The 228654-nt window shown below is 39.5% G+C and overlaps 6 protein-coding genes and 2 long non-coding RNA genes across 18 annotated transcripts; 3 read left to right on the plus strand and 5 right to left on the minus strand.

Moving 5' to 3' along the window:
- Positions 1 to 2232: 2232 nt before the first annotated feature.
- FBXO43 (F-box protein 43) lies at positions 2233 to 13202 on the minus strand. Of its 4 annotated transcripts, none has more exons than XM_053961638.1 (7): positions 11609 to 13202; positions 11423 to 11499; positions 9359 to 9513; positions 4766 to 6291; positions 3812 to 3914; positions 2830 to 2913; positions 2233 to 2741 (listed from the first exon to the last, which is right to left on the minus strand). In XM_053961638.1, exons 4-7 carry the CDS (start codon positions 6247 to 6249, stop codon positions 2493 to 2495), a joined length of 1920 nt encoding a protein of 639 aa, XP_053817613.1. In that variant the 5' UTR covers positions 6250 to 6291; positions 9359 to 9513; positions 11423 to 11499; positions 11609 to 13202; the 3' UTR covers positions 2233 to 2492. The 4 variants fall into 4 exon arrangements, with proteins under 4 accessions (XP_053817613.1, XP_053817589.1, XP_053817596.1 ...); XM_053961614.1 differs by having other exon boundaries at positions 2830 to 3015; positions 11609 to 13201; XM_053961621.1 differs by lacking the exon at positions 9359 to 9513 and having other exon boundaries at positions 2830 to 3015; positions 11609 to 13201.
- A 2428-nt stretch (positions 13203 to 15630) lies between these two features.
- POLR2K (RNA polymerase II, I and III subunit K) lies at positions 15631 to 18832 on the plus strand. 3 transcript variants are annotated; one of them, XM_053961665.1, is made up of 4 exons: positions 15631 to 15737; positions 17405 to 17468; positions 18175 to 18267; positions 18677 to 18832. In XM_053961665.1, the coding sequence occupies exons 2-4, from the start codon at positions 17408 to 17410 to the stop codon at positions 18697 to 18699; spliced, it is 177 nt and encodes a 58-aa protein (XP_053817640.1). In that variant the 5' UTR covers positions 15631 to 15737; positions 17405 to 17407; the 3' UTR covers positions 18700 to 18832. The 3 variants fall into 3 exon arrangements, with proteins under 3 accessions (XP_053817640.1, XP_053817631.1, XP_053817625.1); XM_053961656.1 differs by having other exon boundaries at positions 15639 to 15810; XM_053961650.1 differs by having other exon boundaries at positions 15662 to 15726.
- A 921-nt stretch (positions 18833 to 19753) lies between these two features.
- LOC128796335 (uncharacterized) lies at positions 19754 to 20474 on the minus strand. The gene is made up of 2 exons (XM_053957876.1): positions 20151 to 20474; positions 19754 to 20069 (listed from the first exon to the last, which is right to left on the minus strand). The coding sequence occupies exons 1-2, from the start codon at positions 20472 to 20474 to the stop codon at positions 19773 to 19775; spliced, it is 621 nt and encodes a 206-aa protein (XP_053813851.1). The 3' UTR covers positions 19754 to 19772.
- Positions 20467 to 57506, plus strand: SPAG1 (sperm associated antigen 1). The gene is made up of 19 exons (XM_053957867.1): positions 20467 to 20555; positions 21716 to 21857; positions 22402 to 22561; positions 22888 to 23013; positions 27171 to 27238; positions 29084 to 29202; positions 29671 to 29776; positions 32026 to 32156; positions 32776 to 32882; positions 35342 to 35504; positions 39466 to 39882; positions 40266 to 40365; positions 42482 to 42634; positions 46695 to 46867; positions 49402 to 49543; positions 50459 to 50585; positions 53714 to 53878; positions 55790 to 56167; positions 56336 to 57506. Exons 2-19 carry the CDS (start codon positions 21718 to 21720, stop codon positions 56465 to 56467), a joined length of 2907 nt encoding a protein of 968 aa, XP_053813842.1. The 5' UTR covers positions 20467 to 20555; positions 21716 to 21717; the 3' UTR covers positions 56468 to 57506.
- Positions 57507 to 62553: 5047 nt separating this feature from the next.
- On the minus strand, positions 62554 to 120190 carry RNF19A (ring finger protein 19A, RBR E3 ubiquitin protein ligase). Of its 3 annotated transcripts, none has more exons than XM_053944202.1 (11): positions 119998 to 120190; positions 116942 to 117095; positions 83567 to 84317; positions 77004 to 77212; positions 74961 to 75105; positions 74239 to 74401; positions 69707 to 69821; positions 67532 to 67693; positions 66674 to 66887; positions 65131 to 65274; positions 62554 to 64762 (listed from the first exon to the last, which is right to left on the minus strand). In XM_053944202.1, the coding sequence occupies exons 3-11, from the start codon at positions 84181 to 84183 to the stop codon at positions 64078 to 64080; spliced, it is 2454 nt and encodes an 817-aa protein (XP_053800177.1). In that variant the 5' UTR covers positions 84184 to 84317; positions 116942 to 117095; positions 119998 to 120190; the 3' UTR covers positions 62554 to 64077. The 3 variants fall into 3 exon arrangements, with proteins under 3 accessions (XP_053800177.1, XP_053800185.1, XP_053800192.1); XM_053944210.1 differs by lacking the exon at positions 119998 to 120190 and adding an exon at positions 119118 to 119499; XM_053944217.1 differs by lacking the exon at positions 116942 to 117095.
- Positions 119593 to 124525, plus strand: LOC128788898 (uncharacterized). Of its 3 annotated transcripts, none has more exons than XR_008431253.1 (3): positions 119593 to 119760; positions 121067 to 121150; positions 123412 to 124525. It is a non-coding gene; the product is annotated as an uncharacterized LOC128788898 (long non-coding RNA). The 3 variants fall into 3 exon arrangements; XR_008431258.1 differs by lacking the exon at positions 119593 to 119760 and adding an exon at positions 119921 to 119999; XR_008431246.1 differs by lacking the exon at positions 119593 to 119760 and adding an exon at positions 120381 to 120627.
- A 57078-nt stretch (positions 124526 to 181603) lies between these two features.
- Positions 181604 to 202112, minus strand: ANKRD46 (ankyrin repeat domain 46). 2 transcript variants are annotated; one of them, XM_053960089.1, is made up of 4 exons: positions 202083 to 202112; positions 189032 to 189379; positions 187659 to 187817; positions 181604 to 183628 (listed from the first exon to the last, which is right to left on the minus strand). In XM_053960089.1, exons 2-4 carry the CDS (start codon positions 189340 to 189342, stop codon positions 183412 to 183414), a joined length of 687 nt encoding a protein of 228 aa, XP_053816064.1. In that variant the 5' UTR covers positions 189343 to 189379; positions 202083 to 202112; the 3' UTR covers positions 181604 to 183411. The 2 variants fall into 2 exon arrangements, with proteins under 2 accessions (XP_053816064.1, XP_053816058.1); XM_053960083.1 differs by lacking the exon at positions 202083 to 202112 and adding an exon at positions 201822 to 202034.
- Positions 202113 to 205993: 3881 nt separating this feature from the next.
- Positions 205994 to 209581, minus strand: LOC128794095 (uncharacterized). The gene is made up of 5 exons (XR_008432986.1): positions 209088 to 209581; positions 208423 to 208514; positions 207531 to 207625; positions 207192 to 207260; positions 205994 to 206865 (listed from the first exon to the last, which is right to left on the minus strand). It is a non-coding gene; the product is annotated as an uncharacterized LOC128794095 (long non-coding RNA).
- Between the last annotated feature and the right edge of the window lie 19073 nt (positions 209582 to 228654).

Here is a 228654-nt window from a genome sequence, read left to right on the forward strand (position 1 = left end):
TTTACCAAATTTTCTCAAATGGAAAAGATACTTAATAACTGATTCTTAAACTGAGTTTCTGTATGGTTTTCCACTCAAAGGTACTTATCTCAGTAATACTTTCAGAACTATGAAACCCTATGCATTTCTGGATTTTGCTGCCACACTCCACAGCAGAAGGTGAGCTAGATACTCTCACTGCCTATCATAACTTTCCCATAAATTTCAAAAATTCATTTAAAACTTTTCTTTTAAATTGAGATATTTTAGCAATGGAATTTAGCAAAGGTAACATGCAGTGATGACAACAGCAGTCTGAAGTGTTATGACATGCAGTACTTATTCTGCATTGCGTTTACTACCATCCCTTACTTTATTTGGTAATTCAACAGCAAGAAACAAAACTAATCCAAATTTTTATAAAGATAAATGACATATATTGAGATTCTTGTGTATAACTGCCTGTCTAGACAACTGTTCATTTTAACCTTTAATAGAACATATTAAGCATTTCTTTAAAAAGTAGTTACTATATACCTAAGGAATAAAGAACAAATCCAATGGTTCTTTGAACCTAATTAACTTTTAAGTAAACCTTGAACACCTAAAGCTCTAAACAATTAAAGAAATATAAATATTAAATAAATCAAGTCATTTAACCATTGTCCCACTCACAGTCTCCTCCTCTAGAATGAATGCCCTTCTTCCTAAACCAAACTGATGTGCACATACCTCTGTATTCCCTACTTTGCCCCCACATCCTTTTCCTCAATTGTTCCCTTAGAATAGACTGAGCAGTCTTCAAGTTGCTACCAGTCTAACCTAAGAACAGGGCAAAGGCTCAGCAAACACAAACATAAATATGTGATTAAAGTGTTGATACTTATATTAATGTAATAAACATGATTTTCTGGCAGATATATTGGGTTGACTTCTTTAATGATAACATTTGGTTAATATAGTTAGTGTTGAAATTTCCTTACCATTTTGTTAACCATGTTGTCTCTCCTCCTTCCAAATGCTATGTGAAACTACTATGCCAAAAATCAAGAATGGTAAAAGTACTAATCAAATTACAAATCACAACAGTTAGAGGTGAGAAATGAGAAGTGGTGTTTCTAGAACATCCTGAAGTTATTATCCTGGTCCATTTGGCTTAAACATCCACAGACTGTGTAAAAATAAATAAATAAAGACAAAAATAAGAAAAATTCTTCAAAGTTTATAATTTTTAGACACTAAAAATAAAGGGCTGTGTGAATAAATATTAAAAGAGGCAAATATGAAGCTTATGGTTTACTTGAAAATTCTTCTCCTGTTTTTTTTTTTAATCTGACTTATTTTAAAATAACTCAGTGTTAAGGCTTACCTACAAATACACACAGTCTTCAAAAAATATAACACTAAAGACATCAGAGGGAGAGTGGGGAATAACACCAGCTGACAACAAGAGTTCTGCAAGATGCTTGTGACAAGCTTCTTGAAAGGACAAGTGAGACAATATTATTATAGAAGTGAATTGATATTATATCTTCATAGAAGTATGTGTCCATTTCTGTCACCTGTTTATAAAACCAAGCTGTTTGTAATTGCTAAAACCACACAATTTTTTTGAGGTCCAAGAGACAGATTGAGTTAGCTTTCTAGAAGGGATCAGCATATTTAGTTCAAGAGCAAAATGCCTCCATTTCCTTTATTAAATCTAGAGATAGAGTGATTTTCATCTCTAGACAATCCTTTTGCTCAAGTAGAAGTGTGAAGGTGACCTAGTATCTGGGAGCTAAGGTCGAGTCAGATTAAGTTTGAAGGAAAGTTCACAACAGCAAAGGTGATGCCACAGCATTTTCAGATACCTGAATATACACAGTATCACCCGAAGTTTTCAAGACAAAAACTTTGTAAAACTCTCTAAAACTCTCTCTAAAAGTAGAACAGAATATCCACACAGCATCAGTTCAGTTTATAAATTACTATTCTATTGAATTCCTTTACAGCGGCTAAGAGAACAACAAATTATTGCAATAAAAAATTCAGACAACTAATATATTAGTTTTAACATTTTACCATCCATATTAATAGAAGCATTTTTGCAAATGTACATAAGTGTCCCAGTTTGAGACATTTTTTAAATATTTACTGTATTTTAAAGTGAATAAATAAATCTGATTTCAACGACTTTTTTAGAAATAATTTTCTTTAATTTGTCTTTAAGACAAGAATAACATTTTTAAACATTGATGAGGCCATGTAACCTAAATATTAAAGACTACATTTAAGACACTTTATTTAAAAATTAAGATGTTAGTAAATTTCTACCTACTACACAACAGGTAAAACAAAACATAAAATATTTTTAAATGTTCATTTTTTAAAAAACAAAATTATACTATGTTAATTAAGATATATACATGAGAGGTTATCTTGGTAAGTCAGCAAGAACAAATGGGATGATACTTTCAAAATGCATACCTTTAGGAATGAGTTAAATGTAAGGAGTTACATGCTTTACAAATTTAGAGCCTTTTTAAATTTCTTTTGCTTTGGGCACTTCCTGGTGGAGCATCTTTTTTGTTCTTCCGTTTTGCAGATAAACTACTACATTCTTTTGACCCATGGAATGCATGCAGACATAAAATACAGAACTCAAATGCACATGATTCTCTGCTACATAGTCCCCGTTTCTTTACCAATTGATATTTAGCAGGATATTGACATCTTGGACAGGGTTTTAGAGCTTCATCAGTGAATAGAGTTTTAGCAACCTGTAGCAAGAGAAGAGAAAAAAGAGATTTATTCTTGTAAATGAAAACATTCTAAAAACTGAAAATGAAGCCTTTCTTAGATACCTACTTTCATGTATTCTTCCTGCCTACTAGCTGAGTGGGGAACAGAACTGCATCTCCTAGGTGTAAGTTCAGTGTGTGAAGGTGGTGTCTGTAAAACAGGAGTTCTGGCTTGAGCTTGAACAGGCCTTAGAGCAGACCTATTGAGAATATTAAGTCTTGTAGCAGCATCTTCAGTCTTCAATAAATATTCCTGTTAGTTTATAATTATTTAACAGAAAAAGGAGAAAATTAGGATTTTATTTCATTTAGGATTTACAGCTAGATTTTACTTGAGTTTTTTCCTTCTGCTAAAACACATAAGAAAAGAAAATTATATATTTTATACATATATATATCACAAGTATTTACCATTAAATGTTTATATTTAGCAAGGGATCAAGAGAGAGATCAACAAAAACAAAGTCCCATGAGCAGGGTAAAAAGCCAACTGTCTTTTAGCGCACTCTACTGGTGCTCATGTTTGTGAATAGGACATCTCAAGAGCAAGTGTGCATGTATCATCTGGAAGGTCTGAAAAAATATACTGCTATTAATATGCTTATTTCTCTAGATGCCCCTTAAAAAACCTTCTACATATCCTTCTGATGTTCACAAATACACCGTGACACAAGCACTCCTGAAAATAATCGGGAAGTAGTGTAGAGTAGGTCCTACAGCACTGCAGACCAGAGTGAAATGGACAATGAGGAACAGCATGGCACAACGGTATGAGCAGAGTTTAAAATCTAAAGCTAGAATTAGTCAAGGAAGAGATCCTACAGGATTCTCAAGAAAAGGCAGGAGGGGTAAATAAGAGTTTTACATGATTGAAAGACCAGTACTCAAACTGCAGACAACTGAAAAGCAGTGAGAGCCATTACATTCACCTGTTAGAATCCATCACCTACTCATTTTGGAACTCTACTTTTCAGTAGCTTTACAAGATGTTTTGTCTTTCCTTCTTTCTTTCACACTTAAAAAAAAATCACCTTTGAGAACTATCTTACCCGAGCTGCTTCTTTGAGCTGTTTTGTGTACAACTTTCTCCTCTTATCTGCACTTCTGTCTTGTACAATGATTTCACGCCAGCTTTTGCTTACTTTCCAAATGCTGGAACAAATAAAAAATTTATCCACTTTCAATTTTTTTCAAGTGGTGCAGGAATCATGATAGTAAGACTAGTAGTAAAGATTTTTGCATGGTTTCATATACTCTTGGGTTATTTTACAGACTGTGGCTGTAGACTAGTTCTTTATTTTGTTATGAAACACAGATCTCATACTTTACATATCATTGTATAACAGAAGAGTCTAAAGAACAACAGCAACATTAATAGCACAGCATATCTTTGACTTGGAAAATAATTTCTTCCTCCATATAAGCCACTTACCAAGACTGTTTCTAGTCACATTTGTGTTAAGAGTTCTGAAAACATCTGTGTCCTTAGACTTTCATCTATTCACCCATTCCCTTTGTTACAACAAAGAAATCAAAAGTGTTGTGCGAAATGTAACAGTTCCTCTTGATTAGAAATTAATCGAGACGATTACTCATGAATCAAAATTCTTTGAGCATCTTTGTGCTTAGAAATAACTGAGGAAATAAAATACACAAGAAAAATTCTAGAAAATGTGCTTTGAGTGCTATGCACTATTGGGAACTTGTAATGAGGATAAATTACTTTCTAGGCTTAAAGTAATTTTCATATATTTTAAAATTTACAAGTATGGTGATTTAGTTTTGAGTTCACTAATTTTCCATGATTTTTTAACTTTTAATGCCCCTATTTATTTTTAGATTTACACAGAAAGACCTACTTAATTAACAGTGAGCAAACTTTTTTTTCAGAAACAAACACATTTTGTTGATGACAACACCCAGTATTCCAGAAGTTATTCTAATTCATTCACAGAAGCACATCTTTTTCCCTTTTTTTGTGTGTGTGAAGCAATAGTACTTACCTGCATAGACTTTCTACTGTCAAAGCATCTAAAACTATAGCAAGGACATGTTTTAAATTTCTATCTTTCAATTCTGTTAAAATATCTAATTTTTCAAGGCCCATTTTCTTGCCAATAAGTCCAGGAAGAACATCATCTAATGCAAATATTTCTGTTCCATCAATATTCTCCGAGATTTGCTTTTGGTGCAATCTTTGTCTTTGCAAGCAAATTTCATGAACTATTTTCAGAGCTGGAGTTCTTGAGAGATCTCCATGACTTACAACCAGGTCTCCACTCAGCTGTTCTTTTAGAACTAACTCATGACCTTCACTGACAAAGTCTCTTTCTTTTGTTAATAAATGCACTGAAGTAGGACTGCCATGATTATCTTCTGTCTCTGACTGGGAGCCTAGTTCCCGAAGAGTGGATAACCTTCTGACTCGCTCAAGTTTTCTTGTCTTTCTTTTACTGTCTAAAGTTTTGGAATCTTCTTTGTGCTTTTGGAAGAGCTCTTGGAAAGATCCCTCAAAATCAGACAATGAGTCTCCTGATTTGTCCAAAGGAAGTGAATTATATCCACTATCTTCAGGCGTTGAAAGATCTGGGTAATTTGCTACCTTAACAGGGGGAGAATTTACGTCACATAGTCCAAAGTTTGAGTTCTCTACAGGACTGGTGATAGGAATCAGGTATTTACCCTCACTGGCCTCAGGGAGGCTACTCCTACTGTAAGTAGGAGTCCTAAGCACCCCCTCTCTAACACTCATAAGATCATTTTCATTAAATTCATTAGTGTTACTAGCAGTGACATCCTTCCACTGAATTGGAGATAAACTCTCTGATTCTAACAATAAGGGGTCCTTACTCTGGGACTCCTCTAGTGTAGAAGTCCTTTGTTGTGAAAAGGAGAGCCTCCGTTTTGGAGAATCAGGATTAGAATTCTCAGGTTCTGAAGTGCTAGTTGTCAGAGGTTTGTAACCTTTATCTTTTGGAGAATATGCAGCAGTTTGTGAGAGCTTTTCTTCAGAACTCAAAACACAAGAGAATATTTTTTTCCTGATGCCTCCTGAAGAACTAAGTTGTCTTTCACAGCATCCTACATTTGTGCCAGCTTTGACAATATTGGGCAAAAGCAGCCTCCTGCGTAGTGATGAGCCTTTTCTACTTGATTTAGGAGTTTCAAAAAAATCTTCACTTCTATTTGCTTCTCTTTCTTCTGATAAGGAGATAGAATTAAATTCTTTTTCAATAGATGGTGACATGGGAAAGAAGGCACTTGGATGGATGTGCTCAGAATGCTGCTGTAGCAATGATACACTTGTTACACTCGGTGCTTCTTCACATTCTGCATCAGGATCTTTTACTGACTCGTTGCATCTGCTGTCCAGAAATGCTGAAGTGCAACACGTGTCTTTAAAATTTGAGTATTTAAAGTTGCTCCTGGAAGGTGTTAATCTATTTCTTTTAAGAATATTGAACCTCACTAGATGACTGTCCGACATCTTCTGCTTGACACTGACTTTCTAAAGATACCACTGCTGTTTCTGAAACAAACAATAAAAGCAGTCACCAAAACCCCCTCAGATTAGAGAGAAAGCCTTGTGTAAGTCTATCAAGATAACAGTCATAACAAAAGTATTGTCATTAGTCTCGGTAGAAACAGTGCTTACACATAAACACAAAAGTAAATGGTAAGAATGAGTGATTAAAATGCATATTATACTGTGAGGTAAATCAAACATATATCCAGTCAGCTAATTGACCTGGCAGTCCTCATCTGTGGAAAAGCTCTTCAAATAAGCTACACAGCAATTAGAAGCTCATTGGTGCTGAAATTGGCAACAAAACTCCCCATCATTCCAGTAGAGCCAAGATTTTTATTGGTACTGTCCTGGTTCATCCAGCAACTGATAGTTCAGTACTCAAGAATGAGCAGAAGCTCTGGTAATAGGTGAGTTTAGACAAAAGGCATTTTCTCCTTAAGTAAAATAAGAGGACTTATCATGAAGTTACAAGTCTAGAAGTCTCCCTATTACTTAGATCCCTAGAGTCCCCAGAGGGAATGAATTTGACCTCTAGTCACGAAGTGAAAAGTGCTTTTTTATCTGCCTTAACATTTAAGTGTTGTTTTGTAAAGAAGCTCTCTGCATTTGCTCATCTCTATGGGTAAACTGAGTGTTCTAATGTTTATATTTTAAAGAAAATGACTGACTATACACACACTCACCAGGTACACAGAATTTAAGAGCTACTATATATTTTCCTAGAAAGGTTAGAAGTGGCTAATGCACACAAATAAAAGATGTGTGGAGACAGGCTTACTTTTGCCACACATACACTGCAGAGTTTCTCCACCCTAACTGTAGTGGCATTAGGTCACTGCTTTCTACGCACAGTAACTGTACAGATGATGTTATGACTAATGCAGCGAGAGGGCTGCTCTCAAAGACACCAAAGTAGTTCACATCAGTGTTGCAATACTCAGGAGTTTGAATCAGCACCTTTTACTGTGGTATGTTACCGCTAGAACTGATATTCTGAAACATAAAGCCTAGAATTAGCAACTGACCTTTCAAAACAGAAGTAGGAATTTTTAAAGGTGATTTCAACATCAAATACTAAGCCATTGCTAATATCCCAATGGTCCTGTCTTAGTCTAGCCCTAAGCCACCAAATACAAGCAATGGGAACCCAAACTGCTCGAGAGAGGTGAGGCAGAACGATTCTTTGATGATCTTGGGTCATTAATTAGCATTTTTTGACCCACATGGAAAGCACTTTTTAAGATTATTGCAATATTTAAAAAAATGCTTCATTTTGTTTTCTACTGTAAGAAGACAGCAACAAGAGAGGTTCAAAAGGAAAAGGATGTTAAACAGCAGAATGTCACCTTGGCGTAAAGACATACACAATCTTGCTAATATCAGTATGAAATCAAACAGACTTAAATAAAATACACATACCTAACTGAGAAAAACTCTTCTATCAAAGACAGGTATGTGAAAATAATTCCAAGACAACAACAAACTGAAGTCTGGCATGCTTTGTTCCCTTCTCCCATTTACTTCTATAAGTACCTTTCTTTCCTGTTTGTTTTCCATCTCTGCTTTTACCTTGCTCCCTGTTTTACACAATGAAACAAGTGACAGCACAAATAGGAAATACAAGGCCATAGCTTTAAGCCAGTGTTTAGTGAATTAGAGATTACTTCTTTGCTGCTGCAGGACCAACTCCAAGTAGCATTTAGTGTTTCATCTGCATCACTTCTCCATGTAGATCTCTAAGTACTGGTGTTCCCCAGCAGTTGATCCTGGGCCCACTATAGTTCAACTTGTTCAGCTGTGACTTGAATGGGCAGACACCTCCCTCAGCAAGTTCACTGGTGGCACAAAGCTGGGAGGAGCAGCTGATACCCCAGAGGGTCATGCAGCCTTTCAGAAGGACCTGGGCAGGCTGGAGAGATGGGCAGGGAACCATCTGAAACCCAACAAAGGCAAATGCAGATCCTGCACCTGAACCTGAACCCCAGGATGGAGGAACACCAGTACAGGCTGGGGGCTGACCTGCTGGGAAGCAGCTCTGCAGAGAAGGTCCTGGTGGACAACAAAATGGCCATGAGCCAGCAGTGTGCCCAAGAAGGCCAAGGGTACCCTGTGGTACATTAGGAAAAGCATTGCCAGCTGGTTAAGGAAGGTGATCCTGACCCTATGCTCAGCCCTCTTGAAGCCTCACCCGGAGTGCTGTGTCCAGTTCAGAGCTTTCCAGGTCAAGAAAGACAAAGAAATACTGGAGAGAGTCCAGTGGAACTATGGAGATTAGGGGACTGGAACACCTGATTTATGAAGAAAGGCTGAGGAAGCTGGGCCTGTATAGCCTGGAGAAGGGACCTTATCGACATCTATCAGTATCTGAAGGGAAGGTATCAAAAGGATGCAGACAGGCTCTTCCTGGTGATGCCAAATGATAGCACAAGAGGCAATGGGCAGAAACCGGCACATGGAAAGTTCCACCTGAACATGAGAAAAAAGTTCTTTACTGTGAGGATGACAAAACACTGGAAGAGGCTGCCCAGAGAGCTCATGGGGTCTCCTTCTCTGGAGATATTCAAAAGCCATTTGGGTACTGAGTAATGTGCTCTGAAGACCCTGCTCAAGCAGGAAAGCTGGACTAGATGATCTCCGGTGGTCCCGTCCAATCTTACACATGCTGTGATTCCATGGTTTTAGGCAATAGGCTGAAAAGACTTTGTTGTAAACCAGAAAATAACTTTTTCCTATATTTTTAAAGGTATGAAATCTCTGTGCAGCACACTGCTGCACTTCAGGCAATTATTCATGCTATAAGCAAAGGACCACATAAGCATAGCTCTTCTTTTTGTAAGAAGACCTATAAGAAGTCTGTTATAACAAGAGGGCATTATCTTCACTAGTCTACAAGAAGAATTGAGGTTTCATTTTCATGCTGAATTTTGGACAACTGCAGTTAGTTAGCAAATGTTGCCAGTAGATATTACTTCCAAAAATGTTGATAGAGATTTAAACTGAATGCTAGAGACAGCTGTCCAAAATCTTAATCCCCCCACCCCCCACAAAATCACATACACACACTTACCTTTAAAAATATTAGTATTTCCCTTAAACACAGTCAAACTAACCACACATTTAACGAAAGCCCAAAGTCTTCCAGGCTTAGAAAATTAATTTTCAGGTAGCATGCTGAAGAAACAAAAGGAAAATCTCATGCTTGCAGTTTCATGCTCAGGCATTCTATGGGACAATTGAGAACAGAAGATAATTAAAATATTACAGTATAAAAGAAGTTAATCAAACTTGTGCTTCAAGCAACAAAAATCACAGTAAAACAAGATTTTGCATCCATAAGGGAGGTCAGAATAGCAGAATTAAAGAAATGTTGGTAACTCAAGTAGAAGCCGAATATAAAGCTGTACAGAGGCCAGCGTCCGGCAGGGGGAGCTTGTGAGCGCAGTACATTGATTCCGCTATGTTGGCAAACATTACAGGATAATACCAATAAAATTGCCAATTGACACTGAGTGAACAATGGCCATCCATTAAGCTTCATTTCACCTCTTTTCTATGCTTCATTCTATACCTCTCCATTCATTCATACATTTTTATACTTACTTTTACTTCTTTACCCCCTACTCCACAATTTTGAGACTGCATGTGGAGTATTGCCTTCCACCGTGAGGCCCCCAAAAAGAAGGAGATGGACATGTTGGAGCGAGTCCAGAAATGGGCATGAAAATAATCAGGGGCTGGAGCACCTCTGCTCTGAAGACAGTCTGAGACAGTGGGCACTGCTCAGCCTGGAGAAGAGAAGCCTTCAGGGAAAAATAATTGTAGCCTTTCAGTACCCCATGGGTACCCATCAAGAAAGCCAGAAAGGGATTTTTTACAAGTGCATTTGGTGATAAAACAAGGCAGTAGGGGCTTTAAACTGAAAGGAGAGTTAGGTTAGATGTTAGGAAGAAATTGCTCACTATGAGGGCAATGAGACACTGGAACAGGTTGCCCCGAGAAGTCACAGAAGCTCCATTACTAGCAGTGTTCAAGGTCATGCTGGATGTGGCTTAGAACAACCTGATTTAGTAGAAGGTGACCCTGCCCATGGAAGGGGCTCAGAACTGGATGATCTTTAACATCCCTTACAACCTGAACCATTCTGTGATTTACACAAACCCCAGCATACACCTCAAGCTTGTATATTATTTTTTTCCAAAATGTAGTACCTGTGCAAATTAAGCTTTAATTCAACACAAGGTCTCATTTTACAAATACAAAAGGAAAAGCCTTTCAGAGGTGCTGAGCATTTCTCATAATAGAACAAGATTCTATTTCTAGTCATAAGAGATGCCTAACAAAATATCGTATAACACTATCTTTTATAAGCACTTCTTTTTTATCATGAGAACTTCATCTACTAAATTTGAGCCATAACACTACACCTTTTTCATTTGGGGATCTTTAACTAGTTCCTGAAAATTTTCTTAACCTTGGCTTAGATGGCGTCAAATAGATGTGCAGGGAAGAAAAGGCTGGTCACACCACTAGTCAGTTACAGAGGAAGTAACAAAATCCATATCTACTAAGGATAGATTTATGTGCTCTGTGCATTTCTCATATCTATTATTAATTTTGCAGTTCTCAAATCAATTTACAAAGCAACTGCAAACTTTCTGGTAGTTCACTGGTCAAAATAATTCATATTCAGAGACCCAAACTAAATTTAGGACAGGATTCACAGATTTAGACAAGGAGCAATTTCTAACAAGTTTAGTCTTACTAAGCATCCTAGAGAGGGAAGAATGTTGGTTACTAGAAGCAATATAAATGGTGCCTCCAACTTGGACGTAAATTCTAGGATGGAGTCACACCTGTTCCTAGCAATTTGTATTCCTCAGTAATACACACAGAACACTTATACATTGAACAAGACATTTTCTGCCTTTTTAAAAATCACTGTTCACCACTGCTTACAAAACAGATAAAGACAAAGTCTTGTTGATACAGAAGTATTTTCTCTGTTATTTAAACAAATATGGTATCTGCAGTAAAAAAAGACTGCTCTTTGATCCTGATCACTGATACCTTCCAGGTAATAATACTGAAGGTGACACAGCCTAGTCCTATCTGCATGATATGGACCACTTACCCTAATTTGTGAAGCAAATCAAGATCTTCCAATGCAAAGGCGGTGTATTCAAAGTATTGCTTACCCCTAGTGATAACCTGAAGTGAGAAAGGATGTGGAGAGAAAAGAGAGAGGTGCAAGAGAAACATTACCCAGCTGAGACAGTTTTCACTCCACAAATATGTGTTAACTGAAATGCCTAATTACCCAGCGACGGCGATAATTGAGATGTAGCTGAGGACCAGCATCCGAGGGTCTCAGTCACCTGGGATGCCAGACACGAGCAAAGCAACCGCTTCGCCCTCTCCTCTGGCAAACCGGTGGGCACAGGAGCAGAGCCTGGGGGCCGCCCTACCACCGGGCGCAGCTGAGGCGGCGGCGGGGCACCCCGAGCAGGGCTGAAGGCGAGGAGCAGGAGTGGAGGCGGGCTGGAAGAACTCCAGCAGCTCTCGCCGCCCGGCCCCGGGCCCGTTGCCCTTGGCGAGGAGCCGCTTCGCTCTCCCCACCCACACCGGCCCCTCGCGTGCGGCCGCGGCCGCTTTCCCTCGCTCGGGTTTGAACTACCCGCCCTCACCAACCGCTGCCTCCCCGCCCCCTCCGCGCTCGGCCCCGGCCGGGAGCCTGAGGAGACCGGGTGTGCCCAGCCCGCCCCTCGGGGACGTGAGGGAGCACCGGCGAGGATTGCCCCGCTCCTCACGCTTGATACTTCAGCCCCGCGGCCCCCGCCGCACCCAGCCCGCAGTTAAAGCACCCCCGAGTCGTTCCTGCCCCTGCTCTGCTTCTCCAGAGGCGCCCAGTGAGGGTGGGGTTTTCCCGCCTCTGCCAGAGCCCACTGCGCTCCCTACGGCGGAGGGGAACGGGGGCGGGGGCGCGGGGGCACCGGCGCTAAGGGGCGGCTCAGGGGTGCCTGAGGCATTCACAGCTAATAATCCTTATCTGCACCACAGCCTTTAAGCTTGGGTTATAAGGGTGCTAGTTAATTTGAGTTAATTAGCTTAATTACCTTTTTACCGGACAGCCCAGGACTAAAACAGTCACAGAGCGTTTGTCAAGTACACCACCTTCAAAGAAGCCGGGTGAAGGATCCCCGACTCCAACACCGCACAGGTCCTCGAGTCTCCCAAGGTACTTTTTGCCAGAGATTCCAGGAAGGACCATTCTCCCCGGCTACAGTGTAGAGCTCGTTTTCCACGCCTTATCCTGTCGTGAATGGCCTAAGGGCTACTCTTGTTTAATTTGTTAAAAAGCTTGTAGTAATTTAGAAACTGGCTCCTGGGGTTCGCTGTGGTTTTAGTTTTTCTGTATACTGAAATAAACTCAAACCAAAAACCCGACCCAAAGAGAAAACCGCCAAAACTACGACTACGTGGATGGGTGTTTTTCCTGGGCTCGGTAAGGATAGCGTGAGGCTTCACACCGGCGGGATGGGGAATGTCAGACCTGAACGAGCCACCTAAAACCGGCTCTAAAAGCAACACCTACATTTTAATAAGCAAACTCCCGGCTTAAGTAACGTAATTCCTGTTCGTGGGTTCTGGCATTTCTCAGCCTTCCCCTTTGGCAACTCCGCTCCTCCTGGTGTGAGGCAGCCTGAGAGGGGCCCGAGGAAACAAGGGCTTAAAAGTTCCCGACCCAGAGCCGGCGGAAACTGACTTTTTAGGGAAAAAATATCGGTTTATTTGACTACAAGGTAACAGTTATGACTTAAAAGCTCTTGGACTATCTCCCTCTTCCTTTTTAGAAGGAGAAAACATTATAAACTTTCTCTAAAGTAGTAGAACTTTTCTGAAAGTGCTTTCTGTAGTACCGGCTGTTTAGCAGGAACTGAATAAAATTGTTTTTCAAATATTTGTATTTATTTCTAAAATACCTTCTCAGTAAAATTGGAAGCTTACTAGTGCGACACAGCCACTGCAAGCTCTGTGTCCGTCACTCAAACCTGGATGGATCAAAAATACCCAAGAAATTTATCAAGTTGTAATTGCGACATTTTATGCAATACACAGAAGTGTCACACTACAAAGTGTGTTTTAACAAAAAAAAAAAAAAAGTCCCCCTCCCAAAAACCCACCGCAACAAAAACCAACCAAGCAAGCAAAAAACAACAAAAAAACAAAAACAAAACAAAAAAAAAACCAAAACACAAAAAACCCACACCAAACAAACAACCCCCCCCAAAAAAATCAAAAACAAACAAACAAAAAAACAACAAAAAAAAACCAAACAAAAAAAAAACCCACAAAAAACCCCACCGAAACCTGAAAACGCTACTTCTAACAAGTGAAACGAGGTGAGACATTCTGCAACAGTCGCACTGCGCTCGGTTCCGGCTGCATTTCCTTCCCCTGTCCAAAGCACCTGTACCCCTGTTCCTTCCCCATCTCGACACACAAGCCTTTCTTCTCATTTGCCTACCAATTCCCCAATAACTATTTCACTTTACAGTACAGTGGAAGTCTCTCAGACAGTCTCAACATTCTCTGCTACTCTGAATCCAACGGAGCATCTTTAGGGCTGGAATTTACCAGCGCATAGGAATGGGATTTACCAAAGCGCTCCTCCTGTAAGGGGAGGATTTTATCGGAAACGGCTGAAGTGACCGAAGCTTTAAGAAGCTTTAAGATCTGGTAAAGCATCCTGTTTCTCCAAGGGAATGTTTAAAGGATGCCAATAATCAAACAGTTACATTATTTCTTTATTAATAATGGAAACATTATTTTCACTGGATTAACTGAATTTTTCATGGAGATATTTTTAGAAAGTCCTTTTAAATTTGTCAGTTTGACAAACGCGTTTTTAAAATACTAGCAACCCTAGAAAAAGAATAACCGGGGGGAGGGGGGTGTGTTTATTTGCTTGTTTAGGAGTTTGTAATTTCTTACCGTGCGTTTACTAAGAAAGAGCTCAGACTGTTTTTCTCCTCTGTTTAAACCTCTTGGTACCCACCCATACCCACGGCTCCGTAGCGGAGGAGAAGATGCAAGTAGTAACCTATAACAGTACCTCTGCCTTTTACAAACCATTTTTCTTGCCCGTGCTTTATTCTGGCACTCCAAATCTTTATTCTTAAAGACCAGTGTGAAGAAGCAAGTCTAAAGCCATTACTCTGAATTCATTACGTTTCATTTAAACACAAAATGAGGAAAACTACAACTATTTATTATTAGCCGAGCTCATTTTAGGTAAGTTACAAGTCCTATATGAAGGTGATTTACTGGTAGGAGAACATAAATGAATTACAACTGATAAAACCTCATCCGTACTAATTTGGATGCTTAGGAAACAAATTTTATTCAGTATTCAGAAACAGAAAGAGATCTTTCCTTAAACTTGGGAACCTTTGAATGATCTAGTAGTTTAAATCGGCATATTCACAAAACATAGTATTCGGTAAATATTGTGGGAAGGGGGGAGAAATACAGCAAAGATACCTAATTCTACAAACTGTCAGTCGAAGATTCAAAATTTCTACCACAAGCGAGGTGGAGCCAGTGACAAAGAGCAACCGGTGTCGTTTCAAATTTTGCTTGCACTATTTTTGTTCAGTACATCGGGAAATACAGACATATGGACTTCTTTCATAATAGAACCTTACACATAAGATGTGCAACATATATATTTGTAGTATGTAAGTTTGGCTTCATGTGGGTAAATATGATACCGACCACGGCATCAAACTATCAAGATGCCGGGTTTGTCCACGAATTTTAGGTAAAATGCTTCCGAAAACAGAGAGGACCTTGAGTGGTTTTAAACCTCGGTGGTTTAAAACTCCGCAGCCGTAAGACCAGACCTGGTGCGGGGTGTTCTCTATTTTTATACTTATTTTTACTTCTTTACCCCCTACTCCACAGTTTTGAGACCTCATGTGGAGTATTGTCTTCAGCCGTGAGGCCCCCAAAAATAGGGAGATGGACTATCCCGAATATGATGAGTACAGCTAAATAAAATAATGAAAACACCGGTGGACCTTGGGGCTCATGCTCATTTTACCTAACGATGCAGCTGCCTACTGTCTTCATTGACAACTGACACTGCTATTCATATGGAAGCTTGTGTGTTAAAATAATGTGTGCCTTTCTTGTTTATTTTTTTTTTTTATTTTTTTTTTTCCCCAAGTGGCTAACACCCAGAACGGAATCTTTATTACTTTCTCAGCCTCATTACTATTCACGGCGCGGAGGCCGGAGCTGGCGGCGGGGCGAAGCACGGCCCGCCCCCGCGGGCGCCGGGCGCTCGTCATCAGCGTGCGCCGGGGAGGCGGCGAGGGCGGCGGAGCTGCGGGAGCTGGCGAGCTGGGCCTTCGGGTGTTCCCTTCGCTGCTGGTGTGGCCGTGGTGGGCAGGGAAAGGCCGGGACCAGGCTCGTGGGCTTCGCTTCTGCGTGCCAGATCCGCGGACAGTGGGGGAGGTCGGAATTGGGGCGGGATGGGGAGCCTGGGGCCCGTGGGCTGTGCGAAAGGCTTATGCCCTTTTCCTTCGTGGGCTCTGCGGGACGTGAATGAGCGGGTTGGCCTCTTTTACGGGTGCATAAGAGATGCTCGGAGAGGGGACCCCGTTAATATGCAAAAATATCTGAAGCGAGGGGTGCCAAGAAGATGAAACCACGCTCCTCTTGGTGGTGCCAAAAACTAGGACAATAGGCAGCAGGCAGAAACTGAGGCACAGGAAGTGCCACTTGAATAGGAGGAAGAATTTCTTTACTGTGCGGGACTGCTCACTGGAACAGATTGTTCAGAGAGGTTGAGGAGTTCCCCTCACTGGAGATAATCCAGAACCATCTGCGTGCACTCCTGTGCCATGTACTCTAGAATGATCCCACTTAAGCAGGGAGATTGGACCACATGACCTGCTGTGGTCCGTTCCAGCCTTTCCCATTCTGTGATTTGGTGAACTGCTCTTGGCACATGGTACCCCCACATCTCTGCAGTGGATTCTGGCTGCACCCCAGCACGTGTTGGTGCATCACTGGGCCTTTTGGCTCTGTCAGCTTGGTGGCACTTAGGGCTGTAGGGTGTGTGAAGGCCAGCTAAGCTATGGCACCTCCCTGCAAAACACAGAACTGTAATTCACTGCTGCCCTTAGCAGCAGTATAATTTTGCTGCATAAGCAGCACTAGCCCAAGTTATTTAGCTCCAACTGTGATCCACCTTAGTTCAGCTCTGTGTTTTAGAAGAGTCTGCTGTTTTCCAGTTGTAATGGGTGACTGCACATATCTTACTGCAATGTGCTGACACAAAAAAACTGTGAGTTAAGATGCCACTATGATTATGGTGTAGCATACTTGAAAGCTGTAGAATTCAATGTATTCTTTCCCGTTCTCTTAAATGGAGTGACATATTGGGAGTTTTAACAAGATGGTTTGTCAAGTGTTGATCAGACATCCTAAAGTGTGAAATGTCCCTGTTCTGTTTTCAGTATCATAGTTTTCCCAGCTGAATTTATACTGAAACAAATTCTGATGATGAGGGAAATAATCTTTGCTGTAATGTTAAGCAAAAGCATCTGAGAGCCATTCTGTCATGAGAAGCGAAGGAAGCATCAAGAAGGCTATTTACTGGCATAAGGGTTAGGAATTCCTCCTGTATGTCAGACGGAACAGAAATGCAGAAAACAGCAGCCTCAGAAAACCTAATAGGAAATAATGAATGTTCTTGTCTAGACTTCAGTTGGGTGGGAAAAAGTGTTTATCTATGTACGGTAACCACCTCAAAATTCATGATTGCATGTACATTTAGATGTTAGGATAGGATTAGTTAAAGCTTGGAGGAGTGTTTGTGGAGTATATGTAACTATTTAGTCTGATGCCATGAAGAAATACTTGTCTTCAAATAAGTCTGAACAATCAAAACCATTATAGGACATTAAGAGGTATTTGGAGAATAGCATTGAGTTATTAGTCTTGTTTTGGGTTTGCAGGGTTGAATTTCATCTCTATGGCCCCTCATTGTTCCAAAAAACCCCAAACCCAAGGTAATGTGCATGTTGTGTATTTTTTGGTTTAGAACATGGATTCACAGAAGGACGTTCAGCCTCCAAAGCAGCAGCCAATGATTTACATTTGTGGAGGTAAAGAAAAGACATTAGTGATTTTTTTTTTATTACTTGTTACTGGAGATTTGTTTCTTTAATAATGAATAGTGCTTAGCTCTTATACTGAAGGGTACATAGATACAAATAGTTGCAGTGTATATCTTGATGATGTTTAAAGCTTTATGCATTGATGGTAACACATATATGGACTACATATGCAGTGTTGTGGAGATAATTCTCCAGAGCTTGTGTTGCTGTGTGGAGCTCTTCGATCTCTGTGTGTTTTATTGACAGTGCTGTAAGGGTGCTCAGCTTTCCCTGAAGTACAGTAGTCAAATACTCTCTTACCTATAGATAAATCAACAACTTAAAAATTGTTGGTTTTCAGGAATCTCTGGAATATTTTGTCTTTTAAGACAATAGACTTTGGAGGGATGAACTGAAATTTTCATTAGTAGATGATCTAATATCAAGTGTGGAATGTGTTCTATGCAGTAATATTTGGGTGATCTTTAGCAAGATTTGCTTTTATCTTAAATGTAAGTAAAGCTTGCTTTTTATTTTCTCTTCTTTTTTTCATGGTATCTTGTTATCATTGAGCTCTTGATATAGATTCATTACACTTGCTATGTTTTTTGCCACAAATAGGAATTTGACTATCACAGCTTTTCAAAGTTATCTGTGCATTAACAGTGCTGTTCTTCTTTGCCCCCACTTCCTTTTTCTTCCTCCGTAATATCAGAATGTCATACGGAAAATGAAATTAAGGCAAGAGATCCTATCAGGTGCAGAGAATGTGGCTACAGAATAATGTACAAGAAAAGGACAAAAAGATGTATCCTTTTACAAGTGCATTTGAGTGCCTTTGGAAAGCTGTGGATGGAGACAAGGGGAAACAGAATAGAAGACTCAAAAAAATACATAGCAATTCTTCAGGGTCAAAAATCAATACAGTAGAGCAAACTACTATAGCACAATCTCTGCAGTGTGATTTGGCACCTGGACTTCTTTTCTGGCACTTTCTCTTTTTTTTTTTTTTCCATTTTCTATGCACAATGTATTAAGTTACGATAGTCTGCTGGGTAACGTACTGTGAATTGTTGATATTATTCAGCATCTTACTAAAGATGACGTTTGAAATACTTTATGTAGGTAGTTGTGACTAGATTTAGACAGTCTCTTTTCCTCTCCCCCATCTTTTTTTCAACTACAACATATTTTTTTCTTTAACTGCATTATTCCAGTGGTAGTTTTTGATGCTCGATGATGTCTGCTGAAGATAGTGACTTCATGATGTAATCTTTCTGATAACTTTGTTCTGTAAAACTATTTGTGTGTAAATGCACACTCTTATTTGTGTTTTAAGAGATGGAAATATTAAAGTTTACTGTAATACTGAATTTTGTCTATATTGTCTTCCATCAATAGATTTCTAAAGCTGTTGTTTAAATTGTAGTCAAAGTATGCAGTATTTTTTAAGTTCAGTGATAATTGTATTCTTTACCATTACTCTCATCTAAACTATTTGCATTTTAACTTTGCTAAATGTTCTTTGGACTCCTGTGAACTGCCTAAAATAACTGTGGTTTGAATAAATTCTTCTGAAAATAAATAAGAAGCTACAGAGGGCTAGGTTTGAAACAGATCTAGATTTCAAAAAAGAAAATCTTAAAGGACATCAGAGGACCCAATTCTGGCACCCAGTTGTGGACAAGTCAAAAATATGGATGTCTTGAAGTGTGAAAAAAGCATTTATCCTGAAAGAAGAGGGAGAGGGAGGCAAATTAAACATTAAGAAGCAATGTTGAAACCGAAATTTCTTAAGTGCTGTTTGACTTGTTTGTATTCAAGGAAAGAATTAGATCTGTGTTGAAAAATCTTTGTAACACAGATCTAATTCTTTCCCAAAGAAAGATACCCAAAAAAGTAGTATCTTGTTTTGCTTTTCAGATGACTTTTCAGGGATCTGTCCTAAGTGATAGGTTTGTGATGATGAGCCAAAACTTTTTGCATCTGTTTGGAATGTGTGTTACGTAAATACTACTGAAGGGTACTACAACATACTGCTGGATTGTGTGCCTGATCTCCGTTTTGATGGTGCTAACGGTGCTGTTGAGATAATTTGTTTAACTCATCACTGTAATAATCTTTTTTAAGGTCTGCATGACTGTGCTGGCTTATAAATTAACTGCAGTGGCTTGTTACAGGGGATAAAACATTCTGAGATGCTGCTTTGGAGCTGTTTGGTTAAGATTTTCTTAGCTACCTGATCTATGCTATAAAGACTAGATTTCTTCCTGGAAACCAAATACACTCGGGTATAAATGATAACCTTTTTTACTACACTGTTGCTATCAGTTCACCAGCCTGGCCTACACAGCGTGCACCTTGTGCCTGCATAGCAGCACGAAGAGGTCGGCTACTGACACGGCTGCTCAATAAGGGTGAGGAGGAGCGGGCAGCGAAGCTCGCCGGCGAACGGAGGCGGGCTTGGCCCCTCTGCGGGCACGCCGGGTGCCTCTGGCTGCCGGACAAAGGCGGCGAAGAGCCCCGCTGCCCTCGGGAACGGGCACGGACCTGCTTTGGAGAGCAGCGCCGGCGGAGTGCAGAGCTGACGGGCAGCACTGCTGTGGGCACCTGGGGACACCGGCGTGGAAGAGTGACCGCTTGCTCTCCGCTGAGTGAAATACTACGCAGAAACACAAGGGTGATGCTTACCAGAGCTGCACCCCGGGCGCTGTATTTCTGCCCGCCCTCGGCAGGCGCTCCCCTCAGCCCCGATCCCCGCCCTGACCGCAGCCGCGCCTGCGCGGCCTGAGCGAAGGCCGGGCGGGCCCCGGCTGCAGTGTGGGCAGGGCCGCGTCCGTGTCCCGGAGACAGCGCGGCACCGGGCAGGTGGGTGCCGAAGAACGATAGGCGAGGCCAGTGTCGCCGCTGGAGCCCGGCGGGGCTCTGCGGGAGCCTCGGCAGGGCATCCCTGCGGCGGGCGGCGCCGTGTCCCTGCGGCGGGCGGCGCCGTGTCCCTGGCGCCATGTTGTACATAGCAACAGTTGCTACGCGCGGGCCGGCCGCGCTGCCCCGGCTCCGGCGGTGCGTGAGGGGAGCCTGGGTGCCGGCTTGCAGGTAAATCCCTGATCCGGGCCGGAGGATGTGTGGGGAAGCTGTATTGGAGCTGGGCTGTGCCGGCGCTGTGCCCCCGAGTCCTGGTCACCGCGGTGCCCGAGAGCTACGCTGGGCAGCTCCCTCCCGGCCACGGGAATAAACGAGAAAAATCGTCGGTGGTGATGAGAATTAAAAGATTCTTCTGTTCTTCTTTAATTATTTCTTGCATTTGTCCCTCTTTCCATGCGTCTTCTTCCTTTTCCAGTACTGAAACCGTAAAGTCTTGGGGCAGAATCTCTATGCAACACCTAATTATGACCAGTTATTATTTAAGTGATACTGTATTGTAAACATTTTTGTGTAACTACAAATTAATGTGTGTGATTATGCAAGACATTATAGCGCAATTATTTTAATTTGGTTTGTAGCTACACATAGTTGTTTTCACATACTGCCTAGTTGCCCTTATTGTATTTCTTAAAAATTAAGAAATCTGATCGCTTTGTGCACTATATAAAAGGGAGGGAGGGGGAGGAATAGAATTTCAGCTCCGTAGAGCTTGTAGTTAAAATAGAAAAAGATGCAGATGAGCAGATCAAAGGTACAGGGAGACAGAAATGTCTCATTTGAATCCCTCATTTCTTCAGTTACATACTTAGGGGAAAAGATTCAGATTAGTGCTGTAATATAATCAGAGACCCAGAAAATGCAGTTAGCTAGGAAAGAAAATTGAATTTATTTTGTCTACAGAGAAGCCAAAGATTTTCCTTCCTTTAGATACACTGCATTGATTAATGTCTTCCCTCTGAAAAAAAAGGAGTGTCCTTCACACTAATATCTTCTCCTTTGTGCTTATCCCACTTGGTCAAAACAGGTATGTGTTAAATAAAACAGAGAATGTGGTAGGCAAAACTGGCATTTTTTCTTTAAGTGGGCTTTCTGAATTGTTCTGACTTGCAGTAGAGTTGCATACTCTTACAAAGCATATCTCACACTTCTGTCTGTAAGCTTCTTGTCAGGGATAGTTAATGTAATCAGGTCTTCAAATCTGGTATTTTTTCTTTACAGGTCTGCTTGCATGAGAGAGTGGAGTGTGAGCAATTTTATTCCTTAAATTTGCATTACTTCAAAATGTAACTAGAAGCTTACAGAATCGCTTTTTTTTCCCTTTTAATATTTAGTTATGGGTGATGAGTCAGTACCGTATTTTTTGGGTGAAGGAACCACTAAAACATATCAAATACCTATTAGTCATCTGGACTACAAATTCATTGAAAAATGCACAGATGTTAAGCACCTGGAAAAGATTCTCAGGGTATTAAGGTAAATCTATTTTTTTCCTTAATTAATAATTATATTCCTGTTCTGTAAAATTTGAGGGAACCTTTTTCTATTTGTCTGAACCCTGTCTCTGACTTTCTAGTTTAAAATTAAAGTACGAAATTAAAGTAATCATGCTAAAGGTGTCCCAATGATAACACTGGAAATCAAAGTCCTTTTTTAACCACCCAAAAGTTTGAGTAGCTCAATGCTAGTTTTTTTATAAATGCTGCCACTCTGTTTTGGTTTTTTCATGATCTGTGTTGCATGACTTGCAGTTTCAGATGCCACATCTATGTAACTTTTGCTTTAAATGACACAAGTTTCTTTTTTATGAGCACCGTGGTGATAACTTTTGAACTGTGTATGTGGGCATTGGAAAATGGTTGACGGTTAACTGGAATTTTCTAATAAAAAAGTTATTAGATGATAGTGAAATTGAGTTGTAACAGGAGAAAAGTCTTCTGCATGGACTACACATGGAGGGAAACATGGAGGATGCAGTGCAGTTCTTTTTTGTTAACATTTATATCTTTGCATTTTAAAGGTCTGGTGAGGAGGGGTGTTACCCTGAACTTACGTTGGTTTGTGAAAAGAGAATTGAGCATTTGGATCCACGGAGCAGAGCTCTGAGAAAAGATAAGCCTGCAGCCACAGCTTCTGATTTCACAGTTGAAGAATGGCAAGCAATTAATAGTGAACTGATGGTACAGGATCTAATTTATAATGGTCCATAATATAATCACTGTGATGTATCAATCTTTTTTTTATGCCTAAGTAGAATGTAATTATTTGATTAAAAGAGGAAATGATCAAAGGATTATGTTTTAAAATTTATTTTCTTGCTTAATGTCACTGAATGTTAACTGCCCATTTTAACTCTACAGATTTTTTTTTTTTGGTAGATCACTTTTTATTCAAAAAAACATTATTGCTCTTTGTCTTAATTGCTTTTCCCCATTAATAGTAGTGCTTTTTAAGGATAATTGCTCTACTGCCTTAAGGTAAAAATATATTATTTATTTCTTTTCAGAGCTGGCTGACAGAAATGAATGAAGATGATAAGAAATCACAGCTCCTGAGAACAGACACACTGAATGAAAGACAAGATAACTTGCCCCCCATTCGTTGTTCCAGCAGCTGCCTTCCCACTAATCAGGTATCTCCAGTTTTTTGTGTTAATTATAAGTGTTAATTGTAGGTTTTTCTAAAACTGGGAGATTTTATATGTATGAACTTCTAATCATTGTGCCTTTCTTATTAGATTTATTTTGTTAACCAGAAAATAAATACATTTAAACTCCCTTGCAAGAGACCAATGCTTAAACAAAAATGCTTTTTTAGTACTAGCATGTGTATTGCAATAATATTTTAATTCTGATCAAGAATTCACTGCCAAAGCAGATCTCCTTAAACAGCTTTTTATATTTTTCAATTCATATTTCCAAGTACTGTTTAGGCATGTGAACTAGGCTCCTTCTGGATAAAATTACGCCAGGAGATTTTCTCCAGCTGCCAGTAGGCTTTTGTTCCCTGGGGCCAGTCAGAAGCCAGTCTAAAACAAACACCCTGGAACTCATACAGTGTGGATGTTAGAGCCTCTGCAGCAATTGTTTTACTCTGTAGCCACTCCTGTACTGGGTAGTGCTGGTGTATATGTAGCCTTTGATTGTGTTGGTAGTTTGTGTTGATATTCCCAGTGCAGTTGTACAGCATACTTCCTAATTTAGCCCTTAAGCAGACTTAACAAATCTTCATGACAACAGAAAAAATATTTACATTTTTTCCCCCAGGTATTAGTTTCCTTACATTTTTGTGGGGTTTTCTTGTTTTAATTTATTTATCTGCCTGAAATCAGTTTTTTTCTGGCCAGCTTTTCTTGCTAATACTAAATATAGTGCTACTGAAGGGTTTGGCAGACAAGTAGGTGCGGATGGGATTTTTCTGAATTGTCAGGTATTGTCACGAATCAGTTCAATCTGATTCTCAAAATTTTCTTTGAAATTCTGGGACATTGCAATAGGAAATTCATTAAGCATTGTTCATTTTGGAAGTTAGCGAGTCAAAAACATTATGAAGGGGCCCTTACAGGTCATGTGATCTTTCATACTAATTCCTATTATTCTTGAATAATTATGTATTAGTAAATGCCTGATTTGTGTTCTTGTGTTGTCAGAAACTACTTCTTATCATCAGCTGGTATATAGATGTTGGACCAAGACATTTGGGATAGCTAGGCAGTCTCTGTTATGTGGTATACAAAGAGGCTGGGAATTCCAATGAATGTTTTATAAGTGGTTAGTATTGAGACTAAGGTGTGCTTTTGTTTGGTTTGATTTGTGGTTTGTTTTAGTTAATGTGTAATCTTCCATATTCTGCAATGTATTTTCCTCTTGACTGTCCTATTTTGCTGAGATGGATTGTGCCACTATAGCCTTATCCTTGATTCATGTCCTGATAACTGCTAGAACAGAAAATGGTTTAATACCATATGAACTCAGTAAATCCAGTTTAGAATGTAAGCATAAAATCATGTAAAGTCCCTAATCAGTTGGGACTATAATTATTTTTCAGATTGGCATAATATAATTGTGTAAGTGGGATCAAGTTTAGAATTATTGTGATAAATTTATCCTCTTTGCTAGAAAGAAATGCACAAAGTCGTTGCATAATTTTATGTTATTACTTGTTTGGAGAATATTCATCTGATCTGATACATAAAGAGTTCAGCATTTTCAATGAATCCAGTTCTGGAACTCATTGTTGACCCTAAATCAGTGGACTGCACTAATGAGTATGAATTTGGTAAATGAAAGCATCTTGTTTTGTCTCTAATCAGATTTTCTTGCTGATACTATATGTAGGTGTAATTTCAATTCACTACTGATTGTTTATAACTCTATATAGTGCTTTCTTTCTATTGGTGTGAATCCATGGGGGGGATTTTACAAAAGTGGGCTGAAAAAGAGTAAAGTTTATGCAAAATCCCCCTCTATAACAAAATGTAGAGTTTCTGTCTTACACCCCTGTTTTCCTATTATGCTGCCCAGGACTGTCTTAACTGTCCACACTGCATAATTATTATTTTTGCTGCCTCATTTTGTCCAGGAGAGAACTAAAGCATGTGTTTAAAGATACTCATATTCAAAAGACTGTATTGATGGGATTTCAGCTTAGGCTTCTTTGGCTAACAAAATATTGTTAGGCAAAACCAAAACATGGTTTTCTAAAACTCTTCCAGAAAGATTTCCATCCTCAGATACCTCCTCATGCCACAGCCCGGGGCATGCAAAATGCGTGCAAGTTCTATGTTATAAAAATCCACCGTGATAGGATCTAATAGCCTTCTTCTTGTTTTGGATATTCTGAATTAAAAACACTGGTTTTTTAAAAACCAGCTAACACTGGTTAGCTGTCATAGAATAGTAATGTTTTAGGCCAGCACACAGGGCCCACAGGAGAACCAAGGCCAGGTTGTGTCACCTGTACTGAAGCCAGTTTGTGTGTTTGTGTTTGGTCCAGAAAATGTTCAGTGGACTTCAAACCCAGTGGGATTCATGCATTATGAATTATGGCAGGAAACATGACAAGCACAGAGATTTCTTTTTTTGAGTTCCAGGGCATACCAGTGTACAGTTTTTATCGAAGCCTCTTGGATGAGATCCTCTGAAATATTACTGATTGAGAAATTCCTGACTCTGCTGGAACCACAGCTTGATTACAATTATTTCAAAGATACAAGACTTAGAATTTTTTAAATTGTGGATTTTTGAGTCAATGTTTCTTCCTCATTCCTTAAATGTACATGCTATGGTTCTCTCCCTAAGCTGGAGTTGCTTTAGTGTAAGTACCTTATTAGAGTTCTTCTGAGAGCAGTATTTTTGCTCACTTAAATTAAGGACTTTCAGTTGAAAAAAAAATGCTTGATATGCATTAAATTAGTAATATACACCAGGATGGATATATAATGATAACTCATGTTTCAGGAAGGCATATTTAGGAGTTCCCTCCTCTAAACATATGTTGATTGCTAAATATATGTCATTTTGTTTCGCTTCCTGAAAGACGTAACATTAAGAGTAATTCTGGAGTTATATACGACAAAAAATTGTGTAACCTAACATTACAGATAGTCAGAAGTGTTTACAGGAAGGGTCACATTTGCATTATATAAATTGAGGTGTTTACTTCCAGCTGCAGAAGTATGTCCTTGTTACAGTGTCACCACTGGTAAAGCGAGTTTAGGAAGCTTCTGGTCATTTCTTTGATCCAGTTTATCACATGCTGAATTGAACTGGTACAGATATTTGGAAATTGTACTGTGATCTATCAGATTGTTTGTTTAAACACAGAAAATTGTAAATATTTATATTTAAAATATAAACTCTATACAGAATTACACTGGTCTAACTTAATGAATGTTGGATTGCAAGGTAAGAGGAGGACTAAACAGCCAGGATAGGGTAGATGGGACTATTTTGAACTGGCTGTTCCACTGTGAAATACCTGTTTAGAACCACACCTTGCTATTAAGTATTTTAAGTCAACAAGCAGGGAGGGGCAAAGAAGAAGTATAGTCTCATGACAGAGGTAGAAGAGATGCCAAAGGTGACAGCTAGAGAAATAGAGTCCTTTAGTGTAGGAGATGGGTTGAGATACAAGGCAGTCAAATCTGATTGTCAGAACTGATTGTTGCAGGAAGGTCCTCAAGATAAATTTTAGGTAAGGCCAGCTTCAACGATGGAACTTGTCTAAAATCTAAAATGAATGCAAATAATCTTGGAATTGTCTTTAGTGAAGTGATAAATGGTGAAAAGAAGTCGAGACACTACTTTGAAGTAATTTATTTGCAAATTTGTTATGAGTGTTCCAGGGACTACCAAAATCTGTGCCTTTAATTCTCTTGGGAAAGGGAAGCTTAAAACCAGGTTACTGATTCACTCTCAGTGTCAAACACCTCATCACAAGGCTGGGTCTGCTGAAGACTGAGTTCTCCCTTGCTATGTTGAAAGGATGGTTGGGAAGATGGCATCACAAGATACTAATTAGAAAGTTTCACTCAGTGCCTCTGTGATGTGATAGGACAGCAGCCAAGAAGTGTGAAACTCAGGAGCCCCTCAAATTGCAATGATACATGAAATGCATCAAGATTTTCTTTGGACCAAGATGAATTACATTTTCAAGACTGAGCTAATATTAGTTACGAGTAGTGTTGGTTACTAGGAAAATATGTACTGCAGAAACAAAACCAATAAAACCCTCTGAAATCCACGGCAACAAATTGTCTTACAAGATGGCTGTTTGTTTCTCTTTTAGAACAAAAAATTGCAAAACAAACAAAGAAGCAAGAAAAATATACCACGGGATTACAGTGAATGGGACAAGTATGTTTAATCCCTTATATTTCAGTTTTAATAAATCTTACCTGTTTAACTAGAGAACACAGTTGATGTATTTTGCAGAAATCTAGTATTATGGTCAGCATTTTAGGAAGCTGTAATGCTGATGAAGCTTTGATTTTCCTTAATAAATATTCTGTTAAAATGGAAATGACACATTGTGTTGCTAACAGCTGAGGACAAGTTAGTCTATACTTTTGTACAAGCAGTGTGAAATACAGTAAATCAGCAGAAAAATAAATAAAAATTGTTTACTTAATTTATGAGATTTTTGAAAATAGCTTTAGGGTTATTTAACATGGACTTATAAACATGGACTTCTCTATATCTAAAGCCACAGTTCTATAAACTGAAAACAAAACTGATGAGTACTTACTCCTGCACTGAACCCCACTAACCTCAAAGAATGAGCTTCAGGCAGGTGCATCAGTTTACTCAGATGCAATTACACTTAATAGAGGTTTAGACAGTAACTATTTCAGAATGGATGGAGCTCTGATACAAAGACATTCTGCATCATGTAATGGTGGTGCATCACCCTCCCAAGTTACATGACAGGTTCATGCCCGAATTGTTGAACACAGAAAGCAAAAAGCACATACTTGTGTTGTACATTGTAGAAGCTTTTCTGTAGTTCCTGAAATCTGAAATATAATGCTCTAGAATCAGAGTGAGGAGGCACAAGTTTCTAGTGCAGTAGATGGGGATATTGTGGGGTTTGGGTAATGAAACTATACCCCAAAGCCCTTACAAAAACCCTGTTTTGCAAATCAGTTATTTTCATGCATTTTATCTTTCAGAAATTGTGCCTTCCTGCTCAAATGTGGACAAAGAAAATAGTTTATAAAAATAATTTCTGCAACAATTGATTCTTTCATTCATTCATTCTTTAGTCTTGGTACTGTATCTTTCCAAAGTAATGTACAGATTTTGTTTACACGTTTATGTACACAATCTTTAAGTGCTTTAGCATGCTGATAATAGTACAGGTTGTGAATTTTCCCATAGAGTGTATTTATTTTGGGTTATGAGTACACCGAAACAGAGCTGTCTGAAAGATGTTTCCAATTTAAAGCATATCATGGTTTTAAAATCCTTTGAGGAAAATTTCAAAACTTTCAAATAATTGTTTAGGTAATTTCTAAACAAAATGTTTCGCTTCTTATTTTAAAAACATTTATTTGAAATGTGGTTAATTTATAATAGGTAAAAGTGAGCTAGCAAAATATCAGATTCAAAATGGAGAACAGTTAGTGTTACATGAAAAGGTTTTGAGTTGGAGAAATTTTCAAAAATAGTAACTCGATTTTAGAAAGAAATTTTTCATATTGTCAAGATCATTATGAAAAGGCTATTTTCCGTTACACCCTACACAGAAAAGCAGTAAGAACAATGTTTCTGCATAGTGTAGGAATTGATTATTACTGTATTTATTTTACAGTGCTATGGCAGCAATATTTCTTTGATATATGTTCCTAAACACTGTTTTCAAAAGCTGCTTTAGAGCTGCTTTGAAATGTCTGACACTACTTGTCTCAAGTTTACTGTATAAATTACTTTGAAGCTGTTTCTTAGTTATTTTGGCAAAGGTTAATGGGGATGTTTGAGAGGGCTGGGATGGAGCCTGACGATACTGTTTCTTAAATTTTACCCGTCTTTTTTGGGGAAGATGGTAAGGAGGTGAGGCAGAGATTGTTCTTGGTCACCAATAATTGAACACAGCCTGTATCTCTTTTTGTTCGGTTTATAATGAAAATACAGTATGCCTTTCTGTCAGCTGAGGAGTCTTGCTATGCAGCATTATTGAAATGGTCATTTTATTAATTAAAGGTTCGATGTGGAAAAGGAATGTTCTAAAATTGATGAAAACTGTGAAGAAAGTAACTCAAAAGCAAGATTCTTCAGTAGGCCAAGTCTACCCTTAATTGAAAAGAAAATTGACACAACTGGTAATGTCTTAGAAACATAAATTTTCTTTAGTTGTAATACTGTGTTGTAGAGCATGAATACTAATTAAAGAAGTATATCATAAAGTGCCTTTATTTTTAAGCCCCTAGAGATGCTAAAAGTTGTTAGATCATCAAGTGAGCTTGAAGCCATGTTTGAAAAAAATCTAGTCTTGCTTAATAAACAGTAAGAATGTTTATGTTTAGATGAGAGCACTAGGTAGAAATAAAGCATACATCTGGTATTGTAAATGAACGGTAGAGGTTAGCCAACTACTTTTTTCTTGCACGCTGAATTGTATGCCTATTAGGAGAATTCAGTGTTTTATTACAGAAAATAAAATACAAATTTGTCTTTTAGCAAACTATGTGCTTTTAAAAAATGCAGACTATGGGATTCAAAGTATTTTATCTGACTGTTTTGGTTTCATCTGTGCAAGTTGCTAGTTGTGTAGAAATATTTTTTGCTAGGAATGACAAAGAGGGAGAAAATTTTTATTGCTACTCGTGAAAAAGAAAAGGGCAATGAAGCCTTTGCCACTGGCGATTATGTGGAAGCAGTGACATATTACACTCGGTGAGTAAATGCTTTTGTGTTCTTTTATTCTAATGACTCTTACTTGTGAATGTTCAATGTAATTGAAATAAGTTCCTAGTGAAGCAACCAGTGGCTATTAGATTATTTTCAAAACGGCAGAAAGATTTGACATAAGAATATTTAAAGCACCGATCCATCCTCATATTAATTTTTATTTATCAGAAGAGAAGGGGCTAGATAATGATGGAATGCAATCTACATGTGTCACAAACTTCCTCAGATTTTTTTAAAACCATTTTTAAACCAATGGCTTAAAAAATTTGCAAAACCATGGTTTTGCATGTTTACAAAAATAAAAGGATGATCAGAATGTTGAGAAACGAAATCATTCCACATGTAATTTAACTCTGTGCTTTGAAATGGTAAGGACTTTAAAAAACCCAGAAATCAGAAGTGTCAGAGTTGTCATTTAGAAATGTAGAGTACATGGGAATTTTGGGGTATTAATTACCAGTGTAAATAGAGGGTAATGATATGACACTACTGTGAGATGAAACGTGAAGATCATTAATGAGCTATGATACTGTAGTGGGATAACCTTGAAAAAAAATTACGAGAATGTTAATACATCTGTCGTCAGTGCAGATAAGTATGAAGAAAATAATGAATAGAAATAGTGTGGAACAGCAGTAAAATAAATAATTAACAGATTTATGTTTAGGAAGTATCATCCATAATGCCACTGAAGGAGGCAGGATTTTGTAGAACAGCTTATGAAAATTTATCTGGAGGTTGCTGATATAGATAGATATGTATATATGTATGTGTGTGTGCACACTTGTAATGATATTCATAGAGCACAAGCTGCTTAACTGAGGCATTTGATGCGTGATGGGTTTAGTTTTTTTTGTTGCTCTTGAATTGCAGCCTGAAGATCGTTCTTGTTTTGTTTGGGTTTTTTACATAAACATAAAAAAGTCTATAGCTGTATTTCATATACAATAAATAAAATACAGATACATAATATAAAAATAAGTTTAAAATGTCTGCTTTTGGTACATAAATAACTACTAATAACTAAGGATAGACAGAATCCTTTCAAATGGAGAGTTTTTCCATTTTTGACCCACATGGAGTATTGTATGCCTTTTGAAATGTGTGATAGTGACGCCATGCTGTTTTAGCTGGTCACTTTTCTAATCCTATCTGCAATCTATTTTATTAGAGTTATAAATATTTAAGTATTTTGGAGTGAATTGTTGATAACCTGAAGGGGTCATCTGTGGCTAGAATGGAAAATGTAAAGTCTGACCCTCTTCTTCTTACCCATTGGCTTTCTTCTCTGGCTTTTCAGTCTCTTGCCTGTTCCTCTTGTGTGAAGACAAACCTTCACACATTGAATCACTGCTTAGTCTAGAATGCATCTCCTCTCCTTCCTCACCCTCCTACCCTTTCTAAAGAGCATGCACAGATTATCCCTCTGGGATCATAGTTGCATAGAGCTTTTATTCTTTTTTTTTTTTGTTTCCCACATGTTGTGCATTTGTGGACAAGTATTTAAGAATTGTTCTTCAACCATGTTTTTTTTTTTACAAGGAAAGTTTGTCTATTGCAGTGTGCTGTCCCCCTGGCACTTCCATTGCTGTTCTTTCCAGTGAGCACAGTTTAGGATCTTCCTTGCAACATTAACAAGGTTGTTGGCAAAGATTCTCTTACGATATTCTGTCATGTGCATCCTAGCTGTCCTTGTTCCTCAGAGATGATTCTGTTGTTACAGAAACTAAAGCTCTACCTACAATACCAGCCCTGCAGCCAGACATGGACATGGACAATTCATCCACTGCTACCTCAGCCTTTCCATTTTACAAGCAAGATCAAGGAGAGTCCCATGTGTTCTCCCCCACCACCATGCTTTTCATCATAATCCCCAGAGCTCTGTAGTTACTCTTCATCTCTCAAAGGTTCCATTTGGCAGTTTTTTTGGAGTCTACATGGATGGCAGGAGGACGTAGTGACAGGAGGTAGTCTAAGTGACAGATGAGCCATGGCATCTCCTCTGCAACATCTCAGGTCTAAATCTGGCAAGCAAGAGGCCTCTGAAGACAGTAAATCTAGGTGGTGGATAGTTGCCCATGGTCTCACAGGAGGGAGTCTCTAACCACTACTGTGGTTAGAATACCAGTATTAATATTGCCATAGTACTGTTTTCAGCTTCCAGTGGTGAAGTGTTTCTAGATTCAGGTTTTCTAACTCTGACGCTAACATGATCAATATTCCCTTTCTTGTAGGAGTATATCAGTAATACCAACTGCAGCTGTGTATAATAACAAAGCTCAAGCAGAAATCAAACTTCAGGATTGGTACAGTGCTTTGGAGGATTGTGAGAAGGTACTAGATATGGAACCTGGCAACATGAAAGGTAAAGCAGAAAATAAAATTTCAATTTATTATTTTACCTCTAGCAAATAAAATGGTACATGAGGTTAGTTGACTTAACTGAGCTTTAAATCAGGTCTAAGTACAAATAAGGAAACAGCATAGCTCCCCAAAGCCATTTAAATGGTTCTTTGGGGGTTACTGAAGTTTTATTCAGTTCATCGTGTTGATCTGTAATGGGAATTCTTACATGGCAGCATGTTTTTCATACAATAACTATAAGCTCTCTTGTATGCGTGCAGTGTTTCCATAATACATCCACTGAATTATAAATTAATTTAAAAGGGACTTGAAAACAATAAAAGTTGTTGGTTTATTCCTTTCTGAAGACAAGGTCTTGACTGTAGCTAACTGTATTTGCATAGGTGGAGGTGGAAAATTTGAAAACTATGAAAAAGTACTTCACAATGTATGACTGCTGCCTCAAAAGATGTGATGTGAAATTGCATCATTAAAAATCATAAAGAAAACACTTGTTACTAATATAGAGGTACAGAATTTTAAAAACTGCATAACTGCACTTAATATGTCTAGAAAAAATAGTGTATTTTTATTCACTTTATACTTGAAATACATAAATAATACACTTCGTTCTTTTGTAGCTTTGATGCGTCGTGCCACTGTGCACAGCCATCTGCAGAATTACCAGACTGCTATAGAGGATCTGAATAAAGTGTTGTCTGTTGAACCAGAAAACTCTATGGCTAAGGTAAAGATCTGTGAGTTCAATATGGTTAGAAAGAGGTTGTATGCAGATGTAGCATAAAGTGAGTACAGTTCATATTGTTTGAGGTGACTGTGAGTTTTGAAGACATACTCAATCTGCTGTGCTGTTGATCAGCTTCCCAATACCACATGTGGTGGAAATTAGGTACTTGAATGTGGCCAGATCTTCTGTTCATGACTTGATTGTGAGGAAAAGTCTTCTCTATTAATGTAATTCAGGTGCTTAAAACATTTTCTGCTGAATATGCTTGCAGTGTTAGTGTCTTGCTGATCAAAGCTATTTGGAAATTTCTTTGGAAAAGGTCCATTGAGATAGGTGCATATAAGTTTGAGTACATAAAGAGAAGAAGAATTCAACAGATGCCAAACTTTTGTTGTTACAGTGGTAAAGTTTACCCAAAAGCAGAAGAACTGGATTCTGTCCTTGCTTCAGTGTGATGTTATAAATCCTCATTTTTCATCTCTAGGGTAAAATGAAGAACCTTTCGTACCTTCTGATAAATCTGGACTCTTAATAACCAGTTTTGGATCAAAGAAAGCCAGATGCTTTATTTGAAAATCAAGGTCAGGATGTGGTCCTTGTGCTACTATTACTCTGGCTGTTAAGGAGAGGATTTGTTTGTGTCCTTTGATTGGTGTCTTATGGTGTTTTGCAGGTTAGAACAGGCCTTGCTTTTGGACTTTGTATGTCCTGAGAATCTTCAGTTCTGGGCAGTTTTGATAGTAAACTGCTTGTTTACTATGTAAAGTATGATAGTAAACTGCTTGTTTTTACTATGTTAATTATGAGTCTATCATACTATTACCCTCCCAATATTTTTACCTATGACTTCTGGATGCTGTGTAATTGTCCCAACTTCTGACTTCTGTCCAGCTCTTGTTGGTGGCATGTTGTAAGCTGCTAGCAGCTTGTCCATTGCTGCTTCTTTCCATGGAGTTATTTATTACTGTTGCCTGAACCAGAGAAAGTGGTACAAGCCTCTTGTGTCAAATACACCACATACATTTATCCCTTTTAGGGTGGTCCTGGAGCTAAGTTCCTGTCCAGAATAGTTCCTGAGTTTCACATCAACCAAGGAATTATATGTCTCTAGATCTGAGTTCTGAAAGAGATTTTGGTCTTCTTCTTTTCTGTTTACAAGACTGAATATCTAAGTACCTTGTGAGTCTCTGATGACAAATTCTACGACAGTCTATGTGAAAAGATGTATCAAATAGGCTGTGCTGAGACTTCTTATAATACCAGAGATAGTCACTCATTTTGTTTACACTCTTCCATTTCTTGCTTTGCTGAGCAGTGCTTTTGTAGCTGAAAGTAGATATCTGTACTTTGTCCTTATTCATGCCAGCTATTATGCCTTGGCTGGCACATCTAGAAATGACAAGTGCTTGGCAGGGCATTTTATCAAGTTTCTCATTGCTTGGAGAATCCTCAAAACTCTCTTGTGCTAAATATGAATGTATGGAACATATGCAGAGTGCATTTTTATATCCAGAATCACTAATACAAAAGTGAATTGGTTGTCAGTAACTGGAATTCTTCAAGGTAGTTTGTCCATGTGAATCTTCGCTTGATCCTGTTCTTATTTTTTCTTGAGACAGGAAGTACTGAGATGGCACTTTCTTGCACAGCATTGAATTACATTCAGAATACCACATAATGCTGGGTGTTTCTTACTCTGCTCTGACAGTGTAAAGTGATTTAGTGGTTTATGGGTTACAGTGATAGTGCTGGTTTAACAGTTAGACTTGATCTTAAAGGTCTCTTCCAACCTTGATGATTCCAAGTGCAGTTAAAGGGGTTTTTTTTGAGTAATGGGAAAATATTATGGAATGAGAAGATGTTTGATCATCTAATTGCAGTTCTTATAAGAGGAGCAAACCTTATTATTATTCAACAGTGTCCTTCTGCTACACTGTTAAGAGACTATTGCCTCTTGGTTCTTGTTCTCTCAATTGTATTTCTCCATCAGTTGTCCATCTGACATTAGATTCTCCATAGCATAAATTTTGATTCTGACTTTAGGCTTTTTTGGAGATTCTCTAGAGAACCTGTCTTTTTAGTAGACCATGCCAGATCTCACAATCATAAATCTACTTTTTTCCTTTGAATTTAGTTTTTTTCTTTTTGATAAGCAGTGCATTCAAGAAAAGTATTTATCTATTTATGTGATATCTTCATGCAAAGATGTGACAAAATCTTGTGTCTATTTCTTGTAAGAGAGAAATTGGCTATTAATCTTGGTTTGATGCTGACTCTTGGAAAATTCACATTTATTTACCATCTTTTTATATTGGCAACATTTATCTTGATAATTCTTCAGGATCTCACATGGATTATTTAACAGAATGTATTTGCTGTACATAAACTAATTTATATAAATTAATTTATATACATAATAAAAAAACTTCTGCTATTGCTGATTTTTTTCTCTATTGTAGAAAAATCTGCTAGAGATCAAAGAGAAACTGAAAAGTTTAAAGCCTGTATCTGAGCCTCAAGGCAAAGGGAAAAAAATACTTATTCAAGAGATAGAGGATTCAGAAAGTGGTGAAGGAAGAGGGGAAAATAAAGAAGAACTTGAAAGACGTGGTGGATATAAAAGTAATGTTTTATCATTTCCTATTTTATTTTAACCTAAGGAACAAATAGTTGTCTTTGAGATAGTAATGTTTATTCACACAATTCATCCATATATTCTTGCAAAGAATTTTGCCTGTTCAAAGACTAAACTTATATTGACTACTTAAAGTAGATCTGAGTGTGAAATCTAGAACCCAGTTTTATTACACATCTTTGTAATTCTTTCTAGAATGGGCATAACAGAGACAAATGGAAAATGTTGCTATAAATCACTTATTTCCCTGTGCCCTCTGTAATTTTACACCTGTCCTTTGATGTGGACCCGGTTAAAAATTTCTTCTGGTGAGAGAACATTTTGTGTTCCTGAGATCTTTCTTTCACACAGCTTTCCTGCCTTTCCACCAGCACATTTTTCTTCTGCATTTTTCTTCCCAAGCTTGCATCAAAGGGTGTAAAAATGATCAAGTATAATTTGTTAACATCTATAATTTTTGTTGTTGTTTATTTTGGAAACTATAAATTTTTGTTTGTTTGTTTGCTTTTTATTGTAAGAGCTCATCTCTGTGCTCTGGAAGTTTGTATTAGAGGTAAACAACATGTACTGGATGTAGTTTACAAGAAGTTTAAGTGTATCTCCCGTTCCTGGATTAGTATGTGGTTAACTGCAAGGCTCTTGGAATGAAGCCACTGGCATAATCAGAATCCATGGCTTGCAGGAGGAGATGAGGCAGCAGGGGCTAGGAAGGCTTGCATTGGCAGGTTGCTTTTAGATTCAGCTGCATGGCTGGCCTCTTGCCTGCAACAGAATAAAATCCCTAGGCTGATTTCACCCTTCTCCTTTCTTTTAGTTATGTTGGCTCTTTAAGGTATTGTGGCATGACAGCTGTGTCTTTTTTTTTTCTGTGTTTTATCTTGAAACTAAATCAGTCTGTGGGTTTTGCAGCTTAACAGTCAATGTCGGACTGTAAATGTGTGATACAATAATGTATTATTGGCACATAAGATTAGGGAAAATACATTTTCCCACATCCATTGATGTCTACCAAATCTCCTGAGCTAAAAGCTTGGAAGAAAGGGATGCATCATGTCCTTAGCCTTAAATATCTGTTCATTTGGGGGGGTTTTCTATTGTGAGCATTCAGATGATTATGTGCCTTCTAGCTCCATAGGAAGACTTCCATTCTGTTGATGAAAGGTTAGGCCTTTAAACATAGGGAAGATTGTCAGCTGATGCCAATAGCATATGTGTTCCTGTGATACACATAAGTACTTCTCAGATTTAAGTGGCAAGCATTGTCATAGATTACACTGTATTTTCTTGTACAACTGGAAAAAAATATGAATTTAGTTCAGTGAATGAATAAAAAATGTTCTGTGAACCTAACAGCAATAAGTAGACTAAATAAACATCTAGTCCTGAAATCACAGGCAGTCCAGTAGTCCATGTAGTCCAGTCATGTAGTCACATTTATTTCACATTCAAATTGGTAAGCTTAATGCATTCCTACTGAACTTACAATTTAGGGATTGGAAAAAAAAAATCGTTTTCTTTAGGGCTGAAGAGTTGATTTCTGAACTTTGAACAAAACAGTCTAAATATTAGAGTGTAGTCTCTCTTAAGCAAACATATATGGAGCCCTTTCTGTACAATAGAAATAGAAAATTTCTTGCATCCTGGAGACTATAAAAACCACTATTCAGGCACTGCAAAAACTAAAAACCATATGCTTGACAAAGCACCTGGTATTTTGACATGTTTCTAGAAGTTATAATCTCAATTAAAAAATACAGTTTAAAGATAAATTGATACATTTTAAATAGCCCCTTTTAATTAAGACAAATTTGTTGAGCTGTGTGGTATATACTTGATCTATTACAATATTAAAGAATATTATATATATTACTATATATTATATAATTGTAAACACCAAACTTCAAATATTCCTGTTAGAGTATTTAGTGGGGTTTTGGGTTTGTTTTTTGTTGTTGTTGTTGTTGTTTTGGTTTTTTTTGGGTTTTGTTTTTTTTTTTTTTTAGTTTTATGATGGTCCTTCCATTTTAAGTTTGTTGTTTTAGTAATAACATAAATTAAAATTATTTCTTGTGTGCATTTGTTGTCGTTCTGGTCAAAATTCTGTCCAGACTTTTCATTACCTTTCTTCAAATTCTCCTTGGAATTTATAATATGTCTTGAATTTTTTTTCCTTAAGAAAAGTTCAGAAGTATTGGTATTTTTTTAGGCCAGAATACTGCTTTACTGCTTTCATGAATACATTTCTTTGTAGAGACCAGTACAGGAACATTGTTTTTAAAGACTGAAACTAAAAGACAATGAGAATTATATCTGAGAAGTATAGCTGTACATTTTTTGCATGCTGTTTACTCAGACCTGAAATATTTAACCAGTGAGTATTACCCAGCAGCTAAACAAGGTAACTATCAGCATTCCTATTGTCAGGGGGACTCCAGACTCCAAATGCTATACATGCTTCCTGTTTAATCCAGGACTGGTTCTGTGCACTTCACCTTTAGTAAATTTCTTCCTATATTCAGGAATTACACATTATTCACATTAATAACGTTCACATCACATATTGTGTGCCTGCCTTGCTTTTTCTTTGTCTCTAGAAGCTGGGATGCTCTTTGACATTGTTCCACTATGTTTTGTAAAAGCTTGTCCTATCACCTGTTAGGCTGTGACATTTACTTTTTTTTTTTCTATTTTGGTGTATGTAAAATGAAAATACTTTAGCATGTATGTTAAGGAAGTTGGTAATAACACTGGTGTCTGCATTCATCTGCCCAGCAAGCCTTTTACCACCATTCGTCCTAGCAAACAGACTTTAAACCTTTTTGGTATATTTGGTACCACCAGTTGGATGGGTGGGGGGGTGGATGTCTCAAGTGTAAATAATTTAAGTTTTACAAAAATGTCTGTGTGGGTCGATTTAGCCTATCGTTGTTCCCACTGTGGAGTATGAACTTATTATTAAATATGGTATTTCAAAACAGGGATCTCAGCTAGGTAGGAGGCACTAGAGGATCTATTGTTTCTACAAATCTTATGTTTTCCCATCTTGTTCAGTTTGATTTCCATAACATTTTGTGTGTTGAAAAAAATTATTTCTTTCATTTTGGACCATCTGGAGTTCATCCGTATTGAGTCAGTGTCAGATGTTTTGTTAAAATCAATTGAAAGTATCATTCCAATATGTAAAAAAAAATTGTTGGACAGATAAGAACATCAGGTTAAGGGAAGATATCATCTTAATAGTACAAAAAGGCAGAGTTGTTGTGTGCTTAGTACTATCAAGAGTCAGGCTCTGCAGAAATCTGTCTTTGAATACTGCAGTGGTAATCTGGTAGGAAGTCAGATGAATATGGAAGATAGAGATTTTATTCTCTAAATACCCTTATTCTATGATTTTTTCCTAAATAAATTTGTAATAAATAACAGTGAAAGCTGAATGATCACAAGTATGCATAAAAGGGTTTTTGACATGTTTAAACGAAATCTTATTGAGATGGATTTTTAAGCTTTTATCCTGTCTAGTCTATGTTATATTTGAGGAGAGTTTTGTATAACGTTGCTGGTTTGATAGCTTGTGATCTAATTTTAAAACGTAGGCATTTGATTTGGTCACAGAAGATCAAAGCGTCCGTGTTGTAATAGGCTGTATTTAAAGAGTTAATTTCAAGGTGAGCCCTGTACCATTCTGACACCTCAGGACAGGGGTTTCCTTGTGCCCAGCAAGGGTCAATGAGGCTTCGTAGTAATCTCCTCTCAAGAACAACTGATGGTTACTTGTAAGAAGGAATTTTTCTGTGTCCTTAGCAGTGTTTTCCGAGGCTGATAAGCCCCCCTAGCGTTGGGGTGCTGCAGGCTTTGGTCGGTGTCCCTGTGCAGCACCCCCCTGCCGCGGCAGGCCGATAGTTTGCGCTGATGATGCGGCTCTAACCCGGCTCATTAATGCCCTTGCAGCCTCCGCCTCGGCAGCGCGGGCGGCAGCCGCGGAGCCCGCCATGGGCAACGCGCACAGAAAGTCCCACGGCAAAGGCGGCGGCAGGGCTCGGGACAGAGACACGCACAAGCACAAGGACTCCGCTGAGAGCGGATTGAAAAAAGGCGCGTCAGAGAAGAAGTCAGAAAAGCATTTGTCAGACCATGAAGGCGAAGTTAATGGCTATTTACGCAGTGATGAGAAGAGTGAAAGCGCCGAAGCCGAGATCTCCAAACCGCATAGAGAAGGGTCTCAGTCGGTTGGTGGTGGCAGTTCCACTTCACTTCCTCCTACTGCAGCGAAACTAAAAAGTGAAGGAAACGAGTTTTTTAAGAGTGGACAGTTTGGAGAAGCTGTGCTCAAATACTCGGAAGCAATTGAATATGTCACTGGCCTTGGTAAGTGTAACACCTTATACTTTAAATCTACAACTGTTCAGATGATTTAAAGGAACTACAAGTAAACGAATTTAGCCTGCCCCTGGATTTGTGACAGGAGTTACCATGCAGTAAATCTTGCATCATTTCAGTAGACAGCTATTCACATTGCAGAAAATATAGGACGATGAGTGAAATAAAGTTTTAATTTTCTAGGGGATAGAGCTGTTGACATTTATATTTGAATATTTACATATTCTAGGCAACTTGATAAAGGAAAGCTCTTTACTGCTTTGTAGTGTCAGCAAACTGCATCACTGCAGTGAAGCTTGGAGTATGCAAATTTTTAATTCTTAAGTGTAATTTCAGTAATACTATTTGATTTTAATTGTAACTTCTTTTAGGAGAACAAAGTCCAGATGATTTAAGTGTCTTGTACTCAAACAGAGCAGCATGTTACCTCAAAGAAGGGAACTGCAGTGACTGCATTCAGGATTGTAACAGGTAAATTGAAACCTCCCGTGTAGAGCAACAACATTCCTGGTGATGATTAAACATTTTAAGTGCTGTTTGACTCAGAACAGTACCAATAAAGTGGGATTCACTGTCTAAATGACAGATACCTTTGTTACATAAACAATCACATGAAAACTAGGAAAGTAATAACTTTTGACTTAATGTCTTACTGTGTAAGGGCAGTTCTTAAGCTTTCTGTGTTCACAGAAATGCATAGTGGGATTAAATTTTTTAATATAAAAGCAGGTTTATAGTGGACTTCTGCAGCAACTAATATGTTAAAGCTTTGTTAAGCCAGCTGCTTATCACAGTATTGGAAATTGCTTTTGAGCACATGTATGGTGTGTGTGTGTTCTCTGTTGGTTTGTTGTTTTGGTTTGGGGGTTTTTAATATATACTTGCATACTTATAAACAGTAATTATGGCTGTTAAGGAATTGAGCTAAAATCCTTTCTGCTTATTGTGCCTTTTAAGGATACGGGAGTTAGAGAAGATCAGACACCTTCAGTAACTTCCAAACACTGTGTCCCACTAAATTATTACTGTATTTTTGATGTTTTGGGTTTTTTTAATATTTCCATAGATTGAGTTTCTAATGCTGAGGCTAAAGGTGCAAAAAAATATCTTAAAATAATTAGAAGTCATATTAATTAGTCAGTGGGGTTTTTTGTACAGCATAACTCTACTGTTAAAAAAAAGCCCTCCAAAACTAAAAATAAAATATGCATGTACCTTTGTAATACAAAGGTACAAAACATTTAACTTACTGTATATATTCTATCTGACAGAATAAGTTCTCTGAAAAAAATGACTCATTAGCAGTATTTTGTTAAAATAGATGCAGGATCAGAGGCGGCTGGCCAAGATGGCATATTTAAGACCCATCACATTTTTCTTTTCAGGAAGTTTGAAGTATGTAAGACTTTAGCTGGAATCAGTAATACAGAGGTTTTACGTTTTGTATTCTTCCCAGTTATTCTTACTGTCTAATGATAGTGTCCTTAATGTCATGCATATTTCCTGGATGTACAAGGACTCATAGTGCTTAGTGGTAGAAATAATACAGAGGTAGAAATAATTTAAAGACGGGGAAGCAGAACTGCAAACCTGCAAACACATGTAAATTAGGCAATGTCAAATCTTCAGTAAGCAACACAATATAATAGATGATCTACAAATAGGTTACTTGATTTTAAACTAAGAAGTTATGTAGGGTTATACTACAAGAAATCTTCTCCCCATGAGCACTGCTTGGCATTGCAACAGGTTACCCAGAGATGTTGGGCAGAGATTCCCATGGAGGATTTTCAGGCCCAGCTGTATCATGCCTCAAGCAGCCTTGTCTGATCTTGGAGCTGATCATATCTGTAGCAGAAAGCTGGGATATCTCAGTCTGGATGGCTGTATGACTTCATGAAATCAAATTGTCTAGGCTCATCTTAATTTCACTATTTTAAAGGTTTCTCTTTCTTTAGCAATAATCATTGAAAAGAAGGTAGTTTCTGAGAAATACAGCCTTTGACTGCTTCATATTGCTGGAAAAGTACATAGCGTTGGGAAGGAGTTCTAATTGCACAATGTTGAGCTTGGTGTTGACCAGGCAGGCAATCAAAAATGTAAACCGACAAAAGGCAGGCAAAAACCTAAAGTCCAAAGAAAAGTGTATGTTCTGGTACTACTGTCCTAGTCAGTGAGCCTTTTAAGTGCATATTTTCATTTAAGGAAGAAAAACTGAAAGTCGTGTCAGCAGAAACACCATATACTTGAAATCCTTGTAGATCTAGGCAAGACTTAAGAAAAATAGCTTTTGCTGATAAGCAGGTGCCATTCCATTAATCATATCATGGTGATGAGAGCAGTTTTCCAGATGGAAGACAGAGCTTTGAGTAGAGTAAGCTGTAGTAAAAGCATTAACAATTTGAAAACTGGGTGTAATTTAGGATGTTGATATGAACCACTCAGACCCATTTTCCGTAGTTATTTTACTGTAAGTGCCATCTGAAATCACAGAGTTGCATATAGTTGTGTATATCATAAAATAGTTCTGTTATTCTTAATTCAGTTACTCCTTTTCAATCCTGCATTTTTCTTTTTGTTTTCCCAGGGCTCTGGAGCTTCAGCCATTTTCCCTTAAGCCTCTTCTACGCCGAGCAATGGCAAATGAGTCAATGGAGCGGTACCGACAGGCATACATTGATTATAAAACAGTCCTGCAGATAGACAGCAGCATCCAAGCAGCAAATGATAGTGCTAACAGGTAACTCCACACAGAAATTCTCCGATAACAGTCAGAATAGAATTCAAATTAGTTTGTTTTACATGCTCCCTCTATTCTGTGCTCTCAGTGTTGTTGCACAACTAGTTCATTATAGGTAGAGGATTGGCTGTTCTTTTAGTTGTTTTCCCATAATTTCAGTTTTCTTTTCCTAGCAGTGGGTCCCTTTCCTGTTCTTCAAAAATGTAATATTTTAAATATTTTAAGGTTGTTTTTTTTAATAGTGCTTCTACTTGTTCTCTTTCCTAACTTCTATTTTATACTATATAAAGTAATACTTAAGGTCCATGCCATTTCTCTGACATCCTGTTTCTTTACATATTAACAGTCTTTCTGTGGCAGTTGGAGATTTATTTTAAGTGTGAATCCTTCTGTATGCTGCAGTTGTGGAAATACTGAAGTAGCCTAAGACAGTGGTTGGCTACAAAGCTTAGAGGTGTAAAAAATATAATTGAATATTATTTTCAAGTATTAATACTTTCAGCATTAATCCTTTCTGCCAAGAGAGACTTTTGAACTTCTCTAATTATACTTTAATACTGTAAAGTTGAAAACAGAAGAGCCATTAATCACTGAGCAGAAACCCACATGTGTGTGATTTACAATGGAATCTAGTATGGTTTTTTCCTTCCTAAGGCAAGACCATGAGCACTTCCACTATTCATTAAAAACGTCCATAATATCTTCCCTTAAATTCTGTTTATTTGACCTGAGGAAATTGTGACACTTTATAATCTCTTAGAAATCCTTTTTTTTTTGGTATCACAAAAATCATTAGTAATCTTCTGTATCTGTAGTGATAACAGAGCACTTGGATTGGTGGAATAACTGCTTATCATGGTACCTATGTAATTATTGCACTTTTTAAAAATCATGTTGGCTTATTTTATCTGCAGATACTCTTTTCATATTTCTCCTTAACTTAGAACTTGCTTAGTAATAAGCTTCTTTCCCTTTTCTCCTTAACACTCTTCCTTTTCTCCTCTCTAGGCCTTCCTTATGTTTTTAGCTTCACTGCTCATTACTCTTTTCCTCCCTGGCAACCCATCACCTTATTTCAGCTGCTTCTTCCTTCTTCTCTTCTGCTGGTAATTCATTTTTGCTTGCGAATTAATTCGTTTCTAAACTACAGACCTCCTGTGTAACTGAACTTTAACTAATTTTTTTTTAATATTTTATCATTTGAAACTTCAACTGAAACTGTACTAAAGCTTTCGTTTTCATTTCCAAAGTAAGAGACCTTTCTTAAAAACGAATTTTAAAAAAACATGACTGCCTTTTAACTTAAAGACACTTCCACAAATGTATTTTTTTTTGTATTTTTATTTTTTATATTAGGAAGATGAGATCTTAACAACCTTATTTTATTGGAGGAGTTCTTGGTTTTTAATTTTCTGTGGGAAATTGTATAGTGATGCTTTAGGATGCTGACAAGAAAAATTCATCATCATACTTGTATCTGAGGGTGGGTTTGATAAACCATGTTAAAGCTTGTCTCTCTGAGCTTACATAGCTAAGCAGACTTTACAAAAACCTTAGAATCAATTGCATACTCACATAAAAGACAAGGATTTTTAATATCAAACCTTTGCCTGATCATTTTGTAATCAAAAGGAAATAATTAACAGTTTGGGTACATAATGGAAACAAGTATAAACAGTTATTTGACTGTTCATTATGTTGGTTAGATGATGTTAAATTGTGTCTTTTATTGGTTCTGAGGTGATTTTTTTAGATAAACTGGAAGGACTGGCTCGTCTAATGGTGTGTGCCAAATAACTGGAAATTACATTTCAAGCATGCTTTTAATTAGTGGCATTTTCCTAGCTTTGTGAACATCAGTGGATTTCCTACTTTGTGTATTTTAATTTCCTCTTGAGTGTTTCATTATTTACTTCTCTCTGTTAGAAATACAGAAGCTCTAATGTGTGGGAATATGCTTATGCATTTCCTCCTACTAAACTGAAGTTTCATTCCAGTTGTCCCAATTGCTTTAGTATCAGTGAGCAAATTGCCTGAAATGGCTTGGAAGCTCTTTTTATGAAGTCCAGTATGAGTACTGTACTGCAGAAAGAAATCTGTGATCAGCTCCAGAACTGCAGGATTGTTGGGTCAGGTTGGGGTGTTGGTGGTGGGAAATGAGTGTTGAGAAATGTTTGTCCCAGCTTTTTCATGAGACACCGGTGCTTTTTGAGCTAATCATGGCACACAAGCATGCATTTTTGCAAAAGACTGCTTACTAATTATACTACAAGAAGTCAGTTGATCATCAGATACTGCAGGATTATTTCTGTGGATTTTGATGAATTAGAGTTTTTTTCCTGCAACTTTTTAAGGTCATTATGATAAATAAAAAACCAAATAGGAATTCAATATGACTCTGGTTTCCTGTAGAATTACTCCATTACTTTCTATGGGAAATATCTAAAGTTAATTAATTGACATGTTAATATGAAATGTACTGTTTTGTTGCCTAAAAAAGCAACCTGAGTAAATCTTGGGTTGTTCAGTTTGTAATGGTGTGCCACATTTTTTCTTAGCAATTGAGTTCAGGCTATCATTAAAATCCAAAGATTTAGTAAAATCAGAGCAAAGCAGCACTTGGATAAGCCACATTGCTGGTATGTCCTCTAATATACGTAGGAATGGTACAGGCAGAGGAGAGCCCCTGCAAGGGCATCCACAGACACACATTAAAATAGTCTTTTTGATCACTTAGAAAACAAAGAAGCTACTTTATGCTATGGAATGTGATATTCTGTGTATGAAGAAATTTACTTTCAAGTCAAAACCATATGGTTTTTATGCAGCATGGTGTAAAACATAAACTCGCTCATTATATAGCTCTACAAACAGACCTTGTAGGCTCTATCATTCTTTAAAGTATTTTGGTAATTTCTGTTCTACATAAAGGAGATTAGAACTGGTGCTGCTGCTTGTATTAGTTTTTTCATCAGACCACAATGGGAAAAGAATATCGTCTTGAGTGCTCTGATTCTATTGCCGAAGTATTACACTGACACTTTTTTTTAAATAGCTGTTATTCAAATACTTTAAAAGAACAAAAGTAAATAAGGAAACTCCATTGAGTAATTTATGTTAATTCTGTGTTGTTCTTCATGTCACTTTAAAGGTTCTTATTTTTTTTTTGTATGTGCGTTCATGCAGTATGTTTTTCACACTGTCTTAGATGGAAGTGCACCTGATAAAAAAAAAAAATTAGTTTTATTTCTTGTAGTATCCATGTAGTAGTAGTAGTATCCATGTGGCTTGCTTTGCTACTCAATTCAGAATTGTCCTTTCTTAAGTTATGAATTAGACTTTTTACCGGGTGAACTTGATCTTAAGTCCATTTGAGATTAGGAGATGTTTATCACACTGCTATTCTCAGAGTTGATTTTTTTTTATTTCCACATATGTGGAAATAGTTGACATAAATGTGTGTGTTGGTTTCAGAAAGGCTAGACAGTTTTTATATGTAATTAAAATGTTTTAAAATGGGGATTGATTGATCCATTTCTGACTATATAAAATGCAACTTAATGCAGACTAATTTGTGACCTGCATTGCTTTCTTTAGACAGTTGTTGTGGAAGAGGTTTCATTTGACATTTGCACATCTAAGTATCACATTTTGCCTGAAAATATTGCAATCTCACTTACTACAAGTAACATCTATGAACAGCTGAGAAGAGTAACCAAAATAAATACATGGATTTTTTTATTTCTTTACTTGATGTGGTAAGCAGCATTTAGAGCTTAGTTGCAGAATCAGTCATTAGCTGAAATATTTGCAGATCATGCTGAAGTCAGCTTGTCTTCTAAATGCCACCATAATACTCTAAAGTGGAAAAAGTCTTAAACGAATGTGATACTGTTGACTGCTGTGATAATACTTTTCAAATAGCCTTAAGGATATTATGTTCCGTTTTTTTTTTTTTTTTTAATTGGAACATTGCAATTCATTGCATTGAATTGGTTGTAAGTTACTAAAGCGAGTTAATTATATGAAAAGTCATGTTGGTGGGGCTGTTCTTTTTCAGAATAACAAAGACTTTAATAGATCAGGATGGTCCCAGTTGGAGGGAGAAGCTGCCACCAATTCCAGTTGTTCCAGTTGCTGCTCAGCTATACAGGTGGGATGGAGGAGGCCTCACTTCAGAGAATAAGCCAAGTACTATAGACATCAACAGAGAAGAAGAATTGCAGATTAATTGTATGTATAGCTAATGCAAATACACATTCAGAAAATAAATGTAATTAGACAATGGAATACATTTTAACAATGTAAAAGAAACTGCTTTAGAAAACACTCATTAAGAGACCTTTGTGAAAAGCCAAAGTAAATTACTGTCATTTACGTGATGGAGTTTAATGTGCTTTGTGGAGCAGTTACGGTAATTTTTTTAAACCAAGTGATGTAGTTTGCAGCATGTAATTTAGTTATATGAAGTTAAGTTATATAAAATCTGCAGTAATACTCATAGGCAAAATATCAGGATCACCAAAGACCAACTGCTGGCCCTGCCCAGGACACCCCAAGAGTCACATCGTGAGCCTGAGAGCATTGTCCAAACCCTTCTTGAACTCTGTCAGCCTTGGTGCTGTGACTACTTCCCTGGGGAGCTGTTCCAGTGCCCAACCACCCTCTGGGTGAAGAACCTTTTTGTGATATCCATGCTAAACCTCCCCTATCTTTGTTTCCCTGAGTCCTGTCACTGGTCATGAGAGAGAAGAGATCAGTGCCTGCCCTTCTGCTTCCCCTTGTGGGGATGTTGAAGACCTCAGTGGGGTCTCCTCTCAGTTTCCTCCAGACTGAACAGACCAAGTGACCTCAGCCACTCCTCATACAGCTTCCCCTCTGACCCTGCACCATGCTAATGGCCCTCCTTTGGATGCTCTCTAATGGCTTAGTATCTTTCTTATATTTTGGTGCCCAAAACCGCCCCCAGCAGTCAAGGTGAGGCTGCCCCAGAGCAGAGCAGGACAATCCTCTCCCGTGCCCTCTGGCAGTGCTGTGCCTGATGCCCCCCAGGACATGAGCATCAATTGTTTCCCTGACATCATAACACAGTTATAACACAGTTTCCCCTCAGAAAAACCACCACCCAATCACCCAACTTTAGCAGAAGTTTAGGAGACACCTTTCAAAGATGTTCTGGACCTGTCCATACATAATCACTGAGTGCTGAACTCTGGGAAACTTAACTTCCTTCCTGACTTTTTTTCCCCTTCATTGCAGTTTCCATTTTTCTCTTTCAGTAAATAAGTGAAGGAAGCTCTCTGATTCAGTTGTTACTGACATTAAACACTCCCTTTGCAAAGGCTTTAACCCTATGATTCCTTATTCAAGTATTAATTGGTTTCCCTTTGAGTTATTTCAATATAAAGTAGTATTGAAGATAATGTCCCCTCGATTAACAACAGGGGTGACTGCAGTTTGTCACTGGGCTGTTAGCCAAATATGTACCAGTGATGGGGTTATCTGTCTGTAATGCATTACTGCAATACTGAGTGTCTTCCAAGTGCTTGGCAGCATTTTGATGCAAAACATGTCTCAGTCTGTTTCAGATAGTGCAGGCTTTGGTTAGGCTTTGTTTTCAGAAGTATTAAACAATGATTGTGTAACTGTTTTCTTCACTGAAGAAAACTCTAGAGGTGTGGCTGCCTCCTCAGGCCTCTGCTGCAACAGTGAGACCTGACAGTGATAGCTGGTACTGAAAGGCTGCCATCAGTAATATTCAGTCAGTAGTTAAACCTTACTATTGTTTTAGTTTTTTGCAACAGTTTATGTTTTTCTTCATATCTTACAACTTGAGTTATAACTTAGTTGTGTGTTTCATGTAGGTTATTTTTTCCCAACTCCACGTGTAGTTTTCTGGCATAGGAAACTACCATGTTTTTATAAAAGAACTCGATGAGTTCAGTTATTGGTTAAAATTGTTGGTTCTATACAGTGCTGAAAACGTGAAGCTTGGCAGGGGGCTCATATTCTTTAGCATGGTGCAAAAAGTAGGTTATTTCATTATTATTTACTTAGCTATGTTGATAATTACTGTTTGCTTGCAACAGAGTCGTGAAGCTGCAGTCAGGATCAGTTTTTCACTGCAAACACAGCTAAAAACTGTAGCCTAACCCAAAAGCACCTGCAGCAAATGATGTGGCATTAAGAAGGAAAGGCAATTATGGAATAACACAGTTACTACACTAAAAAGTGTAGTTAGGTGTTTCGAGGTTCCTCACTGCATCTTTTAGAAATAGTTCTTAACAGAATATTACTGACATATCCCTAACTCCAAGTGATGTGATTTGTTTTTCACTGTCAGTTTAGCATAGTAACTGTGGTATGATTGCAAAGAGAATATTAGATCAAATTATGGCCACCTTGGTGTGATGGTGAAGATCTGGAAGGCCTTTAATCCTGCTGATTAAGTCTCCACCATTGTAAATAAAAGCAGGGTCTCATTGGACACAGGTAGGCCCTCTCTACCACACAAAAGTTGGGAAGGCTTAGAGCTGTCTGTTGCATTCCCATTGTTTTCAGCAGAGAAGTAGCACTGGTGGATGGGGAAGTATTTGTTGAGCCAAATGTAGGTCTGGTCATGCCTTTGTTGGAGCAGCAGGGGAGGCTGGGGACAGGAATGGCCGAGTGCAGAGTGACAGAGGGACTCCATTGCCAGGCCTTAATCCTTAGTCTGCCACCCTTAATGAACTGACCTTACGTGACACTGTGATCCTTTCATGCTGTAGGTGAGGAAGCAACGGAGAAGTTCAAGAGGTTGAAAAATGAAGGCAATGATTTTGTAAAAATGGGGGAATATGAAGAAGCTGCAAATAAATACAGTGAGTGCATGAAGTTAAATACTGAGGAATGTACTGTCTACACTAACAGGTAAAGATCCAAAAGCTAGTGCTGCTTTGTGGGATAACAGTAGTAACATTTTCTCATTTCAAATAGAGATTTTGCATCCCTTCACTCATTGTTGTGAAAAAGGGATTTTTCCCCTACCTGGTAAATGTTTGTAACAACAAAATGGATTTCTTGTAAAAACATTTTTCAAGGGGAGCAAGTATTAATGTCACTGGTATAGATCTTAAAATCCTCTATATAAATAGAGTAAACAGTAGTAGAAGTTAAAATTAGCATAGCATTTTGCAGCATTTTTGAGATTTTTTTTTAAGAATACTGGTATGATTTGAATTAAAAACTTAGCATGCAGTAGCAATATCTCAGATAAGAAGAGTAATAATTCAGAGAAAATGTACATTCTGAGAAAATAGAAGTAAGAACACAGTCATATGTCAGCATTATTTTAAAGGTTGACCTAATTCAGCAGCATAATTCTTTATGCTGTAATCTTATCAGCTTCTACAAACTAAGAAGGATTTGACTAGACCAGTACTTGAATAGGAGAGTTCCAAGTAATAATTAGGCACAGAGAGCAATGTTGTTTATTTAATCCAGAGCACTTTTTTACCCTGAATGGCTGTATTAAATCCGTATTACATTGACCACTATACTATCATACTGTACTAATGTAGGCTCTGCTTTTAAAATACTTGAATACCTGCTTAACTTCAGGCATTAGTCATGCTTGAATTTTGGCCTTTTTTTTCAGGAATTGGCCTTCTCTAAATCCATGCAGTGATGTTCTTGATAGTTAAAGGTTTTATGTACTTTTAAAAACACCACATTGAGACTGAATTGTTTGAAGTATTTTAATTAACATTTGCGAGTCAGAAGATGTTGGCACCACAGCACTGTAGAATTACTTATATTGCAGTATATTCTGTTTTTCTGTGTTAGAGCTCTCTGTTACTTGAAACTGTATAAATATGAAGAGGCTAAGCGGGATTGTGATCATGTTCTTCAGATAGAAGATTCTAATATTAAAGCTTTTTATAGAAGAGCACTAGCGTACAAAGGATTACAGGTGAGGAAAAAGAACGTGGCAGGTATTCTTAAGCACTTCTAAACTTGCTTATCCTCTTCAAAGGCAATGAGGTAGTTGCTGTCAGTGGGTATACACAAAGTACTCAGTGTGATGATCTATTACTTTGTAGAACATTAGGCATACATAAAGCATTACATAAATATTTTTGCTACATAAAAACCCACATGTTGATGTAATAACTTGAGAAAATACAAGAATATTGCAATAAATAAGGTTTGACTGGTGATTGGTTACGTGAGTTTCAAGTCTGTTCTAATGTTCTAGTATTCTCCTTCTGGGTATCCCAGTCTCTTTTATTTGTCAAGGAGTTTACTATAACTGTGCTGATGACAAATGGATTCTCTCCAAGTCTGTCTTCATCTGTCCAAACCAAAATCTCAAGCTGTCTTGGCATCTGCTCATGTTTAAATGTCATATTAAACCAGGGATTTAATTATCATTTTCTTTTTCTTCCCCCAATGCATTACAACCCTTTGTCAGTACTGTACTTTTTCACTCTATGGCAGTGGCAGTACTCAGCCTTTTCCTTTCCATCTGCACGGTGGTGGTGTCTCCACAGTGCTCATCTTACATACGGTTTTTAGAGTATCCTTTTACCTGATCATCATAAATGCAGACACATTGATCATATCCATCCTGAATGTGACTTCAAATCACATATTCCATCACTTGAACCATGTTGTTCTGTTTGTCCCTCCCTCTTCTGGTGATTCTCCATCTTCAGTGATGTTAAGTTAGCCTTTACACTCCACAATTCTCCCACAGCAATCTTTGCTCTACCCACCAGCTCTTACTTGGTATTGAATTATCAGCTTCTTGATTTTGTAGGCTCATGGTGGCAGCTCTTATCACGTGCTTTATATTAAATTTACAAGCGTGTTGAAACAAGCATCTGAAATGCTGTCTTCCATGTTGCAGGAGTGGACTGGAGGTCCAAGTTTCATCATTGTCCTTCAAATGAATGGACACTTATTCAGACCTTCATTATGTTGGATGTCTTAACAAAAAATTACTGGATGGTGTCTCAGCTTGCAAGTCACCTGAGAACCTGTTTGTGCTTAGCAGCATACCAGTCTATTCTCATCCCATGTTATAATTCCAAATGCAGGTCCTAGGAATGTGATACATTTGTTCCTCTGTTGCAGTAGCTATAAAATTTTGAAAGTGTGAAAAGTCTTAATTTTGTGTAATGTTTCTTCTGTAACTGTGCTAAGCTACCTGGTATTAATCATCTCTAATCTTATGTTGTTAAACTTGATAAAACATCAGTATAAATGTGAGTACATGGTGATTCTACCAGGCAGAAAAAAAGGGTGTTACATGCCCATGAAGAAGGCTGAGAATTGTTTATTGCATATCCTAGAAAAAAGTGCTATTTTTGTTTTATTGAAGACAACCAGAAACATAGTGTTGATGGACTCCTTCAGAACAGCCTGAGCCAGGGACTCCCAAAATGTTTTGTTGTGGTTGGATTTAATGTCTTCATTATTGCTAATTTCAAGGATGAAAGAGATAGGTAAAATCAGATAAAATGACAAAAAATGATCTGAAGTTGACAAATGACTCTGTAATGAAGAATTGTATGAGCTAAAGGCATGTAGTTTGGCAAAGACCTAACTAAGGTGGAAAGTGTTATTTGTATGTAATTAGACACACATTTAAATAAAAAAGCTGCTGTGGAATTTAATGTAGTAAATGAAGGTGTTTTTTACAGATTTACCAGGATGTAGTTAAGGGAAGATCAGGAAAAACGTTAGTGAGATACGTTAGGCCTGTGACACAGTACACAGGACCCCAAGTGGCATCTCCTGCAACTGGTAGTCCCCCCTCTTGCTTTGGGTGCAGTCATCTTGTACGATTTTCGTTGGGCAGGCTGCAGTTTTAAATTCAGTAGAGTTGGTTGCTGACCCTTGTTACTGTTTCCAGAAGTCTGTTCCAGAATCTCCTTTCTCTGTAGTTGTGAATCCTCACATCTGTAATTCAAATGATTTAGCTTAGTTAGTAGTGGATTTCTGATGAAAGCAACCTAGCCCCTTGTGCATTCCTTTGTTAGGGGTACATAATTCTCATTCTCTCAGTGTTCCTTCATGTCCTACAGCCTCTCTGCACCTTGAATACTGGCCACCAGTTGGGAACAAAATGTGGGAAAGAATTGGAGTGACTTGGACACTGGTTCCTCTGTTACAGTAGAGGTGCTGAGGAAGTACCTCAGGTGGTATATGAGGATTTTTTTTTCCATGATAATACAAATGATTTAATAGTAACCTTATGGTGCTGCTTGGGAACAGAAGAAATACTAGACCACTCACACAAGAAATTATGTTGGTCTTTTACTATCTGCATGGTCTTTTACTGTTTACTGCTGCATTTCATCTTTATTTTTGATACTCCAGCCCTTGAGATGTCTTGATTTTTCTAATATGATAATTCCAATCTTCCTCAATTGATGCTATTAACTTTGTCTCTTCAGAAAAATTAGTTTAAAAATCGTAATTAAACATTAAAAAATGGGAAATAAAAGCATGAAACAAATTACAAGACTGATTATTGAGGAACTGTGTCCTGATGCTACTCTGTCACTGTGTTTGTCCTAATCTTATTTAGCCCAGAGGTTATAACATAATCCCAGTCTACTCAAGTGTTACCAAAATTTCACTGTAAGAGATGGTCTGTTGGACTGAAGCCCAGGAAGATCAGATATATCTTTAATCAAAGCTCAATTTAACTCTCTTATTGGCAAAGCAAGTGTGCAAACTTGCTGGACTCACATTATATTAATTGTGAAGCAGTGTTACACTGTAAGCAATTATGCTTAAAAGCAGCAAACTTCAGTAATTTGCTCTCTGATACATGGAATAGGTTTCTGAAAAGAAACATATTCATATTACATATTTAATTGGAAATATTCAGTCACAGAATATTAACTCATTCTTAGTTCCTTTTTCCCCTCTAAAGAGATCACACTATCAGTATTTAGATTATTTTTGTCTACTTAGTGTTCAGATCCCAGTATTTTTACCTTTCTTACTTGTAAAGGACAGTATGGTACTTCAGATTTATTTTTCTAGTGATGTGCTTATGAGAAAAATATTTTTTTCTACTTACAGAACTATCAAGCCAGTGCTGATGATTTCAACAAGGTACTTCTAATAGATCCAAATGTTCTTGAAGCACAAAGGGAATTAGAGGAGGTAACCCAACTGCTTCACCTTGACAGCAGTGCTGGAGCTGGCAGTCATCAAACACACGGGAAGAAAATAACCATACAAGAGGTGGTGTACCTGTTCATTTCTTAAAAGCAAACACAACAGAAGCAGCACATTTGAAGAGATAATACTAAAGCTTTTGTTTGCCTGTCTTGAATCTATATCTTTGTGGGGGTGGTGTTGTATTTTTCACATCATTTTGAGGGCATATTGGAGGATTTTTACATATGATAAAGCTTGGACTTCTCACAAGTGTATTCAGAACTACACCATTTAGATGGCACTAAACTCGAGGATATGCTCCTTGTAAACAAAAGCTGCTTAAGCTTTGAAATACATTTTACAGAATGCAGCTGTGTAATAGCAGTTTTGTTTTTGAAGTCTCTGCTCCTTGGGCAGCCTCTGGGTCTGTGCTGGCAGAGGTCTGTGGTCAGCAGATGTGCTGACTGCTCCTGTGCTGGTCCTAAAGTTATGGGTGTGAAAAATGAAATCCTACCCTAAAGAGCAAGAGTAAAACATCTGTAGGATCTTACAGAAGAAATACAGGATGTAATGTTAGGTACAGGATCAAAACGTTAGCTTTGCACAGTTCTGGGTAGAATTAGGTGATGAAAGGATTTTCTCAGTCATCTGATATTTTTGGATTGTAGCTTTGCTGGTCGTTTAAGAATTCTTTTTCTCCTTTTTATTTAAAAATGTATAGTTAAAATACATAGTTACCAGACTGTACAGTGATACTATATTTTGATAATGTAATTTCAGAATGTGCTATAATGGAATCTGCAGTTATTAATATAGGAAAGAAAATAAGTTCTTGAAGTACTTCAGGTTGTCACAAGCTCATGGGATTTTATGTAAGCGGCATAAGCTGGTATAGTGTTAGTTAAGCTCTGAGTTGTGACAAACAATGGGACCTGGAAAGTGTTAAGAGGAGGTTTGGGAAGTGACCACATAGTTCAGGGACTAGCTAACTACATTGCTGGTGCTGGTAAGTTTTCTGGGGGTGATGCAGGAAGCATTTAATGTTTGCTGTCGTAATTAAAACTGCCTCTGTGGAGAGGCTCCTCTCTTTCACCTGCTGTAGTACAAGGTAGTCTTTTTCCATGAAAACAGGCTGCAAAGAAAAACAAAATTAGAAAAATAATTTATCATCATTATTCTGTGTTAATCAAGCTATGATTATATAAAAGGTTATTATATAAGGTTTCTCCCTCGATTCTAAGGATTGTTGAAAAATAGAACAGTGTCTATAAGCCAAATGCAGTATTTTCCAAAAATTATTAATCCCCTGTTCTAGGCAATACAGAATCTTCAGACTTTTCAAAATACTTGGCATTGAGAGACCATGTTCAGTAAGTTTTAGTCAGGTTATACTAATTTCACAACTCTTGATGGCTTGAAATAGATTTTAGCAAATGTAGTTGGCCCCATAGTTAAATTTTAGTAATGCTAAATGCTTCATTAAACTTGATAGAGGCTGCAGTTTCAGGAGAAGTTTAAGTGCAGAGTGAGGCATTTTATCCATGCTGAGCTTTCTTTTCCCAAAGCAAGACTCCAAACAGCAACTTGATCCAGCTGCCATGTGCCTGTAGTGCCCTGGAGGCACAGCAGAGAAATAAAACATGGGTGTCTGCTGCCTTGACTCCAGCTGTCCCTGTCTTCTGGAACTTCACATTTAATACATGTGTAGAGTCCTCCTTTCTTCCAGTGCTCTCCAGGGGTGATTGCACAGTGCGGTGCCAGGCAGTGAAAAGGAGGTGTAAAAAACCACACTTTTGACTGTGAGCCTTTAAAAGTGTATTAGAGAGGTCCTGTTCTGGGGGCAGTAGGACATGGAAGAAAATGGGATTGCCTTTCTTTGATGAAGAGCACACTGCCAGCTTTAGTCCAGTGATGGGACGGATAAATGCAGTTTATGAAGCTTCAGGTTATCTCTCTGTCCACATTAAGTGATCTGTTGCCACTTTGATTGTGAAGGTGACTGAAGCTGATGAACAGGAAGAGAGGCAGTTTGCTACATCAGAAGATGCTGAGACTCACCATGTTCCTGCTGAGGAGGCTGTTCCAAAGCCAGTGCCAAGGAGGTCCTCTGAGAAGCTCCGTGTTTCGGAACCACCCAACGCTTACGACTTTGGTCAGATCGTAAATGCACTGAATGCCAATAAGGATAAAGCTGCTTGTGCAGATCTTTTAACAGTTACTGATCCAAAAACACTGCCGGTGCTGCTAAGTAACAAACTTGAAGGAGAAATCCTTCTGATTTTTATCCAGTCATTGGAACATTACATAGCTGGAAAAGATCCTGGCCTTGCATATCAGCACCTTTTCTACTTGAGCAAAGCAGAAAGATTTAAGGTAAGAACCTAGACCGATCGAATGTGTACTTAAATTGCACAGAAATCTAAAGGAAACTTTCATATCTTAAAGGAAAAAGCACACTGACTTTTGAATTTCTGTCAGATATTATGATTTTCAGTCAACCTGTGCTGATTACAAAATAATTTGTTGGGTTTTTTTTTTCAGGTGGTGCTGGCCCTTCTCAGCAAAGATGAAAAAGAAGAGTTACAGCAACTGTTTGACTTACTTTCAGAAAGCCAGAGTGATCAGTACTCACTGGAAGATCTTGAGAGCCTTAAGAAGGTTTATGAACTTTAAGAAGTTAAAAGTTTATTGGCTGCATGCATATAGTTCATGTTAGAAGATGAATGAATGAAATCTGCAGACTTACCTCGGTTCAAATGGGTCTTTACCTGGACTGCTGGAATTCTATTTTGTTTTGATAGCATATGCACATTTAAAACTTGCTGCTCTTTTTTTCTTGTAGTTGTATACATCTCTAGAGTTTAATGCCCATCTGTGTTCAGTTACAGAGTTGATTTCATATGGCATACTGATTTTATTTAGACTCAGAAAAATATATCTTACATTATATATGCAATGTGAAACACCTTGATAGTGCAATAGATAAATACACTTTTATTCATCACTTGTTACATCATTTTGTGAGTTCTGTGTTCTTGTGATAAAGAAGTTTCTTCAAGATATATGGGTCAATTAGCAGTAACTTTGCTAAAATGAGTTTACAAGAAGTATTAACATTTTTCAGAAAACTCCTGCTGGCCATCTGTTTGTTTACTATTCCCAGTCTGTACAAAACAGATTTAAATATTTTGGCTCAATAAATCTTAACAAAAAAGGTGAATGAATTATTGATTAGCTTGTCATGGAAACAATTATTAAATGGATGGGTATGTTTTTAACAAGTGAGGAATTTTTAGTGCACAGAGAACTTTTTTCCTGTGTGTGCAGAAGGATGGCTTCTTTTGGGCAGTGTCAGATGAACAAGTGCCTGCACTGCACAGTAGAAATACTTAACTCTGAGTTTTGTATTCATATTATTTTAAATACCAGCTATTTCTGTTTACAGATATATTCATAAAACTAAACCAATTTTTTGGACCAGTATGATTTTTTTTTAATTTCAGGCATTACTTATGTTTTATATTTGATTCTGACAAAGTTCCTTCATAGGTGAAGCTTTTAAATTTCTCAGATACCCTGATGCCTTCTTTGCACAGATGATATAAATGTATATCAAACTCACTTAGCACTGCAGAAATATCATTAAGAATGCTGTTCTAATGAAAATTTTTCTCAGGTGTATATTAATTAATAAAGTTTTTTTTCTTGAAAAGCACAATTATGGCTTCTTTCCTGGTTCAGTACACTTTAGGCTTGTAATTCTGACACGCGGATTATGAGTTTCAGCTTGGAGTGCCAAGGATGAAGGTTTTTATTCCCAAAGCATCATCAGTACAACTGATACTTGGCAATTCATGGGTTTTCACTTTGTGTGTGTGTGATCTCCTCAGATTAAGGCAGACCCTAAACTTTGGCTGTTGAGGATGTAAAACACCAACCTTGCCTGCAGTCATTTTGGTGATGGTCCTGCCTCCTTCAGGTTTCATTGAGATTGGCTACTTCTTTAGACAGCCTTTGGGATGGACAGGCAGGACAAGTTCTAGAGATACAGAACTTAGAAAAAAAGATTAAATCAAACACACATAAGGGACTGTAGTGCTGATTTGGCCTGAACAGCTCAAGGGCACCAGTCTTCAAAACTGAAAGGGCAATATTAGACCACTGGAAGGCATTTTGGGGGCAGGGGGTACAGAATGGAATATCCTTGGGTGTGGATTTCACCATTTGTTTGACAGGTATGGGCTGCCTAAGTCTCTTCCTCTTGCCTTAGTCTGGGAAATTGCAGGAGAAATCTCTGCAGCCCCCAATAGCTGCAGCTGGACAGCAAACGTGGGGTCACCTGTCAAAGAAAATATCCTTGGCCAGGTGAGGCCGAGTGGCCTCTGCACGGAGGCAGCCACAGCATCCCAGGTGTGGCACTGGAGCAGCTGCAGACCAAAAGTGTGGGAATCCTTAAAATCAGGCAAGTTGCAGAAGGCAGGCCTCAGAGACAGCAGAACTGCGATTAGAGCTAAGCAGTAGCCATAAGATTTGTCAGCAGAAAAATTATCCAAGTAGTAGAAAGTAAGGACAAATAGAACAATGGTCAATGTATTAACGCTTGGCTAGAATAACTCCCTAAGTTACAGAAAAGTATATCTAGTGAGATATTAGGAAGTTTTAAGCTTAATAATGGAGCTCTGTGCATTGTATCTTAAGGCTTACAAGCAGGTATTGTATTTGAAATAAGCGAGCATTGTTTTAACCAAAGGTACATGTGCTTATAGCGGTTGGATAGAACTACTGTCAATATGCTTTTGCTTTGTGTGATTGGTCAAAAAGCATTTAAAGTAAAAGCATTTAAAGTAACTTGTAACATTAAGTTCGTTGTCTGCTGCCTGGGATGTGAGCTGCTGGCATCTTCCCATTGCCATAACCACGTAATGAGAGTGATGCTGGAAAATAAACAGCTCGAGACGTGTTCCTCAGCAATCCCGTGCCGTTCGTGATTTGTACATAGACCCCCAGCCAGCGATACAAAAGCAGCTCCTTGCTCACAATGGGATCTGCTGCAAAATGTGTTTTGTGTCCCATCTGTGTAATGGTCAGCAGGGGAAGCCACAGAGCTGAATTACCAATTTCCTCACTGCTGGGCCAGGAGCTCGTCTCTCCCTGGGCAGCCCCTATCCCTGACACTCCTGGTCTAATTTCCCCTTCCTATTTTTGAACACTCCAATATTTTAAATCTTGTTTCTGCTCTGTGATTGACCTTTATTTATGCTGCTTTTTTGTTTCCCTCTGCCCTCCATAATCATAATCTCTTCTGCAGCTTTGGCTGCTCTGCCGGGCAAAGGTAGGACTGTAGCTGCCACCTCAGTGCTGCAGTGCATGGCCTCAGTGTGGACACAGCACCTAAAAACAATGAAGTGGGCTAAAGGGGGAGCAAGAGCACCCCAATGTCTTACCTGGCTTTGTGGCAGGGAGACCCCAATCCCAGCATGGAGTTATGCTCTTGGCTTGTCACGCAGCCCCTCAGCGTCAATGTGCACCTCTAAAAACAAACCAACTAAACCCAACAGCAGGACAAAAGCAGGAGGAGAGCACTGGTTCTGCAGGTGATGGAAGCTGGGGAATGAATGTGACCCTGCAGTGGCAATAATGCAGCCAGTCACACGCCCAGAGGATGTGTCCTGTACAGCTGAGCTGACCAGGCCTGCGCACACCCAGCTGCTCCTGGACACAGATCCCTGGTTTTCACACAAGAAATGATAGCAAGATTCTGTAGCCAGGAAAAATGCAGACAGTGGCCAGGGAATAAATAGCATGGGAACAAGGGGGTCACACTGTTATTTTTTATCCTTGCAAAGTATTTTTGACATTTTTCAAGAAACCAGCCTCAGGCTCACAGGGGCTACCAGGCCTGAGTGTCAGCATGGCAGGGTTGCTTCCCTGGCTAAAAAGTCAATGTACCACAGGACCACCACTCTCCCAATCTCCCTGCCCGGTGGTGCAGGCAGTGGTGAGAGCTCGGTTACTGGCGTAAACGTTATGTGGGATGTATTTCCACTCATCAGAACCTGCTCTGCTTTGTATAATCCAGGCCTTTCAGAAGACTTAGACTTGTTCATTACAATAAACAAAATAACATCATCTTGAACAGCAGGGAACAAAGCTTCTTCCCTGCTGTAATCAAGACTTATGATCCAAGTCAGTGTAACTCTGCTCAGTGCCTGTGAGCTGCAGCTACCCAAGGGACAAAGGGCCAGCACATGGAGCAGGGCTCACCCTGGCTGGCTGAGGGGGGTGAATTATCACCAACCCGAGTCCTCGCTCCTGCCCTGGGCCCTGCCCATGGGGATGTAACACACTGCACCACAGCCGAAGCCTCCAGCTGTGGCAGTGCCATTTCCTTGCAACCCTTTTGCACTTTTCAGTTGCTCCTTGCTAAATGCCACCCTTGTAAACACAGTCAGCGGCATGGGAGTGGTTTTCCTTGTAAGCAAGAGGGATTATAAAGTGCACCTCACACAGAATGCTGTGTTTAGAAATGTCTTGAGAATGGGGCCAGTGAGTAAAAGGAAGCTCAAGCCCACGCAACTCCATCAGCAGAGCTCTGGTGCCTAAACACAACCACTCCAATTGAGGCTGTTGGAAATTTAATGTCCTTATTGTTGAGATGGATTCAACAATAAAGCCAGCTTTCATAAAGCCAGCTCACCAGGATCTGGTGCAAGGAGAGCTGTACCTGGCAGCTTGCTGGGCTTGTCCTGCAAAATGCTTCCTGCTGGTCCCTGTGTGCAGGCAGGTGCTGAGACAGCCACACCTCAAAGATACTCAGTTACGCGGCCTGGCACATGAGCGAGGTGCGACAGCAGATTCATCTCCAGAGCCATCTGCCAAGACTTGGGGTTGTGTTCAGCACAGAAGTTCAGTGTCACCCCTAAGGCTGAGGATCCAACTCCTCCTTTTCCTCCAGACCAGCTTCAATTACCAAGTACATCACAGGTGCTTTCCTCTGTTTCTCCTACCCCTTGAGACCGAAGGCAACAAAGACATTGTCACCTGTCTGGGGCTGTGCTTCTCACCACGATTGGGCCTGGGGACTCTTCAGTCCTCACAGGGAAACCATTTTGCTCCCACAGCAACACCAGATTATTCCATCTGGGAAGACCAGTGTGTCACCTTTGGGACTGGCAGGAGCAGTCAAGGTGGTAACTGTGCTCTTCAGCTCTTGGTAATTTCAGAAAGTGATTCTAAATTAATCTCAACATCATTCCAAAGTTTCTGTTCAAGACTGCCACAATTTCACCTGAATTAGAATATTAATGGATTTTAGGTTCATTAATTCTAGTATTTTTCAACCTTCTGCTTGATTATTCTTAAAATGCATTATTATCCATGAGAGTGGTGGTATTACTAAGTAGGCAACTATTCAAAACTCAATCTGAATGATTGGAAGACATGTAAGTCAGTCAAAAAATCTTTATGCAACAGTAAAAAGCAATTAGCTCATACATGCAAAACTTTGTGACACTGATTGAATGAAAGGATGGATGTACAAGCCTGGATGCTTCACTACAACAAAGACATTCAAACACTATGAGGAAAGCTTTTATGATGGCTTTTATCTAATGTTGTAACTATCTCAAATAGTCTCAGATACAGCAGATACTAAAATAAATTTCCTCAAGATCCACAACCTCACATGAATTAGTCAAATTAGCCAGTAATCATGAAAAAAATTTCTGAAAAAGAATCAACTTACAGTAAATCTGTAAATAAGAGACTCATTTTCTGCATTAGTGTATTAATGGAAGTGTATATTTTACTTTTTCATAGACTCAAAATTTGGTGCTGCATTAAATTTAATGGTGCTGTTAAGACTGCCTATGAAATATTGCCTCTGAATTTAAAAATATTACAAAATTAATCAGCAAAACCATTTTCTGCTAAAAACTTACCTCCACAAAAAACTTACCTCCATTCTAATGTTACCTCTTAAAGTGATGTAAAATTATCAGATGATTTTGGAGTGACTGAAAATAATCGTTATTATTTGATAATTTTTTTTTACAAGAGTCAAACATATTTCCAAAAAGCTGCACAGCAAAATAGAGGTCCTGAGAAATTAAGAGGTAAGTTTAAACTTGCTGAAATAACTCTTCCATCTGACAGAAGTATAACTTGCATATGGGTTTGGAGTGAGGCAATCCAGCTTGGGCTTCCACAGTGCATCCCCATTGGTTTTAGTTTCTCACTTCCCTGGCCTCTCATGATGTAGGTGAGAAAATGAGCCTAAGGAACAGGCAGTTCAGCTCAGCAAAAAACACCAGGTGTTACCCAGAAACTCTGGCCAATCTGTGGTGTTTCAGAAAGAACTCTGTGCAGGCCATGTGAACTGAGAAGAGCGTCACTTTAGATGGAGAAAATAGAGTTTGAGTTTAGTCAGCCATCTGACTTGTGCCAAGATGGTGCAGTTCTGTTTAAAGAGCCCCTGCCAAAACAGCATCCCTCTCCCAAAACCATTTACTGTCCTGCCTGCCAGAGAGGCAGATCAGATTTATTTTCATTTTAGAGAAGGCAGAAATCTTGTACAAAATGCAACTGACTTTAGATCTTACATTTCCAAGAAGCAGAGCATTCAACTTCCAAAGCACATCTAATCAAATAAAAATATTTAAAGGCAGCAAGAGATTAGAGCAGTCAGGAAAAAAGGCTCCCTGGGAACACACACATTTTCATAAGGCTGATCAGCACATTAAACAATAGACCACTAGAAGTCAGTATTTAGACATTTATTTCAGATATGCAGTTTACACGCATATTATTGAGCAAAACCGAATTGCAAATATACAAATACTGTAACAAGCATTACCAAATAACGTAACTGGCACTAGTGTTATAAGCTATTACTGAAACTGGTGAGGATAAGTCATGGAAGAGGACTGTAGCTCATGGCATTCTTTTCATCCAATCAAACCTCCAGTAGCACCATAATGGCAATACATGAAACACAAGACATTGTTAACTGTTATTCTGAGATTCACAACTTTTTTTCATTTTAGTGAATTACTTAGCAAAAGAAAGGTTAACAGTGCAGGCGCTTTGGCCAACTTCAGCTTGTGTTCAGCTGTACATCTTCCATATGCAAAAGAAAAAGAAAAAAGCCAGCATATTTGGAACCCATCTTTGCACTTGGGCAGTCATTGCACTGCACTTAAGATTCTGGGACTGAAGACAGGCATGTCTTGCAAAGAGATGTCAAGTCCACTAAAGCCTGAGTGAGTCTTTGGTAGGCCAGTACCTCATTATTGTATCTACGACAGTCATTTTATTCACTAGGATTTTCTTTTGTGATCCAAGGTGGCCAAAGAGGACATTCTGGAAAACATTACAGTAAAATCCTCAGACGACCAGGCACTTCAAACCCAGTCTTTTCCAAAGGCACCAAGAATGGATGGGGCACCAATTTTCCCCCTAATGAAAGGTGACTGCATCTACTTTTCTACAATGCTTAGAAATCACTGGATTGTTATTTTACAGTTTTTATACACTATATAGTAGCCTTACCTGCTGCGTGATTGGTTGCATGAATAAATAGGTAGCCCCACTGCTCTACACAGGTGATGTCTCCATTCCACCATATATTACGTACCCATTTCTTATGTTTTGAAATTATGTAAAAGCCATAACCTTGCTCAAAGTGTACACACATACAAACACTTCTGACACAGGCTACATCCATCTGAAGATATGTAGTTCATTCTACATGCATTCTAAATACAGTGTGTCCAGTTATGAAACAAAATTGTCATTCTGAATAGTCACTGTTGAAGTATGTTTGTATAGGTCTCTGCAGGTCTTTGCTTCCCTTAAATTTAAGGGCTCACACAAGAATGGTTTTAAGTCACTAATGCTCAGCTAACACCCTTTATCCCAAACCCCATATTTTCCAAGTGAACAGTGCAGGACATATTATTCATTTCAGCATTTAACATATTAAGAATTTACCAATTTTTATCTAAATACACCAAGTATACGCTTTCAAGTGAAGTTGTGGCAAAAATACAAAACATGGAGATATTTGTACTGCTGTAATGCACTTGGTTAAAGCCTTCATGTCTCTTCACACAGGTCAAAGATCCATAGGAAGTATTTTGCCTTATCAGACAAGTATCTAGAAAATGCAGTTGTATCAAAACCTTGCTTCTGCTGGTCACCTGAAACTTATGGAAGTTGCATGTGATTCAACCAGCTTTGACAGGGTTCTTTAATGGCAAATCTATTTTGCAGCACTTACAGATTTACATTTCAGTCTGAATAGCAGTGCTTAATTCCACAGCCTGTTGTGAATGGTTGTTGTTTGTTTCTTTCAGTGTTTCACCGACACCTAAATCTGCATCTGTCGAAGATCCGTTATGAATGCTTTCCTCAGCAATGTAACTCAGCTGTGGAACATCAGTGCTTGGGGCTGCTGGAACAGGCACAGGGATTCCACTCGGCTGTGGAGAATTTTCCAAGCGATCATTTTCCACCTCTGGGAGAACACTGACTGTGGTAAAGCGAGTGTGATAGTCGCTGGAACCATGGCTACAGGAAGTTTTCATACTTTCCATATCTGAGCAACTGAACTCAGAGAAATGGCTGGAGTGTGAATCTGCTACAGATGGAATACTATCGCTCAGAGAGGGAGAGTCAAATTCACTGGAGTTTGTGCTTTGCTGCTCCAACAGCTGAGCATCCATGTCCTCTCTCGTCTCATTAATCTTCATGCTACTCTTCTTTCTCAGCTTACCTTTGCACTTCTTCCCCGCCGTGCTGTCCTTGGACCACTTGGTGGCGCCGGCTTTGCCTTCGGGCGGGCCGGAGCAGCCGGCGGGGCCGCGCCCGGCAGCACTGCCGTCCTCCACGCTGCTGCTCCCGCTGTGGTGCCGGAACTTGGCTGGCTTGGATTCGATATCCACCTGCACTTCCAGGCTGTTACCTTCCCTAGAACAGGGGAGAATCCGTGAGTGTAAGAGGTTGTCGGAGGGTGGAACAAACTCTTGCTGCTTTCCAGCATACACAGTGAAAGTGAGAGGGATATATCTTGTGAAGAGAAATGTTTAACCAAATAAACAGCCCAAAGGAAAACACAAAGTCTGAAAAACCAAACTCTTTACTGAGCTACAGCAATGGCATTCCTCTTTGGAAATAACCCTGGCAAAATGCAGAAAGCAGTCACATGTAATTCCATTTGTAACAAAATCTACAATTTCAAAGTGTAATCTTGAATGTAGAACAGCTGAGGCATGCTTAAAAAAATCCTTTAATAAGCAAGGCTTATAAATATTCTATTTTCACCACATTTCTCTTACCTGTCCAAAGGGATGTAGGAGTTCAGAATGGATCCTGCCATTGCTTTGGTACTGGCATTGTCACTAACTGTCCCCAAGCTAACTGTGCCAGATTCTCCACTCAGACTGTATCGTTCTTTCTGCACATCTGCTTGTACTTCCAGTCTTTGAAAGAGAGAGAGAAAGTTACATATACTACCACATCAGTTAAAGCATACTTTCTGAAAATTAGTGTCACCTTGTAGATGGCAGTAAGTAAATAAGTCAGTAATTATTAAATAGTTCCTGAGTCACTCCAGTATTGAAGGGTTTATTTACCCTACTGACACATGGTCTTCATTCTCACTGCCAAAATTACTATTTTTTGATTAAAACCAAGCAAAAAAAACCACCTCAAAGCAAGACCAGACTAATTTCCTAAAGTGTTAACTGAAAGTTCTGGATTCTTTCCCTCCTGAGATTTACAAGGACAGCTTCCAGGTTCAGCTAAAGTTCTTCTGCAGATAGTACGCTATACTCTAAAAATGGTAAAAACAATCAGAAGGGTACATAAATTCAAGACATGATAGTACCCATGTATCCCCTGCTGCAAATTACTACTAATCAAATATGAGGCAGAGAACTGTGTTCTGTACTCTGCTTTACATGGTATTGCTATCAACTGCAACAGGAACAATAGAAATCTGAGCAGTCTTAAGCTGAGCTCAGCAGATATGCCAGAAATCAAATGACAAGCTTTTTTACAAATGTCTTGTTTATCTGTGTACTGACATTGAAATTAAGTGTTTGTTTTTTTGTTTTGTTTTGTTTTAACTCTCAGCTCTTTAAAGAAGAGGGTATGTATATCTCACTCAGCAGTCACAGACTGGTACACCTGTCCCAGCAGAGGGGAACTCTTGATATCCCACTCTGTTTATTCTGTATAGCCTGGAATGTCAAATTACTCAAAATGAGCAGTGTTGGCAGCTGATTTAAGGACCGAATTCCATTCTGAACCCCACATGCTAACACTCTTTCTACACACTCCCTTTCTCTTCAGGGTGCACGAGAGCCAACTACCAGAAAGGTCCAAATTCACAAAAGGCATTGAGCATGCGACAAGAAGCTGCCACCTTGGCAAGGCCAGATGTTCATCTGCCTCCCCTCCTCCCTAAAGTGCATTTGGAGTCCACACTCCACCCAGGTGTTCTGAAGGCACAGCTTGGTACCTGCAGACCAAAGGAGTCAGGAGTTCTGACTATTGGATGAGGTGCACCAGAGAACAAAACTGTGTTAGAGATGAGCTGCCTCCCTCTGACTCCTGCCTTACAGGCAGCTCTCCTGGGAAGCAAGAGAACAAGATCTCAGACCCCACTCAGCCTAAACAAAAGCAAAGTCTTGAGGATTATGGTCAGACAGGATCTCTTGAAAATCAGTAAGTCTGTCAGGGATGAACCGTTTATCTCCCAGAGACACTTCCTTTTAATAGGAATTGATATCAAAAAGCAAAACTTGGGAAGCCGAGGAGGTGCACTCGCTGTGCCTGCATGTGAGCAGGGCAGGGCAGGGCTCTGCAGTGGCTCACCTGTTAAAGCAGTTCACCATGGCGCTCCCCGAGAGGCTCCCCGTGATGCTGGCCCCAGCCAGGGCCATGGTGCTCGCTGTCTCGCTCAGGTTGTCCCGGATGGCTCCGATCCTGTCCATGTGGCTGCCGCTGGCGCTCAGGCTGCCCGTCAGGCCCCCCACGCTCCCCTCCCCTATGCTGGGGTTGTGACGCGCCTCTGCCACCGACGTGCTATCTACAGAAACAGAGAAGGCTCCTCAGCCATGGAAGCAGCACTCAGCTGTTTCTAGAACGTGACAATGAAAGCTGTTTCTGAAATTATGCTGAGAAGAAGGTTTTATAAAACATATGGTCACAAAAAGAGAACTTTGTCAAAAAAAAAAATCCCAAAAACCCAGAAATAATTTAAAAAGGCACCTTTTTTGGTGCTGTTATAATGGTTATGCCTGACATCACATACTTAAGACAGCAAAAAAATAACCATGGATAGGACAGGAAACATGGATAAAAGGAATGCAGAGAGACCCCATCACACAGGGTAGTGCCATATAATCAAAAAATTGAAGCATCAGACCAGTCTTTAGTTGGCTCTATTAGAAATAAAACATCTAACCAGCTTCCACAAACCAGGATTCTGAAATAGCAACATTAATACTATGTTAAAACTTTTACCTATGGAGAAGACTTGAGTTTGGCTTTGATTAAAACGGGCAATAACATTTGTAATACAGCCCAGCACAAAATGACACAGAGAAGCAATTGTCATCTGAGAGGTGCAATTTCAGCAATAAGTAGAAGCAGTCCCAAATTCAAGTAACTACTCTAGTATCAAGTCACAAAGCCCATATTTATAGAAAACAGAGCACCGAATTTTCTTACCTACAGCTGCATTTGTTCCACCAACATTTATATCATTTTCATCATCAAATTCTATCCTGACACCTTTTCCATTTCCAGCTGACACACCACAGCCTCCACTTCGGCACAGGGAAATTGGAACAACTCCATACACATAAGCCAGCATAATAGGAACACCAATACCTACAGCGGGAAGTAGAGTCTTTCATTAAAAGTGACTTTTACTTTACAACCTTTCATAAAGGCAACTTCATTTTCCAAGATTACTTAATATTTGCTTAATATTACACTTGAAAGAGATCAGGAGGGAGCAAAATTAAGAAATATCAGTAAATCACTAAGGTGAAATGACAGGAAAGTACTTTCAGCAGGCAGAATGTCTTCTGTCAGCATTGGTAGGATGAGAAGCTTAATGACTGATGAATACTTTCCCTATGTCCATAACATACTTTGCAAACAAAATTGAAGTCCTTTAAAGATTCACAAAAGCTCCATTTGGGACTCCACTGTTCCTCCTGAGAGGTAGAAATAGCAGAGATCTATTTCAAATGTTACTCAACTAAAAATGTTAGTACCGCTACTACTTTAATAAGGGGCTTCAATTTACATCCACTTAAGGGAGACATGGCTTTGCTATCAATTTAATAGGACTTAACATTATTATTACTCTGGGATTTTTCAATATAAGTTTTCCTTAAAAGTAAAAAATTCAGTGGAGTATGGTGGCAGGAATTCAGGGAAACCAGCTAAAGGAACTGGAGACTAAAGCACACACATCCATCCCACCACTTCGACTGGACAATGGAAGTTAGTCCTTTGGCATATTAATTAAATTATCCTATGGCTTTGCTGATGGAAGTAGGACAGAAGGTACAAAAACCTTTGGTTGAAAAATGTCAAATTGGCACATTCTGAAAAAGTCAGGAGAGAAAGCGACCTAATATAAAGGCTACTCAGTCTATTCTAACAGAAGGGTTCCAAAGTCTCCTTCACTAGAAATTTCTCACATTCAAGGAGGAACTCCATACTCTTATGGTCATTATTTTGGAAACCACACAATGCCCTGAGACTGAAGGCCGTTTGTTAATGGCAATGGGGCAAGAGCAAAACTCTACAAAACAAAACCCAACTGCTTTCACTGGAAAGCCACGTTTCCTCTCTGTTCAGGAATAAGAAACAGCTTGAGAGAAATGAAGTAAGGCAGACCTATAAATACAACTATGACACTCTGTGTCCCACCACCTGTTTAGCAGGGATCTGACACCACAGCCACATGAGAACAATGCAATGCAGACTGACACCAGTTTCATGGCTGGCATATCCTCCACCATTGATAACAAGCAGTTTAATGCCACAAAAATTGAATCCTCACCGGCTAAAAACTGAATCCTCACTGGCAAGAGGTGACCTCATATTATGGAGGTTACTCATTACTCTCTGAGCATTGCTTCTGGCACAAGGAGGAACATTACAGACAAAACTGTGTGTGCATGGGGCTGGTCCAGCATAAAACTAAATGGTGGGCCTTAGAATAAGTCAGCTATCCACAGCAGCTTAATGTGCAACTGTGAAGATGCCTGTGCTGCAACAAAGAAACATGGCAGTGCCAGGCAAGTCCCCACCTTTAAAAAAAAAAAAAATCTGGGTTTACAGTGATCTTGAAATTACCTGGGAAGATGAGACAACTATTTTGTAAGGAACAGCAAGATTCTCCTTAAAGGCTATCCTCAACAACCACCATGATAAACAGTGCGATGCAATTTGAACTGAGTCCCAGGGCAAAACAAGTGGTTTGTCAACTACTGCAATGTTAAGTGTAAGAGACTCTTTTTGTTCTGCATGGAGAAAATTTTGATATGAAGATATTAAAATATTAACAGACTCTCTGGCATCAGTTTTTTTCTTGATCATTTAAAAAAATCTCTAAATATTTCAATCTTAAAAGCTAGAAGTAACAATGTGGAAACTTCCATTTCCAAGATAAAAATTAGTTTTAATTCTTAGGAAATGCTACATTAAAATCAAGTACTGTATTCTTGACTCTGCTGTAATAAATGTATAACCTCAGACTCTTCCTTGTCTTTGTTCCTTCACCTGTAAAAGGAAACTACAGCACTTAGCTGTGTCATTCATGAGTGTTTACAGAGTTCTGGTTGCAAGGTGCTACCAAGACACAAAACAGTAGTATTTGCTTACCTACAGTTACTGCAGCTACAACTGGAGAAACAATTACAGATAAGGTTACACCACCTGCTATAGCCAAGTTTCGTTTGTGCTTTGAAATATCTTTGCCTTCGTATCGATTGTGAATCTTGAAAGAAGAAAAGAAAGGGGGTTTAGAGTATTATCAACATCAATAACACATTGCTCCAAGGATGGAAGAAGTGCAATCATCACTTCTATGCAATGATTTATTTCTTATCTCAAAGAAAATAAAATTTATACATATCCTAATTTCAGGCAACCTCTTACAAGTAAGAAGTCCTTCCATGCAGCAATTAAGCATTTATTCTCAGCCTCAAGTTTGAAGAGCTAAGTAATTGAAGAGCTTTGTTTAATCATTACTCCAGCTTACATAGCTGGGAAAAGTAGACAAACTTTCAGGATAAAGGAATTGCCACATATGATCAAATTGACACGTCTTATTCCCAGTTGTCTTTTCCCTGAACAGTATGGAATTGAAACTTTCACAGATTACTAGATCTATAGAAACAGATTGACATAACAGAGCCATGAGAGAGCCTTCACCAAACATAGCCTGGAAGGAGGGGAAAGCAAGAACTCCATTGCTCCAGCACCCTCTCAAGACAAACTCTTGAGACAAGAAATGTTTTTGCAAACCTGAGTCTTAGCTGTGCTTCTGTTTACTGAGGAACCTGCTACCCAAACCTCTTACTGATGGTTTAAGTTTGCAATAACTCTGAAATGTGACTGCCTTAAATTTACCTGCCACAAACCCCACAAGAACCTGAAAGGCTTTTAAAGATCACTGTTACACAGAGACTTCCCACATTTGTGTTTCATTTACTCTCTAGGAACATGGTTTCTCTGAGGTATCCACAACATCTGTCATCATTCTTGGCTAAGATATAATTACAAAGGAACAACAGGTATCTTAACGGCTGTCACAAAGCCAAGTTAATCCTCACTCCATCTAAGGAAGAACACAAAAGATGAGTACGCAAGAAGACAATGAAAAAAATGAGTTGCATGTCATGCTTTCTAAATAGCATGTCATTGAATGCTGTGCTTTCTAAAATATAATTTCAATTAGAGATTTGGTAGGGCTGTCTCATTTTGGAATAAACAACGTCTTTGTTCAGGCAAGGCAGGCAAGAGCAGAGAAGGCAATGTGCTTTGTGCAAAGAGAATGCATTTACTTGCTCTGAAGTACATTATACAGACAGCAATACAGAGTGAGGGAGCACTTCAATATTGAACATGCCTAAGGATTAAAAAGGAAAAATTGAACCTGAACACTCTCACAGTATGAGTGTGTAAGAATTATAAACCCAGAAAGATTGGGTTTCATGGGGCTCTGAGCAATTAGCAGGATCGCCTAAGGCACTGAATTTTACTGTTATGGACAATTATGACTCCTGAAACTAAAGGCATAATACAACAAACAGACATCCATAAAGGGTACTGGATTCCTTAAACACAAAGCAAAAAAAAAAAACAAACAAAAAAACCCCAAAAACATCAAGACAGAAGGTTACACTGGTAGAAACTACTATGAAATAAGAAACTTCTGGATATTGAAATAGTAAAGAATGACCAAACAAAAATACTAGGCCAGAAGAGAGATTTCAATAAACACAGAAACCTATCAGGTTACAAGACTTATATCTGTAAAACCAGAACAGTAGCACTTCCTCAAGGAAATTCTATCAAAGCACAAGCACAAACTCTTCCAATGCAAAGGACAGACAGAATGTTGAAAAAGAACAATGAAGCTTCCTTTACCAAAGCAGCAGCAACATTAAGGAAATAAAAAGTAGGTCAGATTACTATGAATGGGTATAGAAGAACAGCATGAGGTTGTTAGGCCAAAATCAGAAAGGTTAAACTAGAGGAGACAAAAAGCAAGGGATATCAAAATCAAGAAGAAATTATTCTACGAGTACAGTGCTGGTAAAAGGAAGACCAAATTGGATAAATTTGCTGTTTAACAAAAATGAAAGACAGCCAGAAGATGAAACTGGAGACCTGCTCCTATTTTCTTTTCCCTTCAGTTGTCATTGAAGACCAACTGTGAGCCAGACAACTGGTGACAAAGAAGTAAGATCTGTACAAATACAGCAGATTGGAGTGTACTTACATGAGCTGATCTGAGAAATACCTCAGCACGCCAAATTTCAGAGTCATTAATAGTAATTTTTGAAAATTATTATTAGTAGATGTCTGAAAAAAAATCCAGGAAAACTGGAAATGGTTAAATGGCAATGACAATCTTGAAAAGGGTATAAACCAAGAAGCTGAGGAAGTAAAAGACCACTGAATGAACTTTCATTTCCTGAAAACTGGGACCTTGTAAACATCAAAGCAAAGGTAGGAAACGAAAAGGTCACACTGAATTTTTTTTCAAGTAGAAATCATGCCAATTAAATTTTCTCCTGTAACAAGATACCTCAGCCTTGAGGATGGGGAGAAACAGATGTCACACACTGACTAATTAAATTCTTACATTCCTGTATGACACTCAAGCAGTTATAAAAGTCCAGACTGAAAAAAAGGAGAGAAATCTATTAAGCTTCATGTGAAACTACAGAAAATATGTGAATAGTAATTTTTTGGAACTACCCAAACAGAGACTCTTCACTTCATACTTCTTCTGAGAGATGTGCCTTGGAACCAAGAATATTGAACATTTTCATTAATGTGGAAGATGGAAGGAGAAGAATGTGTGTGTTGAAATTCAGGCCAATACAATCTGGCACGGTTGCAAGAATGCCAGAACTCACTCCAGTCGTGAGAAGCTGAAAAAATGGTCTGAAATGACCAGGTGCAGCTGAAAGGCATGGAGTTCAAGACTACCTGTAGGAAGAAGCCAGTTGCCTGAATTACCAGTACATGGGAAAGGGTTTGTGTTTTAGAGCACACAAAATGAAGATAGCATGTTGTTGAAGAGAAGGTAACTGGTAGTTACTGACACAGAATTACCCTTTCATTTAACTCAGCAGTAGTAATGCTGCAGCTTCACTGCTGTATTCAAACTGGACAAAAAGGTGGCATGAACAGCTACAAAGAAATCCCGAAGAGGAGAATCAGAAACCTAAAACAATGTTTTCTTGACAGTTCATCAAGAAAAGCTAGAAGTGCTAGGTTTGTTAAGAATGGACCTAGAGTATCATTAAATATGTAACAGCATATTGCAAAACAAAAGGATTCTCTGCATCAGCTGAAGAATAGGGCAGTAGGAATCTAATGTTAATTATCTTCCTATACCTATGTTAAAAACACTAAGTTCTTCTAAGAAAACCAAGCTTGAAGGGCCTGTGGGATCTCCATCATCAGATGCTTTGAAGTGCAAATATCTGATAGGGGTTGCAGAGAAATGACCACTAAGCACTGGGGTACAACCGAAATTCTCATGAGCCTGCCCTGACAGACTAATGCCCTGAGACTTTAATACATGGAAGGTGCTCTGTGATGGGGTCCTATTCCAAAATATAATGAGAAAAGCTAATTATGCAAATGTAATTTGAAACAGGTAACTGCTGCCTTCTTCCCTTCCTCACTTAGAAGGTTCTAATGAATTTATGGGACCAAGCCGTAACAGAATTAAAAGGGTCAAAACCCAACTGTAGCAGATAGCAGGGTACTTGCTAGAAAGAAAAAGATTCAATAGATACAGTGGAAAAGCTGCACCCCAGAACATTTTGTCTAGCAGACACACTCCCCCTTTCCTCCCTAATAAATGCAGAATTATGAGTCTGTGCCAGTCACTGCGAGAATCTATGCTGATAAAAGCAGAAAAACAAATCTTCAAAGCCATCATTTCAAAGAAAAGCCTATTTCCAAAAGATCTGGATAACTTATTACTATATCCTAAATTACATATAAGAGTTTGTTGATTACTTCATAGTAAAAGCTATTATATTTTAAGAGGAAATATATAAACTGCCTTCTGATTAACATGGTTGTTTCTAGCTCCTTCCCAGAAGAAGTAAAATGAAGACAGGCTACCTAGCACTGAACACTGCTCCACATTGGTGGACTGGCCCAAGGCAATTAACAAGCTGCTGAGTAGAAATGCTTAAATATGTGTATACACAAACCTGAACTAGCATCGTTTTTTTATACTAAAATCCTGGTAACTATCTTCTTTTAAGAAAAAAAAATCCTTTTTGTCTTCTTTGTGCTCTAAAAATTGTTTCATTTTAAGGGACAGAAGGGGAACCAGAGATCAAAACCAGAGCAATTTTGAAAAAACATGCAGGAGCTTTCATGGCAGGATGTAGAAATTGGAAAATATTCAGTGTTTTGCTCTGCATGTTTTAAGAGAATCTGGATTCTTAAAAACACTGATTTTCGTTCCTGTACAACTGACACAAATATCCTTAAACAAAGCAGGGGTTGGGTGCTTTGGTTTTTTGAAGATTGTTTTTTTGTTTTGTTTTTTTCTTTTAGAGGCCAGTTAAGATACCCAACTGAACATAGAATCACCCAAGCCATACAACAGAAGGTAAAACCTGAAGCATGCTGGGAGTTGTAGCACTTTTTACCTTACGTCCCACATACACAGGAATGCCAATAATCATAGCAGGAATAGCAATGCCAGCTATTAGGGCAATTCCTACAGGAGCTCCAACAAGTGTCCCTAGTTGCCACAGGATTTTCTTCTTACGGCTCCATGGTTTCTTTCCCCAAAATGTGCAACCTGATGGGCTAACAGAGAGAAATAAAAATGCTGTAAAGAAGCAGTAAGTAAATCAAGGTAGCTGTACACTACTGAACATTTCTTTAGTTACAAAATTTTTGTCCCTAGGTTCAAGTTACACATGTAACACATCATCAGTTATTTCTTCAGGTTTTTTCTTTTTTTTGCCTTGAGATCATATTTTGCAATGTAACAAGAAGCATATTGCTACACATCAATCTATGGTTCACAGTAAGCTGTATAAATAGAACTTCTCTATTGCCTAATACAAGGACAATACAGGAGTATTAAGACATCAGTAAAAAGAGGGTGTGTTAATCCAAAATACTTGATTTGTACTAAGAACATGTTGCATGCATAGAATTTACAAAATATTTTAAAATAAAAATAATAAAGCACTAATTTAAATACATGTTTTGAAAACAGACTTAATTCTCTAATATGAATACTTCAACTGTGATTCTCTAATCCAAGAAGAAAGCCAGACTTATAGCACTTGGGAATCTCCTTCTAAATACTTTAGAAAACAAATCACCAACCACATAGAATTTTTTTTCTTAAATGTACCTTAAATAATGTAAATCTGAGATCTCTTTCATACATAGCCAACAGAATTCACAGCCACAGACAGCACAAGTCATATGATTGCAGCTTCCATCATTCATTTTTATTATATAAGCAGCACAGCGGGGGCATGGCTTTATGTCATCAGCTGTTTAAAAATGAATATTAGAATCATATCAGTTCCTTAGACAATCAAATATAATCACAATACAGACATATATTTGGGAAAACTGATCCAACCATTATCTGAAAAACTGAAGAAGTTTTTTACAAGGTTGCTTTACAAATCTTCATTTGGCCATGACTTGGTATCAAATTTGTTTTTACAAACCTTGGACCAAGCAAAACTAATGAAAACAAGGTGTATAGACCACATTCAAGAAACTAAATAGTTAATGCATACTCTCTGTTCAAGGATTTTCTAAGCTTAATGAAATATATATTAGAGTCTGACATTAAATATGTATGCTAACACAGGACTGATAATAAGGTCTCTTTAAATATAATCCTCTTTTACGTTTCATGCTGTTATGAATCTTGTACTTTAATATTCAGTCTCCACTCTGTTAACATATCTTAAATCCATCTCCCCATTCACATAAATGTACTTTGGTACTGCCAACCTCCTCTTCAGTCCTTTTCACAGCCCTACTTTATACTTACTCACTCCCTAAAAAAATACAGTGTAGCAGAAGAAAACTCTGGAGAATCTCTGTGTTCCCAAGTCAAATGTGGAAAAATTAGGTTAAACGACCAGCTCTGTCAAACAAGGGATCATTGAGCAACAGTGAAATACACACACACACTGCAGATGTGATCTTCAATCCTGTGTCGCACCTGCACTTTAGGACAAGCTATTTATTCACAGCAGCAGAAATACCTTGCAGCTCCTAGCACAGAACTCCAAGTTTATTGCCTCGGTGCTACTACGTAGGACAAAGGGAAAGGAGAGCACTTGCTTTATAGAAAGAATACCTAAAGAGGTGCAGAACCAGCAGATAAAAGTAGCGCTACCAACCCCAGTGCACAAGGAGTAAGCAGCTGAAAGGATTCATTAGCTACTCCCACACGGGAGCACAAGCACAGCCTACAGGGCAGAAAGTAAACAGAGCAAGTTCTTCAGACTGAGAGGAACTGAAAGGGTAAGGAAAGGAGCTGGTGTGCTAATTTATTTCGCTTATTTTCAATTTTATTTGAAAGCTAGAGCAAGATGCCAATTTTTAGGGCAAGATGAGATGCATTGTTAAAATAAGCCAGTGCAAATTACAAATTAGAGACTCTCAAGTCTGGGGCTCAATTGGAGAAAAACAGCTCTAACTACAAGGTGCAAGTGAGACTCTTTACCCCAAATATCTACCTTGCTTGCTCAGGCAGAGACAAAAGCTGCCAAATAAATCAGAGCTTGGTGTAATTCAGAGCCAATTCTTATCAACAGCAAACTGGAATTTTGATGTGCTAAACACTACTCTGAATAGTTTATGTGCTTTTTTTTGGGATTTACAAACAAGCTCAGCTTTAAGAGATGGAATTGTTTGCCTTCTGGTAGACAAGACAGATGAGCATTTCCTAGAAAACCTGAACTTAGTACTAATAAAGATGCCAAACATCAGAGCTGGCATCAGAGTAATAGTCTTTTTGAAAACAGAAAATCAGTGGTTACGAGTTTTAATTTTAACAGCTGAGGAACTTCACCTAGAGTGGAGAAAACAAGTGTACTAAGTAATACAACTAAAATAGTCAACATGCTAATGTTGACATGGGATGCCTTGCAGCAAGTTCATTTGATTTCCCGTTTTTCAACTACAAAGAACTTAAAATGGTGACAAGCTTTTAAGACTTAAGTCAGATGTTCTGGTCACAGAGTACTTCAAAGCATAACATTGAAAATCTTAATCCAAATTTAGAATTGTTATTTTATGTTTCTGAAAGACAAAGCATCTAATATCTACCTACCATGTCACTATTCCATTCTTTCCTTATCTAGGGTTACTTGTGCCAATGTACAGAAGAGATGTTTTACAGACACAGCACCCCAGTCAGAAATACCTGCTGCTCCAGATTCCTGGCTGTAACTGATCGATGACGAACGAATTGTTCTCAGGCGCAGACTCTGGGCTCTCTCCTGGCGAGCAGCATCGCAGGTCTGGTTGGGATGCCAGATTTGCTTACAGTGGTAGCAAAACTCCGTTCCGCAGCCTTCTCGCCCACACGTCAGTTTGGGGCAGCTGGCACATCCAAACGCGATCACAGCGTATCTTTAACATCAAGAGGGGCAAGAGAGAATTTTGTTAATAAAACCAATTCTATAGAACAAAGCTGACCAGACAGCTGTCAGAGCAGCTGAAGCAGGTACAAAGGCAGTGGACATCAGAAGCTGACTACTTCCTTCAGGAGGTGGCCAGCACCAGGTCCTAAATGCCAGTTCCACAACTCTATTGCCATGCCATTGGATTAAGATTGTACAGAAATACTATAATCACTGCAACACTCACTCACCTTTACTCCATGCAGTACTCAAATACACTGTATTTAAAGCTGAATGCAATACTGTAAGGGTTACAGTCACCAAGAAACCACAGTTTAGAAGAGTGGGACAATAAACCCTAAAAAGGTGTTTAAGCAATTAGGAAAAGTTATAGTTTCAAAAACGACCCAGTCATGTAGGCATGTCTTGGGTTGACCCTGTCCATGAGGGAGGATCCCTGCTAAGTGATCTGCACTGTAACCTACAGCTGTAATCACATCTGGTTTAGCACTGCAAGACATTTTAGGATTTTACTAGTTGCCTTTTATCATTAATACCACTACTTTAAACAGATGTTTGTTAACTCTTTGTATTTTAAAATGTCAAAACAACAAACTAAGTATTTTATAAATAGGATTTTGGTTTCTCAATAATTAAGGCATTTAAAAAAACCCCACAACTTCAAAGGCAAAAATTGGTAAGAGTTTGGGCCTCAATGCCACCTTTACTCTGACAATACTACAGAGCAAAAAAACTCCAAGAATGTTGAGACTTACAAAACTGTGTTGCACTACTTTGTAATCAGACACTACATGAACAGTTACACAATTATACAATGAGAGCTGAAGTGACAAAACTTGCTCATTAGACCTGCATTTCCAAGTTCACATGATAAAACCACAATGTGTTCACATTAACAGTAAATACAAACATAGGTATATATGTTTATTAATTCATACTCATTGTCGCTTTTTTCAAGGATTTTATGCAATAGCTTTCTTTTAAATATATAATACTAAGTCCACTGCTGTGAACATTTAAAACAGATGTATGCTTTTATTCACATGAAGAGGGTCCCTGAGTGGACTTCAACAGATTTGCAAACGCAACAAGACGTAAGTTTCAGTCTGTTCAAATGAAGGTAATTTTATCTTAAAAGACTGTTTATTTTTACCCCCTATCCATTTTATAGCAGTTGCATAAATTAGCTCAAAATATTCTTTGTTAGTAATGATACTTTAAAAAAATATTCCCACTCACAATTTAGCTATTTTTATTTCAGTAGCTAGGTCTGAAACTCTGCAAAGATAATGCAAATCCTATGCCTTCCATTATTGTTTTAAAACAGCCTATTTTATGTTCCTCCCTAGGAAATATCACAAACAAATAGGACTTCCAACATTTAACTTAGGGATGATGCAGTTACAAATAAGATACATGCTTGTCTGTTTACAAATATTTCTTGCTTTCCAAGTAGAGATTTATTTCAATAATTGGTAGACTCTTCTATATTGCTGCCAAGTTAATCAGCTTCATTTTCCCCACTTTCTGCAAACTAAAGAGATAATTGCTTTGCATGTACACAAAGAGACTCTGATCCAAACATTTCTTCAACATAGAGGGATACATTCAAGGCTTGCTAATGTTAGACCAAAAAAATCTCAAGTCTAAGACACCGAATAAAGTATCAATTTATATCCTGCCACCTTCCTATCACTAATAAAGCATGGGCACATCCCTGAAAGCACTCCCTAACTGGGACTGATGTATTTGGCACACCTTTAGAAAGTAACTTTTTAGACCAGAGCAAATCTCAGTTCAAACTATACAGGATTACAAGTTTAATTTTAACATTTGCATTCTTTTTAAAGGAGATGTTAAGGCCTAAAGTCCTTGCTTAGGCTGAGAGAAGGGACAACCAACCAAACTCAAAGTAATACCCAGTAAAAAAAAAAACAGATGCAGTAAGCCATTAATTGAAGGCTGCACAGTGAAAAGATGGATGAAGAATCTGTACTCTTTTGCATGATCTGCTTTTTGCCTTTTAAAGGTATAAAATTTTAGGAATTGCTTCTATCTCTTCTATGTCAGCAATACAATCTCAGAACAAAACCATTAAATAATTCAAACAGAAGAAAACACCGAACACATTTGGAATACTGATTCAATGACACTTGTTAAAATTACACTGGAGAACTGGTATGAAAAACAGAATATGAAGATATCGGTCTAGAAGGCTCATGAGGTTTCGTACCAGTGCTCCTTCCCCAGGGAAGGATCACCTATGTGACAGTGTCTCCTATCTCTCCTACCACTGCTGGTAGGTTACAGCTGGTCCAGACTTTCACAGTGTTTCAGGTAACAACCGTGATCAGGATGCATTTGAGCTTGCAACAGAAGCTGCAGATGAAGCAGCCCAGGGTCGCAAAGTCTGTGGTGCCAGTGGTACGGAGCATTCTGGCATGGGCTGCTGCAGTGCAGGAGACCCCTCAGCCCACCCAGGGCAGAGCTGCTGCAGCAGAGCTTCTCCTCCAAACTGATCTGCAGTTCTCCTGTGGGGAGGAGAAGTTGTTCTCCACTGGGACAGAAGTAAGAGCAATCTGGTACTGTAGATAACTTTTTTCAAGATCTGTTAGGTTTGTGTTTTGCTGTCCCTAGGACTTGTTTTTACCCAAACAGATTTGAAACAGAGAGGAAAAATAATTATTTTCTTATTAACCATTAAGTGTTGTTTTCTTAGAACCCAGGAGACCAATGATGCAAAAAAAACCCCTATGTTTTAACAGACTGATCTAGTTTCCCTCCATTTTTTCATTACCGGGATCAAACTTTTTATAATTATTTGCTCTTTATCTGATCCAGGTTTTTGACTTCATGTGATGCCAAACCCTGAAACAATACTACATGGGATGTTTGATCAATGCTGAGAAGAGCTGAAGCACTACTGTGCACCATCCATTTTTTACCTATTTGTGCAGTAATTTTTTCCTACCAAAAGACTCAATTTCACACCAATTTCCTATTTATTACGGTACTTGTTTCTAATCTTAAAAGTCAACTTCAGGAAATTATGCTACCCTCTGAAGTTATTGCATCTCTCCTACGTTGGGATTAATTGCAAGTTTAGCAAATGCATTCCATCCAGCTCTTTCATGAAATACTTGAATCATGCTAAAGGTCATAAACCTAATGCATTCCACCAGTACCGCATTTCAAAAACTGTTCAGAAAAAGAAAAAAAAACCCCAGCTTTAACTGTATATTGTACAAGTGGATTAGCTGTCAAAGCAATTAGAAACTGTGACTACTGTTGCACCACACAATTATTAAAGCGTCAGCTGATCTGCAGTTTGTGTGTACTGAATGCCATGCATCATCCCTGAACAGCGTTGTTAGCAAAGGCTCTTCTGTGGAAGTTCCCTAAACCTTACACCTGTACAGTTCCTTCATCTTCCTGCTAAGCTCCACCACAACATCAAATCCTAATTATTACTTTCCACACCACTCCCACTTCTCCTTCCTACTTCCCTCTGTGTGCTTTCCCTCAGCTGGGCACATACAGACTTGTCAGACAGTGCTGTGGTGGCTGCCTGAAAGCCAAATTTAAATGTTTAACTGGAGGATTCATACACAGGTATTACTCTTGCTGGAGGCACTACTGATAGTCTTTCTGTTGTTCAAGTAGTATGTACGCCCTTTCCCCTGAACTACTTAGATTAACTTTTGCTGATTTCTCAATTCCTGCTGCCCAACAGATCTAAGGGTTCTGAAGGTTTCGAAACAATCAGAAGAAGAATGGGAAAAAGACAAAACATGACTGCAGGAGCTCTTGTTTGTTTAGGATGACAGTCAGAAACAGTGATCCTCCTGAGAAGTACCCAAGTAGCCAACTTTATTCCACTTTAAACTAGTAACGAGAATTCAGTGAGGAGGCACTCTGTGCATTAAAAGCAGAATTCATCTATCACTGTGAAGCATTTCCCTGCCACTTCAAGTATAAGGAAAAACCATGGTATCAACAGCACAACATGCAGTACAAATTTGTTCCCTTCACACAGACATTGGCAAAGTTTATCTGCCTGGCAATATACTGTATTTTTCACAGGACTCTCCTCGCAGAGTATGGAGCATGCAACAAGCAATTCTGGAGCAATGATTTAAATACTTGCTGCACAGTAATGCATTGCTGTGGTCCAGAACTTTAACTTTGCTCTGAACACCCACTTTTTATTTTTATGATGGTGTTATCCATAGCAATTATCATCACAGTTTCTGACCACTGAAAGATACTTAGGAGTTTGTTTTTTAAAAAACAGATAAGAAAATTGACACATAAAAACCAAAACAGGTTAAACAAGCCTGCCTTAGTCTACTTATGTACTAAAAAAGTATCTGAACCACTAAAACATGGTACAACAGAAAATATTTTAACACATCTTAAATGCTTCTCTTCAGCTTGAATAATAGCTGTTTGTAATCCAAAAACTCAGGGCAAAGCAAACTTCTGTCTATCAAATAATACCTTCTAGTGGTTGTTTTATTTTGCAGTATCAAAATACTAAGAGTAAACTGTACCGGTTTTACCTATATCACATTGATACAAGCTTAACCAAAACATCCTGTGTTGGGGAAGACTAAACAGGACAGCCTTATAAATATGATTGCCTGGCAAAAGATTTTGAGAATATGGAAACTACAAGTGAAATTGAAATGAAAGCAAGTTTTGAGATACCAAGCCTTGGTTACTGCACAACTGGAAAACAATAGTATGGCTGACTGAAGGTAATCCCCTTTTGATTAAATGATACCCTCTGCTTGCAGACAGGTCCAAGGGTCAGAGCAGACCCTACTAGCTTGGCAGAAAGGGTCCGAAGAGTAGTTTTTAGGGTTTAAAATGTAACACAGTATAATAATGTAATGATTCTTACAGGCTGTAGGTAAATGGTATAGGATTTGTATCTTGTACTAGATTGTTTAGTGAAAATTAGAATATTCAGCACAGAAGATTTATTGTATTGTAATGGAAAATTCCTCCCTCTTGCTCTTTCGGGTCTCGCTTTCAGGCTCTTCTTTCGGGCCTGCTCGGAGCTGTGGCTGGCAGCTCCAAACAGGACCCCTGCACCCACTCCCTTTGCAATAAACTGCAAGTTCCAAGACCTGGCTTCAGAGATCTCCCATCTCTGTCCGTCCTGACCATCCTACTCACCCTCACTCCTACAAACCCTCATGTTATTTTTCCTTCCATCCTCAAACTATGCCACAGCAATGCCATCCACTTTGGACCAGATATGAAACTATCACCTTTCCCCCTCCCTGCTTTTGACTTGCGTTAACAAATTCTGTTTCTTTCAAAGAATGAAAGCAAAATCGTATTTTAAGTAAGTCCTAAATATTAAGCATCTAGTTATTAATATTGGAGTATTTAATCTACCTAAAGTCATTCCTATCTTGCTTGTTCTCCTGCAACATTCTTCCTTTTCTTCGTTCTTCTTATTGCTCATCTGTGAGGCTTTGAAACAGACCTGTCAGCTTCTGAGTTTTTAGTATGCACTGCACATCTGGATTGCAGTCATGCCTATAATCTTTAAGCAGTATGATAACACAATCTCTAAAAAAGCAGCTTGCTGAAGAATGGCATTATGAGACACCAGCAGCACAAAAACATGATGAGCTGCTGCTCAGTATTATTCAGTCTACTTAGAATTCAGCATGGTTTCAGAACTGTTTAAAGTATTAAAGCAAAGTTAAAACATTACGTTCCCAGATAATAAGCAGGAACAACCTGATTATCTTACATCAGAATCCTGCTGACAGGCAACAAGTGCTGTCTCAATCAGCCACAAGATGGAAGATATCTGAAGCAGGAGAGGCCTTTTAATTCAAAGAAAAGCTTAAATCATTTTTCACAGTTAAAAAGCCAAATTACCCACTGTGCTTTAACAAATTAAGTTACATTACAGTCACCAATTTTTCAATTCTCTTCAGTTTGAGCTCTGTACCATTGCCTTGGCAGTGCAACAGCAAAATTTCTTTTGCTTGCTGTAAATAAATGGCAGGCATCTACCAACAAAAGTTGCTTGACATTGCTGAAATTTCCTCTGTGCAGAAAAAAAAGAAAAACCTACTCAAGAAAGCATTTTATTTTGGAAGGTGGCTGTGGCTTGGAGTGGTTCTTATTACTGTTTTCATTTTTATTTGTTTTGATTTCTTGTCTTTTCTTTTATTAAAGAGAATTCTACCTGCTACCTACTCGTACAGCAGTAACAACAACCTAAGTAAAGCATGTAACTTTTCAAAAATCATAATGCTCTGAAAATTATGTATTTACACTGTGACTTTTTTGCAAATATAGGAAAAATACATACCCACAATCTGGAGCTGGGCACCACCTACAATCAGGATCTGCAACCAGCCATCGCCTAAGCATAAACTCTTCATATTTTTCCATCAAGATGTCATCATTTAATATCAAACGAATATCATGAGGATTAAAGCGTTCTGAGCATTCTGGGCAGCTAATATTAACTCTGCTCTCAGAGATTTCTATCCGCAGATACTGACGCAAGCAATCCACACAAGATCTATGGTGACAAGTCATTATCTCTGGGAACCTGTCCTTGGAGTGCCGCAAAAGGCACAAGGGACATTCCATGAAGTCTCCACTTGGTTTGCTGCTAGAGGTTGTTCCGTTATCAGAAGAGGTACACGTGGAGAAAATAGAGTTCTTGTCAGTACACATTTCTGAATGAATACTTTCAATACTTGCAATTCCATCAACACCTCCATTTAAATCCCTAGACTTGCGTTTCGTGTCTTTTTTTCTCCGAAAAAGTGAGCCCAATGAAATTCTTCTTTTCTTTGGTGCCTTTTTAACTGATGGCAAGCTCACTGAGGAAGCAGAAGACTGGAGGTCCCGATCAGAGCCCATTTGCCGATGTAAACTCATGTCTAGGTCATTCATCAGAAAGGGGTTAAATTTCATATACAATCCTAATCATTTTTAAGGATCAAATAGAGGCAGAGGATACAGGCATATTATTATGTAATCCAGTTTGAGAGTCTTCATGCAGAAAATTCACATGTATCTGCTTCCAGCAAATTCTTCAGAAGAATTCCCTGTATTAGGAGGAGAGATGGAAAAAAAGCAGGATTAGAATCACAACTATCTCTATTGGTTCTGGAAAGGTCACAGCACTCCAGTGACCTGTTATTCCTATTACTACCATCTTTTCCTCACCATCTGACCCAATACCTCTTACAGGCAGCTTTTTCTAGCCTTTACATCCTTCTTATCTTAACAAGCCTGAAATTTCCTTCTGGTCAAGGACTATCTTTGTTACACTTAATCAATGCAGAGAACGGCATCTGCACTCCCTTGCTCCCCCGAGGAAAGTAGAGTGTGTGGATGTGTTTATGCATGTGTAGAAATTACCAAAACTCAAGGTGACAATTAAGTAAATATGCAAGTTCTTCTATAAAGCTTAGCAACAGGCTTACAGCATTGGAAACTTTTCTGTTTTCTCTACCTTACAGTTTCTGCACATGTGATAAGGTCAAGTACAAATCCAATATAGTTAATTAAAAGAAAGATTTCTCAGTGTTTTTTGAACCATTTAGACTGACAGCAGAAATTAAATCACTGTGGCTAAACAATTCAAGATATTCTCAAAATCTGAGGGTTCTCAGAGAAGTATGCATATTTATACCATAAGGCATCTGAATATTTCAAGGAGCAGAGCTGCAGAGTGACAGCCAACACTGCTTGATTATATAGAAGTTGAAGGGCACAGCAAAGACTACCGTTAAGGTGACAACATTTGAATTTTTTATCAGATGTATTTCTGTAAGAAAAAAAAAAAAAGCCCCCAAACCAGATTCCCATCACATACCAAGCTTCACTTATTACCTATGTATAAGATGACACCAAGGATTTCCTTCTGTTCTCTGCTACTTAAATGACTGCACGGTGAGGAAAACAAGGAAGAACTCTTCCTATTTTCCTCTGACAGAGAAAAAAGCAGATCATCTCCAACCAAAACCACTAAGTTCTCCCCAAACATGCAACTACTCCCACTTCTTGGAAGCTTGACTGTACAACACGAATTTTTTTAACTTTTGGTGAACTGCATCTGTAGCAGAAGAATGAGAAGGCATTTCTTATGTGACACCAGTGTTGCAAATCTAGCTAGTGTAAAGCTACTGCCATGAAAAACTACTGCCATCCTTTCTTTCCTCAGTGCTTCCCAACTGACCCCCAGAAAGGTGTAAATGGGTTTCTATGACCTTACCAAAAGATAAAATCTGAAACTGGATACTAAAACTAAGTCCAAAGGTAGAAACAAAGGAATGCAGAGATGAATGCCTCTGTTTATAAGAGCTAAGCAGTCTGCACAGCCCCTAGAGACCGGCACAAATCCAAACACGTGCTGCAGTCTCCGGAAGGGATCACTGAGCTGCTTGGGTCAAGACTGGGGAAGTTTCAGGGGACGGCTCACCAGCAGCGGAAACAGGAATCCCTCTCCAAAGAGGAAACACAGAAATAGCCCACAGGCTCTCCACCCCAGCAGAGCAGTGCATGCAGTACAGCCACTGCTGGGCCCTCTTCAGACCACCACAGGCAGCTGCAAAGTCTGTACCAGCAGGCAGCCAAGACAACACCACTCAGTTTACACGACCACCCAGTATGGCAGCACGCCACAAGTGTGAAAATTAAAGACAAGAGAAAAAAGGGGAAAAAACACCAACCCCACATAAAAACCCCAACCAAAAAGCATGTACATCTCCCGGTTTTGATAAAAAGAGGTCTTACATTCTGAGCCCTTAGAGTTTTTTTTAGAATTAAAAAACTACCATATTCTATTTTTCAAATGCTGAATTATGACTGCTTTCTTCTTTTTTTTTCTTTCTAATAAAGAAAGATCTTACCACTGTGAACATATTAAAAAAATAATTTTAGCTTAATCTCAGAGTCTAAAATAAAGAGTATAAATACTTCAAGAACATAACATACTCTTCCTTCCCTCCTAAGGGAACGTTTTTAGTCAAAAAAACCTATCTTGGATGCTTTACCTGCTTCTGTTCCCAAAACAAATTTAATAATTTTGTAGCCGCTGTTTCTCATTAAATGAACTAAAACATTCCCTGATCTAAAAAAAAAAAAAAAAAAAAAAGGTGAAACTGAAAAAAACTACTCCATAATTTTCACAGAAGAAGACATCCTTCTCTCCAGGATCTTGGTATTATATTATATCATAGACAGATACAACTGGTAGACCATGTCTGAAATATACTACAGATACAGTCCATTGCTGACAATTAAATCTGTATGTTCAGAAGTGCAAGAATAACCTTAAAAGCATTTTTATAACTGGATAATTACTAACATTGGTATGTTCACACAGATACCACAAGGGCAGTGGAGAGCGCCAACTTCCTAAATCAGGAGAGCTCATGAACAAAACGAACAGCAAGCAAAGTATTCATTTCAGGCAAAAAGTCTGTTGCTGTTTTTTTGTTTGGTTTTTTTTTTTTTTTTTTTTTTTTTTTGGGGGGGGGGGTGTTTTTGTTTGTTTTTAAAAATAAAACAGAAAAAGGTAGGAAGTAAACACAGTAACATAGCCAAGCGTATGACTACAAGCTTTCTCCTCCTCCCTTTCTCTGGAGAGGAAAGAATGTGTTATTACAGCATTTCTGCCAGTTCCAACAGATGCACAAAATCAAGAAATAGCAGTTCTGGTGATGAACCAGTTGTACTTTTTTTTCTTTTTAAATAAACAAAGATTCTCCTATGATGTAAAAAAAGGGAGACCAGAACATCCCATAGTTCTCTCTGCATAATGGGATCTGATAAGCAGTCTCTCTAAAAGAGCAGATTACTATTCTAAGGAAAATAGTTAAACTTTGACAGGATTTTTGAAAAGAAAAGTTGCCAGTTATTTCAGACAATCATCAATTATACTCTTTAGATTTAAATGCATAGAACTAGTTTCAAAAGCCAAGCTCTTCCTTATATAGTAATTTTGGACTGACATTCTAGTGATGTTCAAAGATGACTTTGCTGAAGTGAAAAGATTCAGCAGATGATTTATTAGAGGAAAAAATGAAGACAAATGTTACAATGCTAATAATGATCAGAGCTGCACAAAATCATAAAAGCTTTACTAGTGCAATCTGGAGCACTGGCCAGTTCTCATGTTGCCCAACCCAACACAGCATCTGCATGTTTCTGCTGACAAAAAGAAGTAAAAAATACTTGATTTTGTACAGCCAAAGAACACAATGCCCATATTATTCCAGTAACAAGTCCACATGAAGGGGATACGCTGTATGCAAACTGAAGCTCTGAAATCCAACTACTTGAAATGAGCAAGTACACATATACACACAAACCATGGTAGTAATAAACAATCTGATTTTGAGGCAACATATGTTGCAAGTTTTGCATTACTCTCACTGACCAGTATGAACTCTGTCAACACACAGAAGAAACTAATAGGGGCAACGGCAAACTGACAGAAAAATCTTAAGTTCACCACTGTTTTCAACATTTCCTGAAAAGCACTTACTGACTACAGAAAACCCATATTCTGGCTTCCCGCCATGCCCAAAGCCCTACCACAAATCTGACTTGCAGCCATGCTTTGCATTCTGCTCATGCCACAGACTTACCAGTTGCCGCAGCACAAACACACCTTGTCATCTGAGGATGCAAAAGTGACATTTACAGTTTCAACTACCTGAAGCTCAGTATTAAGCTGGTATCTGTTCCTTCTGCAACCCTGCATAAACTATTTGCTAGGTAAACCTAATAAGCATCCAGCTAAATGCCTTAAATAGTTCTTTTTGACCATGCTCCTTTAAGTAAATGCTATTGGTGACCATATAATGAAGGGGGAGGAAAAGGAATTGGGAATAATCTTGCCAAGGGAGAAGATTTCAACTGAAGAGATGACTGGGGTGATGAGTATCTTCTAATATGGCTCTCCATGGCACAATCTTTGCTTTTCTCATCAATTTCAAAAGGCTTCGGAAATGCCCTAAGTGCAGCTGGGAATAACTCTGCTGATTTTGCAAGAAAAGAGTGACAAACACCTACCTCCGTAAGCTCAGCTGCTGGGGGAGATTAGCTCCCTCATGCTCCTAACTGTCCTCCAAACACACCGGAGGCACAAGCTCAGCATGCTGCCTACTCTTCCATTACATGCCCAATCTAGGGTACAGGGGCAAAAAGTCTGCCATCAGGACAAACAGCTTCACACGTTTGCAAAACAAAGGCAGGCTTAAACATCAGTGTAGGAAAGGAGAGGACCCACCATAAACATAGATGTAACTACATCCTCACTAAAACACCTTAAATATTCCCTCATGTAATTGGTGCATAAATAGCAAATCTAGACTTCTGTTCCAAACAAACTCTCTTCATCTTAGGCATTTGTTCCTCCAACGATTTAACCAAGCGCCAACTCTGTTAGCATACGGAAAGCTACTTCTTGATTAAAACTGACTCTTAATAGCTTCCTTTCTGACATCTGCAATTCCCAACATCTATACTCACTAGCTGCTTTCTGAAATGCACTGATCCAGCTTAAAGAGAGCTGTAAAAAAAAAACAAAAAATCAAACCTTCAGAGCTTGAATTTCATTCACCATCACAGATGATTTCTGCTTCCCTCTTCCAATAAGCATCTCCTATCGATCACACAGAATTCTAAAATTTCTAAGCTGTGATGTTCTTAGCATAGAGGTATCACTAATCACCTGAAAGACGCATCAAAAACAAATTTTCCTCTTCCTTTAATCCATGGTATAAGAACTATAAATACAGGGGAATAAAATGTAAAACAAAAATATGGAAGAGCTGAAGCTACTCAATTAAATACCAACACACAGGATTTTGAAATGGCAAAAAAGCACCTGATTTCAGTGGCCATTCTTTAAGTGTCAGCTCATGCCACAGCAGTATTTAAAACTGGGGGAAAAATACAAACACTTTTGCCTGAGAATTTCTAAAAGAGCGTATCCCTACTTGCTTTACACATGCCTCAGGTTCGAGTATACATCTGGCATTGCTGAGTTAAAAGAGTGATGAACAGCCTGGAAAAGTTTAACATCTTAGACAAGGTTAAATTTTGACATCTATGTGTTTCTGCAACACTCTGTCCCATTAAAAACATGTCACCATAGTCATGTCAACGCACTTGTTGTCAGGGCATGTTAGGACTGTTACTTGGTTTTATTACAGATTATTTAGTACAAGGAGAACCAACACTTTGCAACTTGGAAGAAAACAGATGGAAATTATGTTGAAACAACAAAGGTTCTGGCAGAACCTTTATATGCACTAAGATGAAAAATAAAATCCTTTAACGGTAACATAATGCAGCATATTGTGTTAGGCAAGTGCATACTGTGCAGGTGACATGCTTAACTGCAACAATTAGCAGAATACCTTTATGACTCCTTCAGGATATTTCCCTTCATATTCTAAGATCTAAGAATAGCAACATTTTCCATGTGGTGTTTCAAAGACTGCAAAGACACTTCAACTTAATTTGTGTGGCATTTTTGATTGTCTTCTAACTTTGATTTCTAATAAAAGGTGATATAAAGGGTTGATAGTATTTGGATTAAACTGAACAGTTAATTCTACAAAAGAAAGTTAACAAAATTGTATCAGAAGATTTCTCAAGCTTTTAACACAAACTCAGACATACAGATACTTATTAAACATTTACAGTGATTCGTTACAGTCTGACATACAGGATGCAAAAAAAGTTGTCAAAGCCTCTTAAATAATTCATTTAACTCAAACTGAACTGTGTAAAACTACTTTAAATATATGCTCATGCCAATTTTACTTCATTATGACTTCTCTCCTTCGAAAAAAGGCACCAATATGGTAATTTACATGTTATGGAAGTCTTACCTTCCTGCAAAAGTGTCTGAAAGGTATCTTTTACTTTCTATCCTGCTTTGTTCTAAGAGCTATGTATGTGAGTACTTTTCTTATAGCATGAAGAACATTTATTACAAAAGTACTGGAGTTGCTCCTACTAGCAATAAATCCTTTCCAGATTGAAAATCACTTGATCATTTTGTTAATTACATCTCATTTCTTTATGCTTACACAATGGACTGTTGATAGCTGCAGAGGCCATTATTCCAAAAAACAGAATTCCCAAATCCACAACTAACTCAAGTTTTTCAAAACCTTTAGAAATCTGCCACGTCAAGACTTCTCATCTTTAAATGACAGAAAAACAGCTGCAGTGACATAATATCACTTCTTTAATTTATGTAAATCCAAAAGACTGGGAGCAGAGTTCCCAGCAAGTACCATACCAAGCATTCACTCACTAATTTGGAGCTCACAGTGGGCTCAGTGAAGGTGCTGACAAGATCTGGGACATGCCCATATCAGCACAGTAAGCAGAATAGGGTAGGGCCCTTATCCCTAATTTGAGAGGAAGTCAAACCCTCTGGAATAAGCCAGCTTGGCACGTGTAACCCATTAGACCAGTAACAAGTGAGGAACAAGGGGTCTTCCAGGAGCAACAGGAGTTGCTTTAACAGATGGAAGTTTCTATAACGCAGTCTGTTTACTTTAGAGAAAGTCTCTCCTGACTTCTTATGGGAAGATTTAGGTTAGATGTTAGGAAGAAATTCTTTACTCAGATCATAATGAGGCACTGACACAGGCTGCCCAGAGAAGTTATGGATGCTCCACTCTGGGAAGTGCTCTAGGCCAGGTTGGACAGAACTCTGATCAGCCTCATCTAGTAGGTGGTATCCCTGCCCATGCAGAGCAGGGGGGTGGAACAAGATTATCTTTCATGTCCCTTTCAGCCCACATAATTCTATGATTCAATGTTATTAAAAAGCCCTGATATTCATGGATACTATTATACAAGAATTAAGAGAAAAGCATTTGTGAGGCAGAAATTAAATTATCTCTACCGCATTTACTACATACAATTACCTCTACTCTGTTACCATGTCTCAAGTTTGTTCTGACTGCGCTTTATTTTTCCTTAAGGTCCTGTGTCAATTATCTGGAAATTCTATTTTCACTTACAGAACAAAGCAATATTGTTTGTAAAACAATGACACAAACAGACTGACTACGAACCCACTTGGGCTCAAGGACTGAGAGAGTCAGACTGACCGAGCATGAAAATCGAAAGATTGACAGTATTTAAAATACAGAGAAGCCTACAGAACTGTCAAAAGTTAACTGATATACAATGTTCTGTTTTAAAATTCACAATGGTATGCAGCACATGACAAACCATCCCCGACAGCTAGAAAAATCTTCAACAGCTTATTAAAAAAAAAAAAAATATGCTTCTTCCTTAGAAATTTATGAGCAATACATCCTGTATCATGTGTCCATGACAGCTGCTATTAGGAAAGGAAGTCTCTCAAGCTGCTCAGCTCATTCTGAAAGTCTATGAACAAATGACTGGCAAAACTGTTCCTCTTGCAGATAATGCCTGTAAAGAAGAGAGTATAGCCAAAGTGCCTCCCCCAGTCTGGTGGCAAAATGGAAAGAATTCCTTAAATTCTGAAAACATTAATTTTCTAAACCAGCAGCATTAAATCTGGGTATATTGTGTGCAGTGGTTGACCAAAGCTGAGAACTCAGTGAAGAGATGCTTTCTATTTGTGTATCTGCAGGCCTGTGTCTGTTGCAAATAAGACTATTTGCAATTTTCCCTTATCTAACTCAGCAGAGCAATCTTAGTTCAACCACGCACTCGTTTGCGTGTCAAAAGCTTCTCCTGTGCGCTGTGGTGCCTTCTGCAAACAAATGTACACGAAACTCTGCCAAAAGGAAACCAAAGTCTTGGAAACACTGAAGGGAAAAAAAACCACAACAAAACCAAGAAGGAAGCAAAACAAAAATCACCAAAACGTTTAACTATTTTGATCCTTTAATCATGAAAATCCTCACACTAGGACAATGCTTTTCTTGCAAAAGTAACTGGAATGTGTTCTCTTAGTGCAATGATGGGCGTGTATGTTCACTTCTGAATATTGTGGAGAGATTTATTTTTATGTTTCTGTATCTATGTATAGATATTTAAGTATTGTTCTAAAATATTTTACTAGCTAGTGGTCTGAAAAATGAAAGCAACGCTAAGGGATTTAAAAACTGCATAAGCTGCGTCTGCTATGTACCAAAAAAAGAGGTTTAATCTAACTGTATTAATACTTTCATTCCTGCAGTTGCTTTTTATTCCACACTATACATTGCAAAATAATCAGAGTAAAGACATACACCAGTGAAATAAGAAAAGACAGTTTTTCTTCCCTGCAGTGTCACCATCCCTGCAAGTGGAAAACATTGCAACACTCCTAAATGCTGAGATCATTTCTACAGAAAACCGTTCCAAAATGAAAATAACCAATACCAACAAATTTCCAGAATAAGCAGATTTAATTTCAGGTCTGTAATTTGGGCTGGTCAAACAGTAATGGCTACATACTGAATTCTGACAAGCTTTTATTTTCAAGCAGGCTTAGAAGTTTGCCCTGCTACAAAAACAAACCAAATAAAGAGTACCAAGAAATAAGGTGGGACAAATATTGTAGTAGAGAGATCTGGAACCATGAACAGGAGTTCCACGGAGAGCACATAGACAGAATTTGAACAGCATACCAGAGAGAGCAGCTTGAGGAGATATATAAGAGGTTACAGATTGCAGTTCCTGGCTCCTAATGATTTTTAAATTCAGCAAGAGCCAGAGTTTCTGTCTTGCGCTGAGGGAAGATCTTATTGACTGTCTGACTGGCAGCATCTTCCAGCTCTGTTTTATCTCTGGCATAATCAACCTCTATTTTGGAGGCAAGGGAGACAAAGAAAAAATATAGAAAAACAATCCACAAACACCAATATTCCCCCTCCCCCCCACCTCAATCTTGAAATAGCTTTGCCTCCAACTAAGAAATGCTGGAAGCTATTAACGGATTACTTTATTAAACATTTGGTGCTATTTTACCATTTAAACCCCCCCCCATATATACAGATATGCTTTGCATAAAACTTTTAAAGTAAACTAATTAAAAGGGAGTTAAAATTGCTAAAAAGTTAGTAAGAGTTTTGAATTCTTCCAGGTTAGGCTGTCCAGGTTAGGCATCAGGTCAGGCTGACTGATGAGACCTTACCATGTGGTTAAGAACTTGGTCACAGTTTCTGAAAGTCACTGTGACAACTCACAGTAACTAACTTTGCCAGTATCTCAGCCCCTTGAGAACAGATCAACTGTCCTGCTTTGGTCTCCTTTGATATCTCTTTACAGAGAATAAATAATTTTGGTAAATATAATTCAATATAAAACTTTCAGAAAAGCTTGGATGACTGAGTGAATAATCCATGCCTGTCTATTTTAGCAGTAACAAGTCAGGGATACAGACAGAAACCATGACAAGAGTTTTCTGAAGTCTGTTACAGCTAATGCCACAACTTCTGAAACAGCCCTCAGGTCAGGTACAAAGTTGTACCAGCCTAACCAACAGCTCCTGTTCACTCAAGAGGTGAGATTAGGCCAAAACCTAGCAAAACACATTCAGTTCTCCTGCAGCCTGACCTATTAATTTATTCTGCCAAGTACGTTAACTGAAAAATCCTGCATGGATATATTTCAAATCACCAAGTCAGTTTCTTGTAATAATAGTTCTAAATTAACTGCTGCAATATCAAATACAGCCCAAGATTAAAAAAAAAAAAAACAAAACCAACAACAACTGAAAGAAAAAGAGACAAAAACAAAGACAGGGAAAGGTCTAGCCAGGGAAACAAAAATACTCCATCCTGCCAGAAACACTGCCTGTAGCTTCCAGACAGGAAACTCACTGCCTCCAGAAAAACCATTGGCGTCAGGAAATGGCATAAGTGCCATGAAACTTATCTCACAGCTGAACTCAATGTAAAATGAAGGGAGAACTTTAGAAAAGGAAGGCAAAAAGAACGGACTAGCCACAGATCTTTGCTTATGAATACACTAGATGAAAATTTAAACCTTACTCACGTGTCTTCGGAAGAAAGAATTAATGGAAAAGATTATTCTAGTCCAGCTGAAAATAAATAAATAATAAACACCAGATTGAAAAGATAGAGCCCATTCAGTGCAAGAGAAGGGGAATGATCTAGCAGCATTTACAGGCAGACTCCACTAACACTGTAAATAGTGTACATACTTTGAAAGCACAAAGCAAGAAAAAGCTGAATGCCAGTCATTTAAAGTACATCTGATGCTTTACCTACGCTGGAGACACAATACATGCCAATAGGAGGAGTTATCCCGCCAGCACAATTATCCCACCTACAACCACACCATACTATGCCAGAAGATATGCTATGTCAGCACACAGCAGGATTTAGCTAGGTTGATGAGAAAATGTTTTTCCAAACATTTTTCACTGACATCAACACAGACTGAGGAGTAAGCAGAGTTTCTCTATGCAAAACAACTGCAGCATAAAATGGGTAGAAACAAATGGGTCATCACAAACACACTCACTCATGGCTTTACAGACTGAATCTTGTGAAACTTTCTTAGGCTTTATTGCCTTAATGGTGTCCAAGCATGAATCAATACAGGGGGGTTTTGAATGCCCTGCAAGCCACTGCATTAGCCAGAGGCCTCGTGTCAGGTGACACACTGGGTCACAAAGTGCTGACGAGACCCTGACAGTGCTGCCACATTCTGGATGATCAGACAGCTTCACACCAAATTTTAAAAAATAAATACTCAAAGGTTTCCAGCTTTGTTTCACACATTTATCAACAGAACACAAAGTCAAAAAAGACCTGCAGAAGAATTACAGTGATGGTCATCTGCCAGCTGAGGATGCTACAGCACTTCTTAGTGTTTAGTGACACAAATGAGTGTGTGTCAAGATGTAGCTGCACCTTTCCACTTACTCTGTTACTTTTTCATTAGTGAATTACACCTCCATTGCCAGACCTCACAACACCGTATTTCTGAAATACAACTCCCTTGCCCTCATGATTTTGAGAAGGGGATTACAAAGCCTTTTCCTTTCCACTCACCCCCTCACATTCAAACTCACATATTGTTTCTGTGTTGAATGTTACTTTTTTCCTTCAAAAGCATCATTTTAAACAGCTCTTTCTACATAATTATAGAAACATCATTAGTTGGACCCCTTCGTGCAACAGACTGTGACACATTATCTATTTCCAACAATTACAGGCAGAAAATACAAAGCAAGCATAATGCAATTCATAGAAAAGCTACTGTGCTTATTTTCTCCATTATTTAGAACAGCTAAACATTTCCTAACTATAGTCTCCAAACAAACCTGTTTTATTTCAGGTTCTGAGGTAAAACCATGGCTTTGTGGTTTTTAAATAGTAACACTGGTAATATGCCTTCAACTGTACCCTTTTTAGTAGATCTCTAAAAAAACCCAACACCATAAGTCAGACTTAAAATCTTCCTAGACCACAGAAATATCAGATTTGGTAAACTGAATTAGTACAGAAGATGCTGCCTCTAACCATGAGTACCTGTTAGCCTAAAACTGAGATCCAGCCCTCGAGTGTTGAGATGATTTCTTCCTTTAAAAAGCAGCACAAACAATTTGCAAACACAAAAGCTTCTTGTTTATTTTTAAATTTACCTGCAACCCTACAGCTTGACTCTGAATCCTCTCACAGTGGCATCCACTGCTCCATTCTGCTCTGATGGCCTTAAATATAGCTTTCCTGAGCTGTCTGCAGCCAGATAAATTTTAGATGAAACAAGTACCTTAAACTGAATATAATTTACAGGCTTTCATATTTATTTTCAGGTCATAAATATTTGGTTAATCAGCAAAAACAAAAGTCAAATTTCTGTTCATCTTAAATCTAAGATACCAGTTTCTCTGGTAGCTCATAAATTCGCAGTGTATTTGAGTCCTTGTTTTCTTTCTACTTGCAAGTTAACCATTAAGAATTTCATATTGTAGTAGATGATTACTGATTTATTTTCTTTTTGCTTATCTAAACCTAGTGTTAACATGGGGCATGGGGAGGGAAATCCTTGAGCAATATATTGAGTTTGCTTCTAAAGAATATCTTCACTTGAAACACCAGCAAAGAACTGTTACTGTAAGCGCAGTTTAAAGAGCTAAAAGCAATATCCTGCCAGCCAGTAGTGTCAGGCACAAATATTTACAGAATATTCCGAAATGACTGTAATAAGCAAATGGGACAAAACATAGTTTATCAAGTACATTTTCTACCCACAAAGGACATACAGCGAGTAGCAAGGACGACTCCCAGTGCCACCCCCAACCACTGTTTCCATTGCAGCATGCCATTATTGCAGAGCAGAGCGATGAAAGTGCGCAAAGCAAAACCTCACCCTAACTTTGCTGACGTCAGAGCTTTCTTGCCAGCAGACGCTTTAGAAATAGTTACATTAAGTCTCCATTGTGCTGTGTAACTCAGAGCTTGCATTCCTGAATCGGAAAAAGAATGCAAAAGAGCAGGAAGAGGGGGAGGACAAATTCAATTTTTCAGCCCGAGATTACAGCTGTATCTGGCACAATCTGTCCATGTGACTGGCTCGCTTTGCAGGCTTCAGGTAAATTCTCTCTGCCGAGCAGAGCCAGGAGGGGAACAAAGCCGTGGCAGCAAGAGCCAAAGCTCAGCGGCGGCCGGAGAGCCAGCGAGGCAGGGGCGCAGCCCCCACCGCAACTCCCGGCCGGGGGGCAGAGGCAGCACCAGCCCCCACCTGGCACACCTTGTCCCTTCGGGCCACACCGCCTGAGCCAGACACAACGAGGGCAGACGGCAGTGCATCTGCCTTCTTCTCCACCTTCCAAAAACAAACCAGATGCCTCAAGTAAGAAACATTTGAATTATTCTAGAAGGAGAAACCAGAGCCAAAGCTAACAGTTTGTACACTCTGTGGATTGCTGAAGACTAAGTGACTGCTGAAACTGCCTGCAGACACTGGTCCGTGGTGGTGGCAGAATACCTCACACTGGCTGCCTGGGGAAAGAACAATAATACTAAAAAGATATCTAAAAATAACTCAGAAGTCTCCCCTATTGGTTTGGGGTTTTTTTTTTTTTTTAACAGTGACCAGGGCTCACCTTTGCACCAATCCAACACCAGTAACATTCTGACTCTTCACTCAGAAATATAGCATTCACTCTCAGCAAGCTACACAAAAACACGAAGGCAGACTCCCAAGTGTGATGGCTCATGTCACAGCTCCTCGCACTCAAGTCTGTAAGCAAAATGACCTTGCAACCATCTTCATGCCTTACTCTCAGCTACCCCATATATTTATAATGAAAAGCTCCCCACTTCTACCTGACATCCAGCAAGTGCCACATGAAACAGAAGAACCCTTACTGAGGACAGCATTCTAAAACAGTTTCATCACATGGATTTTATAAACCTGCATTGAACACTCAAAGATAAGGATGCTTAGCTTCCACGGCTCCTGACATGAGTCTGTTTGTTAATGAAAATCATCTTGGGGAGAAAACTGAGCATCTGACAGAGACACCAGACAAACCAGAGAAGATGTGGACATTTAAACAAAAACCAAACACAAAGAGCTTTGAGTTTCATATTCACAAAGGGCCACATCTGTCTCTAGATAACCTGGTGACATTACCAAACATTATCGAGTTAACTGTAGCTTACTATCCCGTTCCAACTCAGTGCACTGTGATCTAGACAAACCTCTATTTGTATTTGCTATCTTACAGCAAGACCAGACCAGTACAAAAGACCTGGACATGATGCCAGCTGCTCTTTAGAAAATCTGGATATCACAGCTTTCTTCCCCTTAGCTATAAGGATTACTACACAGGTGTAACTCCTAAGCTCTAGTCTGAACCCAGATCTTTCTTTTGGAAATTGAAACAAATCTTAAAAATGTGGTATGTTTTCTCAGGGTGGCTGGGGAGGAAGAAACAGCAAGAATAAACAAACTCTGAAAGTATTTAGGATTTCAGAATAGAGTATTACCACCAGCTCCATTCTTCAGGTGTGAAGTGCCTACAGCAAACATGAAACACATCTGTGCAAGACCTTTTTTTTTTTCCCCAGCAAGTCTGCTTTATAATGCAGAGTGAAACTTCACCAGAATAAATAAATATTCTTGATGATTGTTTCATATTCAGTCTGAAATGTACTTCTCTAGCCTTGTTACATTGCAGTGTGTGTGTGGTTTCCTTGCTAAAGCTAGCATGAGACAAAAATGAATCATACGCTGTGCCAGTGCCAGAACAGAGAAAAAAACAAGAACGAAAGTCCCCTACAAAATGTTGGTTGCACATCTGTTTCCATTGTAGGACTAACTTTTTCAGTGTCTTTACCTGAGAAATAAGGCATTTAAAATGTCAAAGTTCTAGTGGTCTACAAGTGAGAATTTAAATCAGATCATTTTAACTTAGGTGAGTTGATAAAACAGGAGCTTTAATGATTTAATAGTTATTTAGAAGCTTCAAGTCTATGAGTGAAAACAGTAGATAATCAATTCTATTCTGAAAAATTTGCAGTTCTTTCTGGTATACTGTCTGTTTTCAGTAAGGGGAGCTTATTCTATTTCCTAAACAATTATTCAACATTGCACTAAAAAAAAAGGTGTAACAGAAAAGTTACTCAGAAATTAATTCTGAAGTTCTTTTCGCTGTTCCGTCATTCACTTCTTTCATGCTGACATCTTTTAGGATTATGAACAAAAGTATTTGTAACAATTCACTTTCTGTCCTTATTTCTAACCTTTCTGATTTGCAATCCCACTGTTCACCACTCATCCTCAAATAATTCCAGGGACAGAAAATTATCAAATACTGTACGAAAGAACATAAATGATTCCTCACTCTCTTCAAGTTGTCTGCAACTACAGAAGTACTCTGCTGCAGTTTTAGACAGCAATATTAAAGAACCCTCCTCTGAAGAGCAAATCTCTTGTCACCCTGCAGTTATCACAGTGGTACAACTGTGAGAGTCGTGTGATGGAACTTAAGGAAGCTGAAAGGCCAAGGCACATTTAAAAATATTAAAACAGAGATTATGAATGATAAATGCAAATAAACTAGAAGAACAATCTGCCAGGTCAACTCACATGGCACAACACTATGTCCGAAAAGGGATTGTTACAGCTCACAAGTCTCAAGTTATTTACTTATACTAGCAAGCCTTAACCTACAATTAAATGTATGCTGAGTGCAGCCTTTTTAAATACCTGCTGGTCAGGGTGACTGTTCTTTTCTGGGAAGATAACAGCTACACTAGAACACACCATTTGTTTAAATTTCAGTTTTGATATAACTGAGGTAGTTTATATCTGTCCACACTTCCCCATTAGAGAAGTTACAGCACCTTAGCTACATTTGTGGCTTTTCAATGGAAGAGCAAAGCACTACTAAAACTTCACAGTCTTGGTCCCTCTCCTTTCTCTCCAAGTGTCCAGTAACACAGTAGTCTCTGAAGCCACAATCCTAGAAGGCTGTTCTACTGAGACAGAAGCGGAGAGAAGAAAAATGAGAAAGAGAAAAGAAATATGAAATTGAAAGTCAACCTACCACAGAAAGCAGAATTCTATACAATTCACATGTAGATGCAGTATTGTTTGTTCACTATTCTGACCTCACCTCAAATTACTGAGAGAAGGGAAAGAGAAGGAGGATGTGAAAAATTGTTCTCAGGACAGTAAGAGAAAACCCACAAATATCTAGAAAATGCCCTCTCCTTATCAGGTACTTACTAGTGTAGAGTAATTGTGTAAGTGACATCCACTCCTTCCTTAAGTTTGGCCTGATAACAAAGATGGAAGTTAATATAAAAGTTTGGATCATGTTTATGTTTCAGCATTTCTGACAACTCTGGTTTCTACTTTGACATTCTATCTTACTAAAAACACTTTTTCTAATAGTTTCATGTATCTACAGTACCAAGATCCACCAAAAAAACTGAGCCACCAAGTCTTTTCCTAGCAACAAGGACAATAAAATCGTTGTGTTAAATGACTTTTTCATACAGAACTGTTTCCTATAGTGTACATAATTCTAGTAAATAAAAGTTCTACACAGCCATGCCACACCTGGCAAAAACAAGTGAAAGCAACTGTCATTACACCACTGCTAATGTGATTATAGAAGACAAAATCTTACCCTCTTTCTGCACTCCAGCAAGTCCTTTCCCCACTAAATAATCTGCTTGTGACATACAATATTATCAAATAGTCTTCAGGTAACAGAGGCACAGAAAGCTAAACTAAGAAATATGAGGACATTTAATATTGCACTCTTGAGTGCTCAGAAGTTAAGGATTCCAGAAAGCAAACTGTCCATAAAAACTAAATTCAGCATCCCTGCAATGAGCCAACTGACAGGGCTGGTGCACTGAAAGGCAATGCAAATTTTGGTCCAGTTTCAGCATCTATGATGGCTGGCTGTGATATCTGATCCTTGTCACCGTTTCCAGGGACATCAGGACATCTCTTCCCCTGTCCACAACAAAGATACAACTACCAGGACAGGTAGACACAAATTAAGTGGAGCCAGCAGTGAGAAGTACAGCATCAGGTAGGTGAGCTGCAGTAAGAGAAGCTGGAAGACCTCTGCTGTATGCCACTTAGTGCTCTAGCAGTCATTTCCAGGCCTTGGGGAGATCCTAAAGGCTGTGTCCAGCTTCTGAACTTCCTGTAGAATCACATACTGATTTTTCTGAAGTGGCCTCATTCCAGCAACAGCTTTTTCTCATTTCCATACTAAATGAGGCTCCATATCTACATGTTGTATATTTTTTGCTTTATAACAACATTATACAACACTGAATTCACAAATACCACACAAATCTTTAAGATATTTTTACCAGACTAAAGGCTTCAAAATCACTAGCAAATCAATCTTCAAAGCAGTCCTGTGAAACCTTCACAGAAATTCTGCAATGGAAGATTGTTTTCCAAATTTGCAAAATGAGAAACAAACACCAAAGCTAATGCTGTCACCTGAAATGAGATTCTGATATTGTGGGCTGCCAAAGTTCTAAGGCTGTTTTGCACCAATATAGGACTGTATATGTCCAAAACTTTGACTGGGCACTGACAGCACTGACCTGCTGATCAACACCTGAAAGCCTGAAGATGGGCATACAGGAAAACACCTAACTCTTCTATAAGGGCTTTGCCCAACACTACAAACACTCTACAAGTGACGTGCCACAGACTCCTTCTTCTAGCATTCACTATCTTAAGTTTATATCCCAGCACACTCCAAATAATGTGTCTGTTGCCAAATTATTTAAATGCCAGTAGTATTTTTTCTGTTGTCAGGGCATGAGAATGTTCTCTTACGCAAATTTTCTGCAATTTAATAATTTGCAGACACCAAATGACAAGACTTAGCATTAACTAAAATTAGTTTCTCTTTGAAACTTCTATCCCGGTGACAGATTTGATTAACACTGGCCAATGGGTTTCTAAAGAGCACAACAAACCTGGCAGAATGCCTTCCCTCAAGGACACTACAGTCTGCTACAGCATGTTTTGAACCAGGGGTTGTAGAATACATCTCAAAGGAATAACCCAGTGAAATAAGCCCATGCTGCTACAACAGCAGACACAGGTGGTGGCTGAGAGGGCTGCGCATGGCAAAGCTTCATTTAAACCTTTCCATCCCTCCTCCCCAGATGTTGGTCAATAATTAGCAGGGGCTAAGGACCTGTAAACAGTCTCTTCTTTCCTTTTACAATTTTCTTTTGCAGGTGCTCTATTTTGACAGCAAAAATGTGAAATAGGGACAGATGTCATAAAAAGGGAGATTTGGTTTAAAACCAGCTGTTTCAGTCTACATCACCCTCAGTTCCTTCATGCAACCTTTTCTTCCTACTCTTCCTCATTTATCCTTTTTCCTCCTACCTCTTCTGTTGCCTCACCTCTACCCACCACATTTTCCTGTACTTCCTTTGAACTGAAGGTAGACAGCTCACACTTTGCCTCAAGCCTCTCATCCTGACAGAATCAAGAGCAGAAGGAAGCATTCCCCCTTCTCACTTGGGTCTCTCATCATTGACTTGATGCCCAGCAGCTGTGATACAAAATTTAAGTACGTCACCACTTGCTACAATGGCTGAAAAAGTGTGGCTGTATGTGAAATGTTCAGAATTTTGATGCCACAACTATCAGTCTTCCAAGAAAATGCTCAGAAACGCTTTCTAAAAGTTTGCTATTCCTTGCAAGTTTTCACAGAGATAAAATAAAGATAGAGCAAGGCTTCTCTAAGAAAATAAAAGCAAAAGAAAATGAAAAAAAACCACCCCAACCTCTGATCCAAAATACAGACATTATAACATTCTCAGAGCAGTTGCACTACATTTTTAAACACTAAGAAACCTTTCCCCTGGATTCTCAGAAACAGTATTTGATGGGGTTTTGTTTTTGCTTTAGACCAACTACATTTTGAATGAAATATAACCAAAAACCCGAATGCCTAGTTTCATAATGTGAAGTATTAATCTTACTTATATAAGAGACTGTCGGTTCTAAGTATTGTATACACAATACTGGAAGCTTGTAACAAACTCCTAAAAAGAGGAATTCTTCGATGATTACTTGATGTAGCAGCCCGAGACCAAATGAATACCTACCAAGACTATTTCCCTTCTATCATACACTGATCACATGTGTAAGTGCATTTATTTTGTATCTAGTATAAATTCTAAAAACAAAGCATGAAGGGAAAGAAGGCATCACTGATTTTACAGACAGATGTTTGAAGCAGCCAGATAATGTGACTTGCCAAACTCTCACAGAGACAATGCACAGAAAAGGTTATGATGGGCAGAGAACATGTCTTAACCTCACAGCCAGACTGGGATGTAGCAATAATCAGCCTCCTCTGTCTGAGCTGCTAAGCATTAAGCCACAGTAACTCCACAACTTGTTCTCATTTGCTTGTACTCTAATATATGTGGCACACCAGTCCACTCATCACCATGGGCTGTTCCTCAAAAACATTTAAAAATCCCACCACCATTTGGAACAGAAACAAAGCATGTTTTTTGCTCCTTCATACATAACTCCATCATCTGTCCCAAATATCCAGAGACTGTGTCAGTACAAACAACTGTTTCTCCCTTTTATCTCCTGCTCATTTTACAGTACAATATCCTCCCCAGGACTGACATCACTGGAGAAAGACCCTTTATATTTTCCTTTGCTTGGTAAAATATATGGTCTGTAATGGCAGCCTGGAGGTATTTAATGCTATTCAACAGTACACCTTTCTAATCCTTGAAGGAAAGACAAATGCTTGATAAAAAACAGACAAAAACAATTTCAAAAATTTAATGTATTGACTCTGTAAATTATAACAAGGAAATGTTGATACCTTTAGAAGGAAAGGTTATGATAAAATTATTTCAAAAGCTTGAAGGCCTTGGTTTGTTTCTCCAAAGTGAAGTAATCTTCCCTAACCAAGAAATAAATATGTAAAAGGCAAAGCCAGCTATATTATCACTCAAACTAATCCAGAAATATAAGTTCTAAAAGGATTTCAATAATATACTAATCTAATCCTCAATTCCATTTTAAAAAAGCTATTCAAGCAATTACATAATTTGATTATGTTTTGTAAAAGAAACTGCAAACTTCCAACTGTCTACTAATTCATAAATTTGCAAATTACAGAATAAACTACATCATGCTAAAAAAAAGTCTGTTGGAAGTGCTCAGGCACTTGATTGCAAGTGATATAAATCATATTACAATGTATTAAAATGTTACCATTTTAAAACATTTCAAGCTATCAGTAGACATGAGAAATCACATGCTGTTACTTAAAATTTTTAAGTCTACATTCCCGACTACCCTCCAAGTTCACCAGAATGTAACAAGTCGCTCCCAATTTTAAGAGTTCAGGATCCTGTCTGCAGCCTATGTAAGACTCCATTGTGCAAATGACAGGTGCAACAAATTTTCTATTGGTCCCAGGCTCTAAACACAAACTTTTAAGTTGTCAGAGTAGTTTCAGATTCAAAAAGTACATTTATCTCCCAGCCAGAATGTTCTAGTACCTTCTATACTGCCATCAATACAAATATCAAATCTCTCTCAGCACTGTGAATACCCAAGAAAATCTACGGCAATGAGCCCAACAGCCTAATGAAACACAGCTCAAAAAACTGCTCCTTCAAAAATCAGTATTTAATTTGCTACTAAGCCAACTGAATTTATTCTTGTTCTCACACTATAATATGAGGACAGAAGTTCTAACTTATCCTCATCTTTCTTGTATCAGAACTGAATTTCCACCTAGAAAGATGTGAAGCCTTGGAACAGCGGTGTTAGCCAGGGAAGCAAGTGCCTGACCAGAGGCTGATGGAGGGAAGTACTGCATAAATCTCTGCATCATTTACAGCCACACACAGCCACCTGTAATACAGTGAATTACATATTCTCTAGATTTACAAACAAACAGCTGGAGAATACTTGTGTCTCCTTTTGTCATTGGTTACCAGAAAACCAGGATATGAATCAGGATGAAATAATAAATCTTCAGAAGAAACACCATGAATTTTTTTGATCATACATAACATTCTTTTTTTTTTTTAAAGTGACAGGAACTTCAACAGACAAATTGATCTAAAAATCATAGTTTTAACAGACAGTAGAGTAACTATGAATTGTTCAGAAAAGGAAAACAGATTTGGGTCTTCTTTTTCTTTCTATTATGTCATATCACAGGTGTCTTTCTGATGCATCATGATCCACATCCAAGTTCACTGACCACTGACTGATGGAACACCAGCCAAGATAAGAAAGATGGGAGGGCTGCCAAACAAGCATCAGTGCCAAATTACAGTGAACCCTTCATTTTCTTTCCAGCTTTGCCACACAAGAGGCTTTATTTCCAACAACTCTGGGCCTCCATTTTATAGATACGTTGTTGATAATGCATTTACATTTCACTAGGACTTCCTTCAATGAACTGTGAGAAGTAACATACAATGACACCAACAAGCTCTGAAATCACTTTCCCATGCAAATACAAAACTCTGTCATCCCTGAACACAATTTCTTCTGGTCTGTTCCATCTTTCCCTCTATTTTCTATTTAAGAAGAGTGAAAAATAACCATATAAAAAAAAAAAAAAAAAAAAAAGAGAGAGAAGCTAGCTATTCAAGAGAAACCCTTTCCACAAAAAATTAAAATGGCAGTCAATAGCCAGATTATTTTGATTCATGTCACATGACATTTTAAGACAGCTGTCTAATTACATATACAAAAGAACAACAGAACCAGGCTATAACCCCAACTAGAGGCCACACTAATCACTTGAATTTAAACTTTGCACCAGAATATTCTCCCTGCCCCACAGCCCTCCCAGTCAAAACTAATATATGGGGGAAGAAAATTAACAAAATTGAATCCTGAGCAGGCACAGTTTTTGTCTTAATAATAAATTTTATGTCAAATTGACAGCACATTTTTTTCCTCATTTGTGAAGCATTATTAAAGGTGGGATAGAATTGCCCTGGAGCACGCTGGATGTCTTTCAGCTGACACTGATTTAATCCCAGGCTGCCAAGTTTTCACCAGTCACCCAGAGGGGTCAGAAACAAACTTGTCTCTCCAACATATAATTTATGTCCTTACCTAGTCTGAGCTGAGGAAGCAACTTAGATTCAGACTGGTTTCATTTTAAAAGTGGAGGGGAAATTTGAACTCCTGTCAACCACTGTATCAGCTACCGGAAAAAAAAGGAATATAGCAGAAGCACTCTGATCCTCTGCATATCACTAAACTTTCTTTGTTTTTCCTCTACAGAACAGGGTAAAATAACTTACTCTTGTTTCCATATTCCCTTCTCATTATGTATAATATCTATAATAGTCCACACATTTTATCAAATTAATTAAATTTTAAAGGAATCTAATATTGTAACACCAATCCAATTATTCAAAAGAATTATTTTTATTCCAAATATTATTTTTCCTCATTATTTTAAATGCCTCAGAAATATAACAATTAGCTGTAGAATAGTCTGCAATCACAACTGGCAAGAAAGGGAATTTTTAAACTGGTGCCTTGGATTTCAGATGTTCTAGTAACTCAAAGTCTGCCTTTTACAAAAGAGTATTAGCCTTCAATTTTTGCTGAGGAACAAGCTAGTTAGAAGTGTTAAACCACACAGAAAACCTTGAAGTTAAAATTTTATGGCCATATAAATGTGCATTAGTATCTCAGTTTTCCAACCAATGTGTTGGAGCTTAAAAAATAATTAAAGTAGCTTTATTCTACAGAATTAAAATACAAACTCATCTAGCTGTGCCAGAGATTTCTTGTGCCAAATAATTTCAAAATTTTGATACAAATATTTAGTATTATGCCCTGAATAAAGGCAAGATGAAGTCAGCCTAATTACTGAGCCAGTGAGAACATTAAGTTTATAAAACATAATCCTTGTATTTGTATGTAGTTCACACCTGGTCTGGCTTGTCAACAAGAATAAAATATTTCACCAATCATGAACTTGATAAATATTTCTCCAAAGCTACCAAAAAGTTGCCATGAAATACAGCTGAACTAGTAAAAATCTTGAAAATTACATTATTTCCAAGAGATTGCTGAAAGCACTTCACTACAGAGCGTAATATAAAAGGAAAAAACTTTAATAAAAAGTTGGGAAAACAGACCAAAGCAAACAAAAAGCATCATGTCTTTTAAAATGCTAAACACACACTTATACAGACACAGCAAGAATATTAAACACATGGCATCCCAGGAGAATGTGGGGAAGCAGTCCTCACAGGTCAGATCTGCAGAAGAAATGAACTGGCAGTGAAACCTAAACATGACAGAATTTCAGGAGCATTCAAAATGCTGTAGCTGTAGTAAGAAAAATGAAAATGAAAGGGAGTCCAACAATTTTGCGTATTTGTGTGCATTTGAAAATCAAGTATCTGCAGACATCCTAATTAAACAAGCTTTGCCAGAAAAAACTATTCTATTTTAATTATATTCCTTAGGTAATATCCTGGTTAAGCAAAGCATGAGATAGATGCTATCTAGTCTGTTTTTGGGATACTCTAGGTAAGAAGTCACTGAAGAAGAAAAGACACTGCCCTGCAGTACCACTACAAAAAAAAAAATTGTCTGTATTGCCTCTTTCAACCAGGGAGCTCTTCTCCATGGAAAACTTTTCTATTTACACCACAGTAATAAAGATATGAAATATTAGAATAAGCCCAGTAAACCTTTTCCAACAAAAATTCTCAGAATCAGTTATGTTGGAAAAGACCTGAAATCATTGAGTCCAAGTGTTAACCTGACATTGCTAAGTCCACCACTAAATCATGTCCGTAATATAATCTAATTTGAGGTGTTCAACAGTAATAGTTCTTTTGCTATGGAAGACTCAAGATGAAAATCCCTCCAGATTTATACATACAAATAAAAAATGCAAGATGGGAAGGTATGTTTGGTTTTTATTTATTTAAGAAAGGAAAGTCGTTTCACTTTTGAAAGAAGTACTTTGAAGTCAGGAGCTTCACTGTTTACTTAAACCATTTATTTCCTCCTACAGTTCCAAAGAAAAACATTACACAAATACATTAGAGGAAGCAGGTATATAATTGCATTGAAAAGCTATTTAAACTTCTGAGAAACAAACTTTATGTCAGCCTAGGAGATCTTTCAAGCATTTCCTTATGTTACCTGCTATAACATATAATTTAATATTTATCTTGCTAGTTTATTAAAAGAAAGCAACCATAGGGTATTATTTCACAGTACGAGCAAGCCATGCATGCTCTGTGGCCCTAAGCATAAAATAAAATTATCACAGTGACAAGAAAACACCAATGTGACTTCAAGCTGTAAATATATGAAGAAAATCCTCAGCATTATCAAAGTAGTGTAGTAAAATACCTAGAGGACACGATAGTTCAAACAAACAAACTAACAACACAAAATCCCCCTTTAAGCTAGGTTGCATAATTCCATGAGATACTACATTGCTTGTTTTCAACGTGCTTTCAGTTTTAATTCAAACATACTTCTTATTTTATAAATCAGTTATCACTGAAGTTATAGTAACATCTGGACTTGTTTAAGACTAATTAAGCTAAATATAGCTTTAAGAAATGTATTTCAGCAGGAAAAAATACATTTACAAAATTCTATTAATGTGCAATTAGGCAGATTGCAGGTTTTTTGTATTTTAACATAATTTCTTCCAGCAATGCACAAAGCAACTCAGTGTGGACAGAGACACAGCAGATCAACATGAATGTTGGTAGATAGGTAAATATGGATGCATTTTAAAATACTAAAATATTTAAATACTAAAGAGAATACAACTTTTCCAATATATAGAGCAAGAAGCTCTCAGAGGAACTTTATGCTCAGTAAGCTTCACTACATATTTTCAGATCCTACAGAAGGAGCCCCCACTGAATTAGCTTCAGAGGGTTAAATTAGTACAAGCAGTGGCCCATGCTATCTCTTGTTGCAGGTTAACCCACCCTGAAGCACGAATTCAGAACCCTTCACTCTTCAGAGCGAGGTCAGGCATTTGGTTTAAACTGCCTGTAACAGAGGTTTAAGTTAATTCTGAATAGGAGCAGGGACACTCACTGCATTATGTAAATGGTTGTAGGTTAGTAAATTCCAAGAGAAAGTCATTAATAGAAGGTGGTAACAAGTATTAACATTTTAAATCACTGTGGCTATTTGCTAAATTAACAATGTCCTTCTGCTAGCAGCCAAGTTTCCAAACTAGCTTATGCACTAACTCCCAGAAGGCAATCATTTACCAGAACTCACCCTAGAGGTGCTGGATACCAGCAGCACACAAAAAAGTACAGCAGTCCTACAAAAAGCAGCAGCAGGCTTTTAAAGCAAGGATGGATACAGCACCTCATGGTTAAACAGCAGATGTTATGGGGGAGGAGAATACAAGCACACAGTCAGATTAAGTCCAATTGGAAAAATACAACCATGCTATTGAAAACAGAAAATAAAGTAGTAAGTTAAATGCACTGTGACTCACCTAATTTTTAGAGTTTAGCAAGTAATTTACTTCAAAAGACAGTATTTTCTTGTTAAAAGAAAGACTAGTTATTATTATGACTGCCTGACACTTCCCACTCTAACATCCTATTTTCCAACCTGCTTAGAATCTTCTCAAGCAAACTGGGCTAAAAGTTCCAGAATCTTCTTTAGAACTAGAATCTTCTTTAGAACTTTTATTTTAACCAAAGTACTTAAGACAATAACAAAAAAACACCACAGCTCAAAAAAAACCCACAAGAATCTAATGGAGAAAATTATCCTAGAAGAGAAAATAAATTAAAAGTTTGCAGTGTTTTCTCTGGAAATGTTTAACACTAGCACACTTTGAAGCTGGAATTTGAATTCCAGCCTGTGTAACTTGGATGTACATTTTATCATCCTTCCAGCAATGTGAATATATCCCTGCTTGCAAGTTTTTGGGAATATGAGAAAAGGATACCCAGTCTTCAGCAAAGAGCATATATTTTATCTGCTAATATCTCTACTAAACTTGATCCAGCCTGGAACTGAATAGAATCTTCCTTTCACTTCCAGGTGAACATTATACCTCAATCAAAGTACCAGGAAATAAAGGTAGGAAACAGACTTCTGCTTTCCAACATCCAACTAATAAGTGGCAGCAATGTAGAAGAAACTTCAACCAAATGTGGAGGGGGTGGGATTTCAACCTAAACAGTGTTGCAATTTTAACAAGAGCCAAAATGGTGGCTGCCAGAAAGGCAGAAACCTGCACTGAAACTGGATGGTTGAACAGCAACTCCATCAGAGCATGCTAAAGAGAAAAATGTAAGGAAAAAAGGGGGACTGCAGAATGAGGAAACCCAATAGTGTTGTTTGGGCAAGTAATCTGTGAACTTTAGCATAAGTAATAAGAGATTATATATGAGAGACAGAATGGACTGGCTGATCACAAACACTAGAGGAAAACAAGCCAACAAAGGCAAGAAAGATTCAACAGAGTAGTTGAACAGGAAACAGAGGGAAAGCATCTCCAAATCACAGGAGAGAAAAAGACATCAGATTAGGTATTGAAAAGGATATGATTTTAGATCAGCTAAGGTATCATCCTAACAAACATCTTAACTGGCTAAGTATGAACAGGATTTGCATAAAATACTATTAATGATGCAGAAAGTAAAAGTTACATTGCTGGTGACAAAGAAAAAGCAGCAAAAGCAGCTTGTACCACCAAAGCAAGCCTTCCTCTGTTGCCCATCCTCTACAGTCCAAAGACAGACATAAAACACTCTACACAAGCATGTGGATCATACTGTCTCAGGTCAATCCCTATAAAGAATGACACAGTATTATTAAATACTACTAGCTCAAACAGCAGCAGTTTGCCTAGTGAGTAACTTCCGAACTTCCCGATATGACTTCAGTTATTATTTTTAATGGATAGAAAACAACACATTAGGAAACTACATTAGAAATAATTCTCTCTACTTGATGAAGTTACATTTGGAAATGATTGCTGAAGTACATTATAACAGTTTAACTGTGTGGCTTTTATCCCTTCCTCCCAGTAATATCTTTGCCTGGTACACACTTATCAAGTCACTGGTTAGGATTTTGTTTATCCTTACTCATTGTGCCCCCCATAAAAATAAATAAATAAGCAAATAAATAACTACTGCATAAGGCTACATTGAAAGCAGAAATTGATTTCCCTGTAAGTCATTACAGAGCACCAATATGTCAGATTCATATTGCTGAAATAGTCAAAACCATACTCATTCCACTGAAGTAGCATGGTTATTATCCCTGTTAACAGATACAATATTAGAACATGATTAAGGATTAATTTGTTTACCACCTCAGATGCCTGACCTGAGATAGCTTAAATGAAACTAAGTTCTTGGGCATGTTACACAGTAAATATGTTCAAAGATACCTGCAGTATCAATAGTGTACACACATTCCCACCTGACCAAACACAGCCAAGATTCACAGCTGTATAATTAAGAACAGTAACTTAATAAAGGTAGGCACAAATGATAATCCAGCTATGGTTGCTTCTTCAACTTTAATTCTGGCCTTTCTTAACATTTGAGACTTTTACCTGAAACCTTAAAATCACAATTAATTGAGTGCAGTGGCAGAAACAGTTTCACTTTTCATCTACATGTGTAATCCTTCACATTTCAAAGCCTGGCCAAACCAGTCATGTAATTGCTGCAGAAGGCATACCTTGCCCTTTCTAGTATTTCTAGTGCACTCATTATCATGGCTTCTGAGAAACAGTTGAACTACCAGCATCCTAAAGCTATTTTCCCTGTCTTTACAATAGACAGAGTTCTTGCATTTTATACATAATGAAAACCTGAGCCATTCTTTACCTGCAGAATACACTGTTTTGCAGAATGAATACTAAGTAAGTTAAAGTTACTCCAAGTAGGTAATAATAATACATACTCAAAGCCATAATCCAGTCAACTGTTTTTATGACCTGACACTTGTAGTAATGAAGTTAAATCTAATAAACCCCCTTTTTTTGAAGGAAAATCAGATCACCAAAACAAGACTTCACCTAATACTCCAAAATCACCCACATCCAGGTACTAATCTATACACTAATCTATACATTAATCTATAGGGTACAAAGCACCCTATTTCAGGGATGAACTTTAAAGTGAATAGTTCTAACTTCAAAAGGACTGTATTTTACAGAGAGTTCCACTACCCACAGTGTATTTTTACAGAAAAAAGTATCAATCTACCCAAGCTTCCCCTGAAGTGTTGCATTTCTGTTCACTGTACTGCCAATTGGAAGCTCCTTCCTTTCGGGATTCTAATTTATTCTCTCACTGAATGATTTTTAGCACAATAAAACTATTTATCTGCATAGTTAGAGGTGCATTTTCACAATTTCATAAGAAATACCAACCATATCAAATATTCTTTATTACCAATATTTTTTTATTATTTTTATCCACCAGAGAGAAACAAAAGCAAATTTACAGGTAGTTTAAGAGAATCCATCCTACAAATGCAGCATATTGTGCCTTTTACATTAATTGTGCATATGTAATTTTCCATAAAGTGGCTTAAAAAGCAAAGTGCAATGATCCCCACAGCTTGTGAAAGATAATTTAGGTTGCAACAAAAATACAAAATATTTTTGTATTTTTTATTAACAAATAGCAAATTATTTGTTACCCTTAAAACAGAAAGGTAATATTATATGACATCTGAGATAAGAAAAAGGATATGACTGTATAGCCCTAAAAAAAAACCCCAGCAATATTTCACACCTCAGAAACAAAACAGAAAAAAGGAACAATGAAAACAAAACCATGTCACTGTCTTGGTGTTTTAGTCAATCAACAGTTCTTGGTCTAGATCCAGCCAAGATATTATGCTGATTAGGACAGGGTGTAGGAGGTAGAAAGAAACCGTTTTCACTGCTTACTGTATTAAAGAAAAAGCTGTAGCATTGCTGGGCAGGACTAAACAGGATGCTTCTGTTTCTTAACCCATTCCCCAGTAAAACACCTCCTGCAAAGCTTAAACTTATCTTTTGCTGTTGAATTAATCTGGCACATCATATACCTTATCTACTAAATAAATTAAACACTGAAAACAGGGAAGTTTGTTCTTTCTTTCCCAGACATGCAGGCAGCATGTAATCCTAATAATCTAAATTCTTGCAAAGCAGGATATTTCTCTTTGTTTATCCTTGTTCTCTTTTCATGAATTAGTTAATCCATTACCTAATTTATCTTGGAATCATCTTTAATTGTTAATAATGGAAAGACTCAGGACTCCTGTGCTGAGTTTACAAGCTCTCTTCTATTCTTGCCCTGGCTGAATTTCTGCCTGGTGTCAGGTCACAGAAGGCAAAATCTACTTTTCTGCAGCTATGCACAACCACCACAGACAAAGGCCAAACAAAGCATACTGGCACATAAAGGGAAGAATGTGCAATAGCAAATAGGAACAGGAAGGTGAAGAAAGAGAGGAGATTAAACAAAAACCAAACTAGTCATATAAGAACTTTAGAAGGAAAATGCTTTTTGTCATTAGGCACTAAAACTTCTCAGTCAAAATGCAGATGGCTTAAAATCATGGTGGTGTGAAATGAAGAGCAGCATGCACAACAGTTTTTTAGGTTTCCCCTCTATGTTGCCCCACAGGTAAAATTTACACTGACTGTAAAATCTTACACTTCAGTAAATCAGCAGCCTGGCTTCACAGACTATAAGCACTGTCATTCCCTTCACTTAAAAAGGAGCTAGAAGTTTGATACCTCCATCTCTGACCCTGAGTAAAAGGGCTCCTGGTCTCCCAAGATGTTTTTAGCAGTATCATACAAAGGAAAACTTAGCTTCTTCTTTTGAAAAAAAAGCAAAATCAAATGAAAAGTAAGTATCAGATACAGCTTCACAGGTAAAATGAAAGTGAAAAGGTAGCTGCTTGTCTCAGTAAACTGAAGCAAGGTCTTCAACTCAGGAAAAAAAAAAGGTAATTTAAATGTTTTATTCTGTTTATATTCAATTTAATAGTATAGTAGAACACAAAATCAGAGCACCTCCATTAGGACACACAGTGGAGAACACTTTAATTGAAGTTATTTTTCCAGTACATAATCTAAAAATAAAGTAACCCTGAACACGCTCTACCTTCCAGACACATTTCTTTGCATTGATCAATGTATTAGATTGCTTATCACAGAAACATGAAAGGCAGACTCAGAGTAAGATAGTTCCCAATGGCCAGCCAGTAGAAAATGTTTGTTATCAGGCTTCATCTTTGCCAGTAGAATGATGTCACCACAATCACCATTCATTCCCATCCAAATGTTCTTCCACTATCAGAAGTCTGAGGAACTTCTACCTGAAGTTCCCTGTATAATGCATTTTGATATGAAGGAGAAAAGCCAAACAGTGTGTTACAACAACCACTCTCTGTCAGCATCATCACTTATTATACACAGTTCCTGTACAGATGTTAATTAATACTCAATAAAACATTTACTGGGAAAGTCCTATTAGATCTTGATACAAGGAAAAGCTGCAACACTGAATACAGGCTTGGCATATGGCCCCAATTTGCAGGTCATAAAAAGCCTAAAGCACTCCTCAACTATCTAATTTACACAAAATAAAAGCCTTCTATTTCCTAAAAAGAGTATAAATGTTTCTTCCTGAGATTGAATTCTGAATGGCTATATTGCAGAACATCTGCCAAAACATCCCTCCCCTTGTCCAGTTTCACAGAAATATACAGTCAGTTCTGAGCACCATGTACTTTTAGCAAAGGAAACAGATGAATGACGCATTTAGGCATGGCAACACCAATAGTCTTTTCCTCTGGAATGCAACTGTTATGGTGCTATGAAAGACTCTTATTTGTCTAAGAGCAGTTAAAAAGGTTATTTTGTATAAATATTTAAAAATAAAAACAAGGCACAGCAGCACTAGTGCTGTGGTGCCATCATATCCAGAACACTAGCAGGCAGCACTGCTAAACCCCATGCCTCAACTAAAACCCTCAGTCCCACCTGAACCTCCACTGTTCAGAAGATCCCCAAGGTGCAAGACCACTTTGCACTCCCTAAAAAACATTTCTTGAAAATATGTGCAAGGTAAATTTGTCTTACACAGAAGTCGTACGCAATGCACTAAACACTACAGCTGGAACAGTCTGACATATTAAGCATTTTAGGATAAAAATACAACTTGATTACTTGATGTGGCTCACAGAGTTTGTTTTTAGGTGAAAAATCTTATCATTAACAAAGAAACTTAAAAGTGGTAATTTTATTTATTAAGGATATGCAGCATCAGTGAAACACAATGAGAACAAAACAACATGATTCTTACTATACACAATTTCCCCAGAGTTAGTCCTTTTGCTGAAGCAGTTCTTCATCCACTAAATGGAACAACAGAAGGGGACAGCTAGGCACTCCAATTTACAGTAAGCTCTAATCTGCCTTATGGGAGCAACTAAAGGACCTATGGAAAAATGTTTGTTTAACAGTAATTTATCTCTACTATAAATGGAAGCAGAACAGAACTGACATAGTCCCACAATGACAGTTTGTGCTGAACAATAACAGGATACTTGCATTAACAGAGTTGTGCCCTACCTAGGAAGCAAAAACAAGTGACTATACCAAACTCAATTGGTACAAACATTTATTTCTGCAAGATGCCCTATATTGTCTTGCTGAAGACATCATTAGGGGATATGCCAGCCTCTAAAGAGAGGAAGTTTTAATGCCTGAGGAAACACCTGTATATATGAAACTTTAAGCTCATTTCATTAGGTCATTTTGCTAAGTTGCTTTAGGTTAAAATAACTCTTATATCAGCTTTCCAGACTAGTACAGTATGTCTAAATGCAAAGTGAATCTCTGGAAACTCACCCTTCAAAAAAACCCAAAAATCCACAACAATTATTCTCATTTCGTGTTTGGCTACATGTCCAGCAGGAGGCTACCAGCTGCCCAGCAGGTGACTGACTTCAATCCACAGTTTAAAAGTGGAAAACTCTACAGTAATCTTTCCACTACAAAAAAGTAACCAAAAAATGAAAGTACTCCTACTTTGTCTTGTTCCATGGATAAGCCCCAAGGTACAGTTAGTTCCTCTAAGAAGCATGCTACAGTATCAATGAAGGTAAAGCAAAACAGACACTCAAAGCCCTTCTCACTTGCCTTAATGATGGAAGACCTAAGGGTGGTATCACAAATGATATCTCACAGCTCACCTGTGGGGCTTTTCTTCCTTCTACAAATTCTACTTTGAAGAACTCAAAGACCATTCTAAAGCTGGCATAAGACATGCTCACAACAGGAAGAAAACTTCTTGTAGAGACCTGTAATATTCTAGTCCCATCCAACATTTACAGCTCTTACTAGATACCCATTGCTTTGGTTGGTCAGTACTTGTACTAAGAGGGGAAAACGAACAGAAAAAGCAAGTAACCCATGCCAGAGAAGGACCAACAACCAAAACCAAGGTAAAACACAATTATGAAGTGCTTGAGAATTGCCAGAAATGTACATGAAACAATCAAGATCACTGAAGAAAAGACTAAGGCACCTTATGACTCAGATGAGTGAAATCTCTTCCACAAAGTCTCTTTCCATCAACTAAAAAATAAACTTACAAAAAGATCTGCAATAATGAGGTGAACATTAGTTTAGAGAAGTTTGGAAGAAATCTGTCAATCCATAAATACCAGCAGTAGACTAAATACCTATTTATTATTACAATGCTCCAAGAAATAAAATAAATATTTTAAGTGCCTGAAGAAATCTTCTGCTGAAATAATCCCTCGAGTGAATACTTAAGGGGGAAGAATGCGATTCTACTTGTAAGTTTCCTTCTGGGTCAAAGTAGAGCACAACAGTATCTGAAGTGTAATCTATAAACAACACAAAAAGGTATACGTTTTTCCTTAAAGATTATTTCACTGGTGATTTAAAATACAAATTACTCGAAATTAACTAAAATTAGAATAAAACAAGAATAAGATTTCCACTTCAGAGACTCAGAAATAAAAGGAAGTCTCCTCTTGTGAAAAATAGGAGCATTAAAAAAAAAACTCAAACAACTGTTTTACGAGATTTTGATACAACCTCTTCCATATTCTTCCTACTGGGGGAAAAAATGGTACATTGCAACACTAATAAAAAACAATCAGTTCTCTAAGATTGAATGTAACTTTTTACCTTCTTGGTAGAAGTCTACCTCCAGGTGCAATTCACATGCTTTTAGCAGTAAGATCAACACCAGTTCCAGTGTCTTGAAGCTGTATTAGGTACACCAATTCATTCAGCTACACATCTTCCATCAGTTAACACAGAAGGCACAATGGAAACAGAGCTAAGACAAATACAAGACAAAATTCTGAAATCAGCTTCTTTATGGATAAGCCAGTGTTAAAATTAATACTTTTATTAATCATTCAAAGACCTTTCACTGACCTTCAGAAAGACTTGGACTGACTCACATCTCAGCTACAAACCACAAATCACACCAGGAGTAGGACCCAAAACATGTATCCATCACTCACTTAATCCAGGTATTAAAATTTATTCTGCTAGGCCACTATATGATGTTTAGGTACAATTCAGAAAACAAATCACAAAGCTAATATGGATGTCTGACCATGGGCCAGAGTAAACTGACCCCATAATGGAGACCACCAGCTTGGCTAAAGGCCATCAGAGGACAGTGGTCCAGAGCACTGTAGTTGTACTTCAGAGCTCAAAGATCTTTCTTAGTGCTTCCAAACCAGGATTCAGATGTCCTATGAAAAGATTTAGCATCCTACACTGTCACCCTGGAAGGAAGGGGGGTGGTGTGCATGTTGGATCTTTGTAAGGAATACTTTAATAAGACTAAGCATGGATCAAACAGGCCCAGTAAACAGGAGAGAAAACCCTAGTTAGGAAGAATCACCTACTCATCAACCAAATCCAGTCTGAAGTTTTTCTCATAGTAGCTTCTCTATTTCTCATAGGGGAATAGTAGCTAAATGCTGTTAATTAAGAATATGGAGGGGAAAAAAATATATATTTTCCACCACAAAAGACTACCTAACTGCCAAAAGAATTCAAGGGCTTGTGTTCTTTCACAGGTTGATACTAGTTACATAAAACAAGTTTTCCTAATATATTTATTAATGTTAACTGGGAATCCCATAGCTAAAGGAGTTTTAACGATTCATTTACTAATGGAGAGACCAGAATTTGTACACACTACGAAGGTAAACAAATACATCTGTCAAGCATCTTCTTTCCTCCTGAGCCTCAGCTAGTACAATTAATCAAAATCTGATGATTGCTCTGCATAAGGAATGTGTCATTTGTCTGACAGATTTAAGTTGAAGGGGAGAGAAGAAAAACACACTTAAACATTTCAACTCCTTCTTTTAAAAATTTTAAAAATTGTTTAGCTGACAACATAAACAAAACATTTTGAATTCAGCATTTTATAAATGCTGAATTGTATAAAATGCAGTTGAAACTGGCATACTTCAAGAAATACGCACACAGAAGAGTTATACATATGTAAGCCTTTTACTGAACTTGTTTTTAAGATTAGCATTATTATCATTGTGCAAAAGCAAAACTTTCGTTTTCTGGACAAACAGGCTAAGTTCACATGCAATTAAAAATAAAAAAGTGCTTTCTCAGCTTTCTGAAAGCTTGAAGTACAAGCATTTAAATGTTTACAGTTAAATAAGTACCAGATTTTGTAAACTGTTAAGTAATGTTACACAGCCATAATTTCTAAGCATTCAAGTGAATTCTGTTAGCTGGGCAATTCAGAATTTTACTTCAGTCTGACCTGGATATTAAACCAGAAACTTTCTTTTCCAACGAATTTAATAAGAAACACTTAATTGGACAGTGAAATACGGTTCTTTGACTGAAAAACCGATTAGTTATTAAAAAAACACTGAGGGGGAAAATTAATTTTCAAAATGAATTTATATTTAGTTTTGTCTCCAGAATTAAACCCTGCAAGATGCGTTTCCCCAAACCGTGCTTAATAAAATAATGCTATCCTTGATGACAGTTGAGATAAAGCTCTGATCAGTACCAATGCCAACTACAGTATTTTAACAGAAACAAGATTTGTTCTGCTCCTCACGGAGAAACACAGGCACATATCCAATAAGCAAACCACAAGGGCATGAAGGCTTCAAATTTTGATTTCTCTGCTCAGCACTAACAGCATTTTACTACTTTCCCTTTGGTATAACCCCATAACTCCATTCCACTACTACCCCTCTGGCAAAGCCCCATTTCTTTCTGTCAAGAGGCAGTACTGGAGCAGAACGAGAAAGGCAGAAGGACGCGTTCCCTTTGCCAGCCATCACCTCTTCAGCTCACTTACATGCACGCTGGCTTTCACACTGTTTGTTACCAAATCTTCCCTATCTTTCGAACGTGCGCCTGCAGTATCTGCTGTATGTGTACAGCAAACGGTTAGGTGGAAAACTCCCAGCTTTGCAGAAGGACCTATGCAAGGAAAACACTCGGCAGGACGCGGGCTATTCCCAGTGCTTGTCCTCCACCGCCTTCACAGCCGAGATACTCTATCCCTGCAAACTCCTCCACTCCTCCGACCCACCGGATCCGGGGTGGGCAACAGACCACAGAGAGGTCAACTAGAAACTCTTCGGGGGGAGGTGCGAACGCTGCGCCCGGGGTGCTGGAGGCCCGGGAGCTGCTCGCGCTCCTCTCCCTGTGCCAGGTCTCCCGGTGCCCCCCAAGTTCAAGTGCCGGAGCTCCCCCGGCCCGATGCCGCTGCCGGGCGGCGGGAGCGCGGCGCCGGCCGAGGGGCCCCGCGGCCCACCCAGGCTGGCGGCGGGCGGCAGCTCCTCCCCGCACACCGCGTCCGCCGCGCCGGGGCCGAGCAGGACCCACCCGGGGCTCCCCGAGCCCTGGGGACCCGCCGTGCCCTCCTCCTTCGCCACGGGCCGCTGGCTCCACCCGGGGGGGAGACAATGGGCACGATGACTTCACCCTTCAGCAATGTGAGCAGCAGCGGGGGACGCCGCCGACTTCCCCCCGGCCCCCAGGTCGCTCTCGGGCCCTCTCCCCCCCGGGCTCGGGCTCCCGCCCAGAGGCGGCTCCAGCTCGGAGGTTCCGCTCCACCCCTCAACCGCCGCCACGCTCAGGGCGGCGGCCGCCGGCGGAGGCCCGAGCCGGGGGACGCCGCCACGGCCGGGGCCCTCGGCCCCCCCGCCCCGCCGCGGACCCACCCCCGGTACCTGTGAGTCGGCGGGAGGAAGCGGCGCTGCTCCGCCCGCCCGAGCCCGGCGCCGCGCAGGAAGCGCCTCCGTGTGTGTCTGTGTGTCTATGTGTGTGTCTATGCGTGTGTGTGTGTGTGCGAGTGAGGAACGGAGGGGGCGGCACCGCCCGGCCGGGGCGGGGCGGGGCGACGCGGGGCCGGGGCCGGGGCCGGGGCTGCCCGGGAGGGAGGCGGCGCCCGGGCCGTCGGTTTCCGCGACGCGCTGAGCTCAACGCGCACGGCGGTGCCGCCCCTCGCCCGCCCCCGGCAGGGCGGCCCCGGCGGGCGGGAGGGCTGCGGACCCCGCGGTGGGGCCGGGGGCGCCTCCCGCGGTCTCCGCTCGCTGCCGCCCCCGGCGTGGTGCGGGGGATGCTCGGAGCCGGCGGGGGGGGTGCGGTGTCTCTGCCCCCGCGGCGGGGGAAGCCGCAGCGCTGCCAGCTGCAGTAGCAGCACAAGGTGCAACGTTATATCCATGTACAGTTCCGTGGGCTTCACACCCATGGAAATGGAAAAGTGCGAGGCGAAGAATGAATTATCGGGGCGTTTCAATAGGTCGTGCTGCTGAGCGCTGATTCACTTTGCCAACATTACAAAACCCTGTTTCCGTGCTGTAAGATACATTTTTGCCTTCTTTTCGCCCCCTCTTGCCATTTGAAACAGAAGCCGCCTCAGAATTTGCCCACAAGCCCCCGGCTTTTCCTTCGTGGCATGGCCCTGTTCTGCATTTAGCTGCGGTCAGCCCCGGGCTCCTTGGGCGCCGGCGACCAGCAGCCCCAGCCCTGGGCTGCCTCCCAGGGCTGATGTATCGCTCACCCGTCCCTGAGTTCGGGTACTCCGTCTTCTTTTACTACAGCCCTTCATGCGGTCTTCCGCGGGATTCCCTCCCTCTGCAACCCTATCGTAGCTGCCGCCCTCTCCCACATCCGGCTTGCTGCTCCTGACCTCCACTTCTGGCACAATTCCGAATCTCCTCTGGCATGTTTCAGAATTCTCTGCCTACATTATTATTACTTTGGATTTAAACTGTGTGCTTTTTTTTTTTTTCCTAGTTAATAATTCACACTGTCGTCTCAGAATTCTGTGGAACTGGAGCTGATCCTGTGCTTATGACTAGTGGTTCTTCCATTAAGCTGGTATGAAACCTGAAAACTTACTCTGGAAAAAGTTGTTAATCACCCAACCTGCATTTAACATGTGCAAAGATAGTGAAATGAATAAAATGTATCATGCTTTTCTTGTGGGATTTGCAATGTACCATCAGTTAAAGGCTTGCACGTATACTTACCTTTGTTTATGTGCATAGTTCTGTTTAAGTCAATAGGACTACTTCCAGTACATCAAATTAAAAGTAAATACAAGTGATTCCATGTTGAGATAGTTAATCTGAAATGACAGAATAGGCAGTTACAACAAACAGGGAGGGGAAGTGGAAAATAAGGGTAACACCAATGAGATTATACTGGAATTTTGGCATGTTGTGTACAAACCACAGTAGTTCCCTGTTGGCTTGTAAAAGCCAGTGGCTAGGTGAGTTGTTCAGGCTCCAATACTGCAAACATGTACATGTCACTTAGGGCGTGTAAGTGGTGCCATTGTGTTCAGCTGGATAAGATATACAGAAGTTTATTACATACAACAACTTGCAGAGTAAAATCTCAGACACTTTGTTATATATGGGATTTGACGCAGAAAAAGGGAATTAGAGAAAGGGAATTAGCTCATAAAATGAGAAAAAGACAAGAATGGAGGTGCGTGAGGGAAAGAGAATGAAGAGAGAAACAAAAAGATTAGCATATAGAATAGCAGGGTAGGTTAGCGAACAAATTTTGGAATAGCAACAGCAAACCATTTTACCAGCTCAAATGTGCAGCTACCAATAAAACAAAAGCAGCCAGCAAAGCAGTTCAGTAATGTTTTACTTTCTAAATGTCCAGAGGGATTCAGCAAAACAGTACAAACATTCTGAAATACCTTGGCTAATGCTGGAGAATAGGAGGGGAACAGAAGCCGGTGTTTTAAAATTCTGCACTGGGACATTGAGCAGTCACTGTGGTGGTGAGATGGTTTCTCCTTGAAGCTGATGAGGGACAAAGCAAACCTCCAGCCAGCCACCCTGCTGAGAGCTTGGCAGTAGAGAGCCTGCAGCCAAGTAGGTGCTTTTCATCAGAAGTATTCAAAATAGTCAATTAACAAAATACACTAAGCATAGGGAAGAAAGAAACTTGTCGTGGTTTGACATGGAAGTGAATTTTTTCCAGGAAAAAAGGGGACTTGCGCCAGTGTCCAACCATGACAAACTCTTTTCTGCACAAGCTGTACACCAAAACTAGCAGTTGTTTATTTTGGTATGTAAGGAAGATACATTTGTTTGCTTGCTTGCTAGCTTATTATTATAGAACAGGATGACCAAGAGATATTAAGGAAAAGTAGAGGCTGCTCAAACTGCTTCCTGCTCTGCTCTCTTGAGCAGAGAGGAAGTACCTTATGCACAGTGCATTTGGTGAGGCATACAAGGTTTAAGAATGCTAACTAGCCTGTCTTTCCAAAACACTTTCTGAAGAACATCTAGGATTTAACCTTTGTAGGTATTTAATTCAGTTGCTGGCAGAAAAGTACAAAGTATTATATCACAATACAAAAATACTACCCTCTGAGCAAAGCATCTGGTGTGTTCTAAGAAGGCATAAGAACACACAACATGCTGTCAAATGTGGAAGGGTAAAAATTATATCAACATGAAGAGAGGTGAGCAGAGAGGGCTGAGGAAGGAAAGTGCTTTTCTTCTTGGTGGCAAGGAATGGAGGAAAGGTGTGAGATAGACAACCTCATCTCAATTTTGATATATCCTTCCCATAATTTCTGCTTTTCTGGACTGCTGGCCTCAGTGTAATTTCAGTATTTACATATGAAACACTGTTGTCTCATGTGGTAGTGTAAAATCAGCACCTTGGGCCAGAATTTCATGTGTTGGTGGTCTTTTCTTTAAAGTCATATTGGAAGAGTATCAAATATGATGGGTAAATGTTTCCATGCCTCTGATCCCACAACTGAGTCTCCCTTTGAAATCTTTTATCTGAATATTCAACCATCATCTTCAATATAAAATTGGCAAAGTCAAACTCTATTTTTTTGTTAGGTAATTTCATGTTTCCTGCAGGCTCTGTCATCATCTGGTCTCCAGCCCATCATTTTTAGGGAAAAACCTGTCCTCAGCCCTTCCCCTTTTGACACACACATTTATGTCCTTGATCTTTCTTTCATCTTGTTCTGAAGAACACCCTTTGTTGGAAGATTCACCACTCTCCTATGTTTTCCAGCTCAGCTGTCTCGCCAATTTTTTTTTTCCTGGAGACTTTATTTTTAACACCCCTGATTTTACTGATCTGTCTTACAGTGTTGCCCCACAGATGGCTGCATTTGCACAAAAAGCATTGCAGAAGATTGATGTGGCAGCAGGAACAAGTGGCATAGGGAAGGAAGAGAACTGTCCAGATCAATTTTGCCTCTGGAAAAAATGCAGTAGGGAAATGCATTCTGACTTGCAACCAGAGAAGAGAGGATAAAAGCCTTTGATGAATTAAAATATCTGCAATACACATGGATAGCAAAACAGAAATCAGGCATGCAAAAATAGAAAATATTAATAAATGCCACTATATAACTGATAAATATTTTATAGAAATACAGCTAAGAGACAAAATTCACAGAACAGGAATAAGTGTTGAATACCATCAGATTTCTGTTTGCCCATTGTGAAAGATTATTTGCTGTGCACTGATTGTCACAAATTGTACTGAGTGCAGTAGATAAAAAAAAAAAATAATAATACCTGTGTACCATGGTGGCAAGGCTAGGATAATGGATTAGCAAGAAATAGAGCTATCTAATATAGATGCAATCTCACTGATCCAAGTTACAAAGTGGCAAGATACCAGTAAATAATGTGCAAGCTGAGAACTTTCCAGATTTTTGGCATGTCATAAAACATTAAAGATAAAGGCATCCATAGCCATTTCAAACATCTCAGATATCTTAGAATTACATCATCTGATCTAATCAGTTTCTGTAGTAGTCAATAAAGAAAAAGTAGAAAATTGGTGGTATATAGAACTGCAGTCCCTAGAACATGCCTATTGCAAGAAAGAAAATCTGCTTAAATAAATAAAAATTATTTAGGTTTATTTTCAGCCACTATGACAGAGAATAAAAGTAGGTTGAGGAATCGCAGTGCCTAAACCCAAAAAGTGCTCCTAAACACATTTAAGATGTCACTCAACTTACAAGACTCCAGAAGTCTGCAAAAGACTACTATATGAGCTTAAAATTTCTCAAATGCCTAAAACTCTACTCCTAGATGTAATATTTAAGCTCTGGAGGTAAGGAGTTGCAGGATGCAGAAGTGATACCTGTGTATTTTCTTGGAGTTAGCCATTTTTAAAGGCCAGTTGTCTATTACTGTCAGTATCATCAAGGAACTTCAATTTGTTAAAGAAATAAATAAAAGTCAAGTAAGAGTTACATGCAAGAAGCAGCAGACTGTAATTTCTGTTGCACAACACCGTTTCCATTCTAATCTCCTGAGCTTTCCTCCTCTTTTAGTGAGAACAGCCTGAAATTTCTGTTTTTCTGAGTTCAGAAGTTATGTGCTTATTCTCTGCCCAAAGGTGAAATTGTTTCTGGAAAGCTTGAACAAGAATGTTTTTGCTGGTTTAAGTGTGAGAACAGTGGGATAGGGGGGAAATGTTGCATAAAGGTAAAAGTGCTTTAGGGGTTTTTAAATAACTTTTTCATCATGATGAAGAGATGTGAAGAGATGAAAGTCATGGTGGAAATAACCCTGCTCAGGGAAGACCTATACTTTTTCTAAAATTGGTCTCAAATGGGTCCTTCAAGCAGCATATACACTCTATCTTTGTCAGAGCCAGGGAGTATTTACACTTGACCTTCGCTGAGAGGAAGGGCAAGTACCTGCTCAGGTTTAGCTGTCCTTTGAGTCACAAACAGCTCCTCCATATTTTCATGGTGGCACACTGACCATACCCCGAAGTCCTGCCCTGTTACTGCCTAATTATTCATGGGGTGGCCCATCTGCGATGTATCTACAGGTTCTCTCACAAATAAACTGGAACTGGGGAGGCTGATGAGGGGCTTGATGCCCACGGGGTCCCTACTTCAGTGCACACTGTGGCCATGCTCTGCTGTTGTATGAGATCTCCAAATGTGTCGCAGCAGGCTTTTGTGGCCTCCTCTCTCTCTGCATGTCCCCGTGTCACAGTTAAGTATCACAGGCATTTAAAAATATGAACCATCTATATGACAATGAGGGGCCTCGGTCAACTGTCTGTGGGATGTGCAGAAGCAGAGTGTTTCTCCTCAAGAGCACCTTCCAGTGTCTGCTGACCTGCCTCAAGTCCATGGCCAGGAGGTCAGTGGACCTGAAGACATCATGTGTTTGCAGCCAGGGTACCAGCTGCTAGACTGGACAGCAGAAGGAAGGGATTCTGGGCAGGCATGACAAGACACAACCCATAGTCACGTGCTGTCACATCTGGTCATGCCAGATGTCACATGTCCAACATGAGCACACACTGGACAAAGACAGTGAGCAAGGTGTCCTTCTCAGCTGGATAGGGGGTGCTCACAGAAGCAGAGCTCTGTCCAGGAGCATTGCTGTGTGCAGCTGGATTGGTGGATGAAAAGGACAAAGGTGGTGAGGAGTGGTTGCCTTTAGCCCCTGCTTAGGGAACACATTTTCTCATACAATAGATGTGAGAACCAACAGTGAGCAGCAGTAGGACACAGGACCTCTGTGCAGAGAGCTTTTCAGAAGTGTGTCATCCCTCCTGGCCTCATCAGGGCCGATGAGCTGTGGGAGAGATTCGCTTGCTCTACATGGGGAGCTGCAAACACAGCTCTGCCAGATTGTCTGGCAGTTCCCACTTACGGTAACACATTCTGCAGCCCCAGCCACTGCCAAGGGCAGAGAACTCTGATGCAGCCTGGTTCTCCTCAGCATCAGCAGGTGAGTCCTACAACTATGTTGTTCTCCTCTATGCACTGGGATGGCCATTTTGCCATAAGCATCGTGACCGTGCCTTCCTTCCTGCCAACATCACTGACAAGTTTGCTGTTTGCTGTGATTGCTCTCAGCATGACCCTCATAAAGCAGTAATTCTGGCCTTTGCCTCTTGCCCAGAAGTCTCCTCTGTTGTCTCTGTTTCCTCAGGCTAGCCAGAACCAGGCCTTCCAGAAGTGTGAAACTCTTGCTTCCTTGCATGAAGCTGACTTGACACGAGTTAATCACAATTTCCTGTGGTCAGGAGCACCCAATTCCAATGCTCTCTCCAACAGTTTCCAAGACTTCAAGCCTCTTTTGCATCACACAGAGAGGACAGTGACTGCAGTGCTGTGAGTTTACCCAGGAATGGTACGTAATTAAATCTTTGACAGAGTGTTCTAAACACTGTTTTTGGTTCATGGGTCAGCATACCAGGACATGCCTAGATTGACCATGATGCAATGTGACCAGAAGAGGACTGCTGGTCTCAAATGTCTTTTCCTCATGCAAGAGAAGCATCCAAAAGCATCCAAAATACCTGCAGCATCCAAAGAAGAGTCACACCACGTGCTCAAGAGTATTGTCCAAACACTTCTTGAACCCTGTCCGGCTTGGTGCTGTGACCACTTCCCTGGGGACCCTGCTCCAGTGCCCAACCACCTTCTGGGTGAAGAGCCTTTTTATAATAACCTAAACCTCCCCTGACACAACTTCAGGCCATTCCCTTGGGTCTTGTCCCTGGGACCACAGAGAAGAGATCAGTGTCTGCCCCTCCTCTTCCCCTCACAAGGAAGTTGAATCTGCAATGAAGTCTCCCCTCAGTGTCCTTTTCTCACAGAAAAAGTGACCTCAGCTGCTCCTCATATGGTTTCCCCTCAAGGTCCTTACATGGGAGTCTTTATGTGCATTTGCATTTATGTCAAAATGAGGAAAATGCTGTAATATGTTTTCTTCTCCCTGCTGCCCAGCATGGTCCCCAGGGGCTGGTACTCCATCCAGCTTCACCTCTGCCATGCTACAAGTGGAGTGCTACAGTTTTTGGATGATATGCCAGCTGTGCCTCTCCTCAAAAAGAAAACAGAATTTATTTAAACTATATATAACATATGTTTGAGGCCATACTTGTTAATTTCTGGAACCAGAACTAGCCTTTTTATTTTCATTCTAGAATTTGCTTACTGTCCCAAAGTAATCAAGTCAGGAATCAGAGGATTTGGCTTCTCTGAGGACTGCATCTGCCTCAAGTTCTGTAGAAGGTGCTTTGTGTGTGTTGGTGTTGCTTCCTTTTTTCCCTTTTTTTCCCCCTTGGCTTGTCTTCACAGGGTTTTTTCCCTTGATTCCTTTCTATTTTTGCATTAGATCAACTAAACACATGACACCTTATACTACACTCTCTGTGCCCCCTGCTCTCAATTCTGGCCAAGATATACGGGCAGAGATTTCCTCTCACCCAAGGGTAATGAGTCACAAAGTCTGGATGATTAGAAGGAAGGGTTAGGGTTTCATCTGCCTTTTGGGAGATAATTTTATCCTTCAGATACCATTCCTAATCCTACACTTGCTGCAGATGCACTCTACTACAAAATCTGCAGGAGTCCTCCCTGGAGACTACGGTGCTATTCATCACTTTATGGAAGGTGTTTCTGCCCCACATTTATCCCTAAAGGGTTAGAATTGACATTTGGCACTGAAACTTGTTTAATTTTGTTGTTGTTGTTGTTGTTGTTGTTATTGTTATTGTTTCAAGTTTTGATGAAGTTTAGCCACTGAGATAGTCCAGGTTTCTGCTTGAAGCAACAAAAAGGCAGCCATAGTGCTCAGTGGGCAGTCTCTCTGATGTTGCTGGAGGCTTCAGCTGGCTGTGCAAGCATGGAGCTTGGTGAAGAACAATAGCTCACCAGCCTTCCAGGCTGTGATGTGCTCTGTGTTGTTGCAGCATTAGTGCTGACATTGAGTTGGTCAAGATCTGTAATCCTAGTCTTTCCACTGCTGCTTGATTTTTTTTTTTTTTACTCCCTTCACTTCCATAGGATATACTGAGGTTATGAGGTTTTGTACAAAAATTACTCCCTGCAACAGTAACAGGCAACATAGATCTCTGCTTATGTGGAAGCCTCTCTGCAATGCCCAGGCTGAGTGTTTTAGGCTTTAGGTCATCCCAGTTCACCACTTACTTACCTGTCAGGTCTGGGCCATTGAATATAGAGGCTGAAGGTATTGGTGACTGGAATTCATTATTACACCTAGATACTTAGCTGACTGTCCTGGCTTGTAAGATAAGCATATATTCTATTTGCCATCTGTCGGAGGTAGGGCAGGTATCTTCTGTTGGGCAGTTTTCTTATCTCTTCCAAGAACAATGTCTCCCTCCGGGGAGATATCTTCTGTTAATGGGCCATTGAATGCTCACTGCATGACTGATAATGTTGCATCATCCCATTGTGAGATGCTCCACCCAGAGGGAAGAGCCAAGCATCCCGACCTGCATAAAATCAGCATTTTTTGGGACATCAGCACAGCCTCTTCACTGGATTCCCAGAGGAAGACCAGGCCCATCTACTCTATCACCAGACCTTCAGAGAAAACTACACCCTTCTACAGGATCACCGCTTCAGCTGCATTTCATCTGCCACTCCAGGAGGAGCAGCCACCATTTAACTGGACTATCACCAACACCCTGACTCCTCAGGGTGTCAGGTTTCTGTCTCTATCAGTAGTTTTGTTTGTACTAATTACATTTTTTTAAAAATTTAGTTCTTTTTCCTAGTAAAGAACTGTTATTCCCATTCCCATATCTTTGCCTGAGAGCCTTTTTATTTTGAAATTGTGGTAATTCAGAGGGAGGGGTTTACTTTTTCCATTTCACAGGAGGCCCTTGCCTTCCTTCACAGACTCCTGTCTTTTCAAACCAAGACACTGACATATCCAAAAGGTTGAATAAGTTTATGATCAATTGTCACCAGATGACACAAGGAAAAATGACGCACTACAGTTTTGGTCACGATGAAGAGACTAATTTATTTTCTTTGACTCTAATCTTTTATAGTTCTCAAAAGGTACCAGTGGATTGGAGGGTGAACGTGCCACCTCTCCAACGACACTGGACAAACTACTTGTACATCAAATTTCTCCGTCTCTATGAAAGAATGCAAAACAATAGGTTGTTTTGCACACAGTTGTGTGGGAAAGTTCTCTACAAGAATGTAAACTCAGAAGGCTTTAGAAAACTCTTGAAAATCAGGGCGACAATCAATAAGAAATCCATGTAAATATAGAGCTGAATAAGGCAACAAGCAAATGATGCACTCTACTAACCACTGACCAGCGAAGACTATGCACCTCCACACATGTATTCAGTCTTCATAGGAGAGTGGTTCCTCTGAAGCCTCTGGTATTGCCTGCTACTGGAGACAGGGCTCAGTGGAGTAATTACTTCAGTCATGACGACAGATACTCCAATGACTTCAGTGGAAATCCTTTTCATGGTGCTGAATTACAGCTTGACAGCAGCAATCTCATGACACGCTCCTTCTGATTCCAGATTCCACACCTGCATCGTGACAACTGTATTGCTTGGTTACATGAAAACAATATCACTGCCTAAGGGAAAGACAAAATGACAATAAATTTATTTTTATGACATCTTTGGATTATTTGCCATCTCCTGTTTGCTTTCTGGTTTTTTGGTTTGTTTTGGGTTTTCTTTTTTTTGTTTGTTTGGTTGTTTTTTTTTCCTTTTTTTTTTTCCTTTTTCAGGTTCGACATTTATTGGGACAATCCTTTCACTGCTTGCAATTTTCCAATTGCTCTGATTTGATTGCTTTCTGATTTGCAATTTCTTTCTATGTGCTGCTAGAATTTAGAAACCAGTGTCACCATTCAGATTTTTCTAGGTTGCAATTGACAGGAATAAAACACCTCCCCATCCCAAAAGTGAGCTTCATGTAGTTATCAAAGGTTTGGAAGGATGCTGCTTATTTAAGTTTTCCTGACAAAAAAGGGGAAAAAAATCTCACAAACTGGGTTCATATCATCTGTTACGTGTGAAGACTAATTTTTAAAAGTTTTTTTACTTACCATGGTAAGATAAACCTTGGAGCCTGACCACCTGCAATTAGGACATGAAGGATGTACCATAGTGTTTTGAAGACTGGAGATCCTTAAACAGTTTATATTCTGATACATAGGTTAGTGTAAACATTTTAGGCTGGTCATTTTTGTGTGACATACTGTAGCCTCATGTGAGCTAGTCTCTGAAGAAGCTGTATGAATCATATTCTGGCTTCATCTGCCTTTCTTCTTTCAGTGTAGAGAAAGCACAGATTATGATCTTAGGTTCAACCTTACCATTTGAATAGTTAAGGTTAGGTAAGATAAATTCTGTCCTCAAATTAGCCAAATATCAGAAAAGATATCAAATGTTCTTTTTTTCATTCCTCCATAGCATTATGAAAAATCTAGGTGGTGATTCTTGCAGAGTTATTTGATATAATAAATGCTCATACTTAAAAGCAAAGTGCTATGATTAATCAGTGATGATCGTTTACATAGTTTAATTTGCAAATGGACTCTTACCCCATTTCTCAGACCCTTAAACCAGTTTTTCCACAGCTGGAGGATTCTGTCAGCCGAATCACAACAGACAACTGGAGGGAAGCAGTGAGAGAACCTCTTTGCAAGGATTTTTTAAAATTTATTTTTTCCCCATGCAGCAATGTCAACTAGCTGGTTGGTAGTTTTTATTCCTCTTTATTCCATATGAAACCTTGACTTAGTGCTTCAGCAGTACTAGAGATGTGTAAGGGTCAAGCCACAGGACTTTTACAGCCAGGTCCCTCAGCTATTGAGAGTGCCCCATGTGGGCTTAAAGTATGTCAGGACTGAGGGAAGGTTAGACTAAGTAGAATGAGAAAGTACAACATCATAGGTTTTTGCACCATACTGAACTGTCATTTTCATGCTTTTCATGATACTGATATATTAGGAAAAGTCCAGAGGGGAGAGAGTTAACACCCTCTCAATGCTGTGCCCATGATGGCCTGCTTTCTGTCTAACTGCTAAGCAAAATACAAGTTTCATAAATAGAAACACTGAATATAGACTGCAGGAGATTATTTTAGCACCGTATGAAGACATGATGCCAGTGAATCTGTAATTTGAATAGATATTTTTGTTGCAAAATCTAGTGTTCTGCTTTACATATAGACACATAAGAGCAATGAGGCTGTCAGTTCTAGCCATCTTAATAGTGTTGCAGAATTCTGAAGAAGATGGCAAAACACTGCTTTCTGTTGAGAAATCCATTTAAGCAGAACACTTAGAGAAAATAGATTGTTATCTATAGAAAAGGGAAGTTAAGGGCAACTGGAGCTTCACTAAAGTATGTTCTATGTTGGAGAAAATAGAGAAGTTCTATGCCACAAATGGAGTTGAGCTTAATCAAGCTGAGCAATTAAACTTGTTGAGCTAGTTTAATTGCAAGAAAAATAATCAAATATATCTAAATATTAAGTTTCCTGAAACTGAAATGGATACCGGCAGAATGTAAGGTACTTGTATACCAATGTCAAAGAAATAGTCACAGTAGTTTGCATATAGAATTAAGTAGCAAGGCAACAAGAAAACCATGTGTAATGTTTTAACAAGAATTAGGCAAATCTTTGGGTGTCCAAACTGACTAGTGCTCATATTGCTACAGACAACACCTAGATGTATCTTCTGGGCATTTTCCTTTTCAAAGTTTCTTCATCCCTACCTCCTATGCATATCTTCACATTGTAACATTTCAATAGGCAAAGTTTTTTATCAATAAATAAAAGTAATCATTGGTATATATCTAATCCTAGTCCCATTCTCTATAGCCAGGTAAATGAAAGGCAGTTTTAAAATAGCTACATGGAAGAAAACTCTTTCCTTCCCTTCTTTCATATGCACAGATAGGCTTGGAGGAGTGTTGATGACTTTTACTTTCTTTTGGGAAATATGGTGAGCTTTTCCAACTGGCTTGGCCAGAGTTTGATGGAGTACAGCCCTGCCATGCACTCCTAGTTCTCTGCAGCTTGCTCACTTTCCCAACTCTTATGTACCTTCCAATTTAATGAGATTATTTTCCCTGGGTGTTTTGCAGGTTTTTCCTGTCTCTTCTTGTTTTTCAGTGGAGTAATCATGCTTACTAATATCTTATCCAACAGGCCAAGACTTCAGTACAGCTGAAATACTACATGCTGTGGACTTTCGTTTGCCTCTTGTTTGTACCTGCCTTCAAACTGTTAATAGGAAAAATTCAGAAAAAAACCCCACCATAACTTAACACATATAATAGTCTACTAAATATTTTTCCTGCCAAAACTAAAGATGATGTCTCAGTGTCAGTGCGCAGAACAATAGTGAGACCAATTCTTTTCAAGCTACCTAGAAATTTCTTACTGTGACCTATGGAGAGCTGCCTGGTGGTCCCCATTGACTTCTGTTGCTGGCTCGTCATCTTTTCCAGCTGCTAGGTTCTAGTAAAAGCAGGGGGGAAATGGCATTCCACAGAAGTAATGAATACAGCTGCCCCAGGAACATTATGTGAATGTGTACCAGAGAAAAGATGATCTCCACAACCCTGGAAGCAGGGGAGACAGAATTTGCAAGACAGACTCTCTGTTGACCTGTGATCTACCATATGGAAAAGTTGAACATTTGAGTGGACTTTTATATCCTAGTTTGATTAACCTCTTTCTAGTCATTCTTTACTGTCATTGTCCTCCCTACAGTTACAATACACTATCCTAAAGTACTTCTCCTCCAAATCTAGATCCTAGAATGTACATGTAGGACAAGAACCTTAGCTCCTGAGGCTAAGGATCTTACCCCATTACTCTGCCAATGCAGGCTTTTTTAATAGCCCTACTCTCGATCTAATTACTTCTCCAGTCCAGTTTGAAATTTTCTCAGTCAATGTAGAATTCAAACAGAATTTAAACAGAACTGTAGGCTGTATGAATAAGCCTAGCCAAATGGGAATTTGTTCTGACTAAAGGTCAGGTTTGGCCTCTGAAGAGCTGTGTAGTATTTGGTTCCCTTGAAAATTTTAATTGTATGGAAATGCCACTAGAATACGTGTATCTATTTAAAGAACTGGATTTTTTTTTCCCCTCTGGGTTGTTTAAAGCCACATGACTGAGATATTTTACAGTGCAGCTGTTACAGATGACTCTGACATAATCTCCTTTACAATGAAAGGGAGGCATGGAAAATAAGAGCTCTTCAGGTAAGAGAAAAATCTATTGAAACTGTGCTTAGGGCTTGTCATTTACTTTTTCCAGAAGAAGACTTTGGTCAATCCTGCCTTAGCACCTAAGTGACTGTGCTGCAGGCTGGAGTGCTGAGGTTCAGCTGGCCTCCACACACAGTCCTCTGAGGGGCTGCCTGGGGCTCTGCCTCCTCATAGTCCCCCCACCTCTGAGCACAGGGAGAGCCCCTTTCATACGTTCATACTCTTTCCTGCTACTCGGTGTTCCATACCAAATTCAAGGCCCTAGTTAATGAAATTCTCTCCATATCTGTCTTCACAAATAGTGACCCTGGTATGTCCTTAGGGTTACAAGAGATTTATTTTAGCTAAAAGAAAAGAGGAGATTCAAGTACCTACTACTGATAAGTAAATAGCTTTTATTCCAAAAGAAAACACGATGTGTCCAAGTATGCTTCAGATGGAGGATTGCAGAGCCGTACCAGTGGATGCTCACACTCAGCATGGCATTTACTGTACCCTTTTGACAATTATCACCTCTGGTGTAACCCAGGGCTGCTAAGCTGACACAGAGCAGGCTTTCCCACCACAGAGGATGCCAGTGAGGTTAAATGTACCGCTGAAGGGGAAACATCCTTCTGATGCATCATTGTAGCTCTGCTGTGGGCATCCTCAGCCTCCTCTCAGTACTCCTCTTCCCTCTCACCCCAGCACCATTCTCTCTCCAGAGCACAAGCCCATCTTCTCACTGTTCCTGAGCAGCACATGCTTATGATGCCAGTCTAAATGCTTACTAACAGCATGAGCAGGTCCTATGAAACAGTCCTAGCTGTGAAGGACACAGAGGGCACCTTACTGCAGTTACAGCTTCCCCTTGTAAATGGCTGAGTAAAGAGGAACCATTTGGAAAGGAAATGAAAGCAGCAGGTGGATTGCCAGGGAGAGATGTGGGGTCAGAGAGGGAGAGGTGGTGGTGTATTATATCCTAGACAGAATGCAATTGAAACTGCTGGGAGGGAGCATGCTTCTGGCACATCGCTCTCTTCCTCTAAAGCGTGGTTGTGTGGGTGCAGCAGGAGTCAGTGAACAGCTCTGCTTTTTGTGTGACTATTTGTTATTTCAGCCCACCACAGACTCAGGGTAGAATTACCTAAACACTCAATATTCACATTTTGAAATATTCATTTAATTCCAGAACCATAAAGACTAGAGATCTTAGGGTTTTGAAAATGAAAGAGAACCATACAATAATTTGCAGACACACATAATAGCTTTTTACAAGAGGTTACAGTAAATTTTCTGACTATAGTTAATCTGTAATGAATGTAAAAAAATCTCACACCAACATGCAAGAAAGGGAGAAGGAAGACAAAATAAAACCTATTTGCTTTTAAAGGCCTGTTGACATTTAATATAAGATCAAAATTTTGGTTTTGAAAAACTGTACATTTTACCAGGCAAAATCTAATGAAGATGATTTTTAAACAACTTAGCACAATTACATTGATTGCAAGAGCAATTTGGGTAATTACTTGTAGAAATGACCATAATTAGCCAGAAATGAGCAAGAACCTTGCAAATGTTCCCATATACAAGATTTTCATCTTTCTATGAGATGTTCAGTGCTTAGTACAATCTCCTTTCTTTAAGCAAATTAAAAGATGTGGTGCCGTATATTCATAAATGCTGTGTCATAATCTGGGTATCCAAACCCCTCAAGCCTTGGGACAGTTCTGAATTGTTACATGTGAGGGTTGGGATTTTTTGGGAAAGATGGGTGTCTGTTGTTACAGGAGCACTGTCCAGTTACACATGCAAGTGCATTTTATGATGCAAATGTGGAGGGGGAGGAATCGTGCCTTTTCCATAGAAGTTCTGCCAGGCATTGTGTCAAAAAGTTAATTTCAGTATGGTAAGAAGAACAAAGAACAATTTTAAGAAGAGTTTGATATTTTATTCATATTTAGATTACGTCCAGAGAGATGATGAGAATGTTAATTGGTCTCCTTGAAGAGACAGACGTTCCCACCAAGCAGAAAAATCATCTCAAGCAATTGGGTCTTTTTTCTTCATTATTCTTTTTTTGCCTTTTAATCTCCACTATGCAAAACTAAAGGGCAGTTGAAGAAAGCCAGGATAAATGGCAAGAAAATGAGCACATGAACTGAAGAGACTTCTACTTATGAAGGGATTTATGAATAGCAGGGACAATAGTCAAAGCAGGTCCTGTCCTTCTGAACAGAAATGAGTTTGCTAGGACCTTTCATAATTGTTTATGACCTAATATTGTTGTTATTATCATGGATCTCTAGTGAAAGAGGAAAGTAGCTGATGGAAATTTATGGCAACTTGAGAGATAAAATGGTGACTCTGTGGAAACTTTTACTGTTAAAAAGCAACACTGAATAGTTGTAAGAACCTTCTCTGTTTAACCAAATGATCCTGGCAATAAAGACTTCCCAGAAGAATGCTCAAAATAACACTCTGAAGTGACTATCACCACAAAACTCAACATACTGCCAGAAAAGTTGTGTTTTCAACAAAACTCACCTCATTGTTGATCAACACAGTGAACTTTCTCTGTAAAACTCCATCCAGCTGGACAAGGTACATAAAACGAAATAGATTAGCCCTAAAGCTGAAATCAAGAGGTGACAAGCCCCGTGCCAAAGGCCTGTTTTTCAGCTCTGACAGGCTATCTCCTAGATTGATAGCAGTTTTCCAACATTCAGTGTTATTTCAGTTGGCTACATTACTCTTGTTTCCTCGTGTTGTTCCATCTCTGTTAATGTGTATATCTGTCTTTGGACCTTTTTTTCCACTGAGCTCTCCTGCTTCATTAGCACTGTTGCTAAACATGACGCAGGAGCCTAATCTTTTGGGGACTGCTGACTTTGCTAGGACCTGATGCCCAGCTCTGTCCCACCATGTCTGACTTGTCATAGTCCTGGTAGTGTGAGGAAGAAGAGTAGCCATGCCATAACCTGATGTGAAATACACCCATTTGTTATGATACCAGGGGGCAAATGAACCCCACATGAATAGGGTGAGTAACAACACTACCTGCTTTTTTCATCTTGAGGTACAGAAATTATGGACAAGGGAAGGGACCAGGAAGGGGGACTTGCTGCCCTCCCTGCTCACTGCTGCGTTGGTGCAGAAAGGCGTCAGTGGAAACAGAGCGGTTTGCAGGGGCTAAGGAGGAGGGCATCTCTGGTTAGCCCACGCTAAGCAGTGGGGGGCAGTGGCTATCTGGACAAACAGGCCTCCACCAAGAGACAAGCTTTTGTTCATCTGGGGCTGTGGAATGACTGATTGTCTTTGGGGGGCTTTTTCTGCTCTTCAGCTCTCCTGCCCAATAAATTCCTGTTTGGTCAACACCATCTGTTTCATTTTCCTTTGAAGATAGGGCATGCTGGGCATTTGGGCGGGAAGAGGATGGTTTCCCTCAGAGGGTGGCTGGAGGCTTGAGCTGATGTTTCCTTGATCAGTCCAGAGAATGAGCCTGGCAGATGGGTAGCATGATGGTAGTCTCTGAGATGGAAACATTTCCAAAAGAATTACATGTGGCAGAACACTGAATCTGATGGCATTACAAGTTCAAGCCAGTAATGTGTCCTTGTCTTGTCCTCTCCTTTCCTATCCTACCCTGCTTCTTATGACGTAGCTAACAGTACAGTTTCTGAAGATGCAGAAAATGCAGCATTGTTGCTAGTGAGGAAGCAGTAAATTCCCTTGTGAATGTCTTGGGCTGTGTTGATCCACAGACCAGCATAAATTTGGGGTTAATTTGGTTCTGGCTTTTGCTGTCAGAGGAGTGAGTTCAACTAAATTTTTGCACCTCAGCAGGATATGATACCAGATGAGAATTGTTTATGGATACTACTTAAATGTATAGTAAGCTGGAATACAATACTCTGACCTAAGTTTTTTAAAAAATGCTAATTTAAAAGACAACGCTTAGTTTGTAATTTCAGGGAGTGGATCTGAGCTTCACCTGGCCCATGATGGCATGACTCCCATCAAGGAGCTATTATGGTACCTACCAACAAAGGGGCTGGCTTCAGGGCTATGGTTACTTTGGGCCCATATTATCTATTTTTACTTTGCAAATGAAATGACTGTGCTTATAAAGTAAACATCCATCATGCTCCAGGAAAGACATGGGAAGCAATGATTCCTACCTGAAGTGAGTTCCCATGTAGCTCAGTTTCATACGTAGCTGTCAATAGCTTTTTTATGGGCTGCTTGGGATACATCAGATGTATATCAGATACAATTATCCTCTTTTGTTTGTGCCATTGAATCTGGCTCTGCTCTTTAAAACTCAACCGCTGCTCAGTCTACAGTGATCATTTTCATCACTTGCTTTAGCAAATTTTCATGACCCGGAGAGGTTCAATTGCAGTTAGCAGCAGTAGTGTAAAATTAATTACTTTTGTATATTCCTGTGCTGTAAGCACTGGGTGCAGCTACTGTGCTGTAATATTAGATTAAACTGAGTACATTATTAGCTGTATCAATGATTCATTACAATCTTAATGCCAACTAAAAGGACACAGAGTACCCGTTTACCACTGTGCCTCTAGCAAACACTGCAACACATACAGGCACTTTTTTTGGACGAGCCTTTATCAAGGAATATAAAGTAGCAGAAATTTCCTGAGTTCAGTGCATGTGTTTCAAGTACATTATATCAGAAATAGGAAAAAAAACCCCTGCTTTTCACTTCAGACTTAAGGCAAGGTGCTCAAAAAGAGACTCTGAGCCACGTGTTCCAAGCAGCCAGGGTTAATATAAAATCTGTGTGACAGCAGACAGCTAGAAAGCAAGAGCTGGACCATTTGTAACACTGATGGACAATTTTGCTTGTGTCAGTCTGTGTGAAGGCTGGAGCAACTGAATGCAACTGTGAAATGAGGTTGAATGAAAAATAGACACTCACAAAGACTCTCAGAGGCATGTGGCATGTGAGTGATTGCCTCGTCTCAGCCATTCCTTCTTGTCTTTCCTCATGTTTTGGAAGGTGTTGTCTCCTTAATTTCATTGGTCCATTCGTTTCCTTCACTGAAAAGTCATTCCTCTTACACTCTTCCCTTCATATCAGGCCTTGAAGGAGGGGTGGGCATTTGGAGTGCTACTAATATGTAGAAAGATGCTAGCTAATAACAGAATAAGGGAGTTTTTCTTTTTCTCTTCCTTTACCTTTTGGGCCAGGATGAGAAGAGTCATTCCACAGAACAGACTTTAGCTGGTACAGATGTAACACACAATGTTGAGGCTTCCCAGTCGTTTTTGAAATCTGAGTGATTGGCCTGGGATATGCATACTTGTCAACAACTGTGTGTTCACCACCCTGGGTTTGAACCGAATCCTACTATACTCCAGTTTGCCACTGGTATAACTGCTGATTTCAGTTAAATTAGCCTTTATTTACACTGGTGAGAATGAAGAAAGGCAGGTTTGCTAAGTGTAGCAGAACACAGAAACCAGTATTTTTCTTCAAGGGAGGCATTAGTCACCACTGCAGGCACTTTGATTTGTTAGTCTGTACACAGCACAAGCAGGCTTTCAAGAAGGCAAAAGAGTATTTGCACAGATTTCCTGGGATGTTTGGTACTCTTGTAAGAGTTGTGTTCATTTTGGTTAGGTTAGTTAAAATAGGTAATTGCCTGCTTCAAAAATGAATCAGTGGAACTCCAGAAACAGACTCTACCAGGGGTTAGAAGCCAGGGTTGCTGTGGGTGAGACTGACAGGCATTTCCTTCAAGTTTCCTTGGTTTCCTTCCAAGAACAGCCCACAGATGTTTACAGGGCACCTCTATTAGTACCTGAAGGATGGGAGCAGTGCCATGTGCCTCAATACTCGTGTATGATTACTATTACTCACTGGTAGTATTTGAATGTGCTTTATAGAGCTCAAAGTCCTTCCAAGAAAATAATAATTACGCATGATAACAATTAGATTATTGCAGCCTTTGGAGCCTTGCTGGGATTCACTGACCCAGGACTAGTAGACTCAGTAAACCATGAGTAAGAAAATTAAATTCCCAGTGATTTGGTTTCATTTTACTGGAGATAAATCTGTATTTCTACTGGAAAACATTTAGGGTTTAATGACTCAAAAATAACTGAAAACTACTGAGTACCACTTTTGCCATTTGCAGATAAATGACAGTAAATAACATTATATAAATAAAAAATCTAAATCATAGATTCACATATTTAGCTCAAATGAACAGAATCACAGAGTGGTGAGGCTGATAGGGATCTCTGGAGGCTGCCTAGTCCAAACCCCTGCTCAGGCTCACTTTGAGCTGGTTGCCCAGGACTGTGTCCAGACAGCTTTTGAATATCTGCAAGGATGAGGACTCTACAACCTCCCTGCACCAATGCTTGGTCACTCTCACAGTGAAAAAGTGATTTCTTATGTTAAAACCCATGTATTAAATCTCAGTTTTCATGTGATGAACATATAAAAAATTTTGGAAAGCAAAAATATCAGGTTTTGCTCTCTCTTTTTCAAACTGAGTAAGCAAAACGGGCAATGGCTACAAAAGACAAGTAAATAGAAGAAATTGAAAAATAATTTGCCATTAAAATGCTTGTTCTTTCAGCCAAATCTAGTTAGAAAGGGAATTTCCTAGAAGCTTTCAAAATTTTTCCCATTCCTTTCACAAACATTTTTGTAGTATCACTGCACATTATGCATGGAGCATGTCCCTGAAGAATTCTGGAAGGCCTTGTCGTTGATATGCCTCTCACAGCTTGCTGATGCTATGACACCAGCAGGAAAACCAGCCACTGTATGGGATCCAGGCAGCTGGAAAGGCAGTGCTCCCTTACACACACAAGACATATATAAATCTATAAATATATATATTTATAGATATATATGCACAGATATATACATACACAGATATAGTTCTGCAAATACTCTATGGATATACATACATTAAAAATGCTGAGTATTTAAATCAGCACATATGTAACATAAATATAGAGATGCATTCTTGTGTATGTGTGTGTGCCACAGCCATACGTGTTTAAGCTTTATTTCTCCTTTGTTCCCTTCCTCCTATACTAGTCTCCCTAGACTGTAAGCTTTGTGGATCAGATGCTATGCCTGTACTGGTACATCTTGTCTTGAGGAGGAAATGAGGGTAATAATGTAATATAAATCACAGAATCACACACAAATATTAATCTATAACTCAAAATCTGTGTTCAAATAACATTAAGGCTGCAAACTCAAGCAGACAGAGGTTGGAAAGACCATGACCAGGGAGTCTTTTGTCACTTTAATTCAGTCCCTTTGCTTAATGCTAATTACCTGATCATATATTCTGGGTTAATTTTTTCATCACCTCGTTCAGTGTTCGAAATGTGTAGTTCTAACTTACTGAGCAGTGGTGCAAAATTGGTTTCCCCCTGAGTGTTCCATGGGTGAATTTACATCCTAGTTGCTGCATGCTGTTCAAACACTGCTACTGGATAGAAATGGTTGTTTCCACTCTTCTGTGGGGGTGATGTCCATAGCTAATGACAAATTGAGCTAGACTAAGGCAGGGTAGTTTTGATTTGGCACAACTGAGATAGATCAAAGTGAAAAATTAAAAAACTTGGGGGACACAATTTGAGATATACCTAATTTTTCACAATATCCATCACCAAATAATAGTTATAATTTCAAAGCTTAGCTCCTGAAGCTGCATTTCATGCTCAGAAGTTCTGAAAAATGAGCCCAGAGAGCAGTAAGCCACCTTTAACTGCAGATCACAGCCTATGTCACTGAGCCATCTGAATCCAGATATGAATTTCTGCAGTTATGTGCAAGACACCCAAGAAGTAGAAGGGAGCTCTCCATGATGTGATGTGGGCCCCCATACATTCTGTGGTGAGAAACACTGATTTTGTGCTGCTTCAGGCCAGCACACATCAACAGGCTCCACAAATGGAGTTTTAGAATGAATTAAATATGAAAATGAATAATGCACCTTGTGTGCACCGCTCACAAGAAGACCTAGTTTGAGACCACATTTAATTTCATATGCCTATTAAATATTACATTGTCATTGCACTACAGAATGATAAAACAAAAATCCCAGGCCGTATCCTGAGACAAGCAGCGGAGGTTTTGGTACCCAGCCAGGGAGAATCAGGAGCACTGGCCCTTCAGAAGGTAGCAGGAGCACTGAGAGCTACAGAACAGGTGAGCTGGCTGGATATTTCATTAAAGTCATCCTCTTTGACACCATTCCTTACCATCATTAAATTTCAAAGTCTGTCTCAGGTGTATTTCTTTGGGGCTGCCATTTCCCATAAAGATTTTCCAGTTTTTCACAGCCTCTGACATACTCGCATCTGTTTGCATTCACTTTGGGCTTGGAAACATTGCTCAAGAGAAGGAGCAAGTCAGGTGAATTTTTCTAAAAGAAGAGGTGTATTTCTTGAGCACAATTTGTTGGTAGTATGGTTTGTAAGAAATTTGTGTAAGAAATTTGCTACTTGTGGTTTGTAAGAAATTTGTCTCCTTTCAAGCCTTTGGGCTGATTTTTTTTTCCATGGGCTACGTGGCTCTGATGTCTGCTCTCTGCAAGGTGTTCCCAGCTCATCTGGCACAGCCAGCCTTTGTGCATGACTCCAAGAGCCTCTGCATTTCTTGTGACCTTTGAATTCATGCCCATGCACAGAGCAGTCCCCAAGCTGCTGCGTGCTGCCTCAGCTCCAGCCTCGAAGGACATCCTGAGGTGCAGCGCCAGCTGAAGAAAAACACCAAGGCTGTTTCTGGGAACTGCCCATAACCACCCCATAAGTTTTCCTGCTTGCAATTCACAGAAGAGATGTGAGCTCGGTCTGGATGATATCCCATGCCTGCACCTTTCTGGTACCTCTGAGTTCCATTTGACAGTAAAAGCAAAGAGAGGCAGGTGTAGGTATCGGTGTCGCAGGGTTTGCTCGCTGGTTGCCTTTTTTGGATCACCTGTGGGCTATGGAGCTGACGCTGCAGCCAAATGCTCATCAGGGATGGGGAAGGCAGGTGTCTGAAAGTGCAGATTTCTGGCGAAGGTGTGTGCAGGTGACCATGTGAGTGACCAGGGATGCGAAGGACCGAAAGGCTCGGATGTGTGGCAGAGAGGAAATGAGGGAGGACAGAGTCCTTGGCATGGGGCAGGCTCCTAAGAATGTGAGGGGGGGGGTGGTCTTCTCTAGGAAACTCTCAGCTGAGGTGTTTTGGAAGGGGTCAGGGGGCAGATCAAGACCAACAGATGTAGCTATTAGGTATATAGCCTTCTTCCCTTGTATAGCTCGATGCTTAAGGCTGGGGAACAAGACTGCCAGGCCATTCAAAGGCTTTTCAGGGACACGTGATAACCTCAGGGGTTCGGACAAGCAGATGCACAGTGAGAAGGCAGCTCACACACACAGGCTGGGGGGCTGAACAGCCTGGCCACCATGTGGCATGCAGTGTCATGGGGCTGGGGTGCAAGGGGAAGGTGAGAATATCCCCTCTTGTCCTGTCTGAAAATTCATACTGGGAATTAAGATGCAGTGTTTCTGGCAGTCAAGAGCTCCGTTTGATGGTCTCAGGAGCCCCTTCTAGCCCTTTTTCTCTACCCTAGGCATATATATTGCTGTACAACACATCATCTGAGGGCATTTGGTTCATACCAATGAAGCAAGCCCAGCATCCCTGCCTAACCCAGACACGGGACTGCCCTCTAATGTGCCACTTTCTGTGCCTTCTGCTAAAGCACATGCATGGAGGGAGGTGCACGCCTTTGCCACGTACATGCCTTCACCCTTCTGATGCCTGTACACTGTTTCTCATGACCAGGATCTGCACTGGAGCTAGATCTCCTGACTATCAACAAAACTCCTGTTAGCTTTAATTAGAGCAGGAGTGGATGGAAGAATCTGTAGAAATCTGATTTCGGGTAAGAGGGATTTATATTACATGCCACCAATTAGAAATAATTCAGCTAAATGTGAAAATTAAATTTACAATAGGAGGTAAGCAACTGATTTGAAACTGAGCTTTTCTTCTACACTTTTCATTTGTCCATGGTTTAGAGAAAACAACCCCTCTTATTGGAGTTATCTGACTCCACAGTCACTGCAGTACATCACTGCATATTTTTTTCTGCCACGTCTGGGAAGGACCTAGAAATCTGTTACCTGGGTATCAGGTACAAGCCAGAAACATGACATTTAGTCACCTGCTCCTCCTGTTTGTGTGTGTTAGATCAATGGTATGGACCACTGTGAATTAATTGCTATTCTCTTTTATGTACTCTAGCTGGCTACAGCTGCTTGAGACACTTTTAAATATCCCAACCGCTCCTGTATTGTTTGCTGACGCTTTCTAAATTCTCTGCTTGGCATCTGGTTGTCGTGGTATCATCAAATGCCTTGTTTCCCTTGGAGGCAGCCAGAGGCTTTGGTTAAGGGCCTGTGCAGGTGTTGCGGAAACAATCCAGGGCAATTTGTGTAGCATCTAAAAGCCATACTGTTTATTTTTCTGTTCACATGGGCTGCTTATCACAACCACCTGGAAAATGTCACACATGCAGTTACCCCAAAATGGGCCTTTGTGACAGAGCAAGAAAAATGGTCATTTCATCTGATTCACTAACAGTAAATCACCAGTAGGTAAAGCATGTTTGGTGTAGAGTAGGAAGGCAGAAAGATGAGAGGGAGTTTTAAATTTAAAGGGAAGATTTATTGATATGGAAGATTAACACAAATTTCTGGTGTTGGTGGCCAAAAACCTGCTGCCTTGCCATGGCCTCAGCTCCCATCATCAGCTTATGCTTGTCTGGAGTTTTGTTGTGAAGGTTCCAGCTGGGTGCATTTGTGCCAGGGTTGTGTGTCAGTACTAGCTGGTACACTGACACTTTACAGAGAAACAGCCTCTCACAGGTGCAGAGCATTTGCTTTCTCTGCTGCATTCCTTCAGCTTGGCCAAGGTGGGAGCTGTGGCTCACTGGAGACCCATGGGTGTGCTGGGGACAAGGAGTGTGCCTGTGTGGCTGGGAAGAGAAAGGCAGAGCATGCCATGAGAGCGCCGGGGGCAGTGTACCTGTGGATGGCCACAGTATTCAAGGGGCCCAAGGGTGTGCCAGGCTGAGCTGCCAGGGTCTGCCTGCTCCAACTTTTCCCTAATAACAGGCTGGAACACAAGGCAACAAATGAGACTGAGAAGTGATGAGGATGAAGTGATCTGTTGTCTGCCTGAAGCTTCCTGTAGGGTCACTGTCTCAGAAACAACAGAAGCAAGAAACCATGAGCCAGGAAAGAAAGAGCTCTCCCCTGTGTCTTGCTTTCTTCTGAGGTACAGGCAAAGTCCTCTTCACCTGTACCACATTGTCTCTTGGTTCTGCTGAGGTGCTTTGGGGTGGCTGAAAGGGCACTGTGACACCTGGCCTGCCTTTCACCAGCTCTCTACCCAGCTTTTTCTTTCCTGCTCCACCTCAGCCTCCAGCCTTTTCTTGTGCAAATATGTGTATGGCTGTAATCTGAATGGCAGGAATTCTATGGCCATTCCTGGGTGACCTGGAGCATGTATCAGCCACCACAGCAGCTGATGTAATAAGGAACAGGGACGTCGTCCTTGTGATCCTGCTAATGGGGTGTGCGTGGGGAGTTCCTCTCCTTGCCATAGCCTCAGTGCTGCGCAGGCAGTGTTAAAGAATGCAGCAATGTATCTGAACAACTTAGGCCTCAGTGTGCACCAGCCATACCGTCTGTAACTGCTCTTATCAGAGTTTTCTTAGGGCACCATGGAATTCATCAAGGTTGCTAAGACATAATCTGTGCGAAAATAAGAACAAAGAAGCTGAGAAATGGTATACCAGGATCACAAGAACTAGGTAACAGAGGACTGTAGAACACCTGCACGGTAACCCATCACAGACACTGAGAAATGGAGGCAGAGAATGAGGGAACAGGACAAAGGCACCAATCAAGAAGTGTGATCTTAGTAGTTTGTAGAATCTATAAAAGGGTGTGTAATGTAAACCATAAACAGCTTCTGCTTGATCATATTGGTCAGTTGTTCAGGAATCCTGGCTTACCTGCAATAGAATAACTAATTTCTTTAAGGGGACACACCACCACCACCACCCAGAGACAGTTCAGCTAGATAGATGTCTGTTTCCAGGCTGAAAATCAGTGTACCAGGAAACCTAATGCAACACATTCATGTAGTGAAATCACAGGTATCTCTGGAAGTTATCCCAATACCATTTGGATGGTGATTTCCCAAGAAGATATTCCAAACCTCCCATAGTGACTTGTGCTCATAGTAAAGCTTCCTGCACTAGCACCCAGATTTTACTTTTGCTGTGAGTGTAAACCTTTTCACTCTGCTTGGGCTCTTCTGCTTCCTTTAACATATTGTCCATTTTTCAGCAGTCTCCTCCCCATGAGCTATCACATCACTATTATCTTCCTTTTTAATCATATCTGACATTCTGTTGGCATATTTTGCAACCTTATCAGAGAGATTTGTGTTCTTATTCAAACTCAGTCTGTCAGAGATTGGAGGGCAGGGAATCCTTGAAAGAGCCTCAGCCCTAATGATAAATACTGAAGAGGAGAGGCATCTTTCTTTGTGATCTCTTGCTGTAAGAAGCAAAGGCCCCAGCCTACCACAGGCTGAGTGTCTGTACCCAATGCCACAGAACCCCTTGCCTTCACTGGGTTCAGAACAGACAGAGAACATACACAGTGCTACAGTGTGTAGTTCTTAATCACCTGTTTCAATGCAAGGACTAAATACCTGTTCTTTCCCAGCTCTCTCTCCATTTTCCTGGTAGGGCTGAGAAATGTACCCCTGGTCAGCACCTGCCATAATGGTACAAACAAGCAAAAACTCCTCTGAAGCTGCCCAGCCACTGCCCTTGTCAAGTCTCACTGGAAAACATGCAAGATTGGTCTGCTACCTTAGGTTTTTAGAGGGATTCACAACAACATTGGAATTGTTTGTTTGTTTGTTTGTTTCAAATATGGCAAAGATTGGAAAGACTTAAAGGTTGATGGAGACAAATCCACTACAAGACTGAGAGACTGCCCATCCTCATTTTTACATCTTCTCTACTGTGGTTTCCTCAGGGCAGAGAATCCCTTTTCTGTGCTGTGTAAAGCAAAGCAGGTTTTTGTGGTGCTAGATATCTGCTGAGGGAAAGCAGGGCTCCTGGTCTCAAAGCATTCAGCTAGATAAGGCTTCTGCACAGCCTCCACAAATGCTTTTCAATTCCAGAAAAATTCTGAGCAAGGCCTTCAGGATTTAGCCCATGAATTGTGATTCTCATAGCACACAGGGTTCCTGAGATGATCTGGACTAAAATCATGTCAGAGAGGTCTCTCCTCTTGCTTATGCTCCTGGTGGGGCAATAGTCTTGACGTCTGTAGCTCTCATATGATTGCAACTTGTTGCACAAGATGCAATTACAGATGAAGTCTGAGCTGCCTGGCCTGTGGCTGCCTTCCTGGGTCTCCTTAGGCATCTGTGGATAACTGGATGGATGGAATGTGCCAACAAACATATTCCCCCACACCAGGCTTGTCCTACTGCTTGCTTACATCAGTCACATGTAGTGATCTGCCCTTACTCTGGGGTAAGGGCAAATCATGTGAGTTAGATAAAGGTCTCAAGTGTAGGATCGTCTCCAAACAGCAAATGCTGAGGTGCATCTGTACCTCACCCCCGCACAGAAGAACTTGGGAAGGGAGGGAGGGCTGGAATACAAGGAGTTGTTCTATAGCTGTCCTGTGCAAGGCTGCCTTGCAAGGGAAGCTTCTGGAAAGCTGAGGCTATGTCTCCTTACATTTTCCCAAATCACCATGAGAAGATGCAAGACCAGTCAAAATTGTCCAGGTGCCTTAGAAGGGGAAAGCAGGCAGAACTGGCTGCATTGTGGTATAGCCTACAAACCTAGCCCATGCACATGAGCTTGTCCTTGGTCTGGGCTGCTGGGGCTGCTGTACCCTCTTTTCTCAAGCCCACTGGCAGTTTTCCAGGGTGTCTGTGAGGGTTATACAAATCTCACACAAGGTGTTTGTACTAAGAAGGCACTACTAGGTTGTCCTGGAAAAGGCTGCCATTAATGTTTTTCCCTCCCTCTGATGACACATTTTCTAAACCACAAAGCTGCTTTGATCTGGACATTAGGAGTCCTGCTGTGCTGTGGGTTTTCCCTTTAAACCTCTTGGCAATTATGCACACTGGCAGCTATGCCTCCCCTGGGGACCCCTGCTCAGAGGTCCTCCAAATGGGCCATGCTCTTTCACACAGCTCTGGGCCTTTTTTCTTCCTGTGACTTTCATACACAGAGGTTTTGCTTGTTGTTGAGCCGTGGCTGCCTTGGGTGGCTGCAGCTGGTAACATGCTTGAGTTTAAACTCTCCATGTATACAGGAGCTTGACCTGACGTGAGCCTCGCGCTGCTGACTTCTTCCTCACGTTCCTCCTCTGCAGCCAGGCCAGCACGCAGAGATTTTGCAATACTGTGCTACTGGTTTATGACCAATTGTGAAGAATTGGCTCTGACTTGGAGTTCGGGGCAGGAAAAAGGCAAATTTCATCTTATGTGTGATCATCCAGCATGGTGCTACTGTGTGCATCAGAAAAGTTGTACTTGGAGGTCTGCTTATTCCAATGGAGAAATTGGTTTCAGCTGACCTGGGTATAGTCATGTAACTGCCTGAAGGACTGGACTGGGGCTGGATTCCAGTTTTTAGAGCAGATGGTTGTGTGCTAGCTTCCTGCCTGCAGCTGGATGTGCTCCTGGGATATATACTTCTGTTAATAACAATGAGACAGCAGTAGAGCCAAACCGTTCTGCCTGGCAGCCTGTCTGGAAGTTTGTCCCTTCTGTCCAGCAAGGAATTTGGAGCATTTACGTAAAGACAGCAGAAGTAGTCTGTTCCAGGGTGTCTGTGGCACAGCATGAAGGAGCCAAACTTGTTTTCAGATATAGAAAACACACCATGGTTTTGTTCTAGAACTCACTGGGAGGAAGGCAAAGTTTTCAGCTGCCACCAGCTGTCAAGTGCACTGCAGAAGTGTAACTGGTGATGTCCATCCATTTCCCCATGGGCAGTCATCCCTACAAAAGCTGTCACCAATCACCTCCATAACCAGGCTACGTGACAGCAGTCCTGGGATTCTTGATGGCAGGAGGCTGCCTGGTCACCACAGGGTGTGGTGTGCCTCACCACCTCTTTTAGGGGAGTGCCAAAGCTCTTTGTGTCTTACTAGACATCTCCAAGCCAGGAAGCACTCTTTGCCTGAGTTAATGGCCAAGAAACCTGCCTGACCCCTTACCTTTAGCACAGGCCATCAAGTGTTAATCAAAGGACACTACTAACAAGGACTTCAGCTCACTCTCTGAGGCATGCTGGTGCTTCATGCATTGCTAATTCTCTCCACTCATGCCTCTCCTCACTTCAACTGATCTTTGCTGACGCTCTGGATAGAGGCAAAGTGAGCAAGTTTTCTTTCTTTCACCCATCTACTGAATGTCTGCTCATGCTCCAAAGCATGCTTCCTCTTCCCTTTTATCTGATTTCTAAGGAGTTCCAGTTTCTCAGAGCTCAGTTGCTTTTCTACCTTCTCTGCCCCTGCTCAGCCACAAGTGTGAGCTATGCAAAATTCTTGTCTCCCATCAGGTGTAACAGATATTCTCTTATAACTGATTTCTGTTCAACTGCAAGTAATAAGGATGTAAATAATGTGTGAACTGATGCTAGATGGGGATCAAATATGCACAGCTGTGAGTTATTATAAGGTACCCTGCTTTAAGGTTGGTAAAAAGAACCACTTTCCAGCTACTTACGATTTTTGTATTCTCTTCCCAGGAACTTTCATCTGAATGTGCTCACGATATAACATCTTAATTAGTCACAGTCTTTCTTTCAGTTTCTGCTTTGCTTGACTTTGTTGGTTAAACACCTGAGCTTCCCAGACCAGGGTTATAGAAAAGCCCATGGGAAGTGGAGATTTTTCACTGTAGGAGGGCAAGCAGAGAAGGGAAAGGGGAGGATTGTTTTCATATCCCTGTCTCTCCCCTCACTTAGAGCAGCTCTAAATAATACAGTGTAAATCATGCCCATCTGGAGGCCTATGGACACCTCCCACCTTTGACTGTAGAATGGAGAAAGTTCACCTGAAGCAGGATGTTAACCTAGGAAATGAACAGCCATTACCTCTCCAGAACATTTTGACTGTGTCTTATTTTCAAGTTTTCGTGTTATGTGAAATGACAGCAAATCAGGCACAACATAAGCAGAATTGTCTCTGAAGCTATTAAAATTGTTACTTTTGGACAGTTTTGTGTTCAGCTATTAGAAGTATGCTTTTCTAAATCTTTTCCTGTCTTTGTTGGTGTTGCTGCTTGCTCACTGAGACACATCAAAAGAACTTGCCAAGTTCCTTTTTTCTCCTGCTCAAAAGGCACCTGTGCTTTTCACTGCCTCACGCTGATCCATTTCTAGCACACTTGACACACAAAGGTCAAACACTTTTTCTGGTGCTTCTGAGCTTGTGCATTGTGAACCAGCTGACACCTGTGAGTGTTCCTTTCACAGCTCTGGGCAGTTTGGCAAGGCAGCACCCAGAGCTCAGTGAGCTCAGGTAGGGAAGGCTTTGCTTTGCAAATCATCTCACCAGGGATGACTCAACCCTAAGGCAGGCACGTGCTTAAATGAAGGGGGACTATCATGAAATTTCCATCCTTCCCAGGCTGGAAACTGCAGGCAGCCAGAGTAGATGTCAGAGGATCAAAGACAGTGGAGATGCCAAGTGTCCAGGCTGTTTAAGGCTATAAATAAGGTACTTTAGGAACAGAGGAGGGTGAAAGGCCCATCCTTCTGGCTGGTCCTCATTCTGCCCAGAATTGGGATGCCATAAGGGGGACAAAGCAGGGGGTTTTGCCTCAGTGCACTGCTTCTCATGTGGGAGCAGACGGCAAGGCTGGGGCTGCCCATTGGGCAGGAAACCGAGCCTTGAACAGCGGGGTAAAGCTTGGGCACAGCACCTGTGTCATTCATGGCCCATCACAGCTACCTGGCCTTGGTGAAGGCATCATGTGCAATCACATGGGGAAAGACTATTGCAGTGCACAGAATTAAGCTGAGGCTGTTCAGCACTTTAGTGTTTGAGGTTATGTCACTTTGCAGTTTGTAACAATCTCATCTTCTTGTACGTGAAACTTTTGTCCCCCTAAGTCATTGCTTTGTTCCTAGTGGTAGCTGTAGGGTGTTGTCTCTCAAGAACTGTAAATACAGTGTCTCCCTTTAAGTTAACATTTCTTTTTGGTGAGTCGTTTTTGGTGAATCGTTTTAGCTCATTGTTGTGCTGCTCTCCCTGGAGTATTGAGTGCAGGCTACCACAGGCATCAGCTCAGGGCCCAGGAAGGACACTCTCCTCCATGGAGGGCAGAGGGAACAGCCCAGCCATGCTTCCCTCCCCAGACATGGGCACCGCTGCTTGCCAAGGTGAGGACAGAGGTGTGCAGAGGGGAGCTGTGTGTCTCTTGTGATGAGTCTGCAAAGGAATCTACATTTTCTTTGGCTTTGCGAGGGGGAGAGGCTTCTGGCCTGAACGTCTGCATCCAGGCTGCCTCTCAACACTTTGGAAGGCACTGTCTGGGGACAAAAAAATCAAAATCCAGACCAATAAAAGAAAAACAGTTGGAAAGATTATGACTTGTCAGTGTCCAAAATCCAGACAGGAGCAGAGCACACCAGCAAGCAGAACTCTGATAGTCGCTCCAGGAGGCAAAATCCCTCAAGGATTTTGAGGAGCCCTGAGGCTCAGAGCTGGGCATATGAGAGTAAGAGAGAGATTTCAGAAAGAAATGCATAAGAACTACAGATGTGCTGCTGGCCATTTTTTTGTCTGATTTTCCTGTATCCCTTAGGAAACACCTTGTTATGACATCTCAGCAAAAAGAGGCATTACCTGGATGCTATTTATCTGTGATCATTAAAAGTCCCTTTTTGACTTTGTTGAAAAAAACAATGGTCCAACCCTGCAGTTGTGCTTCACTTAGTGACATGCTTATTTTGGCTGAAGGATTTTCAGAGGTTATACACCCAGCACTCACACAGATTTCCTGGATGGTGTGCATCAGAATATTACATTGGGAATAGCTGGAAATCCTGGCCAGGATCCTTTCTAGTTTCCTCTGTTCTGTGGTGCTGCAGTAAACATTCCCAGCTGCACCCCTGGATGTGGTCACACACATCCCTCTCCTGTTTGCTGACATATGGAATGGATAGCTAACAGCTTTATATTGACATTTCTCTACAGGGTGCAACTGTCATAACAGAAAGATACCCAGGCATCCAATTTAGCTACAAATTTACCTCTGTCATACCAACCCTCGACCTGCAATTCTGAAATGTACTGCCATAATCAATACCAGGTTTTTCCAGTATGGATATTAACAACTTCACATATTCCCATACACTTCTTTGTCATCCTTTTTGGATCTTCCTTTCTGGTATAGCCCATTTTGACTATGAAGTGATACAGCCAATCAGTAATAAAGCACTTGGATGGCTTCTGTATCAGTGATCAAGAAAACAGTGTCAGAACTGGGGAATAAGGAGGGGAGCTGAAAGGGAGGAGGCTTTAAATTTCATTTAATGATGTCTACTTATACATTGTCAGAAATGAAGCAACATCATCTACATCTGCATGAGAAAAGGAAATAGTTGTAGTTCCATTTTCAGATCCAAAAGCTTATGAAGTGACAAATGGTGTTTATCCTATGTGGAAAAAAATGTTATTCATAATAGTAATACTGTCACTGCTGCCAGCTCTCACAGATTCAGTGTGTGGCTCGTGACAAATGGTGTCTTTTCAAGCCCTGGTTTGATTATGTAGGAATCTCAACAATGCTTTTCTTTTAGGCTTGAAAGTATCTCCTAGAGCAGAAGCTGAAGACTGAAGACTGAAAGGCAGAGAATTCACTATATATTGATGGTTTAAAATCTTATCATTTTAAAGAAAGTGTGATGATTTCTTCTTATTTTTCAGTTTTCCAAGTTAGTAATACCACACTCTGGAAAAGGAAGGTATGATATACACAAGTAGACATACACATATTTGTTGCCACAGTGTCTCCCTGCAGAGAATCACATTTATCAATGCAAGCCTTGTATTTTTGTACACATAACAAATGCTTACATATATAGAAGGTCCAGGAATATGTAATTATACTTCTGTTTGTTCATGTGATTACATTTCCTAGACTCATCTGGGAAGATACATGCCATAATACTCTGAAGATTATCCATACCATAAGACCACAAGGAGAAACTTTCTGGGAGAAATCTAATAATGTGGTTAAAAAAAAGAAAAAAAAAAAACCACAACAGACCAAAACTGAAAACACCCAGCTCATATGTCATTAGACACTAGATTTTTCATGTTAAGAAACAGCAAAACTAGAAATGAAGTAAACTTTCATGAGATAATTTTCTGCAGTTGAAGATTGGTGGGAATATGCAGGTAAATCCAATGCTTAACTGAAGGCAGTTGATGCACATATTTTGACAAATATATTTTCATTGGACATCAAAGAGCATTAAAAAGGGGAACTGCCCATCTCACAGTTTCCTGAAAGTGCTGGGCACTCATTCACATGCAGAGCAGCTTCTTATCTAGTGAGCCATCACTTACTGTGACTGTGCAGCACTTTTCAGAAACAAAGGGACAATGAATGAGCAGGACAGAATCCTTCTGTCCCACAAACAACAGCTTTGCCCTGTCACAGCTTGAGGGAATGCTGTTGTAGAATGCAGGAATGTCTGACTACGGGGTTTTGGCTTGAAATAGATCTTGGTCCAGTCTGAATAAACATTTTAATGCTTAGCCACAGAAAGATGTTGTAGAGAGGATGGTTTCACACACTAGAATTAGAATATTTCTTGTAAACATTAACACAGCTTAGTTCCTTTGAACGTGGAGGTGCCTGGCCATGGGGAGCACGGAGTTTACGGTCATGCTGGCACTCTTCCTCTGGCAAACAGAACACCAAAAGGAATAAATATGGGAAGATGAAGCAAGGCAGAGGGGAGGTTAGCTCTGGGAGCAGCTGGGGGTACTGTGGCTTCCAGGCTGGGGCTGGGAAGGTCACTGTTGAGATGGCACTAATTTCCATCTTTACAGAGCTTTGAGATCCCTGCTTGGACCATGCTGTGGAAGCATGACACCTTGTAGACAACAGTGCCCTCAGTGGAAAATTCGACAGGAGCCTGGTCAGGGGAAGCCTTTGGAGTCACTGAAGGAGTCCCTCAAACATGCTGCCAGGTGCTCAGCAGCAGGGAGGGTGTGAGTGAGGCTCAGTGGCTCAGCCCCTGTGTGCTGGCAGACTGCCAGGGCAGGTATTCATTTGGGCCATCCCAAATCTTCTGGAGTTAAGACAACCCAAATTATCAAAATGACAGCTAATTTAAAGTAATTTATTTCGCCCAGCTGATTCCAACAGAAGGACATTTGGGAGCAGTGTCACCAGCATGCTGTCTCCACCAGAGATGAGCAGCAGGAGCTATTATTTGACTTGAGAATAGCAGCGTACCACACACACACCCTTCTAGAAACAGCCAAGGGATATGCAGAGGACAGGACAACTAATTTCCTTCAAGGTTTTCAAGCAAAGTCTTGGTGGTGGCTGTATTTAGCAAGCAGATATTTACTGTGAAGTAGACAACACAGTTTTACAAAGGCTGTGGGGCTACTGTCAAAATGTGAAGGTGCTGAAACACTGCTTTGTGGGTTTCAGAACAACACCCTTTGTGGCACTGCCAATCTCCCAATCCACACAAAATAAAAGTAGAAAAAACCGATGCATCCGCCTATCAAGTCAACTAGCTCTTGCTAGTCCCTTCCCTGCCAGCACTGGCAGCTGTGGGAGGTGTGGTAGGGCGAACGCCGCCGCTGCTCAGACAGGGCGTGCAAGGGAGGCTGCGCAGGGTGGACACGTGAGGGCAAGGGATGGCCCTGTTTTGGGAGGCACTGGACTCTGGAGCAAAAGGCACTGTGCCTTTGCCCAAGATGAGTAGATCCTTTTCTTTACTCTTTTGGAATATCACAGTGGAAGAAGCTGAGGCAATGGTCCTGTAATGTCTCTGGGTACATTTTTGTCCCTGCTCAGCCCTGGGCCTTTGCTCTGGAGTGATGCCTTCCCACTTACATAGACCTGCAGCAGATGAAAAACAGCTGAATTGTAGGACAGAATGGGTGTAAGAACTTGGGCTGTACCTCTTGTTTCTAGCAGAACCCATCCTTATTTGGAGCAATTCATAGAAAATAGTAGATTCCCTTTGGATTTACTCCAGAATAGAAAAGCAGACGCTCCTGAGAAGTTCATGTTCCCAGAAGAGCTATGTACTTTAGTACAAAGCACACCCTTTTCTCTGGCCTCTTCTTTAGGATGACTCATGCAGATTTCTGCTTGCTGTTGCCTTGATCACTCCAGTGAGTCTGCTGTGATTCAGCTGTTCTCATTTTGAACTCCCTCAGAGCATTCAGTCAATCCCAGCTCACCAAGATCGGAAACTAATGCAAACAACATGATACAATTTCCAGAGATGCTTGGTATGCTTGATGCTCAGCCACCTTTCTCTGCTGAATGGTCACACAGCTTCTCTGCAGGAACACAGTCAACTTCAACCCTGGCTGGGACAGCAGGCATGGGGATGTTTGCCACCATCTCCATTGAATAGTTCACATTCCAACCAAGTACTTTTTATCACATGTTATGAAGGAAATATGATGTTACGCACACTAGAAATAGCTGGGAATAATATTTTATTGGGCCAGATGGTACAGTGCTGCCACCATGGGCCTCAAGAGTCATACCTTCCCTCTAAGAAGAAGATGTCCTGTCTGAAACAGAAAGATGCAAAATTAGGAAGGGTCCATCTCCAAAGATGTTCAGCATGTGGAGCAGATGAGTTGGAAATTTCTCTGTTTGAACCTGGTAGGTTGAGAGGGGGTCACATCTAGCTCAAGTACATGCTTGAGTGGGAAAACAGATATAAAAGGGATCTTGAAATAAACAGCTGATAGGGAGAACCATGCGTCCACAGATCAGCCTGGCTTTTTTCAGTAAATAGTATAAATAGATACTTGAACAGGACAACAAGCTGCTTGCAACAAGTGGGAAGGGATGAAGGAAAAGAAAAAACACAGCCTTGTTGATTAGAAAGTTCCATTACATTTAGCAAAGGCCTAAGGAACTATGGGATGAGGAAAGACTTGTTTTGGGGAAGGTTGCCAGCTGAGCTGTGATGTTATTGTAAAAAACCTATTTTGGTTCTTGCGCAAGTCTTGGGAGGCAGTTTTTTAAAATTCCAGGGAAAAGAGAAAGCAAAGCAGCCAGATCAAGTGGAATCTCTTTTCTGTCGTCTTTTGTGAGCAATAACAGCTCAAGTTACAAATGAAGATTATTTGTGTTCAGGATTCAGCATGCTACCTTTTAATTTCCAGTGCACATCTGTGAACCATCTAAGAAGTTCCACAGCAAAAACAGGAAAGATGAATGATGACATTACCCAGTGAAACAAATTAAGGCAAAAAAAAATTCCTAAGACAACCAAAAAATCCTGTTTGGAAGGAAACTCAAAACAAAGAGTTTCCCCCCTTTTTAATATATTATAAAGAGCATAAAGGGCACACATATAATTTCTTTTCCTTTGGGACACAACTGCAAACCATATAATGGAAAAAGACACTCAAAACAAGTTGGCCAGAAGAATGGAGCAAATGTGTGGCTCATGTGGAAATACCTCAGCCCTGTTGCTGATTTCAGGACCTCTGCTTCTTCTCAAGTAAAAGCTCCAGCAGCACTGCACACCCACGGATTGGATCAGCCTTTGGCTCATGAGTGACAGAGCAAAATTTGACTTTCTGTAGAACAAAGGACATTTTCTAGCCATCTACAGAGCCTCCTGGGCACAGGGTGGGAGGAGATCAGAGGAACAATCATGGCTGCTTTGGGGTACTACCAACAGCATTGACAAGGCCTTTGGTTTTCTGGAAACAAATGCTTTTCTTTTAAGCAAGTTACTCCCTCGCTTTCAGGTGACCAGACTTCACACCCACCTCTGTTCTTTGAAAGATAAGTTCATTAAAAAGTCCTGATCATGCCACACCCATCTCCTCTCTAATGTGAGCAATCCTGGCTTTCCAGGCTTTCCTCATGAGGAAGCTGATCACTTTGTCCTTTTTGTTTGCCTTTCTCTAACCCGCTCTATTCTAGTGATGCAGAGACCAGAACCACACACACTACCCCACATGTGGGTGCACTAAGCTGGAAGAGCCTCCCTGAAGATGCTCACCATTTTCCTGGCTTTCTGGCTGCCATGGCACACTGAGATGAGGTTTTAAGAGAATAGTCCACGATGACTCCAACAGCATTTCCTTGAGTGGTGGCTGCCAATTGTGAGTTCAGAACCATGTAAACATTATTCAGATTATTCTACAGACTATTCTACCCAAGACTTCACCTTGGTGAACACTGAAGCTCATGTGTCAACCTTCTGTCCCCTCCCTTGGCTTTGTTAAGTACTTCTGGAATTCTCCACCTACAGCTCAGCACCTCACCAGACAAACGAGCTTGCCATTGACTGCAAACCTGGGCATGCCAGACACACACTGTTACTCCAGGCTGCTGGTGAGGATGTTAAATAATACCAGAGTGACTTCTAGGGGTTCTCTTGCTGCTGCTTTTCTATCCTAAAAAAAGTCACAGTTGAGCCCTTAACTTTCCTTTCCACTTCCTCATCACAAAAAGACTTTCCATTCAGTCCATGATGTCTGAGTATCTTCATAGCCTTTGCTGAGAAATTATCAAGAGCTACCTGAAAATCTAAATACAATATGTCCAGTATCTCTACATTCTTGTTACCACCCCTGTGGACTTCCACCAGAGTGGTTGCAAGGCTGTACCTTATAGAAATCATATGGACTGCTTCCCTTGACATCACACTTCCCTGTGTGTACATGTTTTTTTTGGCTCTGCTATTGTAGGAGGGATGAAAGTCAAACTCTCTGGCCTGTTGTTTCCCAAGACCCCTCTAGCTGAGGGGCTACAGTGACAATTCTGCCCTCCTCCTTCTCTGGCACAGAGGCCATTTTTAATGGCAGTTTACACACCTTGGGCCACCAGTTCTACAGCTTCATATGTGAAATATTCTGTAAATGGTGCCTGGTCCTACTGGTTTACTGACCTCCAGCTTATCTGTTTGGTCTGTTATTTCCTGTGAATTCAAGTCAGGTTGCACTAACTCCACCAAAGACCTGATATCAAGAATCAAGAATATGCTGGATTTGGGGCTCTCTCTCTCATTTCTTCAGCAGGAAAGACTGGAACATTAAACGCAGTGAGCATTTCTGCTGTTTTCTTGTCTTCTCTAAGTGCCCTTTTACATATTTGTCCTCAAACTAGTTGGCTTCCTGCCTTTTCCATATAAAGAATTATTTACTATCAGTCTCTGCAAGGCTCAACTCACATTTTCTTTTGGCCCTTTTAATTTCTGGTATATGGATGACTTGCCTTATTTTATGGGCTTTCCTGTTCTCCTAATTTGGGTAAGCTTCTCATTTTTTAAACATTAACTTATTGCTTGTGATAGCATCTTTAATGTACCTATTGAGCTGTGAAATGGCCTTTTTGGATTACACTGTTTTCTTTTCAAATTATGTCAAAATTTTTACCTGAGATTTTAATATAGTATTTTTCAACAGCACCCAGGCTGCCTGTTCCCTTTTGGCTTTTGGACTGCTGTGCTTAAGACTTGCTTTCTTTCCTTTTTTATTTTTCTTTTCTTTTCTTTTTTTTTTAATCTCATTTTGATAAACCTTTCTTGAAAATGAACATCCATATTCTGAATCTGCTTGGGTTGTTCTCTCCTGCAACACTGTCCTAACTGTACTGTGATTACTAACACAAAATTTCTCTCCCAGTAACATCTGAAGCAGGTTCTGTGTGCCACCCAGCACCAAGTCCAGAAGAACATCTTTTTGTCGGTTCTATGGCTATGTTTGGTTTGTTTTCTTTTTTAAACAATCTTCTGTTTGTGTCTCTGCATCTCATGTTGATAAAGATTCAAATGTGGATCATCCTAGAACGTGCCTTAAACATACAGCTTTAATCTCACTTAACAGTTCACAGAATGAGAGAATAGTTGAGGATGGAAGATACCTCATCAACCCACCCCTGCTCAAAGGAAAATCAGGCACAGCAGGTTGCTCAGGGCTGTGTTCAGTTGTGTTTTGGGTATCTCAAACGATGGAAGCGTAACAACCTCTCTAGCAAACTGTTCCAGTGTTAGACCACATTCACAGTGAGAGATTTTTTTCTTACATTTAAATGGAATTTCCTGTATTTCAGTTTCTGCCCACTATCTCTTGTTCTTTCCTTAAATATCTTTGAGAAATTCCCTTTAAGTAATTGCAGTGACAGAGCTTGGAGAGATCTCAGCACAGCCTGGCCAGGTTTTTAGTTCATGAGAGTATATTTCTTTGTTAGGATCCATGTAAAGATCCCCACTGTTTAGTACTCATGAGAGTACTCATGCATTTGGATGACTCTGTCCAGCTTGGGGCTCCTAAGAGAACATTGACAAACTGGAGAGAGTCCAGCAGAGGGTCACCAAGATGGTGGTGGTGATGCAGCACTCACTGTGGGAGCAGGGACTGAGAGAACTGGATTTTTTTAACCTGGAGAAGAGAAGGTTGAGGGAAGGTCTTGAGGGAAGATGCATACCTCTTCCTTATGGGGAGTTACAGGAAAGACTGAGTTACGCATTTATTGGATGTGCATAGCAAAAGGAGAGAAATTCCAGCTGGACATATGGAAAAAAATTAATGGGAGTACTTAGCCAGGGGAACAGGTTGCTCAGGCAGTGGGATCTCCATACTTAGAGACACTCAACACCTGGGCTGAGCTAGGCCCTGAGAAACATGAAGTAACTTAGAAATGAGTTATGCTTTGAGCAGTAATTCTTCCTCCACCCTTGCTTTTGGCATACCTTTTCCTTGAAGCTCACCTATAACTTATGGGAAGATAATTGCCTTCTCTGGACATAAGCATTTGTGAATGCCAGGCTGCATTCCCAGTCAGAGCAGAGAGCACACTTAATGACACAGCTCTCTGCTAACAGAACACGTTTGGCATCTCCCACTGCCTCACACTGCCTGGAAGCATAAAGCTGAGTGCCCTCCAGGGCAGTGAGAGCAAGGCCAAGATGAATAACTCTTCCACTGCAAGGCAAGATGGAAAAGACTCAGAACAGTCATGAAAACATTGCTCCTTTGCAGGCAAACTTATCCCTGCTTTTCTGTCCTTTCATGTACCCACCACAGAAAGTTTCTAAATAGGACTTGGAAAGTAAAATGTGCATTAAATGAATGGGTTTGGCAAAGAGAACATCTGTTTATGAGTAACTTCTTGTTCTCTACATATGATAATGGTTATGGATTAGTGTGCAGAATACTGAACTTGTTTACAGCTCCTAGGAACAGTATGTGTTGAATCATTAATAAGGAGCATTTTCAAATGCAGAATTTCTTATCAACACAAGCGTTGCTGCTTTTCCCCTCCCTCAATTAGTGCAATTCAAATTGCAAATTAAATATCAGTGAGAGTCACTTAATGTCACTCTTTCAGCAGCCACAGAGATAATTTTTATTGTCACTGTCTGTTCTATTTAGTATATTGATATTCAAGACACCCAGCAAAAATAGAACCATTTTCACATGATCTCTGAAAGATATTCCAGTTTTTGTCTTTCAGGACACCAAAGAAAGTAGAAAATATTCACTAGAGGGGGAGGGTGGGGGGTGTCTGTTTGTTTAAAATAAATCTGGGAAACAGAGACTCTAAAATGAAATTATCTCTAGCTCAGACTAAATATATTTACACTTCTTTCTCCTTACAGAAGGGTAGTCCCTTCTAGGGGAGATGGGCTAACCACAAGATTACTTGAGAACTCTGCATCTAGTGCTTGTCTTTAAAGAGTTTTCCATGATTTGACTCTCACCTTTTTTAGCTCAGATGTTTCCTTTTCCTCTTGCTTTTTACTCTACTCTTTAGGCAGCTCGTTCTCTTGTGGAGATACTGCCTTTAAAAGCAATAAAATAACTTTTTAGTAGAAGTACCTGTGAGTAAATCCCAGTTAATTGTTACGCTGACTTAAGCTCCGGCCAGTGCTAAACGCAGGTTTGGAAGGCTGAGGATTTACTGAGCTCCCTACAGACAGCAAATGTCCTTTGCTTTTTTCTTCCTGGCATTTTCATGTGGTTGCCTCTGCCTTGATGCTTATTTTCTCTAGATTGCAACGTGAGCCTCCCGAATGCCACCAGTAGTGTGTGACTGGGAGGTCTGCATTCCAGTTCCCATCTGAGCCCGGAGCAGAGAACAGTCCATGACATATTGCGGTAGGAATGCCTTTTTTAAAAGAGCTTTTTGGCAACACTCCAAACACAGCAAGTGCGGGACGAGGATCTCATTTCACCTCTAACGCAAGAAATACTCATGTGAAAACTTCTCTTCCACAGAAGAGATTGCAACAACAGTTAAAAGTTGTAATTACTTTCCCTGCATTATCTGATTTTGATGAGAGAGCACCACACCCTGCACAGCCCCACTCACGCCTTCTCGTAGCTGAACTAATCTGAAGGGAATTGGTTGTCTGTTTCTTCCTGCATCCAAAGAGATACTCAAAGTTACTGGGGGATGGCTGGGCAAGTTTATCAGACAAGACAACAAGAAAAAAGTATTAAATCGTAAGAAAATTCACATGACTTGATTTTGGACTTCCTATTACTACTTTGCCCAGTGCAGAACCTGAGGGAGGAAGACTCTAGCTAGGATATGCAGTGGTCTCTAAGCAAGCAAGCCCACGATCAGTGCCCAGACAACCTTTAAACCACGAGACAGCATTTTTCATAAAACAGCTAACCCCTTCTCCACTCAGCAGTTTTCAAGAGGGACCTAGCAAAAATAAGTCTAGGGAATAGTATTCACCTCTACTAGCTCCTAAAAATCAGCAGGTCAGCAGAGACCTTTGCTTCATGTCATCCTGCAATGTTTCACACATCCTTTACCTGCTAATTCCTTACAGTCTCAGTACTTCCTATCTTGCTATATACCACCTCTCCCCTTACCAGACCCTCTGTAGTCCATGGGTGTCTTACCATAGGCTATTACAATTATTGCATGAAAAACAAACTGATTTCAAAGCAATTGTTCCTAACCAGTACCATGAAAATTGCAGCTTGTCTCAGACATGTAATACAAGCTCAGATTCCCAAATATTTATTTATAGTTTTTGAGTGCAGAGATAGGTTGGTCTCGTAAAATTCACCTGCAGTCCTGTCCTCGTTTGTGTCCTTGGACCTTCGGAGCTATTATGATGATAAGTGTTGTCAGGGGCTGAACAGAGACACTTTCCATTATTACAGGGAGGCTTAGGGTCCCTTCTGGAACCAAATCACTCAAACAACAAAGATTTTGACTCACAACAGGGCAGAGTGGCTCCTTTGCTATCTCTGATGGTTTCTGTGAATGTTAAAGACATGCAGACACAGCACAGAAAAAAAAACATTACCAACTATATGCAGACAAACATAGAAGTCTTCATAGCAGGAAAAATCCCCCACCCTTGTAGATGCTTTTGGCTGAAGGATAATGTCTTTGTTCCCAGCTCCAAGATGCTGTCACTCCTATTTGATTTCTTCTGCTCTAAAAGAAACAGACTTCTGCACATGCTTTGTAAATGAAAGGGATTGCACTGAAAAAATGTTTACTGTTATCTTTTTGTTCTTAACAGAAAGTGCCTGTGGAGTCCCTCATTTCAATCAAGGGCTTGTCAGAAAGCATCAATGGTAACACTGAAGGAGTTTGATGTGTTCCTTTCATCTCTATTAGCTATTATTGATCCAGAGGAAGGAGAAGCAAGTTGCATCAGATGGATGCTGGAGTCCCTGAGCACAGACTGTCTATATTAGAGCTGATCAGATATCTGAGCTTTGCTGACTTTTGTGCATAAATGCTCCAACACACTGTTAAAGAGAGGATACAGCCTGTGGCTGAGAGTGCCTCTACCAGATTAAATCTACCATCTCTTCTAGGAAGATTTGTACAGTAAGGAAAATTACAAGCTTAAAAACATTCCAACTCATCTTCTGAAAACAAGACCACATATCAAAATGTTATAATCTACTCATTTTTATATTTAAAAGTGCAAGTATTTTTAAAAGCTCAAGATTATTTCCATCCAAAAGCTCGAGAAGAATAAACCATCCATCCGGGTCTTGAATTGTTATATAGGTATATTTACTTACAGGCACAAAATTTATAAGAATGTAATAGGGTGTTTTGCAAGTCTGAAACTTCCAAAGTTAAACACCTTTAATAAACCATCTTCTCCAATGCTGAACACTGAATAATCTAAAAATACAATTAAGAAACCCAAATATCTTGAACTGTGCCTTAGTCTTCACTGTACCACATTGATTTTTTTCCTCTTGTGAAGTCCCCAGGATAACAGAGATGTGAAAAGAGGCCATGGAGGACAACTGTGGGGACATTAGGTCCTGATGACAATTACTACAGTGGCAGAGCTGACTGTGGAAATGTAAGGTGCCATGGCAGCTGGATTCCTGACCCTTTCCCTTGTCTCTGAGCTGTAAAAAATCCCTTTACTTAATTCTGGGGATCAGACTTCTTAGGTCTGTTGTCACAAGCTATCAGAAATACTGGTCTTATTACCATGACATAAAAACCTTTATTAAGGCTAATGGTCTAACAACAGCCCCCGGCCAAATTTTGCATAACCTCTCACACAGTGTCTTTCTAAATCTGAAGATTTATTAACAGAAAATGTGAAAATATCAGAGTGATGGAAAAAAACTGAAACCCCTTCAACTCAGTCACCTCTCTGGACACATCAGGCAGTGCATTTTCTGTCACCAGCCATAGCAGGCAGATCTGGGCAGGCTTCTTTTGAGACCATGAACTGTACTCTGAGAGTATAAACCAGATAAGAACTTCTCCAAACCTGGAGGGCCACAGCATTGCTTGCTGCAGCATCTTTCACTTCCAGCAAGCAGTGGAGAGCAGAGGGGTAGAGGATGGGAGCTTGCTGGGAAGCAGGACTGAGTGGCTGGGACAGGGCCCTGTGTTGAACTCTTGAAGACAAAAGGCTTTCCTGTACATGAAGAGCATTTTAAAAACTTCCTCTCATGGCCTGAGAGTTCACAGGTTTGGTAGACAGACTCTGCTAAAGGTATTTAAAAGCTTTTCTTGCCTGACTTGAACACAGTGACTCTGTTGAGGAAAGCGACATATTTCTCTGGAGATACATGCTGGCTAGGATATGGTAAAGCATTTTTTTGAGAAAAATTTTGTTAGCAGTCTAGCAGGGACATCCTCCCCTTCCACAGCCCCAAAAAGAGGGATGGGGGTGACACTGGGCCAGTGCAAATGGCTGGGGCAGGAAATGAAGAACCAGGAAGGAGAGTGGGATGCAGGGATCAAAGCAAGGATCCAGGATCAGTATTTGCGCAGAACCAGAATCAAGCCAGCAAATATGTTCTAACAGACTCCTTGGGATTCCCAGGGTGTCTGTGGGAAGCCAAGTTCTCTTAGGTTCCTTGGGAATTCCCAGACGTGCCTGTGGTGTCCAAAGGCAGCTTTAAGCATCCTTGGGCCTCACCTAGGTACAATCCAGTTACAAGTCAGGATGATCAATTTTTGACCATCAAATCCAACAAGCAGAATCTTCCCTGTATTCACCAACCAATTTGGGAACTGGATAAAGAGTCTTTGTAACATTCAAGACAACATAGTTTAACACTCATAGCTAACACACAGATGGCAGCATGGCTTTTGCTGCTCTACCTGCTCTCCCCAAATGCCCTGTAGCTATCAAGAGTATAAAAATAAATTCCTCCTGGTTCTCATTTTGCTATCACCATTATCACAGTACGAGTGTGCCCACATCTGGGTGGCTGGGGATTAAGTTAGTTAATTACTCTATTGCAATAGTGAGCAGGGGCAGAAACTTGCTGTGGTAGGCACTAGTTACCCAGGCAGAGGCAATGCCCACTTGGAAGAACTCAAGACTGCACTGGAAGATGAAAATGGAAAGATGAAATATTGGATGTTCATCTGAATGCAGTCTGGATTCAGCTGAAGGAGAACAATCATGGCGAGTTTTTCCCTAAATTCCCTTCTTCAGACTTGGCTGACAGGATGGTGTCTAGGACACTGTCAGGCAGATGAGAGCATTTTCCATCCATAATTAACCATCTCTGGCAAAAGAGGTGATGAAGAAGCAGGCAACAAAGATTTTATACGATACTTAGGACAGATTTACATTCCTTTGTACTGTCTGATGCAAGGAAGATGAAGGCCACTATCACTGAAAGCATTTTAATCTTGTAGTTGATTATGAAGTCTGTTCCACAACTGGTTACCACCACCCCTCTTGCCACACACAAAGACATCGCAGTCACAAGACACAACCACAGAAGCTCAAAGTCTGAAGTCTCATTTTGCTTTTTCTTTTTCTGTGGGAAGTTCCTGTTTAGATCAAATGCATCATTACTGTGGGAGACAGAAAAGCAGAGTTCTATCATTTATGATTATAATCTATTTTGGGACATACTTTGCATTTCAGAGGTGTTAATCTCAAATACTGGCCACCTTCTTTGTCTTCACAATGTCCTTCTTGCTCAGAAATTACAGTGGTTGCAGTGTGAGGAAGCTCTTTCTCTACTTTTTGTTTTAAAGTTGCTGGATGGTCCTGCACTGTGGGAGCCGTGTAAACCTGGTTAAAAATTTCTAACTGAATTCTTTTTCCTGTAAAAATGCCTCACTTACTCTTTCCAGAGTTTGTTTTCCAGAGAGAGTATTTGCTGTGCCAGGGAAAGAGGAGGGAGGCTAACACTTTCTGGCCTGAAGGTCAGGGCACCCTTTCTTGATGAAAGAGCTTAAGGTTTAGTTACTATTTGATTACCAGACAAACATCTGATCTTTTCTCATGTTCTTCTAGAGAAACAAAAAAAAACAAAACAAAACTTAAAAAATACCTTAGTGTTGGCCTACTAAAATAATTTGAAAATTCTAAAATCTAAACTGTTATTGTGGGTGGCATGAGCTTTTCATTTCACATCCCCCTCAACCAGTAAGTTTCATAATGAAAGCAATAGATTTTAGTGGGACTGGACTTCCCCTCAGCAGTTCTTCCCTTTAGAATTGGGGTCATTTAGATTGGAAGAGACCTTAGAAGTCATCTTGTCCCTCCTCCTGTTAAACATTAGTCCAGCAAGATCAGATGGCCCAATACCATGTAAGTCGAGTTTTGAAGGTCTGGAAATGACGCAGATTCCCTGGGAAGCCTTTTCTGGAACAAAATCCCTTCATGGTGAAAATGATCTTCCTAACATCTGAATGGATCTCCTGTGCTGCAGCTGGTGCCCATTGCCTTTTATCCTATCAGTGTACACCACACAGAAGAGTCTGACTCACGTTACTGAGCTGGGGAGAGCAAAACCATCTCCCCTGGCCTTCTCTTCATGGGACAGGACAAACCCAGCTCTGACTGCTTCTCTTCAAACAACACATGCTGCTGCCCCATCGCTGTCCTGGTGACTTTCTGCTGGTCTTGGTCCAATTTTTCAGTGAACTTCTTGAGCTGGGAACTGCAGAGCAGACACAGTACCCCAGCTGTGGAATTCACAAGTGTGGAATACCAGAGAGGAACAACTTCTCTTGACCTGCTGGCTATATTCCTGCTAACAGGCCAACATATGGTTGGTCTTTGCCAGTACATTACAGATCACAGAATATTCTGAGTTGGAAGGGACCCAGCAGGATCATCGAGTTGAGCTCTTAAATGAATGGCCCATTCAGGGACTGAACCCACAGGACTGAACCACAACCTTGGTGGTATTAGCACGATGCTCTGACCAGCTGAGCTAATCTCACATCCTGCTTGAGATACACAGGGATACCCAGAACCCTTTCTGTAAATCTGCTTCCTAGACAATTGGCCAGACTGAGATGTTGCACAAACTTATTCCATCCAATGAACAGGATTTTGCATTTGCTTTTGCTGATTGTCATGAGGCTCCTGTCAGTCCTTTCCTTCCACCGTCAGGGTCCCTGTAAATAGCAGCCTTGCCCTCCGGAATGTGAACCACATCCCTGCAAGTTGGTATTACCCACAGGTTCCAGTTGTTAATACACACATTAAAATGTGTTGGCCCAGTACCAACCAGTCCCAGGGGAACACCACCAGTTGTAACCTGCCACCAGATGGATTTTGTACTGCTGATCCCAACCTTTTGAGTCAGGCACACCAGTCAGTTTTCTATCCACCTATTTGTCACTTATCCTGGTACAGATAATCCATATCTCTCACTTATACAGATACTCCACATCTGACCTTACAGAGACATAGTGAAGATTTTTGGATGTCTTTAAGATCTTTTGAGAGCTTTAGCCTCCATGTGAAAAGAAAACCACAATAAGTTTGGACTAAAATGTGGTTGTTATATTTTCTGAGTGCTTGAATTTGCAAATTACCTGAGTTTTTGTTTATACTATTTTATTTATATTTATACCAAGTGGGAAGTGTAAGTATGGGGCTCAAATCCTTTTAAATATTGGGGGATGTGCATGTGGATATGCTGGTGTATTGCTTTTTGATTTGGTTTGGTTTGGTTTTTTTTCTGGTAGATGCTTTGAAATCCTGTGAGTGAAAGTAGGAACAAGTGAGTGATTTTTCCTGACAAATCTCACTCACTGCAACTACAGTGACCAATACTTTTAATGTTCTACTTTTCCACGAATCTTCCGCTTAGTACTGGATTATGTGGTTATTCAGGTTTCTCTCCATTTGCCTGTTGTTCCTCTCTATGCTACCTGTGATTCATGAAGCCCTCCCAGCTGCAGCAGTGACTGCCTTCTCGTGGCACTGGCAATGGCAGAGGCACATCTGACTTCAGGACCACCCCAATCTTTCCCTCTGTCCCTTCCCTTCTCACATTAGACCAGGCCATCCTTGCAACAGCAGAAAATCAGTTTCACTTACAGTGCTGAGAACCTTGGAACTCCATTTGAAGGACATCGTGGGGGGGGGGGGAGTGGGGGTGATGGAAAGATGGAAAGATTGCATTTGAGAATTCTTTTTTTGCAAAGAAACTGAAGAAAACTTATTAAGAAAGCTCAGGACTCTTTACTGTACCAAATTGCAAACATGGATTTGGTGACAATGTTGGTTGTCTTCCACAGATAAAACATCCTTTTCTGAAGAAGAGGTTTTTGTGCTACTGGATGAACTGCAGGCATACTGGATGGTGGAAAACCCTGCATGTCACAACAGACACATGTAAAAAGTTCACTTTCTGAATGGGTCCCACAGTGGGGTAGGTGCAGTCTGAGCACTGTCACTGCCCACCAGGACCGAGTCTCACTGTCAGAAAAGCCATCCCAAAACTGTGTGCTTATGGCAGGCACTGGCTGGGACATGGTCATGCATACTGAAATTTCTGGTTTGCTTCTGCTTAGACACTGAGAAGAGCTTAGTAACAGCTTTCCAACAACCAAAATTAAGGAACTATTCAAGGTTTTAGAAAGAGGGAGAAGGAAATAATAAACAAGTTCATAAAAAAGCTATTTTGAGAAAAAAAAATTCTCTGTCTTCCCACAGGAACTGCAACTGCTGAAGCTATGCATTAGCCTGGTAAGTTGCTTTGGATATCTGGATGAAGATGGATCTTATCTGAGGAAAGGAAGCTTGACCAAAAATAACAGGAAGGAGAGCCTAGAGAGGCTGATGCTTTCTTGTTGAAAAAGTTCAATTGGAAAGCACAAACACAAGGCAAGAGTGAGAGAACAACCCCACTAGACACATGCTGGGCACAGTACTTAAGGCAGTACTGGAATGCACCCAGAGATTATGGGGATGTGGCTAGTCATAAGAGCTGATGTAGAATGAAAGCTTTGTAAAATTTGGCATTGCTGTTTGTTCAAATGGTTGTGTCTCAGGGTGGAAAATTGTTTCTTGCTTTTGTCATTGAGTTTTCAGCATACATTGGGACACAGAGACCCAGAAGAGCAATGGCTTACCATGTTGTTACTCTGTGAGGACTGTCCTCACAGCAAGCCATGTACCTGATTGCTGGACAGGATGAGTGCCTATTTAATGCTAATGCAAATATTTTGGTGGTATTTTAAAAATATAAATTAAAAAGGAATTATATGCTTTAGAAGAAATCCCAAAGCTGGATGCAAATTAATGCCATAGATACAAAACAGAATGAAGTAAATTTAGGGAGGAAAATGACAATTTTCCTTCATGTAGCATAATAATGTACGCTCAAGCTTGTCAGAGAATGAGGAATACTAAGGTAAGCTCAAATGGTCTGTGTTTTTCATTCTGTTTAGCATGAGAAGTGACAATTCTGCTCAGGAACTCTGATGTCTACAGAAAATGTTTTGCTGACTTCTGCAGACTATGGCTCAAACTCTTGTAATGTCAGCTGGTATCTCCCCAGAAGTAATTTATTTCTTGAAGTAGCCTTGAAGATCTAAAAACTCCATTATTATTACCAAGCTTTGCCATCAGCAGTCTCAGCTTAAGGGTACCATGCTGATCAATACTTGGGGAATGCCTGAACAGGGTTTGAGTGCTGTGGAGGAACAGGATGCTTGTGCCATGCCCAATACAAACTGTTCTGGCTCTGAGTTGTGGAACACAAGGTTAGACGTGATAAAGAACACAGGTACTCTTGGCAAAGTGGTGAATCATGTTATACTGACAGAAAGAGGTTATTTCAGGGCAACAATTAGAAAGCTGCGGAGAAGCCCTAAGTCAGTGCTTAAGGCCAGATACAGCTTTCAGGTAAACAGGTATTTACCTGAGTAACTCCATCAAGACAGAATCTACTTACTTCATATTTGCCTAATTAGTTTGGTAAAATTGGTCCCTGATTTTCCATGCTGTACTTTCTTTTTCTTTTTTTCACTGTTTTCTTTTTTGCATCCTACCAGGATCCCATGGGTTTAGTCCATTCCATTCACACCCATGTTTACACTCGTTCTTTACTTGCCCTGTTTTACTTGAGCATAACATAGTTATAAAAATATAAAGCTTCATGCCCACCTGCGACATCTTTGTCAAAAAAAAAAAAAAAAAAAAAAAGGCACGTAATTTCAAATGAATGACACAAAGAATTGGGGTGCCTTGGTGTGGTTTCTGACACCACTCATAGCCAGTGGGCTGACTCTATTACCCTTCAAGTCATCAACAGTCTTTCTAATAAATGCCAGTTCCTCTCAAGGATCTAGTACTTGCAAGGGCTCTGGAAATCTTTCACGATGGGAATCTTATACACATTAGCCTTTTTACAGCCTTTCTACACTGCCTATGCTTCCAGAGGCTGTGCTCTGCTGGACCCTGTCCTTCACTGTTAGCACAGGGAGGAAAGATACCACGTACATAAATTAAAAAAAAAAAAAAAAAAACAAACAAACAACAACAACCAAAAAAAACCCCGTAGAATTTATTATTATTTCCATTTTTAATACCCATGAAGCAATTGTGGCAAGATAATATTGCTTTCTCACAAAAAAGCCTTCAGTGTTATATAAATGATGAATAAACATGGAAAGCAAAGACAAAGCCACTGAAAACTCATGAGACAGGGTGCCATTTCAATGCAGTGAGTGAACTAGAGAACTGAACACTAATTTTATTTTCAAAAAAATTATACCTCATTATTCCCAGTGAGAGAGAAGTATTCCTTGCCTGAATCACATAGCCTTTTATTTGGTGTAAGACACTCTCTACATAGAAAGACAATTCTAGTCTCATTCATTTAGTCTTTCTGTTTTCTACTTGGCTGAGATCTCTAAGAAACTCTCCCTTCTCTACGGAGAACTGGCTTTATCTTCATTTACTTTCCAATATTCTATTCAGAATAATTTTCCTGCTTTCAGGACTTGGTCTTCAAAGCACCTCATTATTAAAACTCCAAGTTATCTATTTTTATTATTTTTTTCCTAATAAAAAGAAAATATATTCGGAGTTTAAAGCTAAAGATGGTGCAAGCAGAACCTAAGCATCTTAATCAATATTTAATTTAGCTAGATTTGCTACTTAACTCTGAGTAGCCAGTTCCATTCATTAATAATTGCACATCTTGGTTTTACAAGCAATACAAGCATTTTACCAATACAATCATTGCTGCATCTGCAAGGACTGAGAGAACAAGCTACAGGCTCACACTTTGCACTTATAGCTATTTATCTTAATATTCCTTAGGAAATTATTAAGATCACTTGGCTGTAAAACTACCTTGTCCACACCTTAAAGTATTTTGGTGTCAGACAGCTGGATGGACCTAAACTGAGAGAGCTTTCAGAAAGCCTCAGATATCTGCACAGTGCCACCAAAGAATTGACTCTGTCATCTACACTGCCAAAAGCAGGCAAGCATCTCGTCTTAGAGCTGGCTCATTAAAAGAACCCAACGAAACAACAACCCAGCTGTGGCAGAATTAAAGGAGCTTGTCTTCACCTGGAGAGTACAGCAGGGTGACATGAGGACACAGAGACTAAAACCTGCCCAGCCTGGTGGTTTGTAGTAGCTAAGATATTTGTTTACAAATTGTAACAACTCCTTGAAGAGTATTTGGCAATATAAAACAGTTTATCTTGTCTTTAGAAGTTAATCTTGTCTTTAGAAGAGGAATCTACACTTTGCACAGGGTTTAAATAATGCTTAGAGTCTGTCAGTTGCAGCATTCAAGCAATGTCACTCGCCTTACCCATCTCTTCCCCCATTCCCAGAGCAACTGTTAATCAATATTCCCAGCCTTTTGTGTTTCTGTCATAAATTATAATCAGATATTTACATACCACTGAACACTAAGACAAAGTCCACTGCATAGCTACTTGTCCTAAGTTAGCTGCCCTGCTGAGGCATACCAGTCTCTCTTGTGAATGGATGAGCTGCCCATATAAAAAAAAAAAATTCTGGGCTTTGAATGGTTGGAAATTTGCCTGCAATTCACACAGCTGGAAAGAGACATTATTGTTTCTTAGACATCTTTGTCAATCTCTACTTGATATTTCTATGGACAATGAGCTTCAAGACAATAAGACAGGCAATTCCACAGTGGAAGGCTGCAGCAATACCATTGCTTCAGTGGAGTTACTCTGGATTTACAGTGTGGAAAGTCAGATTGGAATCTTATGAACTAATAATGGGTCAGTAAATCCTTTTCCCACCTTTTCCCCCCTCTCCAAGAAAAACAATGAAGCTAACAAAAATGAAACTGGACCAAAAATAAAGTGAAGTGGCTGTTGAATGCAGTTAATGTGCACCCCGTGTTCTCATAACGAACAGGGAGTTTCCACATGGGAAATTCCCTTAAACTCTGTTTTTATCCTCATGGGAGATGAGCAAGCAGCCAAGTAAGAGAATGCAAAGGATTCAGCTGCTCCAAAGGGAGATTGGCGTTAGATTGCAGAGGGAGAATCAGAATTGCTGTTATTTTTAAATTTAACAATCACTGTAAGCAACATATCTCCTAGTGGTCAATGAGGCCAGCACAGGCTTCAACATGAACATCTAATGAGAGGTTCACACTTGATCTTGCCTCAGCCTAGTGCAATAAAATATGTGGTAAAGGGCATTTTCTCAAGTACAACACAACAGAAAATAGAAACAACACCGATTACACAGGAGGCCTAAGACTGCTTAACTCATACGTCTTGCAGCACTAATAATATTTTTCAGTCTGGCTGTTTTCATACCAGAGAAGTGTCTCTGATGTTAGCTATGCTGCACCAAGAGCCTCACCAAAGTCAGCGTGACGCTTCAAGGCAGCTTTTCACAATGCAGCACCCTGAACACCGGCGTTTTGTTTCCACAGCCCAACACTGTGCACGGGGGCGGTGAAAGCAATGAGTTTCACAGTCAAAATAAAGCCTCACAAGCCTGCTATCAGTACCTTGAGTTCCCTTTACTCTTCCTCCCTCTTGTTTCTCAGTGGATTCTAGATTGCATTTACTTTTTTGTTTCCTTTGAAATTTCCCAAACTTCTTCCTTCTGGATAACAGAAGGCAAGGTGGGCTCCAGCTCTGAGAACAGACTGCTCATTTCCTCTAATGCTGTGAGGAGTTTTGGCCCTGACCTCTATTGCACAGGACTGCCAAGGTGCTGCCAAGGGCTGTATGAGAACAGAGTAAGACCTTTAAGATACGATCCTGTGTAACTGCCTGGACTGGAAACCCAGGGAGCAGAATGAAGGAGACTTGGAAATGCTACAGGAAATAAAGCAGCTCCCTTTTACAAACTCTTCTTCACCCTGTGGGACTGGAGCAATCTGAGCAAAGTAGCTTCACAGCTACTCCAAGACATGGCTAGAGAGTACTCCCCAGCTTCTTGCATTCAAACATGCAGTGTCTGGCCTGACTTCTGAGCCTGGATGCTAGATTTAGGACCTGGCCATCAAGTGCTGTCATTAAATGATGTGCTAAGAATGGAGAAATGTCACTGAAGACCTTCCAAAGCTCTGATTCCATAGCTCATACAGCCTCTTGCTGCCAAACTTGTTTCCAGAATGAAAACTGATCCCCTGCTTAACAGGGAAATGTGAGACCCCCTACATCCACCAGAAAGAAGAAAGGGAAGTGTCTTGTTCACAATCCTTCCTTCTCTGCTTACGCTGAACCTCAGCCAGAGGCAGTGACACAGGGATGAATTTCTTAGAAACTGTAGGAAATGGCAAACACCTAGCTCAGCTTCCCTGTTTTAATCTTCTTTCATTTCCATTATGTCTAGCTGAAAACAGGCAGGTCTTCCATCCTTGGTCAAGACTCTGGATCTAAATCTTCTCTGGATACCAATTACTTTTGTCCATAGCCACTGAAATCATTGGGACTTCACACACTGGTGCAGAAGTCTCAGCTGGAGAGTGATGATGTAAGATCAGAGCTTTTGTCTGCAATTCATGCATGACTAAGAGTGCTAAAGAAAAAATAGTTAACAATGAGATTATTAATTGACATATCAAGGAATTTCTATTACTTTGTCCTTAATATATTGGGTAAAGTGAATATATATACGTTGAGTAAAAAAACCCCACAGGCTATCAGTACCAGTAGCTAATTTTAAAGACTTTTTATGCACACTAATGACAACATTGCTCTAAGATTAAGGTATTCTGGTTTTACTGGCAGGGAAGCAGAGGTTAAGCAAGTTTTTTAAGGCCACACAGCAAGTCCTTGGATTTATAACTCCCAAATCTGCCTTCTGCTCAGTCCAGCAGGTCATGCTGACTAACTGTGGAATGCATATTTCCAAAGAGCTCTTAAGGGACAAGAGGAATCAGAAGGAACAAAAGGTACAGATAAAGTAAGCATTAATTCTAAAAAAAACCCCATATTTTCCACTATCCAAAAAACACAAGTCAACTTCTGTTTAAGTTGTCATACCTCACCAGTGCCTTAGCCAGGAACAGGAGCAGAAGAACATGAGGAAAATTGTCCTGACAGTGTTTTTAACAAAACTGAAATAGACACAACAGCTTTATGTAATGAGATTTCCAATACAAACAAAATCTAATACATGTCTAAGATTTCAAATTAAGTTTATGGAGGTTTATCCCAATGTTGATGAAAAGTTCAGAGAAGACAGAACAGTTTCCTTCCATGCAGACCTTGGCAGCCATGAGACTGTAGGAAACAAGCAGTGATACTGTTATTTCAGCTTCTTGAAGACTATTTCTATGCTACTGCTCTGTATTATATAAGTCTGCTCCTCAGAGTTGGACCAATCTGTATGTACTGGAATACTTATAAAAATAAAACCTCTTTTAAGCAAATTAAGAATTTAAATACTAATTTACTCATCTTAAAGATGAAATATTTTCAGAAAACTAAGACAAATAAATGGAACTGACCCTGCAATTTCAAAGACCTTTTGTCAGACATTAACCAAGACAAGTGTGAAAGGAAGTGCTGATTACGTGACAATACTATAACCAGACCATCTGGAATCTGACTCTGGAGCAGGAATAAAGAATTCATTTTCATTCCATCAAGAGTCTCCATCCATAAAAAGTTAATTTTGTTTTATAAGTAAACAAAAGGGAGTTGCTCAACCTGACAGAGCTCACTGAATAATCAGACAGGACTTACAGGGGCCTTAATGCACACAGTGGTTCGAGCTGCAAACTGCCTTCTCCCTGCACCCTCTTCTGACTGCACCTCATTTATGCTTACACACCTTATGACATGGGACAAATCCCAACCTGTTGCTGGCAGATTAAAATTAAGTACCTTCAACAATCCTTCTCATGAATTGAAAGAGAGGTAGGTACTGAGTCAAGTGACAAAGTACCAACAAAAACCCCTCAGAGATTAAAGAACTGAATGGCCCTGTTTGAACTTGGCTTTGGTTAAAGTCAAGCAGCTGGAAAAGCTCCTGATCCCATACTCACATGTAAAAAATAGATGGAGAAATCACATATTCTGATACTTAATTTAGAACCTGACATTCTAAACTTACTCTGTGGGTAGTTAAATCAGAACCAGACACTACTCTTACTATGCATTACCGTTTCAGAAACAGACTTCTGAGACCTTATATACAGAAACATCTTAAACAATATTACAAACAAAATTCACATTAAGAATCTTATTCATTTTAGTCAAGAGGAAAAACTCCAATTCGGCAAATATTTCTTGTTACAAAACTAGGAATATTTTGCTCACTTTGAGAGCTCTGGTAAAATTACACTTAGGCATCTGTAACTGGAAGAATGTAAGGATTTCCCCCAAAATCTTCTTTTTGCCAGGAGCATGGGAGCATGTCTGTGTCTGCCCAGTTTTCCTCAGAAACATCTGCAGTTTCTAAGGAAGTTGCTAATCTCTCTGTGAATCTTTCTCCTTACTCTTTTTGATCCATTATTTTCAGCACTCTTCCTTCATGCACCAAAAAGTCACACTGAAACTCAGATTCTAATACTTACCTAGCTAAACCAGGGGAAGTTACTGAAATGAAATATTTTTATGAAGAAAATATTGATCTGGGTTGTGCACCAGTGGCTCTCACACATGGTTTGTGGCCTCCAAGCTGGCCATGCAGAGAGAGCAGACTGCACAGCACTGACTCCACTTCCTCTTCTCCCCAACTTGGCACCTCTTCTCCACATCCTTGTCTCATCTGTGAAGTGACAGGGCACAGCCAAAAACACCATGGTGTGTTCACAAAGCAGGGTAGATGTGCAGCTGGTTCTGCCAACTCACTGGGGGGTGACTGGGAATCACAGTGGTCTCAGCTCTTAACACCTGCTTTGGCCTCAGCCCACTTGCAGCAGAAGAGGAGCATCTGCAGTGCTGTGTGTCCACTCCAGAGGCTATTGCAGCATCCTCCATTTGTCTATTACGAAGCCATAGCCAAAAGACTGGTGGCAAACCCGGGCCACCCCTGTATCTGTGCTGCTGCTGCACACTGCAACACCCTGCTGCACTGCAACACCCTGTTCCATGGAGCAGAGTGGTCTCCATCCAGTCCCACTATCCTGTCTCACAAGTAGTGCAAAGACTCCTTACATCCACTCTGACCTAAACCAAGTCCAGCTTGTTCACAGGTCACATTTTGGATGTTTTCTGTTGACATCTGCAGTAATCCACAGACTCAGTTTGATTCACTAAAAGTAACAGAAGAATTAACTACTGCATCGAAGAAGGGAAGTAAAACTGAAAACAAGGTTCACACAATGAGGTTAGCTTCTTGTATCTTTATTACAGGAAAGTCTAAATTAAAAAGATTATTACTACTGACAGCAGTGAACAAGTTAACTGGAGCCAGCTGATAACCCTCTCTTCATATATGGTTTCTTCCATCCCATAAAGGGCTTTCACTCTAGACAAAACTGGGCAAATAAAGATACCTTGGAAATGACAATGGCTCAAGTAAGATAGGGGATAGTGTGCTGTAAGCAATAAAGATGACAAATGGAGAGAAGTTGCAGGGAAGAAGTGTGTTTTATGAGCAGACTCCTCAGTGTGTACGAAATGGGGTAAATCTCAAGCCTAGGTGAAGTGTAACAGAGCCATGGAGTGGAGAGAAGAAGATGAAATGACAAGGAGGGGCAGAGTTAGGAAGAATGCAGTGGGAGTGAGAGTAAATTTCTGTTAGGGCTACCTGACAGCTTCCCAGTTCAGGCCCTTGGGGTCGGATGCAAGCACTATTGCCAGGGCAGAGGCAAGGAAGCACATCGGGAATAAAGGAACAAGTGCCTGGCTGCTGGCAGGAGGTGAAGTCTGTGGCCTCGTATCCTTATGTTAGTTAAGATTTAAAAACTGACTTGCAATTAAGATTACATTCTTGGCTTAAAAATACATATAAGGTATTCCTAATTGCTCTACTGGAACATAGCTTGTTTCTTGGAGGAAGACACAAGTTTTCAAAATATACCTTTGAATTTCAGAACATACATGATAGCCTAAAGTTTCTGCAAACCTACTGTCCTTTGGGTAGAATGACTCAGAATGGCCAATACGAAATTCCCAGGGTCCTGGAAAGCCTGAAAATGCCATGAATAGACACCTTTCCAGCTTTATTGCCAGACCATCTTTTAATTCTCCCAAGCGTTTGTTCCATCTCCAGAAGCTTTCTGGAGGACCAGGTTAAGCCAAGGCCAATAGTTCCTCTAATTAGTTAAATTTCACATGATAAATTGGACAAAATAACCAAGTTTTTAACTAAACAAACAGTACTACACTAGAAAATTAGTTTCTAACTTTGCAAAACAGAGAGCATAACTCTAAAAACCAAAGAGAATTGACATTTTTTAACTGACAAATTCACTTACTATTAATGGTGCTCAGTGGGGGAAGCACACCTTTGAGAAGTAGGTAATGTGATCTACCCTTCTTCTACCAGGACCAAGAAAATATGTCACTAAGTCAGTGCAACAAATAAAAACAGAATTGGTGGTATATTAAATGCCAATCTGATGACAAATGAGAAACACCAGAATTCCTTAAATCAGACTTATTTCAAACTGATCTCACTGGAGGCCTTGTTTGCTATCCCTAAATATCCTTTTGGAATAGGAATGCACAGAGTAAGGACACCCACATGCTCATTATCTGTGCACATTTGAAGGCTGTAGTTCTAGTAAACATTAGACTAAAAAAACCCAAAAAGTTCCTTGAACTGTGAAATAAAGGATAAAGTTTTGACTTCTATTATAATTAAAAACTTTGAGAATGGCCTTCAGTTCAAGTCCTGTGTTCACCACCGATGTTCACTGACACAAGGGTTCAAACCAGTACCATAAATGGGAAAACCACTACATCTGTAAGGAACACATCTGGCAGGATTGTGCACTCCACATACAAGCTGTCATGGCCTTCAGTAGGATACTTCATTATTCTTCATGTCATCTACAGAAACTGGTCTTGCCAGCTGAAACCTATTGATACCTACACACTTCATTTTTGTTTGAAAATATCTGTAGCCAAACAAACCAAGCCAGATGTTCAGCTTGCAGTGAGATAACACTATAAGGATGAACATATGGCATTTCAATCTTACATCCTAGCAAAAATCCATTCTATTACCTAGTTTGCAGTATGCACACTTCATTAAGCCAGACAGCCTTTAAACATTACTACCTTCACACCTCTGCAAGGCTATGTCAGCTTTTCTTTTAGAAAACTTACATGCAAGTGTATTTCTTTGAAAAACCCCTCATACTAAGGAATTTGGCTCATTAAGGAATTCATATTCTACAGATCAAAACAAATTTACTGTGATCTTCTTGCTTTGCATTAAGAGAATGCTATCTGTTCTTTTTTATTTGGCAAAGGAAAATGAGATGTTATTGCATATACTTGATCCTTCATCTCGATTCCTGCCTTCTGATATTTCGATAAACATAACGTAATACACCAGAAATATTTAATGTTTTACAAAGAGCTTCTGTTCACATTTGGTAAAACTTCTTTTGCTAACCTATGTGCAGAGGAATCCTTGTATAAGAGGAACCAGTTCAGCTTCCACATGAGCAGCTGTTAATGTAGGCACACATTCAAACACGCAGTTGTCTGAAATAGCAACGCTGTAGACGTTGGAAGTCAAGAAGGGCCAGCTCAGGTTGCAGGGCTGCATGGCCATCCCTGTGGGATGGTGTAATCACAAGCCAGTGAAATCCTTCTCCTGCTAGGAAGCTATTACTGGTCACTCCTCACACTGCTTACAAGCCTTGGGATTGGCCTTTAAGCAGTGATTCATGAAGGTATCACACTGCTCTGCCTGCAGTGCTGCTGTCTGGCCTCACTGCAGTCGCTTCACTCCTATTTTCTTCAAGCCATACATTGCACACAACAAATTCTGTTCCAAAGGTCTCTCTCCCCATTTTTTCCTTTTTTCCCATCCAGAATGTCATTTAAAATCACAAATGGAAAGAATGTATCGCTTGAAGCCATGGTTATGACTTGTTCACACTTTGACTTCATAAGATATTCTAATTTGTTGCTTTTTAGATTTGGCAATTTCCAGTAGATTCCCCGTTCCCTTGGCATTAATGAAGAACAACAGTTTTGTCTCATCCCAGTCATTAGGAAATACTAGTTGCTCAATGCTTAGTTACAAGAGTGAATTGCAAACTATAAATGCCTACAGCAGAGACACATTTTTCAGGGTTCTGCACACACAGACTGCTCAGCTGCAACACCAGAGCACTCATCCTGCTTTGCGTAAGAGCACAGACACACCAGATCACTGTCAGTCGGGGACTTGTAGTGTTCATCTCAGATTTCTCTGGCAGCCTGACCCTGGGAACACTTCACTTCCCAGCAATAAATAGCAAAGAACTACCAATTAGTTGCATTTGTTTCCTAATACTGTATGTTTTAAAAGCATTCTCTCCTCGAAGCATTTGCTAAGAGCAGTACAAAAATGCCAGGCAACACAAAATTCAGTTGAAGTACTTAAATATGATTAAGATAACGGGGACATCATAATACTCTGCAAGTGCATGTCCAGAATGATCTCTGTTGTCACCAGAAATTAATTTAATAATATGAATACAGATTCAGGATTCATGATTCAACAGTATTTCACCACTTAGCATTCACAGAGAACTGCAGATTATGAAACTGTGCAATGACATTTGACTTGTTCTAGAAAGCTGCAACACCACAGAAGAAAAGTACAGGAACAACTGGCAATGTTCTTTGTAACACTTTAGATCACTGAGGAAATTTTACACAGTGTATTGCAAGTAACCAATCTACAGTGATTAATGTTGAAATGTAAAAAAAGAACAATGAATGAAGGAAAAGCATTCTGACCTAATTCTCACCTCATTGAAGACTTATTTTAACCACTGATTCCAATATGAATTTAATAAAGACCTGACTTCAGAAACAGGAACAACTTCAGAAACCAGTTACTTTGTGTGTCAGCTGAGGAAGCTATCAGGTCTGTAAAACATCAGCTTGGGATAACTTTTAAATATATGCTAGACTTTTGAAAATCCTGAATAGGATGCCAGTCAATATTACCCTTTTTTTTGAGTTTTCAGGGAAGTCACCACTTGCAATTTGTACTTCTGAATAAATTACTTAATTTGCATTTCTTGAAGTAATTATGACCAAATATATTTTGACTAGAAAAAGAACTACCTAACTAACTAGCCAGAGCTGATGATTTCTACTTATTGAAAAGTACTAAAAACAGCCTTAGATATTCATAGACTCACAGTAAAATCAAACTCCCAATCAGCTGCAGACCCAGAAACTACAGAGATCTTATGTTTCAATATTTCAAAGTGAAACCATGTTCTTTCCCCCTCGGAGCTTTTCATGAGGAAAAGCCTCACAGTGCCAGATCACATCCAGTAATTAACTACCTGTTGTACTGTGGCAGCCAGAAACAGTATCTACTCATGACAGTCACCCAACAGAACATCCCCTTCTACAAAGCAAATTACCAGTATGAGTGAAAACAGAGCCCTTGAAGATAAAGAGATCTGGTATGTGAACGAGTTACTGTGAGGTAAGATAGGTGTGATCTTGCCATGGGATAAATGTGAGCACCAGAACAACCCACTGCACAGGAGCCTGTGTCTATCCTTTTTACACTCCAGTTTAACTTGCACTATCTTGTCCACCAAGTTGTTTCATGTCACTGGAAAAAGAAATCTCTTCATAGCTGTTTGTTTTCCCTCTCAATTCCTTATTCCATTTGAGCTCATTAGTCCAACAACAGCTTGAGACAACAATCTGTTTTGGATTTGAAGAGTGACTAATCTTGAATCTGTATTAACATAATGAAATTAATTTCTGGTGACAGCAGGGATAATTCTGTACCTGCACTTGCAGGATGGATTGATGTACCTGTTATCTTTATCATATTTAAGCACTTCAGCTGGATTTTGTGTTGCCTGGCACAAAAGTGAGTACCTGGATCAAGGTACCGAGACATCACTACAATAATAAATAAAAGAAATCTTATTACCTGCAGACAATCCAAGACTTTATACTGAAACAGTAGAACCCCTCCATGACAACCAAGCTAAAGTTACAGAGGTAAATGCATTCTTTAGAAGCAGCCTTTGAAAAAGAAGACATTAGTGTTTGTAGATATTTTGAAAGGCACAGCAGACCTTTTACAGTAACAGAGGTATATACAGAAAAAACTCCACTTTCATCAGACATTTATAATGTCCTTATTTAAAGGAGCAGCACTCATGACACAGTGAAGTTCAAAGAGAACTCTGGATTTCTTTCTGGTCTAAAACATGAAATATCTTAATTTCAAACACAATTTTTCAAACCGTTTCAATGTGTAGTTCCTGCATGTCTGCTTATGCATGCAGCAAAATAGGAAAGGCTGCTTAAGGCTCAAGCTTTGTTTTCTTGGTTATGTTTTGTTCCTCCTCATAGGTAATCTTAAATTTTGAGAGGCCTCCAGACCACATGGTCAATATCTGAAGTCTCAGAGAAGAGAGACAGCCAGACGGCAATTTTAGTTCATCAACAATACTGAAAACAAAAGAGGCAAATCTAAAGAACCTGTGCTCTAAAATCTCATTTATAAAGCTGCATGGTTGCCATTTCTTGTGTAGGAAGTTCCTCACTTTCGAAATACTCATTATCAATGCATGACAAACTTAGTAAAATGGGGTAGCATCATTACTGCTGCTCTAATGTAATAACAAACCAAAACATATTTACTACATGTATTTATTTGTGGCATTCACCCATACTGAGAATACAATTACAAATTATGCAGATAATACATACTGAAAGACAACTTCATTAATGAAGATGCATGGTATTAACAGAAATGTACTTATTTAGACAAGTAAATGTAATTTAGGTATATGATGAGTTTATATTTATCTGTTCATTAACAGTGGTACCATGAGTGACATATTTAGAAGAGGAATATGTTCTCATTTTTTGGGTTTTCTTTAAGATATTTTCTTTTCTGCAGCATTGTGCTGTTAAAAAAGTATTGTGTCATTAAAGTCTAACTTAAGAATTGAGATCAAGATTTATTCAGATGAAATTTAGAATGGGGCCCAGCTCCAGCAAAACCTGTGTCACACATCACAACAATCCCCTTCATTCAAACCAATAAAGAAAGAAAAATATATATGGTACCAGAACAGAACCATGTAGGTTACATTTAAATGTACAATAAATGTTTTATGTTATTTAGCAACAACTGAGGAGTGGCTAATTAAAGGTAATAAAAATTGATTCCTTAGGCTCAAAGAATTCATTTTGTTTGGGATTTTCAAGGCAATGGCAAAAGAGAATTAGATGTCTAATCAGCATGGGGAGAGAGAATCCACTTTCTTTGAAAACCTCCAACTTACTATGCAATACCTTTCCAGCCTTCATAAAGGAATATCTAATGCATTCATATCCCTAGGTTATTTACAACAAAGGGTTTCACAGCAAAGTACAGAATGGATCAAGATTTAATTTCATACAATGTTCCTAAATATTAGTATTTTAAACACCTTTATTCTCCATATTCATAAAATAATTCATAAGCCTATATGTTCTGTCTGAAAGCAAGTGAAATGGAAAACAATTCTAGAAAGGAATTCTATTCAACCAAGTTCTCTCCACAAACATGAAAACACAATTACATGGTTCAGTCTGATCCTTATGGGAGGATGAAAAAGTTATCCTTCATGATATATTTCACAATGACTTTACAGAATTACTATATACATGGCAGAACACCTAAATCACTTTTTAATTACCCTTATAAAGAAAGGTTTGCTTAGCAACATTTCAACAAAAATGCAAAATTTTCAGCCCAAATCTTCTTCCAAAGCACAACAGTTTTGTTCTACAAATTTTACTTCAGGCAGGTTTTAATAACATTAAATTCATCTGGGGAAGACACACACTACATTAACCTAATAAATAAAGGAGTGATCTATACATCAGAGACATAGTAAAACTTGAACTATTTCTCATTCTTTTTATAAACTAGCAGATAGGAAACTATGGAGAGGCATTAAAATAACTATGGAGTCGCAGCTTATCACCATCTATATATCAGAAAGTGTTATTACATTATTGAGATTTCTTGAGGAGGACTTCTAAGAGTATCTTTCTTTCCACTGAAACACTTACAAAAAAATCCAACAATAGATTTACCTCTCTTCATAGGAAAAATAAACCAAATGCGGTTCTGTACTAGGATGTATTATTCATATGCAGGAATTTAATATTCATAACGAAAGGCCTTTTCTAATCACAGTATTTTATCAGAGAGGACTATCTTCACATCTTGCTTTGCAAGTCAAGGTAAGTCAGAAGTATCTTAGGAATGCTTTAGAAATTAGTGTTTTACTTGAAATTAATTAATCCCTCTTTCAAAGGGGTTAATAATAAGTACAAAAGGCAAACAGTATATACAGCTGCCACTGTCTGCACCAAGCAAATAATTCCAAGCTCAAAACAAGATTAGATTAGAACAGGAAAAAGGACAATGTACTTTGCATTTGCTTCAGTGCACCAGTTCAGGCTGGTTTTCTACAAAAGGAAGCACCCCACTAACATAATATGCTATTCCAAGGGACAGAAGAGCGATGACAATGATGAGGAGCAGCACCCTCCAGAAGCCCAGGTCTTCCACAAATTCTTGCCACGTTGTGCGGAAACTGGAAAGAACTCCTTCACCTTGCTGTAGGTTTGGATTAAGAAGGGAATGGCTTTCCATTGCACTACAAAGGATTAAAGTTAAAAATACATCAGAGTAAAAGAATGCATCTGTAAGTATGACAGTAATCCCACTAAGGGCATCTGAAACATTCTAGATTAAAAATTAAACCCCCAACTGATTTATAGCGTTGCTTCTGATAAATCAAGACAAATCAGATCAGGAAAACACATCTAATTCTAAACTTATTTTATCTGAAATGACATTTTATTAACCTGTGCAAAGAGAATTATATTTGTGTATGTACAACTGCACTGAATTTTCAGGCCTGCCACCCAGAAGCCTTCAAAGGTCAGTCCCCATAATTCCTACTAGATATGGCTTAGTAAAATATAATGAAGCATAAGTTAAGACCTCAAGGGGCACACATTATTTGTTAATAAAACAAATCATGACTAAAAATAAACTCTGATTAATAAAATGGAAACTTTAACCAATATTAATTGAGATGCTGAATTCTGCAGTGATCTTTACTACTCTTCTGAATATCTTTGTTACATGCCTCTTCCAAAAAAGCATTAAAAATCACAGAAAACACAAACTTTGGATAACAAGAAGTTCAGAAACTTTCTGAAAAAGTTGGCATTGTTGTGTTTTCTGCCATATGATGTTCAGTGACTGCTTTGATGTTTTAGCATTCCACTACCAATCTATCAGGGCCCCTTAAATCGTCAGACTATAAATTAGGGAGTGGAATTCTCACTTCTAATGAAAAACAAATATAAAATCTGAGAGAGGCAGTCTTCTTGACAATTGATCACCTTTAGAAAAGATGTAAGTTGTCTCAAAATCCTGCACAGCTTCTTGTGTAATTCTCCCAATTTTGCTAGTTTCACAGTTGTAATAAGAAACTATCTGTTGCTTATGAAAAATCTCATGAAGAATAGGAAAGCTTTTGCATAGTCTGACTTCACTTAAGTTTTGGCCATCTGCACAGTCTTATTACCTATTATTGAGTGAAATTACATACATGGGTGTTTACAGGATCAGGCCCTGACAACCACAGAAAGGAAATGGTGGAATCAATCATATATTCAATGATGTCAATAGCAGAATGTAAGCAAAAAAAAATTTTCCTCCCTTTTAACTGCTTTCTGTTACCATATTCCTAGGTATTTCTTACAAGACTAATAAAAAAAATTTTAAAAAATCAAGGAATAGTATTTCCAAGTCAAAACTAATTGTAGAAATGCTGCTGTTTTTCATGACAGAAATAAATTGAAAAGTGATGGTAATCAGAAAAAAGTCTCATTCACGAAGCTCCCTTCTAAGATTACACCATGGGAAAACTTCACACTATTCATAAGGTATTTTTTCTCAGGAAGTACAACCACTGAAGAACAATTAGCCCGAACTCCCACAGCTTGCTCAAGTATTGCAGTATCATGTGCACAAGATTTCAGCAATTGCCTATTAAACAGCCTGTATTTTCATTTTTTTAAATATTTACCAAGCTGTAAAGCTATTTTAGCTTACCCATAGGTGCAGGATTTAGTAACCTTCCTTGCTTATTTGATTTCCCAAGCAAAACAAAGAGTTTAGTAAAAGACAGCCTTTGTGCAGTATTTCTTACTCAGTAAGTACTAACTAGTTAATACATAACCACAGAGAGGGTAAATAAAGGGGCAATGCAATTTAAGTGGAAAAGTCACATGCTTGCTCATTAAAAAGGGTACACAGAAAACATTTTTACTATTTTATATTACAACCCAATTAAAACCAGTGTTATTCAAGATATTTTTTCTTATTACAAATTAGAGCTGCATAAAAACTGGTAATGCAGCAACATGTCCTCAGAAGAGTTTGTGTCACACAGCCCAGACAGATGTTCTGTGTCCAACAGTGGTGGGAGTTCACATTTGGACACGCTTGTGGCACAGCCACAGGTCCTGCTGGGCTGGACAGAAGGACAGATGTCTGTGTGAGAGAGGGACAGAGAAGCTCTGCCTCCTGGCAGCAGGGCCACTCCTCACCCGCAGGAGGGCAAAGCAAGCAAAACCAAATTTGACTTGGGAACAGAGCTCTGGCCTCTGCTTCCCCAGCAGCAGCAACTCCGTGTAATAAGGAGCAGAAAACTGAAGTCAGAGACCATTTTTAGAAACAGTGTTATTTGTCCATAGGTTCATACCTAATGTAAGAGCTCAGAGGGCAGAGGACAGAAGACATTAATCTAAGTGTCCCTAAAATGTGAAAATAATATAAAGAGGGATAAGTGAAACGGTGGAGGTCTGAAAAGCCAGCTGGTAAAAAGATATTATTTATTTACAAAACAATCAGCACACAAGCTCATTTGCTTTGGCTCCTATAGGCAGCTGCTATTTGTTACTTTAAAAATAATGTATTTCAGACATTTAAACACGTTCCCAAACAAGCTGGGTACTGCACTGTTTATGTCTCTGTGCCTGTCCCCAAGGAGAGCTGCTGACTTCCTGGCCAAAGCAAACAATATAACATTTATGAAGGTCAAATAACAGAAAGGAAGCTATGTTTGTTAAAGGGACACCATCAAACCAAAAATCAAAATTTAAATGGGGCTGAGCTGTTTGTCCATATGCTTACATAAGATCAGCCTAAGTGCATTTCTGTGTGTCAAGAAACTTTCAGTAGAAGTTAGTGAAGTCAGAAAGGTAATATGCACTAATTCTTACAATGTATAACCACATAATTTTGAAAATAAAAAAAAAATCTGTTTCAGGGCTTAAAACAGTCTCTCTGACAGGTAGGGTCATCTGATGTATAAGAAAGAACTTCACGGGAGTATTGGGTATTATTTCTGCAGTTTTGTTGGTTTCACCTTTTTCGTTTACTCAGCTTAGATCTAACTCCATCTATACAGCTTCTTTCTGTTTACAGTACAGCCTGTCTACATTTTCACATAAACCAAGCAACAGTTATATGACAAAACTCGCTGTCTTTTGTGATATAATGTTCCAGTAGTCGCAGTTCATGGTCATCATTAGACAATATTAAAAAAGCCACATTTTTTTGAATGGGACTAAACAGCATAATGAGACATACTAGAGAGACAAGTCACCATTGCTTTATACAACAGGACCGACAGCTTTCTTTACCTAGTGAAAACGTTTTGTTTCGTACTTTGTAGGACTTCACTGCATTTTTCAGGATAGTATTAAATCCTAATGCACCAAGCCTGTTCTCCTTCTATGTTTGTTTTCCTCTGAGAAACTTTTATTTTATGGCATACAGCTTCCAGTAATTACAGTTGCATTTTTTGCTACAGAATCACAATTTATTACTACTGATTTCCTCTCCCTTGTAACCCTAGGTTTTTGTCTATGCCATCCCAATTTTCCTCAAGGTTCCCTGTATCTCATTTCTTGGTATCACTAACATGCTTCTACTTCTCATGCTTTTGTTTTTTTTATTTAAGAAAATTCGAAGTAAGCACAGTCCTAGAACCAGGCTTTTAGGAATTCATTACTAACTTCCCTCTAACCCAACACTTTCCCTGAAATGGTCAGCAATTTTCTCTAAATCCTCAGTTCTGCATTAACTATCTCTCTGGCCATCATAAAATTCTTATTCTCCATCTTTTCCAGGACTGCTAACAATAGAAATTTTAGATATGACACAATATAAAATCCTTTATTCAAGTTCAGATGGATGAAAAGTCTTCCAACCCCTTTTTTTTTGCACAGAAAATCACTAAAAGCATGTCAGATTAGCCTGTGATACTGCCATTTTGCATTTCACACTATTTCCCACTTGGCTCTGTAGTAGGTGGTAGAATATTTGTGTTTGGGACTCCGAATGGAAAATTAGTAATTATTTTTTTAAAATTTTATTATAAAATTAAAATCTCAAAAAAAAAAAAATACAAGCTCCTTTTTTTCTTACATTGGATCTGTTTAAAGAGATTTTCCCAAAAATTAACACTCAATTTTGATTTTGTTTGGTAATGTCAGGCCAAATTTGATATTATCTGTTTTGAGGAATAAACAATCAAGTCAATCCCAAAAATCTAAAGCCATAAACATTATTTCTCCTGGTAGTTATTTTTGTTTGGTAAATACCTTTCGCTTTCAGCTGTTTGCATTGTCTCCAGTTTTGAGTGAGCTCCTCTGTTAAATCCTTTCACCTCTTGCTCCTCTAAAGATTCCAGCAATCTAATCACATCTTTATTCACACCCCTTCGTTTGGCAAGAACAAGTGGTGTTGCACCTTGGTGATTGCTAAAACATAAAAAGACACAAAAAAATTCTAACACAGAAATTTTGTAACAAGTCTAGTCAACATTACATATTACAGCTTAGTAAGTCCTCAGAACTATTTTCTCTTTTATCAGACAGTAATAAATTCCAATCTATTCAAGTTACAGCACAATTGGTTATAGAAGAAAATCAGTATATATAGGTTTGAAATTGCACAACTCTTTTCCCCCTCTAATAAAATCAAAATTCTTAGGACTCTAAAAAAAAAAAAATCACAACAGTAGATTTATGGCAATGTTCAAGTTCAAGCTTAATTTCAAGAAAGAATTGTGCAATCTGGCTCCTAATAGTTCCTTTTCCATGAGGGTATTAGGACATGAGGCAGAAATGAAATAAAATACAGATGGTCCCTCTGCTGCTATTAAAATAATACTGAATAGGTCCAGAGCTGCCTTTAGACCAGGAATTTCCACCAGAGCTGTTTGAAATGAGGGGAAAAAATCCCAACCCACAACTCATAAATAATCTGGTCTACCAATAACTAGTTTTGCTGAGCTGAAAACACTAATGAGGGACAGGTGAAAAAGAGACAGATTTAAAAACTCAAAGGTTTTGACATTACTCCTGGTTTTTGCACACGTTGTGAATATGCAGAAAGTTCCACAAACAAAGTAATTCAGCACAGGAATGAAACAGCTAGTTATTTTGCAGCTTGAAAGCTTCCATCTGAGCACTGGCATCTGACAGCTGCTGGAAGCCAGAAGGAAAGAATATACAATATTGTGAGTCACAGACTTTGAGGGAGGGCAAAAACACTGAAAGGAAGCATTGTTACCAGAGGAGTATGGGAATGAACTGACACACACAAATATTGTATTTTCTTTGTCTTATATAGTACAACAATAGAAAATAGTGTGGAGAAATTCTTTTAAAATAGTCAATGTGATTTTTTCTTTGGTGCCAACAACCCACACCTGTCTGTCTGGCCAAACCAGGGCAGCAATGTCATCAATGAGGCAGAATTAGATACAGCAGCTCACACCAGCACAGACTAGCAGAAGTGACCTCTTACTGTTTTCCTGCCTTTTTTTTTTTTTTTTTTTTTAATTAAGTGGTATCTTTGTAAAGTAGAATTGCACCAAATACAGCATTTCAGCAACAGCAGATTTACATGCAAGGCTCTGGTGACAAAAGACTAATGTATTATAAAATATGTACTGTAAAAAGTGACTTACCAAATATCAATTTTAAGTCCATTAGAAACTAGGAACTGGATGGTATCGACATGCCCACACAGGTGAAGGGCTGTGTTACCCTGGTAATCAGTGGCTAGTAGGTCAGCACCAAATTTATGCAGGAGTTGACAGATGTCTACATTTCCTCTGGCTGCAGCCAGGTGAAGGCCAGTTCGGCCTCGGCTGTCACGAATATTTGGGTCAAAACCACTCTCTAGGAGTCGTTTGGAATAGTTAAAATCTCCATCAATACAAGCCTGCAGCAGCGGCACGTTTGTCTGGGAGGAGTCGTTCACAAAAACGTAGGACATTGCTCTGACTCTCTCAGGTCAGCAGGAGGTGACCAACCTGCAAGTAAAAGGGTGAAGAAACAGGCAAATAAACACAATGCTAATATTCACTAGACTGTTCAGGTTCCCAAACAAGAATGCAAACTAGCTTATAGGTCAACTCTATCCTGTCATACACATTAACTTTGTGTGCTGCATTCCCTTCTCGTAAAAAGGAAAGAGCTCACATCTCTGGAAAGAGCAGCAAAGCTTTGTTATGAGAGAAAACTGGTAAGATCTCTGCCACAGATGCCAGACAGGTGATCAGTTTTCAACCTAGTAAGGAATCACATATAGTAGTATTGACATAAAAGGGCAAAACACCCACAGATTGGGACAGAAAGGAAGAACCTTTCATAAATGGGGAAACTCTAAACAATTCAGTCCACTGGTACAGTCACACAACTGCAATTTTTACCAGTTATAAGCAAAGCTGCCCTAATGGACTTTCACCCTCTGAATTTGAACTTCAATCCACAAACTACAGTACAGCTAAAAATGCTTAATAAAAATACTAATTTCTTCATTCTGCAATAAATGTATTTTTCAATAATCTTTGAGAACGTTATTTTTACAGTGTCAGAGTTATACAAACTATAGAACAAACAAGAATAGCAATACAGAACACAGAAAACTGTATGCATTAGGTGAAATTGCCCACTGAAAACTGGAAGTGGGTGCAAGGAAGACAATGGTAAAATCAAGCACAGAGCTACTATGAGTTTGAGTAGAACCTCAACAAGGAGAAACACAAATGTAGTTTCTCTGGCTTAATACCAAATAAAGGATTAAGTCCTTTTCTGTATCAGGACATAAAAGAGGAAGAGAAATGTTTCACCATGGATTACTTGGTATAGAACAGTTGATGAACTATGATTTCAGTTTTACAGAAGAATATTTTAAGGGTGAGTCAAGTCAGGAAGGTATGATGACACTGTGCTTATGGGACACAGAAAAGATTACTTGAAAACAATAAGGAAAAAGAGAATGATTTAGCAAGAGAATGGTAGAATGTTCATGAAGCAATTTTAAGAAGCAATGAAAACATGTAGAAGACTGGACAACAGTCCTCTTTTTGTATTGCCTCAGAGAGGTGGTAAAAAAACATCACATGAGTAAAATTCCTCTAGAAGAAATCTCAGACACATGACAAAGTTAAAGTGATAGGAGGGAAACGTGATTTTACTAGATAAGCTTGGAATAGAAAGTGAACTGAAACATCACTTGAAAGAGTATTTTTCACTTGCCCAGGGGTTCTATTCTGGGCTCACGGTGTAGCAGTGTTCTGATTAATTATCTGAATCTCTTATTAAAACTGCTATACACAGATTTAAATTTTCTCATCTATATAAGGTATCCTTCCACACCAGTGCAGTCATTCAGCCAGGAGAATGGAAACATGGCCAGTAGCCAAAGAATTCAATTTAAAACCTCTCCTTTTATGAGAGTTCATAATGTCTATATTTTATAGCTCTTCCCCAATGTTTTAGATCAAATTCAAGATCAAAGTACCTCTAGAAGTAATTTCAAAATGTGTACACACTGGTCTGAATAACACCTGTAGCACTGGGGGCTGCTGAGTTTAATAAATCATATTTAAACTTCACTAGGCTGTTTCCTATCTGGACAAATTCTGCTACATATATCAACACATGTCTAGTTTTCCAGTGCAGGAATGCACAACGTTTTTTTCTTTGTTGGATGCTGAAGACAAAGAGGTAGAAATAAATTCTGCGTCTTGGTATCTGCATAAGGAATGATTCTAAGCAGAGTACATTCCTCTAGGCTGCAAGTATGTTTTCAAGCACGTGATAGTACATCACTGGCTCAAGAACTCTTTTCCACAACCATCTCCAATAGCAAGTGGCCGGTTCACTGATACACCATAAAACTTAGTGTGAGACTGGAGCCATGTAGGGCACTGACAGGAAAATGTAATTACTTGAGTATTCAGTGAATATGTTACAACCCCCTGGATGCTACAAAGCTATGATCCCTAGCTGACAGCAATTTCAATTTTCTTGCCCATTTTCCACCCAAATCATGAATGATATGAGAATTTTTCTTCCACTCTGCTCGTCCAGTCTTCAATGAGAAAAATAATGGGCCCAGTTTCTCTGCGATGTGATTGTGACCTTTATATTCTGCACTAAATCTTCCCTAAAGCAAGATCATAAATCATTTTAAAACCTCCAATTATCAGCCATAAAAGCAGCATATCAATACCACAAACCCCTACTTGCACTTGACAAAAAGTGGCTTGCTTGTAAAATAATGCTTCAGTGTTTAAACCTGCTTAATAAAACAAGGCCTAACATAAATCACTGTGAGGATATTATGCTGGAAGAAACTTAGGCTATTTGAGAAACAGCATGGCATGCTCCATTAAATATAAGCTAATGTCTGTATTTTCATACCAGATGTGTATGTCTGGTAAAGCCTTACAGAATTCCCCAACTGTGATGAAACATTAGCTAATAATACCTAGGAAAAAAGCCACTTCCTTATCTTCTCAGAAAAGGAAGCACAAATACTAGCAGTTAACAGAAAGTGTAACTGGAAGTCATTCTGATTCAGAATTTATTATCACTAAAATCTTCTAGAACTGATCACTCATGTGTAGAAGACTAAAGTAAAACCTTAGTATTTCACAGGAAGAAAGACAAAGATGAGGTAAATCCTTCTTCCCAATACTTCAAGATTGTGGACTAAGCAAATGCATTAACAAAAAAAAAAAAATCTGGACCATCTGGTTTCATTTATCTTTGTGATTAAAAAGATTTTTTTCTACTAACACAATTCTATTTCACATATGGCTAGCTAACCTATGCCAAATACAAGCTGCACACAAAGCTGAACTATGCACCATCTTTAAAATGTCAGTCCCCAAACAGCATGTTCTTGCCTCAAAATTAACCCAACCTAGCAAAATCTCCTGTGTAAGAAAACTCATAAAAAATCACAACTAAAATTAATTAGGTATTTTTCATTAAACAAATGGTGGTTATGTTTCTGCCCACAGTATCAAAAAGCTTATTACTGCAATGCCTATCTAATACAACAGACTTAGGAGCAAAATTTAGAAACAAAACAGCATTGGCCATTCAATTTAAATTGCTTCTGAAAGGTGAATCAGGTAACAACTCTGAACCTGTCCAGAAGCTGATATCCTACTAGTAAGGACTGATATCATAGGCACCAATTAGGACAAATAGACTTGCATTAGTAATAAGACACAATATATTGCAAAATGACCATCCTGAACATTCCAAAAAATTACTACTACTACATAAATAAATCTAATCTTTAAAACCAGAAGTAAATGATTGCTTGTAAAAATGCATCACTATCTACTGAAAATGTAGCTGTTAAATAATATTGTTGTTAAAAAAAAGGTTTGCTTTATTTAACTTGGAACTTTGACAGAAAACTAGTTTTGTGAAAAAAAGTAAATTCAAAGACATCCTCCCAAACTAGAAGTATTCAGATTAGAAAGGCATAATGTAAGAATGTATTTTCCCTAGATTTATACTTTTATTTAGCCTCAACACAGTGTACTTTTTTATTAATAACTTTAGAAATTATACTGTAATACTCTTCAATGACACATGTAGTAGAGGATAAGAAAATTTAACCAAGCTGTTTTGTTTTCAAAAGGAATCACTTATATTAAGTGATTCTGTTAAAATAATTTATTAACTAGGAGTCAGTTGTCTCTCACTATACTGTGTACAATGGGAACTCATTGTCACACACTGATCTGTTGCAGGACAAGTTCTCATCTGCAGAAGCCAGGAGTGATCTTGAAAAATTCAAACCACAGAACTAAATGCAAGTTCTGTCACTTCTTAAACTAGTCCTAAAATTTGTGTTAACTGTACACAGTTTGTTTTTACAGTAAATATATGCTGTTTCCTCTGCTTTCTCATTAAGTTCAACAGCTACCAAATAGCCCCAGGAATAGGAGAGAATAGCTCCACATGAGAAACACAATCACTCGTGGGACCCATCCCTCCACTACAGAAGTATTAATGAACCTGCCAAATTTGGATTAATCACCAGTCACTGCTCCATAGGACATACCAGTTCTGCAAAACTATAGTTTTCCCCACTACATTCAGGAAAACTGAACTAATTGCCCCTATTTTAAAACAACACATCGGTTCCACAAAACAATATCAGATTGCTCCATCCTTGAGACTTCTCAGTATTAATACAAACTCTGACATCTAGAATGTAGGCATCAGTAAGATTACCACTAGGGAAACTGCCAACACCAAGAAATGGAAACTAAAATCCAGGAAATAGTAACCTCCCATGCCAGCAAACACATGATACGCCCTCCTTGCAAAATTTGCATTTGTCAACTCCCTGGTGGTAAACAGCATCCTCCTTCTGTAATGCACTTTGAGAGCACTTCAGTGGCAGTGGCTTGCAGAGCTCTTCCTCTTCATTATTTAAGTACTTTGCTTTAAGTGCTGAGGGAGAACTTCCTTGCTAAGTTTTCATGCACACATGTATTGGTGTGCAAGTTACTGAGAAGTCATTTAACTGAATAAATCATACATTTAGTAAAAAATTATATGATCAGCTCATTTCCGTTTAGGAAAGAACACTAGTATGTATATCAAAATACACTTAAGTTCTGTATTTTCTATTAGAAATCTTTATCTTTTCAGTACAATTGGAACAGTTTTATGGCTCCACCAATATGGAACTGCTGCTAAAAGCAGCACCCCAGATTAAGTTCAGCATGATGCCTATTTTACACACTGCTATATTTTGCAGATTTCCCCTTTCTAACTTTAGCTATTTTTTCAACGGTTCCTGGATTTGAGGTATCACAGCAGGTTTATAACACCTACACGCCCTCTCGTGTCCCTAGTCAGACACATGAGTAGGTGCCAACAGAATAACATTATTTATGCCATTTTTTCCAATCATTCCCATTCCCTTATGCAGACGTGAGACATCCAGGTAATGATCTCTTGGTGTCAGGACCATCCTCTAAGCAGAAACTCTGGGGCACTGCATATACAAAGGGCTTTACAAGTACAGGCTACAAAGTGCTTTATGAAGAAGTTTTAACAACTATTGCTGCTCTTATGGATCAGCAGATAATGGCAGTGAGAAACAGGAAGCTTTTTGCTCATTATTGCCCAATATGTCAACACTACAAGATAAAAAATAAACAAGGCCTCAAATGCCAATCCAGGGTTAAAGGATGCTTCCCCAGACAAAACAGTGTAAGTTTCGTGTACTGAGGTACACAAAACAAGGGAAAAATAAGAACGAGATCATTCATTTAAAATGCCTTTATTAACAAGCAGATTCACAAACATTTTATCCTTGCTAAACTTAACTGGTAATTCAGTTGCATTACATGTTTGAGCACATTTAACTTCTATCAAATATACTGCTAAGTATTTTTGAACATTGCTCATCTTTCATCTTCTGTACAAGAACTATTTAGGAAAAAAGGCAATTTACAGATTTTTTTTCAAATAATCTGTAACTTTAATTCCCCACAATTGGCTCAATTAAACCACTATATAGCTACAGTACTTCTCTGATAATTGTGGCCAGTTTGAATATATCTGTTTTTATATAAAGTTATTGAATCATATAGGTCATAATTATCAACCTTTTCACAAAGCTTTACCTGAATCCTTTTTTGTTTCTGTTGGGAACACATAGGGTGTATGTTGGTCAAGAAAATATTAAAGGTTACTACATATTGTTTTGTTGTTGGTTTAATTGTCTGGTTTTTAAGAGAATAGAGAGAATTTGTCCCACTCTTAATTAAGTGTTTGTGTTTAAATTTGCTGCAGACTCGGAGCAGTCTTCTGCAACAGACATTGACAAGGGATATCTCCGGCTGGCAGCAGGCTGCCGAGGCAGGAACAGCACTGGAGTCTGGATGGACACTGCCACCACGTGGACTGCTGAATTCCTGTCCAACTGAAGGGACGCACACAATCACAGAATGCTTTGAGGTGGGAGAGACCTTAAAAGGTCATCTGGTCCAACCCCCTTGCCATGGACAGGGACACCTCAGACACCACTAGACCAGGCTGCCCAAAGCCCCATCCAGCTTCGCCTTGAACACTTCCAGGGATGGGGCATCCATGGCTTCTCTGGGCAACTTGTTCAAGTTGTTCTTCACCCTCACAGGAAAGAATTTCATCCTTATATCCAATCTAAACCTTCCCTCTGTCAGTTTAAAGCCATTCCCACTTGTCTATTATTTAATGTCCTTGTAAAAAGCCCCTCTCCAGATTTCTTGTAGGTTCCCTTTAGATACTAGTGTAGTGTGTAAGCCTAGACTCACAAAGACCACTTTTTCTACACTTGTGGTATTTTCTGTCTTCCTGGGAAGGAAATTATGAAAGGCCTGAAAATAAGGTTTTATAAAATTTTATTAAAAGGAGTCTGAAATCCAAACTGCTACTTCTTTGCAGTATAAACAGCATTCTCATTTAATCTTTGATCCTCTGTTAGTGAAACGAGGACTTAGGTATGTTGCTTGAGTTCTGAAAACAAAGGTATTTAATTTTTAAAATTATGTATTTATGCCTGTTTCTTAAAAAACACCCAAAACTAAATCCAAAACACCCCCACACAAAAAACCTAGTCCTTACCTAGACAAACAGTAAGTCTGAGATGATATATTTACTAACATGGGGAAAAACTTTCTGTGTCCAGGAGGAATCATCAGAAATCAGAACTTCATAAAAGCAATAAAGCAAACTAAGAACCTGTCATCAAATGACTTGTTATATCATTCGTATTTTCTTACTTTTTTCCTTTTCAATATATAAAATAGCTTGTATGTCCTTAGCAATGCATAATCTTGATGACATGGCCTTAGTGTGCAACATCAAATGTGGTTTAGTGGCTAGTGAACAGAAGCAACAGAACACTTTTAAAAGTAGATGGCTCCTAAATTTGTGAGTCATTTATATATAACTGTATGCTTGACTTCACCTTTGAAAAAATATATTACTCTGCTTGTTCATTGAAGTTCATTTTTATACCAACAATGTATTTATATCAATGTACCAATGATAAGACAATTAACACTGTCAAACACGCAACTCTTACTACAAGTGCTGGATACACATTTCTGTTCAGAATTTTCATGTTCACACAGTAAATCACTAAACCAGTTTATCAAATAGTAAATTGATACATTTATTCTTTCAAATATTTTAAATATCTATCAACACAGCATGACTTAAAAAACTTAACTGTATCACAGTGGATCATGTTATGTGACATAGTAAGATGAAATGGCAACACTATTTAGGTTGTATGTCTAACTAGTACATACATAGTGATACTACTTTTGCATAAATAGTTGCTTCACCATGCTTAGACTCAAAAAATTTCTCCATGGAGGCAAACACGTAGTAGTACTAGTGACTGCACAACTTCAGTCTAAAGGGACTGAAGGGAGTGAATCAGAAGCCTAAGCATTCCCAGGACAACAGATGGAGATTCTGAGGAGAATCAGAGAGGTCAGTTTCAAGCTCCTGATCTGGACAGGGGCTGGAATTGACCAAAAATGCAATGAAAGATGATTGAAAATAACCTGAGAGTGAGGTAGCTCAACTGATGTTTACCAATTGCATCAATTTATCCTGCTGAGCCTGAAAACAAAAGGCATCACATATACAGGGAAAGCTTCTACCTTTAGATAACTTAGTAAATAGCAGTAACTGATCTGTGAAAGACTCAATCAATATTCAGCATGAAACCCAGTGTCTAGTCAATGAACAGCAGTACCCATGTTTCTTTAAAAAGATTTGACAAGCTCTATTTGAGGAAGGATGAAGAGAAACTGTGAAAAAAAGTCCACATCAATTATTAGTTTTGTGAATAAAGAGCCTACATAAAAATAGCCACAGCAGATCACAACAAAGGTCCTTCTAGGCCTAGTATAATTTTTGAAATGGTGGCAAAAACCAGAGGCTAGAAAGAACACAGAATAGGGCAAGCATATATAATATTGCTTTTTCTACTCAAAGTGGATGGGGTTTTTATGTATTTGGCTACGCCTCCACCTCTGAATCTGCTCTCTCTCCTCTTCAACACAAATACTTCTAATACCCACAACATACTCTGGTAAGTTCTCCAACTCAGTTCTTATGAAGAACAACATCTTTTGATCTTGCTGAATCAGGGACTTGGCAGCTTCCCTTGTGGACCCCCAAGTCTCCTGCAGGAAGAACAGACTGCACCTCTGCCCATTCTTTTCCTGCCACTCATGATTCTACAGGCCTTCATCACAGCCTCCTCAGACATCCCTTTCCAGGATGAATTTTGAAGTCCAGCTTTCTTGGTCATTCCTCATTTGGAAGGGGGTCTGTGTCTATGACCATTCTTATTTTGCTTCTCTGAATCTCACTCATTGTTATTCTGTTTTGTGAGCAGGCAGACAGAGCAGGGGTGACCCAATCAAGATGTTTGGGTGAACCATGGATTAACAACTGTCATGACAAAATTCTTTGCTTTGTTTTTTACTTGTTTCTCAGTAATATTCACTGTTTGCTTTACCTTTTTCACTGCTGCTTAACACTGTTGTTACGTTTTCATGGAACCATGCATCAAAAGTACAAGATACTGCTCATTACCGAGAGCCCAGTATTTCATACGAGAAGTTAGGATTCTCTTTATGCTATCTGAATCCCTCCACTTACACTGAACTCATGTGCCAGTTGTTGCATTACCCAGTTACTCAGTTTTACAGGGTTCTTTTGCAGCTGACCCTATCTTTATAACCCATGTCCTGGCAAACACTATCACCTTGTTGCTCACTGCCTTTTCTAGGCTATACATGCAGATTCTAACAGTTCAGAAGCTAGAACTGAACTATGCAGAACTAAAATTATTCCAGTCCTACTGATCATAAGTTGACTAAAACTGGTGTTCTGGATCAGGCTGATCCAGCTCACCCAGCACTCTGCTTTCAAGAGCAGCCATCAGAGATTCTCCATTGGGAGAGCACATGAACCTGGCTGCTTCCTGCAGTCTATTCTCCATTCTCCACACACACCCAGCAGCCACAACAGTACACTGTGGACTTCCCTGAGCAGCTTTTAGCAGCCCCTCAACAGACTTTTTGCCCATTTTCTAACCCCTTCCTGAACTTGCTCATACTGCCACCACAGCACCCCCGTCATCCTTCCCTGTATCCATCTGAAACTACCTCCCAACAGCCCCAGCATGCAACTCCCATTTCAGTGCCTCAACACTGGATGAATAACTCTCACTTTACTCACTGCCTTCATTGCATAACGCTGGCCATGCCCCAGCAATATCCCCTGTGAACAATCCTGACTTTTCAGTCTTTCCTCTTAAGGAAGCTGATCCCCTTGTCCCTTTTGGTTGCCCTTCCCTATCCCACTGTGTCCTTCCAATGCAGAGACTGGAACCACACAAACTACCCCAGATGAGCGTGCACCAGCCACAGAAGCAAAATGGTGCCCTCTGTCTTCTTCTCACTATCTCTCTCAGGACAGTCACCATTTTCCTGCTCTCTGGCTGCCATAGCACACTGAGCTTAGGTTTCCAGGGAACATTCAATGGTAACTCCAAGCACCTTCTCTTGATTAGTGGCTGCCAGTCTCGACTTCACCACCATGCGAGCATGGTTTAGATTATTTTACCCAAGACATCATCTTACTTTGTGTACACTGAAGCTCATGTGCCACCTTTCTGCCTCCTTCCTTTTTTTGGCAATTTCTTTTTGCCTTCTTTATAGTTTTTCAACCCAACCACTTCTGCACGTAAGAAATGTCTTTGATGCTATATGCATCCATTCTCCTCAAAATCCTCTGGTATGGTACTTTGTTCTAATGCTTCCTGAAGATCCACAACACCTGTATCTACAACCCTACTCAGTAACCCTGAGTAAAAGCTGATGAGTCCTGGATGTAGAAAAACTCTGAAGATGCACCCATTCTCAGAGAGAACCAGCCCCTAAGGTACTAACACATAACACAGACAGGCATATTCTTCTGTGGATAAAAAACTCCAAGGTGAAGAAGACTCACAAGCATTCTACACCACCCATGGGAAGCCCATATACCCCAAAGCATTCCTGAAATGTCCTGCTGCCCTTTTTCTGACACCATCCACTACTGCTGGTCAGACACTCTAAGATGTCTTGAGCATGCTGAAGATTATCATCAATGAGCATTGCAGGATTTATGCCTTTGAGTTTATGTTATAAAATTCAGCTGATGTAGCTGCATTACTTGGATGTCAGAAATTTGCTGACTGACAAAACTGGTGTTTAAGCAGCTCTGTTCCACTCAGCCAATCAAAATGTTATTGATAAAGTAAAAGAAAAAATGCCACTTGGAAAAGTGGTGCTGATACATGAATGAAAGCCAGAATCTAAGTCCTGTAAGTACAGACAAGGCTGCAGTGGGGGACTCTCTACAAATCCATTTCCCACAGGACTGCACAAGATAAAACCTTTTTTTCCACATATTTAGTAATTATCATCTTTAAATAGCAAAGCAAACCACAACAAAACTGACCATTTCTGTATCTGTGCTCTTGACTTACAATAAACACTCACAATGGAAATTTGGTGGAACAAGGCCATGCACTCAAGACAGGCCTGCTGCCTCCTCTAGCAGCATTCTATGGGTGCTCTCTCCAGAAAGCTCAATGCTTCAGGGATCACGTATTTCACATAATGTGTATAAACCAATACATGTATAAACCAATATTCTAAAATATCTTATGTGCTTATTAACCGATCCATCTGGAAGTGGAACATCCACAACTTGAGATCATGTGGGGAGATATTAACTGACAGACTGACCAAAAGAAAAGAGTGGCAGCATACCCAAATCCCTAGAAGAGCCTCTAGGCTCCTTGGACAACCAAGTATTGCAGGTCCTGAGCTGCAGACGAGGACTTCAAGGCCACATCTGCTCAAACATTAAGTTCAAATGAATGTGAGATAACACAATTAACTTAAAGCACTGCTTCAAATCCCTCGCTCTTGCTGATGAGACAACTTTAACCAAAGGACACCAAAATCTGCAGAGAGGAAATGTGTCACTGATTACAGATCACAACTGAATTATAGAGTCTCCTCTTGCAGAGGCAAACTCACACAGCTCTGGTAAAAAGACAGCAGATGCACATACTACACTTCAACCTTCAACTCATCTCAGCTTACTTGTCATACCTTTTCTTCGACACAAAAAAGCCAGCAATTAGCCATTGTCATTTCCTGATTGTCACCAACTCTACTATTCAGACAGCAAATATAAATATTTTTCTTCTAACAATTTAACAAGTTCTTGCTAATAACCTATTCCACAAACAAGCAAAAAAGAAAAACTGATCTATAGTCTACAGGTAACACTAACTTAGGTTTCTGCTACAGCAAACAAAAGTAATATTTTTACAAACCAGTCACATTCCATCTAGTAAGTGTTCAGTTTTTGCTCTTCCTTGATCTTTTTGAGGGCTGGTCCTGAATATCAGTGCTCTCTGATGGTTAGAAGTTTTCATATATTATTAATCTTAAAACCTATGTTAAATTATTCATGTATTAACATGATCCTTTAGCTCAATTTATTTCCCTCACAGTGTTTACCTTGATGGTTAAACAGCAAGCAAAATTACAATTATTCTGCAAAATTAAAAAAAAGCCAAATGCCTCTTCTAACAGACTTTTAATTTCCCTACTTGACCTTGTCGTATCTGCCTCTTTCTGTTCCAGTTTTTTTGCTGAGAATGATTAACATTATACAAAGAATTCTAGAGTTCTGTTCATGGATAATAGTGACTCCTTTAACTGGATCACTGTAGTAAGCATTTACTTTTTCTGCAATTCAACATCTTGTAACTACCTAGCATTCTTTGGTTTTGCATTGCTTTCAATTGGTAAGAATTTCTTCTACAAATTTTTTGCTTGCAAGATTACAACTCTAAACCCTCATTCTTTAAATTGTTATTAAACTTATTTCATACCCTAGTTATCAGGATCACCCAAATTTTCTGTGTATAACCCTCTTCCATACTTGTCAGTGCCTCCCAACTCCCCATCACTATCAAATTAAGACAGTAAAGTTTTAATTGCTACATCAAGACCTCTATCAAATATTTAGTAAGACTGGTCTCAAGACTGATCTTCAAATAACTAATTTTATACCATCTGATACTCTGATTTGATGGATTTTCGATTCAATATTACTCACCACTGTTTATTTCTAGTTACTTCCCTATTCTGTCTACAATTCAGGTGTTATGGCTACCTTTTCACCACAATAACAACGTGAAGCAGCTTTAGTGGGGTCTAGAAAATAAGGGAATTACTCCACTTCCCGTAAAAACAGCAATTGTTTCATCAAAGACAGTTATGACAGCAGGTTAAAATATGTGTTTCACTTGTTTTCTCCTAGAAAGCCCGTCCAAAGCCGCACACTTACCAACGCCCTGTCAGCAGGGCGGCCGCGATCCCGTCCCCCTCCCCTCCCCTAAGGCTGGCACTGCTCCCGCTGTTCTCCCACCAAACGGCATCACAGCGCTCCACCTCTCCGGCTCCCGGGCCGGGCTCTGCCCAGGGCCCGTCCCCGGGTCCCTCCCCAGGCCTGGCACAGGCCTGTGGGGGTGACAGCGCCCGGCCGTGCCCTCCCAGGCCTCCCGCAGCCGCCCCGGCCCCGCGGGTCCCGGCCCCGCTCCCGCCGTACCTGCGCGGGGCTCTCGGGGGGCGCGCGGGGCCGGGCGGAGCGAGCGGCCGGCCGGGCGCGCGCGCCCCCTGCTGGGCGGAGGCCGCCGGGCGCTCCGAGACCTCCCGCCCCCCTCACGGCGCCCTTGGCCGGGGCACGGGGACGGGGCAGAGCCGCGGTGCGGCGCCAGGCCGCGAGAGGAAGGAAAGCAGGAATAGCGTGGCCAGCAGGAGCAGGGCAGTGATCGCCCCCCCGTACTCGGCTCTGGTGACGCCACCCCTCGAGTACTGGGCTCAGTTCCGGGCCCATCAATTCAGGAAGGACATTCAGGAGCCGGAGCGAGTCCAGAGAAGGACAAGGAGCTGGTGAAGGGTCTGGAGCTCAAGTCCTGCGAGGAGCGGCTGATGGGGCTGGGGGTGTTTGGCCTGGAGCGAAGGAGGCTCGGCCGTGACCGCTCCCGACAGAGCCCTGGGAGGAGGCTGAGGCCAGGTGGGGGTCGGGCTCTTCTCCCAGGGAACAAGGGACAGCACAAGAAGACATTGCCCCAGGCTGTGCCAGGAGTGGTTGGGGTTGGACATTAGGAGGAATTTCTTCATAGAAAGGGCGATTAGACACTGCCCAGGGAGGTGGGAGAGGCTCCAGCCCGGGAGGTGTTTAAAGGCTTAAAAACTGGACCATGGTGTGGTTGATGGGGTGGTGTTCCGGTAAAGGTTGGACTCGCTTTCAGAGGTCTTTTCTTACCTAACTGATTCTGTGATTCTGCGATTTTGACGCTGCTGTGTGTGCTATCCCTATAACACCACAAAAATCAGAAAGCTAAAAATTCAGGCAAAAGTACAGTGCCTCTGTCTCCGCCTCATCTCAGCACCAAGGTTCTCTGAGTATATGTGAATGGAAGTGGGAGTGAGAGGGGAAAAAGGGTGGAGGCTGAACTTATTTGACTTCACCCAAAATATTAGTGTAGTTTTTTTTTTTGGATGGATGATACCTCAGCAGGTCAGTAAGCGAACCACAACAGTCTGGTCTGCTTGGAAGGATCAGAGGAAATGCATGCCTTTCCCAGGCAATGCCTAGGTGGCAATAGCCTGCTCAACCATCACACTAATTACAGAGAGTCACAGAAACATTACAAGCTGATACGTAAATATTTTTCCTTGCTAATACAGTAGCACCTTTTCCTGTCAACCATCCCCTTTCTGCTCGAACAGTGTCTGGGGAAACAGAAAACAAAATAAAAAAGCATAATCTCAGCACTCATTCTCACTAGTAACTAGATTTGTAAAAACTCTAAAGAACAGTGCACAGACAAGGAATGACAGCAAAGGCTTTTGTGGTTTTTTTTTTGTTTTGGTTTTTGTTGTTGTTTGTTTGTGGGTTTTTTCGTTTTTGGGGTGTTTGTTTGTTTTCTTTATAATTCAAGACTTCAACAATGGGTTTATTATTTTCAGACAATTCCTTTTGAAAAACGATATCTAAAATAAATTATTAAGGTCCTCTTCTCTTATTTTCTCAAATACACAGTCATCTTCATTTGGCCTAACTAAAAATCTCTTCCTTGAGATACAAGGAAAAATTTGAGATACAGATGAACTACATGCAGTGGAACAAATAAACAGTTAGAAGGGCATATGCATTTCAGTAATTATAGGTAGACACAAACAAGCTAGAAAATCTCACATAATACAGTTCAAGTTGATCTTTTTAGGATATTTCAGAGAGAACAGAATTAATTTTTTCCCTGCTGGAATAGGACACAAGAGCAGTTGCTTCTGCTCTAAGGCTTTTTACAATGTATTGTATGTGTGGATTGAACAGCAGTTCCAAATGTGCCACCATGGATGTGACCACAAGGACATATATACAGGTGCTTTAACTGCAGAATAAGCCTTCTGAATTAGATTGACTTCTGTTAATCACACATTCTTTAACCATAACAACTGCATAAATGCTACCTTTTCAACTCTACTTTTCCCTTTAGGAAAAGTAGAGTTGAAAAGGTAGCAGTACTGCCTGAAGCTTCTGAATACCATATCATCTGGCAGGTATAAGTAGGCAAATTATACTATTCCATTGCCTGTATCTGCAGTTGTATTAGGAAAACTTATGGCACTGATTAATCTTTTCGATATATGTTTGTAAAGTAAATGTCCTGAAAATCTAATAGAAGTGTCTATCATGAAGCTGTGGTAACCATGCTGCAGTAACTAGCATCAAGGCATTAGGAAGCAGGAACCAGGTTTTGCATACATTATCTCTGTAGAAATTATTTCATGCCTGTTTCAAGATTTCTAAAACAAGACATAACTGCAGAATTTCCTAGGTGCAGACACTTCTACAACACAGCCTCACTATCTGCAAAGTGCACCTAAGTTTCTTAATTTTCCTACTAAATCTTACTGCTGCACTAGATTGTGTATTCAGACAAGAATTTTCAGGCTGTTATGCTAAGCTAGTAGTATCATGTACTCCTACAGTATCAGAAACAAAATAAAAGTTATGTTTTTCTTCTCATGAGTCAGCAGTAAGTTTTCAGAGTCTTTCAACAGCATCAGTTAAACTTTTCTCCAACTCAGAGCAAAGATTTATAAGACTCTTGGGGATGCTAATGCCAAAATTATAAAGACCCAACTCAATCAATGCTTTTTCAAATGACAATGTACAAAAGATAAACTTTTACTACATTTTTCAAGTATCTCAGAAAAAAAAAAGTAGAGAAATAGCAGAGGAGATCCTTAAGAACATTGTGATCACAGCATTTAGAAGCTAGCTAAGCATGGTTTTAAGATTTGATATTAATCCTCTAAAAACACAGCTTGGTGTATGAAGACATAAACCACTTCTAATTTGCTGTATAAATGACATATACCATTCTATACTATCACTATTTAATGCAAGAGCATACTGGGACTTGCTTTAACAGCTCTATTCTAATTACCAGCTTTAATTTTTTCAGCTCACTGAGTTTTGTGTCAGCAACCAGACACAGCTGTTAAGCTCAATGATTTTCTGTTGCCCTGTCCAAGGCTGTTCTTCTCACAAAAAAATATTTTAAATATCTTCAGGTCAGACCAATGGCCTCAAGCCCAGAGTGCCATGGAACTTAGTCCTTGCTAAAGCTTCGCCACAGCAAAGCCACTAAACCACATCCTTCGGTCTCCAGTATAGGTGCAATTCTAGTCAGAAAATGTTGTCTCTCTTAATGTCATTTGCAAGTTATTTGTGAATTCTGAAGGCCACACCTAACCTAGACTCTCATCTCCAGCAGTAACAAGTACAGAGCACTTCGAAGAAAGGGGCAAGAGAACCCACCACACAGTTTAATCAATTTGCTTATTGAACAGCAGTTAGTGATTGGTTTTAAGGTTTCTGATGGCACAGGAGCACAATATTTTTTCTGAATTTAGATTGAGTTTTTAGAAATACTTTTCTTTGAGAAATATATTTCTTCAGCCAATCACACGCTGTAGTAGAGGTATTTATTTTAATTGACTTTAGGTTATTCCCTTTCATTCAACAAATTACTTGAAAGAGCAACAACTTTTAGTTATTTAGCTGTTCAGGAACTATCAGCAATGGATACTAATTCCTGCAAATGAACTTGGAGCTGCATCTTTTATGTGATGGGAATGTCTGTGTATGAATATGTAGCATGTCAGATTTTCCAAATGGGTATGATTCCCCACCAGAGGGAAAAAAAAATGCACAAACAATCCTAGTGTGGAATCTGAGTACAGGTCTGTAAAATATATCAGCAGGTGCATGCAGATATACATACCTGATCTTCATACACATTCTGTTTTTCTGTAAATTTCCAATGTGTCATTCAGAAATACTTGCAATAAGCAAATAAAATGAAGCAAGTTGTTGAACCATCAAGCTAAAATATTTTTTTTATTCAGACATATTTTTTACTCTCTTTATCCTCCCAAGAATTTAACTTTTCCTCCTTTTCCTACCTGAAGAAGTTCTTACTAAATTTTTTAGAAGTTTACCTAACCAGAAAAACAGTGGTTGGGCTAAACAACACAAGCAAGAACACACTGTATTTACATTTTGGACTCAACTTCTCACTCACTAATATCTTTTTTTTGGATGCTGTATTTCTTACTGGTTTTCATCTATTCAGGCATCTTGATCTCCAGAACAGATTGACGAATGCAAATTGAGAATAAGCTGAAATGCTCTTCTAAGTACTGCTGAGCAAATCAGTATTGAGTTATACCCAGCAGCAACAGTATAAGAAATGAACTGGCAGAGTGGCCCTTCTCTCATAATTCTCTGTTTTAGTACAAGCTACTATCCACAGCTGATTAGTTACATAGTGAATGCTAATCTTCATAATTAAAAGTTTGCTTCCGTTACAAATAAATTTAGAAATAAAGAGATCCAATCTTTCCCAAGATTAAAATTGGTCTTTTCTTCTGCATCAGTTACAGTTTAAAGCTATGAAATAACATGCATTGCCTCGCTGCTCACTCTAATCAGCATGGGCCTAGAAGATTAAACACGGTCCTTTCTTTTTTCCTCTTCAGACATTTTCAGTTGGTAGACAAAGTCTTTAGATATCACAAGGTTAAATAAAGACATTTCTAATGCTGGAAATTATTTTTTAAATTTCAAATATCTAAACATACTTCCATCCCGAAAGGCCCACACAAAAGATAGAAGTATTTTAGCTACAAATCAGACTTTTAGTTTATTAACACTTCTTTTTAAAATAAAAAATTTTCTCCATGTGAATGTCACGGATCTCATTTGGTCTAACATGGCAGCAGATGAAGCAAGCAAGTGAAGCGGGGAAAAACTGAAAGGCAGAAATGGATACAACGGGGTAGTGCAGAACATACAAAAAATTATACCATCTATATCCTTTATCATACTCAGAAAAAGTCCAAGTCAAGGACAGAGAATGCAAAACGTATTTTTAAAGCTGTGATGATAAACCTTCTAACATTCAGAAAATTATTTCAGTAAAACTGAGCAAAGATGTGCTCTTTAGTCAGTTAATTCTGGACTGAAATTTTGGAATGTGAAAGATACTTTTCCTCAATGGTATTTCTCTCAGCAGGGTAAGAGTGATAGAGTAGCAGCCTTATCTCATATTAAATACAAATTCCTATAGCAACACACCTGCTCACCATTTCTTGGCCTTTGGCTGCCTTCATCATCTGTTCTGATACAATTTTCTTCATGCAGCTACTGAACACAAAAGTTTGAAGAGGACAAACCAGAGAACTTTCTCTTTTTTTTTCAAAATGACTTACTTGACTCTTCCATTCCTTCTCCAGGAGAAAATTACAGTCCCTAACTACTGAACCATCATTTTCCTGACTCAGTTAATTTTACCCTGTTCTTAACATCTTTATAGTGCAACAAACCAGCTGCAGTTCCTTATGGCCCAGCCTCAGCATGACTAACCTGTAAGATTACATTTTACTCTGATCCTTCCTGAAAGGATTGAGAAATAACCTGTTTTGTGTACAGAATGATCCAGTTTCATGTGCCTGAGTCATTGTACTCAAATCGGAGCTCCAGTGTGTCTTCTTTGGCATCCTTTGTATACCCTGCAAAAACAAACAAACAGAAAAAACAAAAATCCTCCAGCCAATGAACAGAGGGAGCAGCCTTAAATCAGAATCAGTCAAATAGGTTCATTTTATACAGTATACAAATAAAATGATTAAACATCAAGCTGTATATACCATAGAACTGCATTTCTCAAATCTGCATTGTGAACTGCACCAAAGGACAGAAGTAATGCAATTCACTGTAAAGGCAATAGGTCTAGTGATCAGGAGAGAAAAAAAAAGGGCTATAAGACAAATGTTTAAACTTTCTTCTGGAAGGACACAGATTCACACAATAGGTCAGTTCTTGATTCAGAGAATAGTGCTTATAGTACAGAGTAAGAAATTTTATTCTAATTTTTTTTTAACAGGATATGATGAGATGGGTCTTTTGGATGATTAGCAGATATGATAATAGGAAGAGATAAAACAAGTAAGAAATACTATGAGCAACAGACCCAGCAGTCTGAATTTTCATCTGGTTGCCTAAACTGAATGACAAACTTTTGCACCTGAGTTTTGCAGAGAAGAATAGCATTCAATCAAATATTTCTTGCCAGCCCTTGAGATACAGCTCATTATGTTGGGATTTAAAAAAAATATTAACAGAGATAGTAATCTCCTTTTCTATTTGATGGTTCATTATCTGACCAGGAGATGGGAGACTTGGGTCTCTAGTTCAAATGACTCCACAAAACCATGCTTTGTTTTTGAAGTCACAGCCCCTAGTTTCATTTCTTTAAAAACCCCACATCTTTGATCTGTTTTGATTGTTTTTTTAAATACTGTTTTACCTTTGCTTTGTTTACATTTTTTATAGAAGTTGAAGTTCATGCATCTGCTTGTCTGTTGTTTTAACCCAATTCCTCTTAACTTCCTGGACTGCCTTAAAAGAATTTTTAAAAATAGTAGAAAAAAATCAGCAAAAACATATTTCCTTTCACATAAACATTCAGAAACACATAGAAATAGAAAGCTTGTGGTTTATTTTGGTTTTTAAACAAAGCTTTTGATTTTAGGACAAGTTCGCCCTACACTGTTCTTTCCTCATGAGTTAGTAGTTTCCAAAGCTGTGTGTAGGTGTACAACTCAACAAACCTACAGATCACCTACATGCTCTTATATGATGACAGAGTGCCTACATATTAGGAACATTAGGATACACATATCATTTTGAAAATACAGTAGATAGTTACTTAAATATGTCCTTTTTGTGTAATATTTTTCCCATGTATAAGCCATAGGTGAGTTAGAATCTCTAATACAAGGGTTTGAAGGAGAAAAAACCCAAAACACTAACATGCCCCCTGTCAGCAACAGCTATACCCAGCACTTAGAAAAGTGGCACAAATCAGTGCCAACAAGAACCATTTATAAATATGGCAAGAATTTGTATAAAAGATTAAATTAATGTGGGAAAGGTAATCTTTAAGATTACAAAAAGTCCTTTCAGTTTTACCTGTGTATGTAGCAAGTTCAGTGAAATTCTACAATCCATCAGCTATGTATTGAAAGAAGGATCCATACAACTTTTCCAAGCCAAGGGAAAAAAAGTAATAAAACATGAAGAAATTCTTCTGTTGAATGGTTGTTTGAATTTTTCAGCTAAATAAAATGGAAGCGCAATCCAGAAAAATTTCATTATTTACCAGATTAAAAAACACCAAAACAAACAACAGATGTACTCTTGAAGTGTGTCCTGTACTCATTCTTTACACAATGTAGCAAAAGGGAAATAAACTGGGGTCAGATTATCCAATCTCTCCATTGATTTTGGTGGTACCAAACATTAAGTTACAATATAAAACTAACACTTTTTCCTCCTTTTCTCAAACAACTCTGGGTTTCTCTACAGAGTGGTTGGTAAGGCTCCTAGAGCAGCCACTGCCATGCTGCAGTGCTGCCATACATGACCTAGCCTGAAGCCAGCCAGCTGCAGCACCAACCACTGTGGAGCTGCAGCAGGCTGAGTTCAGTGCAGGAGCAAAGCAAACTGAACACTCAGCTATCCACGTGCCAGGGGCACAGCTGGCCTGAGCCCTTTGATTTAAAGCAACCTGGGTTAATCTCCACAACCTTACGACTGGAGCAGTGCAGGCTCCATGGCCAGTACAGACATATCACTCGCCCTCTGCTTGCACCCAGACAGCCGCATTTCCTATCCTGGGCTTGGAGCAGTGCTGGATGGACAATTATCTCCTCAGACAGTTTGCCACAGCTGAGAACCATGCAGTTCTTTCACTGGACGGCTAGTACTGCAGTTTGTAAAGGCACATAGAGGGAAACAGAAAGATATGTAGAGGCCAAGTTCTAATGCAGTAGATTTAAACCAGACAAGTTACCAGAATCGAAAAACAGGTTTCTGTGCACCTTTCCTTGGTGCCACCAAAAGATATGGTCTATTCTTCCTCTTCCACTCCATTCATTCATCTGCTGCAATCAATACTACTCACTAAGCAAATAAAAATAGATTTCTTTGTTTTCTGTTTCTTTGTAGGGAGATGTAGACCTGAACACAACTGCAGCAGGGAGCCATTAGACCGGCCCTGCTATACTGCCTAACTGCCCCCTCGGGGCACTCTGACAAATGGGACCTTGGCACCAGGCTCCCCATCCCCAGGGTTTATCCTCATCCACAAGTGAGCATTACCATTTGCTGCACAGCAAACAGAGCCAGGGGACTGACTCAGGCCAAAAACAGGCCATCAAAACCAAATCAAAAATAAAGAGCCAGTATTTTTAGACCAGGTTAGCTTACCAGTCCAGTTCACCACTCCCACCAGCATAATGGAGGAGTAGCCCAAGGAACAAGCAAATGAAAAGGGAAGAGTGCTCTGCTGTTTAAGCCAGGCCACTTACTAAAAGAAATGCTCAAGCTATGGCCTCGGGTATTATGCATATTAGTGTATAGAACTGAGCACTTCAGATAAAAAGTAATCCACCTCTGCCCAGAGGGGGCAGCTTGCAACTCAGAACCCAAAGTTCTCTTCTATATTGTTTATGGGTATATTTTTATTTGTGGACACTGCATTGTGCAAGTATAAATATTAGGAGGCAAGGAGCCACAAAACACTCAATAGATTCTTAAAGAGAGAGGGAATAAATAGCTAGCTACAATAAAGGACCCTTCCCGGATACTACAGTGCTAATATTTAAAACATGCAACACCACAGAAACCAGTCAATTCCAATTTAAAATTGGCCTCAGGAAAAAAAAAAAAAAAAAGAAGAAGAAACAAAAACCAGTCAAGCTGCTGAAGCTTGAAGGCTTCATAACTAAGTTATTCAAGGGTTTTCTTTCTCTGCTTATAGTAGTTGTCATGCATCTTAGTAGTTTCACTGAAGCTTCTTGTTCACTACTTTCTGATCCCAAGTTTACAGTGCAACTCCTTCAAGTTCAAGTTCTGCTACTTTTTTCACCACTAGGAAAAGAAAAAAAAAAAAAACCACAGAAACATTTGGTGAAATCTAGGGAAATAGCTCAACTACTTTCATGTATCAGTTATTGCTGGCTAGCAATGTGCTGTTAGAAGAAAAATAATACAGATTCTGGAGTAAAGTAACATGACAAGCTTGTTATCTTCCTCACTTCTCTGAGTCTAAGCTTACAGAACAGTCTAAGCTCTACTTTTTACAGAACATCTCTACTCCCTGAGACTATGGTCTTCTAGGATAGCCTTCACTCAAAACACAGCTAAGCATGATAGATGTTACGGGACACAGGGATGGAAACTTCCAGGACTGCTGCTTTTCTGGAACAGATCACCAGACAAAATGTCAATGTACAGCACGAAAAGCATTGTTGTGGGTTGGTTTTATTTAGTCTGGTGTTTTATTAATGTTAGTTAGGTTTGTTCCTTGTATCCCCCATTTTTCCCCTCACAGTGGTTTGCTGTAAGTTGTTTACCCCGAGAGTTCCTGCCACTCAGATCTGCAGTTATCCGTCAATCTTCTCACCTCTCCCTGTTTTCTCCTTATTTAGTCCCATCAGTCAAGGTTTGTCACTCCCTGTGGAGTGTCAATCTTGTGACCACCCCCAGCTTCTTCAAGAACGTTCTGTATCAATCACCCCACCTTAGCCTTTCTATTTCTCCCCGGACTTTGCGCCCACATCTGTTATGTTACCATTGGTTGTTATAATTTATGTCATCCCCCTCTCGTTTGTCCCCATTGGGCGAAACAGGTTTCCACCCCTGTCCGCCCACCCCCTACTTAATCTGCTGCCATTCTTTGTTCTTCGGCATTTTGTCACTGCATCCGCTCCGGTCTGAGAGCACTTTGTTCCTACCATGCCTGGGGAATAAAAGCTCTTTGGGCTCGCAAACAAAGTGTCCTTCTCTCGTCTCTTCATCTCCTCTCAGCGTGTGAAGCTACCAAAGCTGCGTGACCCACGCCCCAGCGCTCAGCACTACCAGGGTGGCAGACGCCGTTCCCCTGGAGTGCCCGCACACGTGGCGGCCACCCGGCCTCACACGGACAGTGCCAGCCGGTACATCTTGTCTGCTTGAGGTCGTGGCAGGTAGACACTGCAAAGCATGTCAGTCTTCAAAAATCACTAGTTTTCTGCTTACTTTAAAAAAAAAAAAAAGTTAGTCTAAAGGCCCAAATCTGTAAACATTTTATTCTAAGCCAATAACATGATTCAGCAGAACACTTAAACATACCTTTTTAGGTCTGTGAGCATCTAGACATTTTTTGGCAGTGGAATGTGGGTTACCTTTGGACTTGATGTATTTGTGAGGATTATCAAAGATACATAGAAATGTAATCAACTGAAAAACTTTTCTCCTGTGTATTTGATCATATCACAATTCAAGGCAAAAATAATTCCATCTGGAACTGCACTGCAAGATACTTTTGAGATGTAGTAACTGCCAACTGTGTACTCAGAGATATCTTTCACAGCAGAATGAAGAGAGCAAGGGAATAATAAATAAAATAGGCACAGACTGTAAAGTTATTCTCTCACTAAGTAAGCCTGAGCTTCTTACTAAGTCCAGTAGTAACAGGACCTTCATTTTAAAACATTCAGAAGAGCACTAACATCTCTATGCCAATGAAAAGACCAAAAAAAGCTAAATAACTGCAATGCCTAACTTAACTCCAGTCAACAGCAAAGACTATTCACTGTCCTGATGTGGCCTGAGCCTATCCCAGTCACAGGCCTGGATCCTGCCTCATCCACATACCCACCCACATGAAAAACAGGACATCAGTAGACCAATGAGGATCCAAAAGCCTCTTCACGTTTTATGATCGTAAAGACACTCACAACCCTTATTTACAGCTTGCTTAATAACACTGTGGTCAAACTTCAGTTACTGGCCGTTAAGAAAAGAAACACATAATGATATAAAGGAAAGTAAGCTAGAGACATTGTTTATAAGTGTAACAAGAGAGCTTCCTGTCCTATTGTTAAACTCAGCATGTGATCTGTAAATTAAGAACTGTTTCATGTAGGTATGGCCATCCAATTAAATGCCTACCTAGAATACACAGCCAATAGTTCCCACGTGGTAAAGTTACTATGTGACTTGTAAACTGAAAGGGATATTTCATATGTGAAAGTCTTACCCCTACACCACTCTCTTGCCAGACTTTGTTCCCCACTACCAGACTTTCTAAGATGTATGGGGAGAGAGCTCAAGGGAATTTATCAGACCACATGGGTCTTTTAACCTTAGCAGGATCATGCAAGCCTTGTTCAGATTTCAGATTCAGTCACTGCAGCCAACAACAAAAATCCAAGGGAGGGCTAAGTTAAGCACCATGTAAAACTTACCAGACAGAGCTTCATCATCACAATCTTGAAAGAAAAATAGGCTAAAATATTTTATAAATTCTCTCAAGAGACTCCCCTCACACAATGTAACATTCAAAAACAAAGAAGGTCAGAAGCTTCACTATACATTAGCATGAATAAGGAAGAAGTGTTCAATACCTATTAATGTAACTTAACTGTTTTAAAATTTTCCCTTATGTCCCATTTAACTGCTCGTTTAGAAGTAAATATAACCACTCTCATATTCCAGCATGTGAATTTGTGATGAGTTTTGTAAGATTCAAAGAAATGTAAAAATGTAATAAACCAGACTGTTTACTACTGTCATGCATGTATTCTCTAATGCAAGGCATCTGCCATTTTATTCCAGATCTTTACTACTAAATCCTCAAATCTTGTTGTACACTGAGCACTGTGTGCTCTGAGTTAACATTACTCATGAGCATCACAAATACATATTTTTACAGGATTTGTGTTTTTTGCAGGCTGATAGAGTTCTCTTGTTGTTCTAGGAAATATCTACACATCCTGCCCTTTAGTGAAAACACCAGTCTTGTAGGGTTCTCTGTAAAGGCTTCTGACAAGAGCAGACTTGAGCTCTGTGGAACTTTCATTATCAATAATGCATAAGGAGGAAAATCCCTATCTGGCTTGACATTTGGGTTGCTTTTAGTTTGCTGTGGCCTCTCTACATCTTCTCTGCAAGAGGGCAGAAGTAGCACCAACAGAAAATGCAGACAATATTTGTAGGACCAGCTAGCTGCACAATAGGATAGTGAGGACAAAAATCAGGCAGAGTGAGCCCGCTAACTGTGAGAAATGGATTTGTAAGGAATTCTCAAAATCTTGCAGAAAGCTCACACAGTCTTGTACATCTGTATGCAAACACTGAGGTAAGGTGTGCTGACTTAGGAAGGCCATGGAATAGAGATGACATTGTTGAGAGAGAGATTGAACTAGAAACAAGTTTCAACAAGTTTCAAACTATAGCCTTGTAAAAAGACCAGATATTTTAGAAAATTAGAATGGTGAAAGATGCATTGTAGCAGGACCACGTGGGGTAAAAATATAGGTGATTTGTGTTAGACGTATTAGCAGCATTGTGTGGCAAAAGCTAATAGGCTGAAAAACATTTATAAGGTATTGTAACCAGGAAATAGGTTGGCTTCTGATAGAATGGCATTGAGTTTTACATCTCTTATGTCTCACCCTTCATCAAGACTGAAAATGGAATAAAATCTTTTAAAACGCCTCTCAGTTGCCCCATCTCTGAAAAGCTGGGAATAATCCAACAACTAACCACTGAATCTGATTGGGAGAGTTGTCTTATTCTGGTTTAGGTTCTGAAAAATCAAAGCATAAGTTTAAACAGCCTAAGTTTAAATAACCTAAAAGAATGCAGTACCATTGAAGCATTCCTAAATTCCATAATGACCATAATCTCCTGAGTTTCCTCAGGAAAGTGATTTGGCACTAAGAGATTATAAGAAATCTCTTCAGTCCTGAAAATACTGCTCTCATAGCTACTCTGGCAGATTGTGCAACCTCATGCTTTGGTCAGAGAGATGGACTTCCTTTGTCTGAGCATAACTCTTCTTCCAAAGTGTACCAATCCCAAAACACTTCAAATTCTGTGTCACAGTGACAGCATTGTAAATTCATCTTCACAGTTCAGAAAAGTTTTCTCCAGCTGTATCAGTGGGTTCAAAAAGTAGGCACGTTTTTGTGCGTGGAAAAAAGTAGTCATCAAGCTAAATATAGATTGGAAACAATTGTTTCCAGTTAAAATTAAAAAACACATTAGCAAGGTTTTCCTTATCCCTGTTAATATCAGGACTGTTTTCAGAGATGGCAGCAGACCATTAAAATCACTTGTCTCACAGTCAATTCAGACATCAGATATGATGGGAAGAAAGTTTCATAAGTCCAAACACAGAAGACAAAGAAGTGACTATCACCTTTTACTCTATCTGCCACTGTGTTGTCCTCACAAATTACTTCAAGAAACTAGCCACAGACTAATGTGCTATCCCTTGCTAGTGCAATACTAAGCATACCGGATGGCATTTCCAAGGAATGGCAAACACAGATCTCAGATTTAGTAGGATTTTGACTGGTTTTATTTCTTGGATCAAAGCACAAACTGGTATATGCTGCCTGAGCACCAGAATATTAGGGAGTGAGGGTTGTAAAATCTAACTCCATCACAAAATAACAGTGAATGTAGTAGCAATTTAGAGTGAAAAAGCTAAATAATTCCCAAAAGTCCTATTTCATCTTTAAGACTACAAAAGAAGAAATTGTGTCTGCAGCATTTTAAGTGTCATTCCTCCTTTACAGTGTCACATAAACGTTAAACATATATAGAAGTGACATACAAAGCAATAAACAACACCACTGTCTGTCTTGGAAATTACCTTGGCCCACTGCAAACTGACAAGTTTATCAAGCACAAGTTATTAATGTTTTTTAAAGTATATTAGAACATCCTTTCCTTACTCAAGGCCCCTATACAAGTTTCTTGTCCAAATATGTCTCCTTCTTTCTTCCACCCTATTAACACCTGCTTCTCTCTCCCCAAATCAGAGTTCCTATCTCCCTGCCACACCCAACGCTTTTTGCCTTCGGCATCTCCCACCTCACAAGTCTCCCGTTACAGAGTCTAAGGCTGACTCTGACACTTACTTCCCCTGGAAGAACCGGTCCCAGCATTGCCTCAGGTGGTGCAAACCCCATGGCAGAACAAAGCCAGCAAAGGGTCACTTTTTGTTTTCCAGTTTATGGTTCCTATGTACAGGTAAGTTCTGAGGCTGGACTCACACACATCAGCTCAACAGAGTACAGCAAACACGCGCTGAGCTCCCCTATACCTACAGCCGGTTGAGAACCACCTCTACAAACTCAGATTGCAAAGGCACAGAAGAAACACGGTGCACACTTTTCTGTACAGTGAGAGGAAATTTTAGAATCCCACGACAAATAGCAGCACCCATTGGACAGATGCATGCTTTGTTATTGCTGTTAGGATTAGGAAATGAGGGCAACCAAAGAAGTCTTGCTTGTGCCCACATAAATGTGCAAATACACAAAATAAGCAGAGCCATTGCTGCTCCTCCTCCCCTGGCATAAGAAGGGAACTCCAGCTGGAAGTCTCAAACACAAATCAGCCAGTTGTGTAAACAATATTTGGTTGCTACTGGTTTCAAATTGTAACTAGCAATTGTTTACAGTGTGTATTGCAACAGCTGTTACAGACATTCCAGAGCCAGCACTAGAACTGCACCAATACTGCAAACACACAGTTCCACAGAAAGCACCAAGGAACACAAAACAATAAAGAGAAGCATGCAAGGGGAAAAAAAATGCATCAGTTGTGCAGTTTTAACAGCAGCTGCCAACCAAGACGTAAGTGAAGATTTAGATAATTTCTGACTCCAGTGTTCAAGAACTTTCATCCACACTATGCCAAACCAAAGGCAGCTTAATTATGAATGTCTCTATGTATTTTCTGATTCTGTCATATGTGAAGGAAACCTGAACAGCTAAACCATAGAAGCAGAAGTCATGTAACATTAAGAAGTTAATTGTGGACAATTCTAAGGACTCCAAATCTCATCTGCAAAACCAGCAGTTTCCCCCAGCTCTCTGGTACAATAAACTCTTCAAAGCCTACAGAAAATACTCTTGTATGTCTTCATATAGAGAGGTTTATCCTTTCCTAATTGAAATTACATTAATTTTTATCTACTTCCCACAAATTGAAACTTTCAACACAATTCTAGAAAGCCCTTACCTGTAATATTCTTTCTGCAGTGTCTGATGTCTGGATATAAAGTCTAATATTGCTGCCATCAGCATGGTAAACATCCAAAAAGGCTCTCTGGGTTTGGATCTTAAATGTATCCTGTCAGGTAGAAATGCAACACTGTTTTACTGCTTTCCATATTGCTGAAATCCTTCTGAAGATGCTGATGTTCCATTCCCTATTTATTCAGGTAAAATAAAAAATTGAGATTACCATTTATGCATATATATGTTATAAAGTTACTAAAACTACTATTAAAGCTTGCAGATGACAAAAAAAAATAAATATGCAGAACAGCAAATGGGAAGATACTGAAGAATTAGAGGAGAGTCTTTTTGGTGTTTAGTGCCACAGGCTACCTGGTGTCTCAATGTTTGTAGGCATGACACAGTTGCTTCCCAGGAAGCAGAGACTCCAAAAAGAGGAGGTGAATATACAACTGAAGGTGAATTTTCAAAGTCACAATCTTGCCAAAAGGAAGAAGTGCATCCCTGTACCTACACCTGGAAAAATGTCTGGTGAGAATAATGAGGCTACAGTATCTGAATAGACAAGAGCCACTGCTACAGGAATACTTTGCAGTTCCCAAAGGTCCAAACCGCTGCACAGTGAGAGGAGGTGTAAAAAAGAAACCTGAAAGCATTCAGGTCATGAGAAAACAGGTCTTAAATAAGTGACAACAAAGAACTGTTTTATGTGTAGACACAATAAAGGGGTGATTTGGATTCTGGAAAACTAAAGCACAGAAGCCAGATCAGCACAGGCTGTCAGCTGATGATAGACAGAGTTAGACTAGAGCCAAAGTTCACATTTCTAACAGTGAGGTAGTGCAAAGGAATGGGGTATTCTCCACTGGTTTTATATTAAGACTTTATATGTCCCTAAAATACTTTCCCGAGCTCATATGTAGAAAGTATGCTCTTTTGTATGAGCATACAAAAAATGTATGTATGAATGAGAAAGTATGTCTTCTCTCTTGCTCTGCATGAGAAGTCAGTTACTCATTTCAGAAGATGAGGACATCCTTGGGATTCCCTCTGGATTAGGTGGCACAAACTCATCACTGCAGCTCCTCCTCCTGTTGACTGCCCTGTATCAGAAGACAGCAGTGGTCCTTCTGGCATTGAGAACAGGTACTTCCCTTCACAATCACAGCAGAGGAAATGCTGGAACTGCGCATAACTGCATGCAAGATGAAATTTTAGTTTCTTGTATCCACCTTTGCTAGCCTGGCCAAAAATATGGGAGGGTTCCTGGGACCCCTTAGGTTTCAAGTACTCTTGGCATCTTTCTGCAGAGTCTTCATGGTGTCTCTATATAGGACCATCTCCCAGCTCCTGCAAGGTCAGCAAGAGCAGAGTGGCAGAGCTGACATTTATGCTGTATGCTCTATTAACCCTCATTGGGTATCCTGGAGAACATCCTAGGATTCATGACTCCAATTAACTGACTCAGTTCAGATTGGTAAATTATTTTTTTCAGTCAGAAGGACTATACAAGTACAAACAATAAGTGTTGCTTTGGGGTTTTTTCCCAAAAATAACTGAAAATTAAGAACATGTTATAAAAGTTTGGAGAATGATATGTGGGGAAAAAGTTTAGGAAAGCCAAACTAAAACAATCTTTCTTATATAAACAGACTTCTCAAAGATTTTCCTGACACCCAGTATTTCACATATCTGCATACCCACACACCTGTTTGCATCTATTAAGGAATAAAAGAACCCCTTCTCAAGGCATTGAGTACTTCTAGAGATTTAATCTTTATTCCCAAATCTCTTTATTTCTTATCGAGGAGATAGGTCTAGTTATTCCTTTTAATTAAAATAAGCACTACTTTGCTTCTATGAAGACACAAAAGCCCCTCTGTCTCTTACACAGAGGGTCATCTGCTGTGCTTTCTTGACTACCTTTACAACTTTCCTCACATGAGAAGGAGCAGACACTTCCTGACAAATACCTGTGGAGCACATATTTTGGTATGAAACATTTCACATGTGATAAAAATGTATGTGAAGTGTGGAAAAAACATGGGATACAAACATCAGAATTAGATAAAGGCCCACCCCTCATTACTGACTCTCAATGAGCAGCAAGCAGGTCACTACAGAGCAATTTACTACTCTCTCAGCAGTGCTGGGGGGTTGAAAAGGTTCAAATACCAAAGTGCTTCTGGGTGTGTGCTGTTCATGATGAAACCTCCTCAGGGAAAGTACGTGGAGGACTTTATGCGTCTACTTTTCCCAGATCCTCACTGCCACCCCAGCAGCTTTTACAACCTGGATACAGGGCACCTCATCCACTGTGGCAGTCCAGGGCTGGGATCACAGTGGTCACGTTACCCTTCTGCCACTCCGAGGGAGTCCTATCTGGCAGCACACTACCCTCATTGCCTCCTCTCTACTCAGCAGTCATGGAAAAAAAGACAAGCGTGATTCAAGGTTTCAAGCTACTTCTAAGCAGTTTGAGTTCTGCAAGAACACTGTACAACATATTAGTAGGCAGATTAATTTGAGGATCTTCAAGAAAGGATGTTAGAGGAAATAAAATCTCAGTTCCACCTAGAATAGTCACATTAAGTATGCCTGTTTAACACTTAAACCAGCAGTTTCTGCAGCTGTCTTTTTAAAATGGTGTTATTTTATCTTATTTGATTCTAGTGAGCTACAAGCACAGCTTCACATCATGGCACTGGGGACAAATACACTATTTATCTCCAAATTTTGATTACTGTTGTTTTCAAAAGGGCGTGTATTAATAGAACAAGGGAGAATGGATCTAAACTGAGGGTGGGTTTAGATTAGATACTAGTCCGAAATTCTTTACTGTGAGTGTTGAGATACTGGAACAGCTTCCCAGAGAAGCTGTGGATGCCCCATTCCTGGAAGTGTTTAAAAACAGGGTGGGCAGGGCTCTCAGCAATCTGGTCTAGCAGAAAGTGTCCACTCATGGCAGGGGGATTGGAACTACATGATCTTTAAGGTCCCTTCCAACCCAAACCATTCTATAATTCTGTGATTCCCTTAGTAAGATTATGACACAGCAAATCAAAAATAAGAATCATCTTAAGCTGTTGTGTTTGGGGATTCCCCTCCCCCACTTCATTTTATCATCTGCTTTTAACCCAGAAGGCAGAACTGTCCATGCCAGAAACTCCCCACATTGTTCAATGTTACAAATATTTGTGTTTAGCCTCTTATCAGTGAAGTATTGTTGCGACCAAAGAAAGTCACTGGCATGAAACAAAAGGAGGAAACAGTGCAGTCTGTAAGGCAGGAGAAGACAGTGTTAAGTGAAGAAGTACAAATACAGACATGTCCCTAAAATAACACAATAGAATCTAGCATAAGTTTAATACAAATACAAAAGAAAAAATATTTACCAGTGTAAGCAATGATCCATTCAGTAAGCACAGATGACAATTCTAACAACTTCCAAAATTGATGGAAAATTCTTTTAAAATAAATTCGCAGCAAAAGCTCAGATTTTGTCCCAAGCAACTATTTTAGTTTTGGAAAGAGCACTAAAGTCTTATCTACTCAAAACAGGCACCAACATAAAGAAACCTTGTGTTTTGGCAACAGTAGATATTCAGTAGATATTCGTGTTTCTTACACTTTTTCTCCTGAAATTCAGGAAATGTAACTTGAATTGGACACTTTCTTGTATCCCTTCATATTGTTTGAATATCCCCTTAACAGTGTTTCTATTAGCTGTAGTAAAATCTCCTGAAACATCTAGAACTGCTGTCTACTACCCACTAGTCTGTCCCAGTAGCTTGAAGCACAGCTCAATCATTAAATAGGAATAATACAGAGCTGGTAAGGCATTTTCTTTGGGTTTCAGTTTTGATGAAAAAAATAAAAGTTTTCATAAAGAAAGAAAAGCATAAACAAATAATAAACCAAAACAGAAACAAACAGATCTAAAAAAATACATATGTTATATAGCAAGAAAGTTACCCAGATATCTTTTTATTCAGGCCTTTCTATGCCAGAAACCTTCCCCCTTGGCCACACACAATACAAGTCTGAAAGTATAGGAACTTCCCATATGAAATTCAGGTGAAATTTAGTTCTGTGTCCAGCTGCATTTTGAAATAGAAATTAAATAAATACGAAACACAACCTAGTTTGATATGAACAAATAACATTTTTAGAGTAGTGCTAAAATCTTAGATACTCAGTCTTCTGTTTGTGTACATACACATCCAAACACATTTGTGAGTTACTGAGAGAGAAGAGAGGAATGTTCCTAACATGCATTCCTCCACTGCTTGCACAAATGGTGTGATGCAAGGTCAGGGGAGCAGAGATCATATGGTCAGAGACAGGGGCTGTAGCGAAGGAAATGCAGCTTGTGATCAGAACAGCTTTGATTCTGGTTACACCTGCAGATTTCTGGGTTACTTTTTACTTACATTTCCAATACCATACACACCACAACTCTCTTATGGTATTCAATCCTTGTCCTCATGTTTGCTTTTCAGAAAGAAAACCATCTTATATCAGAGTCCTTTGGTAAAGAACCACGTAAGAATGCTACTTTTTGCCTGTTATCAGGCTCTGCTCTGTTGTTTTTGCTCAAGTACTCAACTTTTCATCTGTCCTTTCATCAACACCTGAATCCTTTTCCTCATGTTAGAGGCTGCTGTTCAACACAGAGTGGAAAATGTCAGCCTGCTAGATTCCCAACTCCAAACCTCTGCTGCTTCAAGGAAATGTGTCTCAATTCTATTCATAAGTGCATAATGACTGGCTGTCCTCACAGCTGCATCCTGAGTACTCCACATTATTGCATGGATGCCCTACACAGGCAGACCATAATCTCAGGTTACATTCAATAAGGATATCTATGTGTTGCATGAAAATGAGACTGATAGGGATATATGCACCTACTCATACTGTCTTTCTCCTGATGAAAAAGGAGAAGATACAACACAGTCACAAAGTCTCCTCTTGTTAGTGGCTTCTTGCAAGAACCACAGCATTTGTCTTTAGGAGCTGGAGGTAGTAAGGAATATACTGAATCAGTCTCTCCAGCTTGGTTATTGTAGAGTCTGAAAGTTTGTAGAGTCTGAAAGAGTGGAAGGGCAGGGGTGTTAGGGGTTAGATCATTCAACTCTGTGTTCAACTCTACTATGTGATAGTGCTGGTAAATACTTTAGCAATGTTTGTTTTGAGCAAAACATCCATTCTGTCAAGCTGTCTCCCGTTGTGTTGGGTGTCCTGCTGTCCCCTGACAACTCCTCCTGTGAGGTAAGTTACTGGGGCAACAGCCAGAGTATGCCTGCTGTAACCTCTGCAGCAGGAAAAGGTGGTGCCAGGCAAAAACAGGCACCTGGAAAGCCGGGTTAGCCTGCACGGGCTTGTTCCAAACTTGGAAAGTTGGCCCTGTTATATGTGGTTGGGGGATGCAGCTGGTTGGTGTCATGCTGAGTGCAGATACACGAGTCATGTTCAATACGTTCAAGCAGCTGCAGTAAAGCCATGGTCCTTGTACAGCACTCCCACTCCAGCACACACTTCACAACCCCATTCAGAAGAAACACAGGACAAGGACCAAAAAAGTCTTAAAATGAGTTTGATTTTTCCCTTTGCATAGTATATTTTAGTCAGTGACACATACAAATCCCTTCACGTAGAAGCTTAAATACTGCTGTTTAAGGCAAACCAAGAAAATTAAGTAATTACTCTCTCTTAGGTAAGTATTAACTTCTCTCTCATAATGAAAGATAGATATGAAGGTGAAAAAAACTCAGCAATAGAATTTTTAGGAAAAAGTATCTGAACCCTAGCAAGTTCATGCACCTCTAGTTTCCCATGTTTTCATTCTATTAAAAATGAAGGTTTCTATTATAAAAGCTGCACTGCTTTGACATGCAGACATATCTGTGCTCAATAAATTGCTGTGGTGGCAGAAAGGTGACTGCTTCCTGTTCATCAGCACTGCAGTGCAGTCCCTCTGCCTCTTCTCCCACACCAGCTGCCAGGTTGCTTGCACGGGTGTGTGCTAACTTGTTTCAGATTGCCAAGACTGACTACTCAAGGCCAGTCCATGCCTTTGCCGGAAAAGGAACATGCTTTTTCAGAACAGCTTTGATTCTGGTTATAGAATCAATCTGTTATTTTTAATGATTTTTTACTCACTAGTCATCCCTCTTGCAGTATAACATGAGCAAGTTTGGGGTAATGTTTGGTTTTAACACTAAGTATCAGTAACACAGAAGCATTCACTGTTTTCTCTCCCGAGAAACATGTAGGACACTAAGTGCTGCCTACACATCTTCAACAACGGGAAAGAAAAGAACAGCACAGAGGTGCATTAAGAATGAACTTTACTCTGTATTTCAGTACTGTTGGAGAAATTTTGTTACTCTGCCATAAGACACCTCTCAAGTAACAGTATGCTAATAAATACTAGAACACGTACAACAAGGACCGTTTGCTGGGTGAGATTCTTTAATAACCAAAAGGAGTATTTCTTCAACTGTCAATTGCACCAATAAAAGGCACTGTGCACAGGTAATGACAATTGATGCACTCTTGTCTTTCACAGAGTTATTTGATCTCTATTTGGATATTGTTTTTTACCATAATGGAAGAACACACAAAGCACTACTGCCATTTGTATTATGAAGCAGCATTTATGTAAGCACAACCATTTTAAGTTTTAATTTTAAGCAAATAAAGCTGTAGAACTACAAAGACCTGGTTGGTCTTTGCCAACCAGGAAGCCTAACCATAGCTTATTAAAATCTATTGTATTGTGGAACAGAAATTTGGGTTCATTTTTTTGTCTTGACAATGTGCTGACCTTGCACCAATACTTAAGGAATAATTCTGTGCCTATCTTGACCTCTACAAAATAACTAACTGCTTTTGGTAGCACAGTTATCACACACCTTATAAGCATACACAGGTGTACATAACCTGTAAAATTAGTACTGCACATATACTTATCAATTCACCCCTCCTCATCAAAAGGGCCTGGTGTAGAGAAAAAAACTAATATACATTATTTCTGCTGGTGCATTAAGAGAAATCCACAGTGTTGTCATGTCAAAAGACATCTTTAAACCCTGGAAACTGATATTTTGAACTGATATTTCCTGCCAGAACTTTGTAGAAGAAAAGTCAGTTGGCAGTGTTTGACAGTATATTGCAGGCATTCCTGACAGATTTAACTTTCTTTAGCAGCCCTGTTATCAGTCTCATCAAGACTAATTAAGACTCAGCACTAATTACTGGGAGTTATCTGTATGGCTATAGTAGGCATTGGATCAGAACTAAAAGGACTGCTTCTTACAACAGAAGTCATTCATTGTCTTTAGCACTCCAGTCATTCTGAATTTAAGAGACTGTAAATAAACAGTATCTTATTATTTACAAAATATGCAGGAAAAACCTTTCTAGAATTTGTTTCAAAAAATGTTCATACCATTTTCTATAGCCCTCCTGAACTCCCCTTACATACCTTAGTCACACATAGCATGTGAAGAGCTCTTGAGATACAAACCTCTTATTTGGTCCTTCCAAACATGCCCACTTCCCAGAACAGTTCACTTCAAGCAACGTTACCACAGCACACCAAGCCCTTCCCAGAAAACCAAAACAGCATCCTCTCCCTAAAAGTGCTGTGGAGTCCGTCATACTGCACCCACCTGCTCCAAAACACCACTATTCTCATTAGAACCACAGTAACATGAAACGAGGAATGGAAAAAGGGATGTATGGCAACTTGCAATAGTCAGATACAATCACAAGTTATCAAGGCTCCAAGGCTGCCAAAGAAAGATCACACATGCCATAGGCCACATTTAAATGCATTTGAAAAGTCATCTAGGCTACAACAACCCAAATATATGCCAGATTCTGCCCATCACTACAATTGCAAGATAAGAGAACATGACATTTTCCCAGCAGTCACCAATACACTCATCAGTGCAAACCACTGACACTATCAAAAAGCATTTACAATTGCAAAGTCCAAGAATGTGTGTAATCCTTCTATTAAGTTCTCACAAATACTTTCCTGTGAACTGTTTAGAGGCAAAAGATTCATCAGATATGCCACAGAATATAAAAACAAAGCATGCAGTTCTTTCCATGTGAGAAACAAGTTTGTACATGGAGAAAAAAACAATAATGATATTATTATTATTGCCACCCAGGCTTCACAGAGAGCACTCTGTCATTGGAACTCACTGCTTTACTTTATCAGAAGCAGACTGATACTCTAAGAACACAAGGAAAGGAAGATAGCAAAGGAAGTCTTGAACCTGGGAGGTAGGATAGTATTTTCAACTCTTTCATGTAACAAATTATTTGGCTGAAAAATTCAAACTTACCTGCTGTAGCTTAAAAAACAAAACAAAACAAAACAAAAGGCATCACTATTTGTAATATTTGAATCCAAAGTAACTGAAAAACTAGTGGAAAACGGGGAGGGAGGAAACCAAATATAGCAAACAGATGAAAAACATGGCCAGTGTCTCAAAACATGACTTTTGACTAAATAGTGTTACTTTATTCATCCCATGGTTTCTGCCCAGCTGCCTTTATCAGTCTGTTAAATTACTGAAGCTATGAGCAGGGCAAAATACATGTTCTCCCAAAGCAAGACCTCAGTAAGGTTCTTGGCCATGTAACTCCATGGTCACTCAAGGCTGGTAACTTTAAAAGAAATGAATGCTCAAGTGAAAAAAAGATAGAATAACCACTAAGTACATCTTTAACCCCGAGTTTCTGTTTTGTAAGTCTTGGCACGAAATACCTGAGGCCAGAGGCTACAAAACCTCTTTAAGCTCATCTCCCTACCACACCTGTCCTTTTGGATAGTTGAAATGGATTTTTCTTTTTTCTTGGCTTATATGAAACTCACAAGACCCATTCTAGGAATCCTGCAGACCTGTCCTACAACACAGCACACTGAGATGTAATTTTTCTACAAACTCACAATTCTCACAAGTTCTCACAAGTCTTCTTGGAAACTCTTGAAGGGAGGAGGTTCATGTTAGTCTTCTACCTGCCCAAGTGCCTGTTATTTTTGCCAGTGTCTTCTACCCAGTGGGTCCCGTGTCAGCTCTGTCAGTTGTGGAGCTGCAGGGGTGAACTGTTCAGTTCAGGGCTGTTCAGTGTGAAACTGCACTCTTGCCTTTTGGGAAACCTGCAGAAAGGCATCTGCTTCAGAAATAAGAGAAATACGATACCCTGATGTTCTAAACCTGGTGAACCAGCAGCCAGGACATGGCTGCAATGTTTAGCATTTTAGATACACCCTAACTCATCTCAGTAAAGGAAGGTAGAGCACCCTGCAGTCAATACTGTAGTCATATCATTGAGGTTTAAGCCCTACATATGAAAGTTGATCAGGTTGTTATAGCCAGGCTTACCATTCTGAAGATACTGCTCCAGCTGCGACTGCCTCTCTCGCATCTGCCATCAGTTTGGTCATTTTTAGATAAAACATTGGATGGAAAGCAGGCACAGCATGTCCAAAATTCTCCTCAGCTGCTAAACAAAGGAAAGCTAAACAAAAATGAGGAAGTATTCATAGTTTCCAAGGAGCTTTCAGTGCTCTCTTGTTTTGGCAGCAAGACATGATGTCCTGCAAAAGGCACAGGGTACCACCCAGAACCTCCCTGATGGACCTCAGGGCCCACAGCAAAGGCAGAGCCTTTTTCAGGGCAGCCACCAGAAGACAGCCCAGGTGAGCAGCCTCTTTTGATGTGGGGTCTCTATTTTTTTACAATCTTACCACTTCTGAGTTCCTGCTCCAAGACACAAAACCCAATATTACATTAACCTTATCAGCTAGGTCTTATACACAGACACATTCTGATTAAAGATGTCTTCTCTTTCCAGTATGTCCATACAGGATTTCTTTGTTCTGTACCCACAGAACTATTTTTTATGAGCTGGTAACTTCTGTCCTTGACTTGTGCTACTTCAGAGGCTTTTACTCTTTTTTTTCTGTGAGTGGTGATCAAAGTTATTGGATCATCTAATATTGAAAAGGGAAAAAAAGACACAAAGCCCAACCAAACCAAACCAAACAAACAACAAAACACCAAAAACAGAACAAAATAAACCCACAAAACAAAAAAATCTTTAATGAACACAAATTATCTGAAAGTTTGATTGTTCCTCCAGCTATTACAGTTGGCTAATATGGACATAATGCCTCTGTACAAACCCTACATCATCTATAAACAGACCTGGAAGTCCTAAAAAACCACAATTACACTATTTTACAATTGACATAAGATGGCTTCAATAGGTTTGGACAGTATTTGGTCACTTGAAAGTATAAACATTCTCTTCTATAGGCAAACACTCTCAAGAGAAGGATAAGCTATGTTTACTTTCTCAAAATGCACATTACTAAATAGAGCAAAATACAGCAAGTTTGCCTGGAAACATTTTTTAACCTAAATCAAAACAATGTGTCATTTGATCAGTAAAATGAGACTCCCTACAGAATGTTGAGGCATTACTACTAATTAAATTTATGCATCAGTATTCAACTCAGCAGTTAGTGTCATTAAATCATGTGAAAGATGACATTTTCCCCTCTGGCCCTTGCTGCCTAAGTCTTTCACATGACTCAAGCAACTAAGTATGAAGGGAAAAAGTTTATTACTGCAAGAATTAGCAATACCTTTCCTTTTTGTTAGCTAAAACCAGGAGTGAAGCTTAGAATAACAACTCCATTTTCCCCATGCTGGCAACACACCAGCATTTCCAAGGTCTTGATTTTTACATATGATGTGTGAATAGCTCAGAGACAAACAGCATAAAAGGGTTAGATAACACGACATGCTTTGGTTTAATGTAAAGCTAACTGCAATAGTGAGTGTAGAGTGGCTTTTATCTTCAAAGCCCTTCACATACATGATTTTCCTCCAGGGAAAACTTATCTCTGCTCTACAGGCAGGCAAACTGAGGAGACAGAGCAAGAAAATTTGCCAGGAGTCTGACAACCAGGTGGTCCTCTCTCTTCCCTCTGTGCTCAGGCCATGCCTCACCTACAGAAAGTGGTGCTGTCTGTTATCATCACTTCACACAAACCGAGACTCTGGCCTACTTAAAAAAATAATTAACTAATCTCAGTGCCAGCTGCTGGGTAAGTTTCCTGAAATGCGATCCTGTGTCCTCAGGATCTGGGTTACAGAGAAGAGAAACTTCTTGCAACCAATTATATTTTTTCACATTCCAAAGAATGAAAGGAAAATGCCCATAAACTTTAAATGTGTATTTGTGTATGGTGCTGAAAACCCAGATAAGATGTTCTAACCTGGTGGAAGAGGTGCTTAGTCTTCACCCAAGATTTCCACCTTAAATAGATAGAGTAGCTTCCCTAAATATGACAATTTTAAGCTCTAAAAGCTATTATCTTCAAAAAGAGGAGTAAAGACACAGGGCATAGTTGTTGCTGT

Source organism: Vidua chalybeata, chromosome 1, assembly GCF_026979565.1.
Source record: "Vidua chalybeata isolate OUT-0048 chromosome 1, bVidCha1 merged haplotype, whole genome shotgun sequence".
Lineage (NCBI taxonomy): Eukaryota > Metazoa > Chordata > Aves > Passeriformes > Viduidae > Vidua > Vidua chalybeata.

What these genes read in the sequence shown, in the direction of transcription:
- FBXO43 (XM_053961629.1), bottom strand. Translation starts at nt 6,249, where the DNA reads ATGTCGGACAGTCATCTAGTGAGGTTCAATATTCTTAAAAGAAATAGA. An exon ending in ACAGTAGAAAGTCTATGCAG is followed by an intron (nt 3,915 to 4,765) that starts GTAAGTACTATT and finishes TATTTGTTCCAG; the next exon opens with CATTTGGAAAGTAAGCAAAA. An exon ending in AGCTCAAAGAAGCAGCTCGG is followed by an intron (nt 3,016 to 3,811) that starts GTAAGATAGTTC and finishes ATAAACTAACAG; the next exon opens with GAATATTTATTGAAGACTGA.
- RNF19A (XM_053944217.1), bottom strand. Translation starts at nt 84,183, where the DNA reads ATGAAATTTAACCCCTTTCTGATGAATGACCTAGACATGAGTTTACAT. An exon ending in TGCCCAGCTCCAGATTGTGG is followed by an intron (nt 77,213 to 83,566) that starts GTATGTATTTTT and finishes TTGATGTTAAAG; the next exon opens with ATACGCTGTGATCGCGTTTG. An exon ending in TGTAGCTGCAGTAACTGTAG is followed by an intron (nt 67,694 to 69,706) that starts GTAAGCAAATAC and finishes TTCCCGCTGTAG; the next exon opens with GTATTGGTGTTCCTATTATG.
- SPAG1 (XM_053957867.1), top strand. Translation starts at nt 21,718, where the DNA reads ATGGGTGATGAGTCAGTACCGTATTTTTTGGGTGAAGGAACCACTAAA. An exon ending in AGAAGAATTGCAGATTAATT is followed by an intron (nt 46,868 to 49,401) that starts GTATGTATAGCT and finishes TTCATGCTGTAG; the next exon opens with GTGAGGAAGCAACGGAGAAG. An exon ending in AGAAAATAACCATACAAGAG is followed by an intron (nt 53,879 to 55,789) that starts GTGGTGTACCTG and finishes TTGATTGTGAAG; the next exon opens with GTGACTGAAGCTGATGAACA.
- POLR2K (XM_053961665.1), top strand. Translation starts at nt 17,408, where the DNA reads ATGGATTCACAGAAGGACGTTCAGCCTCCAAAGCAGCAGCCAATGATT. An exon ending in AATGATTTACATTTGTGGAG is followed by an intron (nt 17,469 to 18,174) that starts GTAAAGAAAAGA and finishes CCGTAATATCAG; the next exon opens with AATGTCATACGGAAAATGAA. An exon ending in CAAGAAAAGGACAAAAAGAT is followed by an intron (nt 18,268 to 18,676) that starts GTATCCTTTTAC and finishes GCATTATTCCAG; the next exon opens with TGGTAGTTTTTGATGCTCGA.
- ANKRD46 (XM_053960089.1), bottom strand. Translation starts at nt 189,342, where the DNA reads ATGTCCTACGTTTTTGTGAACGACTCCTCCCAGACAAACGTGCCGCTG. An exon ending in GGACTTAAAATTGATATTTG is followed by an intron (nt 187,818 to 189,031) that starts GTAAGTCACTTT and finishes TTTATGTTTTAG; the next exon opens with CAATCACCAAGGTGCAACAC. An exon ending in CAAACAGCTGAAAGCGAAAG is followed by an intron (nt 183,629 to 187,658) that starts GTATTTACCAAA and finishes AATCCTTTGTAG; the next exon opens with TGCAATGGAAAGCCATTCCC.
- LOC128796335 (XM_053957876.1), bottom strand. Translation starts at nt 20,474, where the DNA reads ATGTACAACATGGCGCCAGGGACACGGCGCCGCCCGCCGCAGGGACAC. An exon ending in GCGCCCGGGGTGCAGCTCTG is followed by an intron (nt 20,070 to 20,150) that starts GTAAGCATCACC and finishes CGGTGTCCCCAG; the next exon opens with GTGCCCACAGCAGTGCTGCC.